We start from the raw sequence: 261,201 nt of genomic DNA on the forward strand, positions 1-261,201 counted from the left end.
GCAGTGAAGGGCTTGGAGATTGGGTTGGGCAGAGTTCCACTTTGAAGCCAATGAAGGTGTTTCTAAGCCACTTCTCTACCTCTCCAGAACCTGGGACCAACCAAGGGCCTAAGGGCCACTCTGTCATCAGCTGGCAACACTCCTCTAGGGGCCATCATGCAACCCAGGACCGCAGCAGACACCAGCCCCTCATCCCCGTGCCACTGGCCCATTTAACATGTCCTACACAGAGGCAGCTAGCAATGAGCAGATACACCAGATTTATCCCACCTGAGAATTCCCGTACACAAGGGATTCCCCAGCCACAGAAGCTTTTGAGGGTGGAGGATCGGCCTCTACATTTGTTAGATGGCACAGAGCACGAGGTCAGCAAGGCTTGTCAAGGAGTCCTCCAGGATATCTGTAGCTTTGGTGATACTGCACTCAACACAGTAGCACTGTCCAACATGATCCAACACTCTCTTGCAACAGCTGTTGGAGAGGCTGGTGGGGCAGGGAGAGTGATGGTATTCCTGAGACACTCCCATAGTTTGTTGCAAACAACCATCCCTGTTCAGTGCTCAGTCAATGTAGGTGGATGGGGATAAATTCCAGCCTAGCAGCCAGCCAATCCAGAATTTATATTTCTAGACCTCTCCCATTCTGGGGCTCAGGGGCTCCATCCTGTGAAACACCCAGGCAGAGGGAGGTGTTCATATTTTGCCTCTATGTTAGTTTTTTCCACTCTCTGTTTTATCAGGTTTCTCCAAAGCCAGTGAAAATATTATTAGCTAACTCAGAGCCAGTCTCTGCCAGCTGATTAACTGAAACACAGAGGAAGGATTAACAGGGGACTCCATCTATACAAATGGAAAAAATGAGACACAGGTTGATTTTCCTGTTCCTCAGTTTGAGGTTGAGTTCATCCCTGTTGGGATAGCTTCATATTTTACGTTTCAAGATCCAGGCCTGGAAACGTAAAATTCAGCTGTTCAGTTCAGGAGGAAATTTTCTTGAATCCCCAAAGCTTCCCTAGGTACTGACTGCATCATGGCCCACAACACCTGGGGATTTCCCAGAACAGGTTTTTTTTCTGGTCCCGCGTCACAGTGGTTCTCCAAGATCAGTGCTAAGACAAGATCTCAAAGGTCAGAGTCAGCTCTAAAAGAGGAAGGGCTTCCTGGGGTCTTGGTAGCCCAGGAACAGCGTGCAGTAGACCTGGGTAAAATGGGCAAAAATACATATTTGGTGACACAGAAACATGCAACCTTGCGAGGGCTTTGCCAGATTGTTTCAGTCGGGAAAAAAATAATTCTGACAAAGTCAACAAAATGATTCCATTTTGCAATTTTCTTCCATTTAATTTTTTTAAATGCCAAAAACAGTAACAACTCCCCCATCAAAACAAAACATTTCATTTGCTGCATAACCTTTTTTTTTCCTTTTTGAGTCTCCAAAGTGTAAAAAAAAAAATTGTTTTTAGGGCAGCCCTGGTCGATTCCTGTTTGTTTTCCGGAACGCTGCCTGAACAGAAAATTCACCCCGGAGCCCATGAAGCAGCCTGTGACTGTGGCCACTTTCAGAGAGCAGAGTTATGGGCCACCCTTGCAAAGGTGTGGCATATCCAGCACTTAGAGCCTAACTGGTAATACTGCCTACTTGTAGGGCATGGCCGGCTGAGGCACTTTCTCCTCCTGTCCTCGTTGTGGAGTCCTCTCTGTAGCGTGCCCTGGCTTTCATGCCCATTCCTAGGGACACTAAGCAGCAGCAGGCTCTGCCCACTGGGAGAGAGAGGCTGCAGTTGTGCCTGGCCTCTGCCCTGCGGTATACAGTGTGCAGACTTTCTGAATCCTCCCCAACGTGGTGATCAAGACCAGAACCTGGCCCTGTTGTAGAGGGCACGCTGGTGTTTGCAGAGTGGCCCCTGTACTGGAATACCAACAAATCCTAGCCAAACAATTCAGTTGCTTTTAATTAGGCCCTAGACGTGAGCAAAGCAGCTGCCTTTCCTCATGTTCCTGAAGGCAATGTTGATTTTCCCTAAGAGATGGAGGGGAAGAGGTTGGGTAGAGATCACTTTTCAGCTCTCTGGCCACCTCCCGCCATAAACCTGGTCACCCTGCCTCACCGTTAGCACAACAAGTGAGATAGCCTTCCAAGGCAAATACCTCTCACAAATCATCTCGCATTGTTTGCATTTCATGGGCATTTCTGCTTCTCATATTGATGAGGGCTGGAGCCGAAGTAATTACATTCATCAGAAATTATTTCCACGGATTTTGAGTCATATTTGAGTGGGTGCCCACCTCCCCCCTTAGCTCCCCCAACACAGAGAGTTCTCTTTGCTCTTCGGTGCATATTTTCCAGGCGACATCGTTGCTTTCATAACTGTATGGCGACAGAGAGGTTTGTTTTTCTCAGCTGCATCCCTCACACACACACACACACACAGCAAGGCTTCAGTCGCATATTTATTGACTTGGCTGGGGATGCTGAGAAGAGGAGCAGCTTGCGCTGGCTTTCATGATGGCTGTGAGTGTGAAAGACGCCTCCAGATGCCTCCAGCATGGAGTAGGGGGGGAGGGAGGGAAGGACACATCCTTGGCAGATGTGGATGGAGCCATAGGTGTGATATCCCCAGCAGCAGGATTCCACTGCTGGAAGTTGTCCCTCGAAATTGCTTCACAGGTGGGGAGTTTGTGCAGAAAGCCTGCCTCTGGTGTTGGCAGCAACTGTGGTGTAAAGGGCTGGCCCTCAAGTTCAGGCAGGAAACTGAACCCCCTTACAAAGCATTGCAGCGCACCAAGGGCTGTGGCTATTGAACAGAAGCAAGCTTCACAGCTGAACTCCAGGGTGACCCACCCTGTCTGGCTGCAGTTTGTTCTTGTCAAATGTTGGGTGTGAATCACGTGACAGTGAAAGATGCTGAACTGACAGCTCTGGGGACTGATGTCCTCCACTGAACCCCAGAACAGGCCCGATGGCTTCCCTACAGAGCCCTGCTAATTTGCCTCGTGGCTGACCCAGTGGGGCCCTGTCCATGGACAAGAAGAGAATTCAGTCTCACCAACAAACAAGGGTGCCAACAACCACTAGCTGCAATGGTCATTATCTGTGGCATAGACACTTTCCCCTGGGAAATGGATTCGTCCTCATTATCATCCAAGCAAATTTCATAAGCAAGTGGCCTCCATGTAGATGGAGGCCTGACTGGATCGGTCCCCTTGAGATGGTATGGCTGGGTGTGCCGTCATTGACAGTCTTATCATGACCACTGATCAGCAATGGCACGAACGTTGCCATGTAACACCATACCTCGATAAACATGCTTTGTGCTTCATTGGTCTGCCACCCTACGAGTATGCCTGACCTATGATGTGTAGCCCAACTGCCACCTGTGGCCAACGCATCAGCTGGTGTCACCTGAGATATGACAAATTCACACCTGGAAGCCAGCCCAGCTCACTTGTATGGTAGTATAGTGCAAAGTAGATGTTAAAATACAGGGGAATGTGTCTGGTCTTTAAACTTCACAAAAACTTGGAGGATGTTGCATGCATTGTTTTCTCTTATCTGCATCCCGCTGTAATGGAATAGCAAACATTTTCACTGGGTGCTCTCCTGTAACTAAGTAACCCATCCCATGAGAAAGAAAAGTCATGATATGAAAATGAAGAATGTTAACAGAAAAGCGCTAAGTCCTATAGCTAGAAAGTTTTGTGTATAAGATCAAACATCAAAGTCATTATTAAGTGTATCTCCCTCCCTTCATGAAGAAGGGCCCTACATGGGAGCTGTTGCTGTCGGTTTTCTTTCTGTGAGAAACCATAAATATGGAAACAAGGAAAAATCCTTCATCTCTGGATGGTTTGGATTCTAAAAGGGCACTGCTGGAGTCTCACCCGTATATATATTTTGATCTGCTTTAATACCGCAATACCTCTCATTATTTTTTCTTAGCTAATAAACCTTTGGGTAGTTTACTACAGAACTGGCGACCAGCATCATCTTTGATGTGAGATCTAGGATGCTAATGGATTTGGGTGAGTGACTGGCCTCTTGGAACTGGATGTAACCTGAATATTTTGTGATTTTGTATCTGTGCATGTGTCAGTGACCATAATACAGCTCACCTGGATGACATGTCTAAGGTGGTGCTCTGCCTAGGGGGCACTGTCTGTAACTCCATTGTGAGACTAGTATAGTACTTTCAGTGTTCACGTTTGATACTGAGCTGGTGAAATCTAATTAGAGAACATTGTCCCAGCTGGGGTGTCTGCCCTGCTTTCGACAGTCTGGCTTGAGGTTGGCATTCATGGTTGTGAGCCACTCCAGCCAGCGTGACATCCACCAGGCAAGCTGGTAAAAGGAGACCATTGTTGATGAAGGTGGTTGCTGGGTTCAGCTGCAGCTACCCCCACAGCTGGTCTTGTCCTGGGAAACAGACTATGGCCATGTCTACATCAAATTGCTGCTGCTCTGACTGCTGCAGCAGTGCCACTTTAGCAGGTCTGGTGAAGATTTGCTAAGTCAATAGACAGCACTCTCCCATCGATGTCTGTATGAAAGTGTTCTCCCATTGACATTGCACTGCGAAGACACCACTTGTAAGTTGACCAAGTTATGTCAGCTTCAGTTACATAATGAATATAACCGAACTAGCATAACTTAGGGCTGGTCTACATGAAAGTTGTAGGTTGAGCTAAGACCCACAACCTCATTCACAGGAAAGCCACAAAATAGCCATCAGATAACAGAGCTCTCGTTCCCTAGGAGTCGAGATTAGACTTGTGCTGCTGCCGTACTGAAGAAAATGTTCCACCTCCTAGTCGCTTTCCATCAGGCCACACAGCCCTGCTACTGCTGACTTCTCCTTTTAAATACAGGTTTGCAGAGAGCGACACCCACTTCGGTGGGCATTGGCTGAAGAAGAGAATCATAAGCAGCAAAAACTCCATGTGGTCCCCATTCTCTTGCAGTGAGCCCAGGAGGCAGAGAGCAGCAATCTCATGAGCTTGGAGAGCCTCACGGTCCTAAGCTGGCCCACAAACAGTAATGCTGCTGCAGCTAGAGCCAAAGACAAGAACTAAAATCTCCTCCCATGGTGACTGACCGTCCAACCCCACTCCTCACATATCCTCTTTCTTTTCCTGCCCTACATTGAAAAGGCCCATGTCACAGTGCCCTGCCAGGGAGTGCTCCCTGTGCTCTCTTCAGAGCATGAGCTGATGGGAATAAGGGGACTTCGAAGTAGGCGGGGTCCTTTCGAAAAGGAGCCCCGTCGGGACGAGACGCGCGGCAGTGAGGCGCGTCAATTTCGAAGTGCCGCGGCCGCCCACATGCTAATGAAGCGCTGAATATGCATTTCAGCGCTTCATTAGTAAACTTCGAAATGGCCATTTGCGTGGCCATTTTGAAGTTTGGGGCTCGTGTAGACGTAGCCAAGAATGGCCATACTGGGTCAGACCAAAGGTCCATCCAGCCCCGTAGCCTGTCTGCCAACAGTGGCCAGTGCCAGGTGCCCCAGAGCCGGCAGACCGAAGACAATGGTCAAGTGATTTGTCTCCTGCCATCCATCTCCAGCCTCTGACAATCAGAGGCCAAGGACAACATTCCTACCCTTGGCCAATAGCCTTTTATGGACCTAACCTCCAGGAATTTATCCAGCTCTTTCTTAAATTCTGTTACAGTCCTAGCCTTCACAGTCTCCTCTGGCAAGGAGTTCCACAGGTTAACTATGCGCTTAGTGAAGAACTTTCTTTTACTAGTTTTAAGCCTGCTACCCATTCATTTCATTTGGTGTCCTCTAGTTCTTGTATTATGGGCACAATAACTTCTCCTTATTTACTCTCTTCACACCTGTCATAATTTTATATACCTCTATCATGTCCCTCCTCAGCCTCCTCTTTTCTAAACTGAAAACTCCCAATCTTTTTAGCCCCTCCTAATGTGGGACCTGTTCCAAGCCCCTAATCATTGCTCTTTTCTGAACCTTTTCCAGTGCCAGGATATCTTTTTTCGGGTGAGGAGACCACATCTATACACAGTATTCAAGATGTGGGCATACCATAGATTTATATAGGGGCAGTAAGATACTCCTTGTCTTATTTTCTATCCCTTTTTTAATAATACCTAACATCCTATGTGGTTTTGACGGCCTCTGCACACTGTGTGGATGTTTTCAAGGAACTACCCACAATAACTCCAAGATCTCTTTTCTGAGTAGTTATAGCTACATTAGCCCCCATCATATCGTAAGTATAGTTGGGGTTATTTTTTCCAATGTGCATTACCTTACACTTATCCACATTACATTTCGTTTGCCATTTTGTTGCCCAGTCACTCAGTTTGATGGGATCTTTTTGGAGTTCTTCACAGTCTGCCTTTGTCTTGACTGTCTTGAACAGTTTAGTGTCATCTGCAATCTTTGCCACCTCACTGCTCACCCCCTTCTCCAGATCATTTATGAATAAACTGAACAGGACTGGTCCTAGGACTGACCCTTGGGGGACACCACTAGTTACCCCTCTCCATTTGGAAAATTTACCATTTATGCCCACCCTCTGTTTCCTGTCTTTTAACCAGTTCTCAGCCCATGAAAGGACCTTCCCACTTATCCCATGACAACTTAATTTACATAAGAGCCTTTGATGAGGTACCTTGTCAAAGGCTTTCTGGAAATCTAAGTATACTATATCCACGGGATCTCCCCTGTCTGCATGTTTGTTAACCCCTTCAGAGAACTCTAACAGGTTAGTAAAACACAATTTCCCTCTGCAGAAACCATGTTGACTTTTGCCCATCAAATTATGTTCTTCTACGTGCCTGACAATTTTATTCTTTACTATTGTTTCAACTAGTTTGCCTGGAACTGACATTAAACTTCCTGGTCTGCAATTGCCAGGGTCACCTCTAGAGCCCTTTTTAAGTATTGGTATCACATTAGCTATCTTCCAGTCATTAGGTACGGAAGCTGATCCAAAGGACAGGTTACAAACTAGTGTTAACAGCTCTGCAATTTCCCATTTGAGTTCTTTCAGAACCCTTGGAGGAATGCCATCCGGTCCCAGTGATTTGGTAACATTAAATTTATCTAGTTGCTCCAAAACCTCCTCTAACCACACTTCAATCCGGGACAGCTCCTCAGTTTCACTTCCCACAAAAAACGGAGCTGGTTTGGGAATCTCCCCAAAATCCTCATCCATGAAGACTGAAGCAAAGAAGTCTTTTAGTCTCTCTGCAATGGCTTTATACTGACAATGTTAGACTATCCCTGAACATAAGGCAAATAGATGAAAAAAAAATTAAAAAAGAGAGAGAGAATCTTATATTAAGGGACATATGCCAGTACCTACCTCTCAGTCCGCAGCTTTTTTCCACATAGGCCTTTACTCTGGGATAGGATATTGTGCTGTTTAATATTCCACAGTAACAGTGCCTGCTAGATTATGACAGGAGATTTAGAAAAATACTGTGTGGCTGAAACTATCGAATCACAGCAGGCAGAAGGAATGGCAATTTCATCAGAAGATCTAAGTTAGCAATGTAACTTCTGCACAAGGCACCATTAGCCCTTCTGTCATCACACCAGGCCAGGACCACCTTGGTTTTACAGCTCAACTGAAAGACAAAACATTTATTAATATTTTTAAAAGGGTGCTTCTGTCTGAGGATGCTTGGTAACAAAAATCAACTCTCAAAGATTATACTGCTTGAGATATGAAGATTCCCTGACACTGCTTACCAAAGTGATAAATCTCCTTTGGCTGAAGTCTATGGGCCCAAAAGCCTTGTTATACAAATTCCCTTGCTTTGGATTATCTGAATACTAACTTTATAGCAAAAATTCTAAACTATTTTTGTCTCGGCGCTAACAAAAATCGCACAGAATTGTTGCCAGGATGAAATGTCTACTCAAAACACTTTTATTATCCTTTCACAATGGTTGATCTGTGGTTGGCGACATTGTAGCAGTAATAACAATAACACAACCCCTTCCCCACCCCCAGGTCACAATTATGAAATTTCTCCATGTATTTGGCTAAGTGAACTATTTTTCAGTTTGCATTATTGAATCTTCTCCCCCAGAGCAGCCCTGGCTTCTTGTCTTCTTCTCCCTGGACATTTTAGAATTTGACAACAGACAATTGGAGCATAGGTACAGAGAGGCATTTTTAATATTTTTGTGATGATGCTAGTTTAGTGACCCAGACAGTGGAGGGGAGGGGCGAACCTTCTCCATAGGATGATAAAAGCATGCAAACTAGCAGGCAAGCTAATCCTTCCACGGTCCCATGTGTGTATCTCAAAACTAACTGGAAGGCCCATCTTTGGGAAGGTGGGGGCAAGTCATTACTAATGCTCACTCACTCCTTGGCCTCTGTTCATGCAGAGGGAGTCAATTGATCCCAGATGAGTTGTGGTTTGATGATGCAGTCTCCTGACCATTAGAAATTGGACTAAGGCCTACATTCTTTTTTTCACAAGTCACTTGAATAGCCACCAGATGGTAAATACTTACAGTCTCTACTAGCTTAGGCCTGGACTGGAACCAGTGAACTAAAGGTAAAATAGACTCCACAGCCCATCCCTAAATCCCCAAACTACCCAGCCCTCCTTTTTTAAGTGATGGGGAAAAGAACTGGAAGTTTCCAGACCTGGGCTGAGATCCCTGTTCTCGTGGCTAGCCTTTGCCAGGCAAACTCAAACAGGACTGAACACCCAATGTGCACATTTGTTGCTACAGCAGAGAACTAGAGGAGACAGTACTATGTCAGTCACAGGGATATGTGATTGCAGCTGAGTACCCGGCATGGAAATATATGTGATGGTATCGACGACAGTATGTTAAATGGCTTTGAGGCAAGGAATAGCAGCATAAAATGTAAATATGTTGTATCCATTTCTTCATTTCTATAGCAACAGCACAACCTGTCTGTTTCAAATGAGTTTTATTCAGATCTTTGTATCAGCTATTTTCTTGCCCAACTGACTGCAGGAAGAGATGCCAATTGTCTAATACCATGGAAACTGCAGAGCAGGATGTATGGATTTCGTTACAAATGATGAAATCACATGCGTGGTGCAGAAAGCATGGGGCACACACTGCAGTGGGGAAGTGTTGCAAGGACTTTTAATGTGAACAACAAATCACCTTGTCTTATGCTGCTGAAGGGCCCTGGGGCTATGTCCATGCGATACAATAAAGTTGATTTTAAGGCGTTTAGCTCAATTTTACAATGTCACTGTCTTCATTGTGAATGCCATTAGGTCTATTTTAGGAAGCGCTATGGTTGATATTATTACACTGACCTTGTGAGTCAGTGTAGCGTCAAGTTCGAATTTAAAAGGTCAGATTAATGCTAGTGTGGAAACAGCGTTAATTTAAATCAACTTAGTTGACTTCCAGAGGTGTCCCGCATGTATCCCATGATGCCCCATGGTCGTCTGCTCTGGCCACTTCCATCTCTGCTGCTTTCCAGGTGCACAGGAAGTAGGTAACAGGAAGCCTGCAAATTTGAATTCAGCACCAGGAAGCCCAGGAAATTGAAGGGGGCATCAGGGCTCATTTTGAATTCATTTCTTTACAATCAGCGCCATGATCGCATCTAGCCCTGAACAAACAGCCCCAGCATGGGGTGGTGGATTCTTCCCTGTACACGATATAGCAGGAGAGGCTGAGATTTTTCTTCAGTCCTGGTGCCAGCCCCCACCCCAGCGCACAAGGTAGCAGTTAAGCTGTGGGAGTCATGCATGTATAAAAGGCCGAGAAACTTCTGTGATTCACATTTGTACAGGGGCAGTTTCCCCTTCCCCATGGGTCCATGCAGTCGGGGGTGTATCCCCCGCCCAGCCACATCATGTGGCTAGTCCCCGACCCAATACAAACGCGTGCCTAGTGCACAGTGCAGACCATGCTGCCAGACAGCACTTTGTCCTGGCTTGCAGGCGGCGAAGGCTGCACAGGTGGGGACATCTGATGAAGTGGGTCTTTGCCCACGAAAGCTTATGCTCCAAAATATCTGCTGGTCTATGAGGTGCCACGGGACTTCTTGTTGTTTTTGAAGATACAGACTAACTCGGCTACCTCTCTAATACAGGTGGGAAAGATTTTCAGGGTCTGGCTGTTGCCAGGGTGAGCCTCAATGTATGTGGGGGGCTGGCCCACGTAGTCAATGATATTTGGGGCTGGCCCCTCACTGGAGAAAGCCCCTGAAGGGACCATGTCAACTGGTCCCTCAGCTTCCACCGCGACCCTAGACAGTGAACCATCATACCAAGGCAGGCTTTGGAAATTTGGCTCCCTTTCAAGAAAGCACTTTTTGTTTTCAGTGAAATGAATTGTTTTCATTATTATCTGCAGTTCAACCAGTGAATCTACAGCACGTGATTTTAAGTTGGATGAATAGTTAGCTCATAGCTTTCCTTCAACCAGTAACTCTTGGGAAACTAAGATGTGCCATATCATACTGTGGTTTCAAAGGGGGAAAGTAGCTGAGGGGACCAGTTGAGATGGCACAGTCATTTGGATGATCCCAGGGCACACAGTCATTCTGGCACGTGGTTGTGACAGCCCCCTGCTTGGCACACAAGTTGGCTGATCAGACAGAAGTCGTAACTAAGGGGAGTAAGGGGAAGGTGTTCTTTCCACAGGGGAAAAACAGCTGAGCAAATAGTTTACAGAGTTTGGTCACTTTCTGAAGCCAGCCTATTTGGTTTTCTTTTGCCTGGGATTAGATTAGAAAGAATATTGGCTAACGCGCAGGTTCATGATGTAGCGTGTTTTCCCTCTATTTACATTAGGTAGTTGTTCCAGTGAGTAGAGCATCCAGTAACTAGCTGGGTTGGGTAATATGGTCCACAGTGGTGGGCATATATCTTATTGAAGTGTCTGCTCACTCAGCTGCATACTACCCAGACCTCTTCCTTCCCCAGTACTTAGATCTTTAGCACTGGAGCAGGTGTGATTCAGATATGCAGAACCCAGCATCTACTGCAGACTACAACCATGAAAGCAGCAGGCTTTAGTGACTCTACAAAAAACCTCAGTTGAACGTCTCCGCTGCCAATGTTCTCTCGGTTTCTCATATCATCTCACTAAAGGACAGATCCACAAAGAGCCTTGACTTCAGGGGGCTTCGGACCAGCTCAGGCTGTTTCTGAGCCAATGTAGTCAACGAAAGGCTAGACTAATGTAACCATGTCTCCAGCTGTCTCGCCTCCCCACCCTCTGTGCCCGTCGCCGTTCCTCTGCAGGCCTCATTGCTTCAGGCACTTCTCTGGTTGGCAGGACTCTGCCTGAGCAGGTGTTGCAGTGCGTGGGTAAGATTCCCAGAACCAGATGCTGACACATATGTCTTTGTGGATACTAATAAAATGCCGCCTCCCTTCCTTGTTCTGCTTGGTTAGCTAATTCCTGTGCTAGCCAGTGGCTGCAGGCTGATAGTGCTGCACTAGAGTTAGAACACTTACTGACCACAGCTGGAGGGTGGGGGATGGCAGGGCTGGCTTTCCCTCCCTGCCCAGTGTCTCTCAACCCAGCCCAAGCGAGGCCACCTGTGTATGCAGACAGGGAGTTCAATCTCCATGAATCTAGCCTTGCTTGGCCTCTCTGGGAGGCTGCCAGGAACTCAGCACCAATGGCCAAGGGGCCCCTGTTGCACTGGGACTCTTGCTATAGAGACTCTGGATTCTTAAACGTTGTTTCCATGGAAATGACTCAGCTAGGATCAGCTGGACTCCTACATTCCTGCCGGTCACACCTCACCCTGGGGGATCACTGCCAGGAGAGGAAACAGGACAGCAAGAGGAAACCCTTGGCTCACAGGACATTTCTCCTAATTCTTGATGCTCTTGGAAGGGGGGCACAGCATTTTGGAGGGTCATTCACCATGGTCTCCTTGGTAATCCTTGACATGCTTCCCTGACCATAGTGGGTGAGTCTCCCAGTGCTAGAGCAGGGCTGGAGTTGGTCCTGGGAGTGTGGTCCTGCACAGCCTAGGAGGCAGCTCCCATGCACACTGCAATGTGCGCACTGTTGGAATCTCCCTTCCATTCACCCTCACCGGCAATTCCCTCCAGTGCTCCGAGCAGGAACCCTCGGCACCAGCCTCAGGGGTGCTCTGCGGCTGGAGCGCAGTGGGAAAAAATAGCACTCAGCACCCACCAGCCGCCCACTGATTAGCCACTTGACAGCAGGCAGGAGGTGCTGGGGGGAAAGGACCTGGGCAGGAAGAGGCAAGCAGGGCCTCAGAGTGGAGCTCCGAAAGCTGAAAGCCAGCACCTGTGGCAGGAACCCTCCACTGATCAGGGTCAGAAGAGCAGAAACCTTCCAAGCCAGCAGTTGTGGGGCTTTCTCACTGTGAACCTCTGGCCACCCACATCATCTCCTGAGGGGGATGTCTGGGCAAGTGCAGTCTCTGCCTCTTGCTGAGGTGCACATGAGGATGCTAAAGGGGGGCAGAGGGTGGGGGAGAGAAAGGAGCGCCAGAGGTTGTCAAAGGGAAAAGTATTGAGACTACTGATGGAGGAGTGGGGAGTGCGGGGGATGGGGGCGAGGCCAGGAGCTTGTCCGGAGGATGGGGGAGGGGACTGAGGTGGAGGAATGGAAAGGTGACAGGAAAGCAGTACTGGGGTAAACTGGGTGAAAGGGAAAATGGCATCATCCTTGGGGGGGGAGATACCAGGTCTGTCAAGCCAGATGCACCCACCCTGTTATGTGCTGATGTGACTGGACAGAAGGTAACAGGGGCTGCTTAGTACATAAGAATGGCTACCCTGGGTCAGACTAAAGGCCACCTAGCCCTGTACCTTGTCTTCCGACAGTGGCCAAAGCCAGGTACTTCAGAGGAGACATCTCTGTCTCAGAGAGAGACACACCTTTGACACTATGTCCACTGCACACTCCCAAATAGGCCTGAGGAGAGGAAAGCCAGGATCATCTAGCTCCGTGTTCTTAGACTGTGTTCCACGGCACACTGGTGCTCCATGAACACCTCTCGGGTGTACGATGAGCGTCTGAACCTTTTTTGATATCATACACTGACGGTACATATTTTCTGTTGTTAAAACCAGATACACTGTTACCTCTTCATTGCTATGATACCTGATTAAATTACTTCTTTTTGTTTTTGCTGTATGTGTTGCTGTTTGTTTGTTGTTGTTTTTTTGTTTTTTGGACTGATGACAATTTTTTAAAGAAAATTTTCATAGATGTTCCACATTAAAAACATCATTGTTTGGTGTTCTGTGGTCTCAAAAAGTTTAGGAAACTGATTTGGATAGTGCTTGGTCCTGCCTTGAGAGCAGGAGGCTGGGCTCAACGATCTCTCTCCAGGTCCCTTTCAATTCTTGTTGTAAGGACTGTGGAAGCAGGAATTTAAGGAATATGTTCTGTACAGCTCACTTACATGGAAGGGGAAGAGTTTCAGAGTGTGTCTGTGTAAATAGTTGCTTTGTTTGCAAGACCTGCCGAGTAGCAGATGAAGCAGTGGTGTTTCACCTATTGTAAACAACTTGTTATAAAGTTACACCCAGTGTAGGAATTGTGGAATATCATCAGTGCTTGAATTATTGTGGGGATATAGGCAGTCATCCTTGCTGTGTACGATGTGGATCACACAGGACTCCCCTCAGCAGAGCACTGTGGAGTAAAAGGGAGTACTGGTTGAGCTAGCTGGCTGGAAGCTTTTTGGCCATGTAGGTGTTAAGTCTGCTTTAACTAGTCCTTCACCCTACTGTTCAAAGATAGAACTAGTCTGGACCCATGCTAGGATCTATAGTTATTCTGGGAGTATCTACCCTGATGGATACTGAGATTCTTGTGGCTAGGCCCAGAGCTGAAATCACTGGCAGCTGAAGCCACGGGGAGCTGAACTCAGAGGGTTTTGCCTAGAACTAAACCCCCAAAAGCAGCAAACAACTGGCAGGGGCAGCAGGTGGAGAGCAGGAGACAAGCAGCTGAGGCAAGGCGGAAAGATCCTGCCCCTGTTTGGCAAGAGACTCCATGCTGAAGTACCTGTGAAATCTGGGTTGGTACAGACTGCACTGTGGCTATGTCTACACTAGAGAGTTTTGTCGACAAAATTGGCATCCACATTCCCAAGGCTTCCTGTCAACAGAAAGCCCATCTGGATGTTCCAGGGAAGCCATCTATTGACAGACAGAGCTTCTTAGACACAGGGCAGCCTTGTCTGCTGTACTTCTGGTTAGCCGTTGTGTTGAGAGAGCAGCTGGGCAGTCTGGCCACACTCTGTCGACAGAGCGGATCACTCTTTAGAGCCCTTTGGCAGTCTGGCTGCAATCTGTCAACAGAAATTTTGTCAGAAAATATCTTCCGAAAGAAACTTCTGTCAACAGATCGCTCTAGTGTGGACATCGCCTGGGAATGGAGAGTAGAGGCAGAGGTACACTCTACAAGTGGGGCATGCGGATAAAGGGCTCTCAGCAAGGGACTTGGCTCAGCAGACTCTGGGGACAGTGCCTTGCTTAATGGAGTTTTCCGTTCCTTTGTTTAGGAATCCTGCGTGTGTCACAGTGTATAGTGACTTTCGGCTAGTGTTATTAAACACGCTGTTTCTCTCTCAGACTCCATGCTTGCAAGAGGGGAAGAACTGCCTTACAGGCACCAGCAAGTAGGGTGAGATAGTCCCAGGGTGAGTGGGGGCTTGAGCCGGTTGGGTTGCATTATTGGCGGAATCCCCTAGAAACTGAACCTGGCCTTTCTGGAAGTCACTTGCCGTTAATAGAAGGGTTCTATGGTATTGTATGAGTCTATGAAAGCAGGCTGCATGCTCACTCCTCCTGACAGAATGGCACCAGACAGACAGCAGGCAGCTGCTGCCCTGCTCCCCCATGTGCTTGTGGGGACCATCCTGCAGCACTGGGCATGGAGCAGCGAGTTCTCCTCTGAGTGGCCATGATGCTGCCCACTCCTTACTCACACCTGGGGCAGAAGTTGACAGCACATATCCCGCTCCCTGTGCCAGCTCATAAGCAACCCAGCCTGCGCAGCAGCCTCCATAGGGCCTGGAACCAGTGGGCTTGTGGGGAAGAAGCCCAGTCGCTGGGCTGGTTCCCTCTGAGCAGCCAGGAAATCTAATGAGGCTGGAGCAGATCCCTCTGTGGATACTTGTTCAGTAAACAGCCCTGATAAAATCCTAAGTATGGGCAGTTGGCTTCGCTCAGATTTGTGGTTTTGGCCTCCTTTATCCTCTGCTATTTTTTTTAAGGTTGCAGCTTCCTCTCACTGCCTAAGCTCAGCTGGGCTCTAAGTGACATCACTTGTGATGGCAATTGCAGACTCTTCTGCCGCCTTTCAAGGCTCTTTCCACAGGCTACTCTGCAAACCGGCTCAGAGGGAAAGCCCAGCCACAAGCAAGACCCCCACCCACTAGGCATTATTTCCCTACATCCACCAATGACAGAAGACCCAGGAGCCTCACAAGCAGGCTCACTGTGAATGCTGTTAAGCTTCTGAGGGAGGTGATCACAAAGAGATCAGGAGAGCCTGTGTCTTGGAGTTAGATGCTCACCGATCAACATGCCCTGCTCCTGAGTGCCAGCCATGGTGAGGTGTGGTCACATGGGTCGAGAAGAGGGCCTGTGAGTCAGGACTTTTATTCCAAGCTCTGGTAGTATCAGTGATTTGTGTTGCTGGAGTACCTACAGCCCTGCTGTGCATTCATGGAGCAGGAAACCAATCAGTCCCTCCCCCAGGCTTACTACAGTAACCAGATAAAGAAATTGAGCTTTATTATGCTCCTCCTACTGATGAGGACCTGAGATTAAGGAACTTGCTGTAGTCTCAAGAGAAATCTGTTGCAGAGCAAGGAAATGCATTTTGCTCTCAGCAGACCCAGTCCAGCACCCACACCACAAGTCCAAACACGTTGCCAGGTTTTCCAAGTCACCTTGTCCTCTGCACTCTCTTTCCCTCGTTTGTGGGGACAACGCCCTACCCCAGGCAGTTAGCAATAACCACTAGTACCCAGAACGTGCTCTGAGGCCCTTGGCTCACAGGGCTGTATTACTGGCCATCGTTCGCTTGTGCCAGTCCACCTATTTCCTCATTTACAGCAATACACCACATGTGGGCTGATTTTTATGAGGTGGGACGTACTTGATGCGGGACAGGGCAGTAAATCCACCACAGGCAAGGGAAGCCCCGCCCCCCTTGGCATCATAACCAGGATGCTAAGTCTATATTCTGTAGCCCCATGAAGATGGTTGGAGGTGGGGTTTCACTGGCTCTCTGGCCTTTTCCATGCCTCCCTACTCTAGCATGGAGCAGTGAAGCACTCTTTAGCCCTGGCAGAATCCTGCTGCCTTGCTAATTGTACAGTGTTGCTCTTGAAGTCGCTCGCTGAAGATGGCAGAGCGCTTACTGCCCAGATCGCATTTCCATTAATGCAGATGCCGCTTACTTTCTACATTGCCCCTTGACTTGCTGCCAGTTATCAGCTTCCCCTAATAACCAATAGAGACAAGATTAATCAATTAACTCACTGCACCCGAACTAGGGTGATACCTTTCTGCCATTCTCAGGGAGTAAGACTTCTGCTGCTGCTGTTTTCAGCTGCCTGCCTGGGGCCCTGCGACACTCACTACAGCGCAGCTCTCACAAAAAGGCAGCATGTCATTTTTCAGGAAGCTTTTGGGGCTTCTTGCCCCACTGCCTTGTGGGTTATCCTGGAAAGCAGCAAGGCTAAGGGAGTAAACCCTGACAGAAAATCCAGAGGGGAGTCCTTAGGCGGTTCTGTGCCAACTTCTGGCATTGACCCGGCAACTCCTGCAGCTGAGCTGGTATCAGACGTAGAGGTTATCCTCTCCTTTGGACTATATCACTAAACCTGAGAGGGGGACTCTGGTGTCTGGGCAGCCCAGGGTCCCAAAAAAAACAATTTGCCCAGGCTCGCGCCTGGAGAGGTACTCCAGCATCGCTTAACAGCATCGAACCAACACGGGAGGTAACAGATACCGGTTATAAGCTTTTTTGATCCACAGTCTACATAGACTGAAGGATGCCTACTACTACTACTACTACTACTTTGGGGCTTCCCCAGAACTGCTCCCTCCAGACTGCTAGAAACAGGAAACAAAGTGGATCACGTGACTTGGCTAAAGCCCTTTTACCGCTAGGTTGTACAGAAGAGGGCTATGGAGCAGCGTCCTTGTTCCATCAGGGTACGTGGACATGGCTACTGGTAAGGAAATAAAGAATAACTGGGACAAGCACAGCCCAGGACCCTACTAGGTGCTCTGCAAGCTTCAACCCAGCCTGCCCAGAGCACTTGTAAAAAGCCCATGTCTCCAAGTGATGACAGATTTGAGAAAGAGACCCTGATTGTCTGATGCATCCACTTGTGACATGCAGAAAGGGTCAGTTTTGCCCAAAGTAACGGGCTTTCCTGCCCTCAGCTTTGTACTATTTTACAGCAGCCTGAGGCTCTGTCTACATGGAGCACAAGGGCTCATCACCACACACTGCTTACAGTTCAGGTTTGCCTGGGTGAGAACACTGACCTCCTGCAGACAGTGGGGTAGTAAGGGGGTGAAGAGAAGCTGATAACTGAAAATGTCCAAATCTGTTTTCCTTGTCTGCTCTTTCTGTTCCTGCTCTAAGTTTAAAAGAGCACACGAGTTCCTGGCAGTGCTCGCGTCTGTGTTCTTTGGAGCATTTGCCTGCAACCGCTAAGGGCTCCATGAGGCACAGCAAAGAGAGAAGAGCAGAAATCTCAGTGGAAGGGTCTCACTTGCTACCACAGCACCTCCTGCTGCCTATGCTGGGAATTAGCTCTGGTTCACCAGTACACCTTCATCTCACAGCATCTTGCCACTATCAGTTCTGTCATCAAGACCTGTGTCACTCTCAGAACCGCAGTGGCCTCTTCTGGACACAGCCCTCCAGCAAGACCAGACTCCGGTCTCTCCCCCATCCCACAGGGCAAGCAATCCTTCATCCTGCCACTTGCCTTACTGGCAAAGCAGGGTCTAGCCATTCACCGTAGTGGCAAGTGAGCCTCGGGGATGCAGGAGAACCAGGGACCACCTGCTACTCCAGGTCCCAGCCTAGGGAGCCTTTAGCCAGCAGCTACATGCTGCATCACCTCCAACCCTTGCTGTCACTAACTCATGAGCCACTAACTCACAGCCCTAGCACCTTCTCACCCCTTGCATCAGGGCCTCAGTCTAGCACCAGCCAGGGGCTCACTCAAACTACCCTCCCACACTGCTCTGTCCATAGGGCTAGCCCCTCTCCCTCCTTCAGGAAAGCCAACCCTCCCTCCTCAAATTCCAGCAAGTGACTAAAGCCTTGCTCTTCAACAGCCCTTCTTATATGGCCCAGCCAGGCCCTGATTGGCTGTCACTCTAAACCTTCTCCCGATTGGCTGTTTCTACAAGCTCCTTCCTAATAGGCTGGCTCTTGCACAGCCTCCCCAAGTTGCTTTAACTTCTCTTTCACTAGTGTTACAGCTTGTAGCTTAGAGGAACCTATCATAACACGTGCCCTAAACTCCTGAGGAACCAGATTTGAGTCTATCAGTAGTTATACCTGAGATGGGCAGATATCTCAGCCCTCTTAGACTAATGTTACAGTGACAAAGCTTTCTTCTGTTTTTCTCTTCCCTTTCAGGCAGCCTCAGTGCCATGAGTGTTCTGATCATTTGCACTGAGGAAAGCAGAGAAAAATGGTTTAACACCAGAAAGCAAACAAAAAGCAACCAAAATTTCAGCTTCAAATCTCATGATATTTTAGGGCCTACCTCACTGTTTTTCAACACTTGGGACTGGCCATACTGCTGTAAAGGCTGGATAAAAGGCCTCTGCAGCCTGCCTTTTGCAGAGACCAGCACGTCTGCACGTGGCAAAAACAGAACACACCCTTTAATCTCAGCAACTGAAGCTCCATGCAGCACCCTGGGGAGCCATGGCAACCAACCTATTCTCCCGTGTTAATGCAATACCCGGACTTCAAGGAAATCAACTCAAAATTCGTGAGAGAAGCTCACCTTGCAAACTGTTGTGACCTCAGTTTCAGGTGGGCTAAAGTAACTCATTGGACTTTCATAGTGAGTGAGGTACGGAGCCCTGAGATAGCTGTACTGCCAGGGTACAGCACCTTGACCCACTCCGCTTTCCAAATCCTGTCCCAGCATGCACTGGGCTCAGTGTAAAACCTAAGATGGATTCCCCAGAAAAGGCTTCTCTCCGATTGCTACAACGCCCTAGTCAGTGCAAGGGACATCAGTTGGAGGATCCTCCATGGGGCATTGAGCACGGGTGTGTACTTGGCACAGTTCACCCCATCACTGATACCTGCTCCTTCTGTGGCGTGAGGGAGACCCTGGCACACATCTACCTCAAGTGTGCTGGGTTACAGCCCCTCTTCCAGCTCCTCCTGAGCCTCCTGATGAGGTCCTGGTTGCACTTTTCCCCCACACCTTCTAATCCTGTCACACCTTCTCTGCAGCCCCGCTGTGTCGTGGGACCTCCTTGTCCGCCTCCTCCTGGCCATGGCTAAGATGGCCATCTATAAGACCCGGGGAGGAGATTGGCTGAGGCAGGAGACTGCGACTGTGAGGCCTACTTCCATTCCTCAACTCGCTCACGAATCCTGGCAGAGTTCCTCTGGGCAGTGCCCGCTGGCTCCCTCTGCACTTTCGAGGAGCAGTGGGCACTGCCTGGGGCTCTCTTCTTGGTATCCCCTTCCCGCTCCCTCATTTTAGCCCTATGACCTTCACACCCCTCCCTGTTTTCTTTTCAGTTGTCCCCCGTATTCACTTGGGGACCATGTTGTTTTAGTGGATCCTCCACACACAAGGGGGATCTTGTAGCTGTGGGCAGGCACTCCTCTGGTTGCCCTAGTAGGACAATGCCCTAATCAGAGGTTTAGGGGGCTGGCGAGATTAGCAGTGTGTGTTGGTCTTCCCGAGGCAGGGAATGGGAGAATGGGGCAGATATTGCAGAAAAAGGTTCCTACCATGGGGACTCACTTTTAAAACACAAATCCAGGGCTAAACCTGTTCAGCAGGTTAGTTATTCAAAACCCTCTGGGAAATAGTGCAGTAAACAAATAGGTTCTATTCCGGCTGATTTTGAAACAGCAGGCAATGGTAACTATTGCATGGAGCTTTCCTATCAGCCTCAGCCATGGCCAGTTTGCCATTCGTTCTTGGAGCCTCTCTGTGTTCTGCACACTTTCCTGCATTCTGGGGCAGCCTGTTCTCCCATCTTCTGCTGCTTCTCCTGCTCCTGCAAGCCCATGGGAGAATTTCCCTGCTCTTTGCTTTCTCAATGGGCTGCACATTCTCACCTTAAGGCCAATGGAAATCTCAGCTGGAATGTGGGTTTGAAAAAAAAACCTGATGCTTGTCCAAACCTACTCATGTTTATATTGGAGCCCGTGAGTGACATCAGAGCCGGGAAGAGTATAAACACCAGCAGGACCTTACGCCGAGACTTTAAAAACTGCAAACACATTGCTGCTTCCCAAGTGCCTGGGGACTGATGTGCTGAAGTGCCAGAGAACAGGGCAGCATGAGAGGCCAACTGGAAAAGCAGCTTCTCTTCTACTCTCTTCTCTGCATCCTTTCCAAGGTAAGGAAGCTGAGGGCTTTTTTCTTAGTTAAGGAGGTTTTTGGTTCTTACTTACAAAACAATCTGTAACCCATAGATACCAGCATTGTAACAGCAACAATTCATAGAGCTTGCATTAATATGCATGCTGCAGAATGTATCATATTCGCACACCTCTTAAGGTCAAGGCAGGGAATTCATGACTAACAGAGAAATGCTGAATTAAGGTGCAGTGATTGAAAATGAATGGGCTAAATGCCTGTCTAGTGCCTGGATGGCCAACATGCTCACCACTAGCCACATGCGGCTACTTGGCCACTTGAGTGTGGCTTGCTGGCTTGAAATAAATGTATGTTCAGAGTATGGTGGTTAGTTTGCTATGGCAGTAGCCCCTATGCTGCTTGGCTAGTGTAATTCCACTAAAGAAAAAGGAATGAGAACAAAGGAGAACTTGGACATATGCATGGCTCATCATCATTATTAACTGTGCCCGAGGTTCTGGCATGCGCACGTGCTACTGGCAGACAATTGGAGCAGTGTAGACCCACTTCTCCAGATTCATTGTCCCACACTGAAGCCTTTAGGGGCAGAAAGCCAAGCCACTGGCTCTGCTTTTTCAGGATTATTCAATCATTATCCAGTTTTCACTCCCAAGATGCAGTGAAGCACATGTACAGCTGATGCCTCCTACAGGATTTTTGGTTGCTCTATTTTTTTCCCCTAGACTCTGAGTGCTGCATGAAACAATTCCCTTTGCAAAGAGCAGGAAAATTTCAAACTCTTGAGTTTTTCAGTTGCAAATTTCTTGAAATGCTGCTTGAATTCCTCGAGTTGGACAGAGCAGAAGCAGTGAGATCATTGCCACATGCTGTCTGTTTGATTTTTAACCAGCACACTTGTGGCGAGTAATCATTAAAACAAATTGACACGAGTGATAAGGTAACAAAGGACCAGAGGAAAGTAGGAACCAGGTAAGATCAAGAGTCTGGATAATTTTCCTCCAACAGTGGCCTATAGCAGATACTCCATAAGCAGATCATTTGGCCACAGCTGTACATGAAGAAAAATTTCTCCCTGACCCTTGTAGCCATGGTGGGCAACCTGCAGCCCACAGGCTGCATGCAGCCCAGCAGAGCTGCATGTTTGGCCCTCAAGACAATTGTTTACCATCACTCAGAGGTAACTGCCATGGGGATTCCAGGGCTGGTACTGGCTACATGACCCTGTCCCACCCCTCCCTGCCTATGCCCCTCCCCGCAAACCTGCTCCACTCATGCCCCATCCCTTTCCCCACTCTGCCTCTCCCCCTCCTTCCCATGCTTTGGCCTTGCCCCATTTTTCCTGTGGAAGCACTGCACCACTTCCAGCAAGTGTGGGCAAGTACCCACTCCCCTGGAGCAGCGCAGCCTGAGAGTATCACGAGCTAGCAACCTTGCATGGTTCCCAGGCCATGGCATTCTGGGGGAGAGATGGGAGTTCTCTCGCACTGGTGGTGCATATAAAGTCAGGTGAAATGAAGTGTGTGCTGGTGGCACCCAACATTGCTGGCAAGAGCTGTTTGCTCCCTCTGCATCCAATCACAGTGCTGCTGTGGTTCGACCAGCACATCCCGCAAATTCTAGGTACACAAGTGCAGTTAGCAAAACTACCCTAGCCTGGGAGACCGTCTTTGTTACACTAGTGTTGCAGCCCACTCAGATGACAGAGGGTCACTCATGCAGCCCACTCACTAGCTTAGGTTGCCCATCGGTGCTTGTAGCTCTCAACTTATTTCCTGAAGAAATGATGATGGATAGCCCTTGCAATTTTATCCTAGCCAGTGTAACTGTCAGTCTTACTCCTGTGAATCTCACTAAGTACGATACTAAGTTCTTTGTCTCCATAATAACACAATTCAATAATAAAAGTGCGTTAAAGAGGGGACTGTGCTAGCTTCCTTGGATACATTGGACTTTAACACCTGCCCCTGCAGTTTCTAGAGGGAGATATAGGATCATATGCGAGTTGCACGGTTGCCCATAAGAAAATAAACAGCAGCATCAAGACCCAGTCTGCCCAAGCATATGCTGCAGAATGAGAGAATGTTGCTATGAGATGGCTGCCCGTGAAAAGAGGGAAAGGAGAATTGTAATTAATATGAACATTGCAGTGAAATCCTCAGATTGCTCCCTTCCCTGTCGGTTGCAGCAGGGAGCGCCCCCCCAGCCTCCCGCCCTTGGAGACTGAACTGCTCAGACTTCATGTAGTAGGCAGAAATGCACATTGGCAGAGGCGGTGTTCATTTGTAGGCCATTCCCTCAACTCAGCTGCTGTGTGTGTTTTACACAAGGAGGTTATCACTCCAGCGCCTTTCAGCAATGAATTTACTTAAAAACACAAATGAAGATACTGATTTTTTTCTTCCCGGTATAGTATATCACTATTCACAGCCAGATTTGCAAGCAGGGTCCTTCCTGTGTCTGCACCCTGTATTTGTACATGGAGAATTGTACATGCAGAATGGACAATAGATATTTGTGTCCATCTACCTATCTAAAGTCCTGCAAGTCACTGTTCTGCCCACGTAAACAGGCATTCGTGCACAGACACTCCTAACCAATTAGCCATTCTGGCTGAGCCGCGATGTTTTCCAAGTGCAACGAAGAGCCTGTTTGCAAATTTCAGTCAAGTGTGCCACCTGTACAACTGGCCCAACGGGTGCAGAGCGGGCAGCAGCTGGGGCTCAGAGCATTGCTAAGGACACACTAGCAGAGGAAGCATTTGGGCCCTAGTGAGAAGTAGCAACTCATTTGGTTTCATTCATTAGCGTAAGCAAGCAGAATACCGGACTCGATGACCTGCCGAGGTCCCTTCCAGTTCGATGAGATGTGTGTGTGTATCTCCATAATTTTGGGTACTCAGAGAAGATGTCCCATTGGTCTGAGACAATGTAACGCCTGCTGGGAAGCTGTTGCCCTGTACTACTCCAGTGGCTGACAACCTGCATGCAGACCCCCGCCCCGCCAGGGTTTTATGTGTGGCCTGTGTGAGACAATCATTCGCAGCTGACAACACACAGGGTTGCCAGATTCCGATGGTCTCTGTCCCCATAGGTTTTTTTTTCCTACCCACGGAGCCGACAACCTCCACAGGCCCCTGGGCGAGCTGTGTGTGGGACAGCTCCATGCTTTGTCAAGGGGTGGAGCCAAGGGTGAAAGGGGTGGGGCTGAGGGCAGCCAGCCCAGATAGTGGGCTGTGCCTGCCCTCCCCCACAACCTCAGCACTGCCCAGAATAGCACTGGCAATGGTCAGAGCCCCAGGTCACTTTGAATTACTGGGCCCCAGGACAACGGCCCTCTTTGCCCCTCACTGTTGGCAGGGCAGGGCTATTCCTGCGGTCTTACTAAAGTGACACACACATCAAGCCAGGGCACGTGAAGCGAGACAGGTGCAGACTGCAAACAGCATTGACTGCGAGAGCCATGTGCTCTCTTTGCATCCAGTCAAAGCGCGGCTAAGGTTCCACCAGACACCCTGTGCATTCTAGGTACTCCAGTGCTGTTAGCAAAACTACCTGATCCTGGACACTGTCTTGGTTACGACAATCTTGTCAGTCACAGAGTTGGGAGGGCCACTCAGGCTGCCCACTCGCTAGCCTAGGCTGCCCATCACTGTATTACTCTGTGTTAATAACTTACGTTTTAACTTCTTCGCAACAGCACAGACAGACACAGCCTCTTGACAGTGTAGCACACCTGAGAGCTGTTGCCTACACCCATGGTATTTTTTGCATGGCCACATTGTGTCAGTGTCTGTCGTTGTTGGGGCAAGTCCTGAGACTGTGATTCAGTTTGTATTCAGTCCATATTGCCTGTTCTCAGATTAAACTCCCTTTAAAGTACCAAGACAGTAACAAATACTTAATGCTTATCTAGTACTTTACATATTTGAAGTGCCATGTAAAACTGCTTCCCTTGAATCACCGTTCCAGGGCAGGTCAGTTACTATCAACCTCATTTTGCCATTGGAGAAACTGAGGCACAAAGCTGGTATGTGAGTTTCCCAAAGCCTTGCTGCAAAGTCCGGTTATTAAGGTTAGGGGGGAAATGGAGGGTGACTCCAGGACTGGAGAAAAGAGACAATACTTTAAGACCAATTGTCATTGGCTTATCAAATCAAAACTGGAGCAGTACACAGAGTGCACTCTAATTCTTCCCAATTAATTTCTAGTCCAGGGCTTAATCTTGTCCAGTGCCAAGCATCTTTCCTTCTCAATGGTTTTTGGGGGTGCTGATGCTGCTTAAAACCTTGTAGAATCAACCTCTAGAGAAACAGTTGCCTTCTGAGCTATCCTGGAGCCTCTCTGGGGATGCAATCTCCTGAGTCAGGCTGGGAACAGACCCCAGCCTCTATGGAACTAACTTTCTGGGAAGCCCCAGGTGAGCTCAGTGCGCTTGAGTGAAAGTTGCAGCATCAAGCTAAGGAAAGACCCTTTGTAAGCACTCGTGGTTTTGCCTCTGCAGGTCTGTGCCCAGCTCTGCCGGACACCATGTTACTGCCCCTGGTTCCCACCCCATTGTCCTGCCGGCTCCCCTCTGGTTCTGGATGGATGCGGCTGCTGCAGGATATGTGCACGACGGCTGGGAGAGCCCTGCGATTACCTCAATGTGTGTGATCGGAGCCAGGGCCTCATCTGTGATTACATTGATGCCCATCTGGGGAGAGGAGGAACCTGCAACTGTGAGCACATTCCCTCTCCCCCTGTTCACTAAGGTCTGGCTGACACTGAGGGAACATCTCCCCCAAATCCCACCTGCAAAGAGTCCCGAGCAGTTCTGCTTGAGTCCTGTACTTCATGGCAGTTACAGCAGGCCTCAGAGGCCCACTCTGTCCCTTGACTCTGCCTCCTGTTTTCTCAAAGGCCCAGGTCACAGCTTATCGAGCCGTTTTCATCACTGGCGCAGTCAATAGCGTCGGGGATGCAGGGGGAAGAACCCCTCTTGTATGTCTGATTTCCTCCCGTCTCTCAGGAGCTTCCCCTGGGGTGTATGGGCCAGTCTGGGGGGAACCTGGTCCCCTCCCACTCATTCTGGGTTTCAACCCAGGGACCCCATGTAAGCACTGCTGGAGAGGCTGCCTCCCTTGGCCCTCAGTGCAACAGCTGTCTCCCTAGCCAGCTTCCCCAGTACCATCTTCAGGTAGGTGCAGCAAGCCTCTCTCCCAGTGACTGCTCCTTTTCTCCTTCCTCATCTATCCCCCTTCTTTACCTGAGGGGAAGCTTTTCAAAAGCTCATCAGGCCTTAATCAGCTGCAGGTGCTTCCCTTGCAGCAGGTGTTCTATTAGCCTGCTGCTGCAGGCTGATTTTTGACACGCCTCAGTCACTGGGGGACATAAAGGCACACACCCAACTGCCAGCATACCTGCCCTTCACCAGGTGATGTCACCTGCTGGCTGGGGTCTGTCACACCATCCTACAGCTGTTGGGAGCTGCAGCCAGACCTGCCCCTCTGGGGAAGGGTTCATAACCTGGTGTCTACACTCCGGCTCAACACAGTTTGTAAGGTGGCTTTGCTGACCCAATTTCAAAGCCAGTTAGAATTTGGAGGTACCTGACCAACCCACAGAGCTCGCAAACGAAATGGCTGTCCTAGGATAGAGCAAGATGAAATTTCTCTCTGGCACACGTTCATATAGAATCCCAGATCCAGCATTTAATCCCCAAACATGCCAGTCAAACACAGGCTCTGACCTCAGTGCAGGGGACACACGCAGAACATGGACTGAGTTGTAGGGCATCTCATCAACTTCTGTTGTCTCTGGAGCTCTTACGTTAGCTGTCAAGAGTGCAAAGAAACTCAGCAAACACTCCCTGTATTCCTGTGCTCCTGGGAGAGCTCAGGTCAGCTGATGGGAGGTGAGCTGAACAAACATCAAATCTTCCCTGAGTTTTAAGAGCTAATGATTACAGAATCACTTCTGTCAGGGGCTGAGCCTACAAGAGAGTTATGTCGACAGAGCTCTGCATTCGCCTCGACAGTATCATCCCGCAAAAATTTGTGGAACAACAATCTGTCGACAGGGAGGGCTTCTGGTTGCTGGGCAGCCCTCTTTGCAGAGCTGCCATTCTGCTTTCTGGCACCAGAGGGCAGTGCAGTCAGGCAGTTCTCTGTCAACAGCCCAAGTTGTGTGTAGCAGCAATCTGTTGGCAGAGGTTTTGTCGACAGATGCTTCTAGTCAGCCATAGCTGGGGGGTTCACAAGAAAAAAGCAGCTGAGGCTAGTTTGGGAAACTTGTTTTTTTTTTAGGTATTTTGGGAATGCTTAATACCATAAGATCTCAGTTCCTGTGCCACAGGGCTCTGGGTGGGGCTGGGGTAGAGAAGCTGTCACAGTCCTCAGACTTTGCAGGTATAAAGGACTTTTGCAAAGTAAAGAGTCAGTGGTTCTTCTGCAGACTGATGAGCCACTTCTCTGAACAATTAACGAGAAAACACACAAACAGTCATGTAGCACCTTAAAGACTAACAAAATAATGTATTAGGTGATGAGCTTTCATGAGGCAGACCCACTTTTTCAGATCTGGAGAGAGGCCATTTCCAGTACAGCACTGATGGTTTTATAACACAGAGATCTCCGGCCTAGCTCCAGATCTGAAAAAGTGGGTCTGCCCCACAAAAGCTCATCATCTAATACATTATTTTGTTAGTCTTTAAGGTGCTACATGACTGCTGGTTTGCTACCTCTCTTGTTAACAATTAACTAATTAACAAGAAAGTAGGCGAGACAGCTGGGAAAGAGAAGCAATAGACCCAACTGAGAAACACTTCTCCCTCCCTCTTTCTGTCACTCTGTGACACACAAACACAGACACAAACTCTTTGATTGCTCTTTCAGCTGCCTGATACTCTTCAGTCCACTTCAGTCTTACTTTATCCCTCCAGGACCCTCTCAGGTAAGAACACCACTTCCTGCATTCCCACATAGGTTACATCTTTGCCAGGGTCCATTTCTTTTGATGACGACATGCCAGACAGTAGGCAAGGAGAACAGGACCCCGTTATCTACTTGCACCTCTTGTGTCTTCTCATATGAGACCTTTAGAGTCCAAGGGACCAAGTGGCCACCACTCCTCGAAAGTACTTTCTATCCACTCTAAGGATTTAGTCTATACTGCACTACAGCCTTAGGTTGATGAATGGCAGTTTACGTCAGACGAATTCTGTAGCATCTACACTAAAATGTCTCTCCCACAGATGTAACTCAGCCATGAGACCCACTGACTAACTTCACCACCACCACAAGAGACATTGTGCTTAGGTCAACGTAGTTAGGTTGACACTGTGTCCACATAACTCTGTGTTGTCTACATCACTTGTTGTGGCCTTCAGAACCAATCCCACAGTACCCCATCCTGACTGTTACATGGCCACAAGTGTTCCTGTTGAGTTTACATACCACCAACACAACAACTGCAGTGTGGACGCACAAAAGTGATTCAATTACTACTGTAAGTCAACTGAGGTCAATGTAATTTTGTAGAGTAGACTTGCCCCTAGAGGATATCCTACAGAGTCCGAATCCATCTGAGACATGGCAGGCAACAGCCTGAGAGCTTTACATTCAATGGACTGTGTATATCACAAGTGTTTCCAACTCAGGAGAATCTCAGCAAAACTCCTGTTGTCCGGCTCCAGCGAGGAATCCCCAACAAGAGCTGCTGCCTGGGCCCCATGAGGGTCTTGGTTCCAAGCCCATCTGAGGAAATAGATATAAGACCCTGAGAACGAGCTTATCCTCTGATAAGGGGTCCTGGTTACCTGCCCTCGTGGCTAGCTGCTTCTGCCTGGCAGCTGAGAAGGCTGGACTTTGAGAGTTGCTATGCAACGTGCTACAGATGGATGATTATTACTTATTTATGCGTTAGAGCCGGCCCAATGAATCTTCATGCATAAATTTGCCGACATTTTGGCATTTGTCTCAGAACACATCATCGTTTTCCTTTTCTCCCCAGCTCTGCAGAGGGACAAGTGATATCCTTTAAACGATTAATCCAGAAATTCTTTGCATTAATCAGCAAAAGGTTTATTTGAAACTAAATTAGGCCACTATTAGACCAACTCTATTCTTGTTTCACATTTGTAGCTGGTGCCATAGGCATGCACAAAGGTTGAGAAAGAGAATTCACCTCTCTTCGTCCAGGCACTTACACTGTGATCACCCCTCACACATACCTTCAGAGTCAGAAGCAAAACTCTGTCCCTGGTACAAAGATCTCAGAAGTTAGGTACTGTCCCCTGCAAAGCTACCCCCCCGGCTAACCTGGCTGCGTTCACCAGGCCGCTCAGGGCCAGATGCAAAGCCCTTTGGCATTAATGGAAAGACACTCTGATTTTAGTGGGCTTTAGGTCAGACCCTAAGTTGAACCCAAAAATGACAGATTCCCCTTTGTAATTATTGCCTGTCTGCCCTCAGCGGCACCTGAGTCCTGCTCTCTGTGATTGGTTGGTTGCTTTGTTACTGGTGCGTGGCTCTGGATGTTGGTTGCAGTTGAGAAGGGAGACGGCAGCTGTGAGGTGAATGGAAAGCTCTATCAAGATGGAGAGGTGTTCCAGCCCAGCTGTAAGATCCAGTGCCGCTGCTCAGACGGAGGTTTCACCTGCGTACCTCTCTGCAGTGAGGACGTCCGCCTGCCCACACCGGACTGCCCCCACCCGAGGCGTGTGGCGGTCCCAGGAAAATGTTGCCAAGAATGGATCTGTGAGAGACAAAACGGTCACTTCCTTCAGGATGCCATGCAGGGTAAGGTCTTGTGTGCCCTGGTGCAATTAACCTACTGTGGATTTGAGTGAGTTTGTGCATGTGTCTGTCTATATGTGTGTCCATCCTTACATCTGGGATGGATTGCACCCTCAGCAAATTTGCAGATAACACTAAGCTAGGTGGACAGGTAGATAAGTTGGAGGGTAGAAATAGTGTTCAGAGTGACGAAGATATACTGGAGGATTGGGCCAAAAGTAATCTGATGAGGTTCAACAAAGATGGAAGAATCCCAAGAATTGTTACAGGCTGGAGACCAACAGGCTAAGTAGCAGTGCAGCAGAAAAGGACCTGGGGATTACAGTGGATGAGAAGCTGGATATAAGTCAACAATGTGCCTGTGTAGCCAAGAAGGATAATGGCATATTGGGGTGCATTAGGAGGAGCATTTCCAGCAGATCTATAGGATTTAGTTCTTATTCCCCTCTATTTGGCACTAGTGAGGCTACATCTGGAGTATTGCATCCAGTTCTGGGCCCCCCAGTACAGAAAGGATGTGAATGCATTGGAGCAGGTCCAGCGGAGTGCAACAAAAATGATTAGGGGACTGGAGCACCTGACCTTTGAGGAGAGGCTGAGGGATTTGGGCTTATTTAGTCTGCAGAAGAGAAGAGTGACGGGCAATTTGATAGCAGCCTTCAACTCCCCTGAAGAGGGGCTGTAAAGAGGATGGAGAGAGGCTGTTCTCAGTAGTGACAGATGGCAGAACAAGAAGCAATGATCCGAAGTTACAGCTGGGGGAGGTGTAGGTTGGATATTAGAAAAAACTACTTCGCCAGGAGGCTGGTGAAGCACTGGAAAGTGTTGCCTAGAGAAATGGTGGAATCTCCATCCCTAGAGATTTTTAAGTCCTGGTTTGACATACTTATGGCTGGGATGATTTAGTTGGGATTGATGCTACTTTAGGCAGGGGGCAGGACTTGCTGACCTCCTGAGGTCCCTTCCAGGCCTAGGATTCTATAATTCTATGATCTGTGAGTCCATTTGTTCAAGAACTCCTTCTAAACGATAGGAGCTCTGCATTTAGCAAGCAGCTTCCTCACCATAGCTTAAAGCAAGACCAGGGTTTGGTTGTGCCAGGATGATGCGGTGCGCCTAGAATCCCATTGTTTATCATGAAATGGAATGGGAAGGGTGTGATAGGAGAGACAGTTACACTCAGGAATGAGCACAGGGGGGCAGTAGGTGTACAAGACAGTTAAACCCTACAATGACCATAGGGAAGTAGCAAGCGTGCCAGCCCCAGGGAGCAGCTGCTGGCTGGGAGCAAGGCCCTAACTGCCTCAGGCTGGCCCCAGGAAGTAGCTGCCGGTCTGACTATGCAGCCCGCACTGCCACAGGTCAGCCCCAGGGAGAAGACAGCAGACAGGCTCGGCAGTCCCTGCTGCCCCAGGTCAGCCCTGGGGAGATGCCACTAGCCAGCCAACATGGCCCCTGCTGTTGTAGCCCCCACCAGAGAACCCCCAGGGAGCCCCAAGACCTCCCAGCCCCCTGCCCTGAGACCCCTTCCCTGAGCTCCCCACCTGTCCTGACCAACTCACCACGTCCCATCCCCTGCCCTGACCCCTATACTCCCACCCCTGCCCTACGCCCCGCCCCCCCAAGGACCAGAGATGTAACCTGCAACAGTGAGCCTTTAAGTAACTCAAGCTACAAGTGTTAAAGATCTCTGTTCTGGAGGGAATCCTCCAAGACTGAGATGACAGATTGGTCTACAGGGCTCATTCACTCAACAGCTTCTGTGCATCAGAAGGAGAAACCCCACCCCCAGCTCATGGCACAGGCTGCAGGTGCTCCTTGGTCCCTGCACGCCTGTGTGTGTGGCTTGAAAGGCTCTTCCTGTGTGTATTCCTGGTGCAGCACGTAGGACGCCCGGGACAGCACCGGCAAGCTTCTCCTACCCCTGTGAAGAATGGAGCACGGAGTGGAGCGCCTGCTCTGCAACCTGTGGCATGGGGCTTTCCACCCGAGTGTCAAACCAGAATCAGTACTGCCGGCTCGAAACTCACCACCGGTTGTGCATGCTCAGACCCTGCCCCGCTCTCCCAGGAACATCTCAGATGGTAAGTGCTGGGCTGCAGCCAGTAAAACCCGGCTCACAGGTCTGTAGTTGGCAACTGATGTTACAGAAAAAGGAAATCCCAAGCACCACACTGACAAAGGACCACTGTACCCCTCTTAGCCACCCATGTACACACACACACACACACACACCACCAGCTAGCTGTATGCCAGGCTGAGCGTCTCAGAAAGGCTGTCTCCTTCCTGCAGGCACAGGCTGAAAGCCCAAACCTGCAACTGAACTGCGTGGTGAAAACCTGAGGTTTTGCCCCTGTAACCATTTGATTCCTGTGACGGCTCCAACATGACCCAAAGATCGCTCATGGAACTGGTGAAGCCTGGACATGGCCTCTGACAGAAGGGGCATTCCCAACTCCACTAGCCCCCTAAATGCTCTCCTTGTGCTCAGCGTCCTCTCCATCAAATCAGGACTGAGCCACAGCCAATTTGAGTCCAGGCATAAGGGAGGTTTTTATGAACTCTGAATCCCTTAAAGAATGTCCCTGATGTATTATCCAAATCTCCGCGTTATCCAAACCCCTTCCTTGTTCGCCACCATGCAGAGTGCATGCATATCTCCTGGGTCAGTGGCTCTCAGCCAGGGGTATGTGTAGCACTGGCAGTGTGCAGAGGTCTTCTGGGAACACATCGGCACATCTAGAGCTCTGCCTCCTTTACAATATGCATGACAAGCACAAGCGAAGTCAGTACAAACAAAACTGCCAAGTCCAGATCAAGTACTTACAGAGGCAAGTGCTCAGGCTGGTGCTGCATATTTCGGGGGTACAGAAAGAGAAGGCAGGCCACAGCCCGGGGCAAATGTGGGTCTATCTGCCTCTGCCCCCAGCCTCCCACAGAGAAGTGGGGCTCAGCAGGCCAGGAGAGCGCAGCGGAGCGCTGGGTGGTGAGTGCTGGGGGGAGGAAGGGAGGCCAGGGGGAGGTCACCACCTGTGGCTGCAGCTGTCCACTGCTTGTCCCCTGCCCCAGATAACTCCCAGCCAAGCTTGCTGGGGCGGAGGACAGGACTTGAAGTGGCAGGCAGAATGGGCATAGGGCAGGGCATGTGGTGCAAATGCGGGGGGAGCTGGGGCCCTGCGCCTGGGAGGCTGAGAGGGTTGTTCCAGGCCCTGATTCTGATGCACATGTAGGTGGGAAGGTGAAGCCTGACTCTAGGCATGGTTACTAACCAATGCAGCTGGGCCAGTGGGCCAGGACCATCCCAGGCTTCATCTAACTGAAGAAAATAGTATTCCCAATCCGAGGGTGGTTACAGAATAACAAACCCGGGTGCTCTGTGACATCCCAGGAGTTGCCTTACAGCGCAACAGTCGTGTCCGGTCAGAACAATACGAGAGATCCCTCTCTCACCTCACACATCGTTCTCACTCCGCTCTGTGAGCCATGTTGCCATTAACAACGCCAGGTCAGTGGGTCAGAGAAGAGTTACGGTGACTGCTCTGTCTTTCCAGAGGACAAGAGGCGGTCGTTTATAGCCCCGCCCACACAGTTCTGACTTTGGTCTCGAGCCATCATCCCAGCAGCCAGAGCAACGCCCCGCTAGGTCCTGAGGGGTGCTCCACATGAGGAAGAACTGACTCACTTCAGCTGCAAAGGAGGATGGTGCATCAGGAACAAGCTCCTTGTCCCTCTCCTCACGCCCGGTCCGGTTTCTCTAGACAATGTGGGGCAATCCTGCCACGTGTACTTTAAACTGCGCTGTGGTGTTGTAAGCTTCTTGTCATCTTGTGACCCCCGTTGCAGGACGTACATTGGGGCTGATGCTGTTTGGTACCCTCACTCCTGGGATCACGCTTACGCCCCTCTGCAGAAGAGTTATCAGGATGGCCCGGCTGTCGCTGCTTTACCCAGCGGGTGTGTCTCATTCAGCATTAAGCAATGGGGAACGTCTGGGTGGTTTTGTGTGTGGAGCCTGAGACTATCGCTCTCAGGCAGGTTCTGGCTGTCCCCTGCCTGAGGGGATCTCCTAGGACCCCATCAGAACTGGAGCAGTCAGTGAGGCAAGGCGGTGAGGTGTAATGGAAATGGTCCAGTGGGGGAGGCAAGGCGGGTGTAGTCACATGTACTCAGCACTCCAGGCTGGCTTCCGGGCACATGAAAGTCAATGGACAGGCTCCCTGTGATGGCAATGGGCTTCGCCTCAGGCCTGCGTGCTGCAGAGTGCAATTCCATCCATGGTGTCAAAGGCATTTCTTAAAGGTCAGCCAATCTCAGCCTCTCCTCTGACTACATTTGGGTCTCATATGGATCTCCCCCACTTGGATTACCCTGGATGCATTCTCTGAAGCAGTGAATGCTTTCGCAAGCCCAGGGGCAGGAGCCACAGAAGCACCGGAGCTTTCAGCCTTTGCAGTTGGCACGCTCAGATTCCCTCTTAACCCTGGGATGAAACTCTGTGCTGGGTTTGCCTGTGCAGCTTCCCTGGAGCGTTGGCTGCCCACCGCTGTGAGACAGGAGTCTGCAGCAGCCCATGTGCCAGGCGGATTAGCGTAGAAACAGTTGAATGGAAACAATTGTTACCTGCTGGTAGAGTCAGACTCAGAGTCCATTAAGTTCGCACAATTGCTCAGAAAAAGTTTGAGAACCTTTATACTGAAGTATGAATAAAAGAGGTGTGACCACCTAAATCCTTTTGCCTCTCTGGAGACAGTTTCCAAGCAGCAGAATGCACCTTTCCAAGTCCTGGGGATGATTTCTTGGTATATTTTTTACTGGGCAGACTTTCAAAGACCCAGCATGCCTGTAGCGAACTCCTGATGCGTGTATACATCAGGGTTTGTGACAGGTGCATTGGCCAGTGCTGCTCCTTCACCCACGTCACACATAATGCTAAAACACTCACTGTCTCAAACACTAGAAAAAACACTAGTGGGAACAATTCTGTCCTGACCCTTAGAGAATGGACTAGGTGGAACCTAATACCATAAGAACCTAAAAATGGCCATACTGGGTTGGACCAAAGGTCCAGCTACCCAGTATCCTGTCTTCCGACAGCAGCCAAGGCCAGATGTTTTTATCTCTGATTTGTATAGTTCCATGACTCATATACGGACAGCTTGTTATATCCAGCTAATATATCCACCATAAATAAACAGAGCAGGTTCAAGTTGTCATTCAAACAGGAATCTTCTTTAAAATATTTTAACTCACCTTTCCTTCTCTGAAAATACACTCCTCTGAAATTAACAATGAAGTGTCTACGCAGCAGAAAGCATCCTCTTTAGCAGTGCTGCGTTCTGGCCACAATACTGGCAGCTTGGCACGTCTCTCAACCAGACAAGCAAGGAATTCACACATTGGCGATCCCATTCCAAAGCTCGGGGCATGCCACCCGCTAACCAAGCACAAAAATGGCCAGGCCCAAAGCAAAGGCAGCAAAACAGCACACAATTCCCACACCAAGGGGCTGTTCCAGCAGCAGCTGTGGAGGAGAGTTATTTTGCAGGCAGCCCTAGCTTTATTTTCTCACAGCGATAATCTTTTAGGGGATAGGGCAGGGGTGGCCAACACGTGGCCCGCAGGCCAGAATCCAGCCCATGAAGACTTTTCCTGCAGCAGTGGTGTCATTTTACCCAAGCTGGCTGGAGTGATGTGGGGCATGGGGTGTAGTCAGGTTGGGGCAGGGGCTGGCAACCTGCAGCTCCGAAGTCGCATGCATCTCTTTAAGGAGCCACTTGCAGCTCTGGGAGCTGCTACCACTGACTCCTTTTGTGGCTCCCTGCCCTGCTGCACCGAAATAATGGAACTAAATTGAGTTGGTTTAACAGCCAGCACGGCGGTGGGAGGGATCCGCCTGTTAAACCAATTAAATTTAGTTCTATTATTTCCATGCGGCAAGGTAGGAAGCCACTAGTGCTGCAGGTGGGGGGAAGTGAGCAGCAGAGTTTCAGGGAGGGGTGGCCAAGTCTGCCCCTGCTGGAGCTGTGTAGCCATACAGAGGGGCAGGCAGCAGCCACAGAGGAGCAGCGGCAGCACATGGAGCGTGCCATCTGAGGCATGTGAGTCCTGGGTGGGGGTCTGATTTGGGGCTGAGAGGGGTTATGCCTGGAGATGGGGGAGAGGTTGAGGCTATTTTGTGTTCAGGCCCCGGAACATGTAAAAAATTGCCCTGTGGCCCCCAATGCAAAAAGGTTAGCTGCCCCTGGCTTAAGGTTATTCAAAGCTGAAGTTTAAATGCCCTTTAATGGCCTCTATTGAAATCTGCAGAGGCAACACACTTCCTCTTTCCATGGCCAAATGTGAACTGCAAGGAGGATTTGGATTATGAATCCAGACAAGATCTGGCCATTTCAATTTTGTATTTGTGAATTTGAAAATAAAACTGTGTTCCTCTAGCTGTACAGCTTGTATCTGTGCATCTCTGAAGGGGAGCGGGCCCTGTTCTGATCCCACACTAGTTTTACGCAGGTGAAGCTTCACTGACATCAGTGGAGTTACACCTGATTTACACTAGTGTAAACGAGAGCAGAATCAAGACCAGACAGCTTGGTTATCTCTGCAGTTCAGGGTGCTTAAATGTGGATACAAGAAATGCAGGCAAAATAAAACCATTTAAAGCTGCATAACATTTTGTCAGCATTTTGCAGTGCCTGAATGTCTCTTAAACACGGTTAAATAATTTGATGTCATTGGTTTCTCCTCTAATGTGGTGTAGTTATGTATATGTGCATTTGTACCCACTGGGGAGTACATGGATGGACAATTTATAATTCATTATTTGTATTCTGGTGCCATTCAGGGACCCTAGCCAGGGACTGGACAAACACAGAAGAAAAAGATAGCGATGTGCACATGAATCAGCATGTGTACCAGTTGGACTATGGCTAGGCAGGCATGCCTATGAGTGAGTTGTGGGTATATGGGTTAGTTTGTGCCTCTGTATATGAGTGTGTGTACCACTTGGCATGGGGATGTGTAGATGATTTAAATTACAATATCATCTCACGCTCCCTCGGTGTGTCATTTAGTATTAATACACATTACTTTACCATGCTTCATCCTCCTGAGAAGTTATGGGCTGAATTCTCTGCCCATAACGCAGCACTTACTCAAGTTAAATCTCCACTGACTCCCTGACTACAGGATCTGGATCAATATTTCTTCATGTTCGGGGCTACAGTACCTAAATGTCTGCACAATCTTTTCCCTCTCACTACCACACAACCACATGTGAACACAGCACAGAAGAAATGCCTGGGAGTGCAGAAACAGAAGTCAGCCCAACAGATGGTACTTGTCGCCCCTGGAGATAGAGCACAGCTGCCAAGGGTGACACTGATTTGTGATTGGTGGAGAAGTGTGCACTGCTCACTGAAGAATATGCCGCCTAATCCCTGTCAAGGCTCTTGGCTAACCCGACGAGCACTGCCATGGAATAAATCTCTTTGGAAGGCATCCTTTCAACAGCGTTAGTATGTATAGGTGAAATGTAGCTACTCGTTGTTCATAAAGCTAAACCCTTTTGATAAAGTAACAGAGAGGTCGCCGCGTTAGTCTGTACTCCAACAAAGCAGCCGAAAAGTAGCACGTTACAGACTAACAAAATGATGTCTTCCGTGATGAGCTTTCATGGGACAGAGCCACTTCTTCAGATCAATTTCATTTCCAATACAGACTGACACATATAAGTATAAAAAAAAAAGTTTTTATTGCATTTTTTTTTCTTTTTGATCCGCTGTACTTATATATATATATCTGTTTGTATTGGAAATGAAATTGATCTGAAGAAATGGGTCTGTCCCACGAAAGCTCATCACCGAGTAAATCATTTTATTAGTCTTTAAAGTGCGACATTTCTGCTGCTCCCTTTTGATAAAGTATGTTGACAGTTTTTCTTCATGTTCTGTATATAAATAGCTGGTGAAAAAAGTCTGATGATTTTCAGTCACCACTGTAGAAAAAGGGAGCATAGCTCAGGCTGCACATGCAATAAGAACTTATAATTCATTCTCTTTGTTGCCTTTATGAAGTACTTAAAAGATGTTGCTCAAACTCAAATCTTACACTGATAAAAATCAATGATTCACTGTTTCTGAAAGGAAATTCTTAACTTTAACTGATTCCGTATACTTCTTTGTAATCATTTGTTTTTTCTGCAAGATGGCATTTTTCACTCATTAAGCGGAAAGTATACAAATAATAAAAGAATACATGCAAATGAATTGAAAGAACTGTTTTTTCCATAGACTGCAAGGTAGCCAACTCTTGAAATTAAATTATGGGGCTTGCAATGTCTGGTGTTTTTCAGAAGACCCCTTGCTTATTGGTCAAGTGATTAGGTGAGACGCTCAGTTGTCATTGTTTAAAGAAAAGTACGTTTCTAGTCCAGACAGTTATGGTGACCCTTAACGTTCAATGCCAAAAGGAATATCAGAACCTCTAACATATTGGTTTTTAAAGTCGCCTGATTTTTGTGCCATTCTCAGAATGAGGCAAGGCTTATGGTTTTTGAACAGTTGGTGTCGTTCATAGAGTCCTAGGAGAAGGAAGTCAAAAACCAAACTAAAAAAAGGCCGCTTTAAGAAAGCCTCTAGACCAATCTCAGCTACCAGAGTTCTCGTTCTCTCATTGCTTTGGGACCCAGGAAGGCTTTCTCCCTTTCCTTTGGGTGCTGCTGGGTCAAGGCAAGAAATGCTTAACATTGTTCACAGAGCCGTTAGCTCAGCCCCAACACACTCATAGTCAGAGAAACCAAGTATCTAAGTGCTAGCTCATGACCTGACACCTACACCCTCTCTCAGGCAGTTTCCTTTTCCTGATTACACAGCCCAGCACCTAGGGTGGAGGGAGGTGTTGCTTCGTTGCACACATGCCATCTTGGCTGTAAGCATCAGACTAGTCCTCAGAGAGGCAACACACCCCCGCCCCAGGTTGGCTGTACTGGCAATGGGCTAGCACAGAAATGCTCATGACAGCAGAGTATTTGCAGTTTAGTACCTTGGGATGGTGAGTAAATGGCCTTGAACCTATCACCTGGCTAGTTTGGGATTTTGCCAAACTTGCTAATATTATTTAAAAGCAATAATCCTAAAAGCAAGAAGATGAGGATGGTGACAACCCTGATATACACCTTTCTACCTGTCAGCTGTCAGATAAGCTAAGGCTTAGTGAACAGGAGCAGCCAACAAAGGTGATAGCCTTGAGGTAAGTGATTGTGTGTTGACCTTGTGTTTGCCTGTTTGTTTGGAGGTTCACCTGCTGAGCTGTTTGTTTGAAAGACTGTGTGGTGAGGCGGGTCCTCCACTTGTCAACAACCATTTGGACAAGTGGGATCCAGTAGATATAGTGTACTTAGTTTTCCAGAAAGCTTTGACAAGATCCCTCCCCAAAGGCTTGTTAAAGCACAAGACTTCTCTGAGTTTAGGCAGCTAACATTCAGCTTTATTGAATTCAGTAAGGCAACAGATGAGCCAAACTGGACACTAGTAAAACCAGGTCCAGCAAGGCTGCTTGATGCAGCTAACTCTAGTATTTTACACCCTTACACAAACAAAGCCCAGTGTCAGAGGCAATTAGTTAGAGAATCGTAAATCACTTCTCCAAGAGAAACCGTTATCAGCAAAGAGAAACAGGTACCAAGGAGCTGGAGCCTTAACTTCAAGCAGCCCATTAATGCATTCCATAGAGCTCATCCTTCCTGCTATTCCCAAACAGGTCAAGGAAAGTACAGGCTCTTGAGAGCGTGCAAAAGTAAGGGTTGTGAAATGGCTTCTTATACAAGATGGTTTCCACAGATTGAACAGAGATTGGGAGTGGCTGGCCAATTACAAAAGCAGTTTCTGCCTCTTGATGTTCATACCTCCTTATTAGCTACTGATAATGGGCCACATCCTCCATGATTGACCAAACCTTGTCAACTCTGGCCCTCCTCCTGACTGGGACTCCCTCCTTTTCCTAAGCCCGTATATTTAAACCCTCCTCTGGAATCACCCACTCATGTATCTGAGGAAATGGGTCTTTGCCCACGAAAGCTCATGCTCCAAAATTTCTGGTAATCTGTAAGGAGCCACAGGACTTCTTGTTGTTTTTGAAGATACAGACTAACTTGGCTACCCCTCTGATACCAAGAGTTAGTGACTCCTCATTGCTATCTCACTGTTAGCACTGTGTCAGTACACTTTGGCTTTTCAACTTGGATGGAAGTAAAAAGGCAGCAGAGAGGCAGGCTAGCCAAACAAACAACACAGAGTTTGCAGTGTGAAAGATATCTGCAGGAGTGAAAGTAAGCCCGAGCCCCTGGCCCAGTGCACTGGTGAGAAAGTGGCCAGCTGGGGGAGGGGCTCTGATCCAGCCCGTTACCCCTGTCCATCCCCTCCCCCAGCCGAGGCCAGCAGGAGAGCCCAAGTGAAGGGGCAGTAGCTGAGCCACTGGTGCATGGGGCCTGTGGCTGGGGGTGTTACAGCACCCCACCCCTCACACTCCTAGTTCCCTGTCCACGTTTATGGTCACTGCTGCTCCTGCAGCTCCCCTTTGGCTGTGCACAGGACCAGCACAGGGAAGTGTCTCCTACTGGGGCTGCCACAGCCCTGCGCACCCTCCTGGCACTCCACCCTACACCCCCCGACCACTGACTCCTGCACACACACTAACACTCCCAGCTCCTTGCCTGAGGCACCCACACCTCTAGCCCTCTACCCTGACTTCTGTAACCCCACTCTTCTAGTCCCACTCCCTGAGGGGATTCCAGCCGCCTGCCCTGAATCCTGCACACCCTTCCCTGAACCCCCCACCCATACCACCCCACACTTAAATTTCGTACCTGTACTGCTGTCAGCCAATCCTCCCAACCCTTGGCCTGAGCCCACCGGAGGAGTTGTACTGCAACAGCATCTGTGAAGAACTTCACATTTCTTTTCACCCCTGGATAAAGGCTGAGAGTTCGTATACCACAGCGGGATTCATAAGTTATACACAGATTCCCCAACTCCTCAGGTGGTGTGTCTGTGACACCCAAGGAAGCCCCTTCTTTGGGGAGGATGCTGGGAGAGGTGGCATGACCATCACCGGCATGTTCCGCTGGGCTCCGAAGCCCTGTCTGTTTTTCACTATTTCCTTCCTTACTCCTCCTTCATTTGTTAACTAACTTGGATTTGCTGAGATCTCTTCTCCCTGCCCTACCTGAGGACACTGCTCCTAGTCAAAAACAACAAAAAGTCCTGTGGCATCTTATAGGCTAACAGATATTTCGGAGCATAAGCTTTCACGGTCAAAGACCTACTTCGTCAGCTGCAAAGCGCGTCTTCACCCACAAAAGCGTATGCTCCGAAATATCTGTTAGTCTATAAGGTGCTACAGGACTCCTCGTTGTTTTTGAAGATACAGACTAACTCGGCTACCTCTCTGATACTTGCTCCTAGTCAAGTTTCTGACCTCTTCTTTCACCCAGATGCATCATCCCAGAATGCTGAGGTTGATGCAATTCTGGTCTTGATGATGGTACAAAAATTACTCACTGATGACAAACGGAAGTTCAATTCTGGCTGGTCAGCCTGTCTGCAGCCCCCTCCTCCATCAGTTTTGCATGACTGCCCATCAGCACTGTCCATGCAAAGCCATTATTGATAGTGAAGACCCTAGTGTAGCTTCTGAGACAGGGTGTTTTGCGGGGGCTGTTCATGTTTTAGAATAAGGGCTTGGAGAAAAAGGGGGGGGTGTCATTATTATTGTCTGTTGTCAGCAATAGTGTCACAGGTGTGTGCAGCTAAACCAGCCCTAAACAGGGTTTGTCCTGGAACACACTTGAAGCTAAACTGTGTTCAACACTTGGCCCACTGCATGTATCATTGGCACCCACCATTGGTAACTGTCATAGAGCCAGGGCTGTGGGAAAGATCAGCTTCATGGGTAATTGATCCTTCTTCCTCTGCCCTCGGGGTTTAACCATTTCTGGGCTAGGTCACACTAGGACAGTGAAGTCCCGGCATTGCTTTGAGACAAGGCAGCTCAAAGCTGAACTTTGGGAAATACTCCCTGATGGAGAAATCATACTGGCTGGGGGCAGAGACTGCCAGGTGACATCATGACTCACATCACTTAAAACTGGTCTGGGTGAGAGGATGGGGGAATCAGCTGTATGGAAGAGCCCTCCTTGCCCTATGGGAGGAAGGTGGGCTGGCTGGGACCTACTGGGGTGTCTACCCCAGTTTCTAACCCCTTTGGCTGTACCAGACACTGCTTGGAAAGGCCTAATTTACAAAAACTCTTTTGTCAGTCTCCAGCTCCCGCAGCCCTGCCAGGTGCCCGTCTGCATCAGAAATAGCTCAGCCTCATGCTGTGCAGCGCCTCCCGATCAAAAATATCTCCCAGTGGAGGGGGCAGGGGCTGGCACTGAACAACAGGGACAATTTATATTGCGTTTCCCTGAGCTGCCTCGGCCTCCCTGCACCATTGCTTCAAAGCCAAAGGCAAAGTGGAGCAGCTTGGCTGCTCCCGAGCACGTCCCATGCGGGGTGATCCCTGGGGACCAGGGTTGCAGGCGGGCAGTTAGCGGGCCAGGACCCACTCTGATTGCAAGCAGTGCTGCTCAGCGGGGCGGCTGCAGCCTGCAAGTCACTAGTTCTTGCAACTGTTGGTGCCAGTCACTGGCAGGGCCGGAGCTTGTCCCAGGGGGACAACTGTTTAGCAGACGGGGTGGGTGAGGGGAAGAGTCCTCCGCAAGGCCCCACAGGCCTCGCCCCACCCCTGGCAGGAAACAGAGCAAGGCGGGCCGGGGAGGAAGTGGCAGGTGGTCCGAGGCGAGGTTAGCACGTGTCTGTGCAGTGGGCACAGTTCATCGGGCGGGGGAGGCGGCGGCAGCAGCTCAGCGCCTGCCTCACCGGAGCGGGGGTTAGTCAGGCTCCTGCCTCCCCATCTGCAGCGCCCCCGGACGGCACCCCGCTCCCTGGGTCCCCCCCCCACGGGGACCTTCCTCCTGGGCTGCTCCCCCGCTCAGCACCGCCCGCGCCGCCGACCCGTCTCCCCGCCAGGCCTGCGCCCCGGGCTCCCCATCCCCACCCCCGTCACCTGCCCCCTTCCTACTCCGGCCCCACCCCGGCCGCTGCCGGAGCTTCCGCCTCCACCGGACCGCTCCGCCCGCGCTCAGTCGCCGGCAAGCCGGAGTCGGGGCCGAGACACGCCGGAGCCGGAGGCTGGGTAAGGTGCGGAGAGCCGGGGCGGGGGAGCGCGCTGCAGAGCCCGGTGCCGGCAGCGTCCCCGCAGGGCCCGTGGGGCTCTGGGCGTCCCCACTGCGCCCCTTACGGACCAGCCCCACTTCCACCCCTCCCCGTTGGGTTCTGGGGATCCCCCCCGGACCCATGAGGGACTAAGTACTCCAAACCCTCCCCATCACGTTCTGAGAGCCCCACCAGGGACCAGGCACTTCCCCTCTAACGCCTCCCCCATCACGTTCTGGGGATCCCCACCGGAACCCTTCTAGACCAGGTATCCCACTTAACCCTTCCATCATGGTTCTGGGGTCCCCTCCTGTCTCCTCTTAAGGGCTCAGGAACCATCCTTGTTTCCCCCTTGAAGTCCTGGACATCCCCTCCAGCCCCCTTTTAGGTCCCACAGCCCCAGTTGAAAGGGGATATTTTCCTGCAGAGTCCCCTTTTGCACCACCCTTAGGATGAGGGAGATTCCACCTGGCACCATCCCCTCACGCATCTCCCATAAGGACTCACATGTTCCCCTGTGGTAACCACCTCCCATCTGCTTCCCCCAGAGCCCTCTGCATTACCTGGTACCCATGAAGGTGGAGGAAGTTGTCTCTGTTGCTGACACCACCAACACCAGCTTCAGCACTGCCCCCACCAACAAATGCCCAGTGAACGAGAGTTTCACCCACCATTTCCTGCCGGCCGTGTACCTCATTGTTTGCCTGGTGGGACTGCTGGCGAATGGGCTGGGCCTGTGGAATCTGTGCGCCGGGTTCCGGAGAAGGAGCTGGAGCACCCTCGGTGTGCTGGTATGCAACCTAGGGGTGGCAGACCTACTCTATGTGATTACGTTGCCCTTCCTGGTGACTTACTATCTCCAGGGGAGAGTGTGGCTCTTCGGGAATGTCTGCTGCAGGCTGACTCGGGCCCTCTTCCACGTCAATCTTTATGCCAGCATTGGCTTTCTGACCTGCATCAGCGTCCACCGCTACCTGGGCATTGTGCACCCAATGAAGATGCTGGGTAGGTGCCAGACCCTGGGCCACTCCCTATACCTCAGTGCCTTGGTCTGGGGATGGGTCATCATCCAGCTGTCTCCTGATTTTGTCTTCAATAAAACCGATAGCAATGGCACACAGTGTCATGATACGACAGAACACAGGAAACTGGGCACTTACATTCCCTACGTCCTGGCTGTAACTCTGACTGGCTTTGTCCTCCCCTTCCTCATAATCATTGGGTGCTACTCTCACGTGGTGGTGGTCCTCTGGAGAAATGAAAACGTAGAACCAAACCTAAAGAAGAGGAGCATCAGACTGGCAGTGCTGGTGATGGTACTGTTCTCTGTCTGCTTCCTCCCATACCACGTCTTCAGGAACCTTAACTTGCTGTCCCGAAGCTGGCAACTCCAGGGGTCCTGCACCCAGACTTTAAAAAATATCTATGTCGCCTATCAGGTGACTCGGGGCCTCGCCAGCTTCAACAGTGCCCTGAACCCCCTGCTGTACCTAATCACCAATGAGGACTGTGTGTCACGTATAAGGACCCTCAGTCAAAGGGCTGGCCAGTCTCTGGGGTCTCTCTTAGTGAGAACCCGGCACCAATCAGATCAGAAGAAAATGAGCATGAGTCTCCATGACGAATTTGAAGAAGCATGTGATGAACTCTGAATTGGTTGGTTAAAGAAGTAAGAGGCTAGTCTGACTAGCCAGATGGCAAGTTATTGGTGTGTGGGACCACATTTCCTGCCCCCAGCTGTCTGGTTTGCTTTTTTAGAGTGCAAGAACATTGGGGCATGGGTTGAGCTGCCTTATTTGTTTGTGCTGCATCTCACCCAATGTGGGGGTTACTAAAAAGAAATACTAAAAATGACTACCAGCTTTACAGGGCCTGAGCCAACTGTCAAGCCCAGTTTTGTAATACAGGGTTGAACCTCTCTAGTCCAGAACTCTCTTGTCTGGCAAAATCTGTAATCCAGCATGATTTTAGTTAGCCAGATGACCACTTACAGGGTGTGGCCAAGTTTCCCGTGGTTGCATAAAGTTTGCTTGCAGCTATCAGTGCTGGCTCTGAGGTTGTGGCCACACTAGCCCCTCCGAAAGGTAATGTGGCACTTCAGAATATGCTGATAAGGCACTACCATGAATATAGAGTGCCTCATTTGCATGATTGTGGCCATCCGTGCTTCAAAACTGTTGGTTTCTAAACGCACACCGCCCTTCCAAAAACAGATGGGAAGAAGGGGCTTTCGAAATCGGGGCCGTTTTGCGTGGCTGCCATTATGCTAATGAGGTGCTGCATATTCATGGTAGTGCATCATTAGCATATTCCAAAGTGCCACATTACCATAGCCCCAGACTGAGTGTTCTGTGCTGTTCTTTAGCTGTATTTTACTGCTAAATGTCTTCTAAAAGCCCAGTAAGCAGTGCAAGTGTGGTGGTGATGCTTAACAATGTTGACTTCCCATGGTTCAGAAAACTCTCTTATCCGGCACTGGTCAGGTCCCAGCGTTACTGGATTAGAGGGATTCAATCAGTATATAAAATGTAAGTGTGTATTATATGTACACTGAAGTATTTGTCAGTTTTCCACAAAACAGTGGGTAAAATATTGTTTAGGTTCAAATTCCATAATGGCCCATCAAGCTAATACCTCCGTCATGCCTTTATGAACACGTCCCTAAATCCTGCCATTCTGCTCAGACTATGTACTTCAAACCGTGAGCAGGCAGGGATTTGAAATACATTCTCTCCTTTCACCTAGGAAAGGGCATATTGCTACTTACCTGCTTTAGAGGGTGTCATGAGGACCCACTGTGGGTTGTAAAGAGTTTTGGGAGTGAAAAGCTCTATAGACACTCAGCAGTACAGACAGTGGAATCTCTCAATAACTAATAAGACAGCTCTTGCCTTAGTTGATGTCTAGATGAGCGTAGTACACTGCTGGCACAGTCAGAGTAGGTTATGTACCTTACTGAGCAGATATGGCATAGGTCTTCTCCATACCTCCTCCAAGATCACACAGCTGATGTCAGCCTTTTCAAACCTGCCTTTTAAAGTTTCAGCATCTGAACAATGCCTGGAATGATGCAGAAGCTAGTTATAGTGAAAAATCCTATGGAGAAATTTTAAAATCACTAGGTATGCAATATCTAAAGTTACTCTTGTTACCTAGACCTACTTTTTGTATGCAGTTTGAGTGTGCATGTGATGTGGTTGCACTCATCATAGAAATGATACACAAAAACAATCCATTAAAAGTGCACGTGGTGATTTGCAATAGCAATTACCACAAATATATGGAGATACACACCTCATAGAGCTGGAAAGGACCTTGGGAGGTCATTGAGACCAGTTCCCTGCCTTCTTGGCAGGACCAAGCACCTTCCCTTTGTTTTTCCTCCATATTTTGTCCCAGATCCCTACATGGCCTCCTCAAGGATTGAACTCACAGCCATGAATTTAAGCAGGCTAATGCTCAAACCACTGAGTTAGCCCTCCCTCCCACTAGTACGTGCAGTCATACTAACTGCAACACAGAAGTCTTCTGTAAATTTTAGCCCTAAAATATTCGAAAATGTGGCAGCGATTGCAAAAATAAAGTAGACATATCAATATGCATGCAAAATAAGCATAGTTACATGTACAAGCTGTGTGCACAATTTTAACTGCAAATGAGTCACATTTTTGCTGATACCATTTGTCACATGTTTAAATCTGTCCCAGTGTTGCACAAAATAGGTAGGCATTAAAAATAACCTGATGATGCTAATACTAAGGCTTTGTTTATGCTACCCTGCCCTCCCTTGATCTAACCTACACAATTTCAGCTATGCAAAAAGCATAGCTGAAGTCAACATATTTACCACATTGTCTTCTGGGCAGTAAGGTTGGTGGGAACTGCTCTCCTGTTGACTCCTACTACTCTTCTCTTACTGGTGGGATACTGGAGTTGATGGGAGAGTGCTCGGGGATTGATTTATCACATCTAAACTGACCACTGGTGGATCAAATGCTGCATAGTGAAGACAAGCCCTTAGGAAGCGAAGACAAACTCACTGCAGTAAAATGCAAGCATGAAAAGGTTAAAGAGCTAGTAGCAAAGATCTTATTTTCATTGTCTCTGAAGTGATAGATTTTGTTGCTAACACCAGGTGTTCTGTGCATAGTGCAGATGTTATAACCACAAACTGGTTTTATCTCCTCTCTATTTTTCCTGTTCACATGGCTTCAATATTTCAGCAACTGTTAAAATAGTAAATGACATTCAGCAATAAGCAGTTTTTTTCCCCCCTGAAAAGAGCTTTAAACAGCAAGAGTGATTGTTTTGTGCGGCTGCTGAAGATGCAAACTTTGCTATTTCAAAAACTGCCTGAAATTTATCTTCTGTCATATCTAGCTCCTCCTCTGAGACACACAAAAGAAACCATGGCTATTTTACATACGGAGTTAGTACATCATGTTAAAGAGCAAATAAATACTGAGTGCTTCCAGGAAGGAGTTGTTTGGTTTCTTTAAAACTTACAAGAACACAAGCCAGGTGGCCTGAGGGTTAGAGCTGGAGGCCAGCCTGCCCTGAGAGAGGAAAATTGACAGGTTTCAGCTGTGAAACTGGCAATGCAGGAGCTGCTGTTTATCCAGCTACCTGGCAAGACCAAGAGTGACAAGACTCCAGCTGAGAAGAAGGAGATGGACTAGGCACAGCCCCAGGAGATGCCTAGTACTTTGGCCCTAATCCAGCAAAGCTTTGAAGCACAGGCTGTGTTTCAAGATTGTAAGCAGTCCCATTGAAGGCAAAAGGTAAATTAGATCATCTGGCTTTGCGAGCCTCAAAAGTCAGTGGCAAGGGCTAGGGAAGTGGATCCCAACCTTGTCACTGGGACTCCCCTCAGAGCCAATTCTAGCCATTACGTGCACTTCATTCAATGAAAAAGGAAAACATAACATAGATTTTTGGACAGCAATAAATAACATTACTGGGAGATATTTAATTTAAATATAGTAATTGATTGTAACTTTACAATTTATTTAAAACTTATTTTCTATGAGCATTTTTATTTATCTTTTTCATTGACCCCCCTGCAGCACCCTCACGGACCCCAGGTTGGGAACCACTGGCTAGGGAATCACAGGGCCTGTCCTGTGTTAGCCTTTTGTCAGCTAGAGTCCTCAGGGGGATACATGTTCATGGCCCTGCTGTTCCCCTCCAAGGCTGACTTCCCAGGATCAGAATAAGTACCCAGCAGTGCCCTGGCTTGTGAGAGCTCTCAGCTGGCATCGCTTCCCAGCACAGTTTCAGAGCCCAGATTCAAAGGCCACCCAGTCGGAAGGGAGCCTCTGCATCAACTTGTCCAACCACTTGCACCAGCCAACGAGGCCCCAGTGCTATTCTTTCCATAGGCATATCTCGTCTCAGCTTGCAGATGCACTCCAGAATGATGCTTGGTTTTGTGTACCTGTGTCACTCCCATCCACACGCCTCTTGATTTTCTTCCTGTCACCACTTCCGCATCCCAGCTGTCTCCCTGTTTGCAGCTCTGCTTGGGAATAGGCTAATTTTGCTTTGTGTTCTTCTGAGAAAGGGAGAGGCACAGAGGAGGCAACAGTGAAACTCTCCCTCCATCCCTTCAAAAAGCCTTGGAGAAGCCACTGCACATCATATCCTTTTCCAGTACCAGGAGTATGGGAAAAATGTTTGAAGTGGGGCCACCAAGCCTTTTGTCCAACCCCAGCCGAGGCCGAGAGCAAAGCCCCAGCATGCAGGACCAGCAGCAGGGACCCTGGATGCTGGGTTTTCAACTAACGCTCTGGGTACCATAGACTCTGCTGCATCGCAACATGCTGGGTTCTAAACACCACCGCAGCACATGGGGCTGGCAGCTGAAAACAGCATGCAGGGCAGCAGCAGGGACCCCATGCGTTAGACCAGGAGCTCTGGGATGCTGTGCCATCCCCACCATCACATCCCTCGTTCCCGTGGCTAGAAGTAAAGCCCAGTGATAATTCCTCAGACATTTTTAATGAATGATTAACTGAGTTGAGTCCAACGTCATATTTTATAGAACGTTCTCATCAGCTATTGAGACGTGAAACCCACTAGCTCTCTGCCACTGCTCGTTATTGGGCAAACTGGAAGAATGGGAAAGGTATCTATAGACTCACATTGCATCTGTCACTAGATCTGCAACACAAGCAAAGCTTTTAGTGGACAAAGCGTCCAAATTCTCACTGCTGGTCTGGCAAGCTAGTCTCCTGAGATTTGCATAGTGTTACTGTATTGTTCTGAAACTGATTATATTTGCAGGGCCATAAGGAGACTTCTGTATCCCAAGGAAAACTTCATTACCGTGCGTGACTGACACAAAGTCTCATGCAGTACTTAAGTACCCCGTCTTAAGAACTTGAGGCTTCTCAGGGTGGGTCTACGCTGCCATACATGACCCTGAGCTGCGAGTCTCGGAGCGCAGATCAATTGACTTGGGCTCTGGGGACTCAGGCTGCAGGGCTAAAAATAGCTATGTAGACCAGTGATGGGCAATCTGGGCTAGTGAGTAAGTTGCATGATTGTCTCTTCATCTCAGTGGGCTGCAAGACTGTTTGAACCAAGAGGGTCTCTTAGCTTAGGGCAGTTTTGTTAAGTGCACTTGTGCACCTAGAATTTGCAGGGTGTGCTGACTCAACCGTAGCAGCGCTCTGAAAGCTTGCTTTACGTGCATGTCACTTCAGTAATACTGGTAGGAAGAAACCTATACGGGTGAAACCCAGCAGAACCTGACAACCCTGTGTGTGGGCACTGGCAAACAAAATGTCTCGTGGATGACACACAGAACTTCGATGGGCTGCAAGTGGCCTGTGGGCTGCAGGTGGCCCAATGCTAGTTTTGACAGTTTCACTTGGACTGCAGCCTGGACTGTGAAACCCTTTGGTAGGGAGGGTGTTGGAGTCCAGGCTCCAGCCTGTGTCTGAATGTCTACACTGGCACCGTTAGCCATGCAGCTTAAGACCTGTTAGCCTGAATCAACTGACCTGGTCTCTGAGACTTGAATTATGGCTACCTGGGCTGTGAGTTCTGGATTATGGCTACACCTCAAAGCAAAGACCTCCCATAGACTTCAATGGCTTTTGGATCAGGTCCTTAAAAAGGGGTTAAGTGTTGCACTGGCTTTGTTCATGGGTGAATTTCACACTAAAATGGATGATTTTGGTGTTGCTTTTCTACATTTATGCAAGGTGGTTGAAATTCACCCCTGCACAGGAGGCTCACCTAGGCCTATGCGATATAAGGGGCACAGACCTTGTATGTACATGAGAGGGAATTTCACCCTGGGAGCAAAATGCATTCTCCCTAGCCAGCCATTGTCAATTTTAAAGCCCAGACAAGCAATGAGAAGCAAAATAAAACTAAAGTTGAAGAAAAAGAATCTGAGAATAAAATGAAGATTTTTTTAAGAAACCAGCAAAAATCCAGGAAATTCAAAACAGCCATGTTTGCTAAGCCCTGCTCTTACTGTTCCCACCCCATTAAGCAGAAATCAGGATATGAGTGAGTCAGGGTTCATGCTGCATTTCTTGCCATTTTTACTTTCTGTTAGTCAAGTTAATCTTTAGTTAGTTAGTTTCCTCAGAACTACATAAGGAAGTCCTCTCCATGCAAATAGGTAAACAAACAGTCTCCATTGACTATAGTCATGACACCTGCAATAAAGAACAGCCTTTGCCCCCGCCCACAGCCTGCATTGCTAACATTCATTGCCAAGTAAACTAAGCAGTAAAACTATTATAAGGTCTGCACCCATCTCCAGCCTTCTTATGAAAGTGAGAAGGTAAAAGGGCAGGATAACTCTTTGTAAGTGCAATAGATCAGGGGTAGCCAAACTCCCTGGCCCTCTGAGTCACAGATGACAATCATCAGAAGTTCGAGAGCTGGAGCATACCTGTCGGGAGATGGGGCTTGGTGCTTCAGCCCCACTCCTGCTGAAGCCCAGGCCCCAGCAGGTGTGCTTCCAGAGAGCTGAAGTCCTGTGACTCCCCTCCACCCTACTGAAAGGTCGAGGTCCTGAGCTACTCCCACCCAGTCTGGTAGGTGGAGATAGGGGTTTGGGAGCTCTTGAGCTGCACTTTATTGGTAAATGAGCCACATGTGGCATATAAGCCACAGTTTGGCCAGCTCTGCAATAGTTGGTGTTTGGCTTGTTCTTTCCTGAATAGCTCAAGAGCCGCTTTAATTATGAATTAATTGCTAATTAATCACTAGCGTGTGCTGTGTCTTTCATGTAATCTTTATCCCCCAGATGCCCTAAAGATCTAGGACCCATTTCTTTAGACAGGTTGCAACAGAAGGGTTCAGCTGCCCATTTCTGTACCATCCCCATGCCTAGCCTGGGGTGTAGGTTACAGTGGGCTTTGACTTCAGCGGTCATTGGTCCAGAGCACTTCCTCCAGCAGCAGTGGTAGCAGAGGAGGAAGGAGGGCAAGGAAGAAGATGACATTGAGCAATTGCTACTACAGGAGGCTGGCACGGAGCAGCTTCACACCAGGTTCGTCTACACTGAAAAGTTACATTGGTGTAGCTATGACTTCCCTGGGTGTGAAAAATCCACACCCCAAGTCACCTGGTTAAGCCGCCCTAATCTCCACTGTAGACAGCACTAGGGTGATGGATGAATTCATCCTGCCTCTCAGAGAGGCGCATTAACAGCAGCAACAGGGGAATCTGTCTCATTGCAGTGAAGTGCCTATGTTGAAGTAGTCTCAGAGACACAGCTGTGTTAGTCTATATTGCTGCAGCTGCTGTGTTATGTATAGACATAATCAATGTGCAGCATGGTTTCTGGGGCCTGGGCTTGGGAAACCAGCGTCAAATTGTCCTGAAATCATAATTCTGCAGACCTGGGATGATCTCCAATGGCAGGAGAATTTCATGATGACAAAAGGCAACCCCTTGGTGAGATCTGTACTGAACTAGACCCAGACATCCAGTGGAAGCTTTGGGTTCCCACACAGTACTGGGGCAATTGATGAGATCCATTTGCTTCCTGCATCGGGGCTCCGGATTCATTTTCAGAAAGGGGTATTTCTCAATGATGTTCAAAAGGCTGATCGACCACAAGGGCAAGTTTACAACATAAATGCAGGCTACTCTGAAAAGATCCATGATGCTAGGGTCTGTTGGGACTCATCTCTATCCACCTCAATGAATGGAGGACAGTTTGCGTCCAAGATCATGCGGAACATCAAAAATGGAGTAATTGCACTGGTTAGCCCAGGAGAACCTGGGCTTCTCTGGTCAATGAAGCCATTCCCAGGTCACTCGGACATAAGGAAGGAACTGTTTCATTATTGCTTCTGCAGTGGCTGAATGACAGTGGTGAGTGCCATCTGAAAGGAAAGTGATGCTACTTATGGAATAGATTAGAAGCTTCAGAAAAAGAAATTGCTTAAGACTGTAACTGCATGTTGTGCTTTGCACAATATTTGTATGGCTTTGCTGTCCCTCAGATGAAGCTCTTTTCCTGTAAGAATGCATGTCACAGGTAATTTATACTTTGTGAGAGTACTAAGTCTACAGCTCCCTGCCAAGTATGCAGTGCCCATGTCTATGTTATGTAAAGGGAGACTACTGATGTGATGGGGGTACATGCCTGCTCTTCGAGGAACGGGGTTGTGGGGGAGGCTGTGTGCACTAAGGTAGCCCTGGCCCTCCAAATCCTGTGTTAGGGATGAAAGCCTGAAAAGGAGAAAACTGCAGTCAGCACAGGGGAAGCCCTGCGAGTAAATGGCTGCAGAAGCAGCAGGAAGAACACCTGTGGTTCAGCAAACCCCAGGGGCAAGCCCAGCAAGGACAGGCTGATTTGGTGATCTGGGAAGGCACCTCTGCAGTTAGGCGATGCTGCTGACCTTTTCTTTGTTGACTGGACCCGGGAGGGGCTTGTTTTCTGCTTCATTTGAACTTTTGCTTTTGCCCACTTATAAACAAAGTAAGAGTGCCCAATGGTCTGGCCCACTGCAAGAACTAAGAGGCTGTGGCCTAGATGAGGCTATCCCTTGTGGTACAACTGGGCGTGGCAACAGGTGTTGCAACCAGTGTACCCTCTAATTTTTTTCTGTGCAGACTTTTCCCATCCATGTTTAGAATAATATTTCCCGTGTGAATGTGCACCACCAGCAGAAACAAACTACCTAGCTGGTGGGATTTTGCAGATTAACTGGACAGCATTTGACTCTCTCTTTACTGGCCGTGCAAGCACACAGTGTAGTGGGAACACTGGCCCCAACCCTGCTGGAGACACGTTCCAGAATGACTCTTTGATAAGAACCGAAGCTTCTTTCTATGAGCCCCTTCTCTCAGTGAAGCATGACATTTTGCCCAGCTGAATGCAGCTGTTATTCAGGAAAGCTGGTGGGGGCTGTAGGGTGAGGGAGAGGCAGCAGTGTGGTCTGGACAAGATGCAATTGACCTGTTTCTTTTTTGGAGAACATGGTGCTTAGTTTAGATTAGTTTCCACACATCTTTTATTACCTCTTAAGCAGTGGCAAGATGAAGCAGAGGCTGCAGCCGCCATTTTGAGCTAGCAAATAAGATTGAGGGCAGGGTGTTCACCAGACAGGACAGAGGTGGAAAGGAGAAAAGGAAAATAGTTAGCTGGGAACGTGACATGGTCTATTAATCAGACCACGATGAGGGCTTGAGCAGGAGACAGAAACCACCTGCCGGGCCAAAGCAGACACCATTTTAAAAACAGGCAGTATGGGCCCAAGGAGGGAGGAGTGGCTAATAGCTCACACAACACCCCAACCTGGCTACGGCCATGGGGCACAAGCTGGTATCAGAATAAATTGTAAAGCAAGATGCTTAGATGGTCCCCTTGGTTCCCTCCACAGGATTTACCTCCGTGGTCCTGGCCTGGGTTTCTGGCTCACTTCCCACAGGGCCAGAATTGGAGCATCTTTTGCATCCCAAAGGGAGCCTGGCTTTCTGGGGAAAACTCTTCTCTGGCCTCATCATGTTTGGCCACTGATGCCTCTCGTCACTCACCTGCATGTGGGAGGGATGGGGTTGGCAAGAGTGTCGTTAATCAAAATCACATCCAGCTCCTCCAACTAGACTTGTTATAGCTGCCTGACTGCACTCCTTCCTGGTGACCCTGGTTTTAATGAAAGTCCTGAATTGTCTGCTCTTTATCTGGATCTGGTCGGCTGTGGCCCCTTACAGACAGCTGCTTATCAATGTCCACACAAAGCTGGTTAGTGTGGTGGCTGGCCCCAGGAGTTTGCTTGTCTCCAGACAGTGAGGTGATAGGGCATTTCTGCCTGGCTCTGAGTGGCTTCTCAAGACACTTTGTAAGGCTTCTGGGGTAACATTGCAGCAGGGCTAATAGAGTCTAACCAAGGAACAAATGGGTAAACTCTGTCCCACACCAATTTTTAAATGGGGGTAGGGGCCTTTGGTCAACTTGACCCCAGAGCAATGTTGGGCACAGTCAAGTCAAATCAATAACAGACACCTGCAAAGCAGTCGGACAATGCCAAAGTAATGCAGCTACATTGCTTACACAAAATCAATGCATCAAACTAACTCCATTTGCTGCAGACTTAATATACTTTGAAAATGAACTCCAGAATTTCCAGTGAAATGCAGAGTTACTGCGTTTAATGACTTGTATCATGCGCACATAGGCATTTTCATATTGGACTCACTCAAATGAATGTGGATTAAAACCCTGTATAGACAAGGCTGAAATTATACCTGAAGAGCTAGCCATCTTCCTGTGAAGTCATCAAGAGTTTTATTGGATGCAGGAGCAGACTTGGAACTTCTTGGTGTTACTTTCCTGACTCATTTAAATATACATCTCTTAATTTATAAGTTGTTGCAAGTGTGATTAAAACTCTTTGCACAAGATCAGAAATTCTAACTTGGCAGGGTAAGAAAGCTGGTCCTGCAAAATTAATGTGGACACACACATGCATGCACAATATGTCCCCCTTGAAATGAAAACTAGCTTTAAAAGAAAACACTTGTCCCCAAAGCCCCAGTGTTTTGGTTGGCATGCAAAAACTACCAACCAGAATGAAATATCACTAATCCCAGAATATTATACTTCAGCAGTTGCTACACAACTCAAACAAATGTGAAGTTTTTGCACAAACAGCACAAATTTATAAAAACAGAGAGTAGGGTGGCTCTGGAAACACAAAGTTCTCTAAAGCATGACAAATTTAGATGTCAAAACAAGGAGCTGTGATTACCACAGAGGGTCAAAAAATGCAAACACTGAATGAAAGGGTGGAACACTGAATGCAGTATGAACTAGCGAGTGCTTGCCTTTCGACTGAACTATCGCCAAGTGCATTTAATAGTTGTTAGCTGCGTAGGTTTGAGTATTTTGAAAAGCGTAAGTAGGAGAGGTCTGGACCCCACACAGAAAACACATGGCATCCAGCTGCACTTAAAGGCTGACAAAGTTCCCCATCCCACCTCAGAAAGTCTGGCTACATAACGTGTCCAGTAAATCCCCATTTGTTAAACAAAAACAGGATGGCTGCCCTGGTCCGTACTAGCTGGCCTTACAAATGTCTCCATGTCAGAGACCACTGCTCTGAGTCTGGGAGAGAGTTGGCTGTATTTTTTTAAACAAGTGTTCGTGGTGATGGAGACATTCCTGAAGGACTTAAATGGTGCTTAAGGTCAAAATACTCCATCTAGCCAAAGTTTCCCTCTGTGGATGGAATGGCAGTGGACAGACTCCCTTACATGGTAAGGCAGAGTCTCCCAGTTCAATCAGTCATCCACGGTAGGACATCACCAGTTAGATAAGAGGGGAGGCTCAAATGCACACTATGCTAGAAGGAGAGGGAGGCCCATGTTGTGAAGGAAGATGACTACAACTAGAAAACTACATTAGTCACCTATTGTTACTATTGAGGACTATTAGCTGAGCACAATCTGAGGATGGCACCACCCAGAGAAAGTGACAGCTGAGACTGTTTAGATGGGGAGGAATGACATAGAGGCTTGTAGGCCATGAGAGCAGGAACACAAGCCAGAGAGGGAAGCTTATCAGGCAATGACTGATTGGTGGGGTCTGTCTGTCCCCTGTACAACCCACTCATGTGATGGGAAGTTGTGGAGCCTTCATCACCAAAGGTGTTAAGGGAAATCTGGGTATGACCCCAGGGTATCAGCTGAGGAGGATTCTCTGCCTTTGGCCCAATCCTAGGACATTTTTATGTGCAGTGTAACAGGGTTGCCAACCCACAGAAATTTCATTTACAGACAAAATGGGAAAAGTTTACGGACATAATTTTTATCCTACATTAAGACAACATAAATGGCCAAAAGTGAAAATTGATTGCTGTCATTCATACATCACAAGAACAATATGCTATGTAACTTACTTTCATTTCGTCAGTCATGTTGCCAATGTGCTGACACTGACACGGCGGGATAAAGTAGCTGATAACAGTAAAAAAACGCAGTCTCTCCAATGGCACGTGAGGAAAGACACAGCACAAAACCAAACTCGCTTGTGTGATGTACAGCTGTGAACTGAAATCTGCAGAATCCCAGAACTTTGGCCCCTGGATCTCCCTGGCAAGGTCCGACACCACTGTGGTATGTAATTAAAGATCACAACATCCTGTAATTTAAAAGAGAGGCACTTATGTTTCCAGTGCTATTACTTCATCATTCAAAGTACGTCTGACACATGTCCATGGCAGGATAGAGCCACCAGGCTGTTATGTATAAAAATGTAGGCCCATTTATTATACATAGTTGGTGCCTGAGCAATTACAGCAATTTGCATGGGCATCTGTAGTGAATATACACACAGCGTGGGCAGCATGGGTACATGTTTGACATGCAAAGGTTTTGAAAATCTGCCTCTTTGTTTATACGATGCCAAATGGCTCCACCTCTAGGAGCAGCTAATCATTTAACGTAGATGCAGGACACCCTTCCACCTCCCACTGTGCTTTTGTGGGACAGACCCACTTCATCAGATAGATGACTGCTGGTTTGTTTCGTTAGAATACAGACTAACAGGGTCACCTCTCTGTTACTGTGCCAATATGGTTATGTTCAAGTGTTCTAAGAAAGGAACAGTGAGAAATAGTATAGACAGGGCAGGCACCGTGCAAAGTGAAAGCAGGATTATGCTGAAGGCATTGCAATCTAATTTATTAAGCACACACCTTTATCAACAATAACAGAGAGAAAGCCGTGTTGGTCTATATACTACCAAACAAAAAAAGCAGTCAAGCAGCACTTTAAAGGCTAACAAAATAACTTATTAGGTGGTGAGCTTTTGTGGGGCAGACCCACTTCAATTTTCTGGGTCATTAAAGGGGCTCTTTTGCATACTTGGCATAATCTAATTCTTGACTTCCCCCCACCCCTTCTGCCCCTCTACTCTCTGATTTGCTCACCTTGATCATTTTTTTCTGACGTGTCAACCTTGATTACTATTTTTGGTTCTCTGTGCCTTAAATATTGAGTCTGTTCTGGTCTGGCTATGGGCTGAAGAAGTGGGTCTGTCCCATGAAAGCTCATCACCTATTAAATTATTTTGTTAGTCTTTAAAGTGCCACTTGACAGCTTTTTTTGTCTTTATCAACAAGATTCAGTTCTTCTATGTTGTGCTGGCCAAAAGGCCAGCACCTGACGGCTTGTCATTATCTGTTGTTTCTGGCTCCGAAGAGCTTGGTATAGCTCCACATTGCCTCTCTTCCCCCAGCAGAAGTCAATCCAATAAAAGGTATGACCTCGCCCATCCAGTCTTGTTAATCCAAGACCTAAGTTACTATTGTTACTTATTATTATACTATTAATTCTAATGTTTAAAGGTGCGATAAGGGCAAAGAGTGACATAAGCCTTTTTAAAAATAAAAGTTCTCAATGAAACCAAAACTATACTAAAGTACGTTACAGAGGCTTGTATATCCCTGCCCTCTAAGGCTTGGTCCAAACCCTCTGAAGTCTCCCACTGACTCCTGTGTGCTTTGGACGGAGGCTAGATCTGCACATGCCTGAGAGTTTCTTCTTTTAGCTGAGCGAGCAGCAATGCCCCTTTGGCCTGGTGCTTTTGACACCACAGGAGTCAGGTTTGCAGTGATGCTGTGGCGAGTGTTAGCGATGGACCAGCCTCCATAGAATCAGATATGGAGATAGCTAGTGGTGGGGGAAAAATCTCCTACTCCCTCTGTGCCCCCTTTTCCTGAGACGTTCTGCCTCTCCAACTCTATTCAATTCTTACCCACATTGGCTGCCAACAAGAAAGCACATTAATGTATGGCCTAGTCAGTACTTTCTGTACAGGCTGGTTGGGTTAAAAAACTTATATCCTTAAAACTAATTGAATTTCCCCCGCGTAAGCTTTGGTTGTATTCATTGCTGATGACCCCTCAACAAACAAAAAATGCTTTCTCACCATTGTAATGGCCGTTCTTCGAGATGCGTTGCTTGTATCTATTCAAATTAGGTGTGCGCATGCAGCATGCATGGCTGTCGAAAAAAGTTTTCCCCCAGCCGTTACCCATTGGGTCACTGGCTGTGAAGTCCTCCAGAGTGGCACCTGACCCCACTCCAGTTCCTTCTTCCCACTCGTGCAGGCGGTTGGAACTTTTTCAGTGAGGCTTTAGCAAGTGAGAAGGACAGAAATTAAAACATCACCAGGCAAAGAAGCATTCCCCTTTTTGCACTGCTGTAAGAGAAAACAAGGCATCTCTAGGATGTTGGTGCCATCAGTGAAGAAACTGCTGCTCCAATGCTGCTAAAATATGGTGCATGGGGAAGAGAAATATGGCTAAATTCTGTGCCTGGATTAACAGGTGCAGATTGTTTGATCATTATTGTTGCAATAATAATATTTGTATTACAGCAGCACCAAGGATTTGCACACCATTGGCCCTGTATAGACACATAATACAAGGTGGTTTCTGCCTGGAAGACCATACAGTCTAAGTAGTCACGACTGACAATTGGTTGCGGGGGGGGCGGAAACAGAAGTGCAGAAAGCTGAAGTGACTCGCCCAAAGAGAGACAGCAGGATAGTGGCAGAACTGGGATTAAAACCCAGAACTCTCAATTCCTAATACCTTACCCATGTGATCATGCTGCCCAAGCTGAAGCCATTTACACCAGTAGAGAACTGGGCTGACTCTGTGACAGTACAATCATGTCCAGAAAACCATGCTTTAAGATCTCAGTGAGACGGGAAGTATAACAAAACAGGACGTAATTTGTGAGCTGTTCTGTAGCTGAGCAGAAAGCTGTGATGATTCCAAACAGTTCCTGTGGCTCAAAGGAAAAGCAGAATATGGTTTGATGCCAGCAGTGCTGACAGCCATCGCAGGCCTGGGGCAAAGTGGGAGGGGGGCCCAGCTCCTGCCGCCAGAAGGGGTGGGGCCAAGGGCTGAAGCGTGGGGGGGGCCTTAGGGCAGTCAGCCTTGCCCGCCCCCACACATGGAGCAGCAACACAGCACTCCATGGCATTTCAAAGGGTCCCAGAGCTCCTGCTGCTGCCACTGCAGCAGTGGCTGGAGCTCTGGGCCCCTTCAAAATGATGGGCCTGGGGGCAACGGCCCCCCTGGCAGGCCTGTTTAGTGCATATCAGCTCCTCTGGTGTGAAGGAAGTGACTCTGCAATCTGTGTTCAAAATAGAACTGGTTTTTATCAAGAGACTGATTCTCTCTAGTACTGGTTTCTCTACTGTGTGATAATGTATTACTACAGGAGAGTGATAAGAGAAGATGCCAGTTGCAGAATGCATGGCCCAGGGGTCAGCAACCTTTCCAAGGCAGAGTGCTGAAATCCTCTGTGTATGGTCTGAGTACCAGTGGTCTTTTGGTAATCCACAGGAGGCATGGCTTTGAGCAAGCTCGTGGCTGCATGGGGGAGGAAGGTTGGGGCTGAGCTCCTCACTCTCATGCTGATGAAAATCAGCTCCTGTGCCATTCTGGGTACTCCTGCCAGGGGTTGCAGACTCCTGGAATAGTCCTGTGCCAGTTGAACACTTCACAGCAGGAGGACACTACAAATTATAAATGAAGATTAGATTCTCAAAATATTCAGATCCCCAATTATTATGCAAAATGCAAGTACAGTGGCTCACCAAATGTGTACACACAATCACAGGGAATATAGAATCATAGAATCATAGAAGAGTAGGACTGGAAGGGACCTCGAGAGGCCATCGAGTCCAGCCCCCTGCCCTCATGGCAGGACCAAGCACTTTCTAGACCATCCCTGAAAGCCATCTATCTAACCACTTCTTAAATATCTCCAGTGATGGAGATTCTACCACCTCCCTTGGCAATTCGTTCCAGTGTTTGATCACCCTGACAGTTAGGAACTTTTTCCTAATGTCCAACCTGAACCTCCCCTGCTGCAATTTAAGTCCATTGCCTCTTCTTCTATCCTCAGAGGCAAGGAAGAACAAGTTCCCTCCCTCTGCCTTATGACACCCTTTTAGATACCTGAAAACTGCTATCATGTCCCCCCTCGATCTTCTCTTTTCCAAACTAAACAAGCCCAATTCCTTCAGCCTTTCTTCATAGGTCATGTTCTCTAGATCTTTGATCATTCTCGTTGCTCTCCTCTGGACCCTCTCCAATTTCTCCACATCCTTCCTGAACTGCGGTGCCCAGAACTGGACACAATACTCCAGCTGAGGTTTAACCAGCACAGAGTAGAGCGGGAGAATGACTTCTCGTGTCTTGTTCACAACACACCTGTTAATGCATCCTAGAATCATGTTTGCTTCTTTTGCAACAGCATCACACTGTTGACTCATATTTAACTTGTGGTCCACTATAACCCCTAGATCCCTTTCTGCTGTACTCATTCCTAGGCAGTCCTTTCCCATTCTGTATGTGTGACACTGATTGTTCCTTCTTAAGTGGAGCACTTTGCATTTGTCCTTGTTAAACTTCATCCTGTTTACCTCAGCCCATTTCTCCAGTTTATCCAGATCCTTTTGAATTATGACCCTATCCTCCAAAGAAGTTGCAACCCGTCCCAGCTTGGTATCATCTGCAAACTTAATAAGTGTACTTTCTATGTCAATATCTAACTCGTTAATGAAGATATTGAACAGAACCGGTCCTAAAACAGACCCCTGCGGAACCCCACTAGTTATACTTTTCCAGCAGGATTGAAAGCCATTAATAACTACTCTCTGGGTACGGTTATCCAGCCAGTTGTTCACCCACCTTATAGTAGCCCCATCTAAGTTGTATTTGAGTAGTTTATCGATAAGTATATTACGTGAGACAGTGTCAAATGCTTTACTGAAGTCTAGGTATGTCACATCCACCACTTGAATATGTATTCAAGTCAGCTAACTGTCCGTTCACGAGCACATTGGGGCATAAGCTAAGCATTCGACTGGAAGCCCAAGGTTTTGAAAGCAATCTGGCTTTAATCTAAAGACTCCCAATAAGGAGTGGGAACACACTAGGAATGTAAAGAGAAGAGTTTACTGATAATACGGCAAGCTTTGCTCCCCTGTTCCATGGTTTGTTTATTCTTTATTACTGTGAGTGTCAAGGAAAGCAGATTCAATCTAAACAGAAGGTGACCCAGAGATAAGCACATATTTATGATGTATGAAATACTCTTCTATGGAAAACAAAAATTAATCAAAGTGAAATCATAAAAATTCAAATCCCATCTCTGGCCATTTAGCTTCACCCACAAAGAGAAGGTCAGGAAGTGGCCTGTTGGCCTAGCCTGGCTGAAGAATGGAAATTGCTTACATATGCCAATGCTATTAGTCTAAAAATGTTTTCAGAGCAGGATGCAGTATACACAGGAAGCCCTGGGAACTACAGACCACTGTGGCAGTGACTGGAATCAATAACTATCCAGGATGCAAATTGATCATGGCCATGTCTTCTGGTTATTTTGTGGGTGAAACTGATCCGGTGCTGACAAGGCTGCTGCGGCAAAGCTATCAATGTCCTCAGGGGACAAATGGCACCAGAGCTCATTTCTGCTTGATATACCCAGTTCCACACCTGGAGGTTCTGGATCTGTTAGGAGAAAGTTGAGCCATAATCTGAGCTTGAACACTTGTCCCTCCTGGCTGGAGAAGGCCAGTTATGGGCCTTTGCTTGGAGAAAATGAGATACAGGCAGGTTGCTGATTTCTGTAAAGGAAATCTGTCTTTTGCCTCTGCTCAGAAAACCACCTTGTAGCACGTCCAGAGACGCCCAGCCCCTTGGCCTAGGGCGGGCGGCAGCAAAAAAGGGGTTAGAGCACCAGCCCGTACTCAGTTCGGGTGGTCAGCGGCTCACCGCTACAACACCATACAGGCCCCAGCCCTCAACCTAGGGCGGGGCCGCAGTTCACAAGAGTAGTATAGTTCTGGGCCCAGCCCTCAGTCCAGGGCAGGGCAACAGTTCACAGGTAATAGTACCGTTCTAGGCCCGGCCCTCAGTTCAGGGTAGGGCAGCAGTCCCCAAGTACTAGCACAGTTCTGGGCCCAGCCCTCAGTTTGGGGCGGGGCAGCAACACAAGGTACAACCACAGGCCCAGCCCTCAGTTTGGGGCGGGGCAGCAACCCAAGGGTTTTAAGCATAGGCCCAGCACAGGCTGGCCCTGTCAAGGAGGGGGTAAGGGGTCGCAGGCCCTGCCCACTCCACTGCGACCTGGCCCGGGGCCCTGGGGGTCGCTCACTCGCCACCCCGGCAGTGGGGATCCAGACCGCAACACACTGCCATTGGTTCGTGAGCGTCGTTCCCTGGGCCACTTCCTACCTCACCCTCTGCTGGCGGAAGGTCCCAGTCAATCTGGTTGAGGGGGCCCCTAGGTCGGTCTCCTCCGGGTCATCCACCTTCGGGGGCTCCGGCCAATCATCCATAACAATGTCGTTAGGGTAGTCAGGCGGTGGCAATACAGGAGACGCAAGGCGGTCCTGGGTCTGAGTGCTGTAAGGATCCGCCGGGACTCTGGGGCAGCCCGCTCCCGGGGCCTCTTCCAAGGCAGGGGGTCTCCGCCGGTGGGAAGGTCCTGGTAGGTCTGGGAAGTCCGGGTAGTCTCCTTGGGGCATATGGACCCGGGATTGCTTGGAGCCTCTGGGGGCCTGCTCCTCTGGCCTGGCCGGGCGGCCGCAGGCCCTCTCCCTTCGGCCCCGAGGAGCTCGTGCAGGCACGTCCTCCCTGCCCGGAGGCCCAGCCCCAAATGGTTCCTGAGTCCCGCTTTTGGCTCTTCTAGCCCTTGGCCCCGCCCTCTGAGGGGCGGGCCTCTGGTCTCCTGACTCCGGCCCCGCCCACCAGGGCCTCTGCATAGCCTCCCCTGCCTCTGGGTCTGCAGGAGGCCATACTGACTCACTACACACCTCTTGATGATAATACCATATCAAGATGGGAACCAGCATCTAGACCTCCATTCTCAGCTCAGATTATAGAACAGGTTGAGGCAGGACATTTCTCTGAGCTGGAAGCCTTCATCCTGACCTTGGGCCATCAGGATTTCAGCGTTGGTACAGTCCATAGCCTCCCCTTGTTGCATTGGTTGATGAGCTTCTCCACTGAGATGGAATCTGTTCACCCACTAGGCCCTAGGGCCTAAGGGACTTTTCCCCCCCAAAGATGCTTATGGCCCTATTATGTACTGCCACAGCTGAGATCAGTCAATATGCTCAGGCTGGAGCTCCCTTGCTAAACAGGAGAAGCACCCGCTGGCACTCTCAGAGAGGGCCTCTCATACATGGCATTCATTCCCACCTCTTTCAATCTGAAATAATCCCCAAACCTCAACCGTTCCAGGCAGCCCTGCAGTCTGAGGTCAACATTTCCTGCTGCCTGGAGCACGGGTTATAAAATCACAAAGTACCTGCGTTAACGAGCGTACCACACTGATCAGAACAGGAGCTGAGAAGATTCAGCAACTTGCTGCTTTGGACCCCCACTCAGCACTTGTAGAGGAGTTTGAGTTGTACAATATTTCTATGGTGAACTCAGGCTGGCGTACTCCACAGGGTTGCTGTATATGTTTTAGACTGTGAATTCCCTGGGAGCAGGGGCTGCCATTTAATTATATGTTTGTACTGCACCTTGCGCAATACATTTCAGTCTGGCTGTGGCCACCTACTGTTTCCCTCAATAAAAATGTCAGCAGCAGCAGCAACAACAGGGCCGATGGAGAGAAAATACCGTTCTGGGTTAGTTTTCAGGCATGAATCAGATAGCTTGAGGTGCTCAGCTCATTTCCACATTGATAAAGCAAATAAACAAACAATTTTATTTTTAAAAAATGCTTAAATAAATAAAAGCTACTCTGACTGAAACTTGGTTCCACAGAGCAATAATTATTCCAGCTTGATTGCAAAGCATCCAGTTTACTGCAGGCACTTTGTATCTGGCTGCTGTCGAACAAACTTCCAGAGAATATAACAACTTATTAAGCTAAAAAAAGAGAGTTTGTGAACATTAAATGCCAAGAATGGACACCAACAAAGACGTGCTGTCGGCATTTCCAGTTCAAGTCTCAGTAGTATATCATCCTCACAGGTTCATGCAACACATGGGAAGCAGCTGTGAGGAAGGGGCTTTGTGACAACTTGCAGAGCTTGTTTGCAGTCCATAAGGGAAATGTTACAACACAGGCAGAGATTGGGTGTGCTCACTGGTAGGTGCCTGGAAGAGGAAACCAGATCGGGCGGCTGCTATCTCAACATGTGAGCCTGTCACGGGAGTAAGAAGTCACACGCATGTTGAAAAGACAATACTTGCCAGCAGCCACATGCCATACCAAAGAAACACCAAACCCCATTGCCAGCTCTGTCCGCTAAAGACACCGTCACCGGACCTAACCACATCACCCACACCATCAAGGACTCACACACCTGAACATCTGCTAATATGATATATGGCATCATGTGCCAGCCCTGCCCCTCTGCCATATACACTGGACAAACCAGACAGTCTGCATCAAAGACTGAATGGACATAAATCTGACATCAGGAACTGGAACACACATAAACCTATGGGGACGCCTATACTTACCAGAAGATCAACACGCTGGTGGTCAGTCTTCCGGGGTTCGATTCAGCATGCCTAGTGGAGGTGCACTAAATTGAACACTCAGGGCACCTCTGTCAACCCTGGTATTCCTCGTAGACCCAAGGAGTAAGGGAAGTCAACAGGAGAGTTTCTCCCATTGACCTCCCGCTGTGGGGACGGTGGCAAAAATTGGTTTAAGATATGCTGATTCCAGTTCTGCAACTTTCATAGCTGGAATTGCATATCTGAAATCAATTCTTCCCCTAGTGTAGGCCTGGCATATAGGAGAACACTTTCACCTCCCTGGATATTCAGTAATGGACTTGAATGCAGCCATTCTTCTCCAGAAGGATTTTACCACAATGTTACAGTGGGAGACGTTTGCAAGTTTGACACATTTAACATCGGCCTTAACAGGGATCACAGCTTTCCTATGCATTACAAGGGCGATTTCCCCACCTTTGATATTTGCAGGAATGGCACATATCCTATTTAATTTGATTTGTGAACTGGTCCTACTAGTGACAGAGAGATAGCCATGTTAGTCTGTATTCTAACAAAACAAACAAGCAGTCATGTAGCACCTTAAAGACGAACAAAATAATTTATTAGGTGATGAGCTTTCGTGGGGCTTTCTGAAGTGGGTCTGCCTCACAAAAGCTCATCACCTAACAAATTATTTTGGTCCTGCTAGTGACCAGTAAACCTTTTCTCCCGCTTTCCTTCCTCCCACTGCCCCACCACCATATAAACCCTCGATTCTGTTTTTTCTCTCCATTTTTTTTTTCATCTGAAGAAGTGGATTTTACCCAGGAAAGCTCATGACCCAATACTTTTGTTAGTCTCTAAGGTGCCACAGGACTGCTTGTTATTTGTGAAAAGAGAAGATTCTTAAACCTCAAACTGCCAGAAGCTTGAAGTGGATGATGGGAAGAATCATTTGGAGTCTGGGATTGCTAGGCAGGATCACAACACTGAGCTGTCTAGTCTGTGAACATTGGCCTGCTAAACCTGGGGTTGTGAGTTCAATCCTTGAGGAGGCTGCTTAGGGATTGGGGCAAATAGATGCCAGGGATAGCACTGGGTCCTGCCAAGAGGGCAGGGGACTGGACTAGATGACCTCCCAAGGTCCCTTCCAGTTCTAGGAGACATGTACCTCAACAAGACATCTCTGTAATCCATTATCCTGTGTCCAAGTGCTTCAGAAGAAGGTGAAAACCCAGTAAGTACAACTCATTGTGAAATACTAGCCAGTGGGGGGCAAGGAATTACATACATCCTGTGCCCCAAGGTAGTGAACATCTCACGTCATGAAGCATGAGGAGAGAGAACACTTGAATTTTTATTGGAGACAGCAAAACTGCAGATGCTGCTGCTATTCATATGACAGTCTAATCCTTTTTTGAAATTTACTGATCCTTTGCTTAAATAATATCCTGAGGCACTGTGAGTACATAATCTCAGTATTAAATTCAGGGCTTCTGGTGCTTTTGCTAACATTAAAAAAGAAGGCACACAAATCAAACCCTACAGAGCAAGGCCTTTAGCTTGTTTAAAAAGACATTCAGGGCTAGACCTGCATGGAACTCAGTGGAGTTATGCTGATTTACTCCAGACGAGGATCTAATCCTCATAATTTAGATATTAGTGTCTGGTCTTCAGCCCATTGTAACATCTCCCATTGACTTCAAATGGAATTGCAGAGACTCAGCCCTCCTGCAAATTGGGTGTTTTGTGCTGGGCAGCCAAAATTAGACATCACTTAAGAAACTCTGACCCCGTGGGATTTAAGGCCACTTACTGCGTTGGTGGCTGAACTGATTAGGATGAGAGTCCAGCAATCCAGAATGGCAGTCCAGCACCATTAGGTCTGGCTCTACCTCCGCTCCCATCTACATGGGATATTAATCCATGACATTGAAAATGCAAGGCGAGAGTTTTCTGTAACAAAACCATTTGCCTGTTTCATTTTGTCGGGTTAATAAGTGAAGGAGAAACAGCTGCAGAGATAACACTGATTCAGAGTTCATCTTTTATTACTATAGCTACCTATTACTCAGTACAAACATGTGCTTTGTATGCCGGTAAAGCTCTCCACAGAGTGCTGTTTACGCTCTGAACTTCCTAACCACCCAAATAGGACATAGCTATCACCATCAAGTGCCAGGGACTAAATTTAAACAGGCACAACTTTGGCCTGTATGTAGAAGGCGTTGAACAGACATTTTTCAGCAGTGAGGGTTAAGTAGCTTTGCTTATTCCACTCCATTAGTACCAGTAAAGCTTTTTAATAAACTTGCTGCCAGGGTAGAATTATTACATGCTGGCTAATTGGATACATTAATTAGATGCTGGTTTAAACACAAAGGAGGGTTAACTTTGTCTTCCATCTCTCCCATGGTAACTAACAGGTCTTCCACAATTAATCTTAAAATGACTGGGAAAACAAATTAAATGTGTTCACTAAAACCTGACTCATTACAACATCATTTGTTCTCCTGTGCTACTCCTCAAGCTTGCTCTCCTCCTTAGTGGGTAATAAAATAAATAACATACATGTAATGTCAGAATGAAACAACTTGCTGGAAACCAAGGGAAATGTGTGTTACCTTGCAGAGCCCAATTCCACCAAGTCGGTACAGGCCTGATCCAAACGCTATTGAAGGCAATGGAAAGCACGGGTGGGCTACATGCAGACTACCTGACTGCTCCCCTCCCCCAGGCGCCTCTTGTGCATTGGGGTACCGGAGCGCCATACTTCCTTGGTTCCCCCTCTTCCTCCCAGAATTTTTGGAACACCAGAAATTGCCTGATTTGCTCTCTGTACCTGCTCCTCCCTCTCCCTCCAGTGCTGGAATGCTGCAAATCAGCTGTTCATGACTGTTCCAGAGCCAGGAGGGAGGGAGGGAGGGGAAGAGCAGGTAAGAGGTGCTTGGACGGGAGGGGAGGGGCTGCAGGTGGAACCCCAGTGGGCCACAGGCTGCTGTAGCCCACTGAAGTGAAGGAGGGTCAGTCATGCAGCCCATATGCAACTCGTAGTTGCCTGCCACTCTGGAAAGTCTAATGTTGACTTATTTGGCCCAAGTGGGAAACTTCCATTGAAACAATGGAAATGGGAGGCTCAAACCCCAGAAAAGCAATGCGGTGCAGGACATGATTTAAGGTAGAGAAGGCTCCTCTGCTCCTCTTGCAGAGGATGCACAAATGCATTGCGCTCAGGTACTCTTTTTCTACCACAAAGGACTAAGAACTTGCAATCTTTCATGTGATTTTTCAGAACCAATAATATAGCGATAGGGTGATAGTGATGCAGTTCAAAAGACACTAACAACGTATGTTACACCTTTTAAAAAACTTTGCTTCTTCTCCCTATGTAAATAACCAGCAGAGCTCCAAGATGAACTATTATTTCATAACTTTACACTAAGAAAATCACCACTATCCCATCCATTCACTGCCTAGCTCAATATAGCGAGATCGAGAACACATGCATTCTTGCTAACAAAGGCTTTATTTTTTTAACCTAAAATCTGGCGATTTTTCTGATTTCTTTCTCCAAACAGCACTTTGCTGATAGTTTGTCATCGTTCACAGCAACTGCACCTGTTTTATCCCCTTTATGGTTCTACCAGGCTACCGACTCTCAAGCTTCCATCTCCCTAACCATCAGCCTCCCTTGGGCTGAGAGCCACATCTCTCCCCGCAGTCTGGCAAAGTTATTTCTTGCCTGCAGCGGCCTGACTATCCCATGAACTCTCCAGCAAGGCAGACTCCCTCCTCAGAAGTGCTAAAAAAGGTAATTCTCCATGGTTTTAAGATACTGCAAAGGTTTTCCTAAACACGCACATTTATTCTTAGGGTAAACACATTAGACAGAAAACATGAAAAGTACCTATACACATGCTAATAATAATAACCAGAGACCACTTCCACCTCAGTCGCTGCCAGGGTGGTGATTGATGGCAATTATTCCAACTCTCTCCTACCCTTCAGGCAGAAGGTCCTGCCCATTTGTGGATCAAAAAGAAGGCCTGAGTGAGTTTAAACTGTAAATATTTATCCTAAAGTCCTAGAATCTCAGAATCCTAGTGCTGGAAGTGACCTCAGGAGTCTTTTCTAAAGAATCCAGTCTGAACTAGTACAGGGGGAGAAGAGGTTCCAGATGTTACAACTGAGTGAATTCACCTAATGATGCCCCACTGTTCTTAACTGCTTGTAAGCTATAGTTACCCTTCCCCACAAAATTACATCAAATCTCCAGCGTACAATGAGGCATAAATTCAATAGTGAGCTCTCCTGAAGACATTGCAGGAAACTGTTTTATCCATCGAACGCTTTGCCGATGGTTTCTACTTGCTGGAGCCTGTATTTTTCCTCAGGAAGATATCACACTGACAGTGCTGGTCTTAGATGTGGGCAGAGAGGAATGAAGATGGCAGGTGTCCAGAACCCAGAAAGATTTTTTGGAAGATCACAGCTAGACGTTGTCTTCTGAACAAGGAAATTATCTGGAAATTTAGTGTATATATTGTCTTTGATTATGATGGAAGTGAGGTCACAGATGGACGTGAAAGCTTTTTTGATGACTATAAAAGCCAATTCTGGACAACCAGATTTTATCACCGAGTGCAGTGAATGGTGTTTTCCTGTTGACCATGGCTAATAGCTCGTTTTTTACTCTCTTTTTTATTAGAATGTAGAGTGCCACTGTTTATCATTTCTGCGATGCCTGTCTCCAGAATGGATTGCTGACTTGAGTAGTCATTCGCTTGGGCTTTCCAAATCTCTGGCTCAACACCAAAGCATTTTAGATTTCTCTTGGATGTCTTCTGTCTTTAATTCTCCTTTAACTCACTTCAGATTGAAAGTCTCTTGTCTGGTACACTCACCCGGGCAACAGCCCTTGTCCAGCAGGACCATGGACATTTCCGGACCAGAGAGCTGCACTTGTTGGCAACTTCAGCCTAATGCCAGGGACCAAATTACCCTCTGACCCTACAGAGGTGGGATGTCACCATGACTCAGTGGGTCACAATTAAGGATGCCAAATGTATGACAAACTGCTGGGAAAAGAGGGCAGACTCTCCCCTAACTGGTGCTTATTCTATCATAATTCATAACATCATACCAAGCCAGTAACAGAAGTAAACTTCTGTCTTTCCACTTGGTTAACAATAAGTCAAAACTGCAGTAACCTTAGACATTCCAGGTCTTGGCTCACTACCAGACACCCAATAATTGTGATGTTGCCAAACCTTCAGTAACTAAAAACTAGAGAAATATTAGGGTTTTTTTATTATTAAATCATCTGCACAAAAACAAAGTCGTTTTAAGTGTTGCAAAGTCTTAGCTAAGGCTTGTAGCAGTGATGGAACAAACAGCTAGCTTGTAAAGTTTCTTTGGTAATTTTCAAAAGATTGGAAGGTCCTCAGTTCAGAGTTCAAAATGATTCTCTGTGTTTTCAGTCCAGAGAATCAGACTCAGAGAGGCAGCTGTTCTAGTCTGTAACTTCACAAATAACAAGCAGTCTTGTAGTTTTACCTATGAAAGCTCATAGGTAAAAGCAGTCTTGTAGTTTTACCTATGAAAGCTCATAACCTAATAAATGTGTTAGACTCTAAGGTGTTACAGGACTGCTTGTTGTCAGAGAATCAGCACAGAAAAGACAAAATGGAGATAGCTCAGGGAGCTTTTACACCCTTTGCAGACTGTATTGAATTTTAACGTATCAAACACAATTCACAGACTCCATTTGCGGAAAATTACCAGCCCAATAAGAAGTCCAGGGTCACCTGCGTATATCATGTCCCACCATGTTCTGATGATGACTCACAGAGGCAGTCATTGTCCATATTCTTGCAGAGGAATCCACAGGAAGAGCAATCTGGGGCCATTGTTAGAGTGAAGTGTCCCGAACGGACCACAAACACAAAAAATGCATGTGGATCCAGATGGGTGTTACCTAGCTGTGCAACACTAATGTAAGACACAAATCCACCACCAATACTCCTAACTTGAGACATGATACACACATTTAAGCAGGATAATCCTCCTTAGCAAATCACAACTTTGCCATTGACGCCTTACAGGATAGACCGTGTACAAGCTGTGTTGCAACTGTTTTACAGGGGCAATATCAACATCATAAATGGTCATATTCAGTCATACCGCATCACAAACATAAGTCAACGCTGTCACAGCCAGCACTTGTTGGAACAGTAGGCTCAAAGGCTGAACTCCCCACAATTCTCTAGAGGCTAGCGTTGATGCACTGTGCAGGAGGAGCCTGCGCTGCAGTATCTTACATACGAGGAGAGGCTAGACAGCCTGGGACTTTTCAGTCTAGAGAAGAGAAGACTGAGGGGTGATATGATAGAGGTATATAAAATCATGAATGGTCTGGAGAAAGTGAATACAGAAAAGTTATCTACTTGTTCCCATAATATAAGAACTAGAGGACACCAAATGAGATTAATGGGTAGCAGGTTCAAAACTAATAAAAGAAAGTTTTTCTTCACACAGCGCACTGTCAACCTGTGGAACTCCTTGCCAGAGGACGCAGTGAAGGCCAGGACTCTAACAGAGTTTAAAAAAGAGCTCGATAAATGTTTGGAGATTAGGTCCATAGATGGCTATTAGCAAGGAGTAAGGTATGGTGTTTAGCCTTTTGTTGAAGGCGGGAGATGGACGGCAGGAGACAAATCGCTCGATCATTGTCTTCGGTTCACCTCCTCTGGGGCACCTGGCATTGGCTACTGTCGGCAGACAGGATACCGGGCTAGATGGACCTTTGGTCTGACCAGTATTGCCGTTCTTATGAGTATATTTGATCTGGGGTTGAAACATGTATCCTTTAATCTTTAGTTTTCTCCTCTTCCTGCTGCTTTGAACAACACAGAATCGTCACAGTTATGATCATCTGATATCTAGGACTGGCGAGAAAAATCAGAACAAATAAGATATTTTTAAAAATGTGATTGACTCAATATTGTTGCTAACTGTGAAGCACTTCCTCCCTGGCGAGTCTTATCAAGCAGCACACCTTTTGTTCAATGCATCTGGCACAGCCACCTGAAAGAGCATTTTAGCTGCTGCATGCTTTCTCCACGGTAGCACCCAGCCTGGGTGAATCCTATTCCACTTGAAAACTACCTGGATCCTGAAGCAAAACAGAGCAGTCTGGCTGCTCGCATTCACGTTAGCATCTAACACACTCCTTCAGCCTGGGAACACTTCCAAAAAGGTATGATTTCAGGCAAAGTTCCTGCTTTATCTAATATTTACAATAAATGACCCAGAGCCAATCCAGCCCTAACGAAGCTAGAACAGAGGTGGGCAATAATTTTGATGGAGGCCCACCGCAAGATTCTGGTAAGTGGACAAGGGCGGCACTTTTCTATGGAGGAAGTGCAGGGTCTGGGATGGAGAAGGGAGCTCGGAGTAGGGGACTGAGATGCAGGAGAGGGTGCGGGCCTGAGGGGAAGTTTGGATGAAGGAGAGTGTGGTAACCGAGGGCAGGGGATTGAGGTGCAGGGTCCAGAAGGTGAAATGGGTGTAGGAGAGGATTCTGGCCTGGGGGAAGGGTGCAGGAGGGAGTGCAGGGTCTGGGAGGAAGAGGTGTCCTAGGGGAAAGGGGACACAGCAGGTTGGATGGTGACCTGGATAGGGATCCGGGGACTGGGATGGGGAGCCAAAGGCAAACTCTGGCCAAGAGGAGTTTATATATACGGCTCCTGGTGAGCAGCCTAACGGGACCTGGAAGCAGGCTCTGTGCCTGTTGTGACCTTGTGACCATGCACCTCCTTGCACCAAGTACTTCTTGCTGGGGTGGAGGGGACTTTGCACACTGCCCCGCCCTCAGCCCAATCACTGCAGCTCCCATTGGCTGATTTCTGGCCAATGGATGCTTGGATGGTTGGGCCGGGGGTAGGGGCACCACCTCAAGTCTCCCCCTCCCCTGAGGTGTGCGGCTCTAAGGAAGAGCCATTCTGAGCAGCTTCGAGCTGCAGCAGGCAGAGAGCCTGACCTAGGGCTCTGCTGGGGCAGGCCAATTCCAAAGGCTTGAGGGGCTGGGTTCCTATCTTGCCTGCCCCCGAGCTAGAAGCAGGTGAGTGACCCAGGGTGGAAAGGCTCCATGAAGCCCCCTGCCCACTTGGGGCTCAGTGACACCACACAAAGCCGATTTGGACCCGCCCAGCCCTGACCCTTCCAGCTCCTAGCTGTGGTGCAGACCAGCCGCTCCCTGCCCGCGGAGCCAACAGCCTCGGCCGGCCCCAGGGGACGGGGGCTGGCTCGGTGCTCCCGGAAGGGATGTGGCCCAGGGCGGCCGCTGTAACATCAGTAACTGCCCGGGGCGCGGGGTGCCTTAGCGCGGCTCAGAGGCCGTGGCCCCGCTGGGACTCAGGCCCGGGTTCCGGCTGCCGCTACCGCCCCAGTGGCCGCACCTGGAGCCCGTTGACTCGCCGGGTCCAAGGCCTGCTCCCCCGCCGGCCATGGGGTAACAGCGCCCGGGGCGGCGGCATGGCCCTGGGGGCAGCCGCATCTCACGCTGGAAGCACGTGGCTGCGCTCAGCAAAGGGCCGGAGCTGCAGCGGCTGCTCGTATGTCAGCCCAGGGCGGGTTCAGCGTGGCTGGGACGGGGGACCCGAGGACGCGGCCCTTGGGAGGCTGCACGGAGCGAGGGCCGCCTGGGGCAGAGCCAGGCGGCGGCAGGAACTGGGGCAGCAGCTGACACCCCCCTACAGCACCGAGCCCCCCGCCTGCCTGTCAGTGGGGCGCTGAGAGCCGCTGGACCAAACCCGCGGTGCGGCGGCACCCCCCGTTGCCGCTTCCTTGCGCCTGGGGGCGTCTGAGTCCGCCCGGGGCCTCCTGCCCCCCGCGGGAGGGGAGGGGGGCGGCCGCGGGCGGAGCGGCGCCGGGAGGCGGGGACTCCAGCGGCCCGGCGCCGGGGCGCAGGTGGCGGCCGCCGCCCGGGCTCTGTGCCTGCAGCCGGGGCAGGGGGAGCCACGCGGGCGCCCCGGAGCCGGGCCCAGCGCCGCGGCAGGTGATGCCCGCCGGCCGGGGGCCGAGCAGGCCGGCGCCGGTGGGCGCGGGAGCCGCTGGGCGGCGCGGTGCCATGCGGAGCCCCGGCTAAGCGCCCCCGGGCCGGCCCCGCCATGAAGCGGCAGAACCTGCGCACGGTCTCACTGATCCTCTGCATCTTCTCCTACCTGCTGGTGGGCGCCGCCGTCTTCGATGCGCTGGAGTCGGAGGCGGAGAGCGGCCGGCGGCGGCTGCTGGAGCAGAAGCGGGGCGAGCTGCGCCGGAAGTACCGCTTCTCGGCCGACGACTACCGCGAGCTGGAGCGGCTGGTGCTGCAGGCCGAGCCGCACCGCGCCGGCCGCCAGTGGCGCTTCGCCGGCTCCTTCTACTTCGCCATCACCGTCATCACCACCATCGGTGAGTGCGGGCCGGGCCGCCCCCCCCTCCGGGCACCGAGCCGCCCCCCGCCTCTACACCCCCAGGCAGCCAGCCGCCCCCCACCTTCCCCCCCACAGGACCCTGAGCTGCCCCCCGGTCCCCGCCTCTACACCCCCAGGCAGCCAGCCGCCCCCCACCTCCCCCTCCACAGGACCCTGAGGTGCCCCTGCCACCTGCTGTCACCCCGTCCTTGCTCGACCCTCCCCCCGGCACTGAGCCAGCCCCCGCCTCTCCGCCCGCAGCCCCCACCACAGTCAGGGAACCACTCTGCAGCTGCCCTCCTCGCCTGGCCCCCAGCCATCCCTGCCTGCCTCCCTCCACACAGGCACTTAGCCCACCTCACCTCCCCCCCGCCTGAATTCCTCCCAAGCACGGAGCCACCCTCCTGCCTGTGCCACCCTCCTGCCTCTTCCCCCCGGGGTACCAGACTGCCTCACCCTGGCATTGAGCTTTCCCTCTTGGGCGCTGAGCCACCCCCTAGCACCTCTTGGGCACTCAGCTGCCTTGCTACAGGAACTGAGCCACCCCTGCCTGTGCCCTGGGCATCTGATAACCCCCTTGCTTGCCCCTTTCCTTCCACGGGCACCAAGCTGCCCCCCCATCTCTCCATGGACACTGAGCCACCCCCCGCCCGCTCTCATCCCTCCCTGGGCACTGCCCCCCAACCTGCTTTCACTCTTATGGGCACCAAACCACACCCTCCAGCTGTCTCCTCTTGGGTCCCAAACCTGACCTCCCGACCATGCCCCTGCTCCACTTCTCCATGGGTACCAAGCAACCCCTGCCTTCTCCCACCTCTTTGTGGGTACTGAGCTGCTTCCCCTGCTTCCTCTTTTGTCCACTTTTAGCCCCAGGGTCATGACACCACTAGCAGCTAACTCCTGCAGCCCTCCTGGGCCCCCCAATGAACCCTGTCAGCATGTAGGGTATGGCGCAGTACTTTGTTTAACTTAGCACCAAATATAAGGCTGCTGACACATTGGTATCTAAGTGCAGCCACGTCATGCTCTTTGCAGGTTTCACCCCCTGTATGGTTCTGGAATCAGACTCCTTCCCTCCCTGTGACCTCCAAAAGGACTCTTCTGCTTGGCTCTTTCTCATCCTGGTGTAAGGAATCCCCATCACCTGCCCATGGCATCCTCCCATTTGCCTTCAGATGTTACACTAACAAGACTGGAAGCCACCTTTCCCCCAGTGTGAGGTTATATAGTTATCACATGCAACAAATTCCCCCAATTGCTTGCACCTACCTCTGCATGGGCACTGAGCACACCTCTGCAGCCCGCACCCCCCACCCCTCAGGCAGTGGGACATTATTTAGGGGGCAGGGCAGGCTCTGAATTGTTGCAGGGAGCTAAGAGGAGCTTTACTATTGGAAGCTAGCAAAAGATTAAAGGTCTTCATCTTTTCAGAGGTGTGTGACCGTTCTATTAATGGCAGGTGACTGCAAGAAGGGCCAGGTTCAGCTTGTAGGGGATGTCATCAATAATGCAACCAAACTGCCTTGAGCCTCCACCCAGTAACCTGGAACAATCTCAGCCTACCTGCTGAGTGCCTGTAAAGATAGTTCTTCCCCTCTCGCAAACAGAGTCTGAGATAGAAACAGCGTGTTTAATGGCAGTAGCTGAACATAAATTTACACAGTGATACATGCAGGATTCCTAAACAAAGGAAAGGAAAATCCCATTAAGCAAGGCACAGTCCCCAGAGTCTGCTGAGCTAGTTTACTTGCTTAAAGCTCCTTATCTGCACACTCCCACTTGCAGTGCACCCTCACTCAGAGCATGGACTGGTCCATAGGAACCCAGAGTTCACAGGTACATCAGCATGAAGTCTCATGACACACAGGAGCAGGATCACCTGCCACTCGCTGCCCTGTGCCAGCTGCTTGCCCACTGCTCTCCATCAGCCACCACTTGCCTGCTGTTTTGTGGGTTTGGCACTAAGCAAAACCCGGTGATTTCAGCTCTCAGTAGCTTCAGCTCTGGGCCTAGCCACAAGAATCTCAGTATTACAGAATAACTATACCTCAGCATCAATCTGGGCATTAGTTCTATTTTTGAACAGTGGAAGGAAGGCCTAATCAAACCAGATTTATGGCCAACACCTTCCAGCCAACTGGTTCAACCATGCCTTCTTTCTCCTTCTCCTACATAGTGCTCTGCAGGGGGGAGCCCTGTGAGAGCTACATCTTATTCAGTAATGAGTGCCCTGAAGCCCCCACAATAATTCAAGCATTCCACAGTGCCTACTCTGGGAGAGAGCCTAATATGTGACTTTACAACAATAGACTGTTTACAATAGGCAAAACACCACCGCTTCATCTGCTACCCAGCAGGTCTTGCAAACAAAGCAAATATTTACATAGACACACCGGACAATTCTTCCCATTTCCATTTAATTATTCCACTTTTTTCAATTATTTAAACAAGTGAAAATTATATAAAATTGTTTTCAAAAATCCATGCAGCAGTGCAGGGACTCCAACTGCCACCTGACCCTTCCTAATTATTATTGCGCTAGGATGTAAATATGCCCACAAAAGAAGTTATCCTTTGCCTTCTCAAATACAGGTTTTTAATCATTTCTCCCTACTTCCATACTAGCTAGTGCAGGATACAGTATAATTCCCTTGTGTTGAGTTTTACTCCATCTGGAGCAGAAATCACACATTTTAGTTATGCTTGTACAGCAAAGTCTGGTGTGTGCAGAATCCTGAAGAATGGGATCTTAGTGTGTACCTTGTTCTTTACCTTGCTGTTCCCATGTACCCACTGGCTTAGCCTGCCGGTTCTAAGCCTCCTAACATGACAAGGAAATAAATATCCTTTTCTGTTTTGTGGGGAAGGGGGTCAGCTAATGGCACTCCAGTCAAATCAATACTTTGTATGTAAAACAATAGAGTAAAAACAAAAAAATAAAAACTTTGCTCTGATTCTCTTCACAACTCCCCTAGCATAATCAGAAGAAACTCCACAGAAGTCAGTAGAGTTAAATCAGTGTAAAACCAGCCCAGGAGGAGAATCAGGCCCTATCTATCTTATTCTGACCATATCTCCTCATAAGGTATAAGAGGGGTAACTTAAGCCTTTAAAAGACCAAATGAAACTTCATCTTTAAGTCCACTCTGTTGCGATTCTGAGATCAGCCTGGCTGATCCGCCGGAGAGCCTAGTCGCAAGTCTCAGCAACCATAAACAAGGGATGCACAAACCGGTCTTGCCCTACCCCACTTCCCAGTCCCCACAGAAACTCCTCTGTTGGCAGTGGAATTTGGCCTGACATGGGATGCCCTGCTCCTGAGGGTTTAAATAATACCCGACTTGCTCTCTTTCTGGTGCAGGTTATGGACATGCTGCTCCTGGCACAGACGCTGGCAAAGTTTTCTGCATGTTCTATGCAATCCTTGGCATCCCCCTCACACTGGTTATGTTCCAAAGTCTTGGGGAACGCATGAACGCTGTCGTCCGGTTGCTGCTGAAGAAAATAAAGAAGTGTTTAGGTATGAAGAAGACTAATGTCTCTATGGAAAACATGGTCTTAGTTGGCTTCCTGTCTTGCATGGGGACACTGTGTGTTGGAGCAGCTGCCTTCTCTTATTTTGAGGGCTGGACCTTCTTTCATGCCTATTATTACTGCTTTATAACCCTGACCACTATTGGGTTTGGGGACTTCGTGGCTCTGCAGAAGAACGAAGCTTTGCAGAAGAAGCCACCATACGTGGCTTTCAGCTTCATGTACATCTTGGTCGGCTTGACTGTGATTGGTGCTTTCCTAAATTTAGTTGTCCTCAGGTTTTTGACTATGAACTCAGAAGATGAAAGACGGGATGCAGAAGAGAGGGCGTCCCTGAAGAGAGTCAGGAACAACGTTCACCTGAAAGCAAAGGAAGATGGTGACAGCAGAGATGCTATTTTACTACCTGTAGAAGACAGGACAAGTCAAATGAATCTCATCCCACTGATTCAGGAAGACACTGATAGACCAAGACGCCACTCTTCACACTCCACCGCCGAAGTCCCTTCCTTCTGCACGTGCTTGTGCTACAGACCACAGATGTGTGCAAGTCCTGCTCCCTCCCACCCAGAGACCCTCAGCTGCCACACCAATCCCATTTACTATAATTCCATTTCTTACAAAATTGATGAGGTCTCCCTGAGCATGAGGGATCCTACTGGCTTCTCCTCCCCTGGAAGCACCTTATCATCCAACAGCCCCAGCTGCAGGGAACACCGCCACCTGCGAAGGAAATCCATCTAAATGTGCATGCTCTTTGGGGATTTTTACTCTGAACTGTATTCTGCTACTGAAGTCATATTTTGATGATAAATTATTACCTGAGGTCATTGCTCTTTCTCTAATTTTGTCTCGTCTCCCCCACGCCCTGTTAGACTGGCTTCAACGCCAGCAGCTGCCAGCTACATCACATGATCCCAGCAATTTAAATACCAGTGATGAATAATTCCCTTTTTTAGCAGCTGTTAGACCTGTTACACTTTTTTTTTCTTTTTTTGCAGTATATTCAGGTAGCTGAGATATAGTAGCTCGCCACAAAACACAGAATCCAGTGTCCTGTTTGTAGGATAAAATTATTCCCTTGGAAATGCGTTACAATCCCACTCCCTGGAAAAAACAACAAAAACAAAATAGGCCCCAGCATTACTCTCTGTATTCCAGGGTTGCGCTGGTTAATTTTTAGATTTCTGATTCCAAGTGGAGTATGCCTGTAACCAAAGGCTGAATGGTATATGCCAAAAGTTTACTGAAAATGAAATCTGTATTAACATCAACAACAACAACAAAAATCCCTCCATAATTCGGGAACCTGACAAACTGGGATCACGTTCTTCAGTGTAACATTTTAGAGGTTTGCAAATGATAATTTGCATGTGAAATAATATCCAAAAGAATTTGGACACTCATGTAATGCTGAAACAGTGGAAATAGCAAATGTTTGTAGAGGCCCGCAAGAAGGGAGAGGATACTGGGAGATACATGGTGCAAAAGCCGAGGCACCAAGTTTAATGAGCCTACATTTGTACTACTTAGGGGAGTGGGTGGGAGGTGTGAAAAATCCCCTTCTGTTCAAGTTACTGCCGCTTCAATGTCATTCTAAATTTTCATTTGACACTATTCTCAGTGGGGCTTTACCCACAATGCAGCTGGTCCTTATGGCAGATAGACCACCTGCTTTTAAGCAGCGTCTCAGTGCAAGCTCCTACCTGCGGGAAGGTTACTTTGACCTCACTAATGTTCTGGTTGCAAGAGAACATCTAGAGACCTCTCAAGTAGGGATGAAATATTCAAAGCATCCCTTGACCACCAACTTTCTGAAGAGGCTCTTCAGGAGTTATGGAGAAGGGCTTGGGGAAGGGGGCGATGGATTTTTTTGAAGTGTAAGGTTAAAGTTGGAGGCAAGCAAGCTTGGGAAGCATGTGCCTGAGCCTTGAAGTGCCCCAGCCTTTGAGCCTGACAGCCTGCCCTGCCCTCCCTTATGTCCAAGAATCCTCATTCTAAGGGAGGGCAGGATGTCGCTCTAAATCTGTGTACTCAGCGTGGTTCGTGACCCACTAGTTCGCCACGCTCACTTTCCAAGTGGGCTGCGGGCTCGGGGCTCCCCCCTCCCTCCACGCCAGCACTGCAGCCTGCCACGCCATGAGGCTGGAGTGCCAGCATCCTGCTGGGAGGAGGGGGGAGTGCTGAGCCCCCTGAGTTGCATCTGGCTGGCGGACTGACAGCAGCTCTGCGCAGCACCACTCCCCCTCCCCATGACGGGTGAACAGCCACACAGGAAATGGTTTGCCAGGAGTCTTTCCCTGCTGCGGTCATTGCCTAGACTCTGACCAATGGGAGTGACATAGTGTGGAGTGCAGAGCCACGTAAGCAACTTTGTGACCAGACCTGGACTCCCATCGCCCTCCTGCACCCTCCTCTAGCAGAGACCCTGCGCCTACCTTCCTCCCACCCCAGCCTCCCTCTCTTTCCAACACCCTCATCAGGCTCCTGCACACTTCATCCCTCATTCTGTCCCTATCCCAGAGCCTAAGGCAGCCACAAAAATCTGCCGGACACAGAAGAACTAACCTGGCCTGTGGGAAGCCCTGAACCTCAGTCTTTCCTCCTCCAACTCCTGGAGCCAGGAGCATGAGGGGAATGAGGTCCCACAGGCGGGGGCTGCATCACTGAGGGTATGTGTTGTTTTTTTTTTTATTTGCTTCTTGCTTTTGGGTGGTCCCCGACTGATTTTTCTGGGGGTTAGTGGCCCTGAGACCAAAAAGGTTCCCCACCCCTGCCATAAAGAAAGCCACTGTTGAAACCTTTTGTTTTGGACATAAATTTTTGTTTAATATATAAACCCCTTATGTTCTAAAATAAAAAAGATAAGAGCTAAATACATGCCTCTTCATGTTACTGCTGCATATTTACTTTTTATGATCCAGTAGTCTAATAGGAATAATTTAGTATTTCAGATAGTTAGAGATTGGAATGCATTTTGCCATCATGGGTGGCTGGCTGTGAAAAGAGTTGTGTTGAGCAGGGTGGGCCATGGGTCAAAAAGTTTGAGAACTATTGCTCTAAATGCAACTCTGGCAAGCGTTTCTGTTGCTTCCCTTTAGGCTCTGCCCTCAGTGCTTGCAGCGTTCCTGGAGGAGTAAGTGTTGTTAGCATCCGTCCCTCTGGAGCACAGCCACCTGCAGGTGCTGCTCAATGATTGGTGCTTATAAGAACAATGAAAACCCAGAGCGAGGATGCAGAGTTTGTGCTCTTGGAAATACTCAGAATGATGAGATCGGAAGCCAGCGGGGGTGTGTGGGTGCAGCCTTGTTCCTTCACGCCGCAGTTCAGCCATAAAGACAACGGGTAAGTTCTGTGCTTTGCTAAACTTCCTGTCTGGTCTGCTTTTTGACATAGATAAGCTCCTGTGGGCTGTGTGGGACTCTATGCCTATATGCTGGGACCCACTGATCTGGAATAGAGGGTTTTGGGTAGCCCTGCACATCTCACACTCCCAGCCACTGCTCTCCTACAGGCTTTTGGCACCTAAACAGGGCCTGTGAAAGCCTCACAACTGCTGCATCTGGCTCCCGAGAAGTATCTCCACTCTCTCACCTGCAGTAAGTGACAGAGCTCTGATTACTTCAGTGGTGCTGAGGTTCTGGCCCTTAGTCTCCTGGGGCTTACCATGTGCTCCCCCTTCTCTCTGCTCTCAAAGTAGCCCATTGAGCTGTGATCCCACATGGAGATGTGGAAGGTGGCAAGGACAGCTGGGTGCCCCCAGTCTCACTCCCCAGTGGCTGTAGGAAAAGGACTCTGCCTCATAAGGGGCTTCAGGCCAGTCACTGCCCTATGGGGATGAGAATGAGCTTACAGCCCCTTCTAGATCTTTCCCTTTTGTATGCACCTTAAGGGGTTGGACATAGCAGAGCAGGCCAGTAGCTGTGGCATTTCCATTGTGCCCTTTCTCACGGGGTGGTCCCGAGCATCTTTCCCAGTCTTCATTGCTGCCCACCACAACCCAAGGTGCTCAGAACCACCCAGCTTCATCACAACCCACCACCTAGCAAGTTGCTTACCATTTCGAGCCAGCTTCCCCCACCTGCTGCTGCAGCTAGTCCTGCCTTCCTTCATGTCTGCTGGCATGGGCCCAGCTGCTGCAGGTACTTCTACCACTTAGCCCTTCTACTCAGGTATTTGGCAGACCACCGTCACCTGCCTGCACCAGGGCCATTTAATGTCCTGGGGAGGAAGTGAGGAATGCTGGTTAGCTCCTGCTGCAGCACAGCTCGACCTCCTCACACAGACTTACTCCACACAGCCCAGCTAGGTTAAGTTGGGCTACCCACCTTCCTAGTCCCCAGGCTGTGGAAGCAGGTGTTCCACCAGCTCTAGTCTGGATGCATAGCAGGGGTGGAGGCGGAGGCACCGGCACCTGCAGCTGGATGGCAGAGGTAGGTAGGTCAGTAAGGCAATAGGTAGGGAAATGAAAACCTCTCTCTGGGGAGCAGTGAACTAAGCAACGTGGTCAAACTCAGCCCTGGGGCAAGTGGGCCTAACTCACTGGAGCTGGGCCCTTTGTGCTATCTCTGCTAAATGCTGTTTGGTTTAGTGTTGCTTTGTGGTGCCCAAGACCAAGGCACGGCATGATTTGTGTCATAACAGGACTGTGTGGTGCAGCCTTTGGCAGGAGGTAAGACTGGGGCAGAAATAAAAGGGGCAGTGAGTTAGGTTGGGGTGAGCAAAGGTGTGACGAGTGAGGGCGCTGGGTTGCCGTGAGTCAGTGCTATAGGTGCATGGCCAGCAAGTCTTCTTGCCTTTATTGGGGCAGGGATGTTTCTCCCTCACAGGTTTGATTTCCCTAATCATTTAGGGCCTCATTGTTTAATATGAGGTCATCTGTTTTGGGTGTGATTGCAGTCAGCCTGTCCCAGCTTCTGCCCTGGCAGGGTCTGAGCTAGGGAAGAGTAGAGGATTCCTGCATATGTCAGGTGTAAGAGGACAGTTATGAATTAGAGAGGCAGCATTGCCTACTGCCACTGGGGACAGGGCTTCTATAGCTCGGGTCTGGCTCTGCCACTGATTCAGTGTGTGGCCTGGGGCAAGCCCCTTAACCACTAGGGCCACTGTTTTTAAACATGATAGTCTAAAGTTAGGTTCCTAAATCTATATTTAGGCACTTAATTAAAAGTCCTGAGCGCTTTCAGCACCTAGTGACCTCACTGGGAACTGTGGGTTCTTGTCACTGAAGAACAGGATGATTTCAGGTGCATAATGTCCAAATGTTGCTTGCAATGCATGATGGGGACATGTGGGCTATGTGGTTATTCAGGAAAGTCAGAACCTACGTAATTCCTTCCTGTAATAACAGAACAATTTCAAAGTGCTTTACAAGTGTCGTTATCCCACTTTAAAGCTGGGGAAATAGCAGCCCAGAGAGCTGAAGTGACTTGTAAGATCATGCACCAGACCAGTAGGAGAAAGCCATGAATAGCATCTGACCCCAAGCCTGTGTTCTGTCCACTAGGCTGCACTGCTGTGACCTGGGTGCAGTGGTTCATTAGTTCTGCTGGAAATGACTTTCATCAATGCAATGGGGGTGGGGAGAGGCAAGTTTATGTAAAACATGGGTAAATCCAGACACAACGAGATGTTGATGGACCGACTGATTGACATGTGAAGTCTGAGAACAACAAGAAGTCTTGTGGCACCTTATAGACTAACATATTTTGAAGCATAAGCTTTTGTGGGCAAAGACCCACCTCATCAGATGAGAAGTCTGCTGCACCTGCGTTTGGAAGAGGCTCAGTATTCAAAGACAGCGAGTGCCATCTGGTGGTTGAATGAGGAAGTGCTACACTGGAATTAGGCGTTTTCAGAAGTGAATTGCTAAGTAAAACTGCCCCAGCACATTTGGGAATTCAGTGCACCCAGCTCCCCTGGATCCCAGGGGCAAAGTAAGGCTAGCAGGAGCCTGAAGAGTGTTTCCAGGTAACTGGCCAAGGGGCAGGGGCCAGCACATCATTCCGTGGCACACCCATTATAAACACAAAGAACAAACCAGGCCTATCTGGGGGCATCAACATTGTTGGTGTGAAGAGGTGAATAGTCGTATGTATTCATTTGACTGTGTAGCACCTTTTACTCTGAAGGGTTCATAATCCGCTTACCTACTGCACCATGGAAATGCAGCCAGCTCTGGGGCATGGAAGGCAGAGGGCTGCCGTACAAGCATCCTTCACCACCAAACGAGAAAGATTGCATGATACTCCTGAAGGAGCTTCTGTGGAAGGTGCTACAGGTTGAACCTCCCTACTCTTGACTGGTGCCAAACAAGAGAAACTGCTCAATTGTGGGAGGTCAGTATTGTCTAGCAGCATTGCCAACACTTCCACTGCTTTCTGGGCTCTTAGACATTTAGGGGTAAATTAGATCTAAATCACAGCACAGAACACTGAGAGCCAGCACTGGTGGCTGCAAACAAACTTTATGGGACTGCAGAAAACTTGGCCACATCCATGCTAAGTGGTCATCTGGCTAACTAAAATCATGCTGGATTACAGATGTTGCCAGATGAGTGACGGACTAGTGATTCAACCTGCATTCTCGGAGCAACCCTGCTAGTGAGCTTACAGGAAGGTGGGGGAGGAATATGTAAGTAGCTCCATTCCAGGTGTTATATACAGGATTAGGATAAAATTCCTGTAATGAGCCACCAGAAACCAGTCAAGCAGCAGGGTGGGTATAGCTATGCGCAGCAGCTTTGTGAATGTTTTTTTCTAGTTGTGCTTCTGCAGTCTCCTCCCCTTGTTTTGCTGTGTAAAGAACAAAAGGCTGAGTAGTGGAGCTGGTGGTGAAGGAGTTTTCCTGTCCTGTGAGAACTGAAGCATTCAAAAACAATTCCTCATCCTGAACTGGGACCAGCTGCCGTCTCCGCAATTTTCACACACTGGAAAGCCCACAAAAATTTGAATCAAGGCAAACACAATGTTTTGTTTTGACTTTTTCCAAATGTTTGAGTTCACAGTTTGACTTGCTTATTGCAAATTATTTTAAATTTAGAAACAAAGCACTTCAAACCAGAATCGCCCAGGAATCTAGTTCTGAAAATGTCCAAACAGGACACTTCCACAATCTTCCTACATTTAGTCAAGCTTTTCTGCCCTGGAAAATTGCTCACAAATGGCCCTTTCCTGCGAGTGATTTCATTTCCAATTAGAAAAAAAATTAAATTCCCTGACCTGGTCTACACTAGCCTAGGCTTTGGGTTTTGCTCCTAGATAAGATGCCAGTGAGGTCCATACAACACTCACCCAGTTTATGGCAGAGGCAGCTGAGGCAGGAAGAAGACCATTAGGTGAGAACCGTGGGATAGCACTTACCACAAGAGCATGTCCTCCTTATCAACTGGTTCCACTACCATTTTGCAACTTGTTAAAGCATTAAATCTGCTGCTGCAAACAGCCTCTGCCAGAAACAGCCAGGACTCCCTTGGACTTGGGCCCTGTGTTTAATCCACTACTGCATGAACACCCTGATTGAGAGGAGCAGCAGTAACTTGGAAAATGAAAATGACAGCCTGTCATAGTTGGGGGTCTCAGCTATTCCAGTGCATAACACAGCTGGGGCCCACTTTGCACCTGCATGAACAAGTGCAGACCAGCACCTCTGAGCCATGGCTCCCTAAGAACCCAGATTTGCACACATGAATGGTAGGGGATGGGCAAAGCAATTGCTTCAGAGAATGGTCGAGCTGCTTGTTACCTGTAGATTTTAGAGCTATATTGAGAGAGAGTGAACAAGCCCCTTCCCTCTGATTTGATGCTTAGGAGTGTGGCACGGTGTTGTGGGTGCAGTTGTGTTGGTTTTGCACACACTGCAGAGGGTTGTGTCCACTTTCCTGCGCTACCTTGAGGCTGTAGACTGAGCATATGATTAGCTCCTAAATCATCCTAATCTGTCTAGCAGGATGGCAGGTGACCCTGGTTGCCAGCATAGGACCAACAGCCTTTTCTTCTGGTGCTTTCCTAGAGGAGGAGGGTTTTTAATTTTACTGAGACGTGTCAAAGTCCAGCTGGTTTTTCATGTATTTCACATGTAAGTAATGCCCCCCACCTGTGTTAGTATTTGGAAGCAAGGCACCCTTGGCATGAGTGGAATTGAGGGGCTGACTGTTAACTCCTCGCTGAATTTTATGCCAGTTGAGCCCTCCGCATTAGAATGGCTCTGCAATTACTGATGAGGCACCGAATCTACAGCACCAAGGTGCAAATTAAGCACACAGCAACCATGTCAAACCCAGCCTGGGCATTGACAGGTATGACATCAGCAATGCACAGCTGGCTCCTCGGGCATAGGCGGTATGGATGATGGCTGGACAGCCCAGAAAGATAGGGCACTGGCTCGCTTACTGTTACAGTATTGCAGTTACAGAGCCTGAGTTGCTAGGTGAGATTGACGTTAAGGTCACCCATTGCTTAGCAACTGCCAGAGCCCGATGTTGCTTTTGCAAGTTGGTGATGGCTTGACAGCAGGAGATGCAGTTCAGCTCTCTGCAGCTTGCTGGTTTGGCTTTCGAGCCATCGACATTGCTGGAGGTTTCTCCCCCACCTTCCTAGTCACCTTCATTCTGTTCTGTTTGACTTTCGCTTTCCCTGCATAACCCTTTCATCCTCCTCCCACTGTCCTCCCTGCAGGTAACACCAGCACTCCAGTCTGGGGACTTGCTCTGGCAATAGGGCCTGTACTGTACAAGAGACCAGTAGGGCCTCAGGGGCTTAAGGAACAAGCTAAGATGGGCACTCCCTGTGACATCACTCACATTCAGTCAGGGAAGGGGCTGGTCCCTGCCCCTGGGGGTCCCAGGGAAGTGGTTGTTGGTTTTAGGAACTGGTGAGCACTAGCTGCAGGAGGCAAATGCCAGACTTGTAAGTCCCTGCGAAAGCTGCTTCTGCACCTTACACTCCTTCAGTCAAGGAGCAGACAGAATGCTGCCCCTCCCCGCAGGTGTGGGCAGCAGGGAATGAACCTGCACCTAGCTGCTCAAGGCTATTTGGGCTCCTAGGGGCCCGTGAAATCAATGGCAGTTGGCAGGTGACTGCCTTCGTAGATCTGGGCCAGAGTCTCCCCAGCCTGACCTAAGACCTGGCTCGGCTAGCCGAAGCTGTAGCAGGCTCATCAACCTCCCTGGGGCTGAACTAGAGGAGGACAGAGCAGTAGGGTGGGGATGTGGGTTATGTGACCAGGTATCCATGGATGCAGAATAAGGGGCACTCAGCAGCTGGTGACTGAGCGACAGGCTGAGCGTTAAATGGCAGATGGAAGCTAAAGTCACTGCCTGGTATGGGCAGACAAAGATCGACCTTCTCCAGCGAGGCAGGAAGCCACGTGTTCATGAAGGTAACCAAGCGTTTTTACAAGCCTCAGTTTTGTACTGTGTCCCCTGGGTAGAGAACAGAGTCAGTCTAATTTTGTCACTGGCAGTAGGAACAGAAGCAGAGCCAGACTAAAACTTAGCTGTAGACTGAGAACCCCCACATGCCAAAGACAGCCAGGGGTGGGGACAGGAGCTCTGGAGTCTTTGCTACAATCTCTGAGCTCACTTGAAGAGGTGTCACTTTTGAGGGAAGGCCTGAAGCATCCACCCTCCCTGTTGTGCCTATTCTCCCTCTTTACCCTCTGCACAAGAGGTACATATGATGCCAAAGGGCTTGAAAGTGGCTCTCCCACGCAGGGGAGAGAATAATGCTACAGGCTCTAGGTGCCTTCTCCCGATCCCACAGCAGGAGCTGACTGTTTCTGGGGATCAATGCACTCTTACAGCTCATTGAGATGATGAGGACTTGAAGATGAATGACAACCTGTCTTGAAAATGAGGCATAAGTTTGATGGATCCTGGCCTCAGGAACAAGAAGTCCCTTCAAGCAAACTTGGCATCAGAAATGAAACTGGTGGGCGGACTGCTCTGGTTCTCTCCTGCATGAGATGAGGCCTGATCCCTAGCTTTTCACACCCACCAGGTCTTCCATCTGAGTTAAAGGACTGCCTCCAGAGATGTGCAGAGCTGATCACCCTCAGATGGTCCACAGGTGGAAGCAGGTCACGATGGCCCAGTACTCTGAGGTGGTTCAGAGAACCTGCTTCGATGCCCAGCTGATGTGTCATGTTAATGTGCTCCACGTCTAACCGATCATTTGGGCAGGGAAGGCCCTTGGGGATGGGTGAAGATTCACTTCTCTCTACTAGAATGTGGGGGTATGGTTTGCCTGCAAGAATCATCTCTCACCTCATCCTTTCCCTATTGCAAGGATGTCCTCTCCTGTCCTCAGCAGCAAACAGCTTAGTCCCAGGAGGATGGAAATGCTGTACTGTAACTGGTCACTAGGAGTCCTGCAGCAGTATCTGGAGAAGATGCAAGGGCTTGTACCAGACAGCAGGTTGGACGAGATGTCGGACTGTCTGGACTTAATCTTTTGCAAGTAGCTCTTCTATGGGCATTTTCCTCTCTTGGCATGGCTGTTCTCAATCCAGTGGGCAAGAGGATCTTCATTTTTAATTGATCCTTTGTTTTTAATGTTAACTATTAGCCACCATAACCTTTAATAAGAGAACAGAGGGTTCGAAGTTCAGACATTTAAGTAAATTCAAGCAACAAGCCATTGGTGTGAATAGCAGTTCAGTCACTACAGGTGTACAGATGGAAAAAAAATGTACAGGACAATTCATACATGAAGCAAGGGGAGAGAGAAGTAGTGATAGGTGTTTGGAGCCAGTCCATAACAGCCAGTAACCATTCAGACAGTGAGGGCTTAACGGGAGAAGGAAGGGCTGATTGTGGGCATTGAGAAAACCCTTACAGCAATGCGTCTGGGAACCAAATTCATGCAATTAAAAGCCTCAGATACAAAAAAAAAAAAGATGTTTATTATCACCTTTATCAATATTTGTCCTTAACTTAACATTGATTTGTAAGTCACTCAATTGTCACGTAGTCTGAATAAAACCTACAGACAAAGTACAGCAGACTCCTTCCTTAAGTACAACTATCCAATGAAATGCACTGAACGCTGTGCACCGAGAGTTACACTTCACATACTACAGCATTGATATGGACAGTACAGTCTCCTGCAAAGGCTTCCAGCCCAGAGAGCCCCTACACCTTGCAAACAGTGAACACTGGGAAAGGTCCCTGTTCTTCTGAGTAATGGAGAAGTGGGACACCAACCTTCTAGCTGTTTACAAGTGATGCGTGTACTCCCCCTTTCCCGCAGTGACGTCATGGCTAAGATTTAACCTACTCGTCAATTATATTTCAGAAGAATATGGCGAGAGAAAGAGCGTTGCAGAGACAAAGCACAAGTAGGGGGTTGCTGAAAGCCAGGAGGGACCTGGCTGGCCATTTGTGCCTGAGAAAGTCTTCTGCATAGTTCCTATTATGTGAATAGAGTGGAGGGTCACACTCAGGCAACTTTTACTCCCCTGGGCAAGGCATCCAACAAACCAGCTGCCTAGGTACAGCATAGAAACCAGCAACCCAGCAGAGACTGCCATGCAAGGAATGCTGCAGCTCCTTGCTGGGTATGAAAAGAGAATTCTGGATACTTCTGAGACATTTAACAATCCCCAGCGATCACCCAATCCTAGTTTAAAGACCAGCAATGACAGCACTTATTCCCACAGACAATCCCTGCTTGGCCACAGAGGTCCAGTGGGCCTTTTGCACAGCAGCTGCAGCCGGCTCAATGCATGAGAAATACCTTCATGAGGGAATTCTGCAGTTGGTTTGCTGCACGGGATGCTAAGCAGCTGCATCAGCGTTGCCCATAGGGTAAACTCCATGGCGGGCTGCTACTGCTGTCTCTCCCACTGAATCCCCCGGCCCTGCTTGGAACAGCTACACAGTTGCTGGAAAGCAGCTGTGCAGCATGTTACAGTAGATAAGGCCCACTGCCAGGGTGCAGCCCTAGGGCAGCAGGCTTGCCTTGTGTCACTATTTTGGTCTCACTCTGTGGACTGGTGGGCTTTGGGTGCAGACGCAGCCCGCAGGGAAGAGTGTGCTCCTGGCCCATGGTCCTTAGCTGGAGCCCTGGTCAGCCCCTCCACTTCCCCCATTTGGAATAAGGTTTGGAACCTAGATCTGGGGAGTCAGGCCTGAGGATCCGAGTCAAAAATCAAATTTCCACAGGCAAAGCAAAGGAATGTAGGGGTGGGCAGCGCAGCAAAAACCAGAGAGTGCACAATCCTCTGTTCCAGTCTACTGTAATCCCTTCTCACATGCATGGCCTTGAGCCTATGGGATCAGGGCTCTCTTTGCGAGGTGGTCCCATCTCCCATTAATGCTGACCCCAATGGCAGTTACAGGGTAAGATCCTGCTGTTGAGCTGAATGCAGGGCTGCCATGGAGATGCTGCAGTTGGCTGTTCTGTTCATGAGCACAGTCGTGCTTTTTAATTTGATACAGTTTTGCAAGAAGCCGTAAGGGTACAAGTAGATGCAACCTGACCTGCTTACCCCTTGTCTGAATTTTGGTGTAGCTGCTCTAATGTATCCTTTGGACAGTAGAACCATCGTACATTGCATTTACATAGCTCTTCCATCTGCCAAGCACTGCCCAAGCAATAGCCACTTAAGCTACATCTACATGGGCAGTACCTTTCAACAAATTGCATCTACACCTAAAAGCAGACTGAAAGAGCAATCCACTCTGTCAACAGAGAGCAGCCACGCTGTCCTGCCCTCTCTCGACAGAACGGCTGATCAGAAGCTCTGCAAACAGGGCTGTCTGGGGAACCGGAAGCCCTCTCTGTCAACAGAGCTGTTTACATGGGCACTCTGTCAATGAAACACTGGTCAACAGAAGCGCTATTCCCGATCGGGAACAGGGATAACACGGTTGACTCAACACCTGGGTTTTGTCAACAAACTTTCAACAGGACACTTGAGCCGTGTAGATGCTCAGCGAGTTTTGTTGCCAGAAGCTGCCCCTGTAGATGTGGCCTAATTAACATTGTACTAGTTTTAGCTTCTGCCAGGTTCTGCACAATAATGTCAGGAGCTCCATCGGCACAGCCCCTTGGTGATTTTTAAATAGATATGGGGATTTCTTCATGAAATCCATCATGGCTTGGAAATTCTACGTGGATCAAGCTTTGAGTCTCTTGAGGTCTAATTTTTTTTTTGATTCATTATGCCTAAAATTTAATTCGTTCTTAAAACTAAGTTAGCCTGTTCTTGACAGTTTGGAAGTCATTAGATGGACCCAGCTTTATTTAACTAGGTGGCCTATGCAGACTATTCTAATTTGTACATTAGCCCATGTTCTACTTTACAAAGGGGCACTTTCACCTTCACCTTGGGTGGAATTTTTAATGAAACAGACAAATATCATAAACAAAAGAGAGAAAAAAAGTAGACCACAGAGCCATCAAGCTCCCATGCTGATATTCAAAAATATCTCCCTTTAATTTACCTGGGAGATCTTAAACGAAACAGACCACTAGAGGGCAGAGTTTGCAGAACTCCAGTATGAAAAACTGTCAACTGGGGAGGTTGCAGACGCAGTGGGAAAACTGTGTCATCAGGTTACAAATGCTAAACAGTCCAAGAAAAGCAGGGAGACTGAAATATTAAATTATAGTTTTTAAAACTGTAGTATGAAGTCGCCTACAGCTGTTTCATTCTTCAAAGACTCTTTGCCAGTAAGCAAAATTGTTTACTTAGAATCAGTCTATAGTGTAATGAACATTTCTCACATGGCAATAGGCCAATCTTTGCTTTTATTAAACCATATACTCAATTGATATGGATCTTTTCAGAAGTGATGTAATTTATAATGAAGACAGTTATCTACTGTTAACATGTACTACAGCCTGCAAGTCACAATCTGTGCACATTAAATGAAATATATTATTGCTTATTAGCCTATTTAGACTCTTTATAAAAAGATTTTTGTACAGAATACAGGATTAAGACAAAACTAGCGAAGTAGTTTTCATCTTGAAAATACAACATCAATTTCTTCAACAAAGGCTTTAAGACTTTATGAACAGTAACAAATATTTCTAACAATTTAATGATCGGTTTACAGAATGTTGTTTAGGATTCTTTCCTGGTAATTATTTACATTTTTTAAACAGTTGATAAAATTTAACATGGAACATATGAATCTAAGAAATGAGTAAACTTCATACCAACAGCATAAAACATTTGAATATGCTAAATTATGTCCTCTGTTAAAAATCATACAGTTTTGTCTTTAAAGAAAAATATTTCTCCTGTTTTACAATATTAATAACTGTGTGCCATAAACTTAAAATGAATTTCATAAAAAGTTGTCTTTGCTGTCCACACATTACCAAACATGCTTAGATCGAGATTCTGTTAACTGCTTAACATGATAAATAGTTCCTTTATAAGAATGTGACATTGTGGCTCCAGAAAAACTTACAATTTCTAAACAGTACCTTGATAAGTGATTCAATAATTAAGAACATTAAATATATACAGTCACTCAAACAAGGAATTCTGTGATTTTCCTTCAAAAATCCTTAAACCAAGAAGTTGGGATGCATAGATTGGGCAGCCAGCCCAAAGTTTGCTTAGCCATGATGCTGCAACTGGATCCACATAGACGAACCCTTACGCTTGGATCTGTGGAGGTACTAGAATCCTGGATCCATGGATTCAAATCCACGGTCAGCGCCTTATTTTGTCTCTATATCATGCCAGCTGAGTCAGGGCAAGGAGAAAGCAATACCAGAAGAATGGGGGTGGGGGGAAATCACACTTTGGCCTGAAGATGCCAGGACTGATCACTAAGTCACAACTGCAGTGCATTCACACGACAAATGGGGGAAATCTGTACAACAGGTCTTAGTTCAAATATTCCATGCTGTGTTCATGGAATTCCCACTGGGAGAAGGGCATTTTGCCCTTAGTAATGTAGCTCTTACCACTTATTTGAAAGCAAAGGGGTAGAGAGCAAAGGTGGTAACATCTAAAAGGATTCCTTTTGCAATTGAACTTCCCATGAATATTAAAGGTAGCTTTAGGTATGCTAGAAATGGAGAAATAGCCCTGTGCTGAGCACACAGTTTGTCCCTATACCCACCTTTATGTTTACTCACTGATCAAAAACATCAATTCCTCTGCTTAAAAACAAAACATAACTAACACCTTGAGTTAAGACACAAAACAACTATTTTGGCCTTTGCAAGTTCAGGTTCAGATGCTAGTTGTTCTAGTAAACTGCTACTTTTACAGACACAAAGTGACCAGGGCAGAATTTAGAGCTACCTTCTCACATTATATTAGAGAGACACTGCCCGGTCAAATCTGACCAAAAAAACCCAGCTTTTCCAAGCCTAAAATCTTGTTGGACACACTCACCTGGGAGTCCTTTTTTTTTTTTTGAAAAGATTTTCTCTGCTTTAAACTTCACATACTGTGGAGTTCAGTGCAGGAAGTACCGGCTGAATTTCTGCCTGAGGCATGAAGGAGGTTGTGCTAGAAAGCTAGATGGCCATAATGAACCCTCTAGCCTTAAGCTCTTTGAATGTGAGCAATTAGAAGAGTTTCTAGGATTTGTTGTGTTTTAATCCCACCATCCCAATGAAAAATAGTTTTATTTGCCTATAAATACAATCCTCAAATATTTGACACTAGGACACTGTGGCATTCCCCTAGTGAATGAGAACAAAGTGAAACTAGTTAATTACTATTCAAGACGTGAGAAATGCAGAAGATAATCTAAAAAAGCATAAAATCAATGGTTAATATCTTTTAATTGTAATATCTTGTATAAATAAAATAAGAGAAAAATATATATTTTTAAAAAATCCGAGTTTCACCCTGACAGTGTCCTTTTAATGTGACTAAACACATAAACAAGACAATAGACAGTTGAATAGTCATATATCTAACTAAACGATCACATTGGACCTTCCAGAATTTTGGGAGTAGGGAAGTATGACACCAAAATGTGGAATTTCCTATTCATGGAGGACAACAACTGTCCAATGGCCAGTCCCAAAAGGAGATTTCTTGAGATGCTATTTGGCATACGTTATTCCCATACCCAGTTAAAAAGATTTGGGAAAAAAAGTCGCATGCCTCTTACTGGACACAGGTAAAATGTTAATAACTAGTCATACAGATAATATCCAAAAAATACCCATATAAAATTTTCAGACTAACTGAAGATAAAACCCCTGTCATTAGTTATCAGGTTTGGAATGTATCTATTTTCCAATATTCCTTTTACAGACTGCTATTAAACGATCCAGTGCTATGAACCACTACATCTACCTACTCTAATCTAGTTCACACATATATTGTACAATATTGCCTAGGATTTACTACATACCAAGAGTAAAGGGTGTTGAATTACAGTAAGTGTGCTTTTTTAAAAGAGCCACAACATTATTTGAGCAGCATGCAACACACTGTCTTCAGCTAATAAACTGAAATTGCCTAGTACAGTAAAAAAAAAAAAAAAATAGACTGAGGCTAGAGACATTTGTCCAAGGAAATCAAGAGATCAGACTGAAATGTTGGTGCTTTTGCCACCTGAAGACACTTAACATTCTCAGGTTTATATATTCTCAATCTCCCAAATATTACATAAAATTTTGCAAAGTATATTGTTGGGTACATTATTTTTGCAACTACTCTGCAATCAGTGCTTGTTTTTGTAAAAAAAAAAAAAAAAAAACGAAAGCCAGTACTCAGCTGGCTCCCCATCCCAATCCCCAGCCAATCCCGCGGCTGGTGCTGCTGAGATGCCGGTACTCATTACGGTCAAATACTGGCACAAAAAAGCACTGTCTGTAATTGCTTCAGAACATTTAAAATGACTCAGCTAAGCTATAACCCTAAACAACTATGTTCTCCATCCTATGTAACTTCATGCTTTAGTCCTACTTACTTGTGGTCTTCATGGAGAAACTGTCAGTGCGTTGCAGTGACAGGTCATGGCTCCTAAATATGACATGGGATTCCAGGTTCTTAACTCACAAAACAAAAATTTACTCCTAAAATAGCAAGCGGCTTTGAGACAGCAGTCAAGTCGTCATTAAAAATTATGGGAAAAACCCAAGTAGAAGAGGCTTAACTACCATCAACTCTTTGAGATACTCCAGTCTCCTAAAAATGCTCCACAGTTTTGGGGTATGGGTGTCTCCAAGCATAAGCTTTTGAATCACTTGCATGATTTAATGCACCTCGAGAAAGATCCCACTAATTTAGCATATGTGGCTGAGAAAGCTGCTCTGCTTAGCAGTTCACAGAATGCACTTTACTGCATTAACCTACACACTTTGCTCTACAATTAACATCTGATGTTCTTTTTTGCCGTTCTTAATCAACAAATATACAGGCTGTGAGTAGAATGCCAGGTAGATTTCCCCAACCTCTCCTGTGCCCATACTTTGCGGAAAACATCTTCCACTAAACAATGTCTGCGTGGGAATGGAAGCAACACAACATGTTTTTGAGCAGTATGTGCTCATCAGCACCCCTCCATGGGTGACAAACTGAGGTTTCTCTTTGCTGCACCCGGTCAAGTATCTCCTGTCTCATAGTAGAATAAAATGATATTACTTCAGTTCAGTCCATAGAATGGTATGTTAGCAGAGGATGGTGGCACTTCATAAGATATGTACCCATAAAGAAGGAAAAAACAACAATGCAGAAACTAGAAGCCACCATGATGGAGGAATGAGCAGCAAAAACTAAGGGGGTTTGTAAGCTATGAAAGGTCGTATCTGACAATGTGCTAGTAAACCACATCTCAAATGACAAGTCTGATGTTGGACTCATTTCCAGTGACCAGAGTTGCAGCAAATTAGCTAGCTTGCCTCCACCACTAGAGCTGTCTGATCTAACCACAGTGTACTCCACTTCTATTCCCATCACACATGCTTCAGCAGCAGTGTTAGCCAAGTACTCTATAAAGACACTTGCTGATAATTTGGCACAATTGAAAACCATGGCAACAATCGTTTTCCAGCTAACACAGTTCTTTGATGTGGAATTTTTTCTGAAAGACAGTTGCAGTTTCTTTAAGATTATTTAAGGAGAAAGAGATTATGAAAAACTCCCACAAAAAAGTCCATTCCTTTTCAGATCGGATGTTTACTTTCCAATCTTTCAGGTCTTGGAGAAGGAAAAAAAAAGCTGTGTTTTAGGAATTTCTAAAACCAAGTTCCGAAAATATCTTCTCTGCTCAAAACAAAATTGCTGCAATTTTTGAGGGTTAATACTAATCTGAAACAAGGGTGCATGGATGACAGCCAGAGAAGTGAAACAAGAGGTGTATGTATAATTTCACAACTAGGACTCATGCCCCATGGCACCTGCTACTTGGATGGAGAGGGTATATAACCCTCCCCCTTGACTTCTGTCTAAGGTCACTCTTCCAGCTCCTCAAGAACTGACTGAACATGCAATGCACTTGAGGTCAGAGTTCCAGCAAACAAAACCTTGACAGCATGTTTAAAAAACAGAAGCAGTTCCCTCTTCCTTGATCATTAAGACCTGTCACAGCAGGGTCCCACTGTGCTCTCCAAGGAGAGCTGTGAAGATTGGCGCAGGAGCGGACCTGTAGCAGGATCTACCATCGAGGAGGTAGGGAAAAGCTTGTACCAGCCAATTGCTAATGTTGACAAATCCAGTTCTTCCAAGAGAACCCTGGCAACTCCCATGAAGTGTTTGCGCTCCATGCGTCCATAGTTCCCCCAAACGATCACCTTGGAAATGAGAGGAAGGATCACAGTTAGTTTTCAAGTAAAGAACAGCAGGAATTTCATACCTCAGTTTTTTGAAAGAGAAAGATACTCACACTGCACCGGACCCATAGCCCATTTAAGTAAATGCAGACTCTCCTGGGCTTCATATGGACTATGGATCAGACACAATGGAAAATACAGTCCTAAATTTCCTGACACGGCCATGCCCCATTCAAAATAATAAAAGACTTTAGAAAAAGCGTTGGGCTTGTGCTACAAAGTTACTGCCTGCTTGTGTAAGGCCTTACCCTTTTTTTGTACAACTTTGCAGAGTTTAACATTACAAGATTTTTCCTCCCAGGAAAAAATGTGCACACTGTGCCCCCATTTATTTCTATGGAAATATGTTTTAATACGAACATGCATAACTTGAATATGCTTATGCAAAAAGGGGCAAGTAACCTATCATTCAAGAACCTGTAATCCCTGAATGTGTATAGTTGTGTGCATCTTTCTTGTATGTGGCAGTAGAAAGATGAAATGTAAATCTGCTGATTAATCTAGGTCTTCTCTAGTGAATAGTAGTAATGGTATTCAAGCAATTTAATGGCCTGGGTGTTCAAGACAATGATTTGTGAACAGTCTAGTTTTTCCTGTAAGCCTGGCTTGTGGTTGGTCCTATGAAGACAGGTGACCATGCCAACCTGGGGCTGGAATCCATCTTGAATCTTTTACTCTTCGTGGTGGGGGGAGAGGGAAGGGGGAGAGGAGAGACCTGCACAAAGCTCCCACCCTAGGGAAAGCCTATATAAGGGATAAGAAGCAAACAATAATTGGCTTCACGGACAGACAGATGAAGGGACCTGAAAAGAAAAGAGCTCTAATGAGGGGAGAAGCTGTTAGACCCAATTCAAGGAAAAGATCAGGTCTGGCCTGAAGAATTTTACGTGCAATAAGGACTAGGGCAGAGTGGGCAATAATATTTGATAGGGAGGGGGGCACTCCAAGAAATTGGTAAGTGGTCAAGGGCCGCACTCTTCCATGATATTAATGATGGGGCTGTGGGAGCTGGGATGGAGGTTGGGTGCAGAAGGGAGCTTAGAGTAGAGGATTGGGGTGCAGGAGGGGGTGAAGGAAGGGTTTGTGACCTGGGGCAGGGGAGTGGGGTGCAGAAGAGGGTGCTGGGTCAGGAAAGGATTCTGACCTAGAGGAGGGGTGCAGAGTCTGGGAGGAAGCTGTGACTTAGGGCAGGGGTGCAGGAGGGGAACAGAGGGTGTGGGGTAGGGCTGGTGCAGGCTCTGGCTGGAAGGCTCTTACCTAGGCAGCTCCTGGTCAGCAGCCCAGCAAGACCCTCAGGCAAACTCCCTGTCTGTTGTGCTCCTGCACGCTACTCAAAGCAGCCAGTTACAAGTGCCCTCTGTACACTGCATGCCCCTGGGAAGGCCCTCTGCGTACCGTCCAGGCAGCTCCCCTTGGCTGGCTGCTGGCCATTGGGAACTGCGAGTTTTGCTGGGGGCAGAACCAGCACGTGAAGGCCCCCTGTCCCAGGAGCTCACAGCACTCAGAGAGAAGCACGTGGCCCCTGCAGCCAGCCTCTTTAAACTGTGTACAGGGGTACAGAAGGTAGGAAACCTGCCCAAGGCTCCAGGGTGGTGAGCCATATCTGGTGGCTTGATGTGACCGATCTGGCAGACAGGGCATATTTTACCTGCCCTGGACTAGGACAAGAAATCATAATTTGCAACAACTTTTCCTTGTGTATTAGACTTAGCTGGTGTGTTTTGTTCATTTTAACTTAGTAACTTACTTTGAGCTAGCAAACATTACGTTCAGCCACTTAAAGTCCACTTTCTACACTTAATAAAAACCTTTTTGTTTATTATCAAATCCAATGTAAATAACTGCCCCCCTCCCCCCAGGTACCAACAGCTGTGCATCTCTCTCTTTCATTGACAGAGGGGGTGAACTTACCAGCTCTCTTCGTGTAAAACTTCTATACAGAGTCAGAATTATTTGAAGGTTTGATCCCGTTATGGCTGTGCCCCTAGGCACTGACAAGTCCTGTAACTAAGCCCTCCCAGAGCTGAGCTGCTGGAAGGCAGTTATCCCAACTCTGTGGATATACTGGAGGAGACCCAGGGTTCTGGCTCAGCAGCAAGAGGTGGTGGGGTGCCCCAGGGGCAGGCTGGCAGCCTCAGTGGTATGATCAGCCCATCAGGTGACAGTCAAGGGATTTTCATGATGCAACCCATCGCATGCTCACAAAAGTTTGCATGATTTTGTCTTGCAACACTCGACAGGGACATCAAGGCTACACCTACGCAAGAGGCTTTTCAGGGCAAAATTGCACTTTTGTCGGGAACAGCCACAGAGCGTCTACACACAAAATACACTTTGTTGACAGTGTCAACAAAACCCGGCACATCCACTGGCAGTGTTATACCTCTCCCCGTTGAGGCATAACACCTCTCTCAACAGTGTTTTATCAACAAAACCGCCACTCTGGGGCCCTTTTGTCAACAGACAGGGCTTCTGGTTCACTGGGCAGCACTGTTTGCAGAGCTTCCAGTCAGCCATTCTGTCGAGTGAGGGCTGGGCAGTCTGGCTGCTCTCTCGAGCGGATTGCTCTTATGTGTAGACACAATCTGTTGGCAGAAGTTTTGCTGGGAAATCCCTTTCGACAGCGACTTCTGTCGACAGAGGCTTCTCATGTAGACATAGCTCAGGTTTCTCTGTGCCTCATTTCCCCATCTGTTAAAGGAGGGATACCATTAATTCCTTTCTCCTACCCTCGCGTGGTTAGGTCCTGATCTGCACAATCCTATTAATAAGAATTTCAGCAAAAAAAAAACAAAAAACATTTTTTAAAAAAATACTGACTCCCTTCTCAGAACTGAATCTTTCAGCGACAGCTCAATTAAATCTCCTTAGTAACAGTGAGATGAGACAGGTGGTCTGCAAGTCATATGTGCATCTACTAGTCCGCAGATTTCATTTTCTTTTTAGTTTTGCATTAGCCTGAAGCTTGACACACAAATAAGACCAGATGCTCATCTCTCCCTTCAAACTCAAATCAGTGAAACCTTTTGTAATAATGGAAGAAACAGGGGGAAAGACCGGTAATTTTAGATGCTTTCAGGTCTGCTAAAACAGGGACCAGATTCTGATATATTTACTCAGATTAAGCAGTACTGTGACTAGTCTGACAGGAATCACTGGCATGATTCCTGGAGTAAAACATTATACAATGCAAGGAAAGGCAACAGAGAACAGAGCAAGTGACAATTTTAAAAATAAAAGTGTTCTAGGCTCTTAGTAAGCTCCTTGAGAATTCTCCCCCATTCAAGCATTCCATACGGGGGTGTTCATGCCAGTTTCATCGCACTGTAATTCAGGGGCGGTATACTTGTTCATATCAATATGAAGTTCTCTTTTGTGCAAGCATTCCAATGGAAATTGAATAGACTGAATGGCAGAAAGAGAGGGCAGAAATGGGTCCACTGAACTGGAAAACTAGGGTGGGACACTGGCTGTCAGAAGACTAAATAGCAAGCTCCATATTTGCTTTTGCAACTAGGTCTTGTGAAACACAACATATGCTGGTGACATGCGGTTACTCACCCACAGAATGGGCCAGAAGCTACAGATTAGCAAGCTAGCTCTGCAATACAAGGTGCATGGTTGGAGTTACATGGAGAGGAAGAGGAACACACAGGAAGGAAATCCCAGTCTGCAAGGGAAATCTAATGACAAGGGACAAAGACCGGTGATGAAAGTGAAATCGCACTTACAACGCAAAGCATGAGCAAGGCCATCAGCAGGCAAACACACACAAACAAACTGGAAGCTTGTGCACAATCAAAATGGTCCCATTTGTGTGAAGACAGAGGTGATCGGAGACCTCAGTATGAGGCATTCGTTCGGCAGAGGAGAGGATGAGCATGATGAGGATGAAGATGAATGGTGATGTCTGGTTAATCCCTAGCAGCTTCCAACTTCCTCCCATAGTCTCTGCAGAATATTGCAGCTTTCTCAGGGCACAGCTGCTGCCTCACCTGTAAGGTATCAGTAACGGAGAGGGGAGAAGACACATGACAAATTAGGTCAACTATTATCCAGAGGGCTAATATTCAGAGGCGCTAGACACAAATCAGTGGTTTGGCTGGGGTATAAATCAGCACAGAATTCAGGCCCCATTTTTATTCTCTCTGAATAAGCTATGAGACATTAAACTGCTTTAAAAATAAAGTTACACGATTCAAGTGGAGTGGGCTTGGGAATTGCTGAACCACCAAATTATGTCCAAGGACCCCACCAGCTCAGTGTACGTCATTCTCCTGCCAAGAGCCAGCTCTCAGCTAACTGTGCTGTAAGCGAAGCATCTCAGAGGGCATCATTCTGTGGCCTTTGTTTAGTTACTGTTTGTGAATAGCTTTCACTGTCCCAGTCAGCACTAATGGTAGCCTGGGCATAAGGTTACTAAATGACATGTGCAGTGGGATGTCCTGTACAACCATCAATCATCAAGAATTACTGACGGGCAGGGAGCCGGTTAAGGCCAACAGCCGTCTTGTCAGAGCCATGACGTGGGTGGAGTCTGAGTCAGAATACAGAATGTTAAAGATACTTCCTGAATGTTTCCCACAGAAGCAGCTGGTTCTCTCTGGCCGTGACTCTCGTGTGCAGCTGGTAGGTGCGGGTGGTTGTTTTAAATTTGATGAGGCGGCTGAGGACATGCAGCCTACAATAATTGAGATCCTGCAGTGCGTTGAGTTATGCTGGACTCACTTCTCCTGGCAACAGTGACATGGACACTTCCACTGGTCCGGTCAGTGTGCTCCTCCTCCTTACACAAGGACCTAGCCACTGCTCTGACCCAGATTCCAGCAGCTCCAGGGTAAGTTGTTACATCTTACTCTATTTGGGGGTGAACGTGAAAGCCACACAGCGGCTGTCCCTCATAAAGCATGCAGCAATGCACCTCCAGAGAACAAAAGCTAATGTCAGTACATCCCATGGGTTTGCCTGGTACTCCGCTGGCTCCCACTCCTTTCAGGGCTGAGTTCAAATTCCTTATAATTTGCAAAGCTCTTCCAAGGCGACCTGAACGACTGTGACAGCATCCCTGAGCCATCTTTGAGCTGCAAGCTAGAGGGAGCCCTGGGGATACAGAGGTTCAATACTGCAATACTGGAGCTCTGGGGATAGCATTCTTGGCAATATGCTCCCCGCTAGGGGACTCCTTGGAGGAAAACAGGCTCAGCTGGACCCAATCATATTCCTAGCAAACTGCGAGCCCCATGTTTTTGCTAACACATTTTCCCAGTAATGACATCATGGAGTTCAATCACACATCATGGGAGTTCAATCAGTGAAATGACGGGCAATAAGAGGAGCAGGAAAACCAAGAGAACTAGGGAGAAAAAGATGAGTGGAGGGAGACTAGGAAGCAGGGAAACCCAGCTCTGGGGACAGGCAGAGAGAGAGACCACCTCCCTTGGATACAGGTAGCTCTACGTGGATTTGTTTGGCACTGAGATATCCTGGTGATAAATACAACAGACCGACAGACAAAATTAGAGGTCCAGAAGAAACCTGACCTAGGATGAGTATGTTAAAAAGCAGATAGCTTCATGTGCAATTGAACTGGCTGCAACAGGAGTTCAGCGAAAGCGACTACAAACCGATAGGGAGATAATCAGGCTGTATTAATCTGCAAGAGGGATATGATCAGTTACCAATGTTCCACACGAGTGGAGATAAGCGATAGAAACTTTAAGACGAATTACACCAATGTTGCCAGCCGATCAATAGCCAGGATTTATTGTGTGTAACACATTTGGATGTGAACTAACATCACAAAACATTTCTATCCCCAGAAACTCAAGAGAGAGGTTGGAATTATCCATAATAGGATAGTAAGTGTATCACAGCCAAAGAACAAATGCAGATGCAGATAAGGCTATTTTTTATCAGGAGCAGAATCTCTGTAACATTACTCAGTCTATATGGGCAATGAAAGCAAGCTGCTCTCCATGATTCTTCAGTTATCACAGTTACTTTGTACTGGATAATGGAGAAAAACAGGCATTTTATCAGCAGACCCACAGGTCAATGATACCCAACAGGGTTTTAAATCAGAACCTATCTGAATAAGAGAATACCATCTTCCACTATGTTTATCAAATCATGATTGAGTGCATTGGTACAGTAAGTTATTCATTCATTGCTATGGCCCACTATTGCTAATTACACCGATCCTTAACAGAGTCTACATTTTTGAGTTCCAACTTCTTTTCGGAGTGCTCTTACCTGTAATACTTTGCCTTGTGGGCTCTCTGCAAACAGTAACACCTGGTTGTACAGGGGGTCTAATGACTTGCGAGCCACTTTTGTCTTCTTTTTTGCAATACACACTCCATTCTCTAGTAGATAAGCCTTGATGTAAGCAGCTGAAAGAAAAATGTACAGTCACAGCTAGAACTGTCAGGGTGCGTGCGAGAAATGTCAGGATAAAGCTTATCAAATATTACGAAAGAGGTGGTTTTCAGCAAAGGATTTGCTCACCCAGCTGTATTTTCAAGCAAACCCAAACAGTATATGCTCCCAGCTGGGCCAGGCATTCTCTGTCCAGGGCAAATAGTCCCAGGGAGTAGCTGTACTAGTCTGTAGCTTCACAAAAAAACCCAAGCAGCCTGTAGCCTCGAAGACTAACTATTTTGTTTGTTAGGTAATGAGCTTTCAAGGGTAAGATCCACTTCAGGATGGGATGCAGTGAGCTCTGACAGGGGTGGCAAGTTGTATGGGCCCATGTTGCCCAGGCTCCACCCATGGCAGGGGCGAGTCCCTCCCTGGGCTGCACTTGCTGCCCCTGCGCACCTCCCCTGCCGTCACCATACTTGCAATCTAGGCAGCAGGCAATGGCCCCGGCCTGCCCGCATTCCCTTGCTGGCTGTTGCTGCTACTGCAGCATGGTTGTGAGGGAGCAAGGCTGGAGGTTGGCCGATGGCTACGTACATAGAGGGAGGATGTGCAAGGCAGCTCCCCACCCTCCTGGCAGGTGATGTGGAGCGGACTCCTTCTGGTGCTTGGACCTATCCCTACCCTGTGAGGTGGAGGAGGCAAGTCCTCCTCCCTGGTCCCCAACCCAGAACAGCCTGCTTGCTGCCCCTCAGAAGTCCGTGACCCAGCCACCTCCCAAGCCTGCACCCCCAGCCTGAACCCGCACCCCACATCCCTCAATCCCCTCCCAAACCACTCATCCCCAGCCCAGAGCCTGCACCCCAACTCTCTTGCCTAGCCCTGAACCCTCCCACGCTCCTCATTGCCAGCCCCTCCTCAAAGCCAGAGTGCTTACAAGGTAGGTGTAGCAGTGCACAATTTGGACCCACTCTGGACACCCCCCAGAATTACATAAACCTGCCATCTCTGGGCTCTAAGTCACTTCAAATGTGGCAAAGCACGCTACCTGGGAGGGTTTTGGAGCCGGGTTTGGGGGTGAGTCCTCGGGCCTGAATGATATCCACTTCTAGCTGTCCATTTCGCTCCTGCAAACCAATCTCCACATCCCCTAGATAACAAGCCAGACACGACGGAAGGAAATCAGACAGCAAGACGGTTTTACATAACAATGCTGGTAATTAATGGATTGTTTCTTTAAAAAACCCATATCACGGGCTGGAAAAAGCAGCAATAAAAGCATTGGCCCAAAGTGGCAGTTTCCCACCTATGTTACACCAGGGCACTTCACACCCACACTTCCAGATGTCACCTCTTATTATGGACCCCTAACCCCAGGTTGGCGCCAGCCTCCCACATTGCAGCCCCCCCTCTGGAAAATGCACTTGGGGAGCACCCACAAAAACCCTTAGCGATGCGACGCTGCACATGGCGCCTTTAGAGGATGCCTGCTTTGGCCAGACCTTGCCTTTTCCATCTGAAGTGAGTCAGAGGGAAAGGGACATCGCAGCGAGCACAGCGTCAATTAGGACAGGATGACACAAATCAAGAGAATCCAACAGCCAAGCACATTTTATCTAACTGAGAACAGGGCTTGGGAAGAGAGGTGCTGACCACGCTAGTGGGTAGCCCGGGGGAGCTGCACACAGGACAGCCTTTCTTTCCTTACCCATGGAAGTGGTGGCCAAGGTCTGACGACCAACGAACTGGGCCGGCCCCATGCTTCCCAGGAAGTCACTAAACTGCCCAGCAGAGGCCAGATGGACGCCACTGAAATTCAAGCTGCAAAATAAAATGATTTTGGCAAATGGTTATTTCAGTACTTGAAAGCGGCCGGCTGATTTGACAACTTGATTTAACGTACGCCTGAAATGAACAGCTTTCATGCAGACCTCTTCTTTCCAGCTCTCATTGATTTCCATGCAGTCTCGTTAGCATAGTGCACTAAAGCCTCCTTCCCATGTATAGCAGGGATGGAGCAGTGTGCCTTGATTGCAGAATGTCTTTAGCTGTAAATCAATCACCTTGGATTCAGCTCTCCTGTCCTCAAACAGGAACCTCCTATCACCTATTCCCTGCAGGACTAAAGCTGAAACAGTATTCCAGGGTGCCCTGGAATTTATGGCCGGGTAGCTGCTGCTCCTCCCCTCTGCTTAACACACAAAATAACATTACGGAGCGCTTGAGGGAGGGGTGTCAAATGACTGGGTTCAGGCGAGGGGTGCCAAACGGAGGGATGCCCCCTCCCTCTGAATATGCATCAGACCTGATCCAGATGCCACCTATCTCAGGGGCACACAGCGTGTTTTGCATTCTGTAGCAAACGCTTTTGCAGCCTGGAAGCACCCACCGTGTTCCCAGGGTAGTTTTCATTCAGCAAAGGGTCTGAAATTATCGTGAAGATGAATCCTGCCTCCTGTGAGGAGCATGCAGGGCTTACAGACTGTACCCTCAAACTTGGGGGTGGAGGGAAGCAGACAAACCGCACAGCAGCAAAGAAGAGTTGGCAAGCTTGTTGTGCAAATCCATTGCACTGCCCTTGTAGCCTTGTCTGTTTTGGTGTTCTAGCCGCTAGTGTAGCTACATCGGCGCACACCTACAGCATTGATGTGCGGCATACCATTGTGCACTATGCCAATGCATGGCACCATTTACACTGGTGTGCTGCATTTACACTAGGGCTTGTGCCAATCCAACTGTACAACTGCCTATAGCCCTTGCAGATGTAAGGCAGTGTTTCCCAAAGCATGGTACGCATACCACCAGTGGTACGTGAAAGGATTTCAAGGGATACATGGCAGAAAAGTTAATAAATCAGCAGATGAGCACTGGGGTAGCACTGAAAAAGGGAGTGCGCTGAAAAGGCCAAAGTCCCAAAAGGGGTACGTGAATGTTTTAAGTTTGGGAAACGTTGAGGAAAGGAATGTGGATGCAGGAGCTGAAGGAATATGTTCTTTACAGATCACTGACACGGAACTGGGGAGGATTTCAGGGCTTGTCTATTTACAAGACCTGCTGAGTAGCAGATGAAGCAGTGGTGTTTTGCTGATTGTAAGCAACTTGTAAAGACACAAATTGTGTTATCAACCCATGTAGGAATTGTGGAACATCACCAATGCTTGAAATTATTGTGGGGATAAAGGACAGTCGTTATTGCAGTGTAAGATGGGGATCACACAGGGCTCTCCTCAGCAGGGCACTCTGGAGTAGAACAGGGAGAGGGTACTGATTGAACCAGCTGGGAGCCTGCTGGCTCTGCAGCCGTAAGTCTGGTTTGACTAGTCCTTCCCCCCACCCCCCATTCAAAGACAGAACTAAAGTAGAGACCAATGCTGGGGTCTGCAGTTATTCTGTGGGAATCTGCCCTAGCGGATATGGAGACTCTTGTGCCTAGGCCCAGAGATGAAGCCACTGTCAATTGAAATCACTGACAGCTGAAATCGCAGGGTTTTGCCTAAAGCCAAACCCACAAAGCCAGCAGGCGAAGGCTAGGCAGAGAGCAGCAGGCAAGCAGCCAGCAGGGGTGGCCAGCGGAGAGTATCAGACAAGCAGCTGGCAGGGGCAGCAGGCAAGTGGCCAGCAGGGGATCCAGTCCCTCTTGTGGCAAGAGTCTCCATGCTGATACACCTGTGAACTCAGGGTTGGTACAGAGCAGACCCTGCTGTGAGTGGGGAGTTGAGGCAGAAGTATACTACATACGTTGGGGGGTGGGAAGAGGCAGATAAATAGTTCTAAGCAGGGAACTAGGCTCAGCAGACTCTGGGGACAGTGCCTTGCTTAATGGGGTTTTCCGCTCCTTTCCTTTGTTGAGGAATCCTGCATGTGTCTATGTAAATTTATGTTTGGCTACTGTTATTAAACACGCTGTTTCTATTTCAGACTCTGATTGTGAGAGGGGAAGAACTGCCTTTACAGGCAACCAGCAGGTAGGCCGAGATTGTCCCAGGTTACCGGGTGGGGGCTTGAGCCAGTTTGGTTGCATTATTGACGGAATCCCCGAGGAGCTGAACCCCATCCTTCTTGGGATCACCTGCCTTAATAGAAGGGTTCCATAGATAAGGCTTGAACTGTGTCTCATACATTCCTTCATCTGTTTATACATACCATCCACCCTGCTTTTGACCCACCTTCCCCACGGAAGCAGCCCTATATGCATGCTGATTACAATTAGGAGTCATTTGCAGTCACAGCTCCACAGAGCAGAGACACGCCTGCTTCGTGACATGCTTCACGGCTTCTGAAATTGGGTCCTTAAACCAATCTATAATAAGGGTCAAACGTTGCCTAGTGCTCTCTCTCAAATCAGTACAGATCAACTTGCAAGATGGCGGCTAAACTTACACCGCCACAGAGGCTAGCAAAGGGCTCTGCTTGTCCATGGGGTGGGGGAAGAGACATTGGACCCACATATCTACCATTTAGTCAGCTGCAACCATGCACGTTTACTTCTCCTTATGAGTAGCAAACCTGAGAGCTGCTTTGACAGTCCAGCCTGAGCGCCAGCAGGTACTTCATACACTTACACCTTAAAGATCAGATGTTCAAAACCAGCGAGCTGGGTTGTGCAGTAAATCTGCCTAGAATTGTCACAGTGGGAGCTGAAGCATGTTGAGCACCTGAAAATCCAGCCAAGTGCTTTCAAAATTCAACCCAGTGCAGAACGCCCACAGCTCTGCCTTAAGTGGTGCACAGCCTTGGGGGAGAAAGGGGACAGAGCCCTCTACACAAGGGTCAATTTCCACCCACGTCTCCTTGAATTGAGAGTTTTCACCATGTGTCTCCTGACTATGCAATAGTTCCTAGTAGTATTTCCAGACAAGCCTTGCGTGGCCTGAGCTGTAATCAGCACTAACTGCAGTCCCTGCTGATTCTTGTGCTTTATTTTAGCTTGAGCTGTGAAGTCTGCATCATTGATTCTTCAGCTGTGAGAGGCACCTCCCCAGTGAAGCACGCTATCCTCTGAGGGAAGGTGCAACTACTGGCTGCAGTCTGCTACCAAACCCAGTCGATGCCATACCCTGGCTCCTCCGCTGGAGTCTGCCTGCTCTGAGGCAGCACTTCCCCTAGCAATGCTGCTGGGAGCAGAACAGGACAGAGATACTGAGTGTAAGCCAGAGCCCTGGAGAAGGGACCTCTGGGTCCAGCCTTGCACAGACACGGAGCTTACTACTGGGGCGGTGAGTGTTTGGCACGGGCAGCAGAGCCGGAACTGAACCACTAGCATTGTGACCCAGTGCCAGCGGTGGTAGGGGCTGTGGAGCCCATGAGGAAGGGCGCTGCGAGCCCCTGGTCCTAAGGCACAACGTTACTTAATCAAGACCCAAATCAGAGTACAGTAGTGTGGCCATTGCCGCTTCTCCTAACTGCTAGCAGGGGACCAGCTCTCCTTGTCAGAGGCCTGCCTGGCCAAACCCCACTTCAAGCAGCCCCCACTACCACACCACCACCTTGCTCCCAGAGCTTGCTCAATGACAGCTGCAAGTGCTGCTGCAAGTGTCAGGAACTGCAGTGAGTGCCTGCTGGCTGGAAAAGGGGCAGCGGGAAGCCCAGGAGTGGCAGACACAAAGGGGTTTTGCCTAGGGCTGGGTGATGGGGCTGAGAGGGTGATGCCGTTTCATGAGCGGTAAAGCCTGTGCACCACCTACCTTGCACTGGGCAGGAGTCTTGTTGGAGGAACTTTGACCCGGAACCCCTTGAGGCACCATATGTTGTGCACCCCATGTGAAATGTTGCTGAGGGTGACCCTGTATAGAGCCTGCAATCTCGCCTCCCTGGAGGAGTCACATGGGCTGTACGGGGAGGGAAATCAGCTTCCCCATTCTTGCTTCAGCAATTGTTTCCACCCCTGGGAATTCCTCCACGATTACCCAGGAATTGAGTTCTGCAAGCTGCCTCCTCTCCTGCAGATGGAATCCATGCAGCGTCCTCTGTCACCACCTGTCCCACTGCATCTGCCCTGGCTACCAATCCCCACCCACTCCATGCAGTCTGGGAATGCTCTGTCCCTGTGCAGCCTTAGCTTACACCTACGTAGATAGTGCTCCTCTGGGTCTTTCGTGCTCCCTCTTGACTTGGCAAAAGGCAACTGCCATTGGAGGTGGGGAATGTAGTAATTACATGGGAGTACATGGAGCCCCAGTCTGCTCAGGCTGTCAGTGGTATGCCCCACTGAACCCTGCATGGCTTTCCACAGTAGTGAGGCGCCATGCTTGTTGCTCGCAGAGGCTCTCTACTTAGCGATGGCTTCCTGAGAGCACTTCTATCCACATGGCCAGTGGCCTTGGAACAGAACAAGAGTTCCTGCCTCAAACAAAGTCACAGCTTCTGCCTGGAAAGAGGCGAGGAAAACAAAGCTGTCTAGAAAGTTAGCAAGCCTCAGAAGAAAGACTTGCAGCAAGAACCGAGCTAGATCAGCTGAAACAGACCTTTAAAATCAGCATGATGTGCCCCATGAGCTCCAGTTTTCACACAGCAGCTTGGGAAGTCCACTCGCATCCGGGTTCTTCTGGTATAAATTCAGGTGGGTTCAGTAAGAACGAATTCTTTGCTGTAGTTCACATCAAAGCACAGCCCCCAGGAGGACATGCAGAGACACCCAATTTAGCAAGGGATGCACAGTCCCGCTCCCTCAGGGGAGAGCCATCACTTGACACTGCCGAATCCACAGCTCTGAAGCACCCCATGCAAACGGTTCAGCAGAAGACAGAGCTAGAATGGGTGATCTAGTCTAGGTTCCAAACTCTGTACAGTGGCAGAATTTGAGGTGCATCTGTTCACAGCTTCAACACACGTTTCTCTTTGGAACTGGCAGTGTGGCTCTGAAATCTGCAAGACTAAACCAAAGCATTTCTGAAAGCTCCTTCATTTTCTCCTGAAACTAGCAGATGTAGAAGAATAGCTCCAGTGCGACCATTCGCTCATGGTGCTGGGCTTTCAAATTCAGTCTGGCTGTTCCTGAGAGTTCTCCCCCTGCTGTTTGCCGATTCACAATATACAGAGCACTCAGCAGCTGACTTTCCTGCCAGTTCTTTGAAGAAATTCATCTGTTTCTCTCCAATGGCCCTTGATTCAGCAATAATCTTTCCAATTGAATTATCACAGGTTGGGAGCATTGGCAGGGAGAGGTAGTTCACAAGCAAGCCAGCCTCACACAAAAGAGGCAGCTTCATCTTGGGTTACAGCCAGCAGATGGTTTTTATATGCACACTGGAGTAATGTGAAAGGGCTTTATTATTCCACTGAGTATGTCTCAGCTCTGCCCTCATTTCCTCTCCTCTCAAATCAAGCACTGTGGATATGGGGAAAAGTCACTGTCTTTCTTGTACCCTCTACACTCTGGTTACAATCTCTCCTTTTCTCAGTCTAAGATACACAAGCAAAACAGGGCTTGTTTAACTGACATGTCAGCTTCAGAATATTTTCATGCCTTTTTTGTTTCTTACCATTTAGAAAATAAACTCACCATGAGATGCTTTTGTTTCCATTCAACACTCAAATTCAGATGCTGTTTGACAAAATACCTTTCACCTGAGTGGAAAGGGCCACAAATCAGCTCTCGCCAAATAATGTGCTGACTTTACTTCAAGCCCAGCAAAAACTGCTAAAAATAGTTGCCAGAAGTACGGAGGTAGCATTTCTATTGGATTTGCAAAGTGACTGCTGTAACTAGTGAAACCCCTGGGGCCATGCAGAGCTGGGTTGTTGCTGCAGTACTAGCTCATGCAGCAAAATAACCCAAGCAAGAAAGATTGTCAGGTAGAATATCAGCATTTTCACAACCCTGGCAGAAAGTCTGTACCCTTTAGACAGGCAAGTATAGGAGCCCAAGCGAGGTCTAGCCTGGTCATGGCTGCATCCCAGCCAACACAAAAGAGCATCCATTTTCTCTTCTTTAGTCTTCTCCTCAGACTAATTATTTTGACTAAGATTCCTGTCATGGCAGCATTGTAATGAAATTAGGGCAGATGGGTTTTTAACACATGCACTGTCCTACAGGCATGTACAGCACCTGAGAAAGGCACCGTGCCAACTGGATATGTGGAGGACCTAGTCTGTATTGTCAGGGGAGATCGCTGGCAGCACTGCTCAGTTTGATACATGGTTCAAGTAATGGTCAGAGATGTTTTAGAGCAGAGAAGAGGAGGAGCCACACAAGAAGAACGAGCCACGGACGTGGGTCTGACTATACCATGGCTCTTACTGAGTATGATCCTGGAACGTGCGACACCACAGCACAACCCCTTACATCACTTGGGCTAATGATGTAAACAAGCGGTTTTCAACCTTTTTTATAACTCACGGACCCCTAAGGAATTTAGACTGGATGTACAGACCTCTTTGGAAATCTTAGACATAGTCTGCAGACTCCCAGGGGACCACAGGTTGAAAACCACTGGAGGAGACAGTTGAGCAGGATTTATTACTATTAAATTGTAAAAACATCAGGCTATTACAGTTGCTGCTGCTGCCCGGTAGAAGGGGACAAGATAACAAGACAGGCTTAGTTTGTTAGATTTATCGTGCACTGCATCAATGTTCATGCAAAGAGCCATGCAACGTTTGTACTCGGGCAAACAGACTTGCACAGGTGTTAGGCAAAATGTGTATTTAATAACCCTTACTGAATCTGCAAATGGAACAATGACATGTGCAAGTGATGCATTTCTGGAGTTACATTTGTATGCACAACTTGGATGTGCAAAATTACATTATAATTGTGAATGTAAATGAATCCTGTATTTGCACATTTTACACATTAGGACTACAGAAATCTGCCTCGTGCTCTCTGCAGACTGCTTGCCATGTAGCAGCATGACCAATTTCCTGGAGAGGCACATGCTCTAGTGCTCCCTGCAGGCTGTCTGCCTATCTGGAAGACAGGCGTATCTGAAACCTGTCCTATTTAGCGCACTGTAAGCATGGCCTAAAAGGCCCCAGGCCAGTTGCTCACCACCTGCCCCCCTTGTTCACCTGATGTACATAGTCCATCAAAACACCCTTGCTAGTTTTACGTCCTTCACTGCCAAGAAAGGCAATTCCTTCTCACTGGACAACTCCCTTAAAATAAATTCAAATTCCTGAGCTGCTTTTGCAAGGCCCGCACGGGAACTGACAGTCTGAACAGTTAGGTGGACGATGCCAACGTCAATAACGAACCGATTAATGAAAATCCAGAGCACCAGGGCTTAGTGCCCCAGTCCTGCACATGGGCTGTGCTTTTCCTCTCCTCAGCCCACGCTACGGTGCGTTGTGCAGTAAGCATGCAGAGCTACTGCCACCTATGGAGAGGCGTATCATTAACTTCTTTTCTTATCCCTGGGGAATTTGTAACCTATTTTCACATCTATTTTTAAATCACTTCTGGGATCTTGTGCGCCAAGTGCTGTCATTAAGCTAGTGCAGGCAGCAGCTTTTATCTCACAGTTCATATAGACTGCACAGCATCTTTCTTTCCAACCTCCACCGCATTTGGTGAGTTTTGTCTCAGTTCTAGAGGCCACTGGAAAAAAAAACTGCATTTGTAACGGTTGTTCTTTGAGACATGTGGCTCCTGTCCATTCCTGTGTGTGCACATACATGGCCACTGGGAGATTTCTCCCTAGCGGTACCTGTCTGGTTGGCTGTGGCACCCCGAGGCAATGCCTCCTTGATGGTGCATATACAGTAAACCCCCCAAGATATGTGCAATTCAGATTAATGCAACTGCCACCCCTACAGAAGGAGTTACCCTGGCTCCTGTTGGGGCAGCAGCTGAGAGTCAGGCTCTCAGCTGCTGCCCCGACAGAGGTAGGGAAACGGACAAGGACGCCAGCCCTGGTCAAATTCCTGGCTCCAGCGAGTGGAGGGGTGCCAGGGACCAGGTGGCTTGCACCTGGTCCCTGGTTCCCCTCCACTCCCTGGCATGAGGAAATTTCCAAGAGCTGGAACCCTCATCAGTTTCCTGGCACCCGAGTTGCACGGAAATTTGACTTACATGGGGGTTGCGAGAACACAACTCCCATGTAAGTCGGGGGTTTACTGTGTAGCTCTGCCGACCCAAATCCCGCCAAGAAGAAATTGAGTAGAACAGTCTGACAGAGGGGAGGCAGTGGATATGAGTGGATATGGGCAACACATGTTGAAGAACAACAGCTACAAAAGATAACTGGTTTCTCTTCAAGTGATTGTGTGTTCCAATATGTGACTTAGCAGCAATCTGCACAGAGGAGGGATTGGACCTCAGTTCATTGCAGACTGCAGAACAGCAATATCCTCCCTTGCACGCCGCATGATGGCATAACGTGCTGGGAAGGCGTACAAAGATGACCACGATGCTGCTCTGAAGATGTCCAGAAACAGAACCTGTGCCTGAAAAGCTGAAGAGGAGACCTGCATCCTGGTCGAATGCACCACAATAGGTGGAGCTGGTATTTTGGCCAAGCTGTAGCAGAGCTTGGTACATGTGGTGATCTAGGGTGAGAGACAAGATCCTTCATATGGTATGCTAAGGTGACAAACGCTGCGGAGATTAGCGCAACGGTTTACAGGACTCAACACAGCCAGGCGATGGTGCTTTAGATGGTAGAGATAGCCCAACAGGAGAGGAACAGTGGTGTGCTGGAGAGGGATTCCCTTACCAAGGCACTAGTGGGAGAACCTTTCCCATTTAGCTAGCTAAGTGGCCTGCATCAAAGTTTTATGGCGACCCATTAAGACATCTTGAATCAGATCGGAAAACTGGAGCTTAAGCAATTTAGCCATGGAGCTTCCACACTGTGAGGTGGAGCTACTCCAAGTTCACGTGCTTGCAATGGACCATAGTTCTGAGTCAGTAAGTAGGTCAGGGAAAGGAGAAGCGTTGATGGCCTGGCCACTGACAAAAAACCAGTTGCTCACCATTGTAACTGTTGTTCTTCTACATGTGTTACTCAGATCTAGTCGAATTGGGCATGTGCACGGCTGTGGGAAAATTTTCCCAAGTAACTACCAGCTGGGTCGGCTGGGGAGCCCCCTGAAGTGGCCCCTATGTGAAGCCTATATATGACCCAGCTGGCCCAGCACCCCCTCAGTTCCTTCTCGCCATCAACTCTGGAGGGGGGGCAGGAAGACAGATTTTGAATAGATATGAACAATTTATCTTGAAGAACAAACAGTTACATGGGTGGGTAACTTTCTTCTTCTTCTTCGAGTGCTTGCTCATATGTATTTGAGTTAAGGGATTCCCAAGCTAAACCAAGGCAGAGGGATCAGTCAACGTGTGCATCATTTAGATTACAGCACAATAGCATAGTGAGATGTGAAGGTATGCACAGAGGATCACACAGCACAACAGATTTCCTGGAGAGATACACGCACCAGGAAGGCAGCTGAAGAGGCCTAAGCTTACATAGAGTGCAGAGTCTCAGACGGCAAGGTCATAACATGCTCACGTACAGGACGTGATCCAGGAAGAGGTGTACTGCAATGACAGTGGGAGTCCCTTCATGAGCTCAACGATGGCCACGCTGAGCTGCAAGCTCTTACCGAAGGGCTTGGTCTGGTTGATACAGTAGACAAGCACCCATCTCACATCGAAAGAGGGCAGCTACTTCCCCCACCCCCGAGAACTTTGAGGTTTAGGACAGAAAACAGGTAGGAAAATGTCCTAACATGGAACCCAGAGACGCCTTTTGGCAGGGAAGCCAGATGAGGGCAGAGTTGGACCTTCTCCTTATGGAACACTGTGCATGGGGACTCAGACATGAGGGCCAGGAGCTCAGACACCCTTCTGACAGAGGTGATAGTCACAAGAACACGACTCTTCAGGACAGGCAGGAGAGAACAAGTGGCCAGAGGTTTGAAGGCAGGCCCATAACCATTCGGAGTACCAGGTTAAGGTCCCAGACAGACTGGCTGGTAAAGCGGTGGGTGAAATCAGTCCATGCCCTTGAGGAAGTGACCCACCATGGAGCGCACAAAGACAGTGTCCACCCTCCCCAGGACAGAAGGCCAATATGGCTGCCAAGTGAATCTCTACAGATGAAGCAGCAAGGTCTTGTTGCTTCAGGGAAACAAAGCTGTCTTCCACCTGCTGGACAAAGGCAGACACAGGTGCGAGACTGCACTGACTTTGCCAGGAGAAGCATGTCCATTTGGCCAGGTAGCACTATTCCATAGACTGTGTGTGGCTGCTAAGAACCACCCACTATGCTAGCCCCAAGCAAGCCTACTTGGCAGGAGTCAGTCATGCCATGAGATGAAGGGACCAGAGGTCTGATTGGTGGAGGTGGCCATGGTCTTGCATGAGGAGGTGCGGATCTGGAAGTCAAATGGGCAGAGAACAGAGTTCTATCAGTGTGGGATGTCAGCACTGAAGAGCCCAAGCCTGGAATATGAGGATTATGTCTGCCCTGTCCTTAAGAAACACCTTGTGCACAAAGGAAAATGGAGGGAAGGCATAAATCAGTCCCAGGGTCCACCGAATGAGACCTGCTATGGAGCCAGGGCTGAGGCCCTGGAAGGAGCAGAACCTAGGACACTTGTGGTTGCTCCGAGATGCGATGTGGTCCAGCTAGGGAAAGCCCCACTTTCGGAAGATCCGGTGGAGGACATCCACACAGACTGACTGCTTGTGGGCCAGGAACCAATGACAGACAGTCTACCAGCTGGTTCTGGACCCGGGGAGATAGGACACCTCCAGGGCCAGGGAGCTGTGGCGTAGCAACAGGAACTTAACCACACAATAAGAACAGTTTCCTGGGTGGTAAGAAAGGAACTGAGGGAGGTTTCAGGTCAGCTGGGTCATATGTAGGCTTCACACAGGTGCCACTCAGGGGACCCCCCGAGTTGACCTGGCTGGTAATTGCTAGGAAAAAATTTCTGACAGCCACGCACACACACACCCCCGTAACTCAAGCAGCTATGACCAAGCACTCAAAGACGACAGCAGCCCAGTAAACCAATCCTGCTTGAGCTATGCGCATGCTGTACCTACTGTCCTGCCCTGACAGATTTTGATAAGGACCCTGGGTATTAAAGGGAATGGGGAAAATGCATAGACAGGGGCTGCTCCATCCACACTAGTTGAAAGCATCTGCCAAGGATCCCCAGCTGTGGCCTTTCAGAGAACACAACTGGGGGTATTTCCTGTTGAGGCAGGTTGCGAACAGGTCCACACGGCAATGATCCTCCTCTCGGAAAATGATGATGGCCGTGTCTGCACGTAGAGACCATTCGTGAGGCTGGACTGACTGAGATGGTCCACCAAGCTGCTCTGCATGCCTATGAAGGTATGAAGCCTGAACCTGAATGTTCTGATAAATGCAGAGGTCCTATAAACTCATGGCCTGCTGGCACAGGGGAGAGGAGTGAACACCATTCTGTCCATTGATCTAAACTATTGTTGCAGTGCTGTCCACGAAGACCAGGATATACCTGCCCCTCAAGTAGGGCAAAAACACCTGGCAAGCTAGCTGAATCAGATCACTGAGTTCCCTGACTTCGATGTGTAACACCAGTTCCTGGTGTGACCACAGGCCCTGCATGCAGAGATCATTCAGGTGTGCTCCCCAACCTTCGTCAGAGGCCTCTGTTAACAGAGTGACTGCTGGCTGTGGCCACTCACAGAACTCACCACTGCAGCCTCCAGTCAAGAAAACGCAGGATTGCCGGTGGCAACGTGACCAGCCATTCGAGCAAATCCAGGAAGGTCGGAACACTTATGCCAGTCACACCTGGAGCCTGGTGTGATGGTGATCTGAGTACATAAGGCCATGTGCCCACGGAGTCTCATCCAGTTATGCCCCATAGTGACTGCACTTTGCCGAATCCCGGCAATGATGCCAGGCATAACCTGAAATCAAGCCTTAGACGAGGAGGGCGTCACCCGAGTAGAATCGATCACGGCCCCAGTAGACTCCATTCTTTGTGTGTCAAGATGAGGGTAGTCTCGGTAACATTGAGGATTAGACCCAGTCTGGAAAATGGGCCATGACAACCTCAAGGTTTTGCAGCCCCTGTTCCTGAGATCTGTCCTTGATGAGCCAATCATCCAGATATGGGAAAACCTGCAAGCAGTTCCTGCACAGAAATGTAGCCACCACCGCCACACACTTCATGAAGACTTGAGGAGCTCTGGCAAGGCTGAAGGGCAGCATCTTTGCATCCTTCATGGGCCAAACCCAGGCTGGCCCTGATACCTGCGATGATTAACTGCATCCAAAACCCATGACCCAGACTGGGGATGGGTATACAGATACTCATGTCGTTTCAGAGGAATAATAAAGGATCTCTCAATCCCCTTGGCTGTAGGTGCAATCAAGGCTGGGGTCTGTCAAAGTACTCTGGTGGGTGTTCTGATCAACTTGATGAAAGACGACGCCACTCATACCAGACCCTTGGGCAAGAACATCTTTGATTGGGTCAGTCTTGACCACCTCCTCTGCTAGGAGGTTGAGACATTGGGTTACCCTCTGAAGGAGGTCTTGGTGTTCTTTAGTATCCATGTGGGGGAGGGAGAAGGGAAGCACTTGCCACTGCTTCATGTGGAGAAGACAAGGACAAGGCCACTGGGGGAAGCCAGATCTTCCTGGCCTTAAGGGTCCCTGCCAACATCCCCTGTAGGCTGAGGATTGGGGGGAAGTGTTTGTGGTGCAGTCACTGAGATCATCTGACCCCCTCACTCCACAGGACGCCGCTTAGGGAGAGAGCCTGGAGCCCCTGAAGAAGCAGAAGAAGGTGCCTGGGGTTGAGACCGCCACTGAGGTGGCCCTGAAGGAGGCCCCTGGCCCAGCCTTGGTGATAGGCCCACGGGGTCCAAAAGGTCTGCACTGGTACCACAGTTGCATCTGGAGTACCAGTGCCAGGAGCAGTACCAAGAGCTCCAAGGCACGATGCTCTTGACCTCTGGCTCAGAGCTGTGCTCTAACGCTGACCATGAGGGGGTCATCCTGGATGGTGCCGGCCTTCAGTCCTGGGGAGAATGATCATGGGCGCTCATAGCTGCAGGCTTTCCATGGTGCCACATGGGCAAAGACAGACCTCCATGTTGGAGTAAGCAGTGGGGGTGTAAGAGGTGCCACAAGTAGTGACATGGACAGGGGGTGCAGGAGCCTGAAAGGCTGCTTGAGGAGGGGCCACCTGAGCTAAAGTTAAGTTCCAGAGGACACCGCTGTTGCCAGTATGGCAGCCAATGCCATAACCAGTGCCACAGGAGCTGAAGCCAGGAGACCCTGGAACAGAGTCAGCATTGTCAACTCAGTGAGGCCATGCCCAGCTTCAAAATGCAACGGTGCGGAGGGAAGGTCAAAATCCAACTCTGACAATCAGTGTCAGCGAGTCTCCAACACCAGGCTCAATGGTCCCACCAACAGGCCCAGGGTCGACAGTTCAGGGGCCAAAGAATTCTGCCTGAACAGGTCAGCAGCAGTGCAGGCTGCCTCCAGGTCCTTGGTAGTCATTCTGGAGGGTGAACCACCTCATTTCAGCCTCCTTGGTGACAGGGAATGGGACTAGTGCAGTGATAACAAGCCCGTCTTCTGCACCCGAGAGCTGCACCAATGCTCTGCACTCTTCAGGGCACCATGCTGTGGGGGCGGGGGGTGGTCCTGCACCAAAGTGAGCGTGCTGCACACCGATGAAGTCAGAGCTGCATCAGGCTGAGGCCTAAGTGCTGACTCCATTAAAAAAAAAAGATGATTAAGATGCTGGTTCCTCTCTCGCTTGGTCCTTGACTTAACCCCACTGCACATACTACACTTATCTTGCTGATGGCGTTCTCCCAAAGACTTTAAGCATGCAACATGTGCATTGCCTCCAAGCATATGCCTGCCACACTTTGCACACTGCTTGAATCCCTGGGGCTGCTGCATGCCACCGGAACCCAAATAATGAGAGGGGGAACTCCCCCAAAATTAGCTACTACTAACAGTCTAATCTATACTAAAGAGTACACAGTGTAGTATAGACAAGGCCACTGGATGTTTGTTCATGTCAGTGGAGGTTTGAAAGATTTCAGAGATTCCAACATCCCAGTTTCCATGAATCAGAAATGTTCTGTGAACTAACTGGGCATCTCAGAGGCGCAGTTTAACTTCAATATTTGAGAGGGCAGCTCCAGCCAGGCCAATGGGACCACACATCAGGGGAAAATTCTGCCTGTGCCCAAAGCTTGCAGTTTTGTTGGGGGCAATGCACCCTTGATCTCCCCAAACTATACCCCTGCTTCTGTATAATAATCTAGCTCTTTTTAAGGCATCCCAGCATTCAGATTTTTATAATCTCTAGTTTAACAGACAACTGAATATTTAGCACCTTAGCAGGATGCAGAATTTCTTTATAGCAGTCTTAGTATTTAACCCAAATGATCTCATTTAAAATGCTGACAGTACACATTAGTCATTATTAGTCAACTGCATGCCTGAATTGCCACAAGAGAACAGTACTTTGGCACATGTCCAGATAGGGAGCACCAATCCTTTTTCTTCCCTGGGAGCCTTCCCTTTGCCTGTTTATCTTAAGGTTTTCTATAACATCTATCACTACAGTATCCCAAAGGAATAACATAGATCTACTGAGGCATCTCTAGTGTTCTATGCAACATTCTTTGTGACTGGAGCCCAGCTAAGCCAGCTCTTCTACAAGCTCTGCAAATACATTCCTAGTTCAGGTCCAATGCCCCTCCTTCCCCCTGCAACCACCCTAGTATTTTGCGCAGCAAAGCCTTCTAGCAGCATGATGCACCAGCTACTTTTCAGACATAGTTTTCGCCATTAGTTCTGCTAGCTCCTTCTGTTGCATGACTTTTTACCATGTTAACAATGTTATCAAAAGTTCGTCAGTGACACCCGCACAAGAGAAGTCTCCCATGCGCACCTTGTTAGGTAATCTGCTTAATATCCAGCAGTCACCACACAGTATCCTCAAGTACAGTGGATTCAAATCTACTGTGACTATATTGTATAATGACATCTAATAAGCAACTGAAATTCGCCAGTTTCTTGAGTGGTTGCTTGGGACAGGTTTCCCTGTAATTGTACATCTGCACACAGCTTTCTGAGATATAGCTGCTCAATGCCACATTGGCCAAAACTGCAAAGACATGGCAAAACAACGTGTCCCTGCTGGATAGGCTTGCTGATTCTCATATACTACACACACACAGTCACAAGTCACCACTCACAGATATTTAGTCCTTTATACTCCTGTGCTATCACCCTTTTTGCTGAGCAGACAAAAACGCTTCTTAAATATTAACAGAGAGTAAGCCGTGCTAGTCTATACACTATCAAAACAAAAAGCAGTCAAGTAGCACTTTAAAGACTAGCAAAATAGTTTATTAGGTGAGCTTTCGTGGGACAGACCCACTTCTTCAGACCATAGCCAGACCAGAACAGACTCTGTTCTGGTCTGGCTATGGTCTGAAGAAGTGGGTCTGTCCCACGAAAGCTCACCTAATAAACTATTTTGCTAGTCTTTAAAGTGCTACTTGACTGCTTTTTAAAATATAAAGAGTGGGATCATGAGGGAGCCTCATGGCAAAGCATTCTGGGACATCTGTCCCACACAAGAGGTATCCTTCATGACTCATTCTGTATTAGATAATTGAGTGCAGGTGGCATGCATTGAATGACTGTAGTCTCAGAGGGGTAGCCATGTTTCTATGTATCTTTGCAAAAACAAAGCAAGCAGGCCTGCAGCACCTTAAAGACTAACCATTTTATTTATTAGGTAATGAGCTTTCGGGAGCAAGGCCCACTTCCAAAAGAAATAAATAAAGAAGTGGGTCTTACCCACGAAAGCTCTTTACCTAATAAATGAAATGGTTAGTCTTTAAGGTGCTACAGATCTGCTTGCTTTGTTTTGTGAATTACCATAGTATGGAGTCTTGTGATATTTCCCCAGTAATTCAACACAGCAAAGGCCAGTGCCATTTCCATCAGGGTTAGGGCCCCTGCCAATCCCTGGCTAGTCTTCTGTTCAGGGATTGAGTTTTAACCTCTTCCTCCATCACTGGAAAAAAAACAGTTCTGTCAAAAGGCAAATCGGCATTAGCCCTTGCCACATTTTTTCCCCTCTCAGTGCTCCCTTCATAATAAATCAGCCATGGATAGGTAGTTTTTGGACTCTAGGAGCTGTCAGTTGCTCAAATTAGTTTTGCAAGTGTTCCTGAGTTACGTTTTACTGCAGATCCCTACCCCAATATAGTGCAACGTACACATTTGAAAAGCAATGCTAACTGTAATGTGCAAGACCAGTTAAACTTACCAGGCTGATCGGGCTCAGCAGCGTTTTGTTATTTGTAGGGTTCTACACAGTATTTTTAAGGAGCACACACCCACATCACATTAACCTCCAATACGGTTCATGAACCTTTCACTCCAGGGATGGAAAAAGTTATAAAGAGAAGACATGGCAAATGACAAGGTATCCTTGCTGGACAGCTCGCTAATTTCCTCACATATTACACAATCACTCCTCTGTGCCTTTGTGAGTCACCACCCACTGAGCTCTTCTAAGACAAGAAAAATGGCCTTTGCTTCCTGCAACCTAAATCATCCTAGCGGCAGTTAGCAAAAATGAGGAGGACTACAAGAACCACACATTATAGACTCTGGCCACCAGTAATCTTCTCTTCCAGGCCCGTGTGTCCTCATGCAACATCCCCAAGAAAAATGGCTGTCAGGAAGTTATGTAACAGTCCCTGTTCGCCTCCTGAAAGTTCTGTAACATTTTGTTCAGACAGAGCAAAACTCTATAGTGCTCGAGCAGAGAATAAGGCTTGGAGGGACCAGGCTCAAATGTGAATTTCTTTGCTCCTTGCTAAATTATCAGATGTTTATAAGATCCAGGGTAAAGCCAAATTCTGATCATTTGCTCATGACCCTGCATGCTGGGCACATACAGAAACAGGTATCTGTCCGCCTTTCAAACACATTTTGAAATACCTATTTTTGAAAAGCTCTTTTTCAAGTTCTTTCAAAGTATGTGTTAGTAACTGCACAGCTACAGTGCTGCAAGGGTTTTTTTTTGTTTTTTTGAAGTTTAGGTTTTAAGAGAACCATATTTTTCTATAACATCTTTAAATTGCATCCTCTGAATTTCACACATTAACCCCTATAAACTAGGTCATTCAGAATTTTACATGAATTAAAAAAGTATGATTTTACCAAATTGTAATTTTATTGGCTCTAAAATGAGATGGGTACAACTCTTGCTCACCATGTGCTCCATTAATTCAGTATATGTGAAATGAGCACCTCAGCCAGGTCTTCTTTTCTTAAAGCATGTACTGGGGAACAGAGAATCTGGTCTCTCCTTCAGGAACCAGTAAACACCACAGCTTCAGGTGAGGACTGAAAGGGCCTGAGGGGCTGTCAGAGATTTTTCAGGCTGTCTCCCCCTCAAAGAGGACTACAGAAAATACACTCAGCTTCCAAAGCAAGCAATACTGGAAAAACCTCCAGCCTGTGCTCTCTCCTGGATATGTTGATGTAGGGTTTGAAATATTGGTGCAATCTTAATCTTTTAAAAACTGGTTTGTTAAAGGCCTTAGGCGAAAATGGCCCCGTCCTCATTATGTCTGTAGCAGTAAGAAACCAAGCACTGTAAAGAAAACCCTGCCAGTGCTAATGTGATCACATGAATCTCTTTTTCTCCAGCTGTAATTGTGTTATGCAGGCTGGGAGAGAAGCAAAAATGGATTTGGTTTAAGAGTCTTAAATGTCTTCTTCTCAAAACAGCTCTCCTTCTTTGTTAAGAACAGACATGCTTAAAAAAAGGAAAAAAAAAAAAACCCAAACCCAAACCCCAACATGTTGCCAGTACTTACAGCCCCACGGCTCTCCATGTTTTCAAACCTGTTTTGCTTGGTACTTGTGCTTCTGATGGATAATTGTGGATACCAAAGGGGATTCTAAAAGGAGTTCAATTAACTAAGCAGAAAAAAAAACCAAACATTTATCACCCTTTTCAGAGGAGTGGGCGGGGGGGAAGTGTTCCTGTGCCTGGATGAGCCTTCTAGAACATTCTGACTTATCCAAGGAGAAAAAATGGTTATGACAGGCGTTTTATAGCAGCTTTCAATACGTGGGGGTTGCACGAGTGAATTTATTTTCTTACACCAAGCTCATAGTTCTATGTTGTTCACCTTTGCAAGTTCTGTGCACACCAAGGTGAAGAGGCATTTCCCAAGGTGCAGTATTTTTGCTGGAAGAGGCTTCTGTTTCTCTAGCAATGCCACGGCTTTGTAACCAGGCAGTAGGGCTGGCACAGCTGTTCCAAAGGATCGCGTAGCCTTCCTGAGAGGCCAAACTGATAAACAGAAAAGAAAGAATCCTGCCCAGGAGGGAAAGCAGATTCGTGGCCTGCATTGCCAAGGGATAAGCTTAATCTCTAATCCTCCGAGTCTGGGAGTGAAGGCGGAACTCAGAGAGGTGGCAGGACTGTGTGAGTATGGCAGGTTATTTCCCTGGCGGCAAGGCCTCACAGAGGAGATAAGCTACACCGCAGTTTTGGAGCAACAGGGTTTCTGCCTCAGAGACAGCTCCTAATTACTTCTTCCCTGGATGCAGATCTGTGCGGTGTTCCCACTGTTGTCCTTGTAAATATATAGAAGGAAAGTCTGGTTCTCTCTTAAATAATTAAAATTGTGTGATGAGAAAAAGAGAGAGCCTTAGATCTACATGGTCACCTCCATAGCACAGAGATGTGTTCATTAGGAATGTCATGAACAAATAGACATATAGGGCAGAGACAAACCAGAGTTGGTCGTTAATACTTGATTCTAATTCAGATTTCAGTAGCACATCTAATCAGAGCATCAACTGTGAACCTGTAAACTCAGTTACTGTTCCTTAATCCACATGAACAGAATCTGATACCACACAGCCTGCTACTTTCTGCATATTATTATTGGAAAAAAAGATTCTCTCAGATAGAACATGATCATCTCCACACACTGCCTCAAACCACACAAAAAGAAATCAAAATTACAAGCAACTCATCACTCCCTCATCTTTTCCTGCTTGCATTTTCTGTAATGTGAGAATTGTAGTCACAGAGATGCTAGGCCCAAATCCAGCATATCAGGAGGTCCATGTTCTGCTGACTCAGAAAGCTTTCTAAATATATTGTATGAAGATGATAACTCTGAGATCCAAAGGTTAAAACTTTAAAGAGTGTAACATGTATTTAATTATTTCCTAGAGATTATCTTTCTTGATATATCCAATCCACCCCTGGATACACCCACTTCCCCCCAAGGAGTTTGTGGGAGAAGACAGACAACTGATGTGTAACACATGATAAACATCAATACTTGTAATCTTATTTACAATAACGACTGCAGAAATTAGTCACAGAGAGGTAGCCGTGTTAGTCTATCTTCACAAAACAAAAAAGCAGTTCTGTTGCACTTTAAAGACTAACAATGATTTAAGCCATGAGCTTTCATGGAACAGACCCACTTCTTTCTTTGAAAGGCAAATCTGTAATGCATAATGGGTGTTCTCTTCAGTTCAGATTCCTGAGCATGCTAACAAAATGATTAAACAGCAAAACTATTTCTAAACTTGGCAGGAAACTAACTACTCTGTTCCGACTCTCACAATAACTGATTGAAATGGCAATGCATCTACATCACACGTAAGTCAGACAAATGTATCATTATCGTGCAAGGAGAAGAAATTGGTTTAGGGGAAACAGAGCACCCAAGAAATGATTATCTAGTTTAGCATTTCCCAAACTGTGTTCCAGGGAACACTGGTGCTCTGCGTGATGTGAACAGGTGTTCCACAAACAAATTTTGATGCTAGTGATATTTTCCTTCTAAAATATTTAATATGAAATTAGGCGTGTATCAAAAATACCAAGGCATTTGAATAGTTATTAGATTGTAGGTCTATTCATATTTATAACTCATTCATAGTAGTATAGTTCTTATTATGTGACTTGTGCCAAAATAGAATCGATTCAGCTGGTTTTGGCATGAGTCGTGTTCAGAGAAATCACATGATGCTGCACCTGATATGAGGATCCAACTCTCCAGCACCATTGCTAATATTAGGGGAATTTGTGATTAAAAGATGCATAAACTCTTCCCATTTAAACAACAAACAAAACAACTGTCAAATGTTACCTATTTTTATTTTCCAGTAGTTTTCTGTAAAAGTAACAAATTAATAAAAAACACAATTTAAAAATATTTTTCCACACCTAATTTGTTTTGCATTTCTTTCTCATAAAAATGTTTTTTTAAGCTTTAAGGAAGGACAGTCCTTTTTGAGCAGTACTGTCTTTTCTATTTTTGTACAAAAGAACACCACTAACCATCTTTCCTTCAGCTGTTCTATTGATGTTTTGTTTGGGTTTGTACATAATTTTTACACTTAATTATAGGGTTGCTAACTGTCCTCCTATCACAGAGACATAAATTATTTATTCTCTTTTTTTTTTCGTTCTTTGTAAAATAACACATCTAAAAACCCTCTCAAGTCAACTTATGAGCATTGTGTGCAGCAATTTTTCCACTATGAAACCCTTCACCACCATTACCACCCTTCCCCAGCCAGCAAGTGTTTGGTCAATATATTCCAAGCCCAAAAATGTTCTAGTTGACTTACTTTCCTTCCGATCCATAGCTGTTCATACTGTCCTCGATAGATTCATGACTGGCTTGGCGTACCGTCCGGCTTGGCATTTCAACAGCCAGACCAGTTTCTGTGCTCCTCTGGATAGCACCTTTAAGTCTCCGTCCCTCTCCTTCTAAAACAAGAGAAAGAACAAAGGCCATCAGCTATAATTCTGAGCACGTATAGAAATATTACAGGAGAAAGAAAACCAAGCGAAGGCCTTTCAAGGAATCCCTTCTGGAATCCAGAAGTCACCCTGCACTTTATTCTTTTCATAATTTTGTCACACCCAGTCCCGCAGTTCTCACGTTTATTCATAATGGGCTCCACGTTCAAGCAAGCTAGATACCCAGTTGGGCATTCAAAATGCAAATGTAATGGCTAGCCTAGTTTAATTATGCAAATCAGATAACACAATATGTACATGCCTGTGCGTACACACAAAAATTACATGCATAGAGCCCAACTGCATGCAATTGCCCAATTACTACGCACACCTGTGCAATTATGATCAGAGACTAGATACTACATAGTAGCTCTAACAAGTTTGAAAATCTGCCCCTCTGTTTCAAGTTATGACAAATGCTGATGGATCACATTGCCAGGACAGCAACAGAAGGGGCTATACAGTACAAGGAACACTCTGAACAAGAGAACAATTGGCGCACAGCAGTAAGGGGCCATAAAAGCATCTCCAAAATGACTTCCCAATGCAGATCACTCAGAGGGGCTTTAAAACAGAAGAAAAGCCCACAGCAAGGCTACTACATTCAACACACATCCTCAGCTTAAGTCTGGGGAATCATAATTTGGTGTCACAGATTCTCTTCCTCTTGGGGTTAATCTTCAAAGGCTCTGAAATTAACAGCTGCTATTTGCATCCTTCTCTTTAGCAGTCTGCCTTTCTCAGAATGAATTATGTTATGTAATGAATACCATTAACATTAATTGCTTTAGCTGATGTTCAGTAGCTAACAAGTTTCAATCTACATGCAATGCTTATCCTGAAATACAAGGCTGCAAGTTCTCAGGAGTCGGGATGAGGGAATCCTTTCAAAAGGTGCTCACCTAGGAATGTGAATAAGAACGTGTTTGGTGTTAACATTCAAGTGGTAGACATCCACCAGGCTGCTTTGACATTCCCAGTGAACATTTATACTACGGCAGAGTCCAATGTCCTATACCAGCTGAGGGGTCCATTTTGCTAGATGCTATAAAAATGCCTGCAAGTATTCAAAATACTTATCTTACCTTGGGAAACCTCAGCACTGCTAAGAGGCATTATCCAACTTCATAAATGGCGCTTTCGTATGTGAAATGAAATGGTCCAACCAACTGGCAGCCCAGAAAGCACGAGTTTTAAGGTACTGAGATTTCTCAAAAAAATGGAAGATGATGAGGCCCACACAGCCATTTTGGAAGTTCTGAGTGCTCAGTCTACGAGAGCTCATTTAGAAACACAGGGAAAGTGGCGTTATTCTTTCCAAGCCATTTGGAAAGAGGAATGGTTTTCTCTGATTCTCTGAGTAAATGGGGATTTTCCCTCAACTGCTGCCCTAGAAGAAGGACCATTCCTTATTCTGTGTTAGAGTTAATAGACCAGTGTTAATTTCAACCTTTGCGAAAAAGCCCTCTTACTCTGCAATACCCTGAGGTTTCCAACTGGGTAAACAGTTAGACCCAAAGGCATTCTGCACCATACCTTGGTGTACAGGGAGAACAGTTGATCACCATCCTCTTTAAAAGGTGAAATGTCACAGAAGCATCAGAATATAGTGTTTTTAATTCAGCCCTCTGTGCCAAGGCTGGGTTAAAGTGTGCATTCCTTGGTGCATCCCCCATCAGCATATGTCAAACTAAGTGCTTCTTAAAATTTGTACTGGTGACCCCTTTCACATAGCAACACTATTATAAATGCTGGAGGTGAACTGGCCCTGTGGTAGACGCTGAGAGCTCATGACTCCACCAGGATCACAACCTCCAGTTTGAAAACTCCTGGAACCTATTCTGAAAAATTGAGGCTGGAAATTCCACAGCCTTCCAAGGGTAACTGTTCTAGTGTTTAACTAACATTATATGCTGGAAAGTTCCCTAAATATTTCACTGAAATCTCTCCTGCTACAAACTAAGACAATTACTTCTTGCCATATCCTTGATCACCCTCCTCAGAAATGTCCCAGAAGCATCAAGGAGAAATGGCATAGCCTGAGTGAGAAGGTGGAAGAGAAATAATAATAAATCTTTAACACTTATGCTTTATCTGCACATATTTAAAGCTCTTCAGTCATCCTGCAGTGAACCCTTCTGGCCGATGAAGTAGCAGCACAACTGGGGTCTGAAAGGGTTCTCAACCCATCTTCCCTGAGCCAAAGTATTGTACGCAAAAGGTTTGGAGTCCTAAAAGCTCCTTTGAACGACCAGTAGGCTGGAGACTGCAGAAGTACCCCTTGGATGGAAAACATTATTTGTCTTAATTTGTTAATGCTAGCAGGGAAGAGTGAAGTGAGTTTTGTTCTTTCCTGCAATGTCTGTGGAAGATTTACTCTCTGCATCTTTTCCAATTAAGCAATAAAGAGCATACTGCGAAAGAACAGATTCTGGCTTGAAAGATGAACAGTGTTGCCTGGCCGCAGCATCCCTGTTCCTCATACTAAACCAGGCTGGTAAATAACTTGTGCAAAGAGCATTGTATCAGCCAGACACTTCAGGAGCAGACTAAAGGGAGGGAAAGTGGCTGCATGGATAAAGCAATTCACCCATCAAAAACTTCTGAGCATTCTCTCGCTTCAATGTATTTGCAGCTGTCAACTCCAGTAAACACTAGTCCTTCTCAAGAAGGATGCAGCAAGACTGGCAATGCCGACTACCTTTAGGGACCACTTTTGCCTCAATCTCAATAAGAAAACAGTAGCTTCTCTTTCACTTTCCCCTTCTCTCTCCACACTCTTCACCACCACACCTGTAAACAGGCCCCATTTTGCATAGCTCACGAGATCTCATGTATCCATGCACAACACAGGTCTCCAGAGGTCCCGTCTCTATGCTACATCAGAAGACAGAACAGTCCTAAAAATCCTCTGAGAATTGAACTGCAGCTCATGCCAGGATTATACTATTACTGCTCTCCGGCACAATTACTCTCCAACAGATGACTCTCCTCCGTTTATTCAAATGATCAGTCCTCCTGTTTCCCTTCTATCCCACAGGTCTCCTCTTCCCTTCTTACTTTTTCTCCCCTACAACACTTGTAGTGTTACCATCCTTCCCTCTTCCCATTTCTCACTTTACAATTTACTCCCTGTATTCAGCTTCTCTGATGCTCGGTCCATTTGGGTTGAACTTTCCTGGCACAGGAGGAAACTAATGTAGTGTGGGTGAAAGTGCCTGAGCTATGCCTTCTATGCCTTAATTGACATTGATTCAATTATTTAATTAATTGACATCGATTCAAGGTTGGGAGTAGAAATTGACTGAATTGAAAACTGATTAGCTTTGCTTCTAAATTAATCTATTGCTTCCAACCAGAGAACGTGTTAATAAGCACCATTTATGTACAGCTAGAACCAGAACGCAATCCCGCTGCATAACTGAGCCCCCTGTCGAACACATGAATTAGCTTTTTCATCTCTTGGGATCAAGGTTCATGACTGGCTTTGGCTGTAAGTGAAAAGTAGCCATGGCCTCGCTCCTAAGTCCCATCTAGTAGTAGTAGTAGGCATCCTTCAGTCTACGTAGACTATGGATCGCGTCCTTTTTAGTTCCATTTGGAACCATCATTTGCAGCGTCGACTGTGACTGTGAAGGCCCACGAGAGTGACACGAGAGAGTCCCATCTATTCCTACTGCAAAGCCATGAAAAATATTTTACATTCTCTGACTAGGATGGGTCTCCACTATGCAGCTTTTAGCAACAAGGCTGCATCAACAAAGCCTTGTCATGAACAGTCAGCATGCATGAACACTGTTTGTTGGCACTTTTGCCGACAAAATACTTTCATCTCCTACAAGTGGCTTTCAACTTGCTGGCAGGGTCATCCTCCTGCTGACAGAGCAGCATTCACATTTGCAGTTGCGGCAGCCAAACTTTGTCCTTCGTGTGCGGGGAGGGGAAGGTAAGAATCCACAAGTGACAAAACCTGTGTAAATCAACCTAAGAGCAGTCCCAGGCTTGGTTTCCAGAGGGTGCTCTGAGTCCAGATTCAGGTGCATCAGCACAGCTGAATCAGAAAAGACAGACTGCAGGTGGTGTTGCAGGAGAGCATTTAGAGGCATCGCTGGAGAAAAACTAAGCTGGCAAATGACTCAGGACTGAGGTGCATTGGCAGAGTTTCAGGCAGGTGTTTCCACAGAACCTGGCTGCACTATTCTTTGCTCAAACAAGGCACAGTAAAGCCCTCTGTATTTCCACAGTAGTAGTAGTAGTAGTAGTAGTAGTAGTAGTACGCCTCTTGTACTCTTGCAGCATAAGCCATTGACGACCACTAGCCAGCATCTCTTGTCCTGGGTGATCTTTTCCAGTTCTGACCGGGTGTACCCGGTGTTTTTAGTGTTTGTCTTCAGATCTCCATACCACAGGTTTTTTTTCCTTTTTTGCCTTGTGGGTTCTAACATAAGGCTTGCCTGGTGATGTTGGTGGTTGATTTTCTGAAGGTATATCCAATTCTTGGTCATCTTCTCTTCCTGATTTCTTCTTCCGCAGGACGTTGGTGAGTCAGTTGCCACAGGTCTTGGTTGCTGATGGTGTATGGCCAACATGTTAAGGCTGTTTCATGACAACTTGACTGCCACAATATTGTGCAACAACAGATCCCAAAGTGACCCATTTAAGGTCAAAACGGGAGTCAAGCAAGGCTGCATCATTACCCCATCACTGTTCTGTATCTTCGTCGCCATGACTCTTCACGTCACGGCAAGTTTCCACATGGTGTGAAGGTTGTCTATAGAATGAACAGGAAGTTTTTCAATCTCCGCAGACTGAAGGCTAAAAGCAAGACGCCCTCAACCTCAGTCATGGAGCTCCAGTATGTGGACAACAATACAGTTGCTGCTCCCTCCCCTGCAGGCCTTCAGACCATCTTAAGTATTTTAGCTGAAGCATACAAGAATCTCAGACTCACACTAAACATCAAAAAGACCAAGGTGCTCCACCAACAGGACAATCTCATGCACCTTCTATTGAAATCAATGGAGAACTGCTGGAAAATGTGGAGCACTTCCCATACACTGGAAGTCATCTTTCCAATGAGGTCAACATTGATGTGGAAATGCAGCATTGTCTGAGCTGTGCAAGCTCTGCTTTCGCCTGCCTGAGACAAAGGGTCTTCAAGAACTGGGACATCTGTCCCAAGACAAAGCTCCTTGTATACCGTACAGTGGTTGTTCCAACACTACTATATGCATGTGAAACCTGGACAACAGGTCATTGAAGGCACTTGAACAATATCACCAAAGCTGCCTCAGGAGAATCCTAAATATCTCTTGGAAGGATAGGCGCATGAACACTAGCATCCTGGAATAGCCGAACCTGACCAGCACTGAATCCACTATCATTCATCAACAACTTCACTGGATTGGTCACGTGATTCAGATGTCTGATTAGTGCCTCGCAAAACATACTTTGTTTTTTGTATTGGAGGAAGGACTGAGGGCCATTGGGGGCCACCAGAAGGGATATAAGGACAGGCTGAAGGCACGCATGAAAAGGTGCAGCATCGGCGTCAACACTTGGGAGAAACTTGCCCTAGACTGCTCCCAGTGGAGAACGGTAATCCATGAGAGGAGCGGGGCATTATGAGAGGTCCCACTGCAGTGCAGACAAGGAGAGGCAGAGAAGAAAAGAGCATCAAAAACTGCCCTGTGCACCTCCAACAGCTAGTAAACAACTGCCTCTTCCATGATAAGATTTGTGGCTCCAGAACTGGGCGGATCAGCCATCAATGGACTCACAAACAGCAGGGTGACATGAAGGCGTCCTATTTGTTATCAAGTGACCGCTGAAAGAGAGAGTTTGTTGATGGTGTATGGCCAGTGGATCCAGTGGACTTTACAGAAGCAGTTATAAACGTCTGAACGTTTTTGAAAGGCATCTCTGTTTTTCTCCAAGTTTCTGCTCCATACAGTAGGACTGATTTGACATTGGAGATGAATATCCTGATCTTAGTCTGAGTTTTGATCTGCTTAGCATTCCAAGGTGTTTTTTTAAGAAAAATGTTGAGTATTTTTGCTCACATACACATTTAGCAGGTTTGTCTTGAGTTAATAAGGGGGAAGGGGATTTGGGACAGCCCTGTAGGTGAAAAAACAGGCAAAGGGCAGCACTATGCCCCCAGTGAACATTTCAGAAAGGAACGAAATCCTGGGGCAGACAGTGGTGAAAGGCACTTGTGCACTATCACTGGCCTTCAGTGACTAGACTGACAAGTGCACAATCAAGCAGTTACTGCGTATCTCAGCTCAGAGGTTAACAAGTGATTAAGCTGAATTGCCATCCACTTCCTGCTCTTCTGCCAAATCAAAGTCTCATTTTCAAAAGCTTCACTGAGAAAGAACTTGAATGACAGCTTCTCCCTTTATAAACGCAGCTTAAATCATTTTCTTTTCTGCTTATTCAGATGCTGAGCCGAATCTCCAGCAGACCATTTGCCAGGAGGCATTTCATTATGAACCCATTCTGAGATTAACAAAACAATCCCTTTGTTGAAATCCAAAAAACGAGTGTGGGGGGAACCTTCACAGAACAGCATGAGTATCCAACACTTCTGATGGTCCACTATCCACACAGGATGCACAAGTTAATGTGTCTGTACAAGATGTATCAAACAGCCCTTTTATGAGAATGTGGAGTATTTATTTGGGTTTGCAGCACGTAATGTCCTGTTTGGAAGTAAACGCTTCTGCTTAGAAAAAAATATTGTTTCTGAGGGCAGTTTAACCAGCTGATTTCCATCTCCCCGCGCTTGGGAGAGCTGATGCTATTGACAATAATGTCATATGTCCACATCCTAATGGGCCGTGGATTACAGGCACCTGAACAGAGGCTGCATTTTGCACTGTGCTCAGAAGAAAATGGAACTAAAATCGACTATCTGCTCTGGCTACATAATCCACTCAAAGCAACAGAAAATGGCAGGGGATACGCAACCCACTTCTCTTCGCTCCTCGTACCTGGGGTTCAGCCACAAACTCCTGTCTACAAACACATCTTTTAAACTTTAAATGAAATCTTGGCATAGGACAGAAGAAATCTTGAGGCATTATTTTTCAAATCTGCTTAAATTAAATGTATCAGCACTGCAGAGAACAGTCTGCGTAAGATTGCTTGTGGGGGTTAAAACTAATTAAAGAAGCAATTTGAAAATTGCAAACCTTAAATGGGCCCATAAATCACCCTGTTAGACCATAACTATGTTTGCAGAGATCAGTGTGCGTTGAAGAAGAAATTCCACCCTCTGTCCTGCTTGGTATACATTTCACTGCAGGGATGGTCAGCAGCCTGCGGGGAATTTCCCTAGCACAGTCACTACTGTATTGGCCCCCTGCAGGAGATGGGCTGAGGCTGGGTTGTGGTTCAAACCAAATGAGGTTCTAGAGAGGCCCCCTACTCCAACGTAGGGTAGTCCTCCCTGCGGGGTTGTTTGGCTCCCCCAAAAGTCTGAAACAGGGCCAGTAAGTCATCTCTGCTCTCTCCTGGATCCACAGTTCAGGAGGAGACCCTAATTCAAGAGGGCTCAGAACATTCTTTTCTCCCTCCCCAACCCACCCTTAAATGTGCAGATACTTTTTAAGTCGCTGGTGAAAGGGGCCAGCTGGCTGAGGACTACGGAGACTGATGTTTAGTCACTCCCTACTTTATGTTAGGAGCATAAAAACGGGGAGAACGTCCTGGCTCCCAGAAGCAGAGTGGCTCACTGTATAGGTGGGTTGGGGGAGTGGCGAGGCAGGAGAGGAGAAGGTTAAAGCCGAGGTTTGTAAAACAATAGTTCTATTTTAAAAAGTCTTTCAGAAGCAAGACCAAACCCAGCCTTCTCTCCTACAGGTTGTGGGAAGCAGGCACACAAGTTCTATCAATCTCTTCTACTGAATCCGCCTTACTAACAGTCCCACCTCTACTCCGCTGATGTCCCACTCAGCTAGGAGCTTCTGGCACTCTGTCCAGGTGTTCTAGTAGGAGCGTTGGCTCTAGCTCTTCAGAGGTTGCATTAGCAGAAAGTCTAGTTTTCAGGGAAAATTTCTAGGGATGCTATGCTCCAAACACAGGTCCTCTTTCCTGTTAGCATGGCTAGAGCTGAAATACTTTTCCTCTCTGAGGTGTGAGCTGCTGTTTGTTAGTAAATCAAGCTGTGGTTATACTTACACAGGCCTCTATCTTATCACCTTTCCTAGGGCATCTTGCCTTCCTGGCTTAGAGGGAACCACTTTAGGAAAATGGGAGGACTGAAGCCATATTATACTTAGTCTTATTGCTGAAAATAAGAGTTTGAGTGGCAGGGAGGCATCTGGGATAAGGAAAACCAACTGCTGCAAACTAAGCTAAGACAAACTCATTTCAAAACACCTCTAATGAGTCATTGGAAAATAATATCTGCTTGGGGTTAGGTCTGAAGAAGTGAAATGTTATAGTACAACACTGTGGGGCAAACAGCAGGTGGACGATCAAACACTCATTTTGGTTGCTGCAGAGGGTGCTTAAGGCACTTCTCTTGCTGGTTTCTGATACTGCCAACAATAATGAAACATGAAACCGAACAAAAAAAAAAACAAACTTGGGTATATAAGACACTGTTGGGATCACTAAATAATCTATGGCTTCCCCCACGCCACCTTCATTTTATTCTAAAACCTGAAAGAGGTACTTTGGTAGACTTCCCCTGTCCCAAAGGGATCACTAAACTAATTTAAAAACAAAAACACAATTTTACCTCTCTCTGTTTGGCACAATCCTCCTCTGAAACCCCCGGCCCCCCACTCGTGCATCTGACAAAGTGGGTCTTTGTCCATGAAAGCCTATGCTCCAAAATATCTGTTAAGTCTATAAGGTGCCACAGGACTTGTTGTTTTTGAAGATACAGACTAACATAGCTACCTCTCTGATGTTTGGCACTGTAATTATAGCAGTACTTTCAATTATCCACATGGTCATTTTCTCGAATCAAGACTTCTCTGCAAGGGGTGACAGCTTTGGGGAAACCTTCCCCCTCCCAAGGATTGTGTTCCATTTAAGATATAGATCAGCAGCTGCTGTCACAAACAAGTTACATGGAAACTTGGAAAAAATTCTGAAGAGGATAAATCTGGTTAATAAATTATTTCCATTAAATATTTAGAAATTAATTTGTTCTTTGTTCAAGAATTCAATTTAAAAAAAACTGATGAAAACCCTCAAACAAAAATTTTGAAGGCTTTTAAAAAAATGAAAAACTTTAATTTTGGGGATATCTGTTCTTTGAACCTCCCCCTGCCTATGTCCCAAGGAAGAAAGTAAGGGGTCAGAAAGTGGCTTTTCCCATCAAAATTAATTTTTAACAACTTCAAATCTTTTCACTTTGCAATTTTTCCACCAAAAATTGGTGAATTCCTATCAGAAGTTTTTAAAAAAAAAGAAAAAGAAAAAAGATAAAAAGGGTGGGAGGAGTCAATTTGAAAAAGTATTTTCCATCCAGAGGTTTATCTGGAGAATTTTCCAATTAGCTTTTAGAAAAATGTCCCAGAAATTATTTACTCAAGCCTCAAAAATTAAATGTTTCACAGCGCCTGCAGAAGATCTGGAAGACCAGTAATTTTCTCAGATGAAGTGATGGTACAAACTTATATAAAACATTAAGTTGCAACTGTCCAGAACCCTGGCTGCTGCTGCTCTATAGTATAATACATAAGCCAAGTTACTGCACAAAACCACACAGAGCAGCCTCACTATATATATGCCACCACAGTTACCAATCCCGAACCTAAGTGCACAAGCCGAGCTCTTTGCACAAACCTTCTCCAACGTCTGAGGGAGGAGGTGGGATTCGCAACATGCCCTGAAGACCAGCACATTTGGGCGGTTTTGTACTGTGTGTGAGCACACATCCACAGGGAGGAGAGGAATTAATTCAGGGCTGCACAGGAACATGCTGCAGGCAGCTTCATTTCTCTTAAAGTAAGGGGCTTGTGGTGCTTCCGTTGATCTCAGATACAGCAAGGTCCCGTGACGAGGGAACAAGCAGTCCCCGAGCACTTTGAACAAGCCCTGACTCTGCTCAGAAATGGAGACGTCCAAGATCACGGAGCACCGGCCCCCTGGGGAACACGCAGCAGTCCAATTGCAAGGTGACAGTGGATTGCTTCTCAGCGGCATGACCTGCATCTGAATGAAACGGTCGTAGTCTCTTGGCCAGAGAGCAGCAGAGAAGACAAACTGTCCCAATCACCATGGTTTTATGATAGGGTGGGGAACCTTTTTTGGTCAGAGCCCACTAAAACACAGAAAAATCAGTCCAGGGCTCACGTTGATGTGGCCCCTGTTTAAGACACCTCCCTCCTCTCACGCTGCAGCCCCATGATGGAGAGGACATCCTCAAAGTGGGAGGATGGGGTGGGTCAGAGAAGGGTAGACCTGAGGTTCAGGGCTTCCCCCTCTCCCCCCCGAGACCAGATTAATTTCTCAGGGACCGGGTTCATTGTGTGGGAGAGCTCTGCCAGGGAGAGCTGTAGTGGGGGTCTGGGTGGGAGGAAAGGCACAGGAGAGGGCTGCAGTGGGGCTTCTGGGTGACAGGATGCAGTAAGGGGACAGGGGTCTGGGAGGGAGAGTACAGGAACAGGGTACAGGTGGGAGATCTGGGCATAAGTGGGTGCAGGAGTGAGTTGGGTGAATAGGGATGTGCTCTTCATCCCTTCACATAAGGCATGATCCAGGAGTCACCTGATGAAATTAATAAGCAACAGGGTTTTGTTTCGTTTTTTTAAAAAGCAGTACATCACACAACACAGTCAACCTGTGGAGCCCACTGCCAGGGTGTGCTACCAAGGCCAAAATTATAACGGGTTTCAAAAAAAATGGTCAGGTGTCTCCAAGCATCCAACTGCCAGAAGCTGGAAGTGGATAGCAGGGAATAGAGCACTTGAAATTACTCCTGTTCGGTTCTCTCACCCATCAGTCGGTCTTTTCTTTTACACTGCTCTGCATAGTACCACTGCCTTTAGCACAACGGGTCTCTGATCTCATTTGGTACCTACACAAATAAGTAATAATCACCCCAAAAATGTATAAGCCATTGGGCTGTAAATACTTATGACCCATAATGAGGGGGAAATGCCTAGTCTGACAGTAATACCTGAAGATGCAGTAGTTCCAACCTGCAGCCACCATTGCTCAGTCCAATAACCTGAAAGTTCACAAAGTGCATGGCACCATGAACTAAACTGAAACGCAGGCAAGCAGATACTTTGCATTCCAGCACCTGCCAGGAGCTCTCCTGTTGTCACTCCAACACTCCTTCAGTCCCTGAGTTCAGGATAAGAACTTTTTGCACATAGGATCATCAAAGCTAAGATGCAGAAGTAATCATGTCCTTGGGTTAATTATCCTCTGTCCTGCCAAACATGACATTATAAATGCTTGCTCAGGATCTCTACTTAATTACAAGAGAGTTGAAGAACCAGAGCGCTCTGTCCTACTTCACCCATTTATCTGACGCTTTTTATGATTCTGAGGATGTGGTCTCAGCTCCGAGTCTGAAATATGAGTGAACCAGAGCTGCAGTTAACCTCCAGATCCACAAGAGAAGAAAAGTGTGAAAATTCTAGAGTTAGGCGATTATAAGAGGTCATTTTAAACATGTGTTAGTTTGATGCAATAGTAATATAGCTCACCCAGTATCATTCACACCAACTATGCCTTTATCCAAAAGACAGTGTGTTTTGGACACTTACACTCCATCTAATGATGGAAATTGTTTTTTTATTTGTTTTGAAGTGACTTTTGAGACCACGTAGGTTTTGAAAGAGAGAACAGAGTAAATAAAAGATGCTGAACATATAACTGGTTAGAGCTGGCGATGCTTAGGTGCAAACAAGGCAAAGCTAAGTTCAGAGAAAAGAAATTAACTTGTCCAGACTTACAACATCACCATCTTCGCTGTCTTCTCTTAGCTAAACTGTGATGGAGGAATCACTTTAAGAAGGAATGTGCTGTTTGTTAAGATCATCTCGTTTATATATATAGCCCCACTGCATTTTGATAATACATAAACCAAGTTTTCTGTAACACACGTGAAGCCCTGTGAATTTTAGTAGGGCTGAAAACATGCATTCTAATGCAAAAATCAGGCTTTGAATTTTTTAGCATGATTTATGTTCAGCTTGACTCTGTAGATCCCTGTGCCAATACAAACTTTGTATCTGCATCTATAGCCACAAAAATGAGCTGCTGATATCCACGCTGACATCCACAGATGCACGTGGGAGGCAGGTATCATAGTCAGGGGAAGGCAACGCATGGACCGTGCACCACCCATGCTCCACTGAAGACTCCCAGGCTCCCTCCAACAGCCTGCTCCTGTGGGTTGCAGAGTCTGGGGCAGACAGGCTGGGGGCTGCAGCTGTACCACCCGCCACCTCCCGGGAGCTCTCGGACCACACTATCCTGGGCTGGGAGCCAGCAGCCCCATTGTGTGTGTCTGTGTATGGGGGGGGAGGGCCGGTGGTCATAGAAGGGGGAGTGAGGCCTTGAGCAGAAGGAGCAGGGCTGGGAGGTTTACCTCCCCAAGCTGTGGGATCACCCATTGCCCATGCAGAAGACAACAGATAGATTTGCAGGGCTCTAGGAATGACTATGTAAATATATTTTCCTTAAGGAAATGAATCATCCAGCACATAGGAAATCATCCCGAATTAGAGATACTGTTTTGTAACTCGTGTCCATTTTAGACAGGTTATTTGATCTACAGTAGGTGCAACAAACACAAAAGTTGCACTTAACTTTAGACAACCTTCTAATCACACCATTTATACCAGTCTATCAACCTAACTTGTTGAATTTTACCACAGCACTCATCAGTTTAGAAGCTACGAGAAACAAGAATCTGGGTATATATTTCAATTACCTCTGCATATCGCTAAGAGGAGGACGAGGACATGCAGAAGCTTCTGAGATTGAGTTACATTGACTTGCAAATGAAAAATCCACATTGGCCAGAAGCTTTCTGGCATATGCAACTGTAAGTGACCTGAAGATCTGCATAAGCTTGAAAGCCTGTCTCTCTCACCCAAAGAAGTTGATCCAGTGTAAGATATTACTTCATACACCACTTTGTCTCTGATGTAATAAAGAGCAGCATCCCCTTTTTAAACATGAGGAAGAATGACACCCAAACTTTCACTTCTAACCTGTCTACAATGCAAAAATCAGCACGAGGGAGGTTGTTGTGTTTTCACAAAAGCTTGGGGAAAACAATCCAATATGTTTTTCACAAGCCATTTGCGTGTGACAGCACCCAAGCCCACTAATTGGCTTTTCCTATTTGCAAATTAGAGCCTTGCTTCTGCAAATGGGTCCAGGTGTTCTTAAGGGCCCAGCCATGTGAAAGCCTTTGCAGAATTGAGGGTTAATTAATGGGGTTTCAATGTCCCACTCTGCCTGTGGGGGAGCTAAGGGAAAGCATCCTGTGAAGGAAGTACAAAGCCAGAAAGACAGTCTGGGGTCAGCATTATAGTTTGCAAAGCTGCAAGCAACACCAGAATCCCAGACTGCATGGGGAGAAGATATTCAACTCAGGCTGTACTAGCAGGGGAGACAGAACCAACTTTAGATTTATACGTTGTATGAGACCTCATGATCCAGTGCAACCACTGAGATCAGCTTTGTCAGAACACTTGCATCTGCGTAGGATACAGATGTACATCAAATCTACTATTTTGCCCTTGGTAAAAGTCTGTGGAAGTCAATAAGTGCACATGAAACTGTAGATAGCATCAGCAGTGCCCAAATTGTTCAGAGGCTTAATTAGTTCCTGCATTGTCCACTAACACCTTTGCAAAAAATAATGTAGAGTCAAATTTTTAAAGGGCCCTAAATCTATATTCTGAACTTTCTCATCAATATGTCTAACCAACTGATAGCATCTTGACTATATGTGGGATTAGCATGCACAAGATATATTCAGATGTGAAAGTCTTCCCCAGGGAGTTAAAGTGGCTTTGGAAATTTGGTCAATAGCTTAAGCAGAGTACAGTTTGAATCGCTCTCTAGTCCAGCAACATCCATGGTGTCATAGTAACAGAGAGATAGCTGTGCTGTCTATAGACTATCAAAACAAAAAAGCAGTCCAGTAGCACTTTAAAGACTAACAAAATAATTTATTAGGTGATGAGCTTTCGTGGGACAGACCCACTTCTTCAGACCATAGCCACACCAGAACAGACTCAATATTTAAGACACAGAGAACCAAAAATAGTAATCAAGGTTGACAAATCAGAAAAATTACCAAGGTGAGCAAATCAAAGAGCAGAGGGTTGGGGGTGAGGGGTGTGTGTCAAGAATTAGATAAAGCAAAGTAGGTTTTAATAAAAGGAGTCCTTATAATGAGCTAGAAAATTGCCATCCCAATTCAAACCACATGTTAAATGTGTCGAATTTGAATATAAGAGAGTCATGATTTTAGTTAACTGGATGTCCGCATATGAGTGTGTCCAAGTTTCTTACGGTCCCATGATGTTTGTTTTCAAGTCCCAGTCTTGGTTCTCAGTGTTCTGTGCTGACATTTAGCTCTAATTTACCCCCTAAGCATCTGCTAAGAGCCCAGTAATCAGTGGAAGGAAGTGGTGGCAATGCTGCTAGACAACACTGACTTCCCATGGTTTGACAAAGTCTCTGGTTTGGCACCTGTCAGGTCCCAAGGGTGCAGCACTAGAGAGATTCAACCTATCCTGACTGTTATTAATAACAGAAGTATTTAAAACTTGGCCAAGATTAGGAAACAGTTTCTTCATCTGCAGTGAAAAATACAGAAGGGTGTGAGAACCCATCAAAAATATACTGTTTGCTAAAGATTGCTGAGTATTAGGGGGGGAAAAAATCCATTAATGCACCACTAGACTAGACCTGGGGAAATAAGAACAAGACCTAGTTTTAAATAGAGGGGTCTCAATTACCAAACAACCAGATAGATGAAGGAGGAAAACTGTCAATCACATGGATTTGGGGGAGAGGAATTGGTCATGGGGTTCAATATTGTATCAAATGCAATTTGTGCTACCCACTCTCATCACAGATTAGTTCTGTGACAGCCAATCAAATGGCTGACAATTATTTGTGCATATAGCATGACTGCCCCGTGCTGCTGGTGTGGAGGTGTTCAAAAAGTAATCGAAAATTCTATGGCTGAGGCTGCATAGTTTTGTTCTAAATATTTGTAAAACGTATTTTACAGGCAACATGGAGATGAACTGAACTTTTTCAGCACTTTACTGGATTCTGTACCTCCCTGCCAAGGGAGGGGGAAAGAAAGCATAGAACAAAATAAATAAAGACTATGCACTAAGTAAAAAGCCAACATAAAAATAATTTTGCAGACTGTCACAAGTTGCTCAGCCAGATCACACATTTATCAGAGGAGTGTGCATCTGCATTTAGTGTTGAGGACAAAAAAAAATCATATCATATAACTAAATATTTGATGTGAACTGATTTATAAAACATACGAGCAAGGTACAAGACAGTATTTAAACAAGGTCAGTCTACAGAAGGAAACAGGGAGCAGAGGCTGGAATATCATAGACCTTGTAAATTATTCTGATGTTGGTAACAAGATGCATATGTCTACCTAGCTGGATTGTTTTCTGCTTGTAGTTATTTTAATTAGCCAAGGAATTGGCAGAAATTCAAATTTTGTAGATTTCTTTTGAAACAAGGTGCTGGCAGTGCAAGAAAATTATTTTCAGATACAATGCAACAAATACTTAATTTTATTCCGCAACATGTACTGTATGTGTGTTAATATTTTATGTGCATCTAGTAACACTGCAGCAGACATTAATGCTAAAATGAAGCTATGCCATTGAGACTTCAGATTCAGATTTGCAACAAATACAGAAATAGATGTAATAAGATACAAAACACTTGCACACACACACCCCCTTCACAGATGAACTTCAGATAAATGCCCTAGACCCCAAATCAATAGCAAATCTCTGTGCACACTTAAAAATCACAACAAACATTTTTAATTGAAACAAAGCCATTTCCTCCTTCATTTGCCTGACGAGGCTTGAGTTCAGGGTTCTGTGTTTCCCTGGCAACAGAGGAGGACATCACAAAGCTCTTGTGGTAGCAGGCAGTCCAAGGCAATGCTTTACTTTTTGCATTGCCTTCTTTGTTGCCAGAGAATGGCAGACACCTAAACTCAGGACCTGGCAAGTGAACAACAGAGGAAAAGGAGTCCACTATTTCAGTCTAATAATGCAAATGGAGACGAGGCACCTGTACAGAGACAGCGGGATGGAAATTTTAATTTCTGTCCAAAGCAAAAATCTGACATTCCCCTGTAAATGATGGGATTGAAGAATTGAGGAGAAACTCCAGCTTGTAAACTGTCAGTACTCACTCCGGAAAGCATTAGAAAGAGACTGCAAACCTAATGTCACTTTGGGGAAGAATTTTGCCATCCCTGAGTATATATTGGAGCAACTGGTCCTTGCCTATAATTTTTTTTTAAATATAAATACAAACTGTCACCTGATGTGCCACAACCGCACTGAACCTGCTTTCCTGATGGCCTGGGCATACTGTCTCCCTATCTTGTTAAGCAGGCACACTAGCCTGCTGCAACAGACACAAGGCCACACCCCCAATGCTGCAGACACACTAAGCAGTGCAGTGTGAGACATTTTTCCCAGCACTCAAGTACATGGCCCTTCTGGGAGCTAACCCTAAGATAAATCAGTCTTCTGCTGTATAGAGATCTGCTACAGCATAAGCTCATGGAATTAAGCCTCTTTCTCAATGTAAAGAGAAATATGCACAGACTCCTCCTACCTGATAATTATTTCCACTTGGTTTATTAATAACCAAAAAGTATGAAAAGGATTTGCGATCATAAGAGATAGTAATCTACGTTGTTCTGTTTGCTAAGCAACAAAGACCAGAACACGCAAACTAAGCTTACTACACTAAGACTCTGTTGCATGCAATATCGCACCCTCAAAGTTGTTCTTATAAGCTTCTTTCACAGACTGGAATGCCATCCAGGCTTGGCTCAATCATTCAAGTTCAATGTCAGATGTTTCCAGAGGTCATCTCAGGTGGGGTGCCAAAGTTAAAGTTGTGCATCAGATTACCTCACTTCCCCACCCTTAAACAGGTTTTGCAAAAGATAGAAATCCTTTGTGTTCAGTCTATTTTTTCATCTCTGCTCCTGTGGAAAAATACAGCATGAAAGATAGATCCCACTTAACAGACCACTGCCTTGAGTATTGGGCCATTAAGTACCTTGAGTATTACAGCTGAGCCTCAGTTAGCATGACTACATCAGTAACACATGTTTATCTACTATATATTTTAGACACATGCACTCATCTGTCTATCCGTGAGTGTGTTTGTTCAAGAACTCCTCCTAACAAATAAGAGCTAGGACCACCAAAATTGGTACTCAACTTCTTTAAAATTAGGGTAAAAAGCAAGGTCAGGGTTTGGTTGTTCTAGGAAAATGGTATGTGCCTGGAATGGGACTGTTTTCCATAACACATAATGGGGGAGGGAGGCTGCTAGGAGGGACAGTTACACCACAGAATGACCAAAGGGGGCAGCCACATTGGTAAGACAGTGGCCAGCTATGGGAGGGGCTCTGAATGTTGCCAACAACAGGTAAGGTTCCCATGCTGGTGCTAGGCATGGTACTCCCCACTGACCCATGTTGGCCCCTTGCCCAAAAGCACAGAGCTGTTCTTAATTATGAAGCCTTATGCAACTGAGGGCCCCCTCCCAGCTTCTGCTGGAGTCCAGGTGCTTCACGATCTTCCCCCTGCCCTCCTGGATATGTAGTTTGTGTAAGGTGCTTCACCCACAGTTGAGCCTGGATCCTTCTGGGACATCCCTCTCTCTGGGTGAGGGCCATGTGCTTCCTTCCCCTTCCCACAGATTTGCGGCTCCTATGGGGCGGGGAGGGGGACCAAGTGCTTCCTCCACCCACTAACATGACTCCTGCCAGGGACTTCCCCCTTTCTGTGGACAGCTCCTGTTGAGAACCAGGTGCTTCCGTCCCTTTCATCCCCTCCCTGCCCCATGTGGCTCCTGCTAGGGCCTTGGGCTTCCTGCTCTCCCCACAGCCATACTGCCTGACTTGCTTCCCTCCCCTCCTCACATGGCTCCTGCCAGGGCCTGAAGAGTCTTCTGCCCCCCTCCCCACCCCCTGCATGGTGCTGCTTCCCTCACTGTCTCCTCTCCCCACCTCCCCAGTTTACTAGGTGCAGCTCTGGGGCCACAGTGGAGCTGCAGAAGCTGGGATCTCCTCTCTGCCCCCCATTCTAACAGCAGGGAACCCTCTGCTGGTGGAAGGGTAGGGAGAAGCCCTGCAGCAGCTAGTCACAGACGTGTGTGCTTGTATAAGGGCACCCAAACATTTGGTGCCCCATAGGCCTGTGTATTTCACCTATGCACAGGGACAGCCCTGCCACAGCAGTGGCTCTTTCAGAGAATCATAGAATCCTAGGGTTGAAGGGACCTCAGGAGGTCCAGCCCCCTGCACAAAGCAGGATCAACCCCATCTAAACCATCCCAGCCAGGACTTTGTCAAGCTGGGACTTAAAAACCTCTAAGGATGGAGATTCCATCACCTCTCTAGGTAACACATTCAAGTGCTTCACCACCCTCTTAGTGAAATAGTGAATTTTCCTAATATCCAAATTTGCTGAGGGTGTAATCCATTTCCTCATCCTTATTAGTCACCTGCACGTTGAATAACACCAGCCCTAGGACTGATCTTTGGGGCGCTCCACTTGAAACGGACTGCCAACCAGACATTGAGCGATTGATTACTATCTGTTGGGCCTGACCATCTAGCCAGCTTTCTATCCACCTTACGGTTCATGTATCCAATCCACACTTCCTTAACTTTTGGGCAAGAATAGTGTGAGAGGCTGTATCAAAAGCTTTGCTAAAATCCATCGACTTCCCCATGTTCACAGAGCTAGTTACCTCATCAGAGAAGCTAATTGGCTTGGTCAGGCATGACTTGCCCATGGTGAATCCATGTTGACAATTCCTGATCACTTTCACCTCTTCCACGCGTTTCAGCATGGATTTCTTGAGGATCCCTGCCAAGATTTTTCTGGGGATGAAGGTAAGGCTGACCTGTCTACAGCTCCCTGGATTGTCCTCCTTTCCTTTTTAAAGATAGGCAGCATGTTTGCCTTTTTCCACTCATCCAAGACCTCTCCCAATCAGATAATGGCCAAAGGCTCTGCAACGACTTTTGCCAAGTCCCTCAGTACCCTTGGATCCAATAAGTCTGAACCCATGGATTTGTGTATGCCCAGTTTTCCTAAATAGCTCTTAACCTGTTCTTTCCCCACCAAGGGCTGTCCACCTCCTTCCCATACTGCAATGACTAGTGCAGTAGTCTGAAAGCTTAACTTGTCCATGAAGTCAGAAGCAAAAAAAAAAAAAACAAAAAAACAAACAAAAAAAAAAACAAAAAAAAAACTTTTGCCACATATTTTACCAGGTTACCTCCCTCACCCAATGTGGGCCCCACACCCTCCCTGATCACCCCCTTAGTGTTAACATACTTGTAGCAACCTAGCTTGTCACCCTTCACATTCTTTGTTAGCTGCCATTCCAGTTGTGCTTTTTGCCTTCCTGATTTCTCCCTGGCATTGTCCAGCCATGTAGTTATACACTTCCTCAGTCATCTGTCCAAGTTTCCAACTCTTACACGCATCCTTTTTGAGTTTAAGCTCACCAAGGATTCCCCTGGTAAACCAAAGCAGGCTGCCTACCATATTTGCTTTTCTTACTGTGCACTGGGATGGTTTGTTCCTGTGCCTTCAATAAGGCTCCTTTAAAATACTGCCAGTTCTCCTGGGCTCCTTTCCACTTCCTATTAGCTTCTCAGGGGATCCTACCCATCAGTTCTCTGAGGGAGTCTAAGTCTGCCTCTCTGAAATCAAGAGTCTGTATCACCTTTGCCCCTTGAGCCCAGCACCAGACAGTGGGGAAGAAAGGGAGACCAGCCAGGCAGCACAGCCCCCACCACCTCTGGGGAGCAGCCACCAGCTGGCAAGCCGTGCCCATGCCACCACAGGACACCCTGAGGAGCTGCTGCAGGCCAAGCAGCATGGGTCCTGATGCCACTGCCCACATGAATGGCTCTGGCTGGCCCCGGGGAACCACTGCTGCTGCCCAGTCAGTGCTGCCCTTGCTGGCTCTAGTGACCTCCCACCCTCGTGCCCTGACTCTGGTGGCACATCCCCCCAGCCTGAACTCCCATATATCCAGCCTCCCTGCCCACCTCACACCCTGCCTCGACTCTTGCACACACCAAACCTACCCTGAGCCCCTCACACCTCTCATCCCTGGCCCTCAGCTCCCACAAGAACCCTGTGCAACACCTGGTAAATCCTCTAGTACTTCATCTTTCTAACTTCAAATACAGGAGTGATACATTCACAGTCACCTTTCCAATTATGTGAAATACATCATGTGCTGTATAAGTCATCTTTCAGATATGCAATATTCATATCATAAGCGTAATTTCATAAATATGGAATGCAACATCACACTAAAACCACCAATAAATCAGCCTAATGTCTTGTCTTAGACATTCCCCCAGCCACAGGTGCCAGGCAAAAATCACAGGCAAAGGCTTTGTCACCAGCCCAACACTAAAACCCATTCTAATAACAGGGCCAAGGAACATCTCAATTTCATACAGGTGCAGGGAGCCACAATGAATCAGAGCCTGGGCTGGGGGAAGAAAAGATTTTGTTTTTTAAAAATCACACTTTCTATTTCAGCTTTCCATCCTGCCGTCGTCGTCATTGTTTTGTCCTGTGATAACTATATAGATCCATGAATATAAAGGACCGTGTACAAGCTGCTGCGTTCAAATGCTAGATCCAAGGTATGCCATCTGAAAAAGCTTCACCTTCCCTATGATTTTACATTTGGGAGCATGGCCGATGGCAAGCCTGATCCTGAAACACCTCACAGAGTGGATACATCTTAAGTCCATTTCTTCTGATTTCATTCCTGCAGCCTCACAAGACTGGATGTTATTTCCCAACATCAGAGGATTTTCACCCTCTGAGCATTAATTTCAGTCAATATTCCCCCTTGATAGGGTTTCAGTATTATCAACCAGCTTCATTCCATCCTGCATTTCCCATCTTCCAGTCTGTTCAGATCATTAGCTACCTCCTCTGAGGGGTAATGGAATCCCCCGAAAAGGCAAATTAAAGGTCTGTCAAGCAGCTTCCTATCATGGATAAAAATACCAATGATTAAATCATAGCCTTATCAAGTTTTGCCATGATCTATGACCTATACCATAAACACCCATGACTAAATCTTGGAGGGGAGCAGTTCGAGGGATCTATAATCAGCATCCCCGGGACTACTGTGCCACTGATTGGTTGGTTCTCAGAACCCACGGTTGTCAGAGCCTCAACTGGTACAGCTGACTGTAGAATTGCTCCAGCAGTGGCCAGTGTGACTGTCCCTAGGGCCGCCTTAGCAACTAGCCCTGGGGCCAGCTGGTTAGGTGGCACTGGGGTGAGCCACACCAGCTGCTGCAGAAGTCCCGAAGGTTGCAGAACCTAATAGAATACAAGACTTTCGCAACTTCCAGGACAGACATGAATCCCTTGTCAGGAGGAAGCATTTCTAATGTTAACAGTGGAAGGCCTATAACACTGCAACCTGCAGGCAGGGAAACAGTTATCAGGCTGACATGGAGTTCGTGTTACCAGTCTCAGGAAGAATGACAGCAAAATATCTGTCCATTTACACTTGGCAATAAAGACTCTTCTGTGGCCTCCCCAAGTAACATCTCTCTCAACATGCCTCCAATTCCGCGATTGCTGCTCTCCCTGTTATGACACAGGAAAGTGTAACCACACCAGCCTGAAGTCCCAAACAGCAGCACTACGCTCTCTTTGTGTCAGCAGACAATTCAACATTTCCTTCCCTTGCACGCAAATCCTCCCGTGGACTTGCCTAACTCACTGGTCAGTGCGCGGAAGGAGTCCAGCACAGCCCCCGCTGCACAGCCCAGCTCTTCAGACTTGTGCATTTAGCCCCACAGCTCCCTGGTATGCCAGGCAAAATGGCAACCATCACACCCGTTCCAAGTGAATCTAAAGGGCCTTCTCTTTCTGCCTTCTTCATGTAACTATCCCTGTGGATCTACATTTCCTTTGGCTGCTGGTTTCATTTTAGTTTAATTCAGTTCTGTAACTAACCGCAAATCACTTTAGGAACTCATTTACATCCACCACACTATGCACCGTAAATTTGCTTCATAAAAATCACCTCTCCTGCAAGAGTATTATTCCTACTCTCAATGGAAAATCCTGCATATGCACAGGCTGTTAGTTGTTGTTGCAGAGTAGCCAATACCACTTAGTTTCCCCCATTTCTGACTTTACTACTCACCTGTAGAGGCTGGGGTGTTCACGGACGCTGATATGTACAATCAACACTAAACATAACATACTCGATTACCCACTTCTACTGTGAATTCAGTTATATTTACTGGAGCTTGTATCAGCCAAGGCCACCCCTACCTGCAGGAACCTTAATTGTTATGACCATCTCCAGAGATGTACTGACCTCAGGGCTTGATGCTCTGCTCACTGAAATCAATGGTAAATGCTCCCATTGTGTCTCACCCTGTACCCATCACAGTCAGAGTAACTGGGGCATCTTTTTATTGGGACCCTTTTTCTACCTTTCCCCTTGCCACCCCAGTTTTGTCTTTCATTGATTTTTGTCTGTTTTGGCATGTCTGAATATAAAATAAGCTCTTTGGGACACCTCCAGGAGCCTTCACCTGGCTGTGTTACCATTAATAAATACCTGTGTTAGGAATGTAACGACTCAAAGACCCCATGGTTGGTTACCAAAAGGCACTGGTGGATCGAAGAGACACTGATAATGAAAAGCAATCTCAGTTGCTCCTTTCACCTGAACAAAAAGTGGTTCTTTCATGAGACACACCCACCTGATTGCATATTAGTTCAATCATTTGTTATTTCTTTTTAAGGGAATGTTTATTGTCTAGGTCAGTGTTTTGTTAAGTAGCCAGCTGAGAACCTTATTGTTATAGTTATGCCAACAACTGATTTGTTTAATTAGTTCTGGGAGGATACACGTAAATAATCTCATGGAATCATAGAAAATTAGGGCTAGAAGAGGCTTCAGGTGATCATCTAGGCCAACCTCCTTGCTCAAAGAAGGACCAACCACAACTACATTATCCCAGCCTGAGCTTTGTCAAACCCGTCCTTAAAAGCCCAAAGGATGGTGATACCATCACCTCCCTAAACAACTCATTCCTGTGGCTTTACCACCCTCCTAGCAGGGATGTTAACGATTAACCATTTATGGTTAACCAACAGATGCTGGAGCAGACCCCCACCCAGCGCAGCACATGGTTCCTCCAGTTCCACGGGGCCACTCCAGGACAACCGGAGCAGCCCCCCATCTGTGGCAGCTCAGGGCCACTGGGTAAAGGGCTGCTGGAGAGGCAGCTTCAGCCTAGCCAGTCAGGAGTGCCCTCACTCCCTTCACTGCAGGCTAGGAATGCTCTGGCTGGACTAGAGCATCCCATCCCAGGCTGCTGCGGACATGGACCACTCTACCCTGCCCCCACCTGTGGCAGTGCCAGGCTGGAGCAGCCATGATTCCTGGCATGGCACAGACAAGAGCACTCCAGCCCAGATGGAGCAGCCCCTGTCCATGGGAAGGAGGCTCCAGTCCAGCTCCCCACCCCCTTGCTTTTAACAGTGGTTAACTCAAACAAGCTTTTAAATCCCTACCACCTAGTGAACAGTTTCTCTTAATCACCAGCCTAAACCTCCCCCACTGCAACTGGAGACCATTGCTTCCTGTTGTCACCTGCCATCACTGATGGCCATTCCACCCTCTTTGAAGCCCCCTCCCCAACCCCTGCCTATTTCAAGCAGTTGAAGGCTGCTATCACCTTCCACTCCTCCGTTCTGCAGACTAAATAAGCCTCATGTGTCCCACCCCCTAATCATTTTTGTTGCCCTCCACGTTTTCAGTCTTGGGAAACGCCCAGTGGCCTAACCACGCTGAATAGAGGGGAATAATCACTTCCCTCAATCTGCTCGCAAATTAATGCAGCCCCACTAGCCCGTAGCCCCCTTGGCAACAAGGGCACACTCCTGACTCCAGGCAACCAAGGCACTGCAGCTCTCATCCAGGTTCTCATCCACTATTATCCCCAGGTCCTTTTCTGGGAAACAGCCACTTAGCTAGTTGGTCCCCAGCCCATAGCAATGCATGGGATTCTTCTGTCCTAAGTGTAGGGCTTTGCACTTGTCCTTGTTGAACCTCATCAGATTTCTTCGGGCCCAATCCTCCAATTTGTCTCAGTCACTGGACTTTATCCCTACCCTCCAGCATATCTACCTCTCCCCACACCTTAGAGTCATCCACAAACCTGATAAGGGTGCAATCCATCCCATCATCCAAATCATCAGTGAAGATTTTCAACAAAACCAGTCCCAGGACTGACCTCAGTATGCCCTTTGCAATACCAGATGCCAACTGAACTTCGAGCAGTTATTTACTGCCTGTTGAGCTCACTTTAGCCAGGTTCTTCCACACACAGTCCATTCATCCACGCCATACCTCTTGCTGGCAGGAATACTGTGGAAGACCATACCAAAAGTTTTTCTGAAGTCAAGATACAACAACATCCACTGCTTTCCCCATATCCTCAGAGCCAGTTACCTCATCCTAGAAGGAAAATCATTACTTGCCCTTGGTGAATCCATGTTGACCTGCTCCTGATCACTCTCCTCTCTTTCAAGTTCTTCAAAATAGATTCCTTGAGGACCTGCCCCATGATTTTTCCAAGGACTGAGAAGAGGCTGCCCAGTCTACAGTTCCTCAGATTCTCCTTTGCTTTTTCAGTGATGGGCACTACACTTGACTTTTTCCAATTGGCCGTGACCTCCCTCAAATCACCACGAGTTTTCAAAGATAACACCCAATGGCTCAGCAAATCATATCAGCTACCCCCGCTCTGCACCCTCAGGTGCATTAGATCCAGCCCCATATACTAGTGCATGTCCAGCTTTTCTAAACAGTCCTTCACCTGCTCTTTTGCTATTGAGGGTTGCTCACTTCCTCCCCACATACTCTACTGCCCAGTGCAGCCACCTTGGAGAGAACCTTGTCTATGAAGACTGAGGCAAAAGCGACAATGAGCATTTCAACTTTTTCCACATGAACTGCACTCGGTTGCTCCCCGCATTTTCCCCAACCTTCTTATTGCTGCCATACCCGTAGAAACTCTTCTTGCTCACCGTCACATCCAGTGTAAAGTCTGCCAGGAATTCTCCCACTGGCCTGGTTATCACCTCTTGGGAAGATGGATTTCCTACACTGATAAGACTCCCTCCTATCAGGGTAGGCAGTGTCTTCACTGAAGTGCTGAAGCGAAACATCTTCAGCAGTGCAACTGAATTCCTGAAGTGTTTTGTGTGTAGACAAGCCCAAAAGGGAAACTGACCACAGAACTAAAAATTAATGGGACCTTCGACACAAGTGATCACAACTTGGTCACATTCACTATAGTATGCCAACACAATGTCCAAGCCAGTAAGATATACCTGCACTTGGTGCCTTCAAAAGGACAAGTGTCAAAGCTGAAAGCAATTGTGAACTAAATCAACCGCAAGGAAGAATTTCATCACAAAAATCTGAATGATAATTGGCAAATATTTAGGTACACTTCACCAGTTGTTCAAAAAGCCACAATCCCACATTTAAGGAAGAACGTATTGGTTAAATAAAAAAAAACATTTAGGAGGGGAAGTGAAGGCATCTACAAAAACAAATGTAAAAAAGAGAAAGTTGAGAATAAGGAATATAAATCAGAAAACAGGAATTTAAAAAAAAAACCAAACACCGGCATTGTGCATCCAGGAGTTTCAGAAGAGCTGGCTGAGAAGCTCACAGAGCTAATTTTGATTTTCATTAAGTTTCAGAATGCTGGGGAAGTTCCAGAAGACTGGAAGAAAGTTAATGTTGTGCCATATTTAAACAAAACAAATGGGATTTCAGATTGGTGGATCAAGTGTTTATTGGCCTATCAGTCTGACATCAATTGTGGGCAAGATAGTGGAGGATCTGATACAGGAGTCCATTAATGAAAAATGAAAAGAGGGAAATATAATTAGTGCCAATCAACATGGGATTACAGAAAAGAGTGAATAAGTCTGCAAGTACCTATACAGAGAACAAATAATGGGCTCTTTGATCCAGCAGAGAAGGGTGTAACATGATCCAATGATGGAGGTGGAAGCCAGACAAAGTCAGATGAGAAATAAGATATATACTTTTAGCAGTGAGTGTAATGACCAGGGTGGAACCACCTACCAAGATTTGTCGTGGATTTTCAATAAAACAATTTCTACATCAAGTCTGGATTTTTTTTCTACAAGATCTGCTCTAGGAATACAAGTGTCACATGGGGGGGTACACAAGGTGTCATGTGCACTCCCAGCAGCTGGAAGGGGACAGGCACACTCATTCAGTGCCACATACCTGCCAGTTCCAGTGAGTGCAGGGGCAGTCCCTTCCTGTCCCTAGAGTGAGAGCAGCCCCCCTCCCCTCCACGGTCCCCATTCAGGGCCACACCATGCCTCTTCCAGTGGGTGCAGTGACAGTCCTGCCCTTCCCCCGGAGCAGCACAACCCAAGAGCAGGGTAAGCTAAAGCTGCTCATGCCACCTGTGGACAATGCCACTCCAGGGACGGGAAGGGACCATGCCCCACACTCACCAGAAGTGGTGCCATGGATTAGGGGTGGCACGTGGCTGGTTCCTCATCTCCCGAGTTTTCTTTCCAGTCACCGCTGTAGGAATGTGTTCAGCTGATGTGAGCTGTGAAAAAGAGGTAAGGTGGCCCAAGAATGGCCAATTAATTTTGACCTGCAAATGTGATGGGAGGCACAGGAATTTATGAGCATTAATTACAAAAGCCAGCAGGGGAAGAAGCTGGGGAAGGAATATAGAGAGGATGTTTGCAGGAACAGGGGGCTGAAGGGAGAGAGAATCTGCAGCACCTCTCTGGGAGCAAGGTAGGAGGAGGATGAAACCCAGTGGGAAAGAATAAGGCCTGGAATGAAGGTCAGTCCCCATGGAACTACAGGGTAATAAACAGCTTAGAGAAACAGCTGGGAAACTGCACAGACCTTATCAGAGGGGTAGCCATGTTAGTCTGTACCCACAAAAACAACAAGAAGTCCCGTGGCACCTTACAGACTAACAGATTTACTGGAGCATATGCTTTTGTGGGCAAAGACCCACTTTGTCAGATGCGCATAGTGGAAATTGCAAAGGCAGGTCTAAATATGTAGGCACAAGAAAAGAAGGGGGTACTGATCAAGAGAAGGCCAGAATTAACAAGGTCCATTCAGCCGAGGGGGGGAATCTGGCCAACTTCCAGCAGTGGATCCGCAGACTGCGTAGACCTTAGCTGCTGAGCACAGCATCCATGAGCTGAAACCCAGTGTAAACGGAAGGCTGGGTTTCTCTGTCAGCCACTGGGGGATGGCTGGAGGTGCCACCCAGACAGCTGGTCTGGCAAGATTTTGATATCCCAGGAAGAGAGGGATCAGAGTGATGTGGCAGGCAATATGGTCATGAAGCAACTACCGCAGAGACAGAGCCCCATACAGGAGGCATGTTGCCATACCATGCTGAGCCTGAAGGAGCTTCTCCTGTTCTGAGTGAACCTCACTACAGAATTATTTCGGGGGAGTTCTGTAGCTTGTGCAGAATAGATGGCCAGAGTAGATTTAACATCTCCTGGAATCTCTGAATATCCTTTAATACCTGCTGAAAACTTTTTCCCAAATAGTCATGCCAGGAAGCTCCTTCACTGAAATAGCAGAAGGTGATCACACAAGAGAGGCCACAAGGCAGCTGATGCATATCTCTCCACAAGTTGGAATGCACATTCCCAGCAGGCATTCTGCAGTATGTGCCCAGCTCTCGCTACAGCTCCCTGCAGAGAAAATTTGTAGGGCATAATCCATACTGATATTTGGAAGCTTGGGTATTATTGTTGCCCTATTTAGGGGAAGAGGTGACATTTTGTTTCTGCTCTGGAGGCCCATGTCAACCAAGGAAAATTGTAAGGCTACATTTGAGTTTGAAGTCACTGCTAAATCTTTCTCCTCTATGCCAAGGAACTGCTTTTGCCATCTCTGTTCATCCTTCCAGCATCTCCAGACAACAATTGTACCCATCCTCTTTGGAATGTCAAACTTCCAAGAATGAACTGAATCCTTCCTCAAGGGAAAATGTCATATTGCAACAAAGAAGCAAATCCTCTCAACACACATACATCCCTGCCACTTCCAGTGAGTGTACATACATACATACATACACACACACACACACCTTAAACATACAGCTGCTTAAAAAACAGTGTGACATCATCTTCACAGTAGCGATGCATAAAAGAGATGTAAGTCATAACTGCGAGATAATAGAAAACACAATACACAAAGTCCTTTCCACCAGCCTGCCCTGATAAACCCCGTAGCCCACATTACATATGGCTATTGTCTGAAGAAGTGGGTCTGTCCCACGAAAGCTCATCACCTAATAAATTATTTTTTTAGTCTTTAAAGTGCTACTGGACTGCTTTTTTGTTTTGATATTGCAAATAAGACTGGAGAAGAGTTAATCAGCCAACGTCAGTAGACAGACAGAACTCGGAGCTTGGCAAATAGAGTGGGTTAATTTAACACAATCATTTGGCAGGTACTGTTGACAGCTCGTCTCTGGACGTCATTCACTTCACGGTGAGCACACTGCTACAGCTGGTAAGGGAGTGCTGAGAAGCCTCTTCTGCTAACAAAACGCAATTCTGTATTTTTGCACTAACCTAAGACAGATTCTATCTTCTGCTGATTGGGAGGCAGACGAGATAGCGTAGCATCTATTCTGTGCAGGGAAGTCGTAGAAAATTGGATCCATCACCCTTCAGCCTGAACATTTGCAGCTCACATCTACCCCATGGTTTTTTGGTCTACACTTCCCCCCATTCCTAACCCTGGCCCAGTTACTCTGCCATTAGGAACAACAGTGCAGGTGTTTCTCAACCTTTTTGATACCACAGACTAGCTTGGTTCCTTCCAAAACTGTGTCAAAGGTCTCCAGGACCTCTTACTGAGAAACACTGCGTTAATTTATGCAAAAGTTGCTGGTGTCAAGCAACGGCACATCTAATTTTGCCTTAGGCAGTTCAGTACAATAAGTTCCATAAAACAAAGCTTTTTTTTTTTTTTTTAAATAAAAAACCACTACTTTTGGCACCAGAAGTAGCAGGCCAAGGAAAATTTGGGCAAAAGAGCCTAGCATAAGCGATACTTATGGGCTAGGTAGGACTATGCCTTTGAAAGCACTAGCCTGCAGGAGGAAGATGTGGGAAGGAGATCTTGGAGGGAACAGTCTGTGTTGGCTAAGGAGCTCTAGAGAGACTTCTGCCTAAATCAGCCCAAATTCTTCCTGGGACTTCAGGGGGAGCCCTGCAGCAGATCCTCTGCCATGCACTCTGACCAGCTCTACTGGCCAATGCGTGCTTGGGGACTGGAGGAAGGTTCGGGAGACCAACCCTGCTTTCTACCTTCTCAGGAGAGGCAGCTGCTGTCAGCAGCTAGTTGCACAACAAAATGCTTTGTATCTCCACTCCTCCGCCCTCCCTACAAATAGGCCTTCAGGATTCCTCCACACACCAGATCTGCTTTATCAAATCAAAAAGACTGATTCAGTTCAACCCAAGGCCATTCCTAGGTCCAGAAGGTAGCCTAACCGAAACAACTGCTTCCAACCAAAGCAAGGCTGCAAGGCCGAGTGTTCCAACACCTAACATCTAGGTGCCTAATCTCTGTGATCCACAAAGCCTGAGAGGAAGCCTAAGCACCTCACTACCGAGCATGCGGAGAACGACGCACTTTATAAATGCTCATTCTTGCCAATGACAAGGGGGAGTGCTAAGCTCCGCCTCTGTCTCAAAGAAAGACATCTAAGTTCAGACTGCAGGGAGGCCCCTTGCTCTGTGTAAGGGATCTGCAATTGGGAACCCATCTCCTAGAGTCAGGCTAAGGACTTTCATGCAGGAGTTATGGGCGTGGCTCAAGCCACACCCAACAGCCAGAGGAAGAGGAGAACATAGCAATGATGATAACAGCCACCCCATAACTGTTAACCCGGGTGGGGTAGAACACTCACTTGGGATATGGGAGCTCATGTTCAGCTCCCCACTCTCCAGCAGAGTGGGGGAAATGGTTTAAACCTGTGGGGGGCAGCCCTGAACCCACTGGGGTTGGGGGGGGGGGGGGGAAGCGCTGCAAGACATTTTGTTTAGCACACGGGGTTGCCAGCTTCCAGTGGTTTGGGTCCACCGAGTTTTTCCCTTTCTGGTATTGCTCAAGTGACACACACAAAGGAAGGGCCATGTGAAATGAGGCACGTGCTGACCGCACAGAATGCCGATTGCGAGAGCCATTCGCTCCCTCTTCGTTCGATTAAAGTGCTGCTACGATTCAGCTGGCACATCCCACAAGTTCTAGATAACGCAACAACAGTTAGCAAAACTAGTCTGTCCCAGAACGATCTTGCCCTCCACACTGAGATGAAGGAGGGTCTCATGCGGCCCATTCGCTAAACTACATTGATTGTCACTGATTTAAACAGCCTCCCAGCTCTCTGCTCTACTGTGGATAAAATATAATCATTGGAGCAGAAAGCATGAGTGACGCTGTCGGCCAGGGGCTAGGGCAACCTCCCTTCCTTGGCTGGGAGTTACAAGATTCTGGATCTTGCCCACCTGCTCCAGTCACTCTTTTATCATTTAATCCACAGCGGAACAGCTCCAGGACAAATCGAGGCAACCTCATATCAGACTTTCCCATAGCTCAGGAATTAGACTGTTTTCTGCAGCGAGCATTGTCCGAATCCTTCTGGTCCACCCCATTTTGGTAAAAAGGGGGATCTAATCTAAGTCTCCCACATCCTAGGAGAGTTTGCTAACCACTGAGCTATTCATTGCAAGGTAGACACTACCTCCTCCTGCACTGCAACCTGGATGGGGATACTATCAGGTGGGTGCAAAACTGGTTGGATAAGTGTTCAGTCTTTTTGGAAGGGAACAACAAGTGGGATTCCACAGGGGGTCCGTTCTGTTCAATATCTTCAACAATGATTTAGCTAATGGCATAGAAAGTTCACTTACCACGTTGGCAGATGATACCGATCTGGGAGGGGTCACATGTGCTTTAGGGGATGGGGTCAGATTTCAGAAAGATCTGGACCAATTGGAGATGGTCTGAGGAAAACAGGATGACGTTCAATGAGGAAAAACGCAACGTATTCCATTTAGGGAGGAGCATCAGTTTCCCCATGTACAAAATGGGAATGAACTCCCTGGGATGGAATACTGCAGTAAGGGATATGGAGGACATAGTGAACCACAAGCTGAGCATGAGTCAGTGTGACACTGTTGCAAAAAAAAAAAAGCAGGCATGATTCCGGAATGCAGTAACAGAAGTGTTGTTAGCAAGGCATGAGAAGTTATTCTTCTGCTCTACTCTGCGCTGATTAGGCCTCAACTGGAGTACTGCGTCCAGTTCTGGGCATTTCAGGAAACGTGGAAGAATTGGAGAATGTCCAGAGAAGATGAATTAAAGTGATTAAAGGTTTAGAAAATGACTTGAAAGAGAAGATTAAAAGAATTGGGTTTGTTTAGTTTGGGAAAGAGAAGTCTGAGAGGGGACAAGACAGCAACTTTCAAGTACCTAAAAAGGTATTACAGGAGGAGGGAAAAATTTTTCTCCCGAGCCTCCAACAACAGTGCAAGAAGCAACAGACTTAAATAGCAGCAAGATGGCTGGGGCAGGGGGGTGGGATAGATTGGACATTAGGAAAAATTTCCCCAGAGGGTGGTTAAGTACTGCAATAAATTGCCTAGGGTGGCTGTGGAATCTCCATCATTGGAGATATTTAAGAACAGGTTCGATCAATATCTAATAGGGATGATCGAGATGGTGCTTGGTCCTGCAGTGAGGAGAGGATTGGACTTGGTGACCTCCCGAGGTCCCTTCCAGTCCTAATAGTCTAGCATTCTATAATTTTGAATGGGACCTAATACAGTAGACAGCCTCTGAGCAAACCTGCTCTATCAGTCTCTCCATACACAGTTAGGTAGCTAAACGTCTATCTTCCCTGGTTCGTGAATCATCCTATGGCTTATGCAGGAAACAGGTGCCTAGATAGAGACAGCACTGTAGATCCCTACAGGCAGAAACAAAAGCCCTTAGGGAACTTGTACTCTGACAACATAGGGGCTCAGTGAGTTTAGGTGGCTGCTGGGTTCCGTGGGAATTCTATGGAGCCAAATTGGAACAGACACATAACCCCCAAACTTTAAGTGCTTAAATCTCAGGTTAGGCATCTAAGCACCTCGGTAGATCCTGTCCTTACCGCCTAGCGGTAGGCAGGAATTCAGCAAATTTGCTTTCCGTAAAGCTGATATTCCTGCTCCTTGGCCATATTACACATCTGTTTTGCAACTGGCTGAATCCCAGGAAGAACTTCCAAGACACTGTGAGAACAGCAAGAAGTCCTGTGGCACCTTATAGACCAACAGATATTTTGGAGCATAAGCTTTCATGGGCAAAGACCTGCTTCATCTGACAGATGCATCTGATGAAGTGGGTCTTTGCCCGCGAAAGCTTATGCTCCAAAATATCTGTTGGTCTACAAGGTGCCACAAGACTTCTTGCTGTTCTCGAAGCTACAGACTAACTCAGCCACCTCTCTGATACAAGACACTGTGTGAACTTTTCTGATGCAAGCACTCATGTGATTACAGATTTGCAGCAGTACTTGTATCCTCTTTTTCATCTTTTCACAAATAATTTTGCAAAGAACTCAACTGTTTAAAAGACACATGCAAAAAGGGGTCACATATACAGTGCAAGAAGATCTAAGGTTTTGTTTTTATGAAGCAGACAGTACTTTTTGGCAGTATTATTCCAGCTCTACAAATGAGTAGGAGAATAATATGCCTGGCAACTTTTTATAGTGCTTTACAAACATTATCTAATTAAGCATCACATCTCCTTATGGAAAAAGTGTTATATAACCTTATTGCACATAATCAGGAAAGGTACGACAATAGCAAAGATTCATTTAGAACCCATGAGTCCAGCCTCTTGTCTCACACTGGTAACCAAGAGATGCTCTGTGCTTAAAACTCTGCCTGTTTACATTTGCAGTCTGTGCTCAATACAAGTCTTGGTTTTACCTCACTGTGATATAGCATGAAGACAGACTTCTGCGCCAACTCATTAATAAATCACACTGACAATAAAACAGTTGGCAGGAGATAAATTATTGAACCAAAAGCAATTCACCAGTCAGACAAAACTGAACAGCATAACCCAGAAGCTACTGAACATGGAATTTGATTTGCCTGAGGATGGTTTATTGATTTACAGTAAATTGTCAGTCTAGTGAACACTAGAAGGAGGGGACACACTTCTGATCTCTTCATTAAAGCAAGACAAGTAACGACATTAGCTATATATTTAGGACAGTGTCCGTTCAATGACATTAGGTACTTAACAAAGCTATGTCTCTTCTCCACCCCACTTACACCAAGAAGTTCAATCATTACGTAAACACCAAGGCTACATCTACATGAGAATCCTCAGGCAACATTAAGTCACCATCAGCAGGGATTGCCCAGCAAAACTTCTGTTAACAGAGTGCATCTACACATAAAAGCAGGTTGAAAGAGCAATCCACTCTGTCAACAGAGAGCAGACGGACTGCCCGGCTCTCACTAGACAGAACAGTTGACCGTAAACTCTACAAAACAGGACTGCCCAGGGAGCCAGTAGTCCTGTCTGTCAACATGGTTGTTTTGTCAACAGAACACTGTCGAGAGGGGCGCTGTGCCTGAATGGGGAGAGGTATAACACTGCCGACAGATGTGCCAGGTTTTGTTGACAAAATGCCAACGAAGCGCATTTTGCATCTAAACATTCCATCGTTTTTCCCGGTTAAAAGCCCAGTTTTGCCAGTAAAAGCCTCTCGACCAGCCTAAATGATGGGAGCCAGATTTGCAGCTGATGTAAAGTGTCAATGATGTTAATGAGTAACTCCAATTTACACCAACACAGCATCCTAACCCACTGTATGTTTTCATTGTATACTGTGAATTCACAGTGTTACTTCAGCTCCTTTAACTATCCATGCAATGCACCTTGCCCACTATTCACTCACAGGTGTTGTGCTGCCTAAATGTAAGCATTTCTCCTGTTGATCCGCATGTTCTAGTCCCCTCTCCTCAGAGCACACTGCGCTCCTAACCAGCTATGAAAAATGAACTCAGACAGCTTGTCTTCACTTTGCCAGTGAGCCCAGCTGTCAAATCAGCTGTTAAAGTTCTTTCAGGGGAATGTGCAAGCAAGTTGCACAGAGATAAGACATTGCACTGAAATGCTGCTTTGCAAGTAGGATAGTATGTGGGGAGAATATTCACAATTCAAGGAGTCTAAACAGCTTTTCTGAGAAATCCTTTTTAGGTCCCAAGGGCTGATTAACCACTGATACTACACGATAGTGACCAAATTACTAATCTGTAACTAGGTCTGAGCCTGGTTTATATGACTAGTCCTGGATGGAAGTCAGCCCTAGATTTCCTATATACTTTGTATTCCTTAGAGCACTTGTTTTCCCATCAAGGTCTGTAATTCCATTCACTCCATTGGGAAGTCTGCACCTGCACTGAGAGGAGAACAGAACCCTTCATTCCAATTGCAAAGAACAAAACAGTACATTTTATTTTAATTAAAATACATTCCCATTGAATATTATAAATAAGTAGCTTAAATAAAACACCATTAGAACATTTATGCTTAACACACACCACTGTATTTTTCAAATGTCACCCTATTTTGTAAAGCACCAAATAATAGAAATCCATTTCCTACACAGTGTCATTCACTCTGCCGTTTCAGAAAATGTTTCATGACTGGTACATTTTGTATGGAGGGTTTTATCTTTGAAGCTTAATAGATCCCTAATTTGCAGCCGCTAATAAAGACTTTACTGACAAAAGGAGAGCTGCTGCAGACATTTTGAAAAGAGAGAGAATTCTTCACTGAACTGTTCCAACTAACTTGTAGTTCATACCCAAGATCTAAGAATATTTCAAACCCACAAAAGCAGGACATTTAGAATGATCAGACAATTAGGTGCTAGAGTAGGCGCTCAGAAATAATTTGTTAAAATTCCACCACTATCTTTTCAGGAATGGTTTTGGTGTCTTTTCTGACTCAAATGGTGTCCATTATGTTCTCTGGGTATCTATTTCTAGAGTCCTGCAAATCAGTGGATAGCCACAGCTCGTTTTTGCAGCTTTGGATGCAGGTGCGAATATTGTATCTGTGCAGGGCTCTATTTCAGTTTATGAAGCACCTTGCCATATTGCTAAGCACCCTACTATAATTCAAAACACAGTCAATAAGCCCTAATCCAAAAATAAGAAGGTACAAATCAACAAGTTTAACTAAATGACCTGTCCACTCAGAACTACCGCAAATCATCCTAGACCAATCCTGCTATGCAGGAACTTTCCATGGAGCTCATAAAAATACCTCTGATGAACAGGCTTTTTTTTTTTTTTTTTTTTTTTAAACTTAAACCCCTTTGCAATGCATGGGATTGAACCAGGTATCAAAGATGTTAAAAGAAAGATATACCCAGAAACTCCAAAATGGTCTTTGTCCCACACTTTCAGTTTCTAGTCACACAAGATGCATGTTTGGATACATAAGTAATATATTTGGCACCTTTTCAGAGACAAAAATCTAGATGCTACTATGGAATGCACTTGGGACCAGATTTTTTTAAAATGGTATTTATGTGCCTAAAGGTGAAGCTAGGCACCTGTTAATTTAAATGGGAGCTCGGCACCTAAGTATTTTTGAACATTCCACTGGGTGCCTATCTGCATTTTTAGGTGCTTAAATGCCTTTAAAATATGGCCCTTTGTCTCAGTTTGTTGCCTACTGGCGCTGTGTGTCTCCTGGGTTGAATAAAGAAACACAACATAAAAAGGACACAGCCAAACTGTAATCTAGTCATTTCAAGGAACGAGGCTTAAGCAGTTTATGGTCCTAACACTTGTCCTCTCCCTGTTCAACACTCCCCAAGGCACGCACAGCCAACTTCTGTGCTTTTCTAATCAGATTTGCCTATTATTAAAATGTTCTCTCTCTCTAGCATGGAAAGAAAGACCTGACAAATTAGGGGAAATGACTAAGAAACACCACCATAGTCTGAACACTAGTATGGTTTGTCTCACTGAAATTCAAGTCCAAGGAGATGTACAGAGTACACCTCAATCACCTATGTCCAGCCAGTATAATTATAAGTCAGGGAATTCCAGACATTAATAGAAAAAGTTCTACAGCAAATGAAACCTTCGTTACAGGTTAACTACTATGATCTCAGCACAATTTGATGATGTTGGGTATGATTTCAACAGATAGGCTTATGTTCATTTTTAAAGCATTTAACGTTTAACACATTTTTTTTTAACATGCGTGGAAAATTAAGGGAAAGAGAATAAGACACTTATTTAATGACAACAGACATTTAGTTCAGAAAGTTAAAGCCTTATAGCCTTTAAAACACAAATTATCACTATCATGTACCAAAAGATACAAACTATGTTTCCAAGCAGATTTTTTTTAAAAATAAAAAAGGAGTCAAGTAGCACTTTACAGACTAACAAAATAATTGATTAGTTGAGCTTTTGTGGGACAGATCCACTTCTTCAGACCATAGCCAGACCAGAACAGATTCAATATTTAAATATTTATTTTAAACTTTTCCTATCTGAAAACGTTGATATATTAGTGGAAAAATTGTGTGCGCGCATGCGCAGTGAAATTGATGTTTACTGACATTTGCTGATAATCTAATCCTTCCTAGACTACCTATACTGCACAGCAAAGGAAAAGCAATCACCAATGATGAGCCACCATTTGACAACAGCTCCCTCAGAGATGTAGGATATTGTTTGCCTTTACTGAGGATATGAAAAACTGAGATCACAAACATGCCAGAAAGGTTCCTGTTATGAAGAGCTGAGCTTTTAATGGTGATCACAATAGTTAAAGATAGAAAAGCATCTTAGTAATTCAACCAGATCAGAGATGCAACTGCTGCTATGCCAGACTGCAGCCAGAAACACAGGAGTAAACCGTGGTTTGAAGGTTTTCTTTGGTTTTACTTAAAGAAAAAAAAAAGCCACAGGTATCAGCACATGCATACTCCCAGTTCCATTTCTGAAGTATTTTACACAGAATATTCTCTCTTGTCTTGGGCAGAGAGTCACAATATTTAGCCGATCCTTTTACTTCCACAGATATTAATCATGCACCATTTAACCACTGGCTTGTGATTTATTTTCCTAATCTCTTTCAGAATTTACCGACTTATTTTCATGTCATTTTTACAGGCCAAATTTTATGCGACTTGCTAATTACACTTCTTCACTCTCACACACAGTGTAGCACACACTGAGCCAGAAGGTGACTTAATCCTTTGTTTTAATAGCAGATGGTTCATTGGGCATGTAATAAAAGAATCAAAAAGGTGGACAGGACTGTAAGAGAATTCTTCTCAATTAGCTAGATAGCCTGTTAGTAACACAGAGTGGAGATTGCATTGCACAGGAGGAAAACATTTCTACAAATCTCAGCACCAAGGATGAGGAGGGAAAAGGTGCGCCTGGCTTTTATTCTTCTCCAATTAGCTTAGAATTTTCTGCCCTTTTTTGACTAGTCAATTCCTGTCTTGGCCTTCAATAGCAGCACCTACTGGGTCAGCATCTCCCACTAGCTACAGAAGGATCGCAGCCACCAGCGTATGTTACCCAGCATGACAGGTCCCCGTCAGCAGCAGCAAAGTCGTGCAAAGGTTATGAGCACTGTAGATGGAGCAGAAAGCACCTAAAAATTTAAACACTCACAGATGAATAACTGACAGGTAAAGGAATGAAGGGGAAGGGAAAAAGAGGATAAAGAGAGAATAGGGCAAGGATGAACTAAGGGAAACAAATGACTGATTGCCTCCCATGGTCAGCAATGGGCTAGCTCCTGGAAGCAACCAGAACAGTAAAAGCTGAAAATAAATCTCAGATTTGCTTGCAGTAACCTTTCTAGAGGTGAAAATGCAGTCCTTCGCAAGACACTGACCATGCTGTCGCACAGGGGACTGCATCTCTCAAACTTATTCTGATTTTGCTTTTCGTTTTCTAAGTCAGTCTCTAGTTATTGTGGTTGCAAAGAGCCTCAAATAAGAGTACACAGTTCTCGCAGAGAGAATGTACCAGGTATTATACTGATAAGAACGTAACTGGTGCTTAAAAAGAGCTGTAGAGAGCCTGGAAGAGTGATTCTGAGGGGTACAACCTGCCCCATTCAGCTCAGCAAGGTGAGAGACCCAGTGTGTTTCAATTTAAGTATAGACATTGCTAATTATTGCATTCTTAGTGTAAGAAAGGGGGAAAAAAGGGGCGCTGCTTGGAACGACTTTCTTTAAGTGGCCTCTCATGTTGGTGACATTTGAAAGATGCCTCACTCTTTCTCCTTCCACTTCAGTCACGAAGGAGCCACAAGTCTGAAGTGCATGGCAGAGTCAAGCTCCACCAAGGGAGGAAATGAGCAAATTGTGCAGCAGAGCTTGGAAAGTACACCTAGACAGGGCCCCCAGTAGAGAGGTGGGAAAGATAACAGTGCAGGTGCCCCAGAGCCTGGCAATTTAAAAAATGGACCAAGGCTACAAGCTACTAAAACAATCAGCAACAGCGGCCAGACCCCTAGGCTTTTAAAAATCATTGCTGGAGCCCACATGCCGTGCTCCCTTCAATGCTGAGGGCCAGCTGGTGTGGGAGTTTTGTGGTCTGGACTGTGCTGAGGGCTGGCAACCCCCAGCCCTGCCCCTTCTGGAGGCCTGGAGCTGATCTTCACACAACCTCCACATTGCACAGGGCCCAGTGAAGTCCATTGCCTGCCCTGAACATGACCTTATTTTGAGAACAGCGTTTAAGTGGGCAGAGCTTGGAGGAGTATCGCCACTCCCTGCTCCCCAGGTTCAACACTCGCAGATTTTAAAGTGTCCAAAAAACTACAAACTTGAGATATTAATGCCCGATTCACTAATTTCTCAAAAGGTTTCTGAATGTTTCAGGACATACCAACACCAAACCTCTGAGATATTTGCTTGCATGTGGTAGCAAAGCACCCTCTTGATAATTATGTATTCAAAATGTCAAATGCTTTTTGTCTCCAAAGCTGTCAGCCTAACTTCTCAATTTCAGTAAGATATGCTTTAAGTAATAAATACGAATTACTGCACTTGACTGAGAGAAGCTGCTGTAAAAATAAAATCTGGCGGCATAAGAATTTCCTTTCATGGCATGTTCTGCCTCATTTGTGTACACCTAATACTTTCAGGCTTCTGGATGATTGGTGTTTGTTTGTGGCGGTTAATGAAACTTGCTGCTAAATGCAGTTACAATTATGGAGCTATTAATATGCTGTGACATCAGTCAAGTAAGTTTCCGAGTGAATCACAGTTATAAGCTTGTAGGTGTTCCATAGCTAGTTGTCAAGCTGAAATAGAACTGTGTTAAATATAATCCAGCTCTGTCCTGGTTTTAATTTTGGCAACATTAACAGGTTGAACACCTGCAGAACTGAGATAATAAGGACTCAGAGAAAAAAAACAAACAATTTATGACCACTTAGATCAAATAGATATAAAATATTTGCTCATGGCCATGATTTTCCTCAGGTTTGAAGACTAGGAAAATTTAAGGAAGTGGGGCAATAAATTTGTTATGAAACAGTCACATAAGATGTACTGGTGTCAAAATTGTAATGTTTTTTCCTGTCATCTGCTTCAAAGCAAAAGGTACAGTCTTCACAACCTGACATACATATTTGTGAAGCCGAAATTACGGACCTTCAACACCAATGTGAAGAGTGTCCTCTTGTATGGATGCGAGACCTGGCATACTAAAAAGTCTTCCAATCACAAGCTACAGACATTCATAAATAGATACCTGGCATACATCCTTCACACCAAATGGCAAAACTGTCACAAATGAGGAGGTTTGGAACAGAGCAGGACAAGAACCACTGGACATTCAAGTCAGAAAACCACCATCCAGCATAGTCCGTCAAGCTCTCAAATGGAACCCACGAGGAAAACACAAAAGGAGACCTGCTGAGACTGAAGGACAACTGGGGTACTCATAGAGTGAGCTAGAAGTTTTGTCCCAAGAAAGAATGAAGGGGAGGAGACCTGTAGGTGACCTCTGCGCCACTCGGAGCACAAGGGTTTAAGTCAAGTAAGTCACTACAACTGATAAACTCCATTTCTGTACAACATTTACAGATTACCCAAAGACCAAATCCTGCTGGCGTTGTTTGTGACTACAGCTGCCTGGACAACCTTTGGGTTAAATGATCTGCAAACTAGTATATGCTCCTGACCAGAGCTGAACAGAAGAGAAGAGAAAAATCATTCATGAATATTTTGACAAATTAAGATGCTGAATTTCAGTTTTTCATCTTTTCACCCCACTTTGTAATCACTGTTCCCCACATATTCATACGTACTAACTCTTGCTGCATTTTAGTATGAATGGTCATGGAAAAACTTATCGCAGGCCTGTAGTGGACAACTGTTTAGGGGAAAAGACAATTTTACAGATTTTAGGGAATTAAAACTGAATGGAAATAGAAGTCCTCCTGCTTTTCCCAGTTCAATACATCCTAAAAATCTGCTGTCTCTTTGCAGCGGACAGCTGTCGTGAACAGACTGTGAACATAAAGAAAGCCAAGTTCACCAGCTAAAATCGCCTTTGAGTAGTTTGCCTGGTATTATTCCCCATTTCCATCTCTCTCTCGATTAACCCTACTGAATTCAGTGCTCCATGAGGTGTAAGTCAGGCAGACTTTAGACAGCTGCTTGAGAGCCAATGGAACAGGGCCAACCATATTAACACCTGACTAATGCTTTGCTGCCTTTTGTTTCTCTCACTGCCCAAATCAACCAAAAGACTCTGAACTGGGGGGTTGCACATACAAGACGCATGGCTCACAACGATGGCCTTTGCCTGTTACTAGGCACTAAATGAGATTCAGCGGAAACAGATTTAAAAACAAATCTAAAAAGACAACTTGGTGTCCTTGAGTTGCTCAAAGTGGGGCACTGGGCTGAACTGTGGAGGGAAAAAAAAAAATAGACAGTCCTCAATAGTGCAGAAATGAGCATAGAAGAACAGGTCTGATCAGAGGCTCAAAAACTGCTCTTTCCTGCTTTTTCAAGCTGTACTTTTCTCACCTTTCTTTTAAATACTTTGCACCATTCCCTCATGGGACCAGATTTAAAAACTGAGCATGATCCTTACCCCCACAAAGCCACAGCTGTGTGGTGGGGTTGTAGTGTAAATGACAGTTAGAACCTGTATGTGTAAGGTGATCATCTGTCCCATAATGGCCAGGATAGCCCTGTATTTGGGTGCCAGGAAGGCATCCCGATTTATTTTTAAAAGAGGGGCTAATTGCCCCATATTTGCAGCTGCCAGCTGGGGAGCCAGGAGTTGCACCGGCATGCCTGGCCCTGCTCCCCACGGCTCAGGGGAGCTTGGAGCCACACTGGCACGGCTGGCCCAGATCTGGCTCCCCATGGCGCAGGGGAGGCCTGAGCCAGACCAGCACTGCTTCTGCTCAGTTCCCAGCTCCCTGCCTCCGGGGAGCCAGGAGGAGCCTGGTCCCTGCTGCTCGGGGAGCCAGGAGCTGCACTGCTGCGTCTGCCCCCTGGCTCCCTGACCCATGGGGAGCAGGGAGCCACAATGGCACTACTGGCCCAGATCTGACTTCGGGAAGCTGGGAGGAGCACTGGAGCCCAGTTCGCAGCTCCCTGCAGCACGGGGGAGCTGGGAGCTGCACCAGCATGACTGTCACCTGACTCCAGGGGAGTTGGACCGATGCGGCTGCTGCCTGACTCCTAGCGCCCCATGGCTGCTGCCCAGCTCCCTGGCTTTGGGGAGCTGTGAGCTAGACCAGCAAGGCTGTTGCCCTGTTCCCGGCTCCCCAGAGCCTGGGGAAGCCAAGCCGCAGCTGCCCCCTGCAGTAACTGAGCACACTCCTCCTCCCCCACCCTACCAGCAGGGTGGCCTCCCCCTCAAAGCAGCCACCGCCTGACTCATAGGTTGACCATCCATCCCGTTTTGGCTGGGACACCTAGCGTCATTCCCTGTCCCTTATTTGGTCTGGGGAGGTATGGTCACCCTACGTATGTGCAATTACACATGCAAAGAGATGTGGATTCACATACTTATTTCGCATGTCCACTTACCTAATCTGCATTAGCTATTGTGGCAATTGTGTGCGCAAGTATGCATGGCCAGTGAGATGAATAACTGGCGAATAGCACATGTGATTCGATGCACATTTGTGCATGGGTTTGGGAAATCTATGTACTCCACATGAGGATGAATAAAAAAGGGATAGTATACCCCTTTGAGATAAGATCTACCTATTATACTTGAGAGCGCCGGTCATTCTGCAAGCTAAGGAAGTAGGTCTTACCCTGAAAGCTCGTTACCTAATAAATTTGTTAGGGCAGGTCTACACTAGTCCTGCAAGTTCATCCTAAATACATGAGTCCAGCTATGATAATTGTGTTGCTGAAATCGACTTATCTAGCATCAATTTGGCCATCCTCACTGAAGGAGGTCAATAGGAGAATTTCTCATCTTACTCCCCGCAATAATGAGGAGTACGGGGGTCAACCGTCAAGCTCTGATTGTTCAACTTCACATGTCCCCACTAGGTGCACGAAACTGAACCCCAGAAGATTTAGCAGAAGACTGATCTGGTCAGGGTCAGTGTAGCTGTACCCTTAGTCTAAGGTGCTACAGAACTGTTTGTTATCCTGGTATTAGGATTCCACACTAAAGCCACAGGTGTCATTGTGTGAATGGCTATAGATGTGCAGCCCCTTATGTTACAAAGAAACAGCCTGCTTATCTATGTTACACAGGAGGATGCCAACATTCGCGGTTTGCAAATTCATTTATTCACAAGCAGCTGCTTCCCCCAGGGCTCCTGGCAGCTGCCACTTCCCCATGGGCCCCTGGCAGAAGCGCCGCAGCAGCCACTTCCCTGGGGCTCTGAGCCCCCCATATTTGCAAAATTCAACATTTGCGAGGGTTCTCAACATGGACCCTCACGAATGTTGAGATCCTACTGTACACTTATGGACCATCCAAGACTCTTACCAGTACAATCACCAGTACAGAGTACTGTCTTCCAAGAATCAGAAGTAAAAATCCAACAACTATCTTCTGTATCATGAAAAGCCAGACTGTAATAATGGAAAATAAGACTTGAAGAAAAAGCATAAATACAGAAGCAAATACAGAGTCCCAGAGACACTCTTAATATGCAAAAGGAGCAACAAGGTTGAATTATTTATAGTCAGCATAAAGCAGTGATTAAAAAAATGAATGAAACCGGGAGAGCTATTTGCAAAATTCTACTCCAAGACCACAGGCTCCTGTCCAAATTAAAAAAAACCCATGATCAACACTGTCGGATGCAGCTGATAGATCTCACATTCTAATAGCTTTCGAGATCAGACCCTGTGAGGCTGCATATGTAAATCAGTGGCTAACCCTCTACAAAGCATTCACCGGACTAAAAAGATTAGATCTGGAACATGACTAGAATGTTTCCGTATACTGAGTGATGATTTTGAAGCTGCACAACAAGTAAAGTGTGATAGGAATCCAAATGGCCAAGCTACCCAAGCACCCAGTAGATGCCCACCTTAGTGGGCTGACCACCATAGACACAGGGTTATTTTAAAGTACAGGATAAAATAAAACCAGCTGTTTTCAATACAAAGTGATAATCACTGTACTAAAGGACACTTTCCTGCTATAGACAAAGTTGCTTGTAAATCCAGAGGGGGCTTCTCATTTGAGCTCAGTCTCAACTATCATCACCATAACCTTACTAAAAAATACCATAGGATTACTGCATTAATTTTTAAGGCCCCACATGGGGGAGGAGAAACTACAGCCATGTAAACTTGTCCTGATACTACAGCATAAGAACAAGTACCATGGGATTTTTACTGTTACCATGGAAACATCCTCACACTGTGCAGCGTTTTGACAATGTCTGTTTTATTATAAGCAGCAACCACATGGCCATCTGCAGAGCTCACGTAAAGCGGCTGTTAGAGTTCACCACAGTTATTACTGCAGCCAAGAGCCAGTTCAAGTTGCGTGGATGTTAGAATGTGACCAATCCGGAAGCGATCTGCTCTAAAATGCAAGAAGCCGCCTTCTAACACAAAGGCTGCGTCAACACTTGCTCCCAGCTCTGAAGGGGGCCTGGTAATCAGGGCCCTGGGGGATTACTAAGGAAGTATTGCGGTGAATACGCAGCACTTTATTAGGCTCATCTTCCCCCATGGCAACTTTGAAGCTTCAAACTTCAAAGCACCAGCATGCGTGTAGCCGTGAGCACTCTGAAGCACCTGCGCTACTTCAAAGTCCCTTCACTGCAGCATTTTATTGGTAATCTCCTGTGGCCCCGATTACCACACCCCCTTCCAAGTTGGGGGCAGGTGTAGACCCAAACAGTCCCATAAATCTTACAATGGTACGGTATCCATGACCTGCCAAACTCAACATCAGATTTTTGAGTCTACTTTCTGCATTACTTTACCGGGTTTGCAGAGCAGTGTTTGAAAAATACTTCCTCGATTATGTAAATTACTGTGCCTAAGGCAAAGCTGGCTCCTCCAAATGAACAGCCCCATTGTGCTGGATAAATTCAGTTACATGAGAAAGGGTTACAGGACACAGAATCACAGAAATGTAAGTTTGGAATGGACCTAGAGAAGTCATCTAGTCCTGCTCTCTAGGCTAAGAGATGACCAAAACCGAGACCACTGCACGCAGACGTCTGTCCAATCTGTTCTTCAAAACCTCCAGTGGTGGTGATTCCACATCCCCTTGAAAGCATGTTACAGAATTTAATTATCTGTTATAGATAGGAAGTTGTTCCCAGTATCAAGCCTAAAACTCCCTTGCTGCAGTGTAAGCTGTGTGCTATTTGTCCTATCATCAGGAAATATGGAAACGTGATCACCATTTTCTTTTTAATGGCCTTTAACACATAAAGGCTTATTAGATCCCTGTTCCGTCTTCTTTTCTCAAGACTAAACATGCCCAGCTTTTTAAACCTTTCCTCGTGGGTCAGGTTTTTTTTTCAAACCTTCTCTTGATTTTTCTTGCTCTACCCTGAACCTTCTTCAATTTGTCCATATCTTTCCTAAAGTACGATGCCCAGAACTGGACATAGTACTCCACAGAGAAGGCCTTACCCATGCTGAGTACAGCATGACAATTACCTCCTGTGTTTTACATGCACCGCTCCTGTTAATACAACTCAGAATCATATTAGCTTTTTTTTTTTTTTTTTTTTGCAATACAACATGATCTTAAGAACATAAGAACATAAGAACATAAGAATGGCCATACTGGGTCAGACCAAAGGTCCATCAAGCCCAGCATCCCATCTGCCGACGGTGGCCAATGCCAGGCGCCCCAGAGAAGGAGAACAGAAGACAAGTGATTTATCTCCTGCCATCCATCTCCTGCCCTTGTTATGAAGGCTAGGGCACCATACTTTATCCCTGGCTAATAGCCATTTATGGACCTGACCTGCAAAAATTTATCAAGCTCTTTTTTAAACCCTAATAGAGTCCTGGCCTTCACAGCCGCCTCGGGCAAGGAGTTCCACAGGTTGACTGTGCGCTGTGTGAAGAAAAATTTCCTTTTATTAGTTTTGAACCCACTACCCATCAATTTCATTTGGTGTCCCCTAGTTCTTGTATTATGGGAAAAGGTAAATAATTTTTCTATATTCACTTTCTCCACACCATTCATGATTTTATATACCTCTATCATATCGCCCCTCAATCGCCTCTTTTCCAAACTGAAAAGTCCCAGTCTCTCTAGCCTCTCCCCATATGGGACCCTTTCCAAGCCCCTAATCATCTTAGTCGCCCTTTTCTGAACCTTTTCTAATGCCAATATATCTTTTTTGAGGTGAGGAGACCACATCTGCACGCAGTACTCGAGATGTGGGCGTACCATAGTTTTATATAGGGGAAGTATGATATCTTTTGTCTTATTATCGATCCCTTTTTTAATAATTCCTAACATCCTATTTGCCTTACTAACTGCCGCTGCACACTGCGTGGATGTCTTCAGAGAACTATCCACTATAACTCCAAGATCCCTTTCCTGATCTGTCGTAGCTAAATTTGACCCCATCATGTAGTACGTGTAATTTGGGTTATTTTTTCCAACATGCATTACCTTACACTTACCCACATTAAATTTCATTTGCCATTTTGCTGCCCAATCACTCAGTTTGCTGAGATCTTTTTGTAGTTCTTCACAATCCCTTTTGGTTTTGACTGTCCTGAACAACTTGGTGTCATCTGCAAACTTTGCCACCTCACTGCTTACCTCATTTTCCAGATCATTGATGAACAAGTTGAACAGGATCGGTCCCAGGACTGAGCCCTGGGGAACACCACTAGTTACCCCCCTCCATTGTGAAAATTTACCATTTATTCCCACCCTTTGTTTTCTGTCTTTTAACCAATTCCCGATCCATGAAAGGACCTTTCCTCCTATCCCATGACCACCTAATTTACATAAAAGCCTTTGGTGTGGGACCGTGTCAAAGGCTTTCTGGAAATCTAGGTATATTATGTCCACTGGGTGCCCCTTGTCCGCATGTTTATTAACCCCTTCAAAGAATTCTAATAGATTAGACAGACACGACTTCCCTCTGCAGAAACCATGCTGACTTTTGCCCAACAATTCGTGCTCTTCTATGTGCCTTGCAATTTTACTCTTTACTAGTGTTTCTACTAATTTGCCTGGTACTGATGTTAAACTTATCGGTCTATAATTGCCAGGATCTCCTCTAGAGCCTTTTTTAAATATTGGTGTTATATTGGCCGTCTTCCAGTCATTTGGTACCAAAGTGGATTTAAAGGATAGGTTACAAACCACTGTTAATAACTCCGCAATTTCACATTTGAGTTCTTTCAGAACCCTTGGGTGAATGCCATCTGGTCCTGGGGACTTGTTACTATTCAGCTTATCAATTAATTCCAAAACCTCCTCTAATGTCACTTCAATCTGAGTGAGTTCCTCAGATTTGTCGCCTAAAAAGGCTGGCTCAGATTTAGGAACCTCTGTAACATCTTCAGCCGTGAAGACTGAAGCAAAGAAATCATTTAATCGCTCCGCAATGGCACTGTCTTCCTTGATCGCTCCTTTTATATCTTTATCATCCAAGGGCCCCACTGCTTTTTTAGCAGGCTTCCTGCTTCTAATGTATTTAAAAAACATTTTACTATTGTTTTTTGAATTTTTGGCTAGCTGTTCCTCAAACTCTTTTTTGGCTTTTCTTACTACATTATGACAGTTAATTTGGGAGTGTTTATGTTCCTTTCTATTTTCCTCACTAGGATTTGACTTCCACTTTTTAAAAGCTGCCCTTTTCTCTCTCACTGCCTTTTTAACATGGCTGTTTAGCCATGGTGGTTCTTTGTTAGGTCTCTTACTGTGTTTTTTTATTTGGGGTATACATTTAAGTTGGGCCTCTAGTATGGTGTCTTTAAACAGTTTCCATGCAGCTTCCAGGGATTTTAGTTTAATTACTCTACCTTTTAGTTTCTGTTTAACTAGCTTCCTCATTTTAGTGTAATTCCCCTTTTTGAAATTAAATGCCAGAGTGTTTGACCGCTGCGGTGTTCTTCCCAACACAGGAATATTAAAAGTTATTATATTGTGGTCACTATTTCCAAGCGGTCCAGTAACAGTTACCTCTTGGACCAGATCCTGCGTTCCAGTCAAGACTAGATCGAGAATCGACTCTCCCCTTGTGGGTTCCTGTACTAGCTGCTCCAAGAAGCAGTCATTTAAGGCATCAAGAAATTTAATCTCTGAATCCCGTCCTGAGGTGACATGCACCCAATCAATATGGGGATAATTGAAATCTCCTATTATTACTGTGTTTTTTATTTTGATAGCCTCTCTAATCTCCCTCATCATTTCAGCATCACTATCACTGTCCTGGTTAGGTGGTCGGTAATATATTCCTAATGCCATATTCATATTAGAGGAATGAATTGTTATCCATAATGATTCTATGGAACATTTTGATTCCTTTAGGATTTTTACTTCATTTGATTCTATATTATCCTTCACATATAGTACCACTCCGCCACCCGCACGACCTGTTCTGTCTTTCCGATATAATTTATATCCCGGTATGATAGTGTCCCACTGATTGTCCTCATTCCACCATGTTTCTGAGATGCCTATTATGTCAACTTCCTCCTTTGATATGAGGTACTCCAGTTCACCCATCTTATTAGACAGACTCCTAGCATTAGTGTAAAAGCATGTTAGAAAACTACCACTATTTATATGTCCGCCTTTCACAGACGTGGTGGATTTTTTTATGCACGATTGTTTCACATCTGATCTTGCCCATATATTATTTCCCACGTTCCCTATCTGACTAACTTCTAGGGAATCCCTGTCTATGGAGCCTCGTGTAAGAGAAGTCTCCGTCCGATCCAGGTGCTCCCCCGCACCAATCGGCTTTCCCCCACCTCTTAGTTTAAAAACTGCTCTATGTCCTTTTTAATGTTTAATGCCAGCAGTCTGGATCCACCTTGATTTAGGTGGAGCCCATCCTTCCTGTATAGGCTCCCCCTACCCCAAAAGTGTCCCCAGTTCCTAATAAATCTAAACCCCTCTTCCCTACACCATCGTCTCATCCACGCATTGAGACTCTGAAGTTCTGCCTGTCTATCTGGCCCTGCGCGTGGAACTGGAAGCATTTCAGAGAATGCCACCAAAGATGTTCTGGATTTCAGTCTCCTTCCTAGTAACCTAAATTTGGCCTCCAGAACATCTCTTCTACCCTTCCCTATGTCATTGGTACCAACATGTATCTTGACTTGTTCAATTTGCAATCCACTCTATCTCAGATCCTTTTCCCATCTACACCATGCCTAGACAGTTATTCCCCATTTTGTAGATGGGCATTTGATTTTTCCTTCTTACATTTAATACTTTTCACTTCTCATTACTGAATTTCATCTTGTTGATTACACACCACTATGCCAATCTGTCATTTTGAATTTCAAGTCTGTTTCCAAAGTGTTTGCAGATGCTCTGCAGGTTGGTGAAGCAGTAGGGAACTTACCATTTAACCAGTTAACTCAGGGTGCACAAAGCACAGAGCAGGCTCCCCTCTCAGGGGAGCATGAAATTTAGTACAGGGGGTGTGGCAGTCACAGCATGACTGGTTGCTGGGTCTCAGGATCATCCATCTCATTAAAAAGGTTGAAATATGTTACTGTTTTTACGTATGTGCATTCATTTTTATATACACTGATTAGTAACAGTTTTACATTCCACATACTTATTTTCTTAAACATGCTGAAAGGGTTGTTTTTCATATGAACATAGCCAAAATTTCCAACAGTTTGCATTATATTAGACGGGTTTGAGGGACCTACTAATTGCAGGGACAAAAAGCGGGGCCTGACATAAAATGTTTGCTCACTCCTGGATTAACCAATTAAAGGGAGGGCAACTGAAGCAGCCTCCCCAGCCATCCCTCCCCGTGTCCATGGCACATCGGGGACCTGAGCTGCTGTGGCCCATCTGCAATATCCCTGACTGATGCTCTGTTGGGGAGGGAGGGCACTCCAGTGCAGCTGCAGATGCCCTGGTAGTTATTGGTCCATCAGAGGCAGGGACAGGAGCAGCGCTGGTTCCCAGTACACCAGGGCTACGTCTACACGTGCAGCCAACATCGAAATAGCTTATTTCGATGTTGCGACATCGAAATAGTCTATTTCGATGAATAACGTCTACACGTCCTCCAGGGCCAGCAACGTTGATGTTCAACTTCGACGTTGCTCAGCCCAACATCAAAACATCAAAATAGGCGCAGCGAGGGAACGTCTACACGTCAAAGTAGCACACATCGAAATAGGGATGCCAGGCACAGCTGCAGACAGGGTCACAGGGCGGACTCAACAGCCAGCCGCTCCCTTAAAGGGCCCCTCCCAGACACAGTTGCACTAAACAACACAAGATACACAGAGCTGACAACTGGTTGCAGACCCTGTGCCTGCAGCATAGATCCCCAGCTGCCGCAGAAGCAGCCAGAAGCCCTGGGCTAAGGGCTGCTGCCCACAGTGACCATAGAGCCCCGCAGGGGCTGGAGAGAGAGCATCTCTCAACCCCCCAGCTGATGGCCGCCATGGAGGACCCAGCAATTTCGACGTTGCGGGACGCGGATCGTCTACACGGTCCCTACTTCGACGTTGAACGTCGAAGTAGGGCGCTATTCCTATCTCCTCATGAGGTTAGCGACTTCGACGTCTCGCCGCCTAACGTCGAAGTTAACTTCGAAATAGCGCCCGACGCGTGTAGACGCGACGGGCGCTATTTTGAAGTTGGTGCCGCTACTTCGAAGTAGCGTGCACGTGTAGACGCAGCTCAGGAGTGCTGTGAGGAGGTGTACTCCAGCCAGCCCGAAACAGCCACCAGTCCATGGATGGCCACCCCACTGGTTAACTGGAACCCATAAGCCTCATCTGTTTAGATGAGACTTGCCCATTAACCATTAACATCCCAATTTCAAACATGCTGTATTTAAACTGCGCGTGCTGCTGGTTTGCAAAGTGCCTGCCATAGAACTCTCTGCCTTTGGCTGTTGAAGCTGTCCATGAAGTAAAGCAGAAGATGCGAGGCCCAGACGACACTGCATCACAGAAGAGGTTTTCTATTGGACATGTTGACAGAATCATAGAAAAGCAGGGCTGAAAGGACCTTTGAAAGGTCATTGAGTTTAGCCCCCATTCTGAGATGGAATTAGATATCTAAATATGGGGTCTCTAATTCAGGGACTGCAGCCCATCCCCAGGTAAAGCAGTTATGCAATCCAGCCTGGGAGTTCTGGCAGGCGAGAGGAGAGGAGAGGAAGAGCACATTGGAGCACTTGGGAGAGGGGAAAGCAATCAAGCACAGTCAACATGGATTCACCAGGGGCAAGCCATGCCTGACCAAACCGATTAGCTTCTATGACGAGGTAACTGGCTCTGTGGACATGGAGAAGTCAGTGGATGTCACATACCCTGACTTCAGCAAAGCTTCTGGCACAGTCTCCGACAACATTCTTGCCCAGAAGTTAAGGAAGTATGGATTGCATACATGGACTGTAAGATTGATAGAAAATTGGCTTGATGGATGGACCCAAGGGATAGTTGTCAATAGCTCAGTGTCTGGCTGGCAGTCCGTTTCAAGTGGAGCGCCCCAAGGATCGGTTCTAGGACCAGTACTGTTCAACATCTTTATTAATGACCTGGATGAGGGGATGGATTGTACCCTCAGCAAATTTGCAGATGACATTAAGCTAGCGGGTCAGGTAGGTACGTTGGAGAGTAGGGCTAAGGTCCAGAGTGACCTAGACAAATTGGAGGACTGGGCCAAAAGCAGTTTGATGAGGTTCAACAAGAAGTGCAGAGTACTGCACTTGGGAATAGAAAAATCCCAAGCATTGTTACAGGCTGGGGATCGATTGGCTAAGTAGCAGTGCAGCAGAAAAGGACCTGGGCATTACAGTGAATGAAAGGCTAGATGTGAGTCAACAGTGTGCCCTTGTAGCCAACAAGACGAACGGTATATTGGGGTGCATTAGGAGAAGCATTTCCAGGAGATCTAGAGAAGCTATTATTCCCCCTCTACTCAGCACTAGTGAGGCTACACCTGAAGTATTCCATCCAGTTCTGGGGCCCCCAGCGTATAAAGGATGTGGATGCATTTGAGAGGATTCAGCAGAGGGCAACAAAAATCATTAGAAGGCTGGAGCACGTGATCTATGAGGAGAGGCTGAGAGATTTGGGCTTAGTGAGTGATTTGATAGCCACCTTCAGCCTCCTGAAGGGGGACCCTAAAGAGGATGGAGTGAGACTTCTCAGTGGTGACAGATGGCAGAACAAGGAGCAATGGGCTGAAGTTACAGAGGGAGAGGTGGAAGTTAGAGATTAGGAAAAGCTATTTCACCAGGAGGGTGGTAATGGACTGGAATGGGTTGAGACAGTTGGTGGAATCTCCATCCCTAGAGGTTTTAGTTGGGGTTGATCCTGCTTTAGGCAGGGGGCTGGACTTGATGACCTCCTGAGGTCCCTTCCAGCCCTAGAATTCTATGATTCTAAGATGCCTGTCCATTCCCACCTTCTAAGCCCCGCTCCTTCCTGCTACTACCCCTCCCTTCCTGTCTCATTGCACCCTGTCTACTGAGGGACATGGCCCCGGGGATCACTGCAACAAAGCAGCAGCTGCAGTCAAGACCTCCCACTGCTCCCCAAGGGAGATGGAGCTGCTGAAAAGCAGAAAAAGTGCACTCCACTTCCCAGTGGCTCACGCCTTCGCAATGAGCAGTGGGGAACCTGCCCAACCAGAGGTTGTGATGGGATGCAATGGGGCTAAGGATGGGTGGTGGCAGGAAGGGACAGGGTTTGGGGGATGGAAATGGACAGGTCCCCTTCCCAGCCTGCCAATACTTCCAGGCTGAATTGCACAATTGCTCCAGACATGGCTGGCCCACAGGCCATGAATTTGAGACCCCTCATCTAGACCATCCCTGACAGGTGTTTGGTAACTGGGAACTTTCAAAGAACAGGTTAGTCAAGAGTGCTACAAGCTTCCAGGTTAACCTGGTCCTCTGCTAAACTATGGTTATAGTTGGGGGAAAAAAAATTTCATTTGAAACCTACACCTCCCTTGCTGAAAACTACTCCAGGAGCTGCACTCACTGACATGGAAGATAACTGATAAGTCCTCATAACAATATTTTACAGATTTGAACACTGTCACATCTGCTCCCCTTCCATTCCAGACTTCTGTCCTCTAAACTAAACCTTTTTCAACCCTTTCCCATGCACCATGTTTGCTTTAACTTTTTTTCTTGGCACTCTTCCTTAGAGTCTTTCCAAGTGACGCCTCACCAGTGCCAAGTACAGCACAATAATTATCTCCCATGTCTGATATATGACATTTCTGTTAAAGCACCCCAGAATGACATTTGCCATTTTCGCAACAGCATCACACTGCTGACTCATTTTCAGTGTGAGCCATTATAATCCCCAGATCCCTTTCAGCAGCAATGCTTCCTATTCAGTTCTTCCCCATTTTATATTTGGGCATTTCATTTTTCCTTCTCAAAGGATAGTACTTGGCACTTAACTAAATGCCACCTTGTTGTTTTCAGACAAGTTTTGTAACAGTATCATTTTATACACCAGCTGAGCTCTATAGACGTTTGGGTAAGAAGGTGTAAAAGGACAGCAGGACAGAGATGAATTGGGGTATTGACTGCCATTGTGATTTGACTGACGATTATTTCTGAATAGTGACAGAGAGACAGAATAAAGACTAACAGCTATCAAAACAAAAAAAGCAGTGAAGTAGCACTTTAAAGACTAACAAAATAATTTATTAAACGATGAGCTCTCTTTACACCATCTTACCCAAATGACATTCTGGGACGCTTTAACAAATGCCATATACAAGAAATGGGAGATTATTGTGCTGTACTAATAATTGAAGTGGGTCTGTCCCACAAAAGCTCATCACCTAATAAGTTATTTTGTTAGTCCTTAAAGTGCTACATGACTGCTTTTTTTGTTTTGATTAAGTCTGGAGTTTGAGGAGTGGGGGTTATTAGATATTGTATTGCTTGTATGTGTTATGCAATAGCAGGATTCCAAGGGCCTTTATAAGGATGCTTTTAACCATTTTACAAATATTATACATACCTTATACACTTGAAATTTCCACCTCTTCATTCAGAAGACAAGATGCAACTTTTTATGATTATCACTGTGATAGATGTGCATTCAAAGGCTTCTAATTAGTTAGGTCTTATTTCAGAGAGAGTTTTCAGAGTTTATTTTTAGCTATTTGGGTTATGTAGCTGTCCAAAATTGGGGACTGTAAGGTCCTGTCTCTACTGTTATGAAATAATGTATCTGATAAAGAATCTATGGCACGGACAGACTAAAGAGCAACACAGCAGTGGGCTTTAAGCATCACACCCCAGAAGTCCACATTACTGCTCCATGTAGATACAAGTAACGATTGTTAGGGTTTTTTTTCTCCCCCCGCGCCCCCCTCAGAGTTTACAGGATAAACTTGGTTGGAGGAGGTTGGTCTTGTACTGGCAGGTATTTTATTGGTCTTTATTGGATAAACCCAGAAATCACAAGCTGTGTAAATAGTTCTGCAGAGAAAATGACATTCTAGTTTATGTGCGCTAATGGCACTTCGAAGTACCCTGTATAGTACTGCCAGACTTCTGTGTAAGATAAGACTGCATGGATCAGAGCCCTGCACAAACCCAAGTCATTGTAACACTGCAGCTTGACATTTATTAGCAACTTAACTTAGAAGTGTGCATGTTTTCATTTAGAAAAATTAACCTTCCACATTCAGATATATGGACAGGCTAACAATCAAAAATCATTGTATAAACACATTATTCCTCAAAAACACTAGCCCAATCAAGTTTAATGCCTCTCTACACAAAGCAGATGCTCACTGTCAAAACAGAGATGTTGAAGTAAAGTAGTTAGAACATTTCACAACTTATCCTCATGTAGAAACCTGACAAAGGATTTATTAGGCAGGAAGACCGCGTTTGACTTCATGAATGTTGCACTCAAATTAATTTTACATGAATTAGAAGTGGCAGGAAAACAGGTGCCATTAGTTGGAAAGGTTTGCAGGGACAAGATGTCCCATTTAGTGTAAACTGACAGCAAAATGATCCACACAGAGAGACCTGGAGGGAAGGCTCTCTCTTCCCCATGTGGAGGTGAGGTTTCAAAAGATCATGTATAAATCAGCACTTCTCAATTTGTGTCTTTAAAGCTCACTACTTTTCAAACATCTACAATGTGTAGAATTTGTGCAGATGGACTCTAGTGTAGCTACATTGCTATAAGGAAATCCACATCATATTTTCAACATTGTAGAAACTCAGAAAAAGTTTAACAAGGAGCAGGGGCACCGAGGATTCCCTAGTATTCCTGAAAACAGATTTTTTTTGAGTTTGGCACTTTTGAAAGCCTAAAAGTACTATTTTGGGTCAGCTTTTTTGTTTTTAAAAAATAAAAAGGCACAAAGTGATGTTTCTAGCAAATGGAAAAAATTTAGTCAAGTTGTATATGTTTAGATTGAGCATGTTTAATCAAAATGTTTAAAAGTAAAAAATTTAACATTTCAAACTGAAACAATTTGAAAATATGGGAATATTTAGGATTTTCAGTTTTTTTTTTTAAAGCAACATTTTGGCAAAAACCAACATTTTCTGAATCTGTATTTACTGATGGGCAAAGGAAACCTTTTCTTCTACAAATATTCAGAGCTGGCTAGGCCTATGAAGGGGAGTATGCTGCAAGCATGATCCATGCACACTGGACAGCTGCAGGAGGAATTCCATATACTTGAATCAGAATTCCCTGTGCGCTTCCTCTGGGGTAGTGTAACTCTGGATTATCCCCAGTTGCAGACCAGCCCATGTCACTGTACTACAAATCAAGGGACAATAGTTACTTCAGTTAGACATGCATTAAGGAACATTTCAAAGTTAAAAACTACTATTCTGATAATGCACTTCACAGATATTCTCACTCCTGTATGCTGTTACTACAAACACAGGGAACCTGCGTAATAGACACCTGACCAATCACCCTGTAAAAGGAAGCTTAATAGGGTCCTCCAAGCTTTCCAAGGCAATTTAAGAGAGGACAAAACAGTGCATATGAACTCAAAAACTTCCCATTATGGAATTCATTTACATTAACAATTAGCATCGTCTATAACATGGTTTGTACTCAGTTGCAGCAAAGCACTGGAATTGAAAATATCAGTGGAAGTATATAACAAGTTCTTTTCAACTTCATAATTTTATACATTTTTAAATGTTTAACACCACAGTTGACCCAACCAAAGATGTTACAAGTGTTCCCATAAACCCACAGCAACCGTGTTACTCCAGTTCAATGTCTTAACTCTGCTTTTATTGAGTCATTAAACTAACATTTAGCTTTTCTTCAAAGCACATACTGGTGATAGAATAATTGCTAACACTGCATGACAGGCTGTACAAGCAGCAGCACTACAGTTGCTTGGACTTGGTTGTCTCAAGAAACAGATAACTTCCTGAGTTAGCATCCATCTGGGAGAGAAGACTTCCCAGCATTCTGGGAGACAGTTAGACACTGATAGCAGCAACCATTTTCTTTCTTTGTCACAAAGAGAATCTGGGTATTTTAGTTTACCCTCAGCAACGGTTTTTAACTCATGCTTACTTCTGTTAGCTCACCATTTGCCAAGCCATTCTCTTGCAACAGATTGCTGCCTGGATACAAAGATGCATAATTAAAATTATTGTCACATTGCAGTATGATTAAGACTTCTAGCGCAATACTAATAAAAGTATTTACTAGACAGACTCAAATTTTCAAAGATGAGTAGATAAAATGCAGTTAATTTTCCTATGGCATGACCATGATTGTGTTTGCAGTCAGGATAAATGCAAACTAAGGGCCCAATCCTGCCAATTACAGTAATCCCTGGATTTACACAGAGGTTGCACCCTGGGCAACCTCCACAAACTGAATTTTACGTGAATTGCAGGGGGGGGGGGGGGGAGGTTGGCTCAGGGAATAGGCAGCTGGGAGAAGTGGGGTGGGGGCAGCCACGTGACCCCTTGGCTTCTCACAGCTGTGTGCCTGCTGGGCTCCACAGCTGGGGAGCCCAGTGCACAGAAAGGCTTGCAGTACAGTTTCTCCCACCCGGGAGAATCCGCACCGCAAGCAGCTGTGCGCTCGCTGGACTCTCCCAGCTGAGGGAGACAGAGGCTGGAGAGGGGAAGTGGTTTTGATTTGCACTTAACGCACATTAATGTGAGGTAAGAGCAAATTAAAATCATGCTTCAAGGGTTCACTGTGCTTGGTGTGTGTACAGTTTGAGGAAGGTAGCTAGGTTAGTCTGTAGCTTCACGAAAAAAAAAAAAAAAAGAGATACCTTTTATGCATCTTACACTGCTGTTACCACAACGAATACTAGATTCAAAAGGTATTCCAAGCTACTGCAGGACTGGGATAGAAGTGAGCAAATTCCCTAATTCACAGCCCATGCACAAATGCAAGAATTCACACCTCACTTATTTCTTCTACTTAGCTCTTTTGAGTCTACTGCTTTGTAATCGTACAATGCTCTAAGCTAGGACAGACTTGTTGGACTGCTATGCAATAACCACATCGGACCATAAATGTGAAAGATCCCTATTTTGAAGGGTTTTGTCCCTGCCAGGCCCACCAACTGGACAGAGGGAACGTGGGAAAGCAAAAAAGGACAGCTGCAGACCTCCAGCCACCATGCTACTTTGGCAGCAGCCAGAGCTCCGGACCCCATTGAAACACCACAACAGCACTGTCCCCCTGTGTGTGGTGCTGAGGGAGAGGACTGACTGCTCTAAGCCTCACCCCTTCCATTCTTGGCCCTGCCCACAAATCAGCAGGTAGCCACCCCACCCACCTTTCTTCCTGGACCTGCTGTGGATGGAAATTTTGACTGAATGAGTACTGCTAGATTTGACCAGTAGATAGGCTAGTTATGTTACATTTATTACATTAAAAACAGTTGGTAACCCGTAGCTTTTGTGTTATTTACTGTAGATAATCATTTCTCCATTTTGCAGCACCACCACCTGGAAGACATGCAGCAGTTCACCTACTTGGGGAGCATTACGTGCAGAGATGGAGGAACAGCTAAGGATATCAATGCCAGGATAGGGAAATCAACAGCTGCATTCAAGACTCTCCGTGCCATAGGGTGTTCACAAATATCTGCAAAGACAAAACTGGGATCTTCAACACAAATGTTAAGAGCGCACTCTTGTACAGCTGCGAGACCCGGAGTGCTAAGAAGTCTCTAAATCACAAGCTGCAGGCATTCATAAACAGATGCCTGAGGTACATCCTTCACGTCAAATAGCAAGACTGTCACAAATGAGCAGCTTTGGAACAAGATCCAATTGACATTGAAATAAAGAGAAGAAAGAGGGGACAACTAGGCTACATTCTCAGAAAACCATCATCCAGCATAGTCCGTCAAGCTCTCAGATGACGCCCACAAGGAAAACAGAAGAGGAAGACCTCAGACAACATGGAGAAGGTGGTGAAGCACTGGAATGTGTTACCAAGAGAGGTGGTAGAATCTCCATCCCTAAAGGTTAAGTCCTGGTTTGACAGAGTCATGGTTGAGATGATTTAGTTGGGGCTGATCCTGCTTTAGGCAGTGGGTTGGACTAGATGACCTCCTGAGGCTGCTTGCAGCCCTAGAATTCTGTGATTCTATGAAAGAGTGAAGTGGAGGAGACTTGTAAATGCCCTACGCGCCATGCAGAGTACAAGGGTTAAGTAGTAGTAGAAGTTAACAGTGAGCAATCCCTGTTGCTTGTTTACAGTATCCTCTTTGGAGCAGGCTGGCATCTCCTCAACTATAAATATCATAGTAATGCAAATTTCAGCACCACATCTTACCCTCCATCTTTTAAGACCCCCAAAACCTGCAACATGGCATGCATGCAGAGGGAAATATTTTCAGGTCAATCAATCCCCTGGTATGGAATTTAATTCAGGAACCATTCAGTTGAGAGATCAGTATCCTTCCTAGAAATTCTGAATGTCTATCTGTATCTAGCTGACTCCCACCTCTCTGCCCTTGCATAGACTAGAATGGACTGAAGTTCTTTCTATACCCATTTCACCACTGAAGTTATCAGAAAATTTGAATCCACAGAGAATTGCATCCCGGGTGTGACTGGGACATTGGCACACAAGAGATGTGAAAGCAATTCAGCTGATGCCAAGATCATGGACAGTGAAGAAAAATGAGGCCCAAGTCAGGAGGAGCAATCTTCTGCAATTAAAAGCATTTCAAAGGCTATTACCTACCAAATTCAAAACCAGGCCCCTTTTCCAAGCCAATGTTAATGCAATCCAATCAGTGAGGCAGTGCTCTTAAATCCAATATGATCATTTATGTTTCTAGTTTCTGTGTTGAAGGATATGCCAGTTGTAGCAAAATTTCCTTCCCAATTATTTTAATCTGACCCAAGTGAGAAAACCAAAGAGTGATTTAGGGGTCCCAGGCCTTACTCCCCTTGCAACCCAGCACATCAAGTTTCCTTTAAATTTTGTCATTTAATAACTTTTCTGACTCATTATGAAGGCTACCTTGTTTTATGGCACAATTCTCATCCTCAGACAAAATAATGGATAATTTGTCAAAACTGTACTGTTTGCTCTGACAGCATTTCTCCCTTCTTCATATTCCGTGGTCAGTCTCTTCTCTTCAGCTGCAGTCTTCTATAGACAAATGGAGTTTCCACTACTCCGTGCTGTGTCTTTTTTTTTTTTTAAATACAATTCATAATCCAATCAGATCTGGTCAGAATCCTGTACATTTCAGAAGCTTGCTTCAATTTAAAGGATATAGTCTCATGTTGGTCATAATGGGATTATTTAGGATTTCTCTATTTTCCACAAAAGATGTATTGTCCTGCAAAATTTGTTATTTAGGCTTGCGTGTCTCTTTTGTGCAAGAGGCAAAAATCCAGAAAGTAACAAGGTTTTTTCCTCCTTTCTGAAAGCCACCACTAGAATAAGACAGTTGGTGTTCATAAAACTATGCATACAAATTCGCATTTCCAAAGAAAGGACCAATATTGCTAATACTTATTACCGAGCATAATGCTTCCTACCCTGAGTAGTTCCATTAAGATTAATGGGACAAACTCAGGGTAGCAAGCAGCATTCTAGTAATAAATGTTTGATGGATGAGACCTTAACTGTAGATTCCATAAATTCAAAAGGCATATTTTTATAGGCTGGAATATTAACATTCATGAGTGATTGTTCAGGAGTGAGATGACATAAGTAAAATTCTGATGACAACCACATATCTTTAGATGCTGGACTAGGAAGAAGCATTCACTTAAAACATCAGGCTTCTCAGAACCAACAGGGTCAGACTTTCAGCAAGGAAATATCATTCAAGTCAAGGTGCCAAGATATGCGGCTCCAAGGGTTTCACTAGAAAAGAGATTTCTGAAGAAACAAAGGGCTCAAATCTCCTATTAGTACCTTCTATGGTCCTCTAGCTGTCATGCTCTAATTGACTAGGACATGCAAATAAATCACATGCTGATGTAACCCACACCCCTACATGTGGTTTACCGTCCCATGTAGTGGCAGTTCGACCACTTCACAGAGAAAGACTGAGTGCCTCCTCTACAGCCTAAACAGAGCGCAAGATGGCTTTTAGCCCAAACTGTAGATATGCATGCATGCACCAAGCTCCAGAGGTCCAAGGTTTGAGTTTGCCCAAGATCTCACACCTTCTTCTATGCAGGATTTTAAACATATTAAAATAAATTTAGGTGGAGGACATTAATATGGCCTTCCAGAACTCCAGAGTTGCCTGCATGCTGACAGAAGTTAAACACTTGTGACTTATATTATATATTTACTTGGATTCCTCCAAAAGTGATGTTTTTGTATGTGACATCTCACAGGTACATATACCTATCTAACACAGGTATTTGCAAGATGCTGTCCAGTGGGTAAGCATTAAAGTGCCTCTAAAATAATCTCCGCACTTGTTATGCCAAAACAAAAAATGGGGGAGGGGAGAAGATTTAAAAATATATTACCAGAAAGTGACCTTGCATATGGAGCAAATCATGATCCATGTTCACAATACTTCCATTTTCACCCTACTTCCTATATATAGATTCTCATTTTAATACACCCTTTGCCCCACACTCAGCTTTGTGCCTTTTATCATTCTGTCCCCCGCACCTGGAAAGTGCTCAAGGATCTCTTTCTTGCTCAGTCCTACATCTTCAAATTTCCTCTTGTCTACATGCGTCTCCCTATTAATTACCCTCACTCCTTAAGCAGTCAGTCATGTCTGGCTTACACTAGGCAGCAGGAACTCTCTTGCAAATCTAGATAAATCACTGCCTACATTCTAAAAGGGCTGTTTAAGTATTATCCATGTATTTAGTCTTAAGATTGCCTTGTTCACACTGAAAAAGCACTTGCAGCTTGGACATAACATATAGCAGATGTCTTTTCTGTCTAAAACGCTATCATCCACCATCCTCTCTGCAAGGCAGTTGAGCATAACAGGATTAAGGCTTGTGCCCTACATTTGTAAAGGTATTGACTTCTGGTAAACCTTCCCAAGAGTGCATAAATTCACATACATGAAAAAATTCTTTTTTTAATGCCCCCAGCCTAATGCAGGTTCTTAACCCTATCACAATATATACAAAATGAGCTGAGCAGCCAGCAGCAACCAGCTTAGGCAAGTCAATCAGTGAATGAGTGTCTGTCACACTCTACCCCAATCTGAGCCAGGCAGGGCTACAGCCAACACATCACAAACTCCCCCACTCCCCTACTTAACTTTTTTTTTTGTCCCTCACATCTTCCTGTCCTTCCACCTGCAGGGCCAGTAGAGTCACAGCCACCAGCTGCATGCACTCCTCTCCAGCCTCAGTGCTCCTCCAACACAGGAGACATCTCTCTCTACCGCCCTATCTCTATGCACGCACACCCCATGCTAGAAATCTCATTCACAAGCCACCCCGTCCCCCCAGACAGTGTCCTCGAGGCTGCCTCGTTATTTCTACCGCACCTCTGGTGCCTCCATTAATTCATGCACTCCCTACCCCGCCCCGACAGGCACTACCCCCCCATGCCCCTTTTGATAGTCCCTCTGCCCCTGGGCAGACCCCCGGGGACCTCGCCCCTGGATGATTCTCCTCTCCCCCCGTCCCCCACGTACACCCTCGTGCATTCCGCCCCACCTGCGCCCCCCGCATTCCGCTCCACCTGCATTCCGCCCCACCTGCGCCCCCCACCCAGCGCCCCCCGCATTCCGCCCCACCTGCATTCCGCCCCACCCAGCGCCTCCTGCATTCCGCCCCACCTGCGCCCCGTGCATCCCCGCAGCCCCCGGGCGCCCTTACCCGCGTCCTCCTCGTCGAAGCTGTTCATGCAGGGGAAGTAGATGGCGAGCGCCTCGAAGGAGGCGGACAGGCTGAGGCGGCTCTGCGAGCGCTCCATGAAGAGCCCGGGGCCGGGGGCGCTGCCGGGGGCCTCGGCCGCCGCCTGCGGCTTGGCCAGCTTCGACGCCCCATTCTTCACTCGGAGCACGGCCCGCGGCGTCTTGGCTGCTGCGGGGGCCTCAGGGAGGCGGGCGGCTAGAGCGGGGCGGGCGCGGCTGTGCCCAGAGAGGCGCCGGGAAGGCACCTGCAGCAGCGGCGGCGGCGGCGGCTGCTCGGCGGGACGCGCCGCCTGGCTCGGGCTGCTCCCAGCGGCTGCTCCCCACGCGCCAGCACTTCATTCAGAGGCCTGGCGGGGAGTGGGGGAGGGAGGGCGGGGACCGCCGTGAAGTCATCCCGGCCGGGCGGCGCCGCCAATCAGCGCCGCGGAGCGGGAGGGAAGGGGCGGGGCCTGGCCTCCCGGCTCCGCCCCGCACACCTGCCCGCCCCGCGCTCCCTGGGGCGCCGGGCTGCCGCCGGGGCCTGCGGTGGGAGCGGGGTGGCGCTTGCGGACCCGACCGGGGCAGAGGCGGCGGGGGACAGCGGCTGAGCCCTCCCCCTGCGGGCAGAGGGGCTGGTGCTGCGGCTGCTGCACCCCCGTCAAGTCGGCTCCATCCTGTCCAGGGTCCACAGTTCCGCCGCCCCCCCCCCGGGTTTAACCCCACCCTGGCCGGGATCCAAGCGAGCTGCTCTGCTGATGGCTCTGGGGGATTGGCCTTGTGCGCGTCCCCGCTCCGCTCCCCCTTTCGCCCTCCTCCCCCGGCACGTTACAGCCTGTGGCGGGTGCTGGGGAAGGACTTTCCGAGGCCAGCGAGGGATTTCAGGCTCAGGCTCAGGCTCAGGCTCAGGCTCGGCGGGGGGGAGGGGGGGGGACAATGGAATAAACTGCCTGGGGGTGGGGCTGGGGGGTTCGGCTCAGGTGCACCAGCCCACAGGGGTTATGTGCGGGGGCAGCTGGAAGGCAGGAGCAGCAGTGGCTGAGAAAAAGGCAGAACAGCAGCGGGAGGTGAGCTTGGAGAGACAATGTTGCAGGCTTTGTTTTCCTTTGTTGGCTAGAAGCTGGTGGGTGGGCTGAATGGCCCCCACACAATGTTCTCTCATTAGCCTCTCTCTTCTGTTGTTCATAGCATTTACTCAGCCAACCCCCACAGCTTTGGTCTCTTTCTTCCCCATTCCCCTCAACAGCTGAGCAGATCTGTCCTTCCTTTCCCTTCCCTCCGTGTTTTTTTTCTTTTGGGGGGGGGGGTCTATACAGCAAAGTTGTTTGGAAATAACACCCATTATTTCCAGATAACGACCTTAGCACCTGCACCACGAAACTGCTATTTTGAAGTAATTTCAAAATAGCGGTTGGCTGATTTTGAAATTGGTGAACCTCAATTTACAAGGCATACCACCTATTTCAAAGCAGCTATTTCAAATTAGGTGCTGTTGAAACTTCCTCCAATGGCTCTATTTCAAAATGGGCTGTATGTGTGTAGGCACTGTATTTTGAAATAGCTGTGTGCTATTTTGAAATAGCTGTGTGCCATTTCAAAACCATTTGGCTGTGTCTACACTGCCCCTCCCTTTCCGAAAGAGCATGTAAATGCAGCGGATGAAAAATGCTAATGAGGTACCGATGTGACTATTCAGTGATTCATTTGCATAATGCTAGCCAATCACCACATTGAAAGGGCTGCTTTCAAAATGCAAAATATCCGTGTGACGGCGTTCCTTCGAAAGTAAGCCCCACTTTGGAAAGCGCCCTTCTTCCTAAGACAGTAATTGTGCTCTCTTTCCCATGCATGCTCAAACCATGGAGAGGGCAAGGACAAGTTGTGTTCTCAGCGCCCATATGAGTTTGTGGGTGAGGTTTGTTCTTATTCTCCCATCCACAAGCCAGGGGAGAAGGGGTGATGTGGGAACTGTAAACAGGTAGAGTGCGAAGAAGAGAAGATGGGTGATGCAGAGTATGACTGCGTGGGCCAGCAACACTGCAACCTAAGCAGGGTATTGTCTGCTATTCCTTAGCGCTGTGCCTCCCTTGCCCTCTGTTCTTCCTCTCTTAGTAGATCCCATTGCCAGTCTTAGCATATAGTAGTGTGGTACGGGAAGGGGGCTCGAGAGGTCATCTAGTCCAGTCCCTTGCACTCCTGGCAGGGCTAAGTATTAACTAGACCAACCCTGACTGGTGATTATCTAACCTGATCATAAAAATCTCTAATGATGGAGAATCCACAGCCTCCACAGGCAATTTTACTCCAATGTTACCCACTCTGAGAGTAAGTTGTCCTTAATATCCAACCTAAACCTCCCTTACTGCAATTTAAGCCCTTTGCTTATTGCCCTGTCCTCAGGCTTTAAGAATAGTTTTTTTCCATCTGCATTGTAACAAACTTTTATGTATTTGAAAACATTCATGGCCCCTCCCAGTCTTCTCCAGACTAAACAAAGCCATTTTTTTCAATCTTTCCTGGGAAGTCATGTTTTCTAGACCTTTAATCATTGTTGCTGCTCTTCTCTGAACCTTCTCCAGTTTGTCTGCATCTTTCCTGAAATGTGGCACCCAAAACTCAATACTGCAGGGGAAGCCTAACCAGCATGAAATAGAGCAGAAGAATTACTGCTTGGCTGTGTCTACACTTGCATTCCTCTTTCAAAGGAGGAATGTAAATGAGGGAATCAAAATGCCAATGAAGTACTGATTTACATATTGTGCTTCATTTGCATAATTGTTTTAGGAAGAGATTCTTTTGAAAGAAGAAAAGCAGTATAGATGGGGCTCTTTCAAAAATAAACCTCATCTTTGAAAGAACCATTCTTCCTGTTTATTTCAGGAAGAAGTTTCTTTTGAAGATGAGGCTTATTTTCGAAAGAGACCCATCTACACTGTTTTTTTTTCTTTCAAAAGAATCACTTCTGGAAAGGGATTTTGCAAATGAAGCATGAGATATGTAAATCACTGCCTTATTTGCATGTTTGATTTTCCTCATTTGCATTCCTCTTTGGAAAGAGGAATGCAAGTGTAGACGTAGCCCTTATGTCTTGCTTACAACACTCCTCCTAAGAGGAGGGAGAATGGCTTTGTGGCTAGAGGACAAGCCTGGGACTCAGCAAACCTGGCTTCCAGTCCTGGTTCTGTGGCTGGTTGATTTTGAGTAAGGCTTTGTGCCTCAGTTTTCCTTTCTGTGAAAAAAGAGGTGTAGATTCTGCCCTCCTTTGTAAAGAGCTTTGAGATCTACAGACACAAAATGCTACACAGTAGCTAGGAATTTGCATGGCTCGGAATGTGGTGGATTTAGGGACCACGAGGATGGTGAATTCATGGTGTCTTCCTCCTGCACAGGACTAAATACTTACCTGTAACTCACCACACTCAGTGAAGTGACCGTAGGGACAAATACAACCCCAGGTCATTCAGGAGGAAGGGATCCAGTGTCCTGGGCCTCCCTGGGTTTGTCTTCAAATGTGGGGAGAACTCCTGCTAACAATACACTATTGACTCCTATTTCACTTTTGATCCAGCATGATTCCCAGATACCTTTCTGCAGAACTCCTTCCGAGGCAGTCATTTCCAGTTTTTTATGCTTGCAACTGATCGTTCCTTTCTAAGTGAAGCATATCTGGCAGTCGTTAGGTATTAGTGAACTGCTGATTTAAGAAAACAGCAGTCATGTAGCACTTTAAAGACTAACAAAATAATTTATTAGGTGATGAGCTTTTGTGGGATGGAACCACTTCTGAAGAAGTACGTAGACAATTACCTTCAGACGTGGCTCTGCCCCTTGAAAGCTCTTCAGCTAATAAATCATTTTGTTAGTCTTTAAAGTGCTACGTGACGGCTGTTTTGTTTTGTTAGAGCACAGACTAACACAGCTACCTCTCTGTTGCTTATTTAAGATGCAGCAGGCCCTCAAAGCTAGAAAAATGATCATGAGCTTTTCCTTACATTATATTTTAAAGTTAAAAGACTGCCCTTCCAGCCCTATCAACTTTATAAATTGGTGAAACCAGTATGTTGTAGACAAATTATTCTAAAATAATTCTCAAGAATGAAATTCTCTTGCTACTGTTCTTGAACCACCCTGTCGCAGTGTAAGACAGAATTCTACCCTGATCCAAGTTCTGTAGGACGGGTCCTCCTAGACCTCTGTAGAACTTTTCTGAAAAGGTAGCGTGAGACAATACCCTTTATATGCATCAGATCTATGAATAGTAATAGAGAGAAAGCCGTGCTAGTCTATATTCTATCAAAACAAAAAAGCAGTGAAGTATCACTTTAAAGACTAACAAAATAATTTATTAGGTGAGCTTTCGTGGGACAGACCCACTTCTTCAGACCATAGCCAGACCAGAACAGGCTCAATATTTAAGGCATACCCTACCATCAACTTATGCCTCGATTACTCCACACGAGAGATACATTTCCTGGACACTACAATACAAATCAATGATGGCCTGATTGGTACCACACTCTACCGGAAACCCACTGATCGCTATACTTACCTACACACTTCTAGCTTCCATCCTGCACACATAATTAGATACATTGTTTACAGTCAAGCCCTTAGGTACAATTGCATTTGCTCTGATCCTACTGACAGAGACCAAAAACTACAAGATCTTTACCAAATATTCATAAACCCAAATTACCCACCAGGAGAAATAAAAAAACAAATAGACAGGGACAGAAGAATACCCAGAGACCAGCTACTCCAAGATAGGCCCAAAAAAGCCAAGAACAGAACACCATTGGTCATTACCTACAGCCCCCAACTCAAACCACCGTAATGCATTAATAAAGACCTACAACCTATCCTTAATCAGGATGCCACACTTCAGAAGGCCCTAGGTGACAGGCCTGTTCTCTCCTACAGACAACCTCCCAACCTTACGAGGATTCTCACCAACAGCCACAGTCTATAACGCAGGAACACCAGTCCTGGGACTTTTCCTTGCAACAAAGCCCGCTGCCAGCTTTGTCCCCGTATCTATCCTGGATATACCACCACTGGACCTAACCAGGTTAGTCACAGAATCACGGGCACATTCTCATGTTCCTCAGCTAACGTCATATATGCCGTCAAATGCCAACAATGCCCAGATGCTTTGTATATTGGACAGACTTCAAACTCTCTTAGACAGAGAGTTAATGGGCACAAAACAAACATAAAAACACTCCTGACCCACAAACCGGTCAGCCTACATTTTAATGGAGTGGGCCATTCTGTTAATGACTTAAGAGGTTTTAGTGAAGAGGAATTTTCACATTACTTTGGAAAGAGAGGCTGCTGAACTCTCTTTTATATTGAAATTCGACATATTAACATGTGGTTTGAACAGGGATGTGAATTTTCTGGGACAGTATGGGGCTCTTTTGCATACTCGGCTTAATCTAATTCTTGACTGACCCCCCCGCCCCTCTACTCTCTGATTTGCTCACCTTGATAATTTTTTTACTGATTTGTCAACCTTGATTACTATTTTTGGTTCTCTTTGCCTTAAATATTGAGCCTGTTCTGGTCTGGCTATGGTTGGAAGAAGTGGGTCTGTCCCACGAAAGCTCACCTAATAAATTATTTTGTTAGTCTTTAAAGTGCTACTTTACTGCTTTTTTGTTTTGACAGATCTATGAAGTATTACTGTTTTTCCAGTACCTTTTTATAGAAGTATTAAACAGAACTTCTGTCAGTATTACACCTTTATAAGACACTATATCCACTGAAGTATTACGGGAAGTTATGACACTTGTATTTTTCCAGACATTTCATTCACAGCACCTGGAATTGTCTAGCTACTTACTCAATGTGGTGAGATAATCATTTTATTGAACTTGTTTTATCCACTTTGTAGTCTTAGAAGAACATTTGGAGTGCATGTTTCATAGTAAGTGTCAGTGGAAGGTAAACATTCCATACCTTAGAATACAGGGAAGCCCTTCAAACTGACAGAAAAATAGCCACCATGCCTCACCACTGATGTTCTTGATCAGATAATTTAGCGAAACAACAATGGTTAAATGTCCCTTCCCACAGCAGCGATAGCATTGGGTTCTGCACAATGTATCGTACTGGATACATATGTCTTAAGTACAGTAGCAAAAGCTGCAATGTGAGAATGAACTATGAGAAGAAGTTCAAAAAGCTGTTGTAGACCAAAGATGACCTCACCACCCCCTCACCTTCTGTGCTTCTAACATCAAGACAAAGGATGCCATTCATGTGTCTCCTGTAGGCACCAACAGACCAATCCACATCTCCTTCTTTTCCACAAACTAGCATGTTCGTCAGGAATGATCTCAGAGGGGCAGCTGTGTTAGTCTGTTGCTTCAGAAAAGAAAAAAAACAAAAAAACAAGCAGTCTTGTTGCACCTTTAAAGACTAGCAATTTTATTTGTTAAGTAATGAGCTTTTGTGGATAAGACCCACTTCAGCTGAAAAACCATTTTGAGACTTTTTACCCTCATTTCCAGACTTAGTTTGGATAAGATGTCCCACCTCCTTTTTCCCAAGGCCTTTTCTTTCTTGTCTTCTCCTTGGCCCACCTCACCATCTCATTCTTACCAGCAGAACTGTGGGAAAGTTTGAGCTTGGTTCTTTTAAGAGATCTTTTGTCTTTTTACTGCAGCTCTGTATTTTATTAGTTACTTTTGAAACTGCATTATTCCCCAACAACAAGAAACACAGATTGAACCTCTCTAATCTGGCACTCTCTTGTCCAGCATCATCTGTTATCCAGCATCATTTTAGTTAGCCAGACGACCGCTTATCGTGGGTGAGGCCAAGTTTCCCATGGTCACATAAAGTTTGTTTACAACTACCAGTCCTGGATCTCAGTGTTCTGTGCCATTATTTAGCTGTAATATACCCCCACATGTCTTCTAAGAGCCCAATAAGCAGTGGAAGTATTGGTAATGCTGGTAGACACTATTGACCTCCTGTGGCTGGGCAAATTCTGTTGTTCCACACCGGTCAGGTCCCAAGGGTGCCAGAAGAGAGAGGTTTAACCGGTATTATGTATTTTTCTCCGGGCCTTCTTTTACTTGCTGATCAGGGCCTTCTTTACAACACAGATACATATATTTAAGTTAACTTTGATTTTATACTTATCCTATATCTGGGATCTGCTTTAATAGACGTGAATTGGAATTTGGGGCACTATGTAAACAATGGAGTGACTTTTAGACCATTTCCCAAAGGCTACTGTCCTTTCCCAGGTTTATCTTCTGTCAAACCTCCTCCAGAATTACTGGCTCTAGATGAAAAGTACCAGCTGTCCCTAGGAACTAAACATTGCTCACTCAGGAAGCACAAAAGCAGTGTAGGCACAATTGCATCATTTACTCCCATTTACAGGAGAGGATTTCTGCATATCTTGGGCTTCCTGGTTGTCCAAAGCCTCAGATGGGAAAAGAGATGGCAGCAGGTCCTTTGTTATTTACTTGGTCTGCTAGTAGTAACTAGACACTCTTCACTGGTGGCACAGAGAAAAACATCACTATCATATATTCATTCCATCCTGTCTCTGCAGTGACCAACTGCCATCAGAATTAAACTGCACAGCTGTTTTTGCAACTGAAAATGCAGTTCTGCGCCTAAGGTAGGTCTCCGACTTACAACTAAATGCAGCATTATTAGGGCATGCAGCATTTCCTCCTCTGAAATGCTTGAGACAAACTTCAAGATTTCAGAGCACAACCATATAGGATGTCTTGCAGTCAATAAGTCATCTACCTTCTACTTTAGACACCACTAGATCACTGGGGCTGGGATTCAGCCAAAGAACTGATACTTGTAAATACTGCATTTCATTACAGATGCAGAAAACAGCAAATAGCTCTCTTATATTGCTACCTCTGGCAGTCTAAAACAGCAAACAAAATTAAGGGCCTTATCCTGCCTCTGTAGCAGATAATTGTCTTGCAGTGGCGTGTGGCCTTCAGAACCTTTATTACTGGCAATTTGCAAGAAGGGGAGCCTGACTGGCAGGTCCCAGGCTGAGTTTGCAGAGCTGTCAGCTAGAAGAGAGATTTTTTTTACTTGAGAACCTGAAAATAAGTTGAGCTCATGTCATTGCATGGCAATGAAACCTGGAACCCAGCGCTGCCACTCTTCATGGCAGACCTGCAACGTCAATCTCGTTTTCCAAGACAGAAGGTACAGCCAAATGAACTGATTAGGGACATTGATGAACCAGGTGCTGAGTTCGGGATGGAAGAAGAATGAGGAGGAACACGTTGCCATATCTTTAGCAAGGTTTTGCAACAGTACCAAGCAAGACCTTAGCAGAAGCAATAGGGAGAAACCCTGTACAGTGAAGCTGTTAGACAGTTCCTGTCTACAGTCTTGACAACAGATTCAATGTGATGAGCGAGAGACATCTGTGAGTCAAAAACTACTTCCAGGTTCCAAGGCACAGAAGCTGCCTAAGAATGACAGGAGCTGATTTCTGTTTATTTGAAGCTTACAAATAATACATTCGAATAAGGAACAAGTTTATACCCTGGCTGTTGTGTTGGCCATCTAGACTAAACCCTCTTGAGGTTTACTTTTCAATGCTGTTTATCTAACCTAGAGACAATGTTTCCTACTGGATAGTGGCCTAGGCTGGCATTCAGGAGATCTGGCCTCTATTTCTAGTTCTTGCACTGAGCTGCTGGTGGACTGACAACCCATTCTGTGCCTCAATTTTCCTGTCTGTAAAATAGTGTTAATACGACCTCCTTTGTAAAGTGTCTTGAGATTCACCAATGACCTGCTCTGTGATAGCTAGGTATTATTATTTCTCCAAACAGAGCAGCTACATCATCTTCCTCTCATGCTTCTCCAGCATGTTCCTTTCCCATACTTGTCTATTCCCTCTACAGGCTTCCTCTCCTTTTTCTGATCAAATTCAAGCTCCTTGTCCTCATATTAAGGTTCTGCATAATTTCTTGGCCTTTTCTCCTCTAAAATCCCTATTTGGGCTCTATACCCTACATGGTCTTGACTCCTTATGGCTCCCTTGTCCCCGTTTCCCATTGCCAACTTCATCCACTCTATGCTTGGAATAGCAGCTTTCTGCCTATGTGTGATGCAGTCTCCATTAATGCTTTTTTCTTTTAGTAGCACTTCTTTTCTTGCAGCCTGACCAAGCCAGCTGTCGGCTCTCCTGCCTCATGCCTTATCTTTAGAAATCTTTGTATGCTATCTGCCCATTTTTGAAGATTTGCTTCCCAGAGCAGCGCCCTGCCTAAGCTGTGTTTTGTAGAGCAGTGCTCCTTAAACTTTTTGAGACCATGGCTTGTGAACAGGGCGATTGCTAACAGGAGGGAGTTTTGAGAGGGGAGTTTACAGTGGGAGTTGACAGGAGCTAGTTACTTTTGACATTCTTTAAAACTTCTGTACTAAACTATATTCCAAACTACTGCATTTAAATAGCAATCCCATATATAATCTAAGTATCCTTAGGAGAGAATGCAGGCAGAAGCCCAGCAGCAGTGTGGGGGCTCTCCTGTTTATTGCATCCAGTGTCACATGTATGATTACCTGCATTGGGTGCAAGGAGCTCCAGGCCCTCAGAGACAGAGTGCTGGCTTTGGAGGGCAGGGTGGTTGAACTAGAGGAGATAAGGTAGGCAGAGAGGTATGTTGATGAGGCTTTCCAGGACTCGGTAGTATCTTCCCACCACTAGTCAAACAGCCCCTGTGCTGTTAAGGAGGATGAAAGGCTCATGGAAGGAGAGCAGTCAATGGGAGCAGAGGGAAACCCTCCCATAGTAGGGACCCTTCTCCCAGGCACAGTGGAGGGAGAGCAGATAAACACTAAGATTTAGCACATCCAAGTCACTAAGAACTTTAACTAAGGCTGATTTAGTGAAACTGGCTGATCTATTGATTCCTCCAGCAAAGCAGTCTCTGATTAGCTAAATATGGTAATCACTGGCAGCATTTTATTGGTTGGCTTCTTTTCGGTCCAGTAATTATGTAGCTTGTATTTTTACCTTGAGTCTTAGCTCTCTGGAACAGCGCAGGTGATGAGAAGATCTTTGTATGCAAGGGGGAGAGGACTGGCTGCTTTTCCCTCCCCTCCTGTGTATTACTGCTTGTAAATAAACACTCATGGTTTTGTGTTTGTTGGTCTTTCTTCCTTGTCCTCCCACCACTTGCTTGGAAAAGATTCCACCTGTCAATAATGGAGTTGGGGAGCTTGATTGCAGTTGGGAAGCAGCTCCTCCTGGTAGGTAGTAATGATGTGCCATAATGAATCCCCCCAGTGTAAATATAGCAACACAAATGACAAATAGCTTCCAGGGCTCTACCGTCAGCCAGGCTACTCTGAGTCACCCCCGGGAAAGACCGACACGAGGCCATCATCGCTGCGTTCCGTGCTTGGTTCAAGAGAGTTGTTCTCAAAGACCCTCAGATGACTACTCAAACCCAGTGCCTTCAGCCACACAAAGCTCGTCAGGGCCACACATGCATCTAGGGCTGATTCAATGCCTCTCTCATGAGGTTGCATCAGTACCTGAGATGATACTGAGTGGCAGTGATACAAACATCATGCGTAAACCTCTAGCTAAAGTAACTTTCTTCGTATTACTGTTGTTTAATGAACATTACCCAGCAGAAGACATTTGCGTGTGTTCATTATTTGTACTGCAGTACTACCTAGCAGCCTGACCAAGAATGAAGTCCCATTGGGCTAGGCCAGGAATTCCCAGCCTATGGGTCGGGACCCAAACATGGGTCGTCATAGATTTTTCTAAGGGTTACCAGCTGGGTGGCTCTGAGCCACATGTGGCTCTTTAAGAAGTCATTTGCAGCTCCTGCCACTCCTGCTGCTCAGCACTCCAGCTCCCAGTCCCGGCCCTGCCAAGCTGAAATGGAACTCACATTAATTGGTTTAACAGCTGGCAGAAAGGATCTGGCTGTTAAACCAATTACATTGAGTCCCATTTCAGCCTGCAGGGCAGGGAACTGCCCATGCTGCAGGTGGGGAAAGGGAGTAGGAGGGCTGAGGGGAGCCATGTGCAGGAGGTGGGTGGCAGCCCAGCGAAGGAGCAGTGGGGAGCAGCAGTGGTCCTTGTGTGAGGTAGGTGGGGGGACGTTTTGGTGCTGGAAGGAGTTTAAACCTGGGGGTGGAGGTAAATCAAAATTTAAAAAAATGTTCCCAGGGAGAATCTGCATCTTCCCCCTCCCCCCAGTTTTGAATTTCCTTGGGTCACACAAGTCTTACTGAACTGCCAGAATGGATCACCATCTTGACAAGGCTGGGAACCGCTGGGCTAGGCCCTGTACAGATCCCTTGTGAGCTGCTCCAAAGAGCTAGCAGTGCAGATAAGACAAATAGCAGAAGAAAGGAAGTTATTATCCCCATTATACAAACCGAGAGCTTGCAGCACAGAGCATTTAAAATGACTTGCCTGAATGTCACAGATGTGAGTGACAGAGACAGGAGGCAGGTCTGCCAAGAACCTTACCCTCCTCTTTTCTATGGCGCATTACTAACATCATAGCTTACAAGCTACATGACGTTGGACTACCCATAGGAAAGTCTATATCATTAGGATAGTCGCCAGATAGGCCTTTATGTGACCATTATTTGAGTAACAAAAAACAAGTGTCCTATAGCACCTTAAAGACTAACAAATTTATTTATTGGGTAACCAGCTTTTGTGCGTATGAGTCACTTGTTCAGATTTGAGTAGAAAATAAGAATTCAGAGCTTCTATAGCAGGCAGGAGGGAAGGGAGGAGGAGAAGAAGAAAAAAAAAGGCAGGGGAAGAGTTGCCTATTATTAATAGGACCAGTGCAGAAGTAAATTAAGTTCAGTGGGATGGGCGCCATTCCTGTGAATATCAAAGGTGGGAAAATTGCCCTTGTAATGCATAAGATAATTGAGATCTCTGTGTCAAACTTGCTGATGAATTCCAATTCAGATGTCTCCCTCTGCAGTGTTGTGGTAAAACCCTTTTGTAGAAGAATGGCTGTGTTCAAACCCTTTATTGCATGTCCAGGGAGAGTAGTATTCCCTTTATTAACGTCCCAGCCAGAAGTGCACTCTGCTCCTCAGCCTTGCTGCTGTGTCCTTGCTAACCAGGCCAACAGAATTCTGTGTTATTGGCACCTTCCTGTTCAAAATGTACCTCCCACCTTGAAGCAATGGCTGCAGCTTTCTGCGCCATTCTGGCCTCCGCTCCTAAAATGCAGTTGGGACGTGGATTCACGCCTCTTTCTATAGCTGTCAAGAACAGGGCCAGACAGGCACTAAGCTCCCAGCTAAAGAAAGAGGAAGCTGAGTGTGTCAGTAAGGAGACAGTGGCCTGCCAGCCTCAGGTTGCGTATTTTTACCTCTCTCACTGTTTCCTTTTCTTCCCGCATCTGTCTGGCCAGTCTTTAAGCATCAAGCTGCTGCCTCACAGTTCATCCTACATAGCCCACTGGGCAACTCTAATTAGGGCTGTATCCAACTGCTGGTGCATTTTGATCAATTCCACAGTTAAAGAATTTTAAACATTGCAGATTTCATGATTCCAGCTATTTCAACATGAAATGTCACAGATTTGTCATTCTAGGGGCCTTGACCCAAAAAGGAATTGTGTGGGTGTGCGTGTGGGTGTGTGTTGGGAGGGTTGTGTGGTTGCAGAGTAGAGGCACACTCAGTGTCTGCTCTGGGGCTGGAGTACTCCTGCAAAAATTATCCTGCAAAAAATTAGATCAACTGGCAGCCAAGATCCTGCCTCCTCCCTGTACGCCAGCCCCCAGCACCTCTCACCTGCCTGTGGCCCCAAGCTGTGTCTACACGTGCACGCTACTTCGAAGTAGCGGCACTAACTTCGAAATAGCGCCCGTCACGGCTACACGCGTCGGGCGCTATTTCGAAGTTAACTTCGACGTTAGGCAGCGAGACGTCGAAGTCACTAACCTCATGAGGGGATCGGAATAGCGCCCTTCTTCGATGTTCAACGTCGAAGTAGGGACCGTGTAGACGATCCGCGTCCCGCAACGTCGAAATTGCTGGGTCCTCCATGGTGGCCATCAGCTGGGGGGTTGAGAGATGCTCTCTCTCCAGCCCCTGCGGGGCTCTATGGTCACCGTGGGCAGCAGCCCTTAGCCCAGGGCTTCTGGCTGCTGCTGCGGCAGCTGGGGATCCATGCTGCAGGCACAGGGTCTGCAACCAGTTGTCGGCTCTGTGTATCTTGTGCTGTTTAGTGCAACTGTGTCTGGGAGGGGCCCTTTAAGGGAGCGGCTGGCTGTTGAGTCCGCCCTGTGACCCTGTCTGCAGCTGTGCCTGGCACCCTTATTTCGATGTGTGCTACTTTGGCGTGTAGACGTTCCCTCGCAGCGCCTATTTCGATGTGGTGCCGCGCAACGTCGAAGTTGAACGTCGACGTTGCCAGCCCTGGAGGACGTGTAGACGTTATTCATCGAAATAAGCTATTTCGATGTTGGCTTCACGTGTAGACGTAGCCCCAGTGACCAACTCCTCCCCTCCCTCCCAACACCTCCTGCCCACCACGAAGCAGCTGTCAGGATGCTCTGGGAGGGAGGAAGAGGAGCAGGAACACTGGGGAGAGGGCAGGGGCTGGGGGAAGGGGTGGAGTGTGGGCAGGGGAGGAGGTTGAGCCACCTGCCCACTAGAGGGGAAGTCAGCACTTGCAGTATTGCTACCTTTACCCCTGCTTCAGGACTGGGCATGTGAAGAGCAGCGTCCACTGAGTGGGAGATTAGGTCTGCAGACATCAGCCCCTACCCCAGAGATCTCCACCACTTACACCAGGGCCCCCTCTGTCTTACCCCTGCCTCAGCATCCCCACCCCCTGCCCTGCATCCCTCGTTACAGGCAGAGGATCCACTGCAGGCTCCGGCAGGGGCCCTGGGGTCGGTACTTGGGCTCTAGTGGAGGCCCCATGGCAGGGGCTCAGGCTCCCACTCCAGCATTGTGCTCTGGTGGGGGCAACACGGCAGTGGTTCAGGCCCAGCCCCAGTGTCGTCCTCCACCAGAGGCCCCATGGCAGGGGCTTGGGATCCAGCCTGGCCCCAAGCTCAGGGGGTCTCAGCAGCAAGGGCTCAGGCTCTGGCCCCTGCACTGCACTCCAAGAGCCCCATTTGCCGGAATGCAATCTCCTGTTTGCCACATGTGGCGAGTCGAGGCCGTACTGGACACAGCAGCTCTAAGGTGCTGCAGAACTGCTTGTTATCTCTGAAGCTACAGACAGCTACCTCCCCCCCCGAGACTCCTTCTCAACAGATGGCCTTGTAGAGTCATGCTAGGATTATGATCACTTCCCTGTTGTTCGTCTGTATGATCCCTGTGTGGTTTTTAATCATTCCTGTCTGCTGTATAAGTAATTTTGCTGGGTGTAAATCAATTCAGGTGGTGGGACCTGACTGGTCAGGTAATTCTGTTACAGTGTGTTAGGACGGGTTAGTAAAACGTTAGCAAAATAATTGGTTAAGGTCTAGCTGAGCAAAACTCGAGTTTCACTATATAACTGGGGTCCAAAAGGAAGGCCTTTGGGAAGTGACTCCAGGACACAGCCCCAAGATCATTGCTGCTAGAGCTCAACCTTTGTGCCAATGGCAGGTGCAAAAACTGGAGTCCCCTACATGGACCTGATCCTGATTGGCCAGCAAGACAAATTTATCTGCCTTACTGGGAGTGGGGAGCGTTGTATGCATAGGTGTGCATTGTTTGGTTTGTATATGATTGTTAATAAATAAGATTTAGCAGGATACTATTGTGTAAGGCTCTTGCACTGGTAAAAGACCCCCACAAACCCACAGAGTGTAAAGTTATGCCAGAGCCCTAAGAACAGGTAAGGGTGGATGACTCTGGAGCAGTGTTTCTTAAACTGTGTTCTGTGGAACACAAGTGTTCTCTGACCAACTCACAGATGTGCCACAGGCGTTTGGAGAAATACGTGTGGTCTATATTTTCTGTTATTAAAACCAGATACGGCGTTACTTCTTCATTGCTATGATACCTGATAAAATTTCCTTTTTGGTCGCTTTTTGCTGCTGTTTGGGGTTGGTTGTTTTCTGGTTTTTTTGGTCTGAAAACAATTTCTGAAGAAAATTTTCATAGAGGTTCCGCTTTAAAAATATCACGGTTTTGGGTTCCAGGGTCTCAAAAAGTTTCAGAACCACTTCACTAGAGAGTGAGAATGACAGGGAATTTTGTGCAGGTAACACTGGGAGGGTCTGGGCTGTGTCCAAGTGGTGGGGTGCAAGGGGGGTGTTGTGTGGCTGTTTCTGGGGGGGCAGTGCTGGGACAGTTTCAGGATGCAGAAGGGGGGTTGGGTGGCTGGCTCTGGGAGGGGGCAGCGCTGGGGCAGTTTCAGGATGCAGAAGGGGGGTTGGGTGGCTGGCTCTGGGAGGGGGCAGTGCTGGGGCAGTCTCAGGGTGCAAGACAGGGGCTGGGTGGCTGCACAGTCTGAGATGCATTTTTCACAGCTGTGAATTTGGTAGGGGACTAACCCTAAATATGGGCCAGAGCATTGATTTCAGGGGCTCCCAGCTTTTGAGAATGACTGTGCCACTTCACCCAACTCTGGCTGTTCCCCTGTGCACTGTCCAACCTGATTTGCGCGTTCATGAGCAGAGATGAGCGACTAGACATTAGGTCCATCAGAATTAAATTCCCTCCCTCGGATCCCAGGTGACCTAGGGAAACACAGGCTAGAGCCCAGCCTATTTAGAATCCAGGTAATGTTCTTTGGGTCACTTTTCCCCATGGAAATGTATCAGCCTCAGCATTTCTGCAGCCAGTGGGGGGGAGGGAAAATGCCTGCAGACACAAAATGCTGTTACTACCTCGAGCAGGTGTTTGCACATCCACTTCGCTGAAATATCACAGGAACAGCTGAACATCCCCAGGGCCTATGACAGTCTGTAGCGCTGCAGGCTGGAAACCAGGCTGGAAAAGAGGCTGGAGACAGAGGGGGCAGGTTTGCAGAAGTTTTGGTGGTGCCCAGAATGGCCAGACCCCAGACCCTCTGCCACTCAAACTCTCCTCCCTATGGCGCTAGAAGGCAGTTTGGGGGCAGGATGGGGTGGGTGTGAGGAGAGGATGCAGGCGCTGGGAGGAATGGGGTGCACAAGGAGGTGTGGGGAATTGGGCTCAGCTTCACCCCTCTGGCTGCAGCTCCTGGCGGGGGAGGCATCTCTGGGTGCTGCTGTCTGTGTATTGCTGCCTGCCTGCTGATCCCATGCACTTCCCTGTGTCCCCCACCCCCAGCCCTGCCTCATACCCCTGTGCACTTCCCCTCCCATGTCCCTGGTCTCCCTGGCACCCCACAGCAGAGGATCAGAGGGGGTTGCCTCTGTGTTGTGCACCACTCCAGCTGCTTGGATCAGCCTCCCGAGGAGACACATGCACCCGCACCTGCCACAGTAATGCATATGCCAGCCGCAGGAGGGAGCGAGCTACCGGAAGCCACTCTGACTCTGCTGTGCTGCCGGCAGCAGGGCTCCCTGGGGCACTTTAAATCACCCAGCAGCAGCAGAGAGGCCCAGTGGCAAGTGGCGGGGTGTGCACAGGAGCCTGGGGGACACAGAGAGCAGTGAGCACAGGGGATGGCAGGCAGGCAGCCAGTTTTAATAGCGCCTAGCCCCAGGCCTAGAATATTCCTGGCCCAGGGCACCATGGGCCCATATAACACACTGCCTGTGGCTGGAGAAAGCGATGGGAGGAGACAGCATGCCAGAAGGCTGGAAGAACGTTAAAGTGTCTGAGTCACAAACGCCATGTCTGCATCACAAGATCTCCAAGATCAACCAGCTCAGGGTCAATCTTCTGGGTTTCAACCACATGCTCCCAATAGAGACGCACAAAATTGAACTCTCTAGAGTCAGCAATCAACCCCTGTACTCCTCAATATCGTGAGGCGTAACGGAGGTCAATGGGAGAGTTTTTCCCATCGACCTCCCTTTGTGTAAATGGCCAGGTAAGTCGATTGCACATAAGTCAGTTCTAGCTAGGCAGTTCTCATAGCTAGAATTGCATGTCTGCAATTGACTTACCTGCCTAGCATAGACCAAGCCTAAGCAAAGGTATTAACTGAAGAGAAGCTAGTCTTGGAAGGAAGGAGGAGAATGGGGCAGGATTAGGGGCAAATGAGCTGGAGAAATGGGGAGTGGATACAGATGTGGAGCAAGCAACCACAAAGGTGCAATGCATATACCTGAATGGTCCAACAGGCTCCACCCAACTCCAAATTTTACATCTATACAGAGAACGTGAAATCAGGAAGTCAGAGCTACAAACCATCATGTGTGTGTTTAAGGAACAGATTTTGCATCCACAAATAACAGTAATGTTGCAAATTAGGAAGTGAAACAGCTATCCTGCTAGTGGGTGAAAATACGCTGGTTGTTTTTGGATGTTTGACCCATAAAGTCTTAGTTTAAAAAAAAAACCTGCAGAGGTTTTGCATATTATATTGGGTGTGGGTGTGAACCACGTGAGGTTGAATGTGAGCATAGGATTATACAGACAAATTGTTTCCTCCATTCAGACCCACTCATGCCACAAGGCATTGTCACAGAGGGAGGCGAGTGACGGGTGGAATTTAATGCATTTGAATTTTAATCAGTCATTTTGGCAAAACACAACAATACTTCAGCTGTTGGGTAATTCAGACCCAGTTCCACAAATACAGACTCATCCACTACAGCTGTAATTTCCCCACCTCTTACACACTTATGTGAAAATATGTAAGTGATAACCAGCAAAGCAATGATGGCTTGAGAATTAGCTTGACTCATTATTACGCAGCTAAATTATTAAGTGACTGTGTGGCATTCTGCCAAGGTCATGCCTAGAAATACTTAAGTTTAATCCTATCCCAGATGCAACAAGGAAAGATAGTGATTGAACCTGATTCTCTGGAGAGTTTTAAAATACTGTTTTCTCATTTAAAGTCAATGCCAAGAATAAAAATTAAATATTCACTGGGGATAGGTTCTTATGATGTCAGTTTTGTTGGCCCTAAAGAATAAAGAAGCTTGGTTTTTTTGAACATCCCAACATCCTCTTCTCTTGCATTTCAAAATTGGGACCCAGCTTTTGGACTTCCATAATTCAGTGTGTTTGTACAATTGACTCAGTTTTGGCTGAGAATGGGGTTTCTTTGCCTGACCTTCCGCACTGAATGCATTAGCTCAGACGTCTTGCATTAAAGGAGTAAATCCATACCCCTGGAACTGTCACATGACTCATTAACCTCCATGTATCAGGTACTCAAGTGGCCTGTGTCACACGTTGACCAGGGAGTTAATTTGGATCTGGCATTTTGGTTTGGGGTCACTTTTAATTACAGAGAAATAATCTTCTATGGACGAACTTCTGTTCTCAGTTTGCACACTTCATCTCCCTTGGCATGCTTAGAGCCCCCTTCCAGGCTGAACTGCAGTCACTGAGCAAGTTCTCAACCTAGAAAGCTTTTCTAAAATTAAGTTGCTGAACTATGTTCCCTGTAAATCGTGTGTTTGGGCAGCCACCCAGGAGAGATTTAAATACTGTCCAACTGACTAGCAGAGCACCTGCAGTTAGCAGCATGTTTTTCTATTGATGGTTCCCATCCACACATTCCTTGATGCGCATAACAAAATTTATTCTGCACATGGAAGGAAAAAAATTAGCGGGAACCCTGCTGCTGAGTTCATAATAAGAGCAGGACAGAAATCAGCCCACACATGAATTCCTGTAGCTGGGTTTTGGTGCTTGTAAAAGTTGCAGTACATGAAATTGCCCTGGGTCAGCTCGGTCACCAGCAAGTTTACACAATAAGAGGTGATTCATTATGGCAGCTAGAGCAGCATCTCTGCCGGAAGAAGCGATCACTGCAAATGGGAACAGACAATGCAGAACAAGCTGCCTTCCCGCTCATGTTTGTGCTGAGCCTGGACCCTACAGAGCAGCTCAGAGGCTGTGGTTAGCAATTTCTACTCATTCTACAAGGACGGCATGAAGATCCCGTGGTGAAGGGCTGTGGGATAAAACCCTCAGCTAGAGTCCTAAATGGCAAAAATGTTGCGCTCCTCTCACAACAGGCCTACAGACCATTTGGCAAAGTTAATCTCTCGGCACTGTATAAGCTGCCTCATTTTTCCCCCATCCCATAGGCCGAGTTCTGACCTGTATTCCTTGTGTAGTACCCAGAGGCACTGAGACCTCATACTAGGGTGAGTGAAGTCCCTGCTCTACAGCCTCAGCTGAGAGCCAGCTGGCCTTTAGCTCATGTGGGAGAGCACAGTGCTTTAGCTCCTATGATTGCAGGTTCCAATCCTGAGTGCTGGTGACCCGGGTTTGTCAGCATTACACTTGTAAACTGTGTCCTTGTGCAGACACTCAGGAGAGAGTGAGATACCATCCAGCAGATTACCCACAACTAGGCTTACTGGTGGTGCACAGTCACACACGATTCAGTGCATATAAAATTTATTCTGCATTCAGATGGAAACACTTACAGGGAGCATTGATTCTGACCAATGCAACCTTCCTGCTGAGGAGAGCTTGCCAGCACCCTCTCCCTGACAAAGTGGGCAGAAGTGACAGGTCACTCTTTTCTAAGCCAAAGCACCTGCTGCTGACCAGGGTCCACAGACCCGGTTCTGAATACCCTGAGATGAGGGCAAACAGCCAACAGGGAAAGCCCACGGGGATGCAAGTCTGGTTTAAAGAACTCAGCTGCATTGAAACTCTGACACTGCAGAGCAGAGAAGGATCTTGAACTGATGCAAAATACAGGTGAGGGCTCAGGGGTAATTTCCTTAGGAAAATATAACAATTTCATTTGAGAGAAGAGGCTGGGCTCAGACGAATGAGATTCTTGTTAGCAGCCATAAAGACGCAGGCCCTGGTAAATGGAGCTTCGAGCTTATGGGAATGCTTTGAATGTGCCGTTGCAGCAAGAGAACTGGCTGATATAATTTCTGTGGACTTCTGAAATCTGTACAAGAAGCTTCCAAAGAAATCATGGGGTGAGAGGGAAAGTACAGTCACAACCAAAAACCAGCTTGGAGACAGAAAGGGGAGTGAGGAAGCGGGGGTCAGTTTTCATCACACCAGAAGGTAGGCTCTAGATTTCCATACCAGGCCCTGGGTTGCTTTTGATCTTTACTGATTATCTGGGAAAACAGGGACCCTGTGTCCCTCATCTGCAGTTCAGAGCTGCTGCTACATTGTAAAGCTGCACCTGGCACTTAGCCACCTGCTATGAGAAGGGTCCTTACAGCCACCAGCCCCCTGTGAGTAGGTGTCACAGAGGTGAGACTGTCTTCAGACACCAACACAAAGTGAACAATTTGAAGAAACACCCCAGCTGGCATGTCACAGCTGTTTTCTGCATTACATGGCAACTCCAAACTCTCTTGGCTCAAATGGGAGACATTCCCTTGACTTCAGGGGGCTTTATGTCAAACCCTGTGTGGGAGCAAGGCCCTTAGGAGTGGATGTGACCTCAAATTTTTCCACCCATGTGCAGAATAAATTTTATCATGTGCACCAAGGAATGAGCTGATGTGCACCACCAATAGAAACACATGCTGCCAAGTGGGTGCTAGGAGCGCTCAGTCAATCATCCGGGTGGCACCTAAATCTCTCCTGGGCAGCAGCCCAAGAGCTCAGCTTCCGGGGAACACTGGCTGCGACCTGTTGTTTTACATCTTCCCCTGTGTGTCTCCCACATTATCAAAACTGACCCTAAAGCTGAGCCCCATGTGGTTCCCAGTGTAGACGCCCTACATGCAGGTGATCCAAAGGGAAGCCACTCAGCAGTTACACAGAGATGGCCATCTCCTCCCCACTGGCTGCTGAGCTGGTCTGGGTGGCAGGTTGCCTCTCCTTGACTGGGCTCATAGCTGGAGCAGGTTGAGAGCAGAGGTTCCACCCTCATGGTCCATTTCCATGGTCTCCCAGCAGACCCCTGAACATACCCACTGCTTGGCTTTCCTTTCTGTGGCTTGATTCCAGAGGCCTGGGCTAGCACAGTTTGCAGCACTACCTGCGGAGCGGCTGCTTCTACCTGCATTGCTGATTCAGCTGGAACTTGTCAGCACTCTCCTGAGCTTTGGCCCTTTATATAGGCTGCTGTAATAAAGCCGGTTAAAGTCACTGACAGTTTTTTTATAGAAGTCTCAGGTTTTTAAGCAAACCGTAGCTATTTATTTGCAAACACAGCTGTTTGGGTAATTTCAGGCCAGCTTCCTGCCTGGAGCCCTGGGTTTCCTACCAACACCTCTGCAGTCACGGCCAGCATTACCGCTGCTCACAGAGGGTGCTGGGCTGGAAACACCAGACTGTGGGGTTTGCTCCCAGAACCCTAACAGGGAAGCAGCACAATGGTGCAGAAACATGAGGCTGTTGCAGATCCAGCTTTAGAGGGGTTCAGAGACCTCAGAGCAGGTCACGTATGATGCTGCAGCTGGGCCTGAATGACTTATCCTGGGTTCAAGGCCTTCACTCAATTAGCTTTCAACCATGACAGATCCAAGCCAATGCTTCCCGAATCAGCCAACAAAAGGAGGCTGGCCACTGGCCCATGCTGGAGGGGCTGGGAAGACAAAAAAATTCCACAATGTTTACTATGCCCTGCTCTGAGTGCCCACCATCAGCTACATCGCCCCTAGCCATTCTACAGGGCTAACAGTAATCTGCCTGAAGCCCCACAAACTGTACCATGTAAAAGCCTGTAGAAGAGCGATGGGCAACTACTGATGGCGAGTGGACCACATGAATGGTCCTACTTCACCAAAGTGGGGCTAAGCAGCCTGTCGCCCACTGGGGTTCCACCTGCTGCCCATACTCCCCCAGCACCTCTTGCCCAGCGGGGCACCGGAGCCCCACAATTACCTGCTCTTCTGCCTCCCTCCCAGCCCTTTCAGAGCTCCACAGACTGCTTGATCCACACTCTCTCCCTGCTACTCCCTCACCCCCTGCGCTGGAATAGCCACTAACAGCTGACTCGTGACATTCCGGTTGCGGGAGGAAGGGGGAGAGCAGAGATGAAGCACAAAGAAGGCAGTCTGCGGTGTTCCAGAAGTGCTGGTAGGGAGGGGGAGGATCAAGAAAGTGTGGGGCTCCAGAGCTCCAGTGCACAAGACGTGAGTGGGGAAGGAAGGCAGCCAGCTGCTTCGTGGGCTGAAGGTGGAGTCCCAGTGGGCCGCACATGGCCCCTGGGCTGCAGATTCATAGAATCACAGAGCTGGAAGGGACCTCAGGAGGCCATTGAGTCCAGCCTCTGCCCCAAGCAGGATCAACCCCAACTAAGTCATCCCAGCCAGGACCTTGTCAAGCTGGGACTTAAAAAACCTCCAGGGATGGAGATTCCACCACCTCCCTAGGCAACGCACTCCAGTGCGTCATCACCCTCCTGGTGAAGTAGTTTTTCCTAATATCCAACCTACTCCTCTTGCCCAGCACTGCAGTATAACTTAGGGCTACCCAATTTCCCATTCCTGTCTCTGGCACACAGGGTACGAGTAGATGGAAGTTTGATTTCTGGATGGCATTGGTGGTGATACATGACACTAAGGGGACTTCCTCTCACTCAGGATACAGAAAGTGAACTGCAGGGTTAGTATCAAATGGCACAGGCTGTGCTACAGAACCCCCATTGCTTTTCTGGACACTTCTTCTTGCTGGAAGGTGCCTTTGGTAACCACTTTCCGGCCACTGGGAAATCTTCCTCCTGCCGTTTAGTTTCTGCTTGTATCTGACTGTTTGCTCCAGGCGAGTGCATGTCACAGTCAGGTACAGCAGAGACCAAAACTGCTCAGCTCCTTCTCAGAGCTGCTCTGTGCAACAAATACCACAGAGAACCTGCTGTGACTCTGTCACAGGGGAGAAAGAAACACAGTTCCAGTGAAGGGCTGACTCAGCTTCAAGCTGCCTGCTCTCATCAAGCCATGAGTTATGCTGGTCTCTTTCGGGGGCCACTTCTCTTATGTTGGAGGTGAATATCCCGGCTCTGCGCAATCTCGGGCTGGCCCTTTGACGTAGGTTCAATTGTTGACTAACATTCTTTGTTCTGAAAGTATGACGTGTTGCACCCTCTCCCCAGGAGCCTGGCTGAAAACAGCTGTAGCGAGAGAGGAGAATCCAGTCACCTTTGTGTGTAATGCCCTCCAGAAATAATACAAAAACTCTGCTGGGCCACGATGGAGGATTTCACCACACTGCTCTCGGGACACCCCACAACTGCAGCTGTTGCGTGGTGTCATTTCCCCCGCACCCTGCCAATATTCACGCAATCTTCTGTTGACATGGGTTTGAGCAGCAAAGTTTGTGGGAGGAGCTTTCACCGTGGCTCGCTTTCTAAGATGGGTTCCACAAGGGCAGGAGAGCCCCAAGGCACACAGGCTCCGTCGTCTACACAGCAGTGTTATTTTGAAATAATCCATTCTGGAAGAGCTATTCCGAGATAGCTTTTTTTGAAATAACACAGGTATATACAAAATGCATTTCAAACTAGCACCTAGATATTTCAAAATAGGCACCATGGCCGTTTCTAGACAGGCCACTTTCTTCGAAAGTGGCGTGCTAATACATGGCCTGAAATATGCTAATGAGGCACAGATGCAAATTCCCCATGCCTCATTAGCATAAGGGCATGTGATTTGGAGTCCGGAAGACATTCTTCCGGACTCCAAAACACCGTTTAGAAGTGCGGTCCCTGGGGGGTCTTCCGGAAGGAAGTTCTTCTTCCAGAGGCCCCTCCTTCCCAAAAATTTTCAGGAAGAAGGGGCCTCCAGAAGAAAGACTTCCTTCCGGAAGACCCCCCTCAGGGCCGTGCTTCTAAATGGCGTTTTGAAGTCCGGAAGAACATCTTCCAGACTCCAAATCACGTGACCTTATGCTATTGAGGCATGGGGAATTTGCATCTGTGCCTCATTAGCATATTTTGGGCCGTGTATTACCATGCCACTTTCGAAAAAAGTGGCCTGTGTAGAAAAGGCCTGTGAGTCTGGATGTACTATTTCAAAATAGTGCACCTGTGTACAATTATGGCTTATTTCAGAATAGCACTATTCCATGTCTTAACTGCACCTATTCCTCCTGCAATGAGGTTTATGAAATTTGAAAGAACACGCCCACTATTTTGAATTTATTTTGAAATAGCATGTGCATAGTGTAGATCCTCTCAAAGTTATTTTGAAATAATGGCTGTTACTTTGAAATAACTTAACTATGTAGACGTAGCCTAAGAGTGTAGTGTACCTGCCGCTGACCAAAATCTGGTCACCAGACTCTTATCCCTCTGTGATTTCCACACTTGGATTAGTTCATATCCATACACATGAATAGTTTGAATCCTAGAACTGGAAGATTAGGAGGTACCACAAAGATCATCAATTCTAGCCCCCTGCCAAGTTGCAGGATTTGTTCTATCTAAACTACCTAAGATGGATGGCTATCCAGCCTCCTTCTGAAAACCTCCAGGGAAGGTACTTGCATAGCCACCTGAGGCAGTTTTTTTCAACCTTTCTTACAGTTAGGATGTTTTCCCTGAGATTTAATCTAAATCTCCTAGGCTGTAGTTTGCATCCACAGCCTCTTGTTCTATCCTCTGTAGCAAAAGAGACCAACTTTTCTCTATCTTTTTATGGCAGCCTTTCAAGTATTAAAGATCACTACAATGTCCCTCCTCAATCTTAGTGAATCTGACTCATGGGAACACGTTGAAATTTTGAGCGCAGCTGCATGGAGGACAGAAATTCCATCTTACACAAGACTTTGAGATTTCAAAATCAGGCTGTGCTCTGAGTGAGAACAAAACTCAGAAATTTCAACCCAACCTTTTGTTTTATCCCAATCAAAACTTTGTTTCCATTTCAAGAATGTTTGTATTTTTATTATAATAATAAAACAATTAAAAACAAAATCAAAATAGTTTGTACAAAATATTTCAAATGGGATTGTTTGACAGTATCTAAACTTTATTTTTTGTACTCAGAAATGGAAATCTGAAGAACTCTACCCAATTTCATGCAGCATTTTGGCTTTGTTGCAAGTGCATATACCAACAAAATAAGGTCCCACTGAAGTTCCTCCAACCTGCTCTAGGTCTGAGCTGAGAACAGAATAGGGAGGGAGCCGTACAGGTGATATGGTGGCCAGTCCTCTGAGACAGTATCAGGAAGGTTGGCTGGTGCCCATTAATAAACAGAACAAAGGGCTACAGAAGCCTGGGATAAAAGCATCCATCACCAGACAAAGGGAAATTCAAGATCGAAGGGAAAGGTGGCCTGGGGTGAGAACTGTATGGGAAACCGCATGGCCCCACATAGACCAAGCTGATCATAACAGCCTCTTGGATGAACAATAGATGTGAAGAGCAAGGATGCCCTTTGACACTGTAAACTGGTTGTCCGTCATCCATGCACCCCTCCTCATTGGAGGTTGGGGGATGGTGGGAGGCCACCTGGTCTGCTTTTTGTTCTTCTTCTTTCAAGTCTTCTGGGCTTCTAAACAGACACCACACCATTTGTGTAGCCAAACACAACAACCTTCCTAGAGCCAGAGTAAATTCAAACAGAGCAAACTCAAAAGTAAAACTCAAAGTCCCAAAATTCTGCTCCAGGGTGGCTCGTACCTCAGAGCCTGGGTGAGCAAAGAGGGTCCTTCACAGGAGTTCTCCTTTAGTGCAAAAGGTTGAAGCCTCGCTTTGTTTAGTGCCAAAGGCAAGAGTTCCAGTCTGCGTGATATATCCAGTAGCCAGTGCCTGAAGCCTGTTGGGAAGGTTAGCATTGGACTGGAACTCAGTGCTATGGATTCAGCTGTGGGCTCAGCTAGAGATCATCTGTCTGGTGTTGGGCCAGTTGCTGTGCCCCAGTCACCTAGCTGTAAAAATGGGGTCCTTTGGGTAGTTAGATTAAGCTCTTCAAGGCAGAGATGGCTTCTTATTCTGTCTTTGTACAGCCCTTGATACAACAGAGCCCTGATCTTGCTTACTGCTTTTCAGCACTGCTGGAACACAAATATTAATGGTCTGCAGTTGTTTTTTCTACTGGAGAGGTGACATGAGAATCTATGTGCACATGCCGGCTTCGTACTGATGCAAACACAAGTGCAGACAGAGCAAAATCAAAGAAAAACGGAGGCAAGAATCCAGGTTCTGTGCTCTTGGGAGCTGCAAAATAGGCTACGATGCTAAAAATAACCTGCTACTAGTCCCAGACACTCCAGCACTTTACAGAGACAAAGAAAGCTCAAGCTGAGATTTAACACAGGGTGCTCATTCCTTCTGAGTAGTGTCATCGTGACCTTCAGCATTCCCAGACCAGACCAGCCAATGACAAGGGAGTACTTCCTTCTTAGTTTGTTCTTTTTGTTCTGGTTCTTCAGGAGCTCAGGGGAATGATTGCAAAGATTTGTCAGCAAATATTCTTCTGCCTTTTTAAATGGACAGGGCTCATGCCTACTGCTTTTCTTTGCTATTTGTAAGGATCCCAGGGAACGAGCTAAGCAGCAGGAAAGCTGAGGAGAATTGCAAAACTTAAGCAAATATTGGAAGACACAAAAAATAGTGAATTTACAATTGCCGTTACATCAGAACCCTTTCTCTAAAAGGTTACGCCCATCTGGTCAGGGAACACAGGAGCTTTTGAAAACGTTATCTAATATTAATCTAATTCGGGGTGCACAAAATGGGGACAGGCTCCCTCGGGAGGCGTGAAATTTCATATGAGGGGTGCAGCACAATTGGCTGCTGGATCTCAGGCTCGTCCAGCTCATTAAAATGTTGAAATGTTATGTATTGTGTGCGTGTATTCACATTTAGATACCGACTAATAACGTTTTTACAATGTACAGACTTCTTTTCTTACACTTGCTGAAAGGCGTTGATTTTTTCGTACGAACGTGACCAATTTGTCCATCGAGTTGGATTATATTAGACAGGTTGTGGGGCCCTGCTAATTGCAGGGATGAAAAGTGGAGCCTGACATGAAGTTTGCTCACCTCTGAGCTAAGTGACCCAGGAGCCCAAATCCAATTAACTTGACCCCAGGGGCTTCAGAGAGAGATTGCCTAGGTGAAAACACTCAGTAAGGTCTTGAGAACTTGGCCCAGAGACTCTAGAACACAACGCTACAGGACATTCCTGCCTGTGTTGAACAGAGAGGAAGAGGTAATAATAAGGGTCACCGGAAAAAAGAGAGAAACACAGGATAATCTGCTAGGCAATAATTCCTCATTTAAGAGCAAACACAAGGAAACAATTTACTAGCTAACACAGCATTACATAGATGGGCTAAACCATTTCAGGAGCAATCGGGTATTTCAGAAGAACCCCTCTGTCTTGGGGAGGGCCTGTGGAGGGGGTTATGTCTCTGAAGCCTGAGTCCCACAAGCATCTCATTGTTATTATTATCCCTATTTAATTAAACATTTGTATAAAGGGCCACTGATGTTACTGGTGTTTTTCCAGAAGCCATAAAAGATGCAATCCCTGCCTGAGGCCTGGGTGCTCTCACAATGAACCATTTCAATATGCAAGCCTACCGGGAGAGAGGTTCTCAATCTACCTCTATAGCTGCTGAAACTGCACCCCAATCTTCTAGAGACCGTGGCTCTGTCCCGGCCATGTCCTGTCATATCCAGAGCTTCAGGCAACGTTCACCTTCCGCCAAGCCCTAGTGCTGATTGTTCAAAATTGATTTCTGAGAAGAATGAGGTTGTAACCTCTTCAAACCCCAGAAGCTGTTAATGGGAGCCAGGAGATGGATCATCTGATGGTTGACTCTTCTGCTCATTCCTTTAGAAGCACCTGGCATTGGCCACTACTGGAAGATGGGATATTGGACCATTGGGCTGAACCAATGTGGCCATTCTGATGTTCTTTTATAGAGCTCAAATGTATCTGCCCCCTGCTGTAACCCCCTATTCTCTCCGGAGCTGAGATGGAACCCAGGAGTCCTTCTCTGTGCAGAGTTAATAACGAAGTAGGAATATACATTACAGTTTTAAGTATAACCAGTGTTCCTTAACTAGCTTGCCACAAAATGTCAGAACATGATAGTTTAGAGCTGAGTGGGTTTAATATTTGTCTCATTTTCTTAGTTTTATATAGAATTAAATACTGTGCTCTTGTCAGCTAGTTGCTAAGTTATCTGCCAAAAAACGAGAGTTTTCAAGTCTCTTACTAGCCTTGGGAAAGAGGTGATGGAGACTGGACTCGATGACCTTCCGAGGTCCCTTCCAGCTCTATGAGATGTGTGTGATGTGTGATGCAGTGAGTGTGGACAGGGTTGATTCCCCCACCCCCATTTGCTGATTAGCTTGTCCTGAGCAAGCTCAGGAACACTGCTGAAGCTGCTGTTCTCTGTCTGCCCCTCATGCCCTCACTCTGCCGCCCCATGTCTTCCTCTCTAGTGTCCTCCAGGGCCAATCCCCACCCCCTCAACCCCACAATAGGAGGAACTCCTGCCTCCATGCCCTCTGTTTCCCTATGACAGCTGTTCTTTAGCAGCTCCTTTTTGGCAGATCTCTCTGGTTTTGGTAGCTACATTCTTCCATTCCCATTGAGTTGCATCTCTGGCCTCATAGACTCGTAGGACTCCCTATTGTGGGTAGGGGATCCTTGGTGTCTAGGGAGTGGATCTGAAACTGAGCAGGGGGAGGAGAGACAGAGTCATCTGTGACAGAACCACCTCATGCTCTATAGAAAGTGGGTTATGAATATAAATATGTATAGCTTAGAACTGCTTTGAACAAAATGTGCCTTGTGGCATATTGTTGCCAATGGTATAATCTGCTGGGTCTGTAAATCCTATTTTTGTGCATGCACCATTTTTGTAGCTGAAGTTATCAGAATTGTCTGCGTATTTGTGTTGCAAATGTTTGTCTCTGCGAAGACCTCAAGAGGAGGGGTGGCTGCCCAAGGAGAGAGGATGGTGCGTAAGGTGACAGCAGTACTTAGCCAACAAAGGGCCTTTAATGGGTGTCAATCCACATGCGAAGAACCTGGCTGCAAGCACGCAATCCAGCAGACAGGCAATAGCTGATTGCCTACAAAGAACCTGGTTAGTTGACCTTCTCATGTGAGTCTCGATCATGGAATGCCCTCCTACACTGAGGCTGGGTCCAGATTGCCAGGAACTGTCGGCAGAAGATATTCACATTGCACAATGCAGTGGGTATCTCCTGCTGACAGTTCTGTCAGGAGAGACTTTCCTGTCATTTGGCCCATCCACACGGGGCCAATGTTGGGAAACGCCCCCTTTGCTGAGATATCCCTTCTTCTTTGTGGAACGAGGATGACTGGGATAATGGCAGGACACTCCTGGAGCAGCAGACTTCTGTCGAGAGACTTCCGGGCTCCCAACAGAAGCCTGAAGTTTAAACATAGCCTAAAAGAACAATGGAATTCCCTCCACAAGGGAAAGGTATAAAGAGGGACTTGAAGTTCCTACACCTTTTGTCTTCAGCCTGCCTTGGCAATTGCCTGAAACACACTAAGAAAGACAGAACCTCACTGAACAAGATCATTTCTGACTCGAAGATTTACCACTGTGCATATCTCCCTTTCATTGATAAAGAGGGCTTACCTAAACAACAAGAAGTCCTGTGGCACCTTTTGGACTAACAGATATTTTGGAGCATAAGCTTTCATGGGCAAAGACCCGCTTCATCAGATGCCTGGGTAGGGGGGTTCCAGAGGTGGGTTTAAAGGGGGAATCAAGGGGAGGGCCAGAGCTGACAAGGTCTGTTCAGTCACAGAAGATGTGGCCCATTATCAGCTGTTAATGTGGAGCTGAGAACATCAAGAGAGGAGAAATCAGGTCAGTTCAGTCAGGGAGGATGTGGCCCATTATCAGTAGCTAATGTGGAGGTCTGAATATCAAGACAGGTGAAACTGCCTTTGTAATTGGCTAACCACTCCCAGTCTCTGTTCAATCCTTGGTCAATGGTGTCAAATTTGCAAATGAATTGCAGCTCTGCAGTTTCTCTTTAGAGTTTGTTTATGAAGTTTTTTTGTTGTTGTTGTTGTAGGACTGCTCCTTTTAAATCTGTTAGCGAGTGTCCAGGGAGATTGAAGTGTTCTCCTACAGGTTTCTGTTTGTTACCATACCCGATGTCTGATTTGTGTCCATTTATTCTTTTACATAGAGACTGCTAACCTTAAATAAATTCTCACCAGCAACTATAGATCACACCACAGTAACTCTAAACCTGGAACCAATCCCTGCAACAAACCGCGCTGCCAACTCTGCTCACATATCCACACCAGTGATACCATCACAGGACCTAATCACATCAACCATACCATCAGGGGCTCTTTCACCTGCACATCTACTAATATAATATATGCCATCATGTGCCAGCAATGCCCCACTGCAATTTATATTGGCCAAGCTGGACAGACTGGCAAATGGATTTGCAGTCTCCCCTTTCTAGTTTCTTCCAGCATTGTGGTAAAACTGCACATTGTACCTACCCTCCTGGTTATGCTCACTTCCAAGATGCACTGAAGCCTGTCTGTGCCTACGGACTCTGCCAGCAGGTTCCCCAGCATGGCCTGGCTGAGGTCTGACAAGCCCTCGTGGAAAGCCTGGAAAGGAGAGGACAGTCATGAGTCACAACTGGGAAAATTTCCTGTCAATAGCCCCCTCCTCAGCCAATCAGCATAAAGACTGTGTGAAGTAGTAGGCTGAGATGTCTCACTAGACTTCCCAAAAGAGGGCCCAGGTCACCACCAGAGGGGATCAGTCTCAGAACAATTCCAGCCTCATCTCTTCGGGACGACCTCCCACAAAGCCATAAGGGGGTCTCTGAAGTTGCCCCTGCCTTGAATCTCTATCCTAGCTGGCTGATGTCAGGGTCTCTCTGTGAGGTCACCACTGCACCACCATCTTTGCCCAATAAGATGAACAGGCCTTTGTGATGTCACTGCCACACCCAATCCTGCCCTGAAAGGATGATGCCCTATACTTGGTACACACTGACTGATCAAAGGAACTCTCAAATGAATTACAGACGAGCAATTTCTCAGTCATTCCACAGCAAGTATTTGAGAAGAACTGGCATGGTAGAAAGAATCAGGAACTGCATCGATACAATAATTGCAGAGAAGCAGCACGATCAATCAAATCCATAATTGCTTGTGACATTTTCTTTGGTTTCAAAAGAGAACAAAAGGACCTGAGTCTTCTCTGTCATGAGCCACCAGCTTGACCAATCATCGTTAAAACTCTGAGATGTGAAAGGCAAAAGGGTCAGGTCATCTCCAGAGGGGACCAGCCTTGGAGCAATTCTAGCCTCACCTCTTTGTGAGGGCATCCCACAAGAACAGCAACCCCTGCCCCCCAATACACACACACATACACACACACAGATACACACCCTGCTCCTTGGTGGAGGCACGGAGGAACAGAAAGGGTCAAAAGAAGCAAGAGAAGAAGAGAAAGAGGGAGGGAAGGAGGAAAAGGGAAACCTAGAAGGACAAACCGCCAATGTCCCTGGTGATTCTATGGGACAAATCATCTTAGTGATTTCTATGCCTCCCCATCCCTGTCCCCCAGTAGGCCTTTGTGATGTCACTGCTATGCTAACTCCTCCCCTGTAAGGCTGGTGTCCAGAGCCTGCTCAGCCTCTTTGGATGTTTGAGTCGTTTCCCTTGTATCATCCCACTTAATGACAGCTGAGTCTGGGGACTGAGCCAGCTGCACAGTCAAGCCCCAGAGGCTGCTCCTAATGCCACACGTTTTCATTCATTAGACTTTAAGGCCAAAGGGACTATTAGAACAACAAATCTGACCCCTGCATGTCCACGACTTCCTGTACAGCACAGTAGTTCAGTTCTGATCCAAGCACACACCAGAAAGGCATTGACTTTTCTTTAGAAGACCTCAAGAAATGGAGAATCCAGCAATTGCTTTGGTGATTTGTTCTAATGGTGAAACAGCCTCGCTGTGAAACATTTGTGCCTTGTTTCTAATATGAATTTGTCTGTTTTCACCTTCCAGTGACTGAGCTTATTCTGCCGTTTTTTGTGACATTAACCACCCCTCTAACACCTGATATGTTCTCGCCAGGAAAGCACACAGACATTTCAATGACTTTACCTCTCAGCCTTTTTTTGGAGAAGCTAAACCCACTGAGCTCCTTTCAGCCGCTCACAAGAAGATGTTTTTCTATAGCCCTCAATACGTTGGGTTCTTGGCTGCCCCATCTCTGATTTTTCAACATCTTTTTAAAACATGGCCCCTAGAACAGGCTGTGGTGTCCAATCTCCATCTCACAGATGCTGTGTCATCTCCCCACCCTGCTCATGTGTTGTATGGGACCTCTCACACTCCTGACCCCCAGGCTCCTGTTCTGTCCATGAACTCAGCAGAAACCACTCCAGTTCCAGACACCCAGGCTTTTATTATGTGTGAGAGTCCCACCACCTCCTATACACAGTTAATCACAGAAACCCCTCCGGTTACCCATCTGCAGAGGAGCAGAGCCTTCTATACCCTGGCTCCTCCCCTTCCTCTCTGTCCATCTATCTGTCTCTTGCCCTTTCTACATGCCCAGTTGCCTTACATAACCCCTCTGCTCCGGGGCTGAGAGCTGCTAGACATCAGGCCTGGGTTTGCTCAGCTGGCTCCTGTTACCCTCTTTGGGAGGGGCTGCTGTGACAGAGCACCGGCTCAGGCTCTCTGGCCAGTACACTGTCACAATGTTGAATGATGGTATTAACTCTGTTCACCGCAGCCTGACCCTGGGAGCTCCTCTTGAGCAGTTTGCCCAGCACGATCCCTAATTGTTTTCAGAGTCTCTGCTTGCCTGGGTACAGCTCCCCATTCTGGGGTGCAGCCTGCATGCCTTGGGGCTAGGAGAGAACCTTGCATTTGGCACTGAGACCCATTCTGTTTGCATGGGTCCAACTTCAGAAGGGATCCAGATCTCTCTATGTCACTGCCCTGGCCTCAGCCTTGTTTACCACACTGCTGATATTTTGCCACTCAAACATGGGTACCAGCAGCAATTTTATATGGGCTTCCAGTTCATTGATAACTAGGTAAACAGTTAGCTCTTGAGAGCCTCTTCAGAGCCCTAGTACAGTGTACCTAGTCCATGCAGCCCAGTGGGAAAAGGCCATCCAGCCCTGCTCTTACACAGAGGCTAAGCACAGGACACAGGCTTAGGAACTGTGTCATCCGTAGGCTCTGAACAATACATGGGAGTCAGCATCTTACAAAGGAACTACAGTCTTGTGGTGTAGGCAGGCCTGTTGCCCGGAGTGGAGTTGGGGGAAAGGGGGGCAGTTGCCCCCAGGCCCTGCATTTCAAAGGGGTCCAGAGCTCCAGCCACTGGCACTGCCAAAGTGGCAGCCAGAGCTATGGGCCCCTTTGAAATGCGGCAGAGTGCTGTGTCACTCCATGTGCTGCTTTCAGGGAGCGTGGGAGTGCAGGAGGGCTGCTTCCCTAAGCCCTGCCCCTTCCAGGGCTGGGAAGCTGGGCCCCCTCTCACCTTGCCCCTGATGGCTGTTGGTACTGCTGAGCGTAGGCAGGCCCCAACTGTGCCTCAGTGTCCCACCCTCTAAAATGGGGACAATAAATGACACCTGAATTCTCTGTTTTACAGGTGAGGAAACAGAGGCACACAGAAGTGAAGGTACCTGCTCCATGGTACTTGCAACACAGCCTGAGTGTGTTAGGTGATGAATTCCCAAGCTGGGAGCAGTGCACCCTTTGAGGCAGGGAATTTGCTTGTAAACAAAGGCAAGGGGGTTAAGATAAGAAAAGGCTTGTCATTAAAGTAAACCAAGGAACCTTAAATGCTCCCCAAAGCATTGTCAGGCACTTCAGTCAAAAGATAGGAAACAAAGTGTGGGAACAGAGAGAAGTAAATAGTGGTGTGTCCCCCACAAGTCTGTACTGGGACTGGAGCTTTTCAACTGACTCAAAAATGATCTGGAAAAAAAGGGTACCCAGTGAGTTGGCAAAATTTGAAGAGGATACAACATTTATTTAAGATACTTAAGTTCAAGCAGACTGCAAAGAGTTACAAAGGGACTTCACAAAACTGGGTGACTGGGCAACGTAATGGCAGATGAAATTCAATGTTGGTAAATGTGAAGTAAGGCACATGGCAAAATATACATACAAAATGATGGGGTTTAAACTAGCTGAAGCCATCAATAAAGAGATCTTGGAGTCTTTGTGCATAGTTGTCAGAAAATATCAGCTCTATGTATAGCGGCAAGCACAAAACTGACATAATATTGGGACTCAATAGGAAAGGGATGGATAATAAGACAGAAAATATCATATTGACTCTGTGTAAATCCAGGGTACACCCACATATTGAATACACTGTGCAGAATTTATCACTCCATCTCCAGAATATATAGGATGGGTTTTGAAAAGTTACAGAGAAAGGCAACAGACATTATTAGGAGCACTGAACACACGCCGCAGGAAGAGCGATTTAAAAGACCGGAACTTTTCAGTTTGGAAAAGAGAGGATTAAGGGGGAGAACTCTTTGCCAGAGAGAAAATGGGGTTCAAAAAAGTCCTGGATAAGTTCATAGAGAAGAGATCCCTCAATGACTGTCAGCCACCGTGAGCAGAGATCCAGCACTACGCGCTGCATATCCCTCAGCTCTCTTTGCCAGAAGCTAGGAATGGGTGACACGATGAATCCCTTAGGCTATGGTTAGACTGCACTTGTATTTCAAAATAACTTATGCAATTTGCGTTACATAGACACATCTGGGTTCTATGTAAGAACATTCGACTGGCTATACAGGGTCAGACCAAAGGTCTATCTAGACCAGTCATCCAAATTGCATAAATTATTTTGAGATACCTTATTTCAAACTTGGTGCCATGCAAATGGCATCGAAGTTCAAACTAAGGGCCTATTTTGAGGGTTCCGTGACCCCTCTCATGACGAGGGGTAGCGGAACGGGAACACTGCACTCCAAATAGCTATTTCAAGCACAGGGCAAACCCATGGAGTTGTGGGATACATTTGTACCCCAAAATAGTAACCGCGGTCTAAACACGGCCTTAGCGATCGCTGGTTGTATTCATTCCCTCTGAAGCACCTGGCACTGGCCACTGTCTGAAGACGGGATACTGGCCTAGATGGACCTTTGGTCTGTCCCTGTATAGCCAGTCTGATATTCTTACATGGAACCCAGATGTATCTGCTCCTGCTGTAATAGCCACGTGGCTTGGCCATATCCACAGTATAAATGATGGAAGGATCCCAAAAGACATCCTATATGGCGAGCTAGCCTCTGGCAAAAGACCTCCCGGATGCCCCCAGTTGCACTACAAAGATGTTTGCAAGAGGGACCCCAGGGAGGCAGACATCGAGCTGGACAGCTGGGAGGAGCTGGCAGACGATCGCAGCAGATGGAGGCAGGAACTGCACAAGGGCCTTCAGAAGGGTGAGATAAGGATCAGACAGCTAGAAGAGGAGAAGCGAGCCCACGGAAAGCACAGTAAGGACCTGCCAGACACCCATTACACATGCAACAGATGCAGCAAGGACTGTCACTCTTGTGTGGGCCTTCACAGTCACAGTCGACGCTGCAAATGATGATCCCAAATGGAACTATGAAGGGCGCGATCCATAGTCTATGTAGACTGAAGGATGCCTACTACTACTACTACATGTAATAGCCTACGAGACCTCTCACCCTTCTCAGAGCTGAGAGAGACCCCAGGAGTTCTGATGGGGTCTCTGACTCTCCCCATAGAGATAGTAACAAAGTGACAACATAAAAATTCTAAACCTAATAGCATCCCTTACGTGACTTGCCACAAGATGTCAGACCATGGTGTTATTAGAGCTGAGTGGATCTAATATTTACTTGTCTATTTTTTACATAAGAATGAGCTAGAAGGCTCCTGCCTGCTAACTGCTAAATGACCTGCCAGAAAACTGGGGTTTTCAAGTGCCTGAGTAGCCCCTGAATCGTGGTTGCCCCACTATCCAAAATCTGAAATAGTGCCCCTGTCTGAGACAGAGGGAAACTGTGGTCTGTGGGTTCATTCCTGCACCCACTGAACTCAGGATCAGCTAAGTGCTTGGACAGCCTCCCAGGAGAAAGTCAGGCGCTGCACAGCTGATTAGCAGAGGGCCCACGGCTGGCAGCAGGTGTTTCTCTGGCGGTGCACATCTGCACATGCCTCAGTGCACATAACAAAGTTTATTCTGCACATGGATGGAAAAAGAGGGCACTTCGGTCAGGATTCCACAGAAGACGACAGTGTTTGGGTTTGCCCATTCCCTGCAGGCTTAAAAGCTCTCTCTAGGGGGGAGTAAGGGCAGTGGTGTCTTGGTGGGAGTGGATGGGCTGTTTTCTTGCTGATAGCAATGAATCTCCTGAAAGGTTTATTGAGACACTGGCCAAAGATCCCCTCCCCCGCCATAATCTGGGAGCAGAAGGCACTCATGTCTGTCTCCAGCAGTTTATGTGGAGACATTATCATTGTCTTTGGCCAGCTGCCTCCAGAAGTGCCCCCCAGGCAGTCAGTGAAATAAGGCAGAGCCACACACTGTGCGTTCACCACATGTGGCAAACACTGTGACGAGCGGCTCATTAGAGCTGCACATGTGATGCGTCTGATGCTCCTCTGCGCACGCGCTCCACGACTCGGTGGGAAAAATGTCTGGTGGCAGCAGCGGGGGCGGCTCCTCCTGTGGCTCACTTGGGGCTGCAGGACAGCTTGTGCAGGGCAGTTCACGGCTGGGCAGCTTGCGCAGTGTGGCTCAGAGCTGGGCGGCTCACGGCTGGGTGGCTCGCGCAATGCGGCTCAGGTCTGGGCCACTTGCAACTGGGCAGCTCAGGGCTGTGGGCGGCTCACATAGCACGGCTCAGGGCTGGGCAGCACACGTCACACAGCTGGGTGGCTCACACGAAGAAGCTCCAGCAGTGGCTCCAGTGAGTCACTGGCAGTGTCCACGGGAGGTGTGGTGGAAGTGCCTGGCTGGGGGAAAGGGGGAAGTCACCAACCTGGTGGGAGGGTGTGGAGAGAAGTTACATTTCTTTGGACACCGCTGAGTTAGTGTGTGGTCCCAGGTGTGAAACAAACGGACAGGACGTGTCTTTAGGGAGCCTGTGGACTTCCCCTCAGATCTGTCACTCCCTTGCCTGCTTCTGCCCTGTCACAGCCCTGAAAGGGAACAGCTGCTTTCCAGAGGAAGGTAGGGAGAGGGTCGTGGGAAATCTTTCTGGCCTTGCCAGGGGAATGTGTCCCAGGGGAGCAATGGGACAGACTCCGCCTCACCTTTGGGGTTAATTGTGGCTTTATTTACAGCTGCCACCAAACCCCTCAGCTCCAGTAGACAGTAGCACAGACAGTAACAAAGGGAAACCAAGCATGCAGGGAGGATGTCTGGACTGGTGGCCTGTGGGGTCCCTTGTCAGCCACCAGCATGGTGCTTGGTCCTGCAGTGAGTGCAGGGGACTGGATTCGATGATCGGACTATGAGATAGGTAATAGCTAGAATTGATGGGAGTTTTGGGGAGCAGGAAATTAATTTCTGATTGTGCCTCGGAAGATCAGCCAAATTCCACTCTGTTACACACGTGTCAGTGGGGAATAACCGTCCTGTGACTGTCTCTCTTGAATTACAGCCCAAGTGGGGAGTGCACTAAGGACAAAGTTGGTAGCAACTGGAGGCAGTGCAGAGCTCCTGGCTGAAATCCCTCTGGGCAATTTGCCCTCTCCACTTCCAAGATGGCCTCAGAGCTGTAACAGAGCTGCGCCTGACCCAGTACATAGCAAAGAATGCTCTCTGCTTTCATTCTCCACATGCGAGATTTGCAGAGGAGAGCAAAAGACTGCAGTTTTATTGCAGGCAGGCTAGCGCTGTAGGGCCACCCTGCTCTTTCTCTCGGCTCACAGGGTGTGAAATCCCAGGGTAAAAAAGAAAATAACAAGTACACAGATGCTGCTGATGCTGCCATGTTCGCGTTGTGAAGCTGTCACTCAAACGGCTCGTTATGCGTGGGTATGACGTCAGATCCCACTCTAACAAACTTTGCTGTCAGTCAAAAACCTTTTAACAAATAGATATGGTGACAGCTTCGCAGTGCCCAGCTCCACCCCTGGTGTATTTGGTTTTCTTTTTATAAACTGACAGTTTTAACATTAAAATTCCTGGTCAATTGCAACTCTCCCTGTCAAGGAACTACCAGCTGTGGCCACGGCTGGTTTATAAATGAATTGTATGAGTCAATTTCTCTTGAAGTAAAGTGAAAATGGAATTTTTATCTGAGGTAACGAATTGAATAGTGCATGTGTGTCCTCCTGTCCTTTGTGGTACGACATCAGAACTGTTCCAGTGTGTGTCATACCCCCTATACAGTACTGCTAACAGCTAGTGGCAAGTCTCCTTTAGAGCAAGTGATAGAAGCTGATGCTTTGGGAGCAAAAGAATCTGAATATTCTTCCTGAGGACACTGTAAAGGTCTGGTAAATGAATTGGAGCAGAATGACAACCATCAGAATCCCAGGTGGCTAGATTTCTGGCTGGCTACCACACCCATCTCCAGGGTGTGTCAGTGTTTTATACATGCCAAGAGTTATAACTGTTTTCTTTCATCCTTGCCTCATTCATAGGGGTCTTTTCCTCCTGTTATGTGGGAAGACTAAGCTAGAGAGGCAGGTTTGCGCTCTGTTCTGAAGGCACTCGATTATTCCTGTCTGGCCTGGGACAGTGGGAGAAGAGAAATGTCACTAGAGCACCCGTTCCTCCTTAGCAAGCACGGGGGCAGCTCTGCAGCACTCAATGTTTGCAGTAACAGGTCAGTACATGCCCCTTGTCTCCCAGTAGGTCACCTTCCCTAATCTCTACAGTCTGATTACATGAGAGATACTGAACAAATAGCTTCATGTTTAATCTCCGTTTCCTTCCATCTCAAGCATGGCAAGTCAATTCCTGGGCGGAAGCTGCTGCAGCTCAGTGCTGGGAGCACACAATCGGCACAGTAATGTCACAAGCAGGCCTCTGAAGTGGTTAGCACGGTTCTCCTGTCCCTCCGAGCAGCCCCCAGTACAGTCCTGTCACATGCAGCTCCATAAATGTCAGCCAGCCTGCCCCTCACATGCAGCCTCATGTTCACTCCAGGAGGACAGGGATGGGCAGAGCATCAGAAATTAGGTACAAGAACTAGGTTAGCCCCACTTCTTGGGCTTCACAGCCAAGCTGAAACATCTACAGGGCTACTTTTAGTGCCTTAGTCTGAGTCTGCAGACCTGGGCGCTCAGACTCATAGCCATGGGGCTTTTTTGCAGTATAGACTGTGGCAGGGTCAGTCTCATTCCTCAGCCCAGGCCCTCCATTCAGTCCACTGGCCCCTACCATACAAACCCATTACCCTTGCTTGGGGCAGAGGGCAGTCGGGGAGGGGGGGAACCCCATCCCCCCCAGCTCATTCCAGGTTCCAGCCCAGGGACCCTGAATGGCCGCTACTCGTGAGGGCTGACTCCCTCCACCGTTGCCCCTGCAGCTCCTCTCCCTGGGCCACTTCCCCAGACAATTCCCCAATACCACCTTCCACTAGTCCTAGCTGTGGCAGCAAGTCCCCTCCTTTGTTTGGCATCACCGGTTGAGCTTCAGGTCCCCTGGACTGGGGCAGTCCAGCCCCCCGGGCTGCTGAGGCTCGGCTCCTCTCCTCTTTTGTGGCCTCTGGTGTTCCTCCAAGTCTCCTTCCCTCTCCTCACTCACCTTCCAAACTCTCCTTAATCACCCTCCCCTTGCCCTGCGTGGAGAAGGGCTTATAAAGGTAGCCCTGAGTGGGATCAGCTGGCCCTAATTGATTTAGGGCAGCCTACTCTTCAGCTGCTCCCACTTGATTGTCAGCTCCGTCTCTGCCCTGTTTTTACTCCTGCCTCCCCTCTCCTGGCCCCAAGACATAGCCTGAGTTTTCTGGAGCCCTTGGTGCCCTATTATAGATCTGTGGCTCTGTGGACGTGGACCCTCTGCCTATATGGCAGATGGAGATTTGTGATGGAACACACAGCACTCTGGAAAGCAAGAGGATAATTCAATTAATGTGGAAGTGCCGAGAGGGCTGAATGGAGTTGGGGGCTGGTTGTTCTAGGTGCTCTACAAACACAGTAAATGACAGCTCTCGCTATAAAGATGAGCTCTGAGTGTGCACAGTTAATGCAGTGGGACTTGATGACCTCTGTGATTCTATGATTCCATGGTTCTTTGGATTGTTAATCACATTTCACGTGATAGGGGTGATATTAATTCAGTAATGGGACATTTCAATTCATAATGTCCCCATCTCCCTACCCTCACTCTCTTCACTTCCTGGAATGCTGATGACTTCTGTCATATTTAATTAAAACAAATAAGCAGCTCTTACAGCTTGTTAGTGTAATTCTGAGTTAAACCCATGAGCAGTTTCCTCCTAATGAAAGCTATGGAGGGAGATGAGAATAAAAAGCATCCACTTATTTCCTGGTTCGCTTTCTCTCCACTCAGCTCAGAATAATGATGTGCCATCAACTTCTTTTCTTGACCAGGTTCCAACTCTGGTAGTAACATTTTGCTTCCCTAAATGCCCCCTGAGGTTTCACCAGGATACACTATTCTTCATCGCTTCCTGTCCTAGGCTGTGGGGTACAGTGGTAGGACAGGATGAGAGAGCTTCCACATTCTGCCCCAGGGATTGCTTGTAGCTCTCTCTCCCCACCCCTGCACAAGCCTTGCAGGGGGCAAAAGAGGAATAACAACACAGTAAGGTCCAGTTTTTAGCTGGGCTTTAACCGAGCCTTTAAATCAGTGCCCCTAAGTACTTCTGACTGCATTGTGCCCACAGACAGACAGATGTCTCATTGCCACCATTTTGCAATCACCGTTTGTTGCAGGCCCAAGACTAGAGGTACTGGTATGTTAAGCCTTAGGAAAGTATAGCCCTTCCATAAGTGTTTTCAAAGTGCTTTGGGAGTGCGATGGGGTGGATTGGGCCCTGAAGCCCTCTGCTGCAGGCTTGTGGCCTTGCTATAGCCTGTCCCAGTGACCATAGAGAAGTCCTCTAAAGGTGGCTAGAGTGTCAGCCAGAGGAAGCAGCCAATCGGGGCCAGCACAGCCCTCTACGAAGAGCTGAAGGACTAGAGCCAGCAAAATGTGGCAGGAGGTCGCCAGGACTGAGGACCTATGGGATTAGCTGCTGGAGGTGAAGCAGCACCATGGAGAGCTCCATGTGAAGAGGCGGTGAGAGACTGAGGACCATCAATATATGCTACCAGACTGTGATGGGACCTTAGGTATGGGCAAGGACACAGCAGGCCCATGGGAACTGGCCCAGGAACTCAGCTGCTGTAACACTGGACTTGCCAGGTAGATGCTATCTATAGGGTCCCCGGGCTGGGGCTTGGATTCAAGGGCAGGACTGGATTCACCCAGCCCTCTCCCTTGCCCTGTAGCCACTGGGAGGACGTTGCCTGGACGCTGGCATCCAGGGGGGTGAGGAACCGGAGTCTAGTGACCCAGACGGAGGGCTGAAACTAGAAGGGCTTGAGAGGGTCCAAACACTGCCCCCCTGGGAGGGCAAGCCCTGGAGACAACACTCTCTCTCCACGTGGGGAAGCCGTGTGAGAGACTGTAGAGAGGGCACCGAGAAGGGCCCTGGGAAATGTGTACTTGGGAAGAGGTTTGATGGACAACTTGGCGGAAGCCTGAGTAGCTAAAAAGGCAGAAAACTAACCGAGTGCAGGCACACACACTCAACCGGACAGGGTGCTTGCAGGAGGTACATGACGTCTCCTTACAGGGAGCCTCAGAAGGAAGCTCCCTGCAAAGGCAGAGCACTGTTTCTCAGCTCTCTTGCCTCAGCCAGGGCCCTGTAATGTGCCTACATCTGAAGGGAGAGTTGTATGTGTAGTTTGCACCTCCCAACTGTAGATCGCTCTGTTCAGGAGTCAAATCAGGCGAGTTTGAGACCCACCAGAGGTTCCGTAGTTGAGAAGAGAGAGAGGTGCTGCTGCAGGGCTTACGCAAACGGGTTTGAGTCTCTGTAGAAAACTTGACCTGGAAAGCCTGAGGGCCTCCCACCCCCATTTGATACTTGGGTTTTGTTTTGTTTGGGGATTTACATAACAATTTTGCACAGATCAAAGGATTAAGGCTAAATTCTGGTTTCCTTAATACTCTAATTCTCTCCCTAGAAAGTCACAGGAAACAGGATTCACTGATGTTTTTCCATCCTGAAAAGGGGAGGTAGACGGCCCTAGGTATGTAACCAGCCACATAAAGGGAAATTAATTCTGTGAGTTAGGGACCCTGACGTGCAGAGGGGTTTGGCAGGGAAGCCCCTGCGCTTTCAAGAAGCCAGAATCAGCAGAAGAAGCAGAGCACATAGGCAAGAGAAAGGGAACCACAAGAGCTTGAGCAGCTGCTCGGGTCTGGATTAAATCTCCAGGGGCTATTAGATTGGGGGCCCCTCGCCCTAGGCTCTGGGGCAGGCCCAAAATGAGGGGTTCAGTGTGCAGGAAGGGGCTGCAGGTTGAGGCAGGAGTGTAGGTGTGGGAGGGTGGAGGGCTCTGACTGGGAGTGTGAGCTCTGGCCTGGGCCAGCATTTGGGGTGCAGGAAGGAGGGGGCTCCATGCTGGGGCAAAGGGATTTGGTGTACAGGAGCAGGGCTCAGTTGGGGTGGAGGTGTGGGGCCTGGATGGAAGTAAGAGTGCAGGCTGGGGCAGGATGTTGGGGTGCAGGGCTGATATTTGAGCACAGAGACAGCTGGGGATTAGGTAAGCAGTGACTTTCACCTGCCGCCACAATGGAGCCTGAGCAGCAGGGTTGCCCCCTCAGTCCCAGAACCATACCAGGTTGGTAGCCTGCACCCCAGTCTCTGGCAGAGGCCCCTCTGGGCCTGAATTAAAACTGTTAGCTTCAGATCTCCTAATTGACTCAGAATCTTCTCTTTAATAGTATTCACTGCTGGAGCCATCTGGCCTGGGTGCTTTATTAATTTAGAATTATTTAACTGCTTTGTTAATCTCATCCCATTTCATAGCTTTGCTCTAGTTTTTCTGCAGCACCGTCTGGGATCGCAAAGACCTAATGTGCTGCTGATACTGGATTCAGGCCTCCTCTGGCACTCGGGCTGCCCAGTGACTAAAGAGAAGGCCTGCAGAGTAGAAGCCCTTTCATTCGGGGACAGTGCTATTCCAGCCACTCAGAGCTGCTGGCCTGGAGCATTATAGAGGTTCCTCTCCCCTCTTTGCTCAGCCCTCAGTGTTCACTCCTCTTCCCCTTTGTCCTTTCCCATGCAGCTGGAGATCCTTCCTCTCCCTTTGCTGTCTCCAACTTCCCAGGGCCCCTTCTCCTGAGCCATTCATTCTCACAGCCTTGGACGCTATAATGCACGTACCCGCACAGGTACATGTGAAGTGCAACCCCAGAAATGTGGCTTTCCTCCTTCATCCCAACACACCATCCTACTGCCATCACTCCCAACCTGCTCTCTCAACCCGTCCCCGTTTGTTCCCATCTCCCTCAGACCGGCTGCTCTTTGGGACAAGGTCTCTGGTCCCCATGCTGCAAAGGGACTTAGGTGCCTAATGCCCATTGAAAGGAAGTTAGGCACCTAAATAACTGGGAAGATCTGGGTTTCTGTGTTTGTGGTTTGCAAAGCACCAGGCAGGGCTATGATCCTGTACCGAGAACAGAGCTGGCCCAGCTCTTTAGCTGGTGTAGACTGGTGTAGCTCCATTCAGGTCAGTTTTGGCAAGGCCTAGTGGCAACGATGGTAAATTTCACTGAGAAAGCTGCTCCCTCCTCAAAGTGAAATTCAAAACACTGATCTCCCTCATTTCCCACTCCCTGCCCATTCCAACTGGAGGATTTACTAAACTCCAAAACCCGGCAGGGCTACTCCAAGTAGGACTTGGACCCTGAATTGGGAGAATGCATGTGCAAAAGGCTTCTTGAGATCTACCATCAACTTCACTGTTCCTAGTGATTTTACATGGAAGGTGGACAGATACCACAGTGATAGAATTAGGGTCAGACTGTAGACCGTCCCCATGCAGGGATAAGGGGCATAAAGTTATTCCCCTGACCTGGTTGGTCATACCATGGACAGCTGTGCCAGGAGGAAAAAGACTGACAGAGTTGAAACACCTCCGTTCGTGCAGGAGACAGTGGCAGGGGTTTGGCAGAATCCTGGCAGGCTGGGCCATGGCTCACTGGAAGAGTGCCAGGAGAAGGTAGGCTATGGCGTGAGAAGAAAAGAGGCGGGGATGTCCTGCTCTTCGCGCTAGAGCTGAGGGCAGTTAGGCAGATTTTGCCATTGAGTCTGCTTCGTAGGCTGCTTTTGGTCCAATGCAGCAGTATGCTGCCCCTAGATAGGCTTGGAAGGATTTTTATTGGCAGATGTTGATAAGTATCAATTTCACTGCATGCACAAAGCAAAGAAAAATATGTTGGATAACAATCAGAATTTGCTGACGGGCAAAGTAAGAAAATGCTGTGTGAGAAGTCAGAGTTTGATGTAAGAGCATTTACTTGTTCTTCCTGAGGCATGGTGTCAACTGTTTGCATGTTAATGGGGATACAGCTTTAACTGTTTGAATCTCCATATCTACATGCATTAAAAAATTGTCTGTCCCACACAGATCTCGATTTCCTGCAGCTGTGAAGACTGAAATCATTACAAACTGGGGAAAACATTGATATTTTATCAAAATTACACAAAAATAAAAACACAAATTCTACTAAGCCTATCCTTGAACAGGGTCTGTGGCACAGCTGGGACCGAACCCTGAGGAGAGTGATCCAATTGCCCTCTATATAGATACAAAGTTTGCCAGCCAGTTTCTTTCTGATGTGCCTTTCACACTAAGCAGCCTGCCAGCTAGGATCCTGCAGCCAGAGGGTAGCGTTGAGGTGAGCATTTCACTCAGAGGCCGAGATGGGCCCTGCTTTGGAGAGCAGAGGGATTTAACTGTCTCGCAGTTTGGTTCTCATCAGGCGTGAGGCTCTGAAGTCTGATTATGTCTGTCTGTTGTTGTTTTCTCAGTTGTGTTCCTGCACCCACCACAGCCACCTGCAGCAGCACGACTAAGCTGAGCTCCCACCCTGCACTGCATCCAGCTCTCTCAAGAAATATAAGGAGCCATGTGAGCCAGATCATCTGCTAGGGAATTACGCACAGTGAATTAATCACCCAGAGCAACAGCAACTGCATGTGAAGCATGAGCCAGAGCCACTGGGGGAATATGCTGGTGCCCTAAGGAGGGAGATCATGGCAATGGGGGAACCAACACTTACAAAACAGGCAGCCAAGGGGCCACCTGCAAGGTTTGCACAAGCTGAGTGTAAAGCTAGCTCACTGCTGGGCTTATTTACCAAGTGCCGAGAAGGTGCACGGTCTGCTCTGCAATTGACCGCTGCCTGATGACTAGGGATCCCAGAGTGGGGGCAGGCTCAGGGGCTCATTAATTACAATGTAGATCTTCAGGCTGAGGCTGCGCCTGGAAGCCAGGACCCTCCCACCTCTCAGGGTTCTAGAGCCCAGGCTGCAGCCTGAGCCCAAACACACCACCATTAAGCAGCTCTGTAGCCTGAGCTCCAGTCCGCTGGCCCAGGCCAGTCATGGGTATGTAACTACATGTCTCTAGGAGTAGCCAATTGCTGCAGCCATGAAAAATCCATGGTGCTATTTTGTGCAAACCCGGCCAGCTGTCTCTGGAGAACGGGGCCTGCTGCACGTGGCACTAAGACAGAGACTGTGTCCTCAGGGACTGAAAGGAGCCAGGTCAGAAAGAGCCCTGAATTGTAGCACTCAGGGCTGTCAACTGAGTTCCACTGCTGGCTCTTTGACACTGCTTCCATCTATGGCCTCAAGCCAGTCATTTTACCATCCCTGTGCCTTTGTTTTGCAGCTCACGCGAGGGGAGGATACCGCCTTATGGGTGAGGAGACACTGGAGGGAAATGTTTGTGTGAAGTGTTACAGAAATGCTAATGCTGTATTAATACACAGCTAGAGCCTGCTTGGCTCTCACTGAGAAGGGGCGCGAGGATGGTCCTCACCAACCGGGCTGTTACACCCATCACAATCAGAGCAGTTTGGACCCAAACACATGGTGTCAAAACACCTGCCGCCCATGGAGAGAGGCCTAGCGCCCATCAGCAGCTGGGCCAGCTGAGAGAAGTACTCCAGGGAAAGGGGGCCCTCCTGCTATTCTGCCAAAAGGCCACATGTCCCTGTGTATCACTGTGCACCCAGACGCTCCCTCTTCCCCTGCCACTCCACTCAGGACATCCTTGCCTGGACAGGCCCTACAGGTCTGGGCTCTCTGAGGAGGCAAAGACCAAGGAGCAGCAGTGCGAGACATGCTACCCCAGGACCTATTCTTTGGCCAGATCTGCTGTGACATGCGGGTTTCAAAGCACCTTCTTGGTATTTCGGTGTGAGTGTGTGGCTGCCTCAGCCCCTCAACCCATCTGCAGTGAGTGCCCTGTGATCCTGCTCTCTTCTGGAGAGGCTCCTCAAAGGCTGGGCCCCGTACAGTGACAGCCTGTTCTATTAAAACAAAAAAGCAGTCCAGAAGCATTTTAAAGACTAACAGAATAATTTATTAGGGAATGAGCTTTCGTGGGACACACCCACTTCTTCAGACCAGAGCCAGACCAGAACAGGCCCAATATTTAAGGCACAGAGAAAGAAAATCATTAATCAAGGTTGACAAATCAGAAAAATCATATATGTCATCATGTGCCAACAATGCCCAGATGCTTTGTATATTGGACAGACTTCAAACTTAGAAAAAGAATTAATGGGCACAAAACAGACATAAAAACACTCCTAATCCACAAACTGGTCAGCCAGCATTTTAATGGAGTGGACCATTCTGTTAATGACCTGAAGGTTTGCATCTTATTAAAGAGGAATTTTCACACTACTTTGGAAAGAGAGGCTGCTGAACTCTCTTTTATATTGAAACTTGACACATTAACACGTGGTTTGAACTGGGATGGGAATTTTTTAGGTCACTATGGCTATGTCTACATGTGCCCCAAACTTCGAAATGGCCACGCAAATGGCCATTTCGAAGTTTACTAATGAAGCGCGGAAATGCATATTCAGTGCTTCATTAGCATGCGGGCAGCAGCGGCGCTTCGAAATTGATGCTCCTTGCCGCCGCGCGGCGCATCCCGACGGGGCTCCTTTTTGAAAGGACCCCGCCTACTTCAAAGTCCCCTTATTCCCATGAGCTGATGGGAATAAGGGGACTTCGAAGTAGGCGGGGTCCTTTCGAAAAGGAGCCCCGTCTGGATGCGCCACGCGGCGGCAAGGCTCATCAATTTCGAAGCCCCGCTGCTGCCCGCATGCTAATGAAGCACTGAATATGCATTTCCGCGCTTCATTAGTAAACTTCGAAATGGCCATTTGCGTGGCCATTTCAAAGTTTGGGGCACATGTAGACACGGCCTCTAGGGGCTCCTTTGCATACTTGGCTTAATCTAATTCTTGACTCCCCCCTTCTGCCCCTCTACTCTCTGATTTGCTCATCTTGATAATTTTCTGATTTGTCAACCCTGATTACTATTTTTGGTTCTCTATGCCTTAAATATTGAGCCTGTTCTGGTATGGCTATGGACTGAAGAAGTGGGTCTCTCCCACGAAAGCACATCCCCTAATAAATTATTCTGTTAGTCTTGAAAGTGCTATTGGACTGCTTTTTTGTGTTGATAGTATACAGACTAGCACAGCTTCCTCTCTGTTACTATCCAGCCTGTTCTGTTGTGTGGAGTCGCTGCCCACAGCTCTGCAAGCAAAGCCAGTTCTCCTCAGAGCCGGCCATTAAGCTACTGGTAACAGAGGTGGGTGGCTGCCAGAGCACATGAAATGGCTTCTCTCCATCACTGTAAATGGGAAACATGCCCCCTGCTGGGAGAGACAATCCTCCCTCAAACTAAAAGCCAGGCGGGGCAGAGCTCCGCTGTGAGTCTGACCCAAAGAAAGACACAGAGCAGAGTCCCCGCATCACAGCAATTAGGGAGGGAGAAGACCCAGCAGCTCAAGGCAGGGAGTTTCAGAGTGGGTTCTCTAATTCATTACCCCGTAAGGCTGTGGTGTGTGCTTTCCCAGCAGGAAAGGACAAACGCATAAAGTGGGGTGAGATCATGCACACCCCACGGCGAGCTGGGTTAGGAGCTTGGTGTTACATCGGACACTGTACAGAGAAGTCGGATAAAAACAGGAACGCTCTTCCTAGAATTTTGCAGGAGAACACTGCTTTATATCTGAGAATCCACAACGCTAACACGCAACAGAGAAGGTCGACTGTTCCCTAAGGCAGAGGGGACAACTCCCCCACCCTTGCTGGAAGCTGCCTTTTTGCAGACTGACCCCAAGAGACACTGATCCAAATCACAGATTTCCCTTCTGGGTTCCCTGGCCTGCAAACAGGATTAGGAAGACCCATACTCTCAATGGGATGGTGCAGCTTTCAATAGGACACACGGCTGGAGCCAGGCAGGAACGCCGTATTACATGCCCCAAGAGATATTTGGCTACCACCAGTCTGGGGATCAGGAGATTGGAGGACATGCAGAAGCACCAGGCAGATGCATGAGAACACAATGGGACTGTTCCTGCTTCGAGGGCCACACAATCAAAATCAAACTTACAGCACAAGCCTGGGTCTGGAGTATCAGAGTTCAGCAGCTAGAAATGCAGGAGCCTGGTTTCTGGCAGGGAAATGCTGATGTGGGAGAAGGGAATGGAACTGTAAGCAGGGCCCTGAGCCAGTGCTTTTAAAATTCCAGGGATGCCTCTCTTCCCCATGAGCTCCATCAGCATTCCACTGCTTCCTGGGGGTATTTAAAAATAACGGCTGATCCTGTTACACAGTGGATGGAGTATAAAGTTGGGGAACTCTCTCCTCTCCACAGTAAATGGCCTGTGCTTTCCAGGGTGCTGAGTATTTCTCCAGGGCAATCTCCCATCTCCCCCATTCTGGCTTGGGAATGGTATCTCACCACATGCTGGCTGTGCTAGGTTCCCAAAGACAGTCCATTTCCCCTTCTCAGCCAGGCCTGCAGTGTACATAGGAACTCGTGTATGACCAGTGAGGAACTAGTCTCAACACCCTGCGTCCTCAATCAGCCCTTAACAATACTGGTCATTTCTTAAAAACAAACCCGCCAAGCCCAGAAGAAACAAGAAGTGATTCTGTAAGGATACTTGGTTCATATTCCCAGCCCATTCCCCTCCTGTAGGAATAAACCATGTGAAAGCCAAAGGAGAAACCTTACATTGGTCTTCATATCAAGGATGAGTGCAGAGATCCACGCCTGTATGTATACAAATCATGCTCTCTTATGGGTTTGCACAGCAAGAGATGCAGACCGCTCATGAATGAAATGGTTAGTCTATCCAGAACTCCGCTGGCCTTTCTCACCAGCAGACATGCTGAAGGTGGGCTGGTTGTGTGATCAGAACACTGGTTTCATGCAGAGCCTTTCAGACTGCATATGTGTGAAGTAAATACATCTGGGGTAGTTCAGAAAGATGTCAGCCAGTCTCACATGTGACACAATGGCATATGCCTTATGCTGTCAGAGCTGAGGGTAGCACATAGGAAGGCAAGTACTAGCAGAGTGGCCATGCTCCACTGACGGAACTCACGCGTCAACGGCTGATTACACAACGGGCCAGGGGAAACCCGGAGGATGTGTGCAGGGGCAGCTGCAGTTCGGAAGCCATTTGTGTGAGAAGATGCTGAGGATGAGAGATGGCGGCAATGAGAACAGAGGAAATGATACCAGGTCCAGATTAAGTAATTTTGGGTCCCTATGTGCTATGGAAATTGGAGGGGCTGGAGGATGCCTGCCTTCCATAGACTAGGCGGTAAAGTGCCCTCACCCTGTAGGTACTCCATCCCCACATAGCCCCAAATATCTCTCACCTCATAGAGTCCAACAACCCTCCCACAATCTGCCTCATCCTGACAGCCCCCCACACACCCCAAAAGTCCTCACATACCTCCCAATCACTACAGCTCCTAACACCTCTGCCCCAACATCCCAGCCTTCCAACCCCACTGCTCACCAAGACCCCTCATTCCTCCCACAACTCACCCCACTACCCCCAGCATGTCCCACTCACTCCCACAACACTCACCACTCAACTCTTAGCTCAACCACAACTTGCCCCCAGCCCCTCATCCACCACTCTTGGGACCTTCCTGGCTACTCACTGATACCCCTGGCTCAGGGCTTGGGCATCTCTTTCTGATCCTGGCAGTCATTCTCTGCTTGCTCCCATGGCAGGCTCTGCAATCCCTCGGCCCCGTGTCACTCAGGTGTGCCGCACCTATGTACAATCAGTGCATTTGCACAGGGCTAGGCCCCAAATGACCAGAGTAAAAGATAAACCAAACTGAGATGCATGACAAGCTATCATGATGGAAGAACGGTGGGCTCAAATCTGAGCAAGTGGCTTTGTGACCAGGTGCCATGAATAAGAGCTGCAAAGGGAAGCCTAACCTCACCTGGAGAGCTATGAAAGGGTTAAGTTAACCTGCCTCTGAGGAAGAGGGTTTGTGGGAAAGTGGCAAAGAGCCAATAAGAGCTAGAGAAAAATTTGAAACCTGAAACTGAATCACAGCAGTATCCTTCATCAGAAAATAGAGAAGCTGGGAAATAATGAGCTCTTCCAGAACAGATCCCCTGGGCTCATCAGAAAGTGGGAGTAGGGAAAAGTTTAGGTAGTTATGTAAGATTTATTGTTTTGGGGTATGGAAATTATGTCTGAGCTGGTTACTTGTTACTTTTGTTCTCTCCTGTACGAAGAATCTGACCCTGGGAGAAATCACCATGTTTTACTTTAATTCATATTTATTTGGTTTTTCACACTAACGCTATGTCTACACTAGCCCCAAACTTCGAAATGGCCATGCAAATGGCCATTTCGAAGTTTACTAATGAAGCACTGAAATACATATTCAGCACCTCATTAGCATGCGGGCGGCACTTCGAAATTGAAGCGGCTCGCCGCCGTGCGGCTCGTCCCGACAGGGTTCCTTTTTGAAAGGACCCCGCCTACTTCGAAGTCCCCTTATCCCTGTGAGCAGATGGGAATAAGGGGACTTCGAAGTAGGTGGGGTCCTTTCGAAAAGGAGCCCCGTCGGGACGAGCTGCGTGGCGGCGACCCGCATCAATTTCAAAGTGCCGCGGCCGCCTGCATGCTAATGAGGCGCTGAATATGTATTTCAGCGCTTCATTAGTAAACTTCGAAATGGCCATTTGCATGGCCATTTCGAAGTTTGGGGCTAGTGTAGACACGGCCCTAAGTGATTTACTCCACACTAGACAGGGAAAGATGGAAAGGAATAGTGAGAGAGGCATCACACACCTATGGGCACAGAGCCCACGGTCATTGATGATGATGATGATGATGATTTATAATGCTTGCAAAGATAGTCTTGTTTTAATAATAAAAGTGATTATTCTTTGTGAACAGGTAGTTGTAGATCCTTTATGTCCAACAGGGGCTTAAAACTGCATGCCTGGCAGCAGACGTTACCAGGGAGCTCACAGCTCCCTGTATGGTTTTGTGGGGTGTTCTTGTTTTTTTTCTTTCCAACTCCTTGGGAAAAGGAGGTTTGGAGGTTTGCCTTCAGGGAAGAGATTCCCAGTGATTTCTTTCCTGGAAAGGGGATTTTGTACACTCAGTGGTGGCAGCTTGTGATCCATTTTAGGGAAATCAGGAAAACGTTTCTGTCTCTGGGAACTACAGAGACAAGGTCTAGCAGTCATTTATGTGGTTAACCAGCTCCTGTTACCCGCACTCAAAGTGTCAAGGTGTGAAAAAAGAAGTTATTGAACAACGCAGGCACTTCTGTGGCACTTGCCTTTCTCCCAGATGCATTTAGAATAGCTGTTCGAGGTGGGCATTGCCTTACAGTAAGTGTCACATTTCTTAAAACCGTGTGCAGGGCATGGTTATCACAGTTTCTTTAAAATGTAAATTAAAGTCAGTCCATTCACTCCACAGGAGTTGTCAATGAAGCTTAAGTGGTAATAGCTGTTGACTTAACTAACAAGCAACTTGAAATCTTAAAACTTCAACTTTAAAACTTTAAACTTCAAATGTCAAACTCTAACTTGAACTATTAACTGTAAAAGTCTCTATTTCAGATAACGAACCCGAAGAAGGAAGAAAGAAGATGAATAATGGTCAAGGCTGAGGAGAAGGTAGAAGCTCCGTCTGCAGCCGCTTGCTGTTGAGAGGAACTGGCTGAGTCTGGACCATGCATGTGATAGAAAGGGTGCAAAATGGCACTTTGGAGCCCGCACATGCACGGTCCAGTTGAAAACAGCTATGAAGATCTCCAAGCTGCAGTGCCAGGGCAAGCCTGACACCTAAGGTGCAGCACCCACGGGGACACTCGAAGAAGAATCAGCCATGACACGTTGGAGATGGGGATGCAGCACAGCTCAGCTGTGTTTTTCTTCTCCAGTCATTGAGGAGCCCTGGGATGTGGCCCTGTGTATATTCATTCATCTGAGCATGCTTACAGCTCCTGTGGGCCAGAAACTAAACCACGAGAAGTGCCTCTGGAAAAAGAATTTGGAAAGATCTTTTCCCATTGAGAAAGCTGAATTGGTGAATCTACAATACCAAGGGTAGCGGAGGAAACAGCTAACAAAGAGCCAGGGAAGTGATTCACAGGGAAGTTTAAGAGGCTGCATCTAGTGGCTAGCTAACTGACCAGGACGGAACATGTTCCTGGACCTGACTCTGGAGCATGTTAAGTGTGTAGCTGTTCACAATAATCACAAGTACATTTGCAACTCAGTTACTGAGGTCCAGATCCACAAAGGTGCTCAGGCTCCTGACTTCCAGTGACTTCTGCCTTGGTGGATCTGGGCCTGAGAGCAAATTGCTGGTCCTGGTCATGTGCATGTACACTTAGGCTGTGTCTACATGGGCACATATCTTCTAAATAGCCATATTTCGAAGATTACTAATGCTCATTAGCATTAGGACGCTTCCAGCTGTGGCACTTCAAAAGCATGCAGCTTGGCACAGCTACATGGGGGTCCTTTAGGACCCCCACCTTTCAAAATCCCCTTATTCCAATCAGTGATCAGTATAAGGGGATTTCGAAAAGTGCAGGGTCCTTTCGAAAAGGACCCCTATGTAGCCGCGCCAAACGGCGCACTTTCAAAAGTGGCGCTTTCGAAGCGCTGCGGCTGGAAGCATCCTAATGCTAATGAGGTGCTGAATATTCAATTCAGCGCCTCATTAGTAATCTTCGAAATGGCCATTAGCATGGCTATTTCGAAGATTTGTGCCCGTGTAGACACACCCTTAGTGGGTATACTCATGCAAATAAAGCACACACCTGTCTTCTGCCAAAACAGGCCCTAATTTCTCTCCACAGCATCTCTATACCATGTGAAATGAGGGGATGGAACGGTGATGGACACTCCCTGGGAACATGCACAAGCTGAAATTGACCATTTCAGAGACTATTATTCATGCTATGGCTTAGGAGTCAGAAATAATTACAGCACCATAAAGCAGAGTCGCACCCTGCAAGCAGCAGAGCAGTGCAATTAATGCAGCTACAGCTCTGATCAAATTCCATGGAGACAGCAACCTATCAAATAGCAGAAAAAACCCAGCAGGTACAGCAGCTGCACTGTCTCAAGAGATGACACAAGACAAATAACATATTTTCCTTGTCTTGTCAGCAACATCTGTGCAAGCCCTTGACAGGGCACCTAACATCCCAGCTTGCCACCTGTGACAGTGAATAAGGGCAGTGGGCAGAACGCAGCTCTAAAAGTCACCACCTTCTCCCAATGTTGAACAGAGCACAGAAAAGCTGTGCCCCAGCAGCTTGGGCTGTCAGGTATGGAGAGCCCTGCAGATCTGTGGATATCCAGGGTTCATTTTTGCCAACATTAGAGCAGATGCTACAAAAAGGATCTACACTGGCAAAATGCACCTGAGGCCCCAACAAGGCTCAAACTCACCAGCTGTAGCTTACAAGGCTAGGGCACAAACCACTACACCCACCCTCCTCCCTACCATACAGACCTACCTCCCAAGGAGTCATGTCAGGACACTTCTGCAGGGGAGCATGGTCTACACAGTGTCAAATGTTGAAATACTGTGCTATTTAGAGGAAGCCCTTACTCCTCCTGCAATGAGGTATACTGGGATGCCAAAAGAGTGCACCTGGTTATTTTGAAAAAGATTTCCAAATACTGGGCGCATTTCTTAGATGCAGAGTAGCTATTTTGGGATACCTTGGTACCCCAAAATAGCTCTGCAGTGTTAACATAGCTCATGAGACCACTTACGGTTGTGGAGGTGCAGAGGTGAATACGCATAGAAGGGGACAGCAGATTGGATGCAAGGTTTTTTCCTGTGGATGTGGATCAGATGGAGATGCGCATTTTTGTATCCGTTCAAGGCTCTACCAGCATGCTTATGTATTAGCCTTCAGTCGGTAAACCTCAAGAGTACATCTACTCCATGCAGCAATTAACCATGTGCTTAACTCCAGGCACATGAGTTATAATGATAATAAGCTTTATAAACCAAGCCCTTTTCATCCACAACTCTCAGAGCACTTTATAAAGCACCATTACCCCCATTCCACAAAGGGGGAAACTTGACACCAAAGAGGGAAAGTGACTTGCTCAAGGTCTTCCAGCTGGCCAGTGGCAGAGCAAGGAATAGACTCCAAAGGTGCATCTACACTTGCATTCCTCTTTGGAACGAGGCATACAAATGAGGGAAATTGAAAATGCAAATGAGGTGCAGATTTACATATCTGGCACCTCATTTGCATATTCCTCTTTCAAAAGAGCATCTTTGGAAGGAAGAAAAGCAGTGTAGACACCGCTTTTTCAAAAGTAAACCCCCATCTTCGGAAGAATCCTTCTTCCCTTTTTTTATGGGAAGAAAGATTCTTTCAAAGATGGGGTTTACTTTCGAAAGAGGAATGTCTTCACTGCTTTTCTTCTTTCAAAAGAGCAATATGCAAATGAGGTGCCAGATATGTAACTCTGCACCTCATTTGCATTTTCAATTTCCCTCATTGTTTACCGCTTTCGAAAGAGGAATGCAAGTGTAGACACACCCCAATTCTCCTGAACCTTTCATGGTCTAGCCACTACCCCACACTCGCTCCCTATTGACCTAAATTCAACAACTGTTTCCAGATCTGAAGAAGTGGGTTTGCCCCATGAAAGCTCATCACCTAATAAATTATTTTGTTAGTCTTTAAAGTGCTACATGGCTGCTTTTTTTGTTTAGAGAAGCCAAACTTCAGCAGGGACAAGCTGTCTGAGTAATTACCTAGGCTCCAGGCGGTTATACTGTCCCTGATGTTTTAGCTTTACTGCTATCAGTACCTGAGGTAACTCAGGTGCATCTATGCATGCGGTAGCCATGACATCCCCAACAGCAGCGTACACACACCCATGCCACTCTGCACACACACTCATGCCACTCTCCTTTTAGCTTGCGTTCCCCAGGAGCTCAGTCAATTATTCCCCTGGATGGGGATTCGTTGTGTGTAGCCCCTATTTTCTCGCCACACTTCAGCTTGAATCCATTGATGGTCTATGAGCGAGTCAGGCTAACAGAACTAGCAAACTTCCTTGCTCCAAAGGGGCCCCCAGAGAAGAAAGCAACCGTTTATTCCTCCCGAACCAACACATATTCCTGTCTTCTGGGCATGATATAATTGGAGGGAAAGTTTATTTTGTTGTTCCCTGTCACCAACAGCTGCCTCCCAACTCTTGGTCTCAGTGATATTTAATGACACTCAGCATAAATCAAATAGGCATCTTGCACAAATAAGCCTGTTTCCGATTAAGAAACAATGTCTGTGCGTTTGGATGTCAGACAAAAGATAAACGCTGTGGTTAATTGTGCCTGCTACATCTCCCTCTGGAGAAATGAAACAGAATCCAGGTTTGTTTTGCTCTGACACATCAGCCTCATGGAAGAAGAGGAAATGCTGGAGATGCAACGTGCCTGGGAGACAGACCAGCTGAGTACAACATATGTCCGGATGGGCCCAATTCATACAAACCTAACGTCAATCCATCAGCATCTATTATGTACAGAGCGGCACAGATGTGCATGGGCTGTTGTCAACTTTCACACTGCACATAAGCACCCCGGCTTTTACAAAAGCCAATAACCAAGCTAATCTCATTTCAAAACAAGCCAGCCCCCAGAATAACCCTAACACTCTGTGTGACTGGATCCCTGGCATGCAATCTCAGACTGCTGGACCTTACCCTACCCCTTAACCTTCTCGCCCCTCAAAAAAACAAATAAACAAACCAAGATGCTACCAGCAACTTTTAAAAGCCTGACAAGCAAAAAAATTTCTGCAAGGTTTCGCAACAACAAGAGACAGCAGAAATGGCAAAGGGTAGCTCTACGAGAGGTGCAAAAGATTGATGCTGTACCCTGCGCAGTTCATGTGCGTGTCTGCGCTGTTGCAGTGTCAGTGGTTTTTTACATGTAATAGCCGTAGCACACAGAAAGGCAGCGTTTGCTTTAAACACACAGAGGTGTGCAAACACTTGTTCATACACATGCAGATGTGTGTACACAGATCTGTGTATGTGCAATCTAGTGACAAATGTGACACCCTCTGGGCCCAGTCCACACAGGATGTGAGCCCATTGGCAACCCCCAGCTCTGCAGGCTAGCTCTTTAGCTCAAGCTGGAGAGAGCCATGCTCTGAGGCAGGGGTCAGCAACTCCCAGCACTTGTGCCAAGAGTGGCACAGGAGCCGATTTTCCTTGGCACGCAGGATGGAGCTCAGCCCTGTGCCACCTCCCCCTGTGCAGCTGCATACAGTGGCTCCCAGGCCAGGGCTGGTGGTGGCTCCAATCCCCTGGCTACCCGTCTGGGGCCAGTGGTTGTTCCCTGCCTCATTGCACCCCTGGCCACTGGGGGTCCCTTCCTGGAGCTGTCAGTGGCTTTGTACCCCTGGCCACCAGGGCTTCCTGCCTAGGGCTGGCAGTGGCTCCAATCCCAGCCAGTGGGGCTGCCTGCCAGATTGGCTGAGCCCTCAGCACCGAGCAACCTGTGTCTGGGGCTCCCTGGTTCAGCAACATCCATGGTCCTACCAGACAACAGGTGTTGCCAGACCAGAGAATCCAGGATAAGGGAGATTCAACCTGTATTAAAATCCTGGACATTTTTAGATGTGTAAAGGATGTGGCCCGACGTGCATTTAAAAAACAAAAGAGAAAAACTCTTCATCTTAATTCACTTATTAGTAAAGCTGTTGTAAGTAGGACTATTAGTGACTTTGAAAAGTCTCACCGACACTTGGCTCCTCCATAGAGGTCAAAAGGTCAAATTTCAGCACTCCATCTGGGAAAGGCTGACCCCTCTTCTGAGGCCTAAAGCACCTTGTGTCATTCTCACAGAGATGCACACAAACAAATATTGCAGCAGCTGGCGTCTGAGGTAAGTGAAATATCAGCTTTGCCCATATTTTTTGGTCTTAAGGTTGAGTCACTGATCCTGCCATCGCCCAAAGATGGAATGTCAGAAGTTGTGGCTGGAGATCACTTTTGTTGATCTATCCCTAAGGCCACAATGGGGCTGGGAAGTAACAGGGTGCAGGTGGGAGGCAGAGAAGGTAACAAGGTGGAACAGTCTGAGTCAGCGAGCTCTTCATAACTACCAGGCAGGGATGTACCAAGGAGTGTGTCAGAAGCTGGGGGGGGCAGGGATGGGGGAATGGGAATGTAGTGAATACATCTTGGCTGATACATGGCAGACTTGCCATGCCTGAGAATTCATTATCAGAAGGCAAAATGCTCATGCCTGGGATTCTTCCCCAACATGTCACAAGGATTATCCTCAGTTCAATGCCCCTGCTGTGCACCACAGCAACCTGCCCTGAGAAGAACAGGAAGCCCAGGGCCAGGCTAGAATGCAGTGTCCTTCCAGGTACTGTTTGGTGAGTAGCCTGGAGCCATCTAATACCTTAGAACCATCCCTTGAAAACAGGTGTCTCCAACTCTATCCCTGACTATGGGATACAGCGTTAAAGTCACTGTGACCAAGCCAGCTCTTCCCCTCTGGGATCACTCCGGTGGACAGCTGCATGGAGGAAACTGAGAACTTTGTTCTGTCTTTCTCGCAAAAGAGGAAATCAGTCTTTTGTGCTGACAGGCTGCCTGCCACATTCCAGGCATGGATGTGAACGCTGGGGTGGCTGAGTGATTACAGAAGAAATGGGCTAAACCTCCTCATCAGCTGCAGCTCAACGGCACCATTAATAGTCATCTGCATGTCAGCAGGGGTTCCCTATGGTTGCTGAAATGTCCTCTAAGAACCATGAAGCCTGATCCATGTGGCTGTTAGCGCCCCACTATCCTTATTAAAAGCTTCAGGTTTTCTCTTGCTGCCTCCACTTGAAGTCTCTTTGTAGGTAACTTCTGCTCTGCAGATGGCCCTGAACACATGCAGCATTGCTACCGCTCTCCTTGGTGGTAGATAACAAGGGGAAGTATCAGTCAGATACTGTCTGTGCTAGTGAATAAGGCTCATGGTTTAGTGGCAGTGTTATACAATGTAATACATTCCCAGACACAAGTCATCACCTTTTGTCACCAGCGAAACGTGGAATTTTACAATGTTTAGCTTTACATGTATCTACTTAACCTATAAACTGCTATTTTGTTCTGTTTGATTAGTCAAACCAATCATTAATAGGGTTGTCTGGGGCTTTAGACTCACTGCAGACACTCAGGCTATTATTTTTGTGTAATTATAGGATGATAAACATTACAGAAGAAGCCTTCTAAAGAGAAATGTTGGCTGTGAATTTCAGCACACTCCTATGTGCAGTAAAATGCACACTGACGCTCTTAAAAGTTGTATACAGGATGTAAGGGGATATGTGCTTGGGGAAAAGGAATGCAAGGAGGAGGAAGAAGATAGCAGCTTTCCATATGAGAAGATCTCAAAAAGTAGGATTCACAAAGAGACTTAGGTGTTGAAGCACTGAGCGCTAGGGTGCCTAACATTTAAGCACATAGAAAGTGACAGGAGCATCACTTTGATATCAACAAAGCCTGAGTTAGATTCCTAGCAGGGTGAGCATCTCTCCCGTTTTCCATCCATCCATCACTGAGGAGCCCTAACATGGGAGACCGTCTCCAGAGGTCAGCATCCTGTATTTGCCATAGGGCAATGTGGTCACTCGAGCTCCTAGGCTCCCTACACAATGCACGGGGAAGCGGGGGTAGGTGGGGATGGGGAGGGAGAGAGACGTCTTATAATGTAAGGCAGAGAAGGCGGAATGCTGGGAGGAAACCCTCTAAGGCTAAACAATGGGACAGGTGTGTTCTAAGCTTCACCCCTCTCACAGAGATGCACACCTGGATTAGCCATCCATGAACAGAAGCCTCTTTCTGGGAGTCAGGCCTTGTCTTCACTACTTGGTGGATCAATCCACCAGCCGTTGATTTATCACATCTACTGTAGACACAATAAATCAATCTCTGAGCTCGTTCCTGTCGACGCCGGTACTTCTCCAAGATGAGAAGAGTCAATGGGAGAGCAGCTCCTACTGACCTTACCACATGCTAGACACTGAAGTAGGAGTGTTGACTTCAGCTACACTATCTGCATAGCTGAAGTAGTTTGACGGTGCAGGTAAGTGCAGGCAACACCTCAGGCAGCTATCATACCTACGGTGTTTCCTGAGGGAATGACTTAGGCACATGCCTTGCTCCCCAGAGACAGCAGCAACCAGGCAAAGCACCAACAGTCACTTTTATTGCAGTGGTTAGAGCACTTCCACAGGATGCAAAAACCCAGGTTCAGCTCCCTTTGCTCTGGCAGAAAGGATCTGAACAGGGCTCTCCCCCTTCTCCAGAGCTTGCTCTAACCGCTGAGCATCTGATGAAGCAGGTCTTTGCCCATGAAAGCTTATGCTCCAAAATATCTGTTAGTCTATAAGGTGCCACAGGACTTCTTATTGTTCTTGATCCATCTATTAACTCTTTCCTAGCTGTTACAATGTGGGCACTACATAACCCAGTGGGAAATTATTCTGTATTGTTGCCTGTGTTAACCAATATGTAACCCACTCAGGCCCCAATTTATCCAAACACTTAACCATGTGCTTAACTTTAATCTTCATGGACTTCAGTGGGCTTTAAGCAAATGCTTAAGTACTTTGATAAAGGATCCTGAGTGCACATGACAAGGGTTGTCATGTTGATCATATTAATGCGTCACAGTAGGAGGTCAAATGCAACTCATTATCATTACTTTAAACACAATGGTCCTTGTGGGCATGAAAGTCAAGATGAACCAAACAAAGCAGACACCTGTTTTAAGCACATAGTTTCAGGACAGCTGTGATGCACAAAACTCCTGCTGAGCCTTGAAGGCACCAACCTCACTCAGGACCTAGGTTTTCACAGTAGAAGGTCCCTCAGTGTCTATGTTACTCAGGGGTGAAAGTAACTTAACATTTCTTGCAGGTACTGTACGATTGCAACCCAGGTTCCTGCCAGCTCTTTAAATAGCTCCCTGCTGGCTTGTGCCGCAGCTCAGACAGCTCTTGATGGAGCTGTGCACCAGGGTGCACACAGTTAGGCTACAGCTACACTGTAGCCCTAACTCGATATAAGTTATGCAATTTGCATTTTGCAAATTGAGTAATTTATTTTGAAGTATCTTATTTCGAACCTGGTGCCAGCCACAGTGCACCTGAGTTGGAAATAAGTGCTTACTTCGAACTTCCTGCTTTTCGTACAACGAGGGGTAGTGGGGACAAAATACTGTGTTCAAATAGCCCTGCTACTTCAAGCACCATGTTTGGCCACGTCTGTGGCCACAGGGTTTCTATTTCAGGATACAAATGTATCCCGAAAGAGAAACTGTAATGCAGCCTTAGTTTCACCTCTGATGTTACTGCCTCTGGGCAGCTGCCCTGCTACCTCCCTCCTTCCCCCAGACACCCATCTCCTGCCTTTACCCCAGACTGATTCACAAAGCAGGGGAAGACAGGCATTTGGGCAACTGAGTCTCATGCAGGGCCTCATGTGCTAGGCACGTTGTGAGCATGTTCATACATGGGCGAGGAAGAGGTATTTTTGCATGGGTATGTATAGATCTTTTTGTGCCTTTTAGGAATACTGTGAAAATTAGAATGTTTTCCCCCATGTCTTCTGGAGAACTACTCATTTTAATCAAATGCTGGCATGTGAGCTTCAGGGAGTTATCATCCCAGGAAACATCCAGCTTGGTTTTGTTTATTTTTTGTCCATCTGAGAGCATTTGAGCTATTTTTCTAGATTATTTTTCTATCATAAAAACAAGATCTCATCCCAGAACAGTCACAATAAGGTAATATTGGAAATACAAAGAATGAATGGGAAGTTATGCAACAATTTGGCTTTTAATCCAAAACACAATCTTCCTCCACACATATCTGTATTCACTGCCAGATTAAATGTTCTCTACATATTGTTCGTAAATCTGATTTCTTTTATCAGGTTAATTGGGTTTCAGGCTCTTAAATCATGGCTTCTGTAATTGCAGTGCCTATTTAGTTGTTCACTCAAGAACTTTCAGAAGCAGCTCCTGACAATATTTGTACGACAATGGATGTATGTGGAAAGAATGAGAGACCTTGGCTTTGCTAACCAGTGCAGTGATCGTACGGAATCCATTGTGGTGAAAAGGCTATTTCATCGTAGATTACAGAATATCAAAGTATCCAAAAGGCATTTTTAGAATAAATGTTTCTTAATGGATGGGAGTTCTACTCCCCACACTCAGGAAGCTGGGGAATGGTATTTATCAGCCATGTCAGTTGCCCTGTTACTAGTGCCTCATCCTGTAACCGGTATAATATCATTGTAGGGCATACATCCTAGGACTGAATTACAATTATTTGTGTTGTTATTTATGAGCCTAATGAGAGAGGAAGAATGGTTCGAATGGTTCTTGCAGTTAAAGCACTGGACTGGACTTAAGTGGCCTGGGGCTTGATTGTTGGCTCTGTCTGACTTCCCCCCATGAGTCACTCTGGGCATGTCTATACCTCGAGTTTGGATTGGTTAACATGCTGAATACAGAGGGGAGTCAGAGGGAAAAGCCACCCTGAGCATGATCCCATCCAACATCCAACATGCATTGCAGTGGCTTGCACAGCTGCAGTGCCACTGTATTCTAAGCACACAAATTCAATCAGAACTTGCTCACATATGTCTCCTCAGGTCGGGAATTACAACCCCAGCTTGCAGTGTAAAACATACCTTTAATTTCTCAGTGCTTCTGTCCCTGTCGGCAAATAGGGAAATAATATTCCATTTCTCTCACTCTGTCTTTAGACTGCAATCTATTTGAAACAAGCACCGCCTCTTACTATGGTAGGTACAGTGTCTAAGAGGGGTCCACAGCAGGTACATTCATCTGATGGGCCCTATTAAAGATTGTGAATCCTGTTAAGTGTCTTGTAGAGATTGAACCTCTGGAACTCTCTCATCCAGCAACATCTGTAATCCATCATAATTTTAGTTAGCCAGATGACCACTTACCATGGGTGTGGCTAAATTTCCTGTAGTCCCATTAAGTTTGTTTACAGCCTCCAATCTGGCTCTGTTTTCTGTGCTGTTACTTAGCTACAATTTACCCCTAAACTTTTTCTAAGAGCTCAGTAAGCAGTGGAAGTGTTAGTAATGCTGCTAGACAATATTGACCTCCCATGGTCTGGCAAATTCTCTTATCTGGCACTAGTCAGGTCACAAAGGTGCTCAACAAGAGAGGTTCAACCTGTACTTCTAATTCTCTATGCTATATTACTTTGATGCTACAGAAGAAAGGAAGACCTCAATAACAAGAACTTCTGTCCAAGCCCAGATACCGAGAGTCCTCCTCAGGATCAAAATTGACTGTTCCCTCCATAAATGGTGAAGGACAGTCAGCCCCTAAATAGGACCTGATTGCTGATATGTATGCAAAACACCAGTGCCATGTTCTCTGCTTGCAGGAAATTCACTGAGGATTACAGGACAGAGATGTTGGCTATAAAGAGACAAAAGAGACCACAAACCCAATATGGCAGCACTGTATGCATTTGATTAAGCATCAGGATTATATCCACCTACAAAGCTGATCCTCTCACAGTTGAACTCAGTATGATCTCCATAACCTCTGTCCACAAGCCACCAGAGATACTTCTCAATTTTGTTGACCCACATGTAGAATGACAAAGTGGATTGTGCACCATAATCTGCAATTTCAACAGTCAAAAAACTTTCAGTATTTCTCACTGCTGTGTGATATTTTTCAATTGTTTGATGACTTCCATTGTTTCACTTTACAGCTGTTATAGAACCATTTCTCATAAAAGAACAGGCTAGCTTTTGCATGAAAGCAATTGGGCTTATCTACATGGGCTGTCATTCCAGAGTCATTGTTGTCATCATAATCATCAACAACACCAACAACCATGGACTCAGTGCCCATTGGCATCTGATGCCTCCCTCACTATTTCTTTCCATCTTTCTTGGTCCAGGGCAAAGTGGCTCAACTTCTGTAGACTAGCTCTGTACCAATCTACTGAGGTCTGCATCTCCTCTTCGAGTTGCCCATTATGCCGAATGCCAGGGTCTTGACTTTTTGCTCATCGTTCATTCTGCAGCTATGTCTGAATAGCTGTAGCTTCCATTGTTTAACCTTCTGCAGTAGGTTCTCTTTTGGCTGTATCTTCCTATATAATTCCTCACTGGTGGCCTTCTGCATCCATCCTGTTCTCAGGATCTTTCTATAACAACTCCTCTTGAATGCCAATAGCCTTCTCTTTGAATCTTTCATTATCATCCATGTCTCAGATCTGTATAACATGCTGCTGAACACACACATTTTTAAGATGCTCAGCTTCATTCCTAAGCTAATTGCTTTGCTTTTCCAGGTCTTATCCATCACTTTCAAAGCTGCTGTTGCTTTCACTATTTTAGTCACTATTTTCTTCTTACAATATAGATCATATGTCATGTTGCTCCCCAGATACATGAACTTCTCTATGTTCTCTAGTTCAATACCATCGACAGTGATCTTCCTTCCTCTTTCCTTATTTCCAAATACCATTGTCTTTGTTTTATCAATGTTCATAATCAGCCCGTACCGCTTCCCTTCCTCATTTAGCACCTGCACCATTCTTGCTAGCTTCTCTTCATCTTCCTTGATGATAACTATATCATCTGCGATCCACAAGTTGTTAATTCTCATCCTGCACACTGATATCCCCTCTACCTCTTCCTTGATCTTTTCCTTCACTCTCTCTAGGTGCGTGATGAAGATACTAGACATTCCAGAGTAGTCACTCCTAATTAACTATCCCTGATTGTCATCTGTGTGTACTTTTACTTCAAGATAGGAATTCCCTACTCCAAATTTGGATCATCCATAAAGTAGATCTGGCCCCCAAAAGTGGATTAAACTAATTCTGAATAAGGCACTCACATTCTGAAACAAAACATTCAGGCCTGGAGTTAATCAGGAGTATTTAATCTGCTTTAAATTTTCACCCTCCCTCTTTCTGGATTAATTGTAATATGTAGATAAGCCCTAAATAACTGAAGCTACAGCAAGCCTGACAGGATGCTCTGTTCTCCAGACCCCTACAGCCATTTTCTTCCTGGTTCTTTGAATGTGGCAGATCACCTTCAAGTTTGTCATGTCCAAGCAAATGGGATGGTGAAATCAGCACTGGCCTTTGAGGGAGTGTAGCCTTGCTGAGAAGCTGTGTTCCTGGTTCTTTGTGTAACCCACAGGAGAAAAGAGATGCAGCACATGTTGTGTGGCTTTTCAGCATTCCAGACAGACAAAATGCATTTTCAGAAAGGCTCATTCCATGTGTAACAAGATCCACCCGCCTATGAGTGCCTCACCGTGGAAAAGAGGTGCCACATAAGATCTTTGCCTGACAATCTTCAAGGCTTTGGGATGAGGATCTGAGCAGCCCTGTCCAGGGTGCTGTTGGTTCTTGTATTAGGCTTGTGGCAGGTCTCCCACTATGGGACCTGGGCCTTACCCAGGTCTAAGTTCAGTTCGCACTTGGAGCTGTCCATAGTGCTGCCCGTCTCCTAGGCGGTACACAGACCTACCTAAGTCAAGCTCCTGCGAGGGATTGCCAGTCCATAGCTCAGCAGCTTCTTTTATATTGGCCTGCTGGGTCCTGATTGCTGCAGAAACAGCTGCTCTATCCTGCCTGGAGGACCTCTTTTCCGCTCCTCTTGCTGGGATGAGGTGTGGCAAGGTCTCTGGCCTCCTATAGGGGGCATCAGGACTCAGTCCACCCCATGACACCATGTTTCTCAGCTGGTGCAGTGGGAAGGAAGGGTGCAGCTGGCATGTACCATCAAGCATAGTCCACACTTGTCTAAATGGTCTAGGAGCATCCAGGATTTCCCCTTTACTTATCTCCCTGACCTGCAGTCTCATGTCAGAAGCTTTCTCACTGGCTGAGAATGGCTTTCCATGACCACATCTGAAGCTCGTTAGTTTGTCTGTGAATGGTGGCGAGAAGGTCTGTCTAGGATGATAGGAGACCCTTCCTGGGGAAGCTTAAGCAAAGCAAATCTCTTCATGTGCTTGTCCCTCATGTGAAGGGTCCATTCTGCATCCAAAGGCTCAATGTGCATGGCAAATGTGTGGCTCTCAGAGAGAGTGGTGGAATGAAAAGGACAAATATAACCTTACTATGGAGCAAATCCCATTTTTATTTCTGTGACTTGGTTTTACAGACACAGGGCCAGATCCTCAGCTGGTGCAAACCAGCCTGGCACTACTGCCTTCCATGGAACTGCACAGGTTTTTCCCCTCAATGGGTATTTAGCTCCCAAACTACAAGCAGACCCTAAAACAAGCATTGTATCTACTGCTGACCATAAGCTAGGGGTGGGTCAGCTCTGTGTCTGGCTCTTCCTGCAAAATGTTAAGACCTGGCAATACTTAAACCTGGTTCTTGCAGAGCTCTCACATGAGTTCTCAGGGCAGAGTAATAATTAATAATGCCCTGGTTCAGAGTACAAATGGAACATGTGATGGCTCAGCTATCTGTAAATCAGGCCAGTTTCCCTCTGGTCAAAAGTCTATTTATACCTCACCAGCCCCAATTAACTTTGGAAGCTGAGACCAACAGCGAAACAGAAAAATTCTTCCTGAGGAGCCTGAGTGAACATGGGCTGATGTTAGCAGGAAGGGGAGAGATGGAGAGTATTTTTGCCATCCAGGGAAGGAAGGTGTAGAACAGAACACTGTATGGCTGTAAACTGAACAACCATGTAGAACACAAATGAGGGCCAGGCTAAATAGCAAGGTAACTGTGGACAGTTGCATCTTATGAACATCCTGGCACTTGCAATCACCACAATTTAGTGCGGGTCAGCAGCATTTCCCTAGTACTTCTTCCTGGCAGGCCACATTGGCTCTAGTTCCCACAACTATAACTGATTTTCTGGTTTGCTGAAAGACAAGGTCACTGAGGCAACATCTTTTACTAGCTCAACCTCTGTTAGTGGAAGGCAGTGTTCCCTGTAAGCTGAGTGCTTGGGCAGCTGCCCTGGGGAAATTCAGGTGCCACCCCCACTGATTAGCAGAGTGGCCACAGATGGCAGTGTGTGTTTCTACTGGTGATGCACATCTCCACATTCCTGGGTGCACATAACAAAATTTACTCTGCACACAGATGGAAGAGTAGAGGGAACACTGGTGGAAGGTACAAGCTTTTCAGCCTCACAGGGCTCTTCCTCAGGTCTGGAGAAGGCAACCAGAGTGTCTGAGCTAGATACAAATTGGGCCAGATTGTTTAGCTTAATGGCTTAACACAGGTTGTGGGAGACCACATCAAGTGAAGTGAGCAATGAGAGCTTGTAGACAGAGTTCCCTCTATTTTTTTTGCATACATGGGTGGAATAAATTTTGTTATGTGCACTGTGCATGTTCAGATTTGCACCACCAACAGAAACACAAACTACCCATTGCGGGTGACTGTGGGTGCTCTGCTAGTCATCTGGGCGGCACCTGGATCCCTTCTCCACTGGCTAGCAGACACTGATGTGTGTTCCAGATGATGTGCGTTACACGTTGTTGTCATGAGCCAGAAAACCAGTGTCTCCGAGACTGTGGTTTTCTGATGTCTGGAAGAGTTATGCATTTGAGTCCCCAGGGTGCCCTATGAAGGTGCTGTGCACGTTTCCTTTGAAGATGAGTTCTGAAAGGGCTGCTCTAAAATCATCGCTTTGTGAAAGTGTTTGACCATGGGGGACTTGGTGGGTTTGTCTTTTTCATTTTTTTTCTGAGTTCACCGGAGAGCAGAGGGATTGTTTATTTCACCCATGTTGTTCCAAGGGCAGTTAGCACAGTGGATGAGGTGCGCCATGTTTTGCTAAGCATATGTAGGATCTTGAAAGGTGTGTGATATTGACCGCTGTTGCAGTGAAGATACAGCTTCAGGTTATACAACTGTTCTTTTGTCAGGGTCTGGTGCCCTTATGAGTTGGTGTGTCTTAGTCTGAGGGAGTTTCTTTGTTGCAGGCAGTTCTCAAAAGCAAATTGTATCAACTCAAAACTAAAATGTTTGTCAAGGTAAAAAGTCAAAAAAGACCTTTGCCTTGGCTTGAATGATGCATTTTGCTTCCATTTTGAGCATTTTAAAAATGTTTAAATTATTTAAATTCAAACTGAAGGGGATTTCAAATGGAAATTCATTTCAAGTCAAGCTACTATAGAATCATAGAATCCTAGGGCTGGAAGGGACCTTAGGAGGTCATTGAGTCTGGCCCCCTGCCTAAAGTAGGATAAACCCTAACTAAATTGTCCAAGCCAGGACTTTGTCAAGCTATTACTTAAAAATCTCTGGGAATGGAGAGTCCATCACTTCTCTAGGTCATGTATTCCAGTGCTTCACCACCATCTTGGTACAATAATTTTTCCTAATATGCAACCTACAACTCTACCTCTGTAACTTGAGACCATTGCTCCTTCTGGTATCTGTCACCACTGAGAACAGCCTTTCTCCATCCCATTTAGAGCCCCACTTTCAGGAAGTTGAAGGTTGCTATTGAATTGCCCCTCACTCTTCTCTTCTGCAAACTAAATAAGCCCAAATCCCTCAGCCTTTCCTTGTAGGTCATGTGATCCAGCCCCCTAATCATTTACTTGCCCTCCGCTGGACCCTCTCCAATACATGCACATCCCTTCTGTACTGGGGGGCCCCAGAACTGGATGCAATACTAAAGCTGTGGCCGAATAGAGGGCAATAATAACTTGTCTAGGTCTACTGGAAATGCTCCTTGTAATGTACCCCAATATGTATTAGCTTTCTTGGCTACAAGTGGACACAGTTGACTCATATCCAGCTTCTCATCTGCTGTAATTCCCAGGTCCTTTTCTGCTGCACTGCTCCTCAGCCAGTCAGGCACCAGCCTTTACGAATGCTTGGGATTCTTCCATCACAAATGCAGGACTCCGCACTTGTCCTTGTTGAACCTCATCAGATTTCTTTTGGCCCAGTTCTCCAGTTTGTCTAGGTCACTCTGGGCCGTATCCCTACCCTCCTGTCCCCCTAGCTTAGTGTCATCTGCAAATTTGCTGAGGGTGCAAGCCCTTCCCTCATCCAAGTCATTAATAAAGATGTTGAACAGTACTGGCCCTAGAACTCATCCTTGGGGCTCTCCACTTGAAACCAACCACCAACCAGACATTGAGCCATTGATCACAACCTGTTGGGCCTGCTCATGTAGCCAGCTTTCTATCTACCTTATAGTACATTTATCCAATCCATACTTCCTTAACTTGCAGGCAAGACTACAGTGGGACACTGTATCAAAAGCTTTGCTGAAGTCAAGGTGTATCATGTCCACCACCTTCCCCATATCCACAGAACCAGTTACCTCATCATCGAAACTGATCAGATTGGTCAGGCATGACTTGCCCTTGGTGAATCCATACTGACTATTCCTGATCACTTTCCCATCTTCCAAGTGCTTCACAGCGGATTCTTTGAGGATCCCTGCCATGATTTTTCTGGGGACTGAGGTAAAGCTGACCGGTCTATAGGTCTCTGGATTGTCCTTCTTTTTTTAAAGAAAAGATGGGCACTATACTTGCCTTTTTCCAATCATCCGGGATCTCTCCCAATCTCCATGAGTTTTCAGAGATAATGGCCAAAGGCTCCACAATGACATTTGCCAATTCCTTCAGTACTCTTGGATGCATTAAATCTGGACCCATGGATTTGTGTATATCTATGATTTCTAACTCGCTCTTAACCTGTTCTTTTCCCACTGAGGTCTGCCAACTTCCTTCCCTTAGTGCAGTAGTCTGGGAGCTAACCTTGTCCATGAAGACAGACGCAAAAAAAGCATTGCTTTTCCCACAGCATCTGTCACAAGGTTACTTCCCTCATCCAGTAAGGGCCCCATACCCTCTCTGATCACTCTCATTGTTAACATGTCTGTAATAACCTTTCTTGATACCCTTCACATTCTTTGCTAGCTGTAGTTCCAGTTGTGCTTTCACCTTCCTGATTACTCCCCTGCATTTTCAGGCAATATATTTTAGTCCTCCTTAGTCATCCATCCAAGTTTCCACCTCTTATACACATACTTTTTGAGTTTAAGCTCACCAAGGCTTGCCTTGTGAGCCAAGCTGGTTTCCTTCCATATTTGCTTTTCTTACAGCACATTGGGATGCAAACTATCCTGTGACTTCCATAAAGCTTCTTTAAAATACTGCCAGTTCTTCTGAACTGCTTTCCCCTTCATATTAGCTTCCCATGGGATCCTGCCCATCAGTTCTCTGAGGGAGTCAAAGTCTGCTCTTCTGAAAAAGCCCTGGTGATAACACATGAGGGAGCGCTCTTCTTCTCTGAACCTGAGTTGGACCAAAACTCCTGTGTGACGCCAGCAGCTGTGGAGGAGACTTGTTCTTTCTCTCTGTAAGTGGTCTAAATGCCACAGAATGGGACAGTGACCCACACCCAGTAGGTGTATGTGTTCTACATGTACATTAACAACACAGGACAAACAGATAAGCAGGCATTGACCCACAACATCTTGGTTGGCTGTTGTTAGTTATGTGTGGAAAACATCCCCTCCCCTTCTGCCTAGCTTGAGATGAATCCAGCAGCTTCCCAGTCAAGGATATACTGAAACTCCCGTGGCAATTGCAGAAGAGCAATAATACTCCAGGATAGTCCATAGTCGAGATGGGAAGCAGTTGGGCAATGAAACACCACGAGCAGCTGAATGAGGAGGCCACTTGGGATCCATGTGAGAAATTAGGAGATGGAGGCCCAAAATAATCTCACTCTTGGAGCCTTATCTTGCCAATGCTCTAGAGTTTGAGACAAGTGACTGGATTTTTGCTGCTCCTGTTAGAGTAGATCTGCAACAGACATCTTTCTGAACAGAAAATTTCAAAGCTATTCATCATGTGTCCTCCAGCTCGATCTGACTCAGACTTTAGCAGAAACTAAAGCCAACCTGACTCGGTAAGTTCCTTTTGGACAGAGAAAAACTGGATGTTACATAGCGCCTTTTATGCACCACTGTTTAGAGCAATGGATCTCTGCCTGCTGCACAGCAACTGGCTCTGCAACCACAGCAGCAATGCTGGCCTCCACAATAGCTTACACACAGCCCCAGGCATGGGGGGCTCAATTCTCTGGTTTTTCACTTTGTGTCATCCCATGAACAGTGAGTATCAAGCCCAGCCCCATCCATATGGTGGCCTTTTACAGCCACTTAGTGTAAATGACCACACAAGGTATAAGGCAGTGGAGAATCAGGCCCCATTTATTGTCATTAGGTTAACTCTGTCATTATAGCAGGTTGCTAAATGGGTTTACCAAACCAGAGTCTTTATGTTCAAAGACTTTTGTCCCCTTACCTCAGACTGACACAGTGTGGTTAGGCTGGAGCATTTCTAAATCCAGTACATGTGGATGCCAGTGAGATTTGGCTTTCAGGAAGGGTCTTGGATTCCTCACTTTCATGAACAGAGCAGCACAATGTCCCACCTCTACCAGGATCACTGGTGGCATGTTGCATGTGTTTGATTCAGAGGTATGGCCACATCAGAGGCATTCGTAGTCATCCGGACACACTTCCTGCCAGCAACTCCCACCTACCAGAGAGAGCACTGGGTATGTAAACCTGACATTTTATTTCAATTAACTCCCCTTGTGTTGATCACTGGGTACAGCTTGGACTTTGAGGAGCAATGAGCAACCTAGACTAGTGAGTGGGCTGAATGAATGGCCCTCCTTCATCTCAGTGTGCTGCGAGATTGTGGTAACCAAGACGGTCTCTCAGGAGACGGTAGTTTTGGTAGCTGTGCTTGCACATATAGAATTCCCAGGGCGTGCCAACTGAACCACAGCAGCACTTTGATTGGATGCAGAGGGAGCACATGGCTCTCGCAGTCAATGTCATGTGCAGTCCGCACGTCCCTCACTTCACGTGTCCTTGCTTTACATGCGTGGCATTTTAGTAATGCCTGCAGAAAAGAAACCGACACAGATGGAAACCAGAGGATTCTGGCCACCCTGAGCTGGGGCAACAGTAAACAAAAGGTATCATGGGCCACACATAGAACGCCCATGGGCTGCTAAAGGCTCCCTGGTTGCCCACTGTTGACTTTGAGGCTTTGTCTTTGTTTTCTTGCAAACAGGCAACTGACTGCTATCTGGTAAGGGCTAGTTTCATCCAAGGCAAAGGGGAAATTTGCCAGTGAAGCAGTAGCTAGGCAGCTGGTATTCAGTGAACATAAGAACAGCCCTATTGGGTCAAAGCAATGGTCCATCTAGCCCAGTAGCCTGTCTTCAAAATTGGCTGATGTCAGATGCTTCAGAGGGAATGAACAGAACAGGGTGAAAATCAAGTGATTTATTCCCTATCATCCAGTCCAAGCTTAGGTTCAGGGACACTCAGGCCGTGGGACTGTGTCCTGGACCATACTGGCTAATAATCATTAATGGTCCCTAAACTCCATGAACATAGCTAATTCTTTTTTGACCCCAAGTTACACAGTTCACAAATTCCCCTGGCAAGGAGTTCGACAGGTTGACTGTGTATTGAATGAGGAACTACTTCCTTGTGCTTGTTTTAAAACTGCTTTTTGTGCACATTTAATTTCATTCGGTGATCTTGGGTTCTTGTGTTATGTGAAGAAGTAAATTAAGCTTCCGTAGTCACTTGTTACACCCTTTTCATGATTTTATACCTCCATAATATCCCTCCTTAGTTGTCTCTTTTCTAAGATAAGTAGTTCCAGTTTTTTTAATCTCTCCCCATATGGATGCTGTTCCATACCCTTGATGATTTTTGTTGCCTTCTCTGTAATTTCCTGATTCTAACATATCTTTTCTGAGATGGGGTGACCAAAACTGCAGCAGTATTCCAGGGGCCCCCATGCCATGGATGAATGCAGTAGTATTATGATATTTTCTACATTATTATCCATATTTTTCCTAGTGGTTCCCAATGGTCTGTTAGAGGTTTTGACTGCTGCTGCACCACGAGCAGATATTTTTAGGGAACTTTTCACAATGGTGCCAAGATCTGCTTCTTGAGTGGTAACAGCTAATTTAGATCCCATTATTTTGGATGTATAGTTGGGATAATGTTTTCCATATGCATTATTTTGCACTCATCAACACTGAATCTCCTGTGCCATTTGCTTGCTATCAGTCCCACAATTTTGTAAGTGGGGCAGCAAGTGACATGGGACGTGGTGCCTGGGATTCCAGGAATATTCCTGACCTGGAGGCCCAACTCCAGTTAAGCTTGGGGCCAGGTCTCTCTCCACGGGCCCTGCCTGCCAACCTGCCCCAGAGTGCTCCCTGCTTGGGTCCCTGGGTAATTTAACAGGACCCCTGTCACCAACACTGGCAGTGCAGCGTGGCTAGAGCTGCTTCTGGCCAGCTCTCACTCCACACATGACGGTTGGCATATCCCTGCATCCCCTCAGTGGAGGGGGAGATGTCTCTGCCCTGAGTATTCCTGCTAACAGTCAGTGGGAACTACAGAGGCAGCACCCATGGGCAGCAGCACATGTAGACCCTCTAATCCCCCTGCCTGGGAACCACTGCCAGATAAGGTGCCCCAGATAAGCACCATAATCTCCACCCACCTCCTTCCTCCACCCAGAGCCTACACCCCAGACTCCCTCCAGCAGCCAAACTCCCTTGCACAGCCTGCACCCCCTCCTGCACCCTAAGCTCCTGTCCCAGCTCTGAGCCTGCACCCCCATCCCATGCCCCCAAACTACTT

The 261,201-nt window shown here is 47.0% G+C and overlaps 4 protein-coding genes and 1 long non-coding RNA gene across 6 annotated transcripts; 4 read left to right on the forward strand and 1 right to left on the reverse strand.

The window, feature by feature from the left end:
- Nucleotides 1–20,496: 20,496 nt before the first annotated feature.
- CCN5 (cellular communication network factor 5) lies at nucleotides 20,497–35,415 on the forward strand. Its single transcript, XM_075011745.1, has 5 exons — nucleotides 20,497–20,577; nucleotides 25,059–25,275; nucleotides 29,083–29,334; nucleotides 31,213–31,415; nucleotides 32,883–35,415. The coding sequence occupies exons 1-5, from the start codon at nucleotides 20,518–20,520 to the stop codon at nucleotides 32,904–32,906; spliced, it is 756 nt and encodes a 251-aa protein (XP_074867846.1). The 5' UTR covers nucleotides 20,497–20,517; the 3' UTR covers nucleotides 32,907–35,415.
- Nucleotides 35,416–43,153: 7,738 nt separating this feature from the next.
- Nucleotides 43,154–44,331, forward strand: LOC142022174 (P2Y purinoceptor 1-like). The gene has a single exon (XM_075011744.1). It carries the CDS (start codon nucleotides 43,154–43,156, stop codon nucleotides 44,231–44,233), a length of 1,080 nt encoding a protein of 359 aa, XP_074867845.1. The 3' UTR covers nucleotides 44,234–44,331.
- Nucleotides 44,332–73,505: 29,174 nt separating this feature from the next.
- KCNK15 (potassium two pore domain channel subfamily K member 15) lies at nucleotides 73,506–80,409 on the forward strand. The gene is made up of 2 exons (XM_075011640.1): nucleotides 73,506–74,008; nucleotides 77,372–80,409. Exons 1-2 carry the CDS (start codon nucleotides 73,726–73,728, stop codon nucleotides 78,286–78,288), a joined length of 1,200 nt encoding a protein of 399 aa, XP_074867741.1. The 5' UTR covers nucleotides 73,506–73,725; the 3' UTR covers nucleotides 78,289–80,409.
- A 261-nt stretch (nucleotides 80,410–80,670) lies between these two features.
- Nucleotides 80,671–108,086, forward strand: LOC142022219 (uncharacterized). Its single transcript, XR_012647888.1, has 3 exons — nucleotides 80,671–80,889; nucleotides 106,587–106,633; nucleotides 107,595–108,086. It is a non-coding gene; the product is annotated as an uncharacterized LOC142022219 (long non-coding RNA).
- On the reverse strand, nucleotides 96,051–188,227 carry RIMS4 (regulating synaptic membrane exocytosis 4). 2 transcript variants are annotated; one of them, XM_075011817.1, is made up of 6 exons: nucleotides 187,869–188,227; nucleotides 125,285–125,426; nucleotides 104,377–104,489; nucleotides 103,717–103,818; nucleotides 102,561–102,700; nucleotides 96,051–96,269 (listed from the first exon to the last, which is right to left on the reverse strand). In XM_075011817.1, the coding sequence occupies exons 1-6, from the start codon at nucleotides 187,963–187,965 to the stop codon at nucleotides 96,051–96,053; spliced, it is 813 nt and encodes a 270-aa protein (XP_074867918.1). In that variant the 5' UTR covers nucleotides 187,966–188,227. The 2 variants fall into 2 exon arrangements, with proteins under 2 accessions (XP_074867918.1, XP_074867917.1); XM_075011816.1 differs by having other exon boundaries at nucleotides 125,285–125,423; nucleotides 187,869–188,087.
- Between the last annotated feature and the right edge of the window lie 72,974 nt (nucleotides 188,228–261,201).

This window comes from Carettochelys insculpta, chromosome 17 (assembly GCF_033958435.1).
Source record: "Carettochelys insculpta isolate YL-2023 chromosome 17, ASM3395843v1, whole genome shotgun sequence".
NCBI lineage: Eukaryota > Metazoa > Chordata > Testudines > Carettochelyidae > Carettochelys > Carettochelys insculpta.

What these genes read in the sequence shown, in the direction of transcription:
- CCN5 (XM_075011745.1), top strand. Translation starts at nt 20,518, where the DNA reads ATGAGAGGCCAACTGGAAAAGCAGCTTCTCTTCTACTCTCTTCTCTGC. An exon ending in CCTTCAGGATGCCATGCAGG is followed by an intron (nt 29,335 to 31,212) that starts GTAAGGTCTTGT and finishes TTCCTGGTGCAG; the next exon opens with CACGTAGGACGCCCGGGACA. An exon ending in TCCCAGGAACATCTCAGATG is followed by an intron (nt 31,416 to 32,882) that starts GTAAGTGCTGGG and finishes CTGTCTTTCCAG; the next exon opens with AGGACAAGAGGCGGTCGTTT.
- LOC142022174 (XM_075011744.1), top strand. Translation starts at nt 43,154, where the DNA reads ATGAAGGTGGAGGAAGTTGTCTCTGTTGCTGACACCACCAACACCAGC.
- KCNK15 (XM_075011640.1), top strand. Translation starts at nt 73,726, where the DNA reads ATGAAGCGGCAGAACCTGCGCACGGTCTCACTGATCCTCTGCATCTTC. An exon ending in CACCGTCATCACCACCATCG is followed by an intron (nt 74,009 to 77,371) that starts GTGAGTGCGGGC and finishes TTTCTGGTGCAG; the next exon opens with GTTATGGACATGCTGCTCCT.
- RIMS4 (XM_075011817.1), bottom strand. Translation starts at nt 187,965, where the DNA reads ATGGAGCGCTCGCAGAGCCGCCTCAGCCTGTCCGCCTCCTTCGAGGCG. An exon ending in CTTGGCCACCACTTCCATGG is followed by an intron (nt 103,819 to 104,376) that starts GTAAGGAAAGAA and finishes CTTGTTATCTAG; the next exon opens with GGGATGTGGAGATTGGTTTG. An exon ending in CACAAGGCAAAGTATTACAG is followed by an intron (nt 96,270 to 102,560) that starts GTAAGAGCACTC and finishes CTCATTTCCAAG; the next exon opens with GTGATCGTTTGGGGGAACTA.